Genomic DNA, 288358 nt, shown 5'->3' with positions numbered 1-288358 from the left:
GTTGGAAAACTTTCAGGACAGGTTGAACAGCCCACAGGACGCCCTCCTGAACAACAGCTGCCAGCAGCACACAATCTAAAATGCCTGGTGCACCTGCTCCAAAGAGGGAACGCATTGGTTTTGAAATACTGCTTGAAAATTTTAAGTTGTGAAGCATTCCTTTAGTGAGCTCTGCATGTCCATGTGAGTGTTAAAATGGAATAGTTCACGCCAACCCACCAGGTGAGAGGGGCTCAACATCATGGATCGGAGGGACCATTTTGCAGCCTGCGTGTGCTTTCATGAATGTTGATCGTTGTTTACCTGTAACACAGAGTGGATGATCTACATGAAAGCCTTCACTGACAGACCCAGAAAGGTTTTCTGTGCATCGTCCAGATTTTTTCCCTCAGTAAGATTTTACTCTTTTATTTCAAGCTGCATACTTGGTATGAATGCTTTGCCTTTCAGAATTAGCAGCTTCATTATCTATATGGATTTGTTGTGAATTTTAGAAACATCTGATGAGAAAAAAGTAGAAGATGCTTAATCAGTAAACAAGATGTGGCTTCAGTAAGTAAATAAAATAAGACTCTGTTGTCCTTGATGTGCATCAAAACAAATATCACCAAAAGTGCGTACACAAATTTTTGAGACCATTTTGAACTATGCAAAAAGGAAAATGAAGGGCTAAGTGGTAGGAATATAGTGTTGTATTTAAGGATGAGTTAAATTTAATATAAGGACTTTTTGTGGGAAGGCTTACGGTCTTGGTGAACAGTCTTTCTTACTGGGGATCACACACAAGTTGAGGGTCTGTATCAGATTCATAGCATCTTTGGGAGCAGTTTGGTCTCTGTCAGACTGACCTATGTTGTGGCCGGTGTAAGCCAAGTGCTGAATGCCTTTTCCTGGTAGAATAAGTACTAGGGACAGGTAGGATCTGGACTTGCAAAGTTTTGTGATATATCTCAGTTTCGAGATGCCACAGGTAAGAGGAGGCAAAGGGATGGCAGTTTTGAGTGACTATTCTTTACAGTAGTAATAATGACCTATTGATAACGCCCCTGTGCTGCCACACTATCTCCATAGCCACTAGTTGCCCTCGCTGTTATGGCCAGACTGTGCTCTGTTACCTTGAGGCTGTTTTCTGGCAGCTGCCAGGTCAGACTGAAACCCTCTTTATTTCTCTAGCACTTCTATACATTTCTTTCTTTGGTCTTACCCCTTTTACTTCCACTTGTCCTTCACTTTCTTTAGTGTGAAAGAAACTCTCTGCGTATCAGAGAGCTGGAGACTCTCATGAGATCCCTGAACTTTGTTTCACTTTTTAGTTTTAAGTTCACTTAAAACGACGTCATGGTTAAGCCTGATGCTTTTAAGGGATGTTACAGGTGCTGAATTGGCAGAACTAAAAAAGTTGGTTCATGGATTTTGGATTTGGGGGGGTTTGTTGGTTTAGGTTTTTTTGGTTTTGTTTTTGCTTTTCCATCCCACAGTTTTCAATTACCTACGGTGCTGCTCAAAACCTTGGGAAATTTTGGAGATATGTCTTTCTCCAGATTGTCTCTGAGGTTTCTTAACACAGATACTCTTCTCTGACCCATGAAACTACTGAGGTTCATGCTGGGTCACTGGCATGGGAACAGAGAAAAGATGACCCTACCTTACCATGAGAACCTTCACTGCAGCACCTGCTCTTTGGTGTGTGTGCTGGTTTTGGCTGGGATGTAGTTAATTTTCTTCAAAGTAGCTGGTGCGGGGCTGTGTTTTGGATTTGTGCTGGAAACGGTGTTGATAGCACAGGGATGTTTTCGTTCCTGCTGAGCAGTGCTGACACAGTGTCAAGGCCTTTTCTGCTTCTCACCCCACCCCACCAGCGAGGAGGCTGGGGGGGGGCACAAGGGGTTGGGAGGGGACACAGCTGGGACAGCTGACCCCAGCTGACCCAAGGGGTGTTCCAGACCATAGGACGTCATGCTCAGCATACAAAGCTGCGGGAAGAAGAAGAAGGAAGCGGGGGACATTTGGAGTGATGGTGTTTCTCTTCCCAAGTAACTGTTAGGCGTGATGGAGCCCTGCTTTCCTGGAGATGGCTGAATACCTGCCTGACGATGGGAAGTGGTGAATGAATCCCTTGGTTTGCTCTGCTGGTGTGCGCAGGTTTTGCTTTATCTATTAACTGTCTTCATCTCAGCCCACGAGTTTTCTCACTTTTACCCTTCCGATTCTCTCGCCCATCCCACTGTGAGGGAGGTGAGTGAGTGAGCAGCTGTGTGGTGCTTGGTTGTCAGCTGGGGTTAAACCATGACAGTGTGCCACTCTGGCTGTTTTGCACTTGGGAATGATCATGGGAGGTTTGTGCTTTGCACTTGTGCAGTGCATTGCTTGCTTCTATTTTGGATGTGACCACCACACAAAACTCTAAAATGCGCTGGTGAAGGCAGAAACCACTAGTAGCCACTTAAGACTCCTGCTCATCTAAAAAGGGAAAAGGAAGCAAAATTCATTTTAGCTGTTCTCAAATGAAAGAACAAAAGGATTTTAAAACAAATACAATCATAAATTTGGTATAAGGAAGAAAGCTGCTAAAAAAACATTTAACTTGGACCCTTTGTTATCACTGAACTAGTGCGTGCAAAAGAAAGAAAATGAATGATGCTAAAATATAAGACTGATTTCTGTTTCTGTAAAATTGCTTGCAAAATATTACTCAAAATTAACATGAAGATTTAAGAAGCCAGCACTAATTTTTGGTATTAATACCAACTTCATCAAATCACACATGGGATAAACATACATGCGTTGTTCTTGATAAACTTAAATCTTAGTTAAGGAACCTAGAAAATAATTTGATATGATGAGGACCAGAGTAAGTGGCATGGGGGACTGAGATCAAGGACAGTTTCCACTGTTGAAAAAAAGAAGCCAGCTAAGTGGTAAATACATATATGATGGGGTATGGATTTGGGGCTTATTTTGTCAGGGAAATAGGAGCAAGCAGGGGATTTTCTTGACTGTGGTCAAGAAGCATTTCGAAGACTCAGAGGGAAGCAGTAACGTGAGGATGGAAAGGAGCTGGGGAGGAACAAAAGTCTCAGCTGGGCTGCTATGACCTGAGTGCTCAGGCAGCAGAGATGCAGGGCTGAGTGCCCAGGCTGGTGTGAGAGGAAAGCGGGTCACCATTCTGGGAGAGAGAGAATTCCTGTATGTGCTCTTGGAAGGCATCACAGTCTCCTTGATGTCCTAAACTCTTGCCATGTCACTGCCAGAGTAGCGTGTCAGGAAGCTATCTCTGTAGCCTGGCCAGGTGCCCTGAGAATTGCTGGTCTTGTCTGTGTGTTTCCAGAGGACTTCAAGACCCATGACTTCATATGGCCCTGTAAATCATTGTTCTCATGCAATGTTCAGCTTCAAAACTATTCTCAGTCTTTTACAGCACCTTTTCCGATAAGTTAAGGGGTTCAAGTCTGGAACAGGTGTCCCATCAGAAACATGGTCTAGAGGTAGAGTAGGAAAAACACTCTAGTGGGCTAGCAAGGCAACCATTCAAGGACTTAGGAGTGCACAAAGGGAGAACAGGACGGATGAGCATACATAGAAAGACACATCTAAATGCTGACATGTGTCCTGGGTTTGGCTGGGATAGAGTTAATTTGCTTCCTAGTAGCTGGTACAGTGTTATGTTTTGGATTCAGTATGAGAAGAATGTTGATAGCACACTGATGTTTTCAGTTGTGGCTAAGTAGCATTTAGACTAAGTCAAGGATTTTTCAGCTTCTCATGCCCAGCCAGCAAGAAGGCTGGAGGGACACAAGAAGTTGGGAGGGGACGCAGCCAGGACAGCTGACCCAAAGTGGCCAAAGAGATATTCCATACCATGTGATGTCATGCCCACTATATAAACCCGGGGGGGGTTGGCCTGGAGGGATCGCTGCTCGGGAACTAACTGGGCATCCGTCGGTGAGTGGTGAGCAATGGCATTGTGCATCACTTGTTTTGTATACTCCAATCCTTTTATTATTATTATTATTATTATTGTTATTGTTATTGTCATTGTCATATTATTATTGTCATTTTATTATTGTTATTATTATTATCATTACTAGCTTCTTCCTTTCTGTCCTATTCAACTGTTCTTATCTCAACCCATGAGTTTTAACTTTTTTTTTCTGATTCTCTCCTCCATCCCGCTGGGGGGGGGGGGGGGGGGGGGCGAGGGGGGGAGATGTGAGCAAGCAGCTGCGCGGTGCTTAGTTGCTGGCTGGAGTTAAACCATGACAACATGTTAGAGCAGGATAAACAGAGAAGCCAGAAAGCAAGGAGCATGAAACCACTCTGGTGACATTGTCTTTTCCCTCTCTGTGCATGTATCTCATTGTTCATGGGCTACCAAGCTCTCTAAAATAAGTGCTATACAAACCTATTCAAATAACTTGAAAGGTAAACACAACCTGGTTAACTATACTGTAAATTCAGTGCAGAGTGAATTCATCCTGATGCATGTGCCTATTTGTTTTTACATTATTGAAATGAAAGACAATCCAGTATTAAGCAACCAACCAAGTAAAGGATTTAGACAGTGACAGTTCTGAGACGATATCTCAAAGTCAGTAACAGTGGCTGAGCAGTGAAGAGCCCATTCCTCTGCTGCTGTAGACTGGCATAGCTCCACTGAAGCTAATGTTGTTAGCTAAGCATCAATTTTTGCAAGACAAAAGAAAAAAAAGTAGTCAAAGACTCAGAATAAAGTAAGAGACCTTTTAGGGTATGGTTTATTCATGTTGGTAGCCTCAGTGCTAGCATAGTTGATACATGTTTGCTGAGTCCACTAGGATGCACCTATTACCTTTAAGTATATGCAGAAAATGCAGAATAATAATACCTGCAATGTTTGTAGGCAGCGGTAACAGTTCACTGGAGTAAGAGGCTGAATGTTCCAGCCAATAAACAAAAGCAATTGCTTATACTGTTCCAAGAAGTTTGCAGTGGTTTAAGTCCCCTTTCCACTGGCTTAGGTATCACCATGAATTAACAGACAAGTAAGGGTGTAGCAGCAGTGGTACACTAGGTTACACCACAGATTCTGAGTTAGTATCACTTATTTGATGTAGGAAATGGGAGTTCGCAGTACTGATGACGAAAGGTTGAGGCATCCAGTGCCAATATAAACTATCTTGGCTTTTACTGACAGCTCCTTTTCTTCATTTCCAGAGAAGCATTTCCAAGACACAAGATTTGTATCTTGCTGCTACATGCTTTCTACACACAGTGCTTAAGGGATAATCCCCAATGCACTGTAGTATATGAAGCAATAAATGGCTGCTGAGATTAATAGACTGAGCAAAGCTGAAGCATTTAATCAATCTCCAAAAACTACTCATTGCCAGAATATTACAGGCAAGAGAATTTATTCCTCCTGTACAACAAACCTTAACAGGGAACAGCAAAATTTCTATTCACTAGTGAGGACTTAAACTGCTGAGCTGTCCTCTTTCTTAACGGGACACCTCAGTATGGGGTGGAGATGAGGGGACTGTCTGCAGTCATAACCTAGCAGGAAACGTGTACAGGCTTAGACCTGACTGGATAAATATGCTGCAGGCAAGGGTTTCCATGCTTTACGTGGAAGGGATAATGTCCTATTTCTCTGTGCCGTGATATCTTTATTTAAGACAGAGAATAATAACAAGTAGTAGGGCCTTTTCCTGGTGTATGAAAGAGCAGAATATGAGGAGACTTTGGATCTTACAGATTGAGCCCAACTTAGACACAATTTACAGCAGCTGCCAGAGTGCTGCAACTTACAGCATTGCTTTAAAGTTCTTAACTGTGCATCAGCAGGGATTACTGAAATGAGGTTTACTCTGATAGACCTTGATGGACACCTAACAGCATCTAGGTGGTAGAATGCTAACAATAGTAAGGAGCTCCTGTCCAACAGGGAGCTCTTGTATGAACACACGACCTACGTATGCCTTACCAGCGCAGCGATCAGACTTTCTGACTTCAGAAGTTGTCTGTGGGCTCCCAGTTTCCCACAGAAACACATTCAGTGACCTGCCTCAGAGGGCATCACACTCCTCTTCCTGGCCTGTGCCACCAAAAAAATCCACAAAGTTCAGCAAATCTCTCTCAAGAGAAACTCGTATTTCATGATAATGATTAATGTAAAGATGTGAGCCCAGAGGGGGCAAGAAGAAGATGGGAATACCTTTCCCTACACCTCCTCTCTTCACTCCCACACTTAGTCCTGTATCCTTCAATTATATGTTTATTTGTACTTTCCAATATCTGATCAAATGGAGAGTTAGAATTTTCACTGTGAAACCACTTACTTGTTATTTCATCTGGTCTGGGAAATGCTGGTGCATGGATTGGATGCTCTGAGAAGTGCTGGTACTGCATGCCATCTCACACTGGACTCAACTCATCTCCGTTTGCTCCTCTTCTCTAGATGCTATACATTTTCCTCCTCCTCTCCTTCTCCAGACTATTGTTGCTGGTTGTCCCAGTTGTACATGACCCCTACCACAGTCTCTTCCAGGCCTTCTTCATAATTTTTAGAAGGTCAGTCCTAAACACTTCCAGAAGAATCATCCATATTAAAGGAAATATATAATCAGTGGTCACTTGAAAAATCTTCTTCTACATGACCAGTTGATGCTTGCTAAAGGTTGTGTGAGAATACAGATGAAGAAGCATTGCTGCTTCAAGCTCAGGTGTTTCAAAAAGCAGATCGATAGACTGGATTGGATCTGAAACAGGTTTCTAATACTAATCTTTTCAGCTTCACAGAGAGGGGGAAACTATAAAAGCACAATAAAGAAGATAACGGCTGTTCATTTGTAAGGACTTTGAAAACAAACAAACAGACAATAAGCAAAACCAGATTTACCTTGCCATAAATCCAAGGTAATCTGCTTTTCTCCAGTATCTTTGTAATGAATTCTCATTAGTTTACAGATGGGGTCGTGACACTTAAGTAGATAATGTTACATGCCATTGTTGATCTTTCTTTGTTCATCTGATGGATGCCCATGCTGTCCCTAGGATGTTCTTACTTTTGAACTCCATGTGACTGAAATATGTACCAACTTTCAGTCTTTCATATAAAGTTGGAAAGGCATGATAATTTTTAACGAGTGCAATTAAGAAATTATTTATTAGAACAATACACTGACTAATTGAAACTGAAAGTTGATAGAAAATTGTCCTAGTATGTTAAATGGGAGGAAGGACTTCCTTAAGGCTTTACTCCAGGTTTCATTTAGACAGGTTTTATGCTGAGGAGATTCTCCAGATTTTAATTACATCAGCATAAACTTGGAGTATAGTGCAGAGTCAGGTACTTTATGTTTCCATCTGTAGAATACACTCTCCAGAAACATTTCCAGAGCAGAAGGAACTCTAGATATCTTTCACGAGTGTAGCACAGTAGGAATAGTTGTGAGTTTTATTTCTTTCACATGAGAAACATGTGAAAGCCTTTGGGAGTTTTCTGGAGCCAGTTAAGTTCATCAATCCTTATCACTCCCAGTTCTGAGAATTTTAAAGGACAAGTTAGAGCAGTTGGCATTGCTAACTTGAAATGGCCTAATGTTGCATTTTTTATTTACCAGTTCTGAAAAATAGTTTAAGACTATACACATATTTCAGATGTGTATTTTACAGGTTTTCTGAAAAACTCTGTCATCAAAATTTACATATATTCCCATGAGAACTTAAGGGATGGAAAATGTCATGCTAATGTAAAGAAACAGATTTTGACTGTGACAATCCATAACTAATCTGAAGGAATATTACCAATTAGTTTGAACTCAAAGCTTGACCTGCCTTAAAATCATTTTGCTATGACAAGAAATGTGGTTTTCATCTTAAAATCACATTTTAACTTTTTTCTTTTTTTAAGAAAAAGAACATCCACTACTTTTTCTCGGAAAAATAGAATAGACTCTAACAGAGTAACAATTTAAATGCAGGATATTTGAAGTGCTGTTGCAAAGACAAGAACTGTCCATGTGGAGAAAACAAATTAACAAATGGGAATCCAGTCCAATTCTTTATTCTGATGATGAGTAAAGATATTTAGATGAGACTGTATACCCTATTTCCAGAGTACTGTAGACTTTACTAATTATATTGCAGAGATTCATGAAAAACTCAAAGTAAACCACATCACATGCTTTTGACATATGATCCATAAAAAGTATAGAAGGGGGAAAACTTTATTCCTATTGACTTTACTGGGAAGAGCAATTAGGTACTTGAAAGAATAGATAACAGTGTCAGAACTGAGGTCACTCAGTCCTTGCCCACACATTCAAAGGACAGTCTTGCCTTCTGACAAAGACATCATTCTTCTGATTTATTTAAACTGTACTTAAATATCTACAGCAAGAGAAGTGGATTTGATATTGCCATATGCAGAAATTGACAACATAGTAAAATAAGTGTGAAGCTCAGTGCAGCCAGAATAATGGCATTTTATTCTGACGGTGTATTAGTATTTTTATGCCTACTTTGCAAAAGATGTAGTATAGCTGGTACAGGGTGACGCAGGCACCAGAGATATTTCCCAATTAGCTTCATTCATTAATTCAATGAACCAAGACCAAGTCCTATTCTGTGCTAGTGCAGCTGATTTTCAATAGGGCTTTGCTCTGACACAGTTACTCTAGTGGGAACTTTTTAAAAATCGAAACACATCTTTCCCAACTTTTTTTAGGTACATATATGACCATCTAATGGCTCCGTGAAGAGCTTTTTGTAATCTAAGCTTTCTTGTTCTTAGCTTGAGGGCCTTTCTTCTTGACCTGCTATTTTCTGAGAACTAAGTAATTCCCTTCTTTCATTTATGCTGTTGGCTTGATAGTATTTATAAACCCTGCTCTTTTCTCCCTTGAGTTTGCACTGTACTAGACAATACAAAATTTGCCTTATACTTTCTCCATGTAGTACAACTTATTTTCCAGGTTGTCGTGGTTTAACCCCAGCTGGCAACCAAGCCTCACGCAGCCGCTCACTCACTTCCCCCGCAAAGGGATGGGGGAGAGAATCGGAAGGGTAAAAGTGAGAAAACTCGTGGGCTGAGATAAAGACAGTTTAATAAGTAAAGAAAAAGCCGCACACACACGCAAAGCAAAACAAGGGATTCATTCACCAGTTCCCATCAGCAGGTGGGTGTTCAGCCATCTCCAGGAAAGCAGGGCTCCATCACGCATAACGGTGACTTGGGAAGACAAACACCATCACTCCGCATGTCCCTCCTTCTTCCCGCAGCTTTGTATGCAGAGTATGACGTCATATGGTCTGGAATACCCCTGTGGTCAGTCGGGGTCAGCTGTCCCAGCTGTGTCCCCTCCCAACCCCTTGTGCCCCCCCCCAGCCTCCTCGCTGGTGGGGTGGGGTGAGAAGCAGAAAAGGCCTTGATGCTGTGTCAGCACTGCTCAGCAGGGACGAAAACATCCCTGAGAGATCAACACTGTTTCCAGCACAAATCCAAAACACAGCCCCATACTAGCTACTTTGAAGAAAATTAACTCTATCCCAGCCAAAACCAGCACACAGACCTAAAATAATTTTTGTTGCCCTGAACCATATTTTTTGGTTCTTGTTGTGGGTGCACAGATTTTTACGCTGTGTGAATTGGAACTGCTCATAATTCCAGGTGTGGCTGCTACCTGAGTCATGCATAATCATCTTAACTCAAGATTTACATATAATCCTCTCTGATATATAACCATGAATACCTTTGAACTTTGAGGTAATGGAGCTTTACTGCAAATTTTATTTGGTTTCTTACTGTTCAGGAAGGTCCTAATCCAGCCCCAAAGAAGACTTGATATTAAAGCTACTTAGCTGATTGGGAGGAAAAAAGGAAACTGAACTGTGCTATAGGCAAAATAGCATAGAAGAGACAAAAGAGAAGGGAAACAAAATGCAGGGAAAGTATGTAGAAGCAAAGTTAGAGGAATTTGGGGAGATTCCATCAAATGTTACCAGGTGAATGGGATCCTTCCTTGCAGAGCAAACTCAAGGTTTCCCAGCAGAACAGGCCAAGCTGAATTTACCCCTCAGGGCTGGGAGGCAAGTCTGCCTTAGCTAGCACTGTCCTCAAAGAGAAAAGGAGGGAGGATTGTAATCAAAATGCAGTGTATGGGGTAGGGGGAAAGACAGAGCAGCTTCTGGGTCCGTACTCTTTTCTTCCTTTATTCCTCAAGCAGTAGCTACTGCCTCAAGCATCCTTCCACCTCCCCTGGTAGCACCTACACCAGGTCCAAAGCTTGTGGTTTGCAGGTATTTTACCATCACTAGTTTACTAACAACAGTTCCCTTTGACTAGGGCTGGCCATGCTTTGTCATGCATGAGAGCTCAGAATGTCAATATGAACTCATTCATGTTTGAGCCCTCAGGAACATATATTGGGGAGATTTTCCAGGCTGCTCTTTATGTGCCTGCTTCCTCTACTTAGGCTTGAAACATTGGTTTGAGCAGGCCATACCCAAGCAGTGAACCTCCAGCCGAAAGCCCTTTCTACACTTCAGGCTGGTTTGGTTTGTGAAGCTTACATAACCTTTAGCAGAACAGAGAGAGGAAAATAAAATCTAAAATAATAGCAAATAAAGTACTGTCAGCAGTTTCTATAACTCAGCGGAGTTTCATATGCAGAAGAAATAAATAGAGAGGGAGCTTGACTGCATGGCTGAGACTCTTTCTGCTACTGTATTCTGTATACTGGCTACACTAGAGCACACCTGAAGCCTTGCGGAGATGAGTCAGGGGCTACTGAGGTAATACAAGCCAACAAGGAAACACCAGAGAAATACCTCAAAGGAATTAAGGGGTGTTCCTCTAGGAAGGCGACACAGCCAACAGCCCAGCTGAAGTGCCCCTACACTAACGCACGCAGCGTAGGCAACAAACAGGAGGAGTTGGAGGCCACCATGCTGCTAGAAAGCTACAACCTAGTTGCCATTGGTGAAACTTGGTAGGATGAATCCCATGACTGCAGTGTGGCTATCCGGCTACAGGCTGTTCAGAAGGGACAGGCGAGGAAGGGAGGGGTGGAGAGGTTGCCCTCCACATCAAGAAATGGATAGAGTGTGAAGAGCCATCTCTGAAGAATAGCCACAAGCAGGTTGAAAGCTTATGGGTAAGAATTAGAGACCAAGGCAACAAAGGGAACCTTGTCGTTGGTGTCTACTACAGGCCACTCGATCAAGGGAAGCCTATTGGTGAAGCAGCCTTTACTCCAGCTACAGGAGGCATTGCACTCACAGGGTCTCATCACGCTGGGGACTTCAACCACCCCGACACCTGCTGGAAAAGTAGCACGGCGAGCTGTAGGCAATCCAGGAGACTCCTGGAATGCATTGAGGACAACTTCTTAAGTCAGGTAATAGATACCCCTACCAGAGGGGATGCGATACTGGACCTCTTGGTCACCAACACAAGTGAGCTAATCGGTGACATCAAGATTGGAGGCAGCCTGGGCTGCAGTGATCATACACTGGTGGAGTCTGCAGTCCTGAGGGATATGGGACAAGCAAAGAGTAAAGTCTTTTAGGAAAGCAAACTTGCAGCTGTTGAAGGAATTGGTCAATAGGACGCCCTGGGAAACTGCCCTCAGGGACAAGGCAGCAGAACAGAGCCGGCAGATCTTTAAGGATGCTTTCCGTAGAGTGTAAGAGCTCTCCATCCCCAGGTGTAAGAAATCAGGCAAGGAAGGCAAGAGACTGGCATGTATGAGTCAAGACCTGCTGGTCAAACTAAAGGGCAAGAAGGAAATGCACAGGCAGTGGAATCAGGGACAGGTATCCCAGGTAGAGTATAAGGATGCTGCCCGGTTGTGTAGGGATAGAGTCAGGAAGGCCAAGGCATGGATGGAGCCGAATATGGCAAGGGGTGCAAAGAATAATAAGAAGAGCTTCTATAGGTATGTCAGCCAGAAAAGGAAGGTCAAAGAAAGTGTACCTCACCCGATGAACAAGACTGGCAAACTGGTAACAGCAGATGGGGAGAAGGCTGAGGTAGTCAACAACTTTTTTGCCTCAGTTTTCATGGGCAATCTCTCTTCGCACACCTCTCAAGTGGATGGACCACAAGACGAGGACTAGGGAGCAAAGTCCCTGCCACTGCAAGAGAGGATCAGGTTCGTGACCGGCTCAGGAACCTGAACATACATAAGTCTAAGGGACCTGATGAGACGCATCCCAGAGTCCTGAGGGAATTGGCTGATGTAGTTGCCAGGCCACTCTCCATGATATTTTTGGATGGCAGTCAGGTAAAGTCCCCGGAGACTGGAAAAAGGGAAACATTGCACCCACCTTTAAAAAGGGTAGAAAGGAGGACCCTGGGAGCTACCGACCTGTCAGTCTCACCTCTGTGCCTTGGAAGATCATGGAACAGATCCTCCTAGCAGCTATGCTAAGGCACATGGAGGACAGGGAGGTGATTCAAGACAGCCAGCATGGCTTCACCTTGGGCAAGTCCTGCCTCACCAACCTAGGAGCCTTCTATGATGGAGTGAATACATCAGCAGACAAGGGAAGAGCTATGGATGTCATCTATCTGGACTTCTGTAAGGCCTTTGACATGGTCCCCTACAACATCCTTCTCTCTAAATTGGAGAGAGAGGGATTTGATGGGTGGACTATTCAGTGGATGAGGAACTGGCTGGATAATCACATCCAGAGAGTAGGGGTCAACAGCTCAGTGTCCAGATGGAGATCAGTGATGAGTGGTGTCCCTCAGAAGTTCATATAGTAGTAGTACTGGGACCAGTACTGTTTAATATCTTCATCAGTGACATAGACAGTGGGATCAAGTGCACCCTCAGCAAATTTGCAGAGGACATCAAGCTGAGTGGTACAGCTGACGCACCTTGAGGGACAGGATGCCATCCAGATACGTTTTGGGTTCAGTATGAGAAGCATGTTGATAACACACTGATGTTTCCAGTTGTTGCTAAGTAGCGTTTAGACTAAAGTCAAGGATTTTTCAGCTTCTCATGCCCAGCCAGCGAGAAAGCTGGAGGGGCACAAGAAGTTGGGAGGGGACACAGCCAGGGCACCTGACCCAAAGTGGCCAAAGGGGTATTCCATACCATGTGATGTCATGCCCAGTATATAAACTGGGGGAGTTGGCCACTGTGGGGTGGATTGCTGCTTGGGAACTAACTGGGCATTGGTCAGTGAGTGGTGAGCAATTGCATTGTGTATCACTTGTTTTGTATATTCTAATCCTTTTATTAGTATTGCCATTTCATTATTATCATTATTAGTTTCTTCCTCTCTGTCCTATTAAACTGTTCTTGTCTCAACTCACGAGTTTTACCTTTTTTTTTTTTTTTTTTTTTTTTAATTATCTCCCCCATCCCACTGGGTGGGGGGAAAGTGAGCGAGCAGCTGCGTGGTGCTTAGTTGCTGGCTGGGGTTAAACGATGACACCCCACCTGGAGTACCAACTCTGAAGTCCTCAGCACAGGAGAGACATGGACCTGTTGGAGCAGGTCCAGAGGAGGGTCACAAAAATTATCAGAGGGCTGGAGCAGCTGTCCTGTGAAGACAGGCTGAAGAGAGTTGGGGTTGTTCAGCCTGGAGAAGAGAAGGCTCTGGGGAGACCTTATAGCAGCCTTCCAGTACCTAAAGAGGGCTTATGAGAAAGATGAGGACAAATTGTTTAGCAGGGCCTGTTGCGATAGGAGAAGGGCTAATGGTTTTAAATGAAAAGAGGGTAGATTCTGATGAGATACAAGGAGGAAATTTTTTATGATGAGGGTGGTGAAACACTGGAACAGGTTGCCCAGGGAGGTGGTAGATGCCCAATCCCTGCAAATATTCAAGGTCAGGTTAGATGGAGCTCTGAGCAACCTGATCTAGTTGAAGATGTCCCTGCTCATTGCAGAAGGGTTGGACTAGATGACCTTTAAAGGTCCCTTCTAAATCAAACTATTCTATGATTCTGTGAATGACACAATCAGGACAAAGATAATCTTTGACCTGCGTATATGTAATGTATGCACTTTTTCTAACTGCTCCATCTTTGGTATTTCCTGCAAACCTTGCACAGAGATCCTGGCCTGACCCAAACCTGAGAGCAGCAGCTACTTCTCCGTTTACCCTGTTGGCAACAGCACAGCAGACCTCTGCAAAGGACAAAACAGGCATTCCTGAATGATGTATTTCTAACGAGCATGACTGGAAATCACACGAGAAGTGTCCTAACGTTTGCACACCACATTACAAATAATACAATTCAGCCACCAATTAAAAAGGATCTTATCAGGCTTTTTAAAAGAGATGCACACTTTACACACTGCAGAGACATTTATTCCCCAAAAGACAGCAGGAAAAAATGCTCTAGGTACCAATACAGGAAAATTCTCACAAACATCTTTCCTACACTATAACCATCAAAGGTGTTACTCTGGGTAATTGGTTTTTGTCATAAGGCATTACAGCTTCTTGCATGTTTTCAAACCATAGAAACATAAAGCATTGCAAGATCTTTCACCACTGGCTCATCAGGAGATCAGTCTGTTCCCCTCGGCCACTGAGCAGTTTCTGTAAGAGCCCTTACACCTGTGTCACTACAGTTCTTTCTATTTAACCCCTTCTGGAAGCTCATTTAGAAACCACTACTTGCAGGGCAGGCAGAAGTATGCCTACTTATCTCAACAGACCTCCAGCATTTCTGGCTCTTCAGTAGCGGTTTAATCTTGGGGCCCTCAGGGGACAGGAATCTAGCTGTTTCAGAGCAGATTCCCCAAATTGTCTCTGTTAATCTTATTGTGTGCTAAGGTCCAAGGATCTTCTACAGCCCAGGCAGAGGTTTCTGTAGCATGCAGCAGCTTAGCTCAGTACCCTCTGTGGGGCAGAGGTACAGGGAACAGAAATACATGGCAAATTACTGATATTTTATGAGGCTGCTACCTGTCCCTTTACAGGCTGCTACTGGCCCAAACCAAGCCTGCTGCTATTATCTTTATCAGTCTAGAGAAGGTGCGACACCACCAGTCAGTTTTTCTAAGCCACTAGGGCAAAAGGATGCATATTAAATCTGTCTCTGCCCAGGGATGGATTTCAGCAACTCACAGTCTGTCACAGCAAACATTGCAGCCCTGTTGGTGGTGATGGTAAAGGTTTCCCCCTAAACAGAGTAGAGGGAGAGCTGCAGTTACAAATAGCAGCTCAGGCAATCAGTTCCAATTAAAGAGTAATTCAGTGACAAATAAAACTCCAGGCATTAGTGAGTTCCCATTTTGGTGAAAGAAAAAAAAAAACCACCAAACTTCCAAATGTATCAGATCTGCTTACACTATTTCATTATTCTTAATAAGGATACTCAGGCAAAGCAGACCAAGCCTTTATTAGCTGAAGCAGCAGTTTGGCAGCGACTGGAGTTTTATTTCTCATTGATTAAGCAATAGATACAAGCTGAACCAGTAACCTCATGTGAAGGGTATTATTGGTGAATGCCTAGCAGATTTGTGTGAAGTCTTATGGCCACAGGACAGATAGATCTATCTACGTTGCCTAGGGTAAAACTGCATGAATGACTCTGAAAGGAGATGCTGCTGCATCACATCATGGCAAATAATTGTTAATTCATCTTAGTGTGAAATCTTTCTATATCTCACGTAAAATAAGCCACTTTTGTGGGAGGGTTGATGCAAGAATATTCCCTTTCAGTGCACTGATGGGGTTAAGTGCTGCGTTTTGTGTGGAAAAAAATGGACAGTGATTCAGTGGACTTCAAAGAAAAACCTGCTCTTCCTTTGCTAATCCCCGGTCTGCCAGAAATACTGAGAACGTACCTGGAGAAACGTCCTGCCACAGAGGATGACACCCAGTCCTGCACCCACCAGCTGCACAGCACCTACAGAGAAGCTCTGGCAAATCCAGTCCTGTCATCCCCAGATGCCAACCTTGTCCCAGTGCCTAGAAATAACACTTCTGTAGAGGAGCTGGAAGAAGAAAACATTGGTTCACGGTTGGGTGTGGGCATACTGGTTTAAACCTCTGACAAAGATGAATTTACAGCGATATGTCTGCTCTGGCATTGCAGTGGCTGAAGTGCAAACATTTTATTGCTGACACTGCTGTGAGAGAACTAATCTGCAAAATAGAGCATCCTAAGCCACAGCAGCTCTTCGCCTCAGGGAACGTGAGTCAGGGTGCTTAGATTGCACCGGTTTCTATTAATTGCCTACTTAACTCCAAAGAGCCAGACATGGCTATTTCATTTAAACTTACGTTTTTACAAACTTAAAATAGAATAAAATATAGGTTATAGCAAGAGTTGCCTAAAAAATTTTTAGACTTCATTTCCCTGTCTTGTAATGTGATGTGAGAATGAAATGATGGCAGACGTGGAGCCACATGTATAAAAAAGCCTCTCTTGAACATTCCCTTTGCTCAACATTCAGGCCTTACTTACATTTGACATGAATGTCATGGTCTTCACAGAACAGATCTTGCCCAAAAGGTTCAAGCTCTGTCTTGCATAAGCATAAAAATAAATCATAACTAACACTTCATAAACTAGTAAGCTTACACTGTGTGCTGCTGCTTTTTTCCTAAAAAGCCAGGAATGCAAATACCCATCTGGATGTAAAGAGGGTTTGAAATAGCTACAGGAGAGATTTCCTGGGCAAACAGAGGCATGCTCTTTATTCGTGGTCGGTGAATTTTCCTCTCACATAAATCCCATAGCTGGGGCCAGCTATAGCAGAAAACAGTTATTAAAATCTGCTTTGTATTTCAGAGAATGCATGATCTTGGTCAGTAACACTTGGGACTTGCTTTTACTGTGTGCTGCAAAAGCAGCCTGGGATGCAAGCGGACTGTTGAGGCAGAAAGCAGATATTTTCTCCGTATCTGATTTATTGGTTGTTGCATGGTAATTAGTGGATCCCATTTTGCCTTATGATTTCCAAGTGAAATTCTCCTTGAGTGGAGCCTAACTGGTGCTTGGGTACAATGACCTGTGCAAACAGAGACAGAATTTCACACTGCACAAAAGCCTCCCATGAGCTGTTAAGAGACGGAGTTGTTGAAAACAAACACTGGAAACAATTTTTAAACACCTGAAGATGCATTATTCAAACTTTAAAGGCCCTGCTTCAGTACAATGTGGGATAGCCACTGACTGTTGCAGTGCTGTGTGAGAACGCAGAACATTTCACTGCAAAAATGCAATCTCCTGGGCTGAACAGAGGCTCTCCAGTGCACTTGTTTTACAGCGAATTGGGGACTGAGCCCGAGGGCAGCACAAGGTCTGTTTAACTTCATTTCCTGCAGGCAGAGACTGAAGCAATATTAGAAGCAGACTGCACTGGCCTGTAGGAAGCTCACAGCATTGGTTTTGGTTTTTTGTTTGTTTTTTTTTTTTTTTTCAGCTGCCTGCCAAAGCCCCTGATGTTCCAACTTTACCCCAACAGGGAGACAGAGGAAGGAGAAGGAGATGTAATGGCAGATGGCAACCCACAAGGAGGCGAGAACTGCATACCGCACTTTGGCACTCGGTGACAAGGACAACTTTACAGTAACCTAGTTTGCTTATAAATTGGATGAGGATTATTTGCCGCTTCCACCCCCCCATCTTCAGTCAGATCATTGCAAGGCATGCTAAAATAATTTAATTAATTGACTTAGCTGTAGGAAGCTGTATTTCTAATGCTGATGAGACATAAGAGAACTGATTTTAATGTCGTTAAGCCAGACATTGTTGTGTTATTTCAGACTTTGATACAGTTTCAATGTGTAGATGAGCTGGGGGACAAATTTCCTTACCCAGTAGAGCACCAGTGAGTCACTCAGTCATCACTGTTACCTGGCCCGAATGCCCCAGTCTGCAGAAATTCAGCAGAGGTTTTGCTGTGCTTTCTGCATGTCTTTGCCTTCAAACAAAAGTGTGTTCGATGGAGGCAGACAACAGGTAAGGGAAAAGGAAATTTGGCTTTCTCATCGTTTTCGGAAAAATGGTTCTCCTGTCTGCTTCTATCCATTAAAATTAACTTGCTATCTAAATGGATCTTGTCTAAATTAATTGTGCTGTCTCCGTGTAGTGTTTCCCCAAGGAATGGACTGAAATACTGTTATGTCTTTGCCTGTTCTTGGCTGATTGAGATATTAATTAATTATATGAATAAGCCTAGGAAAATAAAAGTAGGTTTCTGTCTTAATTCATGTGAGTAATGGGGGCTAATGCCTCACACGTGGAGCTTGCCAGTGGTCACTTTGCTGTGTGACCTGGTCCACTACTCCGTCATGCCCTAGTGGTCAGGGCAGATGCAAAGAAGAAACCCAGTCACGCAGGGAGGGGAGACACGTGCGTGGTGCGGGGCACCGCAGCTGGCTGCCCCAAGCGCCATACAGCCACCGGTGCTGCGGTGGGCACGGGTACCCTCTCGGGTCCTGGCCGCAGGGTCGTCCCCTTCGTGCGGTGCTGCTCTGGGGTTGATTCAGACTGGTTTTGCAAAAGTCGGCGAGGCTGGGCTTAGTGCACTAATGCTGCTACCTCGCTTTCTGCTCAGGGCTCGCTCATTAGGTGATCGTTTGTTCGGGACGTCTGCCCTGCCCTGCCTGACGTAGCTATGTCCCGCACATGCCGGAGCCTGGCAGAAAGCCTTTGGATGAGCAGGGATCCTCAGAGTCCAAGACGTTGCTTTTTTGAAACTCCTGGACAAGCAGGACCCCTTTTCCGATCCAGCAAATGGAAATGGGAGTGCTCTGCTGTGCTGACATATTCTTTATGATTGAGATGGACACGGCAGCTTTGTTTTCTCTTCGTTTGTTTGTTTGATCATTTTACAAGGCTTCTCCAGGATTTTTAGCTACAGGAAGAACTTCCTTATTGACACTTCTATTCTTCCCATGGTGTGGAAAGCAAACACTGAATCGTATAAGCTTACCTTGGCTCTAAGCTGAGGGGAAGGTAAATGTACCTTTTCTCTGCCACTAGCTTGCTTAGAACACAATATATATCTGCATATAAAATCATAAATATTTAGTTGGACAAGAAATGAGTACTTAGTATTGTTTAGGAATGCTAATATTGCAAGCTTAATAGTTACAATGGCTATTTTATGCTGCTCACCAGTGAACACTTTATGGCTCCTGCAATATGCCTACTTCCAGGATGCTTATTAAAAAAAAACCAAAAAAAAAAAGGGGGCATTTAAACATTTGAAAAACAGAACTTACTTTGTAATTTAGCTATGACTGGGAACATTTACATTTCAAAACTCAGGCTTGATTTGAAAATAACCATATTCCAGGAAAGTAGGTGTTAAAATTGCTTCTATGTTCGGTCCAAAACTTTATCTCTCTCTATGCTCTGCAAGCTTCTGTAATTCATACTCAGCTGAATACACTGAGAAGGGTTCAGGTGTTTGCTTCCTACAACAGGAGAAATTCTTTCAGACATAGCTGGGATCTACCAGGTCCCTCAGTTTCGCATCGCAGGGTTGGCGGAGCCCAGGGCCCGCGGGAGGGAAGCGGCACTGTTTGTAACACCTGAACGTCTCAGAAATGCTCAGGCTCTGCTGTTGGCTCCTCTGAATTAAATGCAGAGCAACTCACTGTCTTCAATGCTGCTGCCTTGCATTGCCCTTGACAGACTGAGAGCACAACTTGATTCTGTGTAACTGTCACCTTGCTGATTTTGCACAATCATTTTGCTTGAAATGATGAATAATGCCTGGATAGTGTAAATTCCCCAAGGGCCATAGCAGACACTCTCAACTCTGCCAGTGGTATCGAGGCATCTGGGAAATTCTATTATTTCCACACTTTATGCTTTAAGAACTTGGACACTTGATTGCAAAGGAGTTTGCTTTAAGAGACTGCAAATTCCAGAAAACACACAGATAGCGCTGAAATTTTCTCAGACAACTAATAATAATGACTGACGAGACTGAGGAACTGGAAGCATATTCTCCTGTCTGTAGTCTACACAAGGAAAAAAACATATTCGACTCGGCATTAGCATTCAATACCTATTTTTTCATATGCCATCTATTGTCCGTGGCAGGGAGACCCTACCTTTGAACCAGATACCCCACAACCCACAAGCAGTTCTTATTTTTGTGAAGAGCAAAAGCATATTCAAGCCCTGACGACCCTGAAACTTTGCTTAGGAGTGCTGTAATTAGAGCTTGTGTCTCTCTACTTCAAGCTTTGGATCTGCTTAAGAAACCTGGAGGCTTGGCTCTAAAACCAGCATTCGTGTTAAGATGCTGTGCTAGTTACACTCTAGACTTGTCAAAACAATCTAACCAACTCTGATAGGAAACCAGAAGCAAGAAGGAAAAATTTGGCTGAATTCCTATATCCAAATATTTTTACAGCATGAGAAATTGAACTAATAATGCTTCTGTCTGGTTAACAGCTGTCAAAGGATGAAAAATAAGCTACTGGGAATGTAGTCAATCACTCACTCCTTTTAATGTGGTGTGAAATCCATAAAGGCATTTATACTGAATCTTAATGTGTTTTATGGAAAAATCACTGGTAGCTGTGTTGAAGAGATGCCAATTTTTAACAAGCAGCGTCTGGTGCTTTCCGGGCCACTCTACGCATGTGTGTTCTGTAGGGAAAGATGAGTTTGCACTCTGTTTGCCTCTGGGAATGCATGTTTAGTAACATTCCCTCTCTTCCCCCTCTGCTTGAGGTGGGTCACCAGGACGTAAGCTTCATTCACAAAACCCACATCTGAGCTTCATGCAATTCCTCTCTGCCGGCGACTGCAGTTTTTACCTGCGTGCAGGACGACGGCTCCTCTCCTGGCAAAGCACACACGCTGCAGTCCTGCAGACGCGGCAGCACCCAGGGATGCAATAACCACGGCAAGTCCTACTGATTTTGCGAGACTGTTTTTCTAAGACAGCGAAGCAGGTGTAGCACCGTTTGCGGGGCTGTGGCCCTAAGTTGCGTGCTGTATTCTGTAACCAGCGGGTAATGCTAACACTTCCCTGCATGACGCAACAAGATATTAATGTGTATGAAGAGCTCAGTGTTGAACCGCATGCAGAACAGCCTATATATAGCAATAGATAGCAGCTTTTGAAATCAGGATGGCAATTTTTGTGACCGATAGGATTGGGAAATTAAGTGCTCAGTGACTGCGCACAGAGAACACGTGGCTCAAGTTGTTGAAGGATTTGTGTTTCCCTGTGGCCCTGCTCTTCACTGGGGTTTGTTGGACGGATACAGCTGGATACAGCTGGATACAGCTGTGATAGTCATGGTCTGTGGCATCTTCCTCATCCTGCCCCAGAGGAGATATACTGTATCAGGTGGTGCTAATGTATGGGCTAAAGCCCCCTTTGGTCACCCTCCTCCTCTGGATCAGCAGACCCATTGCAGGTTTTAGGCTGGTGAGTCCTGGGTGACTGCAGGGAAGCTCATCCTGCCCAAAGCACTCATACACGAAACCAGAGGCAGTCCCAAGGTTTTCTGCCGTTGTTTAAGGTAAAAGCACCATGTGAAATGTAACTCATGACACTCCCTTCTTTACATCTCCACCAGTTCATCTGACTACCAAAATCAGGCTAGCCATTAAGGGCCACTCGCAGTGGTAGTTTTACATTATATAAATCTACAGTCCTAGGGACCTGAGTAGGTGATAGCCCCTTTCCCATAAACTCACAACCACTTGAACCTCACTCCCCTTTCTCATGACATAGACTCATTTTGTGGTCTGAGGCTCACCTGGTATGCTCAATCCAGGTGACATTTTTAATTCATTTTATAGAGCGACAGGAACAGAAACAAGACGGTACCCCAACTATACACCAGCATGTAACTTCCATGCATGAAAATTGTAAAAAAACCCAAAAACACTGAATAGACTCTTGCTATTTTCTTTTCTGTTGGTTACCTCTACCTAGTGATCTGTAGAGGTGAGCAGTTACTATTCCTCAAATCAATCATTTCCTCAGTTTCATAATGTATCTTTCACACGTGACTTAAGTCTCCGGTCCACACTTTCTCATAGCTCCACAGTACAACTTATACAAATCGAGGCAATAGAAATGCTTAGCAGTGGGATGACACCCAGAATATCTTCCTGATGTCTTGTCACAATGAATTCTCCTTGCCAAACTGGGAAGGGCACAGGCACAGTCATAACAGGTCAGGCCAAAATAGAAAGTAAGTGCCTCAGGATGGCTGTAGAGCTAACACTGGTGTCACGGTTCCTGTCCAGCCAGACACCATCAGTATAATAAAAGCTGTGGTTTCAGCCGAGTTCCTTCCAGACATTAGTTCAGAGTGAAAAAACTACCCAGAAGAACCAGGGTCTGTGGAGGAAATGGCCAAGGCTGAACAAGCATGATGGTTAACCCCATTCAAAAAAAGAAGGTCACCTGTAAGGCAAATACACATTAAACAGCTGTCTGCAGCCTGCTAAGCCAGTGACCAAATAGGAGCATTGGACTTCCAGTCCCTTAGCTCTCAGAAACATAACTGTTCCTGAATTGTTTCTGAATTTATGTACTGCGTAACATGCAACTAGTACTAAATATATTATACCAGACCAACATTCATGCTTTCTTTGCTCTATTTATTCATCTTCCTCTTTTAACTTAGATCAGCTCCCACCCTCCAGAAACTGCATCTTACAGTAACATTGTATACTAGTGATACACAAAAAATGTTGAGGCTTTCCTAATATAACCCCTGTGTTCCAGTGTGCTGGTTTTTTTTATCCAACTAAACATATTATGGCCTTGTGCTTCTCCCTTTCGTTCATACCAGAAAAGAGACATCATTTGCTTCATTAAGAGCATGCCTCGTAACATGCTGGTTTTCCTACTGGATGACAAGTTCCCTCAGCTTCCACTGAATTCAGTAGCGATGGGGGATGCTTATGAGACTGAGCCTGAATTCGCAGCTAAGTGAAGCATTTGGGGTTTATTTCAGTCCCACTGAAATCAGTGGGGCATAAATATAATTTTAAACAAACATTTAGGTACTTTGCCAAATGCAACTAGACTGCTGAACATAGGTCTCAACAAAAAACTGGTTTTTTATTTCTCGTCATGATAATGTATTTTGACACACTGTTATGGTACCAAGTCAGTCATATAATCTTTAACACATTACAGCCAGAAGAGAAGTCAGCCCGCTGTACTGAAATTCATGAATAAGAGTCATCTGTAGCTGAAAATCAGCTACACCCATTTTTATATTAAAAGTGCGATGCCCCTATTTCCCAAGAACTCTTTCACTTCTATATCTCCGAGGAAGCTCAGACTAGGAGTTCGGCAGCCAGTGAAGAGCCGGGGTGCACAGACTTCCAGACAGATGTTTTGCCCATGGGTGGAGAAGGCAATGTCACACGTGGGATGCCCAAGGGTGCGAGCACGCCTAAGGAGCGCAGGGGCGCACTTATGCGCCACAAGACCTCCTGAAGACCGCTGTGGCATTGACCAGACATTTTATACAGCCACATATCTTCCCCCAAATACATCCTTTTAATGTTTGGTTTTAATTATTATGTTTAGTGTATGGTTTCTCTTTCATTTAACTTGAATCTTTGTTCCAGCGTTACAGCTACAGTACTGAACACTTCCTTGCTGTTCCTGCAGTCACTTCTGTCTTCCCAGCTTTGATTAATTTTTGGAATTTATCTAAATTATTCCTTAGAGTGTTTGTGGTAATAACTCATTGCCTAGTTGCTAGTTTCTCTCCTCAAATTCAGATACTAAAGCAGTAGGTGTTCTGGAAATGACTGTGAATCTAACGCTTGCGATGGTTGCGTATATATGGAATTGTTCTCCCGGCGATCAGCAGCATGAGCTTATAGCATGTAGGACGATTACATCCTTTCGGTCAGCTCCTGAGACACCGGAGAGCCTGTATGCAGACACCTCGACCGGCAAGGGTTCCCAGACTGGCAAGCCTCCAGAAGTCCCAGAAGGAGAAAGCTTTATCAGGAGGGAAGAACCGGCAGAAGCTTCATCAAGAGGGAGGAACCGGCAGCAAACCCATCTACGCACGTTAAGGGTGAAAATACCATTCCGCCACTAACTCCGATTAACGTCCTTTATCAGACCACCGAGACTATCCCACCTATTAATCCTCGGTCCCCACCACCTCAGTGTGGAATCACAGCAACGCTACAAACCCCTTCTCCCGCCGGGCCGCCTCGTCCCCACCGCTCCCGCCGCCCAAGGCAGCTCAGCGCCGCAGCAGAGCGGTGCCGGGCGAGCCTTCACCCGAGTCCTCCCACCTCTCCTTCTGGTCACCTTCGTCTTTCACCACGAAGCCCCGTACGAGGACGAAGGAGAGCAGAAGCAGCCCCACACCCCCCACACCCCCCCAGCCCCGCACCGCGGCGGGAGGAGGGCGGGGGGCAGGGGAAGGGATTCCCTCCGCCCGTGCTTTGCCCTTTTTACCAGGAGAGGGAGCAGGCATCTGCACATCCCCCCGAGGTTTTGTCCAACCTCCCCGCAGGCTGGCAGAGCTCCGCGGTTCCCTAACTGCAGGGGCAGGCGCTTGAAGACTTTCTCACACACGCACAAGTGGCTTTTAAGCAGCTCTGAAGTGGCTGCACATTTTTGCACCTGTGAGTCATTAGACACAGTCCTGCCACCCTTACTCGTAATACCGAATTTCACGAAGAATTTCCCTGGAACCTGGGGGTTTTCTTTTTAGAAACCAAGAATTCCTGGAATTAAAGATGACAGGAGTAGGCTGTCCAGAGTACGCGAAGGAGAAGCGTTACACATCTTTAGTTTCAGCAGGCGGAAGGTAATGCACTCGATTCGGGAATGAAAGACAAAAAGAGAAATAGGAATGCGTTTGAAAGGTCATGGGAAAACAGCACCTGCGAGAGGAAAGCAGATTTTTTTCAATAAAAAAAGTGAGGATGGCCGGGTTCAAATAGCAACGCAGCAACAAATACCTGCGCTTGCTGTCTGCAGTAGCAAATGCTATGTATGTTGTATGACTCCAATAAAACACAGCTTTACACAGTGCACTGCATAGCATTTTCCTTTCAGCTGCGAGGGATATAAAGATCTTCTTGTTCTAAATTCTAAGTAAAATAAAATTGCACAGAAGACACTATCTCTGAATGGGAAGCTGTTATGGCTGGCAGGGCTCCCACGCATGCAGGCAGGACAGTGGTCACTCTGGTCAAGTAATGCCTTGTCACACACTGCAAAGTAATATTGTGAAAGACACTAATGATCGTTTGAACTTAGACAACTTCATGAACCCACAGCAACTGCATTTCATTGTTACCTGCTCTGGGGAGTAAGTTGTCTCTGTATTGCCTACGTGCCATGTAAAAGCATCCAGTCTGTGTCTACACAGTTACCATTTCTTTTAGATTCATAATCAGTTCAATATGCTGGAAGACGCTAGTGTTATCATGCATCTTTTATATCTTGTGACAGAGACAATTTCATCTGCAAGTATTACAGGGCAGACTATGTCTGTAAATAGAGGAGGCAGCTCCTCTCCCAGACCTTTTGTGCTCTTGGCAACTTCATGCCAACACCCAGAAACTGCAGGAGCAGCTCCAGCACTCCTACGTGGCCACCCTTGCTCAGGAGTGTTGCATTCTTTAAAAAATAGCTGTTTTCCACAGTAAGCCACGAAGTGGGACCACCTGATGCCCCAGGCTACCTCCGCCAAGTTAGACAGCACTGCAAGGGTAGGGAACCAGAGAAGCCTCCAACTCTCTGCTGCGATTTCCTAGCAATATAATGCCAGTTCTTCCACAGCTTTTTGGTTATATTTCTGTATCTGGACTTCCATCCTCAGGAACCTTGGCTGTGCAAGATCTGCCAGACCTAGGGATTGTGAAGATGTCTGTACAACTTTTTGCAGGATGATGTGCTCTGAGCCGAATGGAAATAATATTGTAGGTGCCACGCCTGTAGAAATAAAAGGAACCTGAAGACATGCCCTGAGTCAATCCCAGTGCTTAGAAACAAGAGACAATCAGAAAGCAAAATGACTGCTACTGAAATAGATGATGTAATGGTTGCTTAAAGGAAGGCTTTGGATTTTCTTCATGGAGTTAAAACTGGAACAGACTTCCAGTGGTGGACCTCACCCTGCCATTTCTGCCTGTGTCTGCATCCTGTGTCCCACCTGTCTGACTTCCCAGTTTCACAGAAAGTCATGCCCAGGGATGAGAGAAGGCAGCACCTCGTAAGGGCCAGCCGTGCTTTCCCAGCGAACAGGAGACAAATTTCTCCACGGCGGTGCCCACCTCTTCAGTGCAGTGCCCTTCTCCTCCATGGAAGACAGGATGGCAAGAGTAGTGCCTGCAAACATCTTTCCTAAACCCAGCAGTTGGCCTAATTTTCTTGTTTCATGTGATTGTTAGAAAGGAAAATCAAAGTTGGGTATTAAAGAAGTGTCAGCAAGCAAACGGGTTAAATGGTGCCCTAAGTCCGTGAACACAGATGGGTGAGAGCAGAACCTGTTTATAAACTGCAGTGACACTGCTGCCTGGAGATGACTTCATGCCTGAAGAACTCCTGTAACCTTTTTCCATCAACGCCTTTCTTTTCCTCTCGCATGAAAGTCACGTAAGGACATACACTACATTATATGAATGTCAGAGAGAACTGCCCATCAATTGTGCTTTCCTTTTACTCCCCTTTTCCCTCAAAAGCAAGTCTTTCCTTTTTGCTGCATGTGAACAAAAATGGGATTTGATGATGAAAATCTAATCCCCAATCAAGTCTTTCTTTACCAGTAAAATTTTCAGAGAAGATGATAAGCAGGCACATAAGTGCAGCTCTTTGCTGTGATGATCACAGAGGAGTATAATGAAGATTAATCATCATTTTATCAAACTATATCCATTTTTTTAAGCACCTTGATTAAACAACAGCTTAAATTCTGTAGAAGTGGCCGAACCCAAGATGTGCTACGGTGATGTGCTGGCATCTTCTCTTCCCTGGGAGCCCGAGGACAAATTCTCTCATGCTCTCTGCAGACAAGCCAGAAGCAGTAACACAGCAGTTAGCTTCATTCCCGCTTCTATGCTATGCGCTTCGCTGCACTGGGAGTTATCCCCAGTTAACTACCTTCAATTAATTTCCTGAGTAGATGCTCTTATTTTGGAGCAAGCACACCTACTTGTGAGTTGGCGTAACTATTTTGCACGCAGATATAAAATAGGTATTCCTATGTAATGTATGTGCAATGTCATCTCTCTCATGCATGCCTACGGGTGAGGCAGTGGGTACAGACAGGACTGGATGCACGGTGAAATTAGGGCAGGCTGCTCAGGCTGAAAAGGAGACGTTTGGGGCTGGGCAGCATCTGTAGCTCCACGTTATCCTCATTCCCACATTATTTGTAAAATCAGCTGGTTGGGGAGGCGGGGAAGCAGCTGGGTCCCAAGGGAATGCTTGCTCCGACGCCATTTCCCCTGCCTTCTCCATGCTTCCACCATGCCCGTGGCTGCCTGGCCCTGCTGCACCGCATCGTGGGTGCTCCAGGCTCTGCACCCCCCCAGCCTCCCGGCCAGCTTTACTTCACACCGTGGGCATCCTCCCTGGGGGAGGCGGGCTCCTGCCCCACTCCCGCACCCCAGGGCGCACAGCCAGGGCACCCAGCAGCTAACCCTCCCCGAAGAGTGTCTCGCAAAAAGGAATACATCTTGGAGCTAGGAGCTAAAAAAACTACCCTAGTTTAAGAAGGCGGGTTGATTCGCAAGCGCGAAATACCCAGGACATAAAATATTCAAAACACCATTTCTGCTCGTTCTTACAAATAGCCTTACCCAGATGGGAAACGTACAATTCTCCCCTGTAACTGGATTGGCTGGTGGGCAATGCCTTAAGACCCAAGTTTTCAGGCCCTCAGCGTTTATTTACCATCACCACCGTGACTAGTGAAGCATGTGCTCAAGCCTGTTGTTGGGACAAAGCCCCAAGGAGCTGGGCTCCGGCATGGGCAGGCACAGGCAGATGGCCAGCACCTCGACGAGAATAGTCATTACACCAAATTAGGTGTGGGCAAAAAACCCAAGCCATTTTCCTGTAGCACCAGTAAGACTAACAGTCACATACAGGTTGCCTACAGATGCCTTTTTTCTGGAGGCCTCAGATTGCCAGTCCCTAAGGGAGCAGACAGGCTCCCACTGTGTTTGCCTCTTGCTGGTGTCCCTCCCCGAGTACCTGCTGTGACCCCTGTCGGGGCAAGGACCAGGGGGAAGCCTGAGCAAGCTGTCCCCATGCTCTTCCCACCAACGCCCATGGGATACCTTCCTGAAATAAATATCTTTCTACTAGTTGTGGGATATTGCAGTCTCCTTGCTCCTGCTTTGCTCTGAAATAACTTCTCCAGCAAATGCTCATCCTAGAAGTATTTGGAGATTTGCCTGACTGAGAACCGACTAAAAATGCACATTTTTGACCTCATATTTTACATCTAATAGATCATTTAACGAATTCATATTTCAGTCTCTCTCTCTCTGATCGTATACTACAATTGGATGCTTGAAAATAAAGAAAGCATTAGGTGCTCTGAAGATTTCTAGGCCTCCTGACATGGCCATTTTCAAGATAATATTAGGAGACAATAGGAAGCATAATCATTAACTACCTGGTAGTGATGTCAGACCTTCTGTTCTCTTGGGTTAATGTATGATTTAATCACCACAAATGGAGGTCTTCAATATGCCCTTTTACTGGGATTAAGTTCTGGTTGCATTTTGACATCCATAAAGACTTCAAATAAATACAGTGACCTGTATGCATGATATGGTAATTGTGATAACTTGAAATTGAGAAAGATATTGATAATTATATGCAGTGAAAATGGCTAATGTTGACCACCTGATAGCATTGGCTATTTCACTGATTAACAGCACCAGTTGATACAACTCTTGCTATGCCTTATCATAAGATCCAGAGAGAAAGTAAAAAAGAAATATATAATGGTTTATATCACAAACGTAGCACAGCTGGCTGGCATTTTTGGCATGATATATGTGCAGACACATCACAAAGCAGCCAAAATCAGCATAAAGCCCAGGGCTGCATACATTGCAGACTAACAGTGAACCACTAAACCCTTTATGCTGTGACTCCAAGGCTTCGAAAATTACTGCATTTTATCCTACACTTTCCTTTCTTTAGCCCACCCTTACTTAAAGTATACTCTACAAAATGGGCACTGATTTCTCTTATTAGTGGCACTCCAGAAAACAACAGGAAAGCTAAACCCTGTGCAAATTTACCTTGCTTTACTGCTATTTTATTAATATCAAAATGTGGCTCCTGCCTGTGGAACTGGTGGTGCTGGAGCTCCGCAGCCAGTGAGCCTGCCCAGCCACTGGCCCTACAAGCTGCCTTGCCTCTGGCCGGCTGAGCCCCCATCACGGGCTGAGAAGGCAGCTCACTCCGGTCTCTCTATCCTCGCTACTTTGGCTAATTGTGGTATAGATAGTTGTCAGCAGGACTTAAAGCAAAAGCATCAACTCATTTTCCTAGGTTAGTGATTTACAGCCAGATAACAAGTTATGGTCACTTTTGACAAGGATCAGAGGTGAAGCAGTGACCCAGAGTTGAAAGGTAATGCATCCTATTACCAACCCACATCTGACCGCTGCCTTGCAAGCCTCCCCTCGCACTCGGTAGGGGAAAGCAGATGTCTTATTAGCTGCCATCCTTAAGTGGCTTTTGTCATCATGTCAACCTTGAAATAACACAGGGCTGTTGGGGGAGAAACAATGGCCAAAAAATGAGCTGCTAGACAGTTTAAATAGAGCAAGGAAAGACACTGGTGTTTAGAAAAAGCAAAATGCAAAAATGCACAGAAATATTTTTTCTAGCTTTGTGGACAATAAGGGAGTAAGACTTGCGCCCAGTTATCCCAAATTATTGTGATACTTAAAATAGGAGGTGCTTCTATAAAGGATGGACTAAAGAAAGCAAGCTGCAGAAAAATTTGGGGTAATACTCGACACGCATGCATTTATAAAATGTACAGTTAGCATAAAGCCTATCTGACAGGTAACCTACTCTGTCTGCCAACACCTAATTTAATTGATGCTTTAGAAATGTGGATGCCCATGCAGGCTGCTCACCTGGCTGCTTGAAAGATATTCTTCATATCCCTGAAAATCACTCTTTTAAACCAAGGGATTAATTTACTGGGGCTGAGATAAAACCTTTGATCCCTCTTTTCTGTCCATAAGAAGGAAGGCAGGTGAAGCAGAAGCTGATGCTGAGCTAATCTCGGGCTCTCCTGGTCCCATATGTATTTCAAAGCTGAGGAGGACTAGGTCCGGCTTGTGGCAGAGCAGCCAGGGCACAGTGACAGCCGGTGGCTCCGTGATGGGGGACAAGCTGGGAGATGAGGGCAACCACAGCACGAGCTGTGCCCTCAGCAACGGGGCGCAGGCCCACAGGGTCTGGCCGTGGTGGCCAGAGCCAGGTCCATTGACAGCCCCGGGCAGGGAAAGCGGCGAGCCAGGCCTGGAGTCCAGCCGGGGAGGCCTGGGCACCTGATCTGGCATTTGCCAAATTTTTTCACCCACAGAAGATGTCGTCGTGTTCATGCTGTTGTGCGTGAGAGAGAAGGTGGTTCGTGGCTGTTGGGCCAATAGCCTTTCTGGCTCCAGAGAGGGTGATGGCCATGTGTGCCCTTGGAGAAAAAACTATCAGCAAGGAAGGAAATTAATGATGGAGTTGCTCTGGGATCAGCCTTAAAGCTGCCCTTGTTCTGCTTTAGTGGTAGAAGCGCTAGGCGGGAAGCAAAGCAGCACGCTGCTGACACCAGACTGGGAGACACTGCCAACAGAGCAAGGGCTGAAATATTATGTGAAGGCATAATGCATGAGCATGAGGGCCAGTGGGGTAGAAATGGAAATTTATCTAACAGCAAAGTAATAGTCTCCGTGTTTCGGGATTAATCATGGAAATTTCTTTGAGTTCATCAGCTGTGAATGACAGAGGAGGAGTAAGTCTTGGTTTTATTAGTCACAAGGTGACAATGAGCCACTGAGATGTGTTGGCTGTGAGGAAAAAAAAAGGTGACCGCAAAATCTATTAGGCAAGGTACTTCCTACAGAGAGCAAGACTTATTAATGCTATCACAGAAGTCTCTGGAGAGATCTCATCCCTGCTGCTTTATACCAGTCACTCTCAGTCAGGAAAGACGTGGCCAGCCTGGAGCAGAGGCAAAGGTGACGGCTGGGGGCAGTCACTGTCCTATGAGGGAATACGCACAAGAGTAATTAGCTCAGCAAAAGACTTTAGAGCTTATATGATCGCTCTTCATAAGTAATTCAGAAGAGTTAGTAGCAGGAAGGGAAAAGGGCTATTTAAGTTAAGCTAAAGAGCAGTTTTGGCACAAGAACGAGTGGTGTGAGAGGCTGTGGGGATCCCACCGTGCCAGCGAGGGAGCTGAAGGAAGTGAGAAACACCATTAACCTTCCCAGACGTCCTTGGCTGTGGGCTGAGTAAGCCGGCTCAGTGGCAGGGGACTTGGTGGGCTTTAAGAGGGGACTGGGAGGCTAATGACAAGTTCATTGGAAAAGAGAGCTCGGTTCCGGGTAGCTAAGGGCTTTGGGCTGGGATAATTAGTGGATAATACAAGCTGCTGTTTGCCTTTCTAATAGGCTATAGCTATTTTGAGACACTGAGAAGTTTGGGATATTGAAAAGGGTGAAACTCAGTTTGGCCTGTGCTGAAGAATGAGGTTATAAAGCTGAAGTGGGAGTTGGCAGTAAGCACAAAATATCCTGGTCTGGGTCTGGGGTCTTCTGCCCCTGTGCCTTGTAAATCAATGCTGGAAAGAGTTGGGGAAATACAAACAACAAAATGAGTATATATGTTGAGAGTAAAGAAGAAAAGTTCTTCGTTCACACTTTCAAGTTGAAAGTTGCTATGGCCAAAGTACAGTTCAGCTATTGGTAACTTCAGGCGTATATAGACTTGAATTCTTTCATATTCCCTGTCAGAAACTACCTGCCCAGATACTTCACTGCAAGAGCAGAAGCTCTGTTGTACAGTAGCACAGGGGACAACATACACTCTGCAAATCTGTGTGCTATCTACAGCTGTGTACACTTTCAGCCTCCAGAAGAGCTATTCCCTTTCCTTCTTATGCTGGCAAAGTCAATGAAGAAGACTTCATTAGCACCAAGTTGAGGTGTATTTGTGGTGGGGAGTCTTGCACCTGTCCAAGCTGTGGTGATCTGAAACTGTGAAGTTGTTAAAAGGTGAGCCCAGGTGTCCCTGTGGCCTTTTGAAGTGATACTGTAATACCTCTTGAATGTCTTCTTAACTGCCTTCAGAAAAGAGCGTCCAGGGCAATATCCGTACTCACAGAAGAGCCCTCCAGGCATGCGCCACAGAACAAACACCAAATATATATTAGTTTTTTCAAGCTCTCCACCATTACACACACAATACCCTTCAGGATTCTAAGGACTGCTTATCCCACTCGGCTCCCTCCTAGCTGCCAAAAGCCTCTGCGGCAGAAGGAAGCCCCTTCTCTCTACCCACAGTGCAGTGCAAAGCTGGTCTTCAAAAGGCTGATGTTTGCTGTTGTTAAGGTGCAAGACACAAGCAGACAACTTTTCTCTGTGGTAATGGAGAGCTTCTTTTCGCCTTTGACTAATCTGACTAATCTGACTAACCTGAGAAAGTGCAGGTCCACTGACTCTATCTGCTGTTCCCTGAGAGGGCTGCATTATGGTTCATATGACTCCATGTGGGAAGTAGAGATCCCAAGTCGTAAATGCTACCTCAGGAAAGAAACAAACAAATCGGATATGTCCTGGTAACTCCCCCCCACCCCCCACCTTTCTTGTCACACATTCATTTTTACAACAGAAAATCAAAAGTCAAAGAGCAAGATCTCGTGTAAAACTTTGTTGCATTAAATCACGGGAAGGCAGTACCTATCCTGGCATCTCTGGTTGCCTTCCGAAAGCAAATACTTGCTCTCACTTAACACTACTAGCTTGAATATAAGATGTCAGTATTGAAGGTTAGCTTGGTATGTTGACACAGAAGATGTCCTAACACAGGAAGACAGGGTGGGAGAGTGACAGCAGGTGATCAAGGACAATCCACCCTAGTGAATGAGCATTAAAGGCTGACGGAGAAGCATGAACTTGATAGGGGCGGGGGAGGAAGGAGTTTGAAGAAACACTGATTGAGGTCAAGAAGATTTCCCTTTCAAAAGGAGAGAGACAGAGGAACATTAAACAGGTAATGACAAAGTAAATGGAGGAAAGCTACTGCACAGTACAGCTGCATGATAATCAGGAGAGGTTATACATGTATTCACTAGCTATTTGCACTGATCAGCCCAGGGACTTGGATCATGATGGTATCTGAGCATACAACAATAAAGGGAGATTTCCCAGGTGATTGTAGGCATGAACCAAAATGAACTACCTGCAGATCCGTGGCCACAGTTGTAATGCAATACCGCAGTATACCAAATAAAATACCCAGGAGTTCAAAGGCATGCGCTGGACCCTGCCCGCCTCCATTCCCTGGGAAGCTGAGGGAATGCATTTAAAGAGAATAATCATGTGAAAATCAGGGTCTGTACAGCTCTCCTTCTTAGGGACAAGTAACTCCCACTGAGATCAGTGGGACATAGTCATAAAGGGTCTGAATCGAAATCATTTAAAATACATAAATGGGAGTCTATAGTCCCTCTATTTGCTTCAGTTATGCTTTGTTCTGTATTTTTTCTGAGTTAAGAAAACAAGATCTCTGTTACTTCAGGTCTGGAGAGAAGTGATATTTGTGTTTCTATTAGTGTTAAAAATTGCATCCTTCTTTCAGTGTAACCGCCCGCCCCCCAAAACCTTGTAAGCTATACTTCATAAATACTACCTTTTGGACTAGGCAGGATTAAGACAGACTTGTTAACGCCATTGTTCGTAAGAGAACCCTCCCGGTGCTTCAACGTGAAAGTGGGCTGCCCTAGAATACGTATCTGCATCCTCTCAACCGCACCATCACACCACAGCAGAGCCTGGCAAATTTAATTACCACGCAGCGTTCTGTTTTCTCCCAAAGAGAAGAGAAATGTGTTTGCCTCTTGCCCTGGGCTTTCACATGTTGTTCAGAAAGCTCCCATGCACCAGCACGGGCTGGGTGAGAGCTCTGCGAACGCAGGCCAGCTGCCAGGAAAGCTGCCTCCAGCTCTGCTGCTCTCGTTCCTGAGCTGTCAGCCTTGCTCTTCCAGGGGAGCAGAGCTGTCGGGGGCAGCCGGAGCTGCACCACTCTGCTGCCCCGTTGTAATTACAGCACACCCAGCACGCGGGCTGTTAGGAATACCGTCATTAAGCAAGTGCCGCTGACGTGGCTTTCCCTGCTAATGTGCAACACGGCTCTGCTTTAACCCTGAATGTTTCTGAAGCCTCGGCAGCGGCTTAGCTGTATCAATCGCTGTTGCTGTTAGCAGTGCAGGTGGAAGGGTGGGAAAGAGCCCTGAAGCCGATCCAGAAGAAGGCCTGCATTGATAGTGCTTTTCCTGTCTATGTGATGTGGGAACTGTCAGGATGCCAACAATTCTGCTCCTTTTGAACATCTTCTAGCAAAAGAGACTTCTGATTTCTGTTCCAGTTGAAATGCTTCCACTGGTTTCTCTTGGTTCCACCTGAAAAATAGGCTTTAGATCAGAGCGTTCGGGCCACTGATTTTCTGGGCACGTTACTGATCCCTGGGGCCGTGGTGCACCAGCAGAAACCCCAGGAAGGTTCCAGTGGAATGTCGCCTGTGGAAGGTGAACTTGACCTGAAAATCGATTTCAGCTTCACATATCAAAATTAACCGAAATGATTTTACTTCCTGGACAGAAACTGTCTTTGTGATGGTCAAGAAAAGGCAGTGCAGGAGGCACTAGCCGGAGCTTTTTGTACCCTCAGAACCTGCCTCAATCCTCCACCTTCTGCCCTTTAGTAGACCCGTGTCCAGCTGATGCCATCTGCCCGTGGCCCTAAAATCACTACAGTTACACCCACCATGGCTCAGACTGGGAATACCTGTATGTTCACAGCAGTGCCTCACATCAGGCAGTGCATACAGATTAGCATGAATCCGACAGTGGCCTCGCATCTCCCAGAGATTCTCCAGGGCTGAAGACTCCTCATATGATTAGTTAAACACTCTTCACAGTTGCTTTGCATTATTATAACACAGAGTACCATGACCAGACTGGAGGATCTGTTCCATATACTGTACAGAGCCCCAGCCCACAACACTTCTATTCACAGTCCACTACGTGGGACTGTGTCTCAATTATAAAATCACGCTCAAAATATTTCCAGTTAGTACAATTACGATTCAAATAATATTAAACTATTTTTGCATGAGTTTAGAAAAAAAAGATTTAATCCAACCAGAAGAATAATATGTCCTGACTCGAAGAAGGGAATCACTGATTAACTTTTAGCATACAAAAATCCTGCCAGTTTCTGCTAAGAGTCACCATGCTCCACACAGAAATCACTGCTGAAAATCAGAAGACGAAATTACTTTCCATGTAGAGGTAATAAGTGCATTTAATGATGGGCAGAAAAACCTGTTAGGACATTTCTCGTTCTGGGAATTTGCAGGCTAAGGAATTAGCAGAGACATAAAATGAAGACACTTGGATAGGATAAGAAACTCAAGTTACTTTCACCAATATGCAATGTGATGGACTCAGCAGCCACTTTACTGGAGCTTTTTTTTAACTGGGATTGATTCTCTAGAGGTTAAAGGTGCTTTCACTGCTCCAGTTTTTTCAGTTGGCTTGGAGGGTGATTATTTTTTTCAGAATGAGAAATTTGCATTTAGATGGTCAGTGCAGGTACTTCAATCTCGACATCCAGTATAGCAGGCTGGGTCTGTGCATGGTGGCAGGGACATACCAAAGACCACCCTGTGTCCTACACTGTCCCTTCTCCCCACACAGGAAGAAGTCAGTCTGGATTTCTTTTCTAACCTGGGACACACATGATTGATCAAGTGAGCACTAAGCCCTTGTCCAAGAAGGCTGTATAGGGTGGCAGTGTAGCTTGTTTCAGGGTTGTAGTTTTATTGTATGGAACAGAAGAATCATTACTAGATTTGGTTTAGTATCCTAAGAATCTCTCAGACCAGCTGCTGAGACTTCTTGTGGGCAAAACCCACATGGATCCCTTCACCCCAGGGGGTTTACCATGCCAGGCTCCAGTCTTGGCAGTAAACCTAATAGACAGCCAACCCTATGAAATCAGTGGGGCAACTTATGTATTCACAGCTATGGATGAGTGCACGTGTTTGCAGGATCTGGGTCTTCTTTTTCCCCCTCTTCCTTTCAACTTGCTGGACTACTGGGAGTCTTTATGTGTGTGGCAGACTGCTTTTCCTTATGCTGCTTAGATGAGACCCCTGAGATAAGCGTGAGTATGGGAGCACAGTGACTTCAAGCCAGCTCTGTGCAAACACAGGGACTGTTTAGCTTTCCATGAAGTACTGGGATCTCTGTGCTTTGCCCAAGCATTGTTGATCACCTTCTTAGGAAGCAGTGCTCTCCTTTAATTTCTGGCCTTTACCAGGGAAACCATTGATCTAACTGGCAGCTCAAATTTATCAGATACTGATCAGATGCATGTTTGCTGAAGACAAAGGTCTTTTTGATCAATTGCATTGGGAATTTTACCTGGAATTCAATACACATACGGTCTCTGAAGGCAAAGATTTTCACTGAGTTTTATCCTGAAGTATAAATAGCCTTTGACTATAATTGTTTTACTAATTTGCAGTCATGTCTTTTCCATACGTGGATAAGATTTCTAAGTAAGTGTAGGTTATTAAGATCAGATTCTAGCAATGATTATGCTGCTGGTTACTTTCCTGCTTACAGCATGTAGCCTTTTTTCTCTTCCCTCCTCAAAGGGATTTAGTTCTAGCAGACACCCTTTTGTACTGAAACTGTAATTATTCTATCGTCTGTTGTTCATTTACTAATGTTGTTAATTCTCTTCAGGCATATTTTTCTCTTTTTTGTTGGTGCCTTAACACTTCATTCTGTAATTTGCTTACTGTTTTTTCCAACCTTATTGCAAACTAGAATTTTAATCTCTGAGTCGAAGAATATAAACCCAACTTCCTGAAAATGAAAAACAAGGGATTTTATAGTTTATTTGATATTTAGAGCTAATAAACTCAAGAGACTGGAGAATGCTTACCATCTCTTAAAATTAGGCTTTAAATTTCCTTAATTGAATTAGAAGAAGTATTATAGGGATTTATTTGATTTTCTGGAGCTCTTCTAACCATGTGCATTAAAATGCAGCCAAATGTAAGTTACATACCCAGGGAAAAGGAATAGGGGTCATAGCTACAGAACGGATGCTCACATCTTAGGAAATGGCAGCATGCAAGAAGATATGAAGGTCCTAAGAAACAGGCAACATGGCAGCACCAGTGCCCTGCCTTGGTGATGGGCACTGTGTATGAAGTGCCAACTTGTGAGGACAAGGGATTTTACGACTAAATGGGGCATCGGGGTTATCATTACTGGAATAGTACATGTCATTCTGCTGCTGGTGCTTTAAAAAATAAAAAAAAACAGCAGGAAACAAACAGGAGAAGTCCAGAACTGAAAAGGACAAAGATGGGGCCTGGGAAAATGCTTTGAAGGCTGGAAGAAATGCTTTGCAGTGAGAGACTTTGAGAACTCAGTCTGTTTAGCTTAGCAAAGAGAAGACTGAGAAGTGACTTGGTATCACTGCAAAGTACCTTCACAGAGGAGGAACACAAATCCAAAAGGCTTTAACCCAGCTGAGAAGGCAGGAGAAGGAATGAGGCTGACGGAACAAGGGAAGCCAAAGACAGGCAAATCCCAAACCAGGCATGTTGCAGAAAACTAACTGTTTGAAGACAGAGCTAAGGGGCATCGTTGATTGCTCATTTCTTTGTGTCTTCAGTCTTGTCTAGAAGATAACGTTCAGTTAAACATCAGTAATTTTGTGCATGGGTAACAGTTCATGTCCTCTGACATACCAGGGGTTAACCTACACAACCACAACACTTTTGGTGTTAAACTTTATGCTACTACAAATGAAGTGCTGCTTCAAGTGGAAGTGAGTCTCATAGAGTTTGAGGTCTCTTTTGTAATGTCCTACTGGGTCAAGCAGTGATGACTTGACCTTCTATGCTTTTTTTTCTCCTTCTTTGCTTTTTTTCTCCTTCTATGCTTTTTCTGCTTTTCCATTTCTAAAATAGTGGATAACGTCACAAGTTTCAAGTCGATGTTTAAGCCCAGTGCATTTTGAGATCCTTGGACAAAAAGCTGAAGCATCAAAAGGATAAAAGAGTACTTCTGCCTTGGATAAAAGGCCAAAAGATTAAAAATCTCATATTTGCTCTAGTATAAATCTATGTGTATTTCCAGCTGTGGTGGAGCAGAAGAAAGACTGGAATATTTGCTTCCTGAAGTCTTATGCTGAATACCAGCAGGTTACCACTCATGGAGAGAAGAGGTACCCATATCTATCTGTACATCAGGCAATTATTTTCACCATAAGAATAATGATAGGAGTGGGGTAAACCATCACTGAAACTTATTCCCTCGCCACTCTATTTCTATGGAATACAGTTGTTTTACAAGGTCCTTTTAAAAAAAGTTTATGTAGCATTAATTACCTGCTGTAACTGCCGTGTGAGACCATTGTTTGTCAGAGAACAGTGACTATGAGATCTCTCATCTGCGAATTGTGACAACGGAGACTTGAGGTGCTCTGGAAGCGTAACCCATATCAGATTTGCTACGGAATTACTCTTGGCTGCTTGCTCTGGTCTCAAACGCTGGTCTCATTTGAGTCCTAGCTAACTGAAGAGCCAAGAGCTATGAAGTTATTTTCTATTTCACTTTGATAATTTGGTATTGAGAGGGAATATTCCCCAAGGAGAGGTGAAATCATGACTACAGTTCATGGGTGGACATTTGCTGCTTTTGGTGTATTGCAGGTAGGAGTTCCCGCCTACACTACAATCTAGCATGCAGAAGCTGCGGCATAGTAGGATACTGCTTGTAGAAAATGCTATTGCTTTTGAGTTCCTGTAAAAAGGCTTCTCTGATAAAAGATATCCTAAAGAGTATTGCTGTAGTATTATATGAAAAGAAGCTTGTTCTGAAGCCATCCTTAACAGGCTGCAGGTTGTGATATTTTCTATCTTTTTTTTTTAAAACCAGAATTATCTGCACACAGACAGTGACTTTGCTAGTGAGCCAGGTGATTTTCCTGAGTTTCACAAGCACAAGCTGGTCAAATGTCCTGCAGAACATATTTTTTTGCTTGCCTTTTTTTCTTGTGCACAGTGGTTTTAAACAATTCAGGAAGTCCAAAAGCAGCATAAATTCTCTCATCGCCCTTACACACATGGTTTAAAACTTTGTGGACATGTTAATGGTCTATTATGTTTAAAAGTTTCTTTAATCATCACCTTGAAGCTTGAGGCTGGGGATATTAATGGTGAACTGGCCTGGTACTGGTTTTGTGAGGAGGAGTTTTCTCCGGTATGATAATCTACGAACACTAGAAAAAAGTTAAGTCTAGCAGATATGCATTGCACAGTACTTAACAGTAGTTTGAAAACCTAGTGGAGAGAAAAATCTCAGGTTGGGCCCTTCTTGTTTAATTAGTTTAATTTCATTTGCTTCATAAAGTTTAGTCCTTATAATTTTAGTGCAGATAAGCATTGCATCAGTTTAGGCGCTTCAGTGAAGTGTTTCTTAATGGCTCAGATTTAGCTCAGCAGATAGATGGAGGTGTTTGCAACTTGCTGAACAAACTGCTGGTGTTTTGTGTGTGTGTGCAACTTCTGCTCAGCACAATGAGAGTGAAGTGAAGGACAGCTGGTGAGAAACATTTGGCTGAGGCTAGTTCAACAGGTAGAAGGTTCCTGGTAAGGCCTTAAATACACATTGGCCATTAGGTGTGGAACTTGGATTTTATGATTAGGTCCCTACTTTTGTTTTATTGGGCTAGGGAAGACTAGAAAGCTGTTATTAATTTCTGGACCTATTTTATAACATTTCAAATTATTAAAACGAATTGCATTTGAAACCTCCAAGACTCACGTTCTCAGTGTTTTGCTTCATCTTTATTTTTCTAGTCACATGGAAATCTTGGTCCAAGGTTCCCAAGGGGACTGTAGACATATAAACATTTTTAAAACAGGTATGAAAGTTGCAGCTAAAAACCAAGTCGAGACTTGGAATGCTCTGGATGCTAGTTGTAGCTCTGATGGATTAGTAGAAGGACTGGAAAGGTTACTTCTGTTAATGCTTCGATACTTCAATAACCCTAATTTCCCTGCCTGTAAAATGAGCGTTTACCTACCTCTCAGGCTGCTATACGAATCAAGCTCAGGCCTTTGGGAAGTTAACAGGGACGTTTGCAAAGTGTGTTATAGTTTACAGGCAGCGTCCTCCCCCCCCCCCCTCCATTTCACAAAACAGGAACCACTTCAGTACCACTAATACACCAGTTACCCAGTAGGAATCCAGTGATTTCAACTCCAAAAAGGTTTGAATAATTCAGTGCCATTTGCTATGTGAATGTAAGCTGTGACAGGGAAAGGTCCGAACCATCAACAGCCTTGACTCTACCTCCTCTTCCCGCTAAAAAACTGCCACGTTCAGTTAAATTCGTTGCATTTCATGATGAGGAGTGAAAGCAGCCATGCAGCATGAGATGAGCCTCCACTGCCAACGATACTTTATTAGCTTCCTTTCACCAAATAGAGTTTTCAGCAAGTTGCCCTCTTCTACTAAATGGAGTTTTCTGGAGATACTGTACATACATACAACATGCATGTGAGTGTATTAGCAGTTGCAACCATATTATTAGTCTTTTATTAATTTTATTTGTAGTTTGCCCATGACAAATGTATGTTTTCCTCCCTTCAGAGCAGACTGCTTGCAGTCTGTACAGCCAGAGATGCTGCTAACAAAAACTAAGCCACCACCCACCAAAGAGCAATGACAAACAAGCTGGGACAGGGTCTCAGTGAATTTATTTCTCACTTGTTCACTAGAATTATGTAGGTTTTGTTGCACAACCAGTACTGACAGAGATGTTACTGAGGTTTGAAGCTTTTTCTTCTAAACAGAGGCTGTTCTTTCCTTTAGGAAGAAAAAACCTAGCATGCAAGCCAGCCCAGAGCACATTGCCAACTGTGCAAAGAAGGCTTGGGGATGGGTGGTCCTCAGGCCACCTCATTGCTGGGCTTGGTGGTGGCTTCCACGCGGCAGTGTCTGCTTCTCAAGCTGATGTAGCATGGCCCAGCATGGCTTTTCTATATGGCATTTCTCTATCCTGTGCAAGCTGCTGATACACTTAAAATAGCAAATATGAGCTTCTGAAAGGAAGAAAACATTAAGGAGAATGTTATTTCCACAGTTAACAAACATAAGACTCTTGTTACGTGTTCCGCCTCCCTCTCTCCTCCGCATCCACATCCGTACACATGCAGAAAGAAAGGGAGAAAACTGAAAAAAAAAAAAAAAAGCACCATTAAGACCACCAAAACCATCTGCACTCAGACTTGTTACGTGTGTGCATGCCAACCATTTGTATACAATAAAACATTTGGAGAAAGGATTTTAGGAAATGTGCAGCCCCTGGCAGCAAGTGCCTGAAAAGCATTTGTGATGCCTAGTTTTCATTTAGTGCATGCTTTTGGGTTTGTGAATGTATCTAGCCAAGAGCACTACCCTCTTGCCATGTTCTCTCAATAGCCAGCACAGAAACAAGATGCAGATCATGACTGAAGCTGCACATTTTTTTAATAAGACACAAGTCCCTTTTCACATTGGAAGTTGATCTCCTTTAAGGAGAAATCCTGCTTTAACTTTTCTCTCCTTTTGAATTTTCAGGAAGCATGAAAGGAAGGTCTGCAGGACAAGGCTGGCATTGTCTCCACACTGTAAAGCATCCTTATCTATACAGGTAGCTAGCTTTGAACTTTATGGCTTTGTCATTTAAAACAAATAACTTGTTTTAACTGAGGTTTGAATTTTGGGTTTATGCTTTCTCAAAAATAATTTTGGAAGTGAATAAGGGAAGAAAGTAAGGCAGCAGGGAATAAAATCAAAGCATACTGATTTCACATAGGTGTTTATTCACAGTCCTGTGGCCAAAAAATCAAGGCAGAAAGCACTACTTTCCAGTCTGAAAAATATCCAAGTAAATCGTAGAAATAACAGAAAGCTAAGGGCTTCAGGTAGGAAATAATCTATGACATTTTTTACTTTATGAGCAGCTTTTATAGATTTACCTTTTTAAGTAGCTAGAATGCCTTTAAAACTTATTTGCTGCATGAACATGTGATCCCTGCTGCTTATGTAAAATGCACAGGAGTGAGAAGACCTCGTTACTGAGCTAGGATCATTTATTAGCTGCAAAGTGAAATAATTGAAGTTAACCTTGGGCATTGTTGTAAATAAAACGGACGTACATCTGCACTGAAAATCAGCACCATTTTCATGATTAAAGTAGATTTCAGGATTATTTACGCCAATTCAGAGGACAGCTCAAATTATTGAATCACGAATTTTCAATATCCAGCTTGTGTTATGATTGTATATGGCAAAACCAATTTAAGGTGCTGGGAAGAATAAGCATTGCCTATTTGAAGCACCACAGCATTTAGTGCTTTCCCTCTGACTGTGCTTTATTGCTGCATAGCAGCTTCCATGCAACCAGGAACAAGCATTTTGCTGGATAAGCAGGAGGTGGTCCTTTAACTAGTCACTTTCTCAGAAGCACAATAATCTCAAGAAAAAAAATTTGCAAAATCTCTAAGTTTGTTTCCACTCAGTTTCAGTCAAAACAGCATTCGTTCTTCATCACAGTTACCTTGGTGAGTTTGGATGGCAGTAACTCTGCAAAAATAGAAGTTTCATAATAGCAAATATAGGCCATAAGAAACTCAGGCAAACGAGTGTTATCTTTCTGTACACGTGCTAAAGTTATGGGTAGGATTTTAAAAGTACATTGAACGCTTAGGCAAAAAAAAAAAAAAAAAAAAGTTATTGATTTCCAATGGGATTTACACCTGAAAGTCAGTTAGAGATTTTCAAGATGTATTTAAGTAGGTAAACATCTAAGAGGATTCAGAGAAACAGGGAGGTTGTATTCTCAAGGGCTCTTCGGCATTTGCAGTGGCCAGCATCTAGCTGCCCTATCACCTAGTGCCACCCTTGTCCAGGCCCAGGACTACCCCAATGTGACTGACACCGAGTCAGGGCACTCATGTAAGGGAGCCCAAGAGACCGAAGAGCAAGGGGCAAGTTAAGCAAAGGAAAGACCTATCTGAAACACCCATGAGGTGCTCACTCCATCCTCCTTGTTTTCCATGCTGCAATCCTCGTTTCATATAGAAATCAAGGACAATGGCATGCAAGGCAAAATATTTTCTTTTTAAAAATCACTTTTTTAGGGAAATAAGATTTCCTCAGAATATTTTCCTTTCAAGTGTACATTCCTACCATCTTCAAACACAACTCAGTTGTAAGTCTCAATTTATTGTGTAAAAAGGTACTGAATGTTAGTTGAAACATACATTTTTAAATCAACCTATAAAACTTATTGTACATAGAGTTAAAATTTATTTGTACCTGAGCTTCAAGTTAAGGTTTAGCAGGCTTCTGTCACCTGTCCAACAATGCTTATACAAGAAAAATACTCTTTGCAGTGCTGCATTTGAGGCTGAGCGTAAATTCCACACCACTTAAAAATGTGACAGAACTAAGCTTTGAAAACAGAATATGAGCCCATTTCCTAACACAAGACTCCTAAAGTATCTACTTATATCTCTTACTAAATCTCGAATTTGCAAACCCCTCAAACACATGAATATATTCATATCCAATTTTTCTTCAGTTTAATCACATCACTGAGACTTAATGTTTCAAAAAATCAACATCTTATTCAGAGAAAGACTGCATTACAAGAAAGTCCCTTGGCTGAAAACAAAAGGATGAAAACTTTTCCAGACTTAACGTGAGATATCTCCCTGTTTTGTCTCCTGTGCCATGTTATGATTAAGAAATACATTTTCTGCTGCATTTTAACGTTGGCAAAATTAAATACCTCACAGAAATCTGACACTCTTTTGACACACCTTTCTAGATAAAATGAGTCCTCTCTACAGTTGTTTGCTGCATCATGCAGTAGAATCACAGAATCACAGGGTCACTTAGGTTGGAAAAGACCTTTAAGATCATTAAGTCCAACCATAAACCTAGCACTGCCAAGTCCACCACTAAACCATGTCCCAATGTACCACATCCACACGGCGTTTAAATACCTCCAGGGATGGCGACTCAACCACTTCCCTGGGCAGCCTGTTCCAGGGCTTGACAACCCTTTTGGTGAACAAGTTTTTCCTAATATCCAATCTAAGCCTCCCCTGGCACAGCTTGACGTTTCCTCTTGTCCTGTCACTTGTTACTTGGGAGAAGAGATCCGACACCCACCTCACTCCAACCTCCTTTCAGGGAGTTGTAGAGAGCGATAAGGTCTCCCCTCAGCCTCCTTTTCTCCAGGCTAAACAACCCCAGTTCTCTCAGCTGCTCCTCATGAGACTTGCTCTCTAGACCCTTCACCAGCTTTGTTGACCTCTGGACACGCTCCAGCACCTCAATGTCTTTCCTGTAGTGAGGGGCCCAAAACTGAACACAGGACTCGAGGTGCGGCCTCACCAGTGCCAAGTACAGGGGAACAACCACCTCCCTGCTCCTGCTGGCCACGCTATTTCTGATACAGGCCGGGATGCCGTTGGCCTTCTTGGCCACCTGGGCACACTGCTGGCTCCTACTCAGCCGGCTGTCGACCAGCACCCCCAGGTCCTTTTCCACCAGGCAGCTTTCCAGCCCCTCTTCCCCAAGCCTGTAGCGCTGCATGGGGTTGTTGTGACCCAAGCGCAGGACCCGGCCCTTGGCCTCGTTGAAGTTCATACAATTGGCGTCGGCCCATCGATCCAGCCTGTCCAGATCCCTCTGTAGAGCCTTCCTACCCTCAAGCAGATCAGCACTCCTGCCCATCTTGGTGTCATTGCAAACTTACTGAGGGTGCACTCATCAAGTCCCCTCGTCCAGATCATTGATAAAGATATTAAACAGAACCAGCCCCAGTACTGAGCCCTGGGGAACACCACTTGTAACTGGCTGCCAACTGGATTTAACTCCATTCACCACAACTCTTTGGGACCAGCCATCCAGCCAGTTTTTTACCCAGCAAAGAGTATGCCTGTCCAAGCCATGAGCAGCCAGTTTCTCCAGGAGACAGCAGTCCCATACCAGGATTATCTAACTTTTTTCAGCTTGTGCGTCCCTAAAGGTTTTCAGTGGCAGAATAAGTACCAATAAAATGAGAGTATGTAGTACAGTAAATTTCATGATAATACTTCCTAATTCATGGTTTTGAGACAGTTGAGTTGTTCTGGCTTCAGAAAGAGTCTGTTCTTTCATTCTTTTGAGGTTAGCCACATGGTTCCCAACTTTCCTTGATAGCCTCCTCAGCTGCACAGAGCAATTTCTCTCCTGCCCAGAGTGATTCCCCCTTGGGGGGCTCCAATTCTCAAGTTTAGGCTCAAGCCTGGATGGAGAATTCCAGAAAGCTTAACTTACAGCTTTGCTTACAAACCTGGTGTAGGGCCTAGTTTGTAGCCATGCTAAAAGATTTAATCTACGCCTACTACTTACTGAGCCACTGGAAAAAAACCAACATGGAAATGATCTTATTTAAAGTATTATTAGTCACTTATTAATTATTTCCAGAAGTTTTCTTCCTTTCCTCTTATTTTGTAATCCAGGTTATGAGTGTAAAAGAAGAAGTATGTATAACATTTCAGTGGGGAAGTCTTGAAAGCATAGCCACATCCATGATTTTTATTTCAGATGGGCAATTCAGCATGGCTTTAGGGAGAAAACAAAAGAGAACACTGTTTGGACACCACTAAAATTCAAGGTTGGGGTCTTCAAAATAAAGCATCAGCTTTGTCAGTTTAACAAATCCAGGATCTGGAGTTGCACAGCTGTATATTTTAAATGAAATTGTCAGTATTAATTACTATTAAATATCATAATAGAAAAACAGGGCATAAAGGGACTACCTAGTCCCTCTCACTGTTTCAAGGCAGGATTGACTATACCTGCCAGCTTTTACTCATGTCAACTGCCAACATTCCTTGCACCGATTTAAAGCCATTACTCTTATCCACCATAGCCTCTTCCTCCCTGAAACAGTCACTATATACTTGCAAATTGTGATTATTCCTTTTCTCCCACTCCCAGATTTTTCTTTCTTAATCTAGATAACTTTTTAAAAAATCTTTTATTTGTAGGTTATGTTCTTTACTAAGGAGAACATGTTATTCTCCTCTGGATGCTCTCCAAGTGTGCCACATTGCTCTTAAAGTATAATATCCAAAACCAGCCATAGTTCTCCAGCTGAGGCTTGATCAATGATGGGTGGGAAAAGGATCTTTCCATGTGTCTTACAATCCATATTTCTGTCTATCTCCCACTCTTATGAGATTCAGGGGGAGTGTTGGCAACAGTACAGTTGTGGTTTATGTTTAGTATACTCCCAAGACCCTTTTCTGAAAAAAATGCTACCTAACCATTTATTTTTCATCCTCTATTGGGGAGGAATAATCAACTAACAAATGTATTGCATCTTATTTATGTTTATTGAATCTCACCCAGTATTTTTAATCCATTTTTTCCAGATCTTTTAAATTCTAAGTAACCCTTGTGTGCACTTGCAGTCCCTCCCACCTTGAACCATCTTCAAGTTTAACTCTCACTTCCACTGCCTAAGTCAGAGACCAAACAGATCAGCATTAAAACAGCCAAGATGTCTCTTCACCCCAGCTAAAAGGCCTATTTCAGTGTCAGAGAAGGTAAGGTGGCCTGACACCTCCATGAGGAACCATGGCTGTTCTCATTTCTTTGCAATTCCCCCCATTACTTACCAGTCTTTTTATGGGTGTTCTTTCTGGGAACTGGCATCAGGCTGGCCAATCTACACCTACCACAATCCTCTGCTTTTCCCACTTTTTTTTCCTGAGAGATCTATCCCATTTGCCCCTTTTCCAGAGCTTTTTCCTACCTTCAGAAATATCCATCACGTTCTAACACAACTTTAGTCAGTTTTTAAGTATTCCAGGCCCAGCTGATTTCAAAATAACTAACTTAGGCTAAGAGCACTTTGTTCTCTCCTTACTCTTGGAGGAGATCGGTACTTCAACTAATAACTACTTTTACAACACGTTTTGAAGTTAGCAAAAGCTATACACTCGTCATGAAACTTGATGGGTTTTTTGTAAGCAAGCATCATATTTCCAAAAGTACACAAAATACTGGTGGGACACTATGCTTTCACATTTTAGATGTATTCACCAATTTATTAGTAAGTGAAGGGTGCAACATAGTTCATAGAACATTGTTCAACAGCATTCCTAAATTTTGATCAGACCCTCCTTGCAAGAATCAAGCTTTCGAATTAGCTGAACACTGTTCTGAAAGCAGAAACCCAGTTGTTTACTGCCAAATCTATAGGCTATTGATGAAAGCAGAGATTTGTTACTCCATAGCTTGTCCTCCCCCCATATTTATTGATCGCTATCCAACAGCTGTATTATCACGCAGATTTCTTGCTTTGTAAAATGACTGACGTCTGCAGCCATTCTATCAATGCCTTGTATTCCAGTCATGAAAGAAAGGAGACGGGGGATGCTAGCAAGAGTCAAAGATAACATCAGACCTCAGTCTTAATTTAAGCATATAATCTCTAAGAAGCTCTGCTTTACCCATTTATTAGAGTAAAAAGATGAATTTAGCACATGCTTTTGGTGGCCATTACTACTGCCTTGTTAAATGACTGCTCCGAATACCTCCCTGCCGGTGATCCCATCACCAGCGACCACAGAGCACTGGTTAAAGCCTGATGAAGTTGCAGCTGGAGGATGGTCCAGATCCAGGGAACCGACAGAGCAGAGACAAGAGAAAAACGTGAGTATTAAGCAGTGCCATCTAGTGTAGTGCAGGCACTCCTTCGCAGGGAAGGGAGCCGGGCCCCAGGCCTTGTTTAGCCTTGAACTGGAAGAGACTCACAGGACTAAACCCATACACACCACAGAAGGGTTCTGATGGCAAATACAAGTAAAAGATGCCAGAGTGGTTTTGTGCCTTTTAAGTTCTGCCTGATTTGCACCCTGAATACTCAGATCCTTTTCAGATTTTTTTTTTTTTTTTTTTTTTTTGGATCTTTGCCTGAACTACAAAGAGGGGAGTGTGTCTGCATAAGCCTCTCTACATTTGAGCATTCATACTGCCGGATTAAGAGACCCATTTGAGCACTGCAATGACAGATGGTAAGAACTTGGTTGGAGGGAGATACCAAACCAATTTGTGTACAGCACCTGGTACTGCAAGGCTTTAAGGGAAGCTCTAGCAAGATTTGAAGCCCCTGATGGTACAGATGCTTTTATTAGTGACTTAGAAGAACTCCTACAGAAGAGGTTAACACATTCCCTAGTTTTAGGCATTGCCCTTCCTATACAGAGCTCTGCATTGCATGGTGGTAAACTCTCCATGTTCCTTATTGGAGTTTACAGCTGCAACATAGTTCAAGGACAAAACCATGGATAAAATACTCTACAAAATCACATCAGTTGCTGTTAAAGGACAATGGACACATACCACAGTCAATTCTCTCACATAGGTCAGCAAGGATTGCTGTAGTAAAATAACCTTTGCATCAGCTGAAAGTTTTCCACTCGGCAAGCATCTCCTCAGTCCTGTTTCCCTTTAGCAGACTAGCTAGCTGAACTGAACTGCATACAGGCAACACTTTCTGAGACTCTTCCTAAAGGCACTAAATCAATCACAAGCATAATTCAAAGCCAGGTAAAATAGGTAAGCCAAATCTTACCACCTGACTCCTTCCAGCTCTCTACCATCACCTAGATAGCAGGCAGATCACCCAGTTTTGCATAACAGATCCTTATCCTTAACATGACCCAGTCTCTTTAGCTCTAGCAGGCTCCCTCCCTTAAGTAAGCTGCTTGTTAGCCTTATCTTATCAGCTGGAAGACAGCTGATTAGTTACAGGTAGAGGCTAACCCCATCATCTGAAAGTCCCATCTCACATGTGACCTGATGAATTATATTTTTTTTAAATGTGTGGAAAATGCCCATCTTCCTAAGCACATACTTTGAGAATTACAGGTTACTAAGAAACCAGGTGAAATTAAGTGACCTGTGTTATGCAGAACAAGGGGTTAGATGAGACACTGCCTTCCTCCTTCTTAAAAACTATGAATGTATTTTGGTTCGAGCAGTACAAGAAATGCTTCAACCTGTGCCTCGGTTGTAAAACTACATGCCTTACTACATGAGAGCATTGTTGTCACAAAGAAACTGTCTCTATAAAGGAAGTAATTTCTTCAAAAATGGTTACCTATAGAAATGGGCAAACTAAAGCTTCTGAAGTTTTCAATTTTCTGTTTGGGGTCCTAAAGTCATCACCTCTGGAGATAAATATGTCTGTCGTTATTCAGGAAACAAATATTCGGAAGTGCACTGAAAAACAGAAAAAAAGCGGAAGCGTGGGACACGGGGACGGGAAGGGCAAAGCACGCAATGGCCGGGTGCTCCCCACCTGCTGCTTCGCCCCCTGCCCCACCTCCGCCCCTGCAAAGTGGGGAACTACAGGAGAGATTTCTTCTCGCCCCTCTGCTCTTCTGCTCTGCTATCCTGTGCCTTTGCAGATGCCTCCCTGTCTCCTCAGAGAAGGTGCCTCTCTGGTCAGCTGGGAAGCTGCAGGGGGGGACATGCCATGCGGCTCGCTCGTTACACCCAGCTCTGGCTGAGGCTGGCAGCAATTATACAAAACCCCGGATGAAACGGCCTGACTTTATGCTGCCCACTCGTTAAAACCTCCTTCCTTTGCAGCAAGATCTTTGAAGAGTGCATGCCAATATTGTTGGCAATATGTCATTTATTGAGAAATCTGGAAAAGACGTCCCGTATTATTCCATCATGGATCCCCTGTCAAAAAACTCATGATGAGGAAACAGTCAATTATCTCACTGTGGGCTCTTAGAAGCTACTGCTGAGAGCAGGCAGCTTTGGCCATCCTGATGCCTCAGGTAGACTGGCCCTTAGATTTGGCCCTGTGTATAGACTCAAGGTGCAAGCTAAATGTCGTGGTGGCTTTTACATCTTATCGCTGTGTAATTTCAAAATGCCTTTTCAGAGCCTGTGTAAAGCAGCCAGGCATAGCATTCCCCTGAGAAATTTCGCTGTACAATAAAGGATTTTTACCAATATTTGCTACCGGCAATCCAGTTCCCAAAGCAGGTACAATAGTGGAGGTGGAGGTCTCAGAATAGGCAAATCCCTTATGCCCAATACACTTCTCCCACGGTATCAATAAACCTAAAGTGTAGGTTTGTCTAGCAACAGTGATTCACATTAGAAACTGGAGCAAGCTTTGAGGCAGGGTGGGTTGATTGCAAAATTCCCACATAAAAAACCATGTTTTTAAAAGTTAAGTGTGAAGCAGTTAAATGTTAGCAGTGCCAGAGTCCAGCCTAGCAGGGGTCTGTCAGTATTGCCCTGCACCAGTGGGTTTTATCCACTAACTGAAGGGTTCTGAGTGAGCTTATCTTGCATGTCCAGACCACACTTAACCACATTGAGCACCCTTCTCAAAGGGACTGTTGTTCCTTCCTATTAGCAAAATCTCCGACTAAATATTTAGTGATTGCTATCAAAAAAATTCAGCTGGAGAAATAAAAAAAATCAGGCCACTGTGGACGTTCTCAGCAAAATTATGCAGGATGTCATGTCAAAAGCAGGAACTGCCCCAATAGCACCCTGATCTGGGTTCACTCTCTAATCAAGTAATTAACCCAATATTGCAAATAGGTGAGGTTCTGAGTGCTTTTTTATTATTCCAAAGTTGCTGTTACCTGTTAAATTGCACTGCAGATAGATAGCAGCAATTTTCCCTCCTTCTCCCTCATCCTCCAAAAATCTCTAATGCTTTACAACGCATCGCCCCTTATTGCTTAGCTTGCCACCTGAACATTCACATAGAGCTGACTGACTAATCTCTGCAGTTAATGCACATTGGCAGTAGTCAGATCACTCATATCTGAATCATTCATACCCTGTGCAAGCTGACTCTCATTCAGGTGTTTAACATGCTAGTCCAAGTGTAGCTCTACATTACAGTCATTTAGTAAATGAGTGATTGTTTTGGTCTTCGGAAAGGAAGGTGGGAGAGGGGAATATTTTTGTTTTCTGTTACAGTGTTGCTGCCACCTAACTTGCGCAGAAAAAAGAAGTGATACCCAGTGTCTAACTCTTCTTCCCTTACTTTTTGTTTGGTTAAAATTAAAGATTTTTTTAAAAATTGTCTTCATTATGTCTTGATACAAATTTAAGAAAAGCACTTATGGTCCTTCTTCAGAAAGAGATGGTGCATGATTATAGCAAATAGATTCGATGTGACCACGGATAAAATTCCGTGAAGAATATATTCTGTGAAGTAAGTAACTGACACGAATAGTTTGAGCTATGGATTCTTTAAACTATTTTTTTAATTGCTATTTCTACCCAGACCTAATGTGGAGGGAAAGGGCATTATTTTTATAGACAAATTTGTCATCTCATTTTGTTATCCCCCCCCCCGCCCAAACAGTGAGAATACCTAACTGTTGGCTTTCTCACCTGTGCTTTAAAGTGCATGTTTTACTGTGTATGATCGTTGATTTTGTTTTATTTCTCAAGTATTCTGTGCTGTATGTAAAGTCAGTTCTATTAACAATACTGTTTATGCAGAAAGAGTGGTAGCATTGTAGCCGTGGCAGTTCAAAGACACAAAGTTTCCAGGCAAAAGTAACCTCTTCGATTAGAACAACTGTTATATTCATTTTTCCAGCTGTAATAAAAGACACTTCCTCCTCTGTCTTGACTCTTTTATATAGCTACGTATGTCGTAATGGCTTCAGATGAACTATACAGAACTGCCCAGAGCTACGCTTTGAAGTAATGTTTATTTACAGTTCTCTGTATAGTTGGTCTCCATGACTTACCATCAAAATATCGAAAGGGTTCTCCTTTTCCTTGTGAGCAGTAATTTTCTAGGTCAAGTAACATTTGCATTGAGCACTGCTCAGAGACAGACACTCTGCTAGATTTAGACAGTATGGTTTGATGCAGTGGCTGGGAAGATCTTGGACAAATATTGAAACAAAAATTGTCTGCCTAGTTTGAAGTAGATTTTTCCTTCTTATGTTATATACCTCAGTGAAAGGTGACCAGCAATAGAGAGGTCCTGGTCAGAGAGGTCCTGGTCAGAGAGGTCCAATGGTGTCTTATTTTACATTTAATTCTGCATAACAAAATCCATGGAAAGCTATTAATTAATTTTTTAATATATTTTCAGTGTGGCAAATGCAGCATCATTTTGGCTTATCCAGTAGAATTCAGTGAAATCAAAGTCAAGGTGCCTGCTGGCTTCAGCAGCGGCAGGACCTCATTCCTTAAATTGGCTCTGGGGTGTAATTTACAAAAGAGCCTGGAAAAATCAGGAGCTCACATTCCACTGAGATGGACAAGGAGTGAGGCATCCCGCTTCCCCCTGCACCCATGTGGTGAACTATAACCCATGTGCCTTTTGGAAACAGTTGCCGTCAATTAGATGTCAGCTCCTCAAGTAGTGCAGGAACGGTGGGGTGAAATGCAATGCTCTGTGTTGGAGGTACTGAGGCTAGATGATGATTAGGGGTTCCCCAGCCTTAAAATCTTGGAATCCATGTGCCAGACTGAATGTCCCACCTGAACAGCAAGCATGGAGCTTATGTTATAGTCCTTCACTGTACATTTCCCAAGCAAATGTAAATAAAGATGTTTGAATCATACTTACTAGTTACAGTAGGAGAATATAGGACATAGGCACTATGCATTAGCTATTTGGTGCAAGTTTATAGATCATAAAGCTGGAAAGACCGTTTGTGATCATCTACATTTGTCCTGTATTACACAGGTTACAGGACTTTCTTGAATTAACTCCTGTAGGAACTAGAGCATTTCTCTGAGAAAATCAATCAATTTCAACTTCAAAATGTCTAGTGATGGAGAATCCATTACAATCCTTGGTAAATTGTTCTAATAATTAATTACCTTCCATGTTTAAATGTGTCTGGTTTCCAATTTCACCGGTTTTTGTCAGACTTTTTTCCACTTCACTGAAATGCCATATATTATCAAATTTCTACTCTTCTATTTCTACAGGGAGAAAGGAAGTTTATAAATGATAACCAACTCTCCCCTTAACCTTGTCTTTGCTAAGCTAAATAGATTGATCTACTTAAGTCTCTCATTGGAAGACATCCCTTCCCCTCTTGTAGCCCTTCTCTGAAGCCCTCTCTGTCGGCTGATGGTGGACTCAAAAGTGCACAGTACTTCAGTCACCACTGCACCTCTGCTGATACAAAGGCAACACAGCTTTACTCTGAGAAATCTTGCAGTATATAGGAGGCATTGACCCTTCGACTCACATCCCGAGACTGAAAATTTACATTTAACAGATTATTCACCATTACTCTTGATTTTATTTTTTTTTTAGAGAGCCTTTATACATATGGACAAGACCCCAATACTACAAATGTGTATACCGAGTCCTGAAGTGAGCCTGGAGATCCTAAGCACAGTTATGCTCAGTCTGAAACGGGGCTGATCTGGCAGGAGTTGTGTGCAACAGAGAAATTGATTTCTCTGAAGAAGGGGCACATGTAAATGGCTTCTCTAGATACACTAAACTGTGCCTCAGACATAGAGAACAAAATGCAGCAACCCCCCTTACCAGACCAGTTTTCATGTGTACTCCAAGGTCTGTGACCGTTGCTTGGTTTCCCAGACAGAATTGAAGATACTGGGATTTTTCTACAAGACTCCACATAGTCTTTCTGGATGTGTCTCCTTTCCCTTTTGGGACACCCAGCAATACCAGAGAGTTACACACAGAGCAGTATCTGGAAAGGTCTATTACCTTTAGTTATCCTTTAGGATATATTTCACGCTCCCTCTTTAAAACAGGCCGATGACGAACTTCTTGTGTTCTTCTATCTGTGCTTTGGGATGGTTTTTAGAACAGAAGTGACACAGTTTGCCTTCAACACACCACGATTATTTCCTGCAGTATGTTTGCAAACCTGCTGTCTGTTTTCTAGGGATACTGCATCTACAGATTGATTTATTGTATTTTAATTCATTCTCAGAGGCCTGTAGCAAGTGATGGGCTAAGGGATCGCCTTTTTCATGAATCCAGATGTGTAAATAAAAAAAGATAGAAAAAGCAAGGTAAACAATTGGGCCAGCCAGCATGAGCTAATGTATGACGGACAAGTTCTGGTCTAGCCTATGTTCTTTTCCTGTTTCCTCTGATAAATGAATACATGAAATAGAAAGTCAACAGGTAGCTTTCTGACCATGCTAAGCACAACAACAGAGTGGGTGGTTACAGAGCGGGGAGTCTTCCAAGTTTGGAGGCAAAGGCCAAAATGGCCTTTTCCTTCCCGTCAGAGACTGGAAAGCACCATGGCCATACTTGAGCTTACAGAGAGAGTAAATATCTTTAAAACAAACCAAAGCAAACCAAAAACAAACAGCAGAAACAGTAGAATAGCTTCCTAAGCTCCCCTTTCTATGACCACGTACATCTCTATCTCCCAGGTGTCTGGCATGACTGAAAGTAGTGAAGGCAAGATTTTGCTTAAGAAGTTGAGTGTGTTACCCGATGAGTAAAATTCCCCTACTGAGTCATCATTTCTCTAGCATGTAGTATCTGTATAACAAGTTGGCCAGAATTTCAACACTGCATATGGCTTTTTCACACATGAACACATTTTCAATCGGGTACTTGTTTGAATGGGGATATCAACTTCAGAAAACAAAGTACACCTCTGGTTCAAAAAATGGCTGTGGGAAGTACAAGGAGCTCCAGTTTTACTTTCTTTCATAAAAACCAATACACAAAGTTCAACTGGAAATGTATGAAAATATATAGAGCTTAACACTGCAAAGTTCAGTATGTGTTAAACAGAGTGAGGACTTTGCTAAGGCAGCATTGTTCTCTATGGGATAGTGGTCATAAATATAACTATGCATGCAATCCTCCCCATTTCAGGCATACTGCTGTCACTATTGAGGTTCTTCACTAAGCATTTTTTTCTGTTTCAGAGCCTTGAAGCAATGGGCTGGTTTTTTTCAGATGGTCTTTTCCTTTTGGGAAGAGAGAAATCAAAATGATGTAAGAGTTTATATACTAGAGAGTGGTCATTAAAAGGTTGGGAACAGCAGGTAGAGAAATGGCGCTGCTTAAAAGAAGTCCTTCCTGACACAAACCAGGCATTTTTGCTGCCTCGCGCTCCACCTCTACCTCTCTTTCCATATCCCAGCACAGAGTGAGGGGCTGTATCAAACAGGTGCCTGGGCAGATTGGTCACGGTGATGTCCAGCTCCAGCTACACTGTTGTAAGACTCTGATTGTGGATTTTGTTCCAAGTAACACTAATATGGAATTAAGGACCTCAGGCACACTGAGGTCTAAATGAACCTCCTTCTAACAGCAAATAACCTGCAAGGTCTTGGTACAGATAAACACCGTGATTCTGGCAGATCTCCAGAGACAGAGCACAGAGGGGCAGTCCTGGGCTCATAGCTCATTTAATTCCCAAATGCTGTCATCTTTCACACTTGGTGCCTCCTTGCTGCACTGCTTGCAGTAGGGCACAGCTAGTTAGAAATCAAGAGAGCCACAACTATTTCCTGCTGTTGCAAACTATTGTGGATTTTTGCCTCTATCTTCAGGCTTCCAGATTGACATAAAGGGTTGGGAGAGCCCTGGCACATAGGAGAAATATGGAATAGGTGTTTTGTCCTTGACTAAATGCTACAAAGTACTTAGAGTAGACGGGACCTGTGAGGAGGTCCTCTCCAGGCCTGCAGGCCCAAGCTAGGAGACCTGCAGGACACAACAACTATCTCCAGCTCCCTATCCTGGGCATTTTCTACGTATAATGCCTTGAAATTCTCTACCTAATTTGATTTGTGGCAGTGTCCCGCTGCCCTACAAGGGGAAGGGACCTTTCCTGGTCAGAGGTCCTCTCCTCACTCCTGAGGGGTGAGGAATAACCCGGTCATGCAGAGTACACAGAAAGCAGCAGACCAACAAACAAACAAACAAGCCCAGGAGAACCCTCCAAACCAAACCAAACCAAACCAAACCAAACCTAATTCTTGGGTCTGAACCAATTTTACTTGCCATAAATTAATGGAGATCTGCACCCCACTTCTATTTGTAAATCCCCAGTTGTTCTAAGAATTCTTTTTATTTCATCAGTTTTGTTGTTTGTGTTTACTTTTTAAAATTAATGATCTTTCTTCTGGTGTTACTGTTCAGAATGGGGTTATACTGAGTAAAATCCATTGAGTATTTTAACAGCAACAGAGAGACCAGCCTAAGAAGTGTGCAATAGATAAGCTGCAGTGGGTGAGTGGGGAAAAGTTGCAGGAGGGCAGATACTATTTATACTGTTCTGGATGTGGTGTTTTGATGACAACTTTATTCAGGACACCAAATATTACCAAGTCAAAAGCTACCAGTTACAACAGTTTCTGAAAGGGCACTTTTTTATGACCATTTTATGACCCTAGACATACAACCGCAAAACGTGCATGGTGTTTTCCTTTAAAGAGCATGGCTGGCTTATATTAAAACTACAGTGGCAGAAATTTGGGAATTACTTTGAACAAATTTCACCTGTGAAGCAAGATCAATTAGGTCAAGGAGCTAAAAAAGATAAAATAGCAAAGGAAGTAGTATCTGCAACATGAGCTGACACTCATTTCTTCCATCTTGGTCTTACCTAGCAATCCCTTTAATGTTGTGAAGTGGTGGGAGGGCGCTATGCTGCTGATGCAAAAGTAAAATTTGGATTTTACTTTTATATCATATGCAAAAGTAAAATTTGGATGATCTTTTATACTGGGGAGGGATTAATGTTGTATTCTGCCAAATATTTCAGATTGAGTAATCCTCTTCTTTTTTCTTCCTCCACAGTTTCCTGCTGTTGCAAGGAGGACAGTGCCAGCTGGTTAACCACTCTCTGCTCCGCTCTTGGCTTTGTCTAGTCATGCCTGACACAACGGCTGTAGAGCTGTATCTGGAACTTTCTGGAAAAATTTCCAATTATCACATCTTCCTCCATGGCACCTCCATGGCAATAAAGTTGAGAATCTCTGTTAGAGATAGGCTGCTAGCATTTTCAGAACTGCCTTGTTAGTCCTGGCTTTGCTTAGGCAACACACTGGGTGATATTCCAGTAGCAGGTTTTTATTAGTGTTGCCCTAGCTGAGAAAGATATGTTACCTGTACAAAGAATAAAAAATCCTACACACACACACACACACACACAACAAATATATATAAAAAAATCCTTTGTGCACACCTTTTCCTTTAGGATAAAAGCAAGCAAAGTTGAATGTAAGGCATCATTATAACATTAAAAAACATTCGATACCCACATACAAACCTTAACACATTTGAAACATTCTTTTTTTTCCACTGTATGTTACATACTTAATCCCTTTTCCTTTCTTTATTACTAAGGAAATGAGGTCATTTGCATGAAAACAAGAGCTTAGATTCTTGAAAGTTTGTCTATTCCTGCTTATATTTTCCTGCTCTGAAGGGATCGAAGCCTTCTGTAAAGGGTATCATAATTGCTTCCAACCCAACGAGCTGTGATGAATAAAAAGCAGGAACTTTTAAACAAAGACCCTGTTTTCATGCAAATATTCTCAGTAATAAAGCATAGAGTAAAAGAAATATGTGAAGTTATGTTTTGCAGAACTGCTACTTAAAGCAAAGCAGCTTTGTAGAATGAAGCCGAGTCTGAATTTTTCTAACGGCAGTTAAGGGCAAGTGAGTTTGAGTATTTTCCATAAGAAATTCCAAATGTCTACAAACAAGATCGTTAAAAGGCAAAGATGGAATATATCCCAATACTATTCTCATTAGGGTCATCAACATCACTCTATGTGAAAAGTTCCCAGCCAGAATTATGGCACCATTCTCCCATTTTATAAACCCAGGAACATACAGCCTCTTTCCCCCAAAGGTTTAGCAGTCTAGTATGTTCTTATAGTCCATCCCCGAGTCATTGCCTTGGTCTACCTCCACTTAATTTTCCAAACTCAGCAGTAACTGACCAAAACCTACTGAAAAAAATAGAGAAGAATATTGGAATTGGAAACAATAGAGAATCTGTAGGAAACATTTATATTCGACAACAATGAATAGTTTAGGCTTTGCTTCATGATAGCTCACTCAGTAGATAAATCAAAAACCAGGAGGTGTTGAAGTTATCATTAAGAACAACTTTCTAGAGCAGTCCTTTGCCAGGAATATTAGTAGGTGGAACAGTGACTATTTTCTCCTTGTGGAAGCCATGTCACGGCAAGAGTCCTATCTCCCCAAGTGTAATGAGGTGACTGATCATCCGACCGCTTGGGGATTTTGTCATCTACCCGAGCCTAAAGGAAGACAGCGCAGACAAGCCCATGCAATGCGTTAACACTGACTTCTGCCTTCACAAGTGGCAGGGCTGCCATCACTCATCGGTACTGCCATCAACGGGCTGGAAAGGGCATGAGAAGACTTCCACTGAAATTGTCTCCAGCAAAGAGGAAAAGTGCTAGCAGGTACGCAGTTTAAAATAAATAATTTGGAGCTGCGGTTTCTTTATTCCACAGCGCATCTTCTCTCAGTTCAGCACAGAAGATTTTCAGTCTGCACAGAATGGAACTTTCCCTCGAAACTCATGGACGTGGCAAGTTAGAAGTGTCAAAATCATTTTTCTAACTATGTCAGTGAAGAAAAAAACAAGAGACAGAAAATTCTTACCCTCAAAGGCTACTCTTAACCATCCAGTAACTCCATAACAAGCACTGTGCTGAAATATTACGGTGCACATTTTCTAAACGCTCCTCTTTGGCAGAAGTCGGATGACAGATTTCAGCCAAAAGCCTCCTCTTTTTTTCAGCAAGTTTTAAAAAACTTGAAAGTGTCTTCTCAGCTTTTTCCATGGATTCAGTGCTACATCACCACAACGCTGCAATTTCATCTAGAAACACTGGTAACTTTAATGAGAGACATTAGGCCCCATTCTGCCTAAGTCTTCACTTTCTATTGCCAGTGGACTCGTTAGAGCTGATAATTCCAAAAATACAATATTTATAACTTATTCATGATTTATTTTAAACCTCTTTCACAGCCTGATGCACATGAGGCAATTTAAATCACCAAAACTCTGTTTTGCAACTAACACTTCATTACACTGAATGGAAAAGTTCACACATCTGTTGGTGTTGTATTGTTTCGGGCTGGCTGCAGAGCAAACAATCCAGCCAGGCACAGACTTGCCATAGGAAGGCTGTCTCCAAACCAGAGGACAGAAACTTTCGTTTTCTGACAAAGGCGAGTGAGCTCTGCAGCATGCAGAAGAGCCTCAGCCCGTGGCACCAAAAGACCGACACAACCCCTTTCCTTCAAGGATGCTACGGGAGATTATTCAAGTTCAGCTGAGTAATGGGCTGTCACTAGAAGCCTTGACAGAAGGAGGATCTGTGCAAGCCCTTTTCATTGCAAGGAGATCCCTGCCTGCGTTATTAAACCCTGTAAATTCTGATACCATAAAACTGAAGCAGTGAACCTAACCTCATGCAATTTTCCTTATTTAAACATAATCTCATAGTTCTAATTTCAGAGTCTCAGATGATTTAAAAATTGGAAATTAAAAATTTGCATTCTAAACTCATCGTATAATTCTGCTGAAATTACTACAGACATATATATATATATATGGATGTATGTAATGAGTGCAGGTTATGCAGATACATTCTATAATGTACATCTATATAAAAGTGAAGTTGTGTACCATGCAATTGACCATATTTAGATCACAAATTCTTTACGGTAAGCATCATTTTTGTGTCCTGTGCTGATCCACTGCCTGGCACGGTGGAGTTCCAGGATGCTCCTAGGACTTCTGCCCACGTAATTGAATGGAAGCAGTAATAAAACGTCCATACCTTTCACCAACGCAAATCAAACATCCTAACTGTAAAACAAAGAAACAAATCCAGCCGAGTTAAATATTATGCTAGTTTCTACACTCCATCCCCACTCCACACCACAGTTGGTTTCCATCCGCTTTTGTTTCTCTCCTGTCATTAAACAGTTTGAAAAAATAATGAGTTATTTCTGGTTTTTCTAAGGCACGATCCAAACTCAGCTGAATTTAGGAATTTGTCTCTGCTGAGAAGGCATATGGCTCTTTACATGATCCAAAGCGGTACTCCTGGATATGGAATTATTTTCTGATACACTAAAGTGCTCCTGCGATATTATTCCAAGCATTTCACTCATCCATGCTACAACTGTCTGTATCGCCACTCCTGGCTACATCGCTTCCTCCTTCCCCCCTCCCCTGCTTTGTGAGCTTACTTGGGATTCAGGCGTAGCATGGTATCAGTGTGATATGGAAGTTACCGAGACCCTCAGCAGGAGGTTGGTTTGAGAACAATTATCTGACAGAATTGTTTAGCAGTGCAGCCCAATCTATGTTATGACCCTCTTTCTAAATGCAGATATAATGGCACATTAAAGTAATGTTACATCTCATAAAGCCTGCTGGGTGAGGGTTCAGCGAGGTTCCCCTCGCTTCCCTTCTGCACAGCGGTTCCTTTGTTACTGCCTCTCCTCCAGATCCTGTGATGGACGGGAGTCCCGCGCTCCTCTAACACTAAAATGGGGCTGCCAAGATAATTTACGGGCCCCGTGGCCAACAAAAAGTCTCAGGCCTCCCTGGGTTATCTCTAAGTCCTGCTTTTCTCCGCCCATTGTGCCAGCTTGTCCTCTCAGATTTTACAGATGCCAGGAAAGGTTTTGGCAAGACGAGCATCCTTCAGCGCGCTGCTTTTAAACAACAGTCTTCTCCCGGCTTCGCCTGCGTCTGCGGCGGTGTTTCTAGACAGAAAGCAGAAAAGCAGAGAGTAAACACGGGACCGGGGGGAGGGAAGAGAGCAGAGGAGCGGAGCGGCCACGGCGCGGGCGAGCCGGGTCAGGCACGGGGAGATGGCGGCCGGCGTGAGGCGCCCACGCGTGGGGCCGGCCCGACGGGCTGTTGCGGTCCGGCCCGACGGGCCGTCGCGGTCCGGCCGGGGTGCGCCAGGAAAGGCCTCTCCCAGCTCTCTTAGCACCCTATCCCTTTCTGCGCTAGAAACCCAGGCTCGGCGTGAACGGTTTTGCTGGCACCGCAGGCCGCGGCAGCCTCTTCCCGCGGGGTGCGAGGTGGCGAAAGCGGAGGGTGCTCGCCCCTGTCCAGGCCTGGGCCGGAAAAACCCCCCCCACAGCGCTGGATTCGCATCCTCTGCACCGCGTCCTCCCAGGCCCCGAGTGACCGCGAACCCGGGCACAGGCAAGATTTCTGCGGAGGACGCCGGGTTCAGGCTCGGGAAGCCCACGACCCCCTTCATTTCCGCGCGGCCGGGGAGACGAGGGCACGTGCCCGGGTTTCTTCCACCCAACGGCCGCGGGACAAACGCCGAACCGTCACCGCCAGGAAGCACGGCGCCCTGCCCCGCCGCAGCCCCGGGCTGCGATGCCGCCGCTCCGCCCGGCCGAGCCCCCCGCCCCCAGCCTCCGCCGCCGGGGCCCCAACCCGCGGCCGCGCCGCCCGGAGCCGCCGCGGAGGGTCCCGCAGGCGACGGGAGATGCGGGGAAGCGCCGGCGCGGGGGGGGGCGGTGCGCGCCGGGGGAAGCGCGGCCCCTCCGCTCACGCCGGGCGGGGGCGGGGGGGGGGAGGCGGCCGGGCCGCGGAGCGGCTTCGCTCTCCCGTTTCCAAGGGAGAGCCCGGCCCGGCGGCGGCCACGTGTCCCCGCGGGGACCCCCGCCCGGCCCGGCGCAGCCCCCGCCGGCCGGTGCGGCGCTAAGTGCGCGGTGCCGCCGCTCCTCCCCCGCTCCGCCGGCGGCTGCGGCGTGCGCGGGCCGGCAGCGGCTGGGGCGGGGGGACGGACGGACGGACGGACGGACGTCCGTCCGCCGGGGGCGCGGAGGCCGCCAGCCCCCCGCCGCGGCCCTGCGCGCGTTTCTTGCTCCAATAAGCAATAATTAGGTCCTAAGCTAATGATGTGTCAGCTGATCCGCTCGCTCCGTCTGCGCGCGGCGAGGCGGGGGGGGTGGGGTGGGGTGGGGGGTGCTGCGCCCGGAGACATCGCCATGGAAACGCTGCCCTCCCCTCTCCCCCCCCCCCCCCCCCCCCCCACCCCCGCCCCGGGCGGCCCGCGGCCGGGTCCGCGCCGTCCTCCGCGCCCCGCCGCGCCCGCGGAGGCGGGGGCGCCGCGCGCGCCATCCCGACATGGGACAGCGCTGCCCGTCACCGCGCCGCGCCGCCGTCGCCACAGAAACTTTTGTCCCGGCGGCCAATCAGGGCGCGGGGGGGGGGCGCGGAGCGGCGCTGGGCCCGGCCCGGTGCGCCGCCGCCGCCGCCGCCGCCGCCAGCCCGCCGCGGAGCGCAGCGCAGCGCAGCGCGGGGAGCGGCGCAGCGGAGCGGAGCGGCGGTGCGCGGCCTGCGGCGCGCAAGCGGCGGCCGGGCCCGGGTCGGACGCGTGCCCCAGCCGCGGAGGTGCCGGCTGCGGGCGGAGGCGCGGAGCCGGGCGCTGGATGGCGGAGGCGCGGGCGGGCGCGACCGCGGAGAGGCGACGAGAGGAAAGCGCCGCCGCGGAGCCTTCCCCCCGCGGAGGGGCTGTCCTGGTTGGCGCGGCGGGGGAGAGCGCGGAAATCTCCGGCGTGAACTGAAACTGTGGCAAAGGGAGGGGGAAAACCCCCCGAGGTTGCTTTTTTTTTCTTCTTCTTCTTCTTCCCCCTTTAAAAAAGGGGGTTCTGCTCAGCATCCGCACGCAAACTTACTTGAATGCCTTGTAGCCAGTTTAGCCCAGAGACCAAAGGATACCCCGCACCCGAGGAGTCCTACATGTGTGAGCACCATCATTACACTGGCAGAGCAACCGAGAGCCGCCTCCTTTCCTTTACCAACATCCTCCTGGGACTGATCTCTCTCTCCTCTGGTCCAATATCCGAGCCTGTCTCGTATTTATCTGGTTGTTTTTTGGTTGGTTTTTTTTCTTTTTTTTTTTTTTTTTTTTTTTCCTCCATCTGCTGGGATTGCTAAGTAAATAAATAGAGGAAAATTCCTAAAAGGGCATCTGAAAATTCAGTGGGACTGAACATGAGGAAGTGAAATGCTCTCAGACCGTTATTATTTTTTAAAAAATATAAATTAGAAAATATGTGCTTAAAACGAGGATCGGATATATTAGGCTTAGAAAATAGCAGGTAAGAACTTTCTTTCTTTCCAGTACCTTCATGCCCGGAGCGGGGATATCTAAAGCAAAGCCGCCCAGCCCTGGAATAAAGGGGGAGCGAAGAGACCAGTTTGCCCTTCAGTGCTTCCTCCATCCTGCGCGGCGAGGCTGCTTTAGGGAGAGGCACAGCCCGCCAGGACAGAGACAGAAAGCCTTTCGAGAAGGCAGCCGAGGGCTGCCGGGGCGGAGGAGGGTGGGCTTTTTTTTTCTTCTTCTTCTTTTTTTTTTTTTTTTTTTTTCTTCTTCTCCTTCCTTCACCTGCACTATGCAGGGTGAATCCGGGTGCAGCTGATGTATGGAAAAGAAGAAGGATCCGAGTCAATATTTTCTTTTCGCTAAGCCGTGGGATAGGATTTTAATTATTTATCCACCCGAACCCTCTCCGGGTAAGACGCTGCTGGAGCCAGTGGGATAGTCCTGCCTTGCACAATTATTAAAGAGACTGATCACGTACAGTGGAAGGATAAGAGGAGCCTCCACCAGACCCGTTTTGCCTCCTGTGAAAAAAAAAAAAAAAAAAAAAAGAAAGAAATAATGAAGGAGAACATTGCCACACCACTGAATTGATTGCTGCCCCCCCTCACCCATCCCCCTCCCGGCCCCCCCACCCCCCCGAACCACCACCACCACCACCACTACAACAACAACAACAACAAAAAAAACCCCGCTGGGATCTGCCTGCACCGGGACCTCCTTCGCCCCGGCTCGGAGCTGGATGCATTTTTCATGAGCGCTGGGTGAACAGGTGCAAAGTGCGGCGGGGCGGCCCGGCCCCGCACCCCGGCCCGCGGCGGGGCGGCGTGTGCGTGTGTGCGCGCGTGTGTGCGCGCGTGTGAGTGTGTGTGCGTGTGAGTGTGTGTGTGTGTGTGAGTGCGTGAGTGTGCGAGTGTGTGTGTGTGTGTGTGTGTGTGTGTGCGCCCCGGCGTGTGCATGTGTGCGTGTGTGTACTAGGAGATTATGGAGAGCGGCGACCGGGACATGTACCGCCAGTTTCAAGACTGGTGTCTCAGGACTTACGGGGACTCAGGAAAAACCAAGACGGTGACCCGTAAAAAATACGACCGGATCGTCCAGCTCCTGAACGGCTCCGAGTCGAGCTCCACGGATAATGCCAAATTCAAATTCTGGGTCAAATCTAAAGGCTTCCAGCTCGGCAACTCGGACGAGGTCAGTGGTGGTGCTGGAGGAGGGAAGCAAGTGCTGTACGTGCCAGTCAAAACCACGGTTAGTAGAGAATTGTCTTCCTTGTTCTATGTCGGCCGCTGCAGCCCGCTCCGGGAGCGAGAGGCACAGGGGGAGCCGCAGCCACAGTTGGCTCCTTCCTCCCTCTTCCCCCAAGTCATCATCACCATGTTGCGTTTGCCTGTCACATTATACACCGCCGAGGTCTTTGTGGGTCCTTTTATTTAAAGCGATCGTGCGCACAACACACCCTGCCGGGTCGGTGTCGTTCTCCTCCTCGTCCCCCGCGTCCCCCCCGTCCCCCTCCGGGCCGCCGCGGCGGGTTTGGGGTGGGCTATTGTCCCGCCGCCGCCGCCGCCGCCGCCGCCGCCGCCGCCGCTCCGGCCATTGTGCCGGGCCCCGCCGCCCCGGGCAGCGGCCCCCCGCCGCCGGCGGGGCTGATCGATAGCGCACGGGGGTAGCCTGCCTGGCACAAAGCCAAGCGTGGCGCCGGTCGGTGATTTGGGGGGGTTTCCCCGGCATATCAGTTGTTGGGTTTGGTTTGTTGGGGGTTTTTTTTTTGGTTGTTTTTTTTTTTTTTTCTTAATTATTTTTTTATTGTTAGCCCGCAGCCCTTGAGCCGCCGAGCGGCACGACTGTCCCCGGCTGGCTGGGAAGCGCCGGCTGCGATAGTAACGGCGGCGGGGGGAGAGGATGGATGCTCAACAAAGGGAGAGAGGGTTCCGCATGACCGAAGGAAGGGTGTTATTTTGTTCCTCTTGCTGAGGGTTGCACGGGTCTCGCAGCCATAAGGCTTAAAACTCAATTTGATGCGCTAGGCTAGCGTGGCATCCCCCGGCAGGCGCTGGAGCTGCAGAGCTCGGTGCAGGGCTGACAGCAGGAGAGCTATTATGCTTGGTGGTGGCAGAAGCGACAGATTTTCCTATGTAAGAAGATGGGGACTGTTGGCTGCAAGTAGGTTTTGCCTATTGAACTCTCTTAAATGTACCATTATTCCTACTTCTTACGCTCTGGGTCACGCAAGCTAAGCTTCTTTTGTCTGTGCGTGGGGCGGATGGGGAAGGGGGAGCTGAGAACGGAAACCCGGCAATTAAAAATATCTCTGCCTGGGCATTTGGCTTGGGTGAGCAATATTCTCTATCTTTCCTTTTTTTTTTTTTTTTTTTTTTTTTTTTTGAGTGGTAGCTTATTCTGACCTAACGGGAAGGCTGCTGGGTGGCGCAGCAAAGGGGGCTTCTTGGAAAGTATTCTGGGTTGGGTTGTGACGTAGGCTGCCGGGGAAATCTGCCGCTCTCTGCCTCGCTGAAGTCATAAACCTGGGCATTCCCAGGGGCCGGCTTGTATTTGCCCCCTTGTCATCAGCGCCGTCATGCCTGCGAGGAGGCAGAGGTGGGAAATAAATTTTAAGGAGTTTACAAATATGAAGATGGAAAGTGAAAGAGAAGCTCTGGACAGAGTTTGTTCCCTCTCTATGGTTTTTATTCACCGAAATGTTCTAGGTCTGCCTAACCTTCAGGTTATTTGGCAAATTTCTGTTCTACCATTAGATGACCGATTGCTAATCTCTGACCCCAGAGGGTACTGTAGATACAATTTATAACAAAAATGTTGTCTAAAGCAGAAGTCTCCAGTTAGGTTGATATTTTTTAATGTCTCTTCTACTTACTGAAATAATAATTTTGGAGATCCAGTAGGCAAGATCGTTTGTTCCTAAGACTACCCTTTTCACTGCAGGCTCAAAACTGTAAGAAAATTCAGTATTTTTTTTTTAATTACATTGACTACGCTACTAAATAAAAAGGCTAACCTATATTTCACTTGATAGAATTTAAAAAAAATAGGTGCTGTTCTGGGGCCCTGAAACACAAGACTCAGTGGGGATCAGCTTGTCTATTTTCTCTCACCTTTGGTAGGCCACGAAAGCCTGGAGTGCCACCTTGCATCCCCTCTTCTAGTTTATTTTCAAATCAAATAATCAAAATTTTTAAATCCTAATAAAATAAGGATGCTTGCTAATGAGATCAAGGAAGGAAAGTTAGCATGACCTGTCCTGAATATCTGTACATTACTTGAACAATGACATATAAACCCTTACAGAAAAGGTCTTGCATATAGGTAAAATTCCCTCCCGCTGGCCAACATCAATCTGTTATCCAACATAAATGAGAAAAGGTGACACTCAGCACTCTCATACAACATTCAGCTCTGAGAAACAAATGCTGCCCCCGCCTCCTAAACCCATGAATCTTGTGTCACTTATCCCATCACAGGAGGCAGAGGAGTATTGAAGTCAGGTGGCAATGGTTTGTATGAGCTATTGCCAGGGCAGGGGCAGCACCTGCCAGGTGCTGAAGGCTCAGAAACAACCCCTTTGACATGGCAGGGATGCAGCCCCTGGCCCACAGAAAGCCAGTGGCAAAGCTCCTCTTGACTTCAAGAGGCCTAGGGTTTCACCCCGCCGGGAATAAGAAGTTACCAGGGGGGAAAGATGGCATTTTCATCAGACAGTAATTGTTTGTAAGCCTTGAAAGCCCGTTCTCTCATTTCTTTAATTCTTACTAATTATTTAAGAGTTTATTAATTTATGACCATTTAGAAACATCCCCACTGGTGGGTTTTTTTCTCTCTCATTGTTTTCCCATACATTTGAGCCTGTCCAGTCCGCAGAGAGAGCCACAAAGAGTAACAGAACCCCAAACTGTGAATCTCTCCCTCATCCTCTCCCTCTTCTTGTCCATCACTTGATCTCACCGTAGGTAAAAGTAATTTCAATTTAATATTAATCACTGCTGGCTGCATGAGCGCTCCCTCTGCAGTAACAGGATGGATGAAATTACAAGTTGGACTCTACAGCCACAAGCTGGTCAAAAATAAGCAAATATTCAAATACTTCATTAGGAATTATTCTCTCCTTGAAGGTTTAAGATTTGCTGCTCAGCTTTGCTGTCAGCCAGAGAGATTTGCTCCTGATGGTGCTGTAATCCACTGCTGCTGGTAATTAGACATCATTACTGCTGCGTTAAAGGGAAAGAGAGAAGGAGAGAGGACAGGCTGGGGCTAATTAACTACTTGATTCTAATGAAAGAAAGAGAGCCTGATAGCAACTGGGAGGTTGCACCGGAACAGGCTAGATGTACAACACAGACTTAATTGAAGCAGGGGTGTCTTGCAGTCTCACAGTAGCTGAGGCTTGGTCTACTGTCATATTCTGTGGGCAGTAGCGCATGAGGTATTATTCTGGTTTTCCCTTGCCTGGTTGGGAAGTAGCTCAAAATCACAGGCGTACCTTCAATATCAAGTTTAAGCATGCCAGCAAGGAGAATGCATAGATGATTATGTGCTGGCCTAATCTATTTTATGGGTATGGTCTCCTCAAGAGCAACAGGAACAAATCAATTTCTGAATGTTCACATCCCTCTGTGGCCTAGGAGATGCACTTTTGGTCACCAGGCAACAACATCCCCTGCAAAACAGCCATTTTAGGTCCGGAGTGGGACAACACACAGTAAGGTATTCCTATATGCAACCCAGTGAGTATCTCACTTCTGCAACTTTGCAGATTGCTCCTGTTACCACCGTAGGTTTTCTTTCATTAAGCCCAAGCTGGGCTTTATGAAAGTAGTGAAATTATGCCTAACCTAGACACACTGTATAAACACGTTAGGCCAATAAATTTGCCACATGGCTGACAGTATCGGCTTTTAATGGTTGGTACTTGCAATCCATCAGGAGTCGTGGAACTAATATTTCTAGTATACTATCTTTTCCAATGGTATACATGATTTTTATGGTGGATTTTTTGGTGTGTATTTTCTGCATATTTCTTTAACTGAAACTGTTTATCGATTGGCAACTTGAAAACAAATTTCTTTTCACCACTTTTCTTTCTCTTGCTTGATGTTGACCGTAGACACAAATGTGGCTCCTAAAATCAGTCTCGATTTAAAAATAAATTCTAAAATAATGGCCCAAGGTGTATCAGCAGATTCTAAGCAGAACTTTCCTGTAAAAAAGAAGCGCCAAGATGACTGCAGGATACCTCTCACATACAGAATTTACATGGTATTACCAAACTAATAGAATATAACCTCAAAGGTCAAGTTCAGATTGCTTTTATGTCGTTATTAATTTGGAATGACTCCACTGACTTTAATGAAATCTCAAGCCTAATGTATGAATTTTCCTGTGTCGTCTTCTATATTTTCCAACTATAAGCATAGAATGAACTTTCATTCAGAAACCAAATTTTGTTCAGTTTAGTTAAATCTTTAGATTCTCCAGGAGGATCTGGTACCTCTTCGATTGCTGCTAGCAGACCAGTGAGGGTCTTTGCAGGTGCGGGGCTCTACTACTGAATCTGATTACAGGATTTAGGGCTTAAGATTACAGGCCAGTCAGTTCTGTGGTACAGGCTGCATCCCAGCCCACCTCTTGTTCTGTTAGTGGTGAAGAATAGGAGGTGGACGTATGACTTTATGGTTCGTTTGATTTTGTATAAATGACTTTGTTTATGAACAATAGAAGAAACAGATCACAGCATAGATAGCTTATATGTCAAAATACAGTGCTTTAAATTACATTTTAAATTGTTCATTATTTTAGGGTATTTTATAGCAATCTGAAAATATGCAGCTTTGCTTCATTATGTTCCTCCCCATTTTTGTAGCCATCAATATAAAAAATGAATGAAAGTGTTTGTCAAATATATAGTGGTAGCTCTGTAGCCTACTGAACTGCCCACACATAATGGCAGTAAGTACCACAGAAAGGTGAGGAGGGTGAGCTACAATTTATCCCAAGGTACAATTCTGTGGTAGTTTACAGTCCCGTTAAATGCACCTTCCAGGCTCAGAAGTGGTATTCGAGCCTTGCCATATCCACCCTGTTTTAACTGCCCACCACATTTTCCTTAACCCCTGTTCAGGTCTGCAGAGCTTCGTCTCCTCTGGTTACCCGCAGCCTCTGCCCTGCCATTTGCAGACCTCCCAGTGGACTCAGTGAGGAGGGATGCTGGTGAATCAGACAGACAGTGCTGGAAAATGGTCATAGCAGATGGAACAAAACCGGTTTAGTTGGCAACTCTGCCATGCAGGCATTCGGTGAAGTGTTCATGAATAAAGAGAATAACCCTGTCCTGAAATTTAAAGATGTTCAAGTGGCCATATGTAAGACGCCGTGTCCACGTGCCTGTGTGAGAGAGAGGCAAAGGGAGACAAGATCTGAGATGTCTTGGTAACAATGTTGAGCTAGAATTTTCCAAAGAACTATGAGCCAAAGAGAGCAAATTTTTAAAGAGGGAGCATTTTAAAGTGCTGCTTCTGTAACACTAGAAACTGTTAACGATACTTTAGAAACATTAAATAGGGTGTAGCACCACCATAACAAAACCTACTACTGATACATCCATCCCATGCATATAATGAGACAGGACAACAGATTCGGTGTTATGCCCTGGTGAAGGCCAGGCTTGTAGCTCAAAAGCCCCAATCTTTCCAGTCATACAAAATAAAACATCCCACTTTAATTTTCATGCTGCTGTGAACCTTTGCCGAGAAGACTGAGGCAACAGTGAACTTGGTTCTTCGCTGTCTTACCTCAGCTTCTTGTCAGCAAAGCTGCACCGGATTCAGTCCTGATGCAGTGTAGTAGGGACTCCAGCTCAGACACTGCAGCCCCAATTTTCTTTAGATGTACCTAGTGTTGTTTCTGTGGCTACATAGCTATGTGATCAGTAGGAAATAAGCAGGCATTTGCTAGCAGGTTAGTGCTAAAATGGGCTGATGGGCATCAGTACAGCATAATGGGACTTTTCCTGATCTTTTTATGGAGAAAGTTTCTTTCTCTGACTTCTGGGGTGATCACAATTGCTCTTGCTCAATGATCTAGACACAAAGGAGACATAGTCCGGAGAGACTACACACATATGGGCACAGAAGGACTCCATGTAGAAAGGGCTTATCATGCAAACAGGGCCCTGGGGGAACAGGGCTGGTGCTAGTGCTGGACGAATGTTAATGGAGTTAATGATTCAAATTTCATTTTATGCTACAGAAATAAATTAAAATTGGCTGACATTGAACCGTGCATTTTTTGGTCTGCTGCTGAAAGGAGGCAACCAGCAGCTATTGGGTTTGGTCTGAAGGAAGCTATTTGGGTCCTGATCTTTCCCCATATGCAGGATACACCTGTTGAGAGTTTGTTGGTAAAAGAGGAACAAAACAAGCAGGGCAAATGCTGAGGAGAGATATAAATGAGGCAGATGTGGAGAAAGATCATGAGACAGCATGACAGGAAACACTCTCCAGGAGCATCATACCAGATTCTGCAGCCTCCCATGCACCACAGAGCATCACAGGAATCTTTTGTTCCTTGTTGAGTAGGTTGACCCTGGTCAACACAGCCTCCAAAATGAGTAGAGCTTTCAAGGACGTAAAAGATGTTTTTATCTTGTTATGTCATTTTAAACCTGCCAGAAGCCTCTCTGACTTTAGAAAACTCAGGAGGAATTAACTGGTGCATGAGAGTTGTTTGCATTGTCCTGCAGCAGCACTGAAAGTGATCCTGTGGCTTTCTTAAATTACCTTTTTGTTCTATTTAAATAGATGAGCCTCGAAACCTTACAGTTCCACTAGCAAGGTATTTCTTAATGGCTTATAAACATAAAATATCCAGGTAGGCACTGCCAATATCCAGGAGAGACTTGCTACAAGTTATGGCATTGAGCATTCTTCTGGATGCAAATGGATTTTCTTAGCCATGATCAACTTTATCACAGACAGTTGTACAGGCTTCTAACTGCTTATTCAATAACTCTGCAAGCTGCAAACCCTGACAGTTACTATGTGCATCTGCAGGGATTACAGCTAGTTGTTGAAATTGAATTGTAGGGTTTGAACCATTTAGTTGTATATGTGGATACTCTTCAACTTAAGGGGCTATCTGTAGTGAACATTTTACTTAATAAATCTGATCTATGTTAGACTTAACCTCAAGTAAAGACTTTTTCAGAAATAAATATTCTGTATAGACTTGGAAGGACAATTTTTATTAAATGACCTACTTGAGCCTAGGATGAAACTCATTCAACCTTTTTCACTTGAGAGCCTGTAATTAAGCTCCTCTGGGAAATGAGAGGTTTTACATATTACATTGCCAGTAAGGTCTGTGTGTCTGAAAGTTTTGTAAATTTTGTTACCCCAAAGTTTTTAATACAACGAGACATGGATGCTATAACATTTTGACTGTAGTGAAGAAAATTTAAGAGGTGAGGTCACTTGCACTTAAATGACTTACGACTCTAACTCACCATACAACTTTTAAATGGGTACATCATGTGATTGCTCTCTTTGTTGCCTCTGGACTAATACCACTACCAATACTGCCAGGTGGATTTTGTAGAAAACTTTTGTTCAAGGCAGATCCAGAGCTGAAGTAGCTGCCACTAAATCATGACCTACCTGTAGGGTAAAGTAGCATTGTGTTAGCAGATGGGAAATCAAACTTGTGAATGGACTAATGCTCACTAGCCTGAGCTGACAGAAGATGAGTAACAAGCAAGTAATTGTACAAGTATTGAGATACAGTAAGAGAAGAACAGCTAAGGTATGGCCAGAGGTTTCAGCAGACAGGAAAGACAAGGAGCATAAAAAGGTTTCACAGAACTTCATTTTTCAGCGTGTATCTTCTCTACTGTAGGCAATGAGGAAATACCTGTCCTGGGTTTACATTTCTCAGGCGATGAAGACTGGCCAGAAATAGAGAAATAAAAAAAGAGATGATAGAAAATCAAGGTATTAAACTGCAGTGCATCACCAGGACTAATACAAATCCGAGAACACTGAAGAATGAAGTAACTAAAACATTATTAAAATCTGTCATTTGCCACTATATATGGCAATGATACTGGAGGATGGCAAAAAATGTACTAGAAAGAGAAAAAAACAAGGTGGTAAAGATAGCTCATAGAAATGACAGACCAGTGAACCATATTTCAACACCAAGAAAAAAAAAAAGGCAATAAGAAAATCATTAAAAATAGAGTTGTTAAGTGTCAATATGAACTGTACCTGGTTGGTGCAACTAGTTTGGATTTTGTAAGGGTTAATTATGTTCCTCTAGCCTGTCATGTTCAGAAGTCTTTTGGAAACAGTTTTCGGGTGAAACTTTGCTTCTGGCTTCCTTATGAAATGAAACCAATCTGATACTGACTTTATTAAAGCAGGGTTGAAACTTTGGCTATGGTGACAAATTAAAGCTGGTGAAGAGTTGGGAAACCATAGGAAGTGTTTGAGAGCTATACAAATGCAGTCCGATGTGCGTATATACGCACACAATAAGTACATACGTATACATAGACACACATACACTGAGACAAATCAAGGAGTTTCAACACTGGATGGAAATGCAAATTGATTAGGTTAAGCAAGTCAAGGAAGAATAGGAGGGAAAATAGAAATATCATAACAAAGGAAAAAAGGAGAAATCATGGCAGGCAGAATTCCCTACAGACCATTGCCAGATAATTTACATTTTATGCCATTGTGACATTAGCCTTTTGAAAGAAAAGGAAGAATTCAAGCTTTTCAGTCACATGTAAAATGTATAGAATTAGTATAACATCTTAAGGGAAATATTTAGGAATAATTTCAAACAAATCAATAAGCATCTCTTCAATAAGCATAGCAGGTATATAAAAAAATCGGCATTAGGAAAAGTGTAGAGAATAATATTGAAAACTTACTCTTCTCATTAATTAAATGGTATGTCCTCGCCTTTAATAACATGCTTAGTGTATTTACCTCATCTCTAAAAGGTCATGATAGATGAGAGGTCCAGGGAAGGTAACTAAGCTAATTAAAGAAAAGGGGTACTTATAAGAGAAATAGATTTTAATGGTTATATCACCCAGAAAGACGAACGTTAAAGAACATGCACAGTAGAAAACAGACACGTAAAGAGGTAGAAAGAAGCTGAGAGAAATGGTGTGGTGTAAATACCGATGAACAGCAGAGACTGAAAATTCAGCAGCCACCCTTTTTATTCCTACTCCATCTTCTAAGACTCTTTTGACAACCATCTCAAAAGGTAAATTCAAAGCTAGGCCATTGTTTCATAACCTGCAGTGTTGGGAGTGGAAAGTCTGCATTGCAGCCCCTAGAGAAACTCTGATTGATTCAGCCAAAATTTCTTCCAAGGATTTTACAAGAGAATGATAGTTCCGTGGCTCTTGCAAGGATGTAGTATGCTCTTCACGTCAGTTCAGCTTTGCTGGCTGGAGCAGAAGTCAGGACAAGGTTATGTTCCTGCCCTTCCCGCTCTGTGCCCCTGGGAGCACAGGCATTGGTGAGGGATGGCACTTACCTGCTGCCTTGATGTTACCTGGTCTCTTGCAGCATCTGCCCAGGCGTTTTCCTATAAAGTGTCTATCATCAGGGTTAGTCATGTTCTAGCCCACAGAGTCAACACAAGGAAAGACTTGTGGAGGGTGGTGAAATTCCAGCATCTTCTCAGCCCTTTCCCCTTTGTAGTGAATTTTAATATTGCTGGTGGTCTCAGCCTTCATGCTCTTGTTTCATGAATAGATTATTAAGTTTTAGGTATGTGTTCTTAGGTTGGCCGAAGCTAGCAGAGGAAAATAACTTGGTCATTATAGCACAATACACCTGCAGTTAGGGATTTATTTGTTTATTTACTAGTTACTGAGCTCTGAAGCAACTTTTGCAGACTCCCTTGGAGACTGGGACTAGATGGTTCGTCGGTCAGTTTGGCTGTAGCCGTTTCTATGGCTCATTGCTGTACTGATATTACTAGTCTGGAGGAAGGAAGGAGACCATCAAGTTTCTGAGCTCCAGCTCTATCCTATGTGGACCGGTGCATGAGATTATTGTGGTTTCCACAGAACATTTGCGATGTATATCACCTCCGTTTTCCAATTTGCTCCACTTGTGATGAGAAGTAATGTGCTGTTTTCACCTCCATATTTTTGTCTACTTGTGCTAGTTTTTTTGTGTGTATTTGTTGCAACTATTACCAAACTCTTACTATGGTGGGAAGAAAAGAAAAAAAAAGAGCAGAATTATTAGAGAATTAATTGCAAATATGAGAGGAAATTAGCTCATTCAAATGACAATTTCTGGAAGGCTTAGCTTTTGACCAGTCTGACCAGCAAGTGTGGCACATACATAATTAGATGACTCGTCCCATTGCATTTCTCAAGAAACTGCAGTGGAAAACAAAAAGAGTGTAACTCTTCCTTTTCTCCCTTAATCTAGTCATAGTCACAATTTTTTTTTTTATGACATCTTTTGATAACCTTTGTCTTTTTATATTCTGAGAGTTCAGCAAAGCCCTACGGCCATGGTTGCCATAATACTAAAATATTTCATTTGTAGTGAGCAAACAGCTCAGCCTTCTTTTAATGAGTGCCACATTCCAATTCCAGGCATCCGTCTAAAACTTGTAGTTCAGGCAGACCACATCTTTTACCCCTTTTCATCTCAATTTGGGCTTATCCAACAAAGAGATGGGATGCTGTATGGATGCAGCAGCAAAACCCAGAACTTCTCAAAAAGACATAGGTTGTAAACTCATTGTACTTTGACCCTGCTTTTTTTTAGAAAACCTACACAGATCCTCTGCTGTGTTTTACCAGTGCACAAGGCCTGGTTAGCATTGTTTTGGTGTAACTAAGAGTTGAATTGGGCATACGGTGAGCTTTCAAGGTGTTAAATTTGCACCGAAGCAAATAATAAAGCAATATAAATAAAGCTGGGTCTAGAGCTGAATAAAGCTGGTTAAAATAAGACTACTTTCTTCCTTTTTAACTGCCCTTCTGTATAGCAAATTCTAGTATTATCCTCTTCCAATCAGCCCAATTTGGGCAAGAAATATCAGACTTTGAGGAAACTGTGGAACTGAAAACATTGTTTTACCTGTATTCCTAACTGAACCTTACAGTTTCAACTTGAAACAAAAGGACTGCTTTCAAAAACTGGGTAGGAAAAAGCATTCCAAAATAGGAGAAAGTGGGTCAAATTTTGTTAGTGATAGTAAGTAAGTAGAACATTTTAATTAATAGAATTCTAACTTATCATTGAACTTCAGTGAATTTATACATAATTACCAGGGTGGTTTTTTTTTAGAAATTTAATTCTTAAGAAATGTAAAGTCAGGAAAATTTTCACATATACAGACTTCAAAAATTTTAACAAATTTGCATTATCATGCTTGCTGTAATTTGAAAGCAGGCAAACCCACAAAGTACAATATAGATGGTTATGTGAAAATATTTTAAAGTGAATTAGTACTTTGCCTAATAGTTCCAAAGAGTGAACTAAGACCTACAAAAGAGCTGAAAAACTGTAGCTGTAGGTAGTTGGAAGGAGTCAAGCCGTTGAAATCTGTGAGGCTTTGAAGGACCAGTCCTGTCATCCTAAATTGCGCTGGATGAAATGCCCTCCTGGGATAGGACCAGCAGCAGGTCTGTGAATCATTTTTTTGGCACAAAGATTATGCCCCTGTTTTGAAGACATAATGCAGCCCTTGGGTGATGTTTAGTCTTTGTAATGGCCAGTACCCAAGGGAGGAGTCCATTCACAAAGCATCCGCCATGTGCACTCAACACCCCGATCAGTTGGTATCGGTTGACTGGGTGGCAATGACTGAATTCTCAATAGGATACGTTCAAGTGAAGTTTTTCTATTTGCAAAGAATAATTTACCCATAACTGCTCTCTGTTTTGCCACAGTATATCCCAACGTGCTAGACCAGTGCTTAGTAAGTGTATAGACATGTTTATAAAATGTATAAAAATATCTAGAAAGGTGTAGTTACAGCAAGGCCCAGTTCAGCTGTAAAAATAATACTAGGAGCACCCTGCTCCCACCTCTTTGGTTATAATCTTCTGCAACACCAGAGTTGCACTCATTGCAATGCACTGTACAGACAGATCTCCTTTATAGAAGTCCCCATATTCTGATTGTTTAGGGATGGAAAAACCAAACTGGAGAATGGGCTTGATCTTAGTCCTTTTAAACTCTCCATATATTTGTCGACTGAAAGTGCATCTCTCATCTTGTCCTCTTCCCAACTAAACATACACAACACACACTCACTGTCAATTACACTGTTGAGGTTGTTTGTTTGCTTAAGTATTCTCCCCTTTCTACGGATATTGCATTAGGACATCTGCTATGGGGAGAATTCACCTCTCTTTCCCTTTTCCCTCTTTGAACTACATTTGCATTAGAGCAATCCTGCTTCTAATAAGAGTGGAAGAAAAGTGAGATGAGAGAACAAACAGAGTAAAGCGTTAAAGCCAATCAACTATAAACAAACTTTGGCTTATTAGCGCCCTGTGAGCTCATCGTAAAGCAAGAAAGTCAGCTTTGGGAGAGGTGGAGGCTGGGGAAAGTAAAATAAGCACGGAAAACACATATCATGCGTATAATAATAACAACAACAACAACAACAACAATAATGAAGTAAACCAGGTAAAAGGAGGCTGATGCTTCCTGTTAATTGGGTAATAAAACTACTATTGATCTTCAAAACCAGTATTTAAGCAGCTAAGCATACCTGTTGGCCACCTATAAGCACAGAAATATACTAACTACCTAACAATTAAAACTGCCTGGAAAATGTGAGGAAGATGGAACATGATTTTTTGGGGGTATTTTTCATGGAAATTTGATTTCAGCAAGATTTTTAATAAATTCTATGCCTGTTCCCCAGCATTTATTTCAAATTGGAGTTTATTAGTCAACATTTAATTTAATGAGTATCACAGCATGATATAGCAGAAAGTAGCTAAGCAGAATGTTGCTAGACACTAAAAAGCTTGTTGTTATACAAATATGCAAATAATTAATATAGGTGCTAGATACACCTCTCAATTTGAATTTGAATGTGTTCGCCATTGTGTCATAGCCCCAATATCTATGTGATGTCTGCAGCACTATGCCGTTTCCTTGATCCTTGTCATTTGTCTTTGCTGCTGCAGATTATTATTTACTAATAGGCAGAGAACAGTTTTTTTTCCTTGTGTTGCCTTTATTTCCAGACATCGAGGCCTGCTGTTTCTCATTTTGAATTCCAATCCAACGGCAGGTGCCAAGATTCAAATGTATATTATCTATGGGCAGTAGGATCAGCCCGTTTGTGTAACATCCGTTGAACTGAGCCACTCACTGTGCTGGCTGCATTTTAATATTGTTAATCTTTCTTTGGAAGGCACACTATTTTGGTGAGCAACCAAATGCAGTCTAAGCTGCACTCAAGAGGAGATCTACAAATGGGTTTCTAAATCTAGGCTTCTGTAAATTTAAAAAAAAAAAAAAAACCAAACAAAACCAAACCCGAAAACTTAAAAACATGTAACTGGAGAATCTATTAGGTCCAATCCACCCACAGCCATCTGGACTAGTAAGTTATCTATCTCATTTATCTAAACAAAACTTTGGACATGACATGAGCAGAAATGAGGTGAATAAGTTGAGCTGAAATAATTAATCTTGTAAAATGTCCGAGGCCAAGAAGGCCGATTTTAAGAATTGCTGAATGACATTACCATAATAATGGAAAATAGACCATTTTAAAGGCAAACCCCTGTTCCCAGTAAAGTCAATAGCAAAATCCCACTGACTACAATAGTACTGGGATTGGTCTGCTAAGTAGCAAACCATGCTTTAAAAAGATCAATACTTCAATTTTACAAGGTAATATGGATAGCAGTATAGTTGCCTATTATCAGACCCCATAGTCTGTGGATTTTCTTTCTCTAATAATACCGAGGTTCAGCACCTATCTTATGAATCATCGAAAGACATAAGCTGTTTCAGAGCATTTCCCCTGCCCCTGGCCGAGAAAGCTCTCCAGAGGCAGGATGCGCCGCACGGAGCGTGCCTCCATCAGCGCCGCACCGCAAGGATTGCTCTGAAACGAATGACTGCCTCGCTCGGGGAAAAAAAAAAAAAAAAAAAAAAAAAAGGCATTAATTGCTGCGGATCTCCCTGTAGCATTTGATGCACAGAGCTGCAATTCCAACTCTTAATACGTGTCAACAGAAACGCCCTGGAACGGGTCAGGTTTTCATTTCAAACCACGCCACAGAGAACACTGGCGACAGGTTTATTCTGTATTTTCCTTTTCCGTTTCAAGCGTCGCAGCGCTGTGATTCAAAGCAGAGCCGTATCCCATACGTTCATCTTTACACAAAGGATATGCACCGATTTTAACAGAAACGGAGGCAGGCTGTGGGGAAGGGGCTGCCTTTTTCCTCACCGGCAACGCAAGGCCAGCCCGACCGCTGTATTTTTATTCCCTGAACCTCAAACCGTCCCTTGCAATGCAGCGGGTTTTCCGAGCCCCTCCGCCCCGGGGCACGCCGTACCCCCAAAATCTCTGCGTGATGGGGGAGCTGAAGCGCTGAGAGGCCGCGTGTGCCATCCATCCGCCCCAACCCCCCCGCCGCCCCCGGGGCTGCGGGGCGAGCGGGCGGCGCGGTGACCGTGACTCCATCGGACATAATGAGCGCGGCGGTTCGGCAGCCGGCAGGCATTTCCTTCACCCCTCCCCCTGCAGCCATATGGTGCCGTAAACAACCGCCGCGCCGTGCGGGGCTGGGTGGTGGTTGTTGTTGTTGTTGTCGGTGGTGGTGGTGGTGTTCCCCAGCCCCTCCCCCCCCCCCCCCCCGCTCCGGCTTCTCCCCGCGCTGCACAGGCCGCGGGTCTCTCCCGGCGGCGCCGGCCGGTGCTCCGGAGCGCCCCGCCCCGGGCGCCCCCCTTGCCGGGGACGGCGTTGGGGCGGGCGCGGAGCGGCGCCGGCTGCGGAGGGGCCATCTGCCGCCGCCCGGGGTGCGGGGCCGCCCCGCGGGAGGCAGCCCGGGCCGCGACGCCAGCTGGGTGCGGGGGGCTCCCTCAGGGGCGAGGAGGGGACCGGGGCGAGGGCCGCCGCGCCGCCGCCTCCCCACCCCCGCCCGCACCCCAGCCCGGTGCCGGCTCCGCCGCCGCTGCGGCTCCATTAATTGATTGAGGGCCTGGGCTGGCATTGAGGGCACGGGGGAGGGGGGAGCGGGGACAGGGTGCGGCTGTGCCGCCATCGCCCCCCCGCCTGTTCCTATGGTAACCGTGAAATACCGCCGGGACGGACACACACACACACACTCGCACACCCGCTCCTCACGCCCACTCGCGGAGGGGGGGGCCCGGCCGGGCCCGGCCACCGCGCCCTCGGCACCGCCCCCCCGCCGCGCCGCGCGGTTCCCATGGCGACGGGCTGCCGCAGCACCTGTGCGGCCGCCGCCGAGGCGGCGCAGAGCCGGTCCCCGCCCGGCCATCGGCCCCTCGCCTGCCGCCTCGCCCCCGCTCCCCGCCACAGCCCGGCCTGGCTCCCGCCGGGGCCCGCGGCGAGGCTGTGCCAGCCCTCCAGAGAAAGGGCCGCGGTCGGTAGGGCCCTGGGGGGGGGGGGGGGGGGGGGGGTGTCCGACCCGGCCCGCAGCCGCCATCCCGCGGGCCGGCGAGCCTCGGCCTGTGCCCCCGCGGTGGGCACCGCCGGCCCCGGGCAGCCGTGAGCCGGCACCCGCGCGGTTAAACGTGCGGACAGGTAATAACGTGAGGTAAAATAGTAGCTCCGGTGTATTTTCAGTGCAGGAAATCCCTCGTGTCAGCTCAGCGTGGTGGTTGCTGCTGGCACCGGTAGGGCCCAGAGTAATGGTAGCGCTGGAGATAGGTGGGTGATAGCCTCCTCTGTCCTGAGCAGTCGTGTGGGCGGCCATGGGTGGATTTCTACGCTTAGCCTGCCCCGCTCCTGGCAGAGTATGGGTGCTGGTGCATGTACGCGGCGATACGGCCGGTACCTATTTCATCGGGGCGGTCCCAGATGCGCGCAGCGCGCTTGCGTTATGGCTGTATAGCCTGCAGACATCACGGGCCTCCAGGAACTAGTGGTTTGGCTTAGGGAGGCCCTTGTCGTTGGAAACAAGCCCCAAGTCTCTCAAGTAAATTCACCGTACCATGACGTGATGCCACATGAGACCCTGCTGGCGGATGTAGGGCTGCCCAGTGGCACGGCAGCTACAAATACTTGCTGTAAATAGTGACATGTCATGGTTGGCATGACTTGAGGTGCAGGGAATGGAAATAAAACCTTGTGCCACTGTCACTCCTGATGTTCACCCTCACTTCTGCTTTTGCCAGAACCCAGCACTCGAGACACCTCTTGCTTACCAGCCCTGGCACTCTCTTACCGTGTGCACGTAGCTGTATGGTATGTAGCATAGTATTTAGTTATAGCTATCGCTGAAAAGTAGCGTTGCTCAACTTTTGGCGCTCGAGGTACTAAACTGGCTATTACAAGCAGTCAAAACGTTATGGTACGAAAATGTCGTCTTGGGTCCCTGACGTGCAAATATTAGTCTGATGATATACTTTAAAGCCAGGTCTGTCCCTCTAAAGAAGACTTGTGAGCCCCTTCCTCCATGTAGCTGAATGGGGCAGCCCAGGAATTGGGGAAAGGGGATGGATAGGAGGAATATCCTTAGCCCCACGTACTAGAAGAGGTTTCTGTTTTAGCCATAATATAAGAAAACAATTTTTTATCAGCTTCACTAAGTGCTGGATTGCGTATCATCGAATACAGCTGGAGGACTCCCATTGTCTTTAACTGAACATAGCTGAGACCTAAAAAGATAGTAAAATACCTGACCAATAATAACATCACCCATGAAAATAAAAATTTAATTCCTTTGTGAAAAACTAACCACAAACCCGCATCTGTGTCCTAAAGACGTTAGTGTAAAAAAAGAGCAGGAAACCTCTTCCTTTATAGATGTTAAAATAGCTTAAAAATAGAGTCTTGTCAACTGTTACAATTTCATTGTGAGTCCCATGGTGTTTGTAATTTTTTCTTAAAAAATCCCATCTCCAGTCAAATGCTTGTGAAAATTCTACTTTTGTGTTAAAAAAATTACACAAAAATCATTTAGTAAGCCCCGTAGCTGTATAGAAAAGATTGTCAGTCTTAGCAACAACTCCCTGTCAAATCTCAAAATCTCTCGAGGGCCATGGGTATTTCATTATCAGCCTTTTGACTGATGAGTGTATAAAATGCTAGTGGTTAGTGTGGTTCTAGAGACTGATACTGTTGATTTATAAACCATGAATGGTCTTGCAGACTGCTGTTTGAGAACTCTCACTTTAAACTCTGCCAATGTCCCAAGTAGACCCTGTAGACTTAGAACCGAGGAAACAAAACAAGTGGTTTTTTTCCTAAGATTTTTCAGACCAATTTAATGATTTTCCATACCCTATTTCATTAATGGAAATATCAGTTAAGTAATTATTCTTAAAAAAAGGCCATAAATATGAAAGATGAGAAAACGAAAGATATAATTTCAGCAGAATCTTTTCAACATAATGCCTAGTAAGCTTTTTGAAAAAAATTTCAGAAGGTGCTCAAAATAACAAAAACAGACTAAAATTTAACTACAGAGATAGGAACACTGAATACATCTTAAATTATATAAAGCTCAGCCTCATAATAGGGGAGTCTAGAAGCTTCAGTTTCTGAAGTTTACAAATCAGATTGTAAAAGCTTAATATGAAAAAAAATTGCACGAGTATGCTGTACCATAAAGCAAGCTCTGGAAAAGGAGAGCATTCTAGTAAATGCCTTGCTGAAGACTGTATTCCCCAGGTGCCATCTCATCAAAACCAGGAGGCATTCCTGCTGCTGCCGTACAGGAGCACAGGAGGATCAAATGTGAAAGCAACATCAATGCCATTATTTCTTGGCCCCATAATTCTAATAGATTGACTTCTGTGGGACCAAAAAATGCAGAATAAATTGCTACAATATCTACAGCATCAATAACTCGCAGGAATTAATTTAGGGATTTTTGTATAGCTTGAGTTATGCATCAGTTGAGCTAATCATAATGGTTCCTTCTAAACCATTGTGATCATCACCACCACCATAAAAAGAAGCATGGCCAGCAGGTCAAGGGAGGTGATTCTGCCCCTCTACTCCACTCTCCTAAGACCCCACCTGGAGTACTGCATCCAACTCTGGAGTCCTCAGTACAGGAAAGTCATGGACCTGTTGGAGCCAGTCCGGAGGAGGGCCACGAAAATCATCAGAGGGATGGAACAGCTCTCCTATGAAGAAAGGCTGAGAGAGTTGGTGTTGTTCAGCCTGGAGAAGAGGAAGCTCCTGGGAGACCTTATTGTGGCCTTTTAGTACTTAAAGGGGGCTTATAAGAAAGACGGAGACTCTTTACCAAGGCCTGTAGTGATAGGACAAGGGGCAATAGTTTTAAACTGAAAGAAGGTAGATTTAGATTGGACATGAGGAAGACTTTTTTTTATGATGAGGGTAGTGAGACAGTGGAACAGGTTGCCCAGAGAAGTTGTGGATGCCCCATCCTTGGTAACATTCAAGGTCAGGTTGGATGGGGCTTTGAGCAACCTGATCTAGTTGAAGATGTCCCTGCTCATTGCAGGAGGGTTGGACTAGATGACCTTTAAAGGTCTGTTCCAACCCAAATGATTCTGTGATTTTATGATTCTGTCTCTGTAACTCATGATACCCAGTATAACTGAGGTCTGGGAAAGAGGAATGCAAGCAACAGGATGCTAGACTGGATGCTGTCATCTTAACAGATTTCTTTATTTCAGTGAATATGCAGAGCTGAAACAGATACACTGAATGGAGAAAGAATGTCTGTAAGCTACAAGTGGAAACAAGGATACAAAAAAAAAAAAAAAAAAAAAAAAAAAAAAGGAGCATCTGACCAGAGAATCTAATAGGAAAAAATTAAATGGAGCAACCCTTTTAGCTTCAACATCCAAAATCTGAGGGAGTTTCAGAAAGATTTTTTGGGGCAACATCGGAAATCATAAAATGTGTCTATCAAAAAGCCTGAAGAAAAAGTATTCCTGACCCCTGGAGGAGAGTGCAATGATGGCATTGTGTTGTGAAGTACCCTCAGATGGCAGGTTACTGTTAAAAATGACGGAGCAAGACAGGAAACAGGCTGTAGTGGTGAATAGGTAGATGGGATAAAACCCCAGATATCGAATGAAACCCCATCCTAAATGCATTGTGCCAGCTTGTGACAGCTACCTTAAGGGTCTGTTCGTTTTTCTTAGGCAACGTTTAGCCAGCTTGCCATGCCAGCAAAGTATTATTGAATCAAACTGAATTTAATTTCACACACACCCATACATAAAAAACAAACACACATATTTACCAGACATGCAGCTGTGCTTGATGTCTCCCCAGAAAGCAAATTCCAAGATACATGCAGAATACCCCCAATGAAAAGTTATGCTAGAAATTATTTGATTTGATGGGAAATTGCTGTGTCATTTCCTTTTAAAGACTGTAGCACTGAAAATACAGTACTATAACAGGCTATTTGCACAGAATGGAGCAGGGCTTGTCTGTGTGGTCTCTTTAAACATCTTTGTGCCGATCCATGCTGATTTGGCAGCTGTAGATGTAGGATTTTGAATTTAGAGTTTTCCTAGTGAGGGAGAACTGGCCTTATATGTGGTTTGGGTAGCAGATGTTATTCATCAATAAAGTAATAGCATATTTCTCTTAGAGCAGACAAGGCTTAAATGATGTAGATAAAGTACATATTCAGTCCACATAGCTGACTCCATCTGTTGGTGCAAGTGCTGCAAAGCCTTTTAGGTTATTTGGAGATAGTGGTTGCTATAAAGTGCAAGCAAATGAGTGGGTGCAATGTATTTACAAAGAGAGAGATGTGATACAAGAATTCGTACTATACTGGCATCCTTGATTTTACTAAATGTTTCACGATACACATGATCTCTTTCTGCAGTGTGTCTTGGGAAATGTAGTCAAGGCAAGAATCAAGCCTGATGTAAGGAAAAGGTGAAGGTTTGAGAAAAGCAAATTGCAGCTTCCTGTAGGCACAGCAGCATCTCAGAAGGTGCAGTTTAATGTTAAATTGATGCAGAAAAAACCAAAATATTGCATTTGCAAATTCAGTTCTTGCTAATATTTTATTCAGCAGAATAAAAATGTTGTCACTCATGTTGTCATCAACATGAAAATAGACATTGGCTCTCCTTGTAACATAGATTTAAAGCTTTATACCCTTAGCCATCTCTAACATGTATGTGAAACTGCGATCTCTGTATCTGTATCAGCTTTGCTGTGGAACTAACACTGATGATGGTGTGTCCCTAGTCTTTTGCAGGCAGAGCATAATTTTAGATAGAATAGAACAATTTGGGAGGTTGAGCCATAGTTTATTAAAATCAATGTGAGTCTTCAATGGGATTTTTAATTATGTTATTATTCATGAAGAAAGAATGTGCTGGACCCCTTGCAAGGGAAGCTGGTTTTGGCAGGAGCAGAGCAGGAATTAGGAGCTACGCTGGAACCAAGGCAATGATACGGCAAAGCCTTAGGGAGGTGATCACCTGTTTATTGCTGCCACTGAGAGGCCCTTGCTAACTCTTTCTCATCAAGTATCATCTGGTATGGCAGAGAAACTCTATTCCCCAAATGAATCCTAGAGAGTGTTAGTACCATGTCTGTCTTCCAAGTGAACATAACTAAGGAACAGCAGCACAGCAGTCTGCAAACCTTTTGTAGCAGGCAGTTGGCATGGGCTCAGCCAAAGATTCTGTGTTTACCTCTACTAGTCTGTAAAATAGTCTCTCAGAGGGAGTGTTGAAAGCTACCTCAGAAGAGTCATTTAACACAAGACTGAAGAAAATATATCATGAACAACAGAAGACAGTCCCTTTTCTGTCAGGGGATGGACTAAGTCACCATTTGATTTTTCTTTCATCTGTAACGTCCCTGATTTTGTATAGTACTATTCATCTCAAGAGATCCCATAGCGCATTGCAAGCTAAACTGTGAATTACAACCGGCTCTGGGTTGGATGGCCATATCCATCAGTCAAACTGTACACAGCATGTGTATGTAATGAGAGGAGGAGAAACATTATTGTCATTATTATTACTGAAGACATCCAGGTGCTGTGTCCCATTATCTTAATACAGCCAGTATACACAGAGGAGCGAGAAAACGGGCAGATCACTTAATACTGGTGAATTACGGTTTTGCTACAGTTTCAACACAGTAGTTTAAACTAAGATATTGGGAGACAGAGCACCAAATTCTGGTGAACCTGATGAATAATATAGTCATTATAGCGTATTTAATACATAATTGAATTCTAATGCTATGTTTCAACTTGTCTTCCTGTTCTGGTAAACAGCTGAGAAATTTAAAACTTTATTCCTTTTATACAAAGAGAGAAAGTGCAAGTAAGGATACATACTCAGAGAAAAAAATGTTAATATAGTGCTTGGTTCGTGTTTTGAGCACAGAATTGTGCTAATAATTACGAAGATTCGTATAGTTTGCATATTTACTGTTGTAGGTATGAAAGAATAATCATGAACTTCAATTATACAGAGCAGACTATTTCATCTGCATCTTTCCTTTTCTTTCATCAGCTGTGCTTTACGTATACTAATATTAGCATTCGAAGCAATACTGTATGGTAGTAAATTCACGGGCATGCCTAGATTAAGGCAGAGACTTGCAAACATCTGATTAATAGGGAGTCTTCAACTTGCAAATAACTCTGATTTCCAGTCTTCTATCATGCATCAGATGTTGGGTAAATCTGATTACCTACTTATTCAAAACACCTATTTTTGCAGTACTGTTGAGGAAATAATATGTTTTCCTTCATTATTTGATTGTTTCTTTAATTCTGTTAAGAAAAAAAAGGGATGGTGGACAGCATCATTAGTGATCAGAACTGGGGTGTACCTCTTCACTAAAACAATCAAGAAGCTGATATTTATGAAAATTAAGAAGCCAAATCTACCCAATAAAACAACATTTGCAAAGTCAGTGTTGTAATTTGTAGTTACCGTTTCTGTGAACTGTTTGCTCTTTAGGGCACCCTCCAGATTTGATGCAGGAAATGTTCTGTGTAAAATCTTTGTAACTGAGTATCTAACCCCTATCTACTAGGAATTTACAGTCTAGACATCTATGCCTGTTTCAGTTTCAAAGCAACATAATAAAGGAAAATAGTTCCATTCACTCTGCTGTTTTATAATTAGTGATATATGTGCATGTTAGGTAAGACTGCAAAACATTTAAAAGAAAATTCGTACAGAGGCATATCTTTTAAGGATAGGCTTTTGAAGAAGGGGACTGCTATGCAGTAAACATCTGAATGAAGGACACAATAAGCATGAACCCACTGAATTTCATTGCTAGTGGCAGAACAGACACAGATTTTGATTCCCAGCCCTCAGATGAGTGGTGGTGCCTGAGCATGCCTGAGAGAACATGCATACAGACCCTGTGGAAATTGCTAACCATAAATCTGTTTAAGCCCTGAAGAAAGTGTTTGGACTGCATGAAGAGCTGCAGATAGACTGAGAGAAGAGCAAGGGGGAGAAGAAGTAAGAAGTAGTGGGAAAAATGCATTTTATCTTGCCGCTTCTGTAAGAAGAACCAATATCACTCCCACAAACATTTAAGTAGAGTATTCTCACTGCTTTCAGAAGGGCATTAAGTATGGCAAGAAAGACTTAGGTTCTTACAGTGCTTCTTGCAAGAAAGGTTGTTAGAATTTATGTAGAGAAAAACTGAGTCTACTGGGTCTTCAAAGAAGTCAGGAGACTGTTTCAGATGCTTGTATTCTCTTAGTGCATAACCCTACAGGCCAAACAGAGTTTGGTGGGCTTTCATGAAGGTTCATCATGTGTACCATTAGCAAGTGTTTTCTATCACACAAACATCTTCAATGTAATATTTGATACAGAAGAACTTTCCTTCTAGAGGAGACTACCAAAAGGATTTGTAAAGGCTCCCTTTTTCAGTCACTGCCACCATTTTTCTCTTAGATTCTTTTTTAGATATATATTTCATTTACGTCACTGTAGCAAAAATTAATTGGCAAGGTGAAACTGTAGATCAGTGTTGAAATTTTCTCCTAAGCAAAGTCTGGTTAATATTGACTTCAGTGTGCAGTAGCAGCATGTTTGTGCTGAATGGTGATATGAACTCTCCATCTGCAGATGTCAGCCTCCTAACTATCACACTGGTCAGGACTGAACATATGGTTGAGCAGTGTTTTTCAAAACTTGGTTCTGCTGGCAAGGATTGGCCTCTTCATGCTGTGGACTTTGTTTATGGTTGAGGAAGGGAGGAAGAAGAAAAGGAGAAAAAAAATGTAAATGATCTGACTATCTGCATCAGTGTTTCGTCACAGAAACACAGGTTTTTGAATCTGGCATTTGTTCTTGCCTAGGTTACCCAGGAGGGAAAAGCGCTCTTGGGGTGTGTGTGTGGGAAGAATTGGGGAAATGTAATTTAATTAAAGAAAAAGCCAACAAATAAGTTGTTAAAGAGCCCCACATAAGTCTGCTGAGGTAATTTCATTTTGTAAAAACCTGATCTGTGCGCGCACGCACACACACACACACACAAATATTAACAAAACTAATAATTAAAAAAACAATATTCTTTATTTACCAACTGCATAGTTTTATGATATTTTTGACTGCACAAGCTGTCCCTCAAGTCTGAGATAGGATCAAAAAAGTTGTTTTTTTAAATGTATTTTTGGAAGGATAACTTGCACCCCTCATAATGAATTTTTCTGAAGAACATGATCAGATATTTGGTTCACAGCATTTGCTGGCTACACTGAAAACTTGTTGTCAGTACCTGACATGACATTTGCTGTTTCTGTTTCAGACCCGGTGGAGAGATTGTATATCCAATGTTTTACCTGATTTTTCTAGATACTGCGTTGCTTCATCTGAGAACAGATCCTAGTTCTCCCTACAGTTCCTGCTTTGCTTATGTTTGTAGGTCATCAGGGCTGTAACACCACTACTCCTAAAACTGCCTGCATGTAGAAGTCAGTGTGTAAAGCACAGACCCATGCATTCAGTTTTGTATTAATCTGACCACCAAGTCCCCAGTGGCCACTCTCCCTGGTCAGGTAACATTACCTGTGCAATTACAGCGAGCCCTTTGATAATCCCTGCCCATTTGTCCTTGCAGAAATCTAGAGGGACCTCCATTAGAGGCTGTTAGTTTATACTCCAGGACTATTTAGTCTTGGAAGTACCTCTTCGCTCCCTGCAACAAACAGCTGTCTTCCAGTGGGAAGTATATTGGTAACGTGGCCAGAGAACCAGGCCACACGTGGAGCACGGGGTGCCCTGGAGACTCCTGCCCCTTTGGCACTGGAGCAGGGGACAGTCGTCATTATTCTCCACCTTGCCTCGCAAACAAGGTTGCTGAACCAGCCCCTGGGTTATATCGGCACCAAGGTTTTGTACAGGTGATGCAAAGCCACTAATGTTTTCTCATCAGTCTCTGCCATAAGCTGCCTCTACAGCACCAGTGCAACTTAAAATCTGATCCCCAGTGTTTTTACTGATGTTGCTAATGAGGTTACCAATTAATGGCACCTAACAGTCTGTTGCAGCAGTGGTTTTGGTGATGGAGACAGCTGTCCTCTGGGAACTGTGCTGAGATTGTGAACTCATTTTGTGTAAGCAAGTGAACAGCTGTTGCAGAAACATCGATGGGAGATATTAGGTCACACACTTCATCTCCCTGCCACCCCAGGGCTATTCCTTGCAGCAGGCAGCAGGTGGAAGGTGGAAGAAACTTCAAGGGACAAAAGCCCTTGCTGGAGTTGGACCCAGAGACCTAGACACAAAACCACTATATCCCATTAGCAGTCTTCTGATCCATCCTGTTCCCCTGACTTTTTGAAGTATTTTACCAGTTAACTAGGATTTTTGAAGCAATTTTTTATTTTCTTAGAAGTTTTGTCACTGAGCTGTGTTGATCTGTGGTGTGGTATCCTCTTGGCACCTGATTCCAATATGTAACTCTTGGCACCTGCATATTACTTATGTATTAAAAAATCTCCCTCTGCGAACACCCTTGCATCAGAGGCTTATGAGTATTTGGAATATAATTTAAAAACATACATTTAATTTCACAGGCAGCACTTTGGGGTAATGAGTTCTCATTATTTAAGCTTCACTTTAGTGTTAGGTTACTTTTGGTGTACAGTAGTTGCATTTCATCAGTCTGAAAAAAGGTGGCATTATAGATCTACATTGCATTCCCCTAGTGCTTGAATACCTGTAAAGTATAGCACACTTTAAAATATAATTGTGTAATTGTTCATTTTTGGAACATGACAGGAATGTTAAGAGTTAACATTTAGTTAGTAGCTTGCCTGTTTCTTTTTGCTGAACTGATAACAATACCAGTTATTTTAATTTAGAAAAAAACCCCAAACATCCACTCTAGGATTCACACCCATCAATTTTAAAATCCCCTACAGTCAAAAATATGTGAAGAAAATTAGTTGTTTTATCCTGGTAACCTTATTTGGGAAAAGCAAATCTTTTCATGCTCACTAAAGTACTATGGAGTACAAAGAACTGTCTATTTTGAGATGAAAGTAAAACTAAGTTTTGTATGTATTGTCATTGCTAGTAACTTTTAGAAACAAGTTTCATGGAAATAAATGCACAGCATGCTGAGCTGTCAGAGTGGGGAGCTGAAGTCCCTTCTCTTCAAAATACTCACTAGGAGTAGATGACCCTTCCAGATTTCATGTGAGATTGAAAAGGCAGTTCCCCGGCTAAGCATTTAGCTTGGCATTGCAATCTTCCCTGGAAAAGTCTTGGAGTAACTGCTCACAGCTTGACAGGTATAATTATCAGATAAAATGTATGAAGAGTAGAAAGACATGAAAAAGTGTTTAAAGGGAATGTCATTTTGGTATTTGTACACTTAGTGGTCACTTTTGCTTCACTGAGTTGTCATCCTATTTTTATGGCTTAGCCTGATGGTGTATTTACAATTTTTTGAACAACTGAAGAAATCTTTACACAGAAGGGTTACCACCAGCCTCAGAATCGCTCCTTTGAACTTTTTTTGGTGTCTCTTAGTTAGGAGGAATCTTATTTTATAGCTATCCTAATACTTTCCTCTATGTTCAGTTTTACAGTAAAAGAGTAACGTGTTACTTTAATGGGATGAATTTTCACACACTTTCATCCTGTTTTGTGGTAGAACTGAAGTCTTGGCAGTTTTTTAAGCTTAAAAACTGCAATTTCTTAGAATTCATACAATTACAGAAAATTCTGGTAGAAGTTCCTCATACCTAGATGAATCCTCTAATGAGTCATCAAGAAGGAATAAAAACATTAAACATTAAAACTTTGATCATGAATGTGAGCTTAAACAAAAACTTCAGTTAAATTTTGCTATGTTACACTCCTCATCTGTTCAGTTATCTTTAGTGTCCTAGCTAGGTTTATTAGCTCTCAGTTGCTTACCAAACAGTGAATTTGAAGTGGGCAAGGGAGGTGTGCTGGATATTTCCAGAACTGTAGTGACTATTTTCAAAAAAATAGACTTCAAAGTCAAAACTTAATTATTTCTAATAGAAAAGTAACCCACTAGAAAAGAGACAGCTTCCTTCAGGGAACAGGGAACAATACAATCTGGTTATCAAAAAAATAAATAGTTATTGCTTCTCTTCTAAAATCTAGACTTCTGAACAAACTATTTTGAAATGGTCTAAGATCAGAAATTATTTTTGAGATGGTTTTTTGAATGAAGAATTCATTGGTAAATTATAGTTAAGTTCAATTTAATAAAAAGATATAGCAATTTGCCGAATTAATTTTTTTTTGTGTGCTTAGAAATTGACCAAAATTGTTTACCTTTGAAGCGCAAACTGCCATCTCCCCACAGTTGTTATATGTGCTCTTCCTCTCTGTCCAATTCTAGCTTTGGTTCAATTGGAATTGTCCCATACTTGTCACTGAGTATGATGCATTTAATGCCTGGGTTAATTGTTCCTGTACTAAATATACAAACTCAACATACGTTTGTAGACAGAATACAGCATTAATTTGCTTTCTCTGTCAAAAAATAAAAGGAAAAAAGGCCAGCTGTAATCAGGCTGCATCTAATGTTGGAAGCATCATCTGTTGTTTTAACAGGCTAAGTAGGCAGGAATTTGCTGGAGAGGGAGGCAGGTGGAGGGAGTCATGTGGCAAATATGGTCTCCATGTCAGAATAGGTGTTTGTTCAGCTTCTTTCTGCTCTTCCCAGCCACACCAGGGTCATATGTGTCCCTGAGCTAGATACTTAAGTATCTTCCTCATCGGTTTGGGTAATATTCACCACCACGTGCATCTGTGAAAAATCCTATCTTGTCTTACTAAGGAAGCTATGACTGCATCTGCACTGGCATTTTAGTTTGGAGAATGAATGTGCCTTTGAAACAAAACTCTTGACCATGCTCGGTATGCTTCGTTTCACACTGCAGTGTTTTTTTAGTGCATGAACTGGATTCCTTTCAGTGAAAGAAAACTGGCATTTGTTCTAGGCATGCACCTACTGGGTTGCAACCAGAAGTGGGTGTCCAGTGCAGGGGACCAGGTTAGAGCTAGCCTGAAATACATACCGTGTGGAATCGCCTCCTTGGTATCAGCTGCCTTGCTCTAAAGATCTGCTGCTCCTGTGGTGCCCTGCTTGCTCACAGAGATACAGCTCAGGGTGTTTAATTAGCCTGCAGCAACAGACTTCACAAATAGTAAAATGTGGCCTGTTGTGTGACCTGTTTTTGTTCAGAATGGCTGTGTAAATGTTTAAACACCTAAGGAAAAAAAATAATAATCTGGTGTTAGTGTGCTGAAGGAAAAGAGTATTGAGACCTCAGTTAGAAGTAACTCTTAACTGTGAGGAGTAAACTGCAACCAGGGCTCTTCCTGTTCTGTATTCCTCACTGGGGTCTTCTCTGTCGTTCCTTCAGGGCTCTGAGCGCAGTTGATCTTGAGGTGATGTTTTGAAATTGCCTCTTGCTTACCATGTTCATGCTTATTTTCAGTAGGAGACACAAGAGTCAGTAGACACATTCCATGTTTCATTTCAAAGCTCTTCTGCACTAACAGTGATGATGATAGATCTACCTATCCATCCACACTTCTGAAGAAAGATGAAAAAGAAAAGTTTCTTCCCCTCTACAATACGGAAAGAGTTTTAAATATTTATCTCAGAGACCACTGGCCACGTTACTATCCTGTTCATGCCAAAGGGGCCTCTGAAGATACCTTTCATAGAATCATAGAATTGTTTAGGTTGGAAAAGACCTTCAGGATCATCCAGTCCAACCATCATCCATGGCCACTAAACCATGTCCTGAATTGCCTTGTCTACGTGGTTTTTGAACACCTCCAAGGGATGGTGATTTGACCACTTCCCTGGGCAGCCTGTTCCAATGCATCACAACCCCTTCAGTAAGAAATTTTTCCTAGTATCTAATCTAAACCTCCCCTGCCGCAACCTGAGGCCATTTCCTCTCGTCCTATCTCCAACCACCTAACAGAAGAGACCAGCACCCACCTCACTGCAACCTCCTTTCAGGTAGTTGTAGAGAGCGATAAGGTCTCCCCTCAGCCTCCTTTTCTGCAGACTAAACAACCCCGGTTCCCTCAGCTGCTCATCATAGACTTATGCTCCAGGCCTCTCACCAACTTGGTTGCCCTTCTCTAGACACGCTCCAGCACCTCAATGTCTTTCCTGTAGTGTGGGGCTCAAAACTGAACACAGCACTCAACGTGCGGCCTCACCAGTGCCAAGTACAGGGGGATGATCACTTCCCTGCTTCTGCTTTGAAGCTATCTTGTCTATCATGAAATAATCTCCAGGCCCATTTTACTACACTTCAAGGAAAGAAAGGTGACAGACCTTCCCTTTGCAGTTTGGCAAGTTGGATTTCACAACCCATGATATCTAATTGCAAGAGCTTAATTTAATAGAGCTAGTGATTCACACCAGATGATGGCCTCACTTGAAAGGACTCAGTAGGATAGACTTTTTGGGTGGGATCTTTTAGACTTACATAACACTCAACATTCACCTCTTATTGTTTATGGACAGAGACTTGGCTTTGGTGCTTTCCTGTCATCTGGACTGGTCCAAGAGATAAAGGAGAAAGGGACTTCTGCTCAGTGTTGATTTGGTCTCTCTTGCTGTTTATTGGGTTTCTTAGACTCCCCTATCAAGACAGTTAGAAGACTTTTTCTCACCTATAGCTTTCATAACATCGCAAAAATTTGTGTCTGTTGTTTAATCTGATGTTTGTCTCTCATCTCAAGTGGCATATTAATTTGCCATTTTACTTCAATTTATTCTCTTTATTTTCATGACCTATTTCCACAATTAGTTTGACTCGTTGCTGCCATTTCCTAGCTTACAGGTGTAGCCCTTGTAGGGTTTGTTGCTCTAAAGATTCCAGAAGACTTGTCAACTGAAAATGGTTCCGGTGTGTATCTATCTGCCTTAATATAACTCTGATTTTTCCTGTCTCCATCTGCTGGTAAAATACGAGATTTGCTGTTCAAACAGATCACATAATGAGTAACAGCAACTATAAATTTCAAATACTAAATACCCCTTTTGCTATTATAGACACTTTCCATTAGGAACTGGATAGAAGTGATCAATTTATTTATTTTTAGGCCACTTAATAATAAGTATGAAACACTAATAAATTTTGATCTGTACCGTGCTGACAGGAATGATTTAGATATTCGAATGGTGTACTAATAACCTGGGGATTCAAATCAGCGTGCTGATGAAACTAGATTGTTCATTTCCTTGGGAGTAAAAGACATTCTTAAATGGTCATCGCTGTTTTTAAATTTTAATATTTTTTACAGTTACTGAGCAGGCAGATAAAGGAAATAACATATAACAGGATTTTCAATCTGATAATTTATTTTAACTTATTTCTGCAGACAAGTATATAAGGCTCATGTTATACATAAACTACCACTGGTTCCTCCTAACAGTTACAATACAAAGTTTTTCCAGTGTTGAATCCAGAGGGAGTAAAACACCTACATACAATCATGTCAGGAGCTCATTATGTATAAGCTAACAAGGTGGGGGTTTATGAGCAAAACTTTTTGTAAGGATGTAGTTTGTTCAGAGCACAATGTTTTAGTCAGCAAAAGACTTTGCTTCCCTTCCAGGGGAAATGCATTTTCAAGACTGCAAGAGCCGATACTAGTCAGCAGAGGTGTGGTGACACAGATGTGCTTTAACTCTGCTGTCATCTGAACTGGTTGGTTGTTGTTACACATATTTCTGCAATCAAAGCAGTCTTACATTTGTATGTGATTTGTGTTCTGTAATTAAATATTTAGGTTGATTGTTATTTCCATCTACTCCTAATGTTTTGTAGATGCTTCTGGCTTTGATGCTTTTACAATGGAGGTTTTTATAGACCTGAACATTTTTCCATAGAACCACCAACCAAGCCTTTACTTTTATTTTCTATTTCTGTCTATCATGTGTTTATAGGAATATTTTTCAAATGTGGTAAAGATACTGATAGTTATATACATTCACAAATTGAGAGGGTGTTTTATGAGACCTATTTCCCCCAAAAAATTTCAACATGAGATGGTGTAGGTATTCTCAAGCAAGGAATTGCAAGCACTTTTGTTTCAGTGGATTTAATTTTAAAGGCTTGTATCAAATTTTTTTTCACCTCTGCAAAGTAACTGTAAAAATGACAGCCTTTCATTTAATAGATCTTTTTGCTGTCTTGACTAATAGTTTTATCTGTTCACTTCACTGGCAAACCTTTTCCCCCTTCTTTAGTCCCACTAGCCCTGTAGGTTCCACCTCAATAAAACAGACTGACTCTCTCCTCAAGCATCCTTGTTCAAAGGGATCCTTAGCACTTTCCAAGAGGTGCACAACTCTCTGTAAAAGTAAATTCTGTCCAGAAATTTATTCTTTGTGTAGACATCTAAAACCAACCAACCAGCCAAACATCTTCAATCTCAGAGTGCAAATGGAATTTGGAGGGCTGAAAATGAAAATAAACATCTATTTATTTGTATCCTAAGAACATAGGAAGAGCACTGAATAAACATAAAACCAAGAGTAAACAGGAAACCTTGCAATGCAAAGAGTAAAATTAAGTAATTTCTCACTGGTAGAGATTGAAACCATTCCAGCAGCTATAGGGATGAATTGTATCTTGGCACTGCCTGTCACGCTGCTGGCTGGCGAGGAATCTGAGACAACTGGTTTAGGATAGGGGCATAGCTCTGTGATGGCTGGAACAAGTGGGATGAAGCTCAGCCTAAAAGATTTAAGAGTCTAAGTCCAATTTTTTGAAGTGAAACATCCAGTGAGGCTTCCATTCCTAAGTAATTTTTGAAAGTAGGGCTTGGACTGTTGCCATGATGAATGAAAGTCCTAAAAATACATCTGTGATTTATAAATATCCTCCTTGCTATTCCAGAGTTGTTAGTAACCAAGTCACTTTGAAAGTGGCATTTAAGCTTCTCAGTCATAGAATTATCAAGAAGGAACTCAGTTAATATCTAGTCTATCCAAGACAGGATTTACTCAAACGATCCCTGACAGATATTTGTCTAACCTGGTCTCAAAATCCTCCTGTGACAGACATCCCACAGCCTCCCCAGGCAAACTATTACTGTACTTGACTATCTACATCAATAGTAAGTTTTTCCTAATGTCTAATGTAAATCTCCCATGCTGTGGTTTAAGCCTATTACTTGTCCTATCCCTTGTGGACATTTCATAGCCTTTCAGACATCTGCATAGCATTATCATGTATTCCCTGATTCGTCTCTTTTTAGCCTTAGTTGAGGCTAAAAAAATGTCCCCTTAGGCACTGTGAAAAATTTTACCCAAAGCCAGCTTATGAAGTAGAACTGCTTTGTTAATGCCTTTATCAAATAGCAATTTCAGGATAAAAGTGTAGTGTAATGGCATATGGCAGGAAAGCCTGATACAACTGTGTCCACTTCAGAGACTTGATGGTTTAAATGGAGATTTGAGTTTGTATCATTTGCCCAACTTTTTACTTATTGGGATGTCAGTATTGGGATATCAAAAGTCTCAGTAAGTAGCTACCTTATTCAAGTTACTCATCTGGTGTATTGCTTCTGCAGCTAAAGCTTACATCTCTGCACAGCATTGCTAGTTGCCAGATGGACTGAACAGCTTACTCAAAGCAGCTCAGTACCTTCTGCAGCACTGCAGGCTTTCTGAAACAAGGTCTACCTTACTGCCTTATACAGCACCCAGCAGATTGAAGCCTGACCTAATCAGGTCCAGGCCCCACCAGATAAAGTTATGATGAAGTTACAAGTATAGATGTTAAATAATAGTACTGTCTTCCCCTGAAGCAGTTTCCACTCCATGTAAACCATTTTTTTCCTACCCTTTTTGACTGACAAGATTTGGAAAGTTTGTGTTCATTTTCTGGCACTTGAGTTAGGAGGCATGACAGAGAGTTTGTGCTGATTTTATTTCCTTGTATTTTTAGAAGTAGAAGCAATGCTTGGAGTTTTATTCAGCTGTATGGAGAAATGCAGCTTCAAGAGCGCACCCACATCATGCCTACCTGCCTTTGGGTATCAGTGTAAGGGGAGGGAGGTAGGAGGACTGTGAAAAAACAGCATTGCACGCTATGGCTACCAAAAGCAGCAAAATGAGTTTTGTTTTTGAGTTTCTTTTTTGAATGTATTCCTAATGTTTGCATGTGTCAGCTCTGCTGAGGTGGCATCTCACGTTTTAAATTAATATTGTTGTAATGCATTTCTCTTTAATTAAAAATGAGAGCTCCCCCGTAGGAAATTTCCTAAAACAAAACTCATTAGTAATAAACAGATTAAATCTTTATCAGTTAATCAACACTATAAACTTCTGAGTGTTCGGAGAGCGGCATGAGATAACACTGTCGTCATAATAAGAGTGTTTGAAATCATTAGGGACCCCGCCGTGCCGTTTGGGTGGTGAGAAAATAATGATTGAAGATGGGGCCCCCTACAAAGCTCACGTGAATTCCCCTAAAGATTAAAGCTGCAAAGACTGCATTTTATGTTGGCCCCATCTCTAAAACATTTTTTTTTTAAATAGTGGGCAATGGTAGTGGGCAATACCAAATGAATTCTTAATGATGCTGATACCAGAACCTGTCATGATGCCACAAAATTTTTGAGCTGGTGGTTAGTGAAATTTTAGAGACTGTTCATGGGACAGGAGCCTCGCCGCCTTCTCAGAGCAACTGTTCCCAGCTGATCTCTCTGAGGCTTTAACCTGTCTGCACTGCAAATTCTTCATCTTCCTCCACCCTGAATCCTCAACACAGTCACTTCCGTCAGGACTGTGGTAGTCCTCTCATCATGCATATGTGGGAGTTCTGCTCTGGTCCAGTCGTCTCCTGGGGACAAAGAGCACACCCTGCTGTGCAAATGGAAGGGATCACGTAGCTTTGGGCAGGGACCTTTCTGAAGAAGGTTGGGCATACTGGAGCAAGACAGGACAAAACTTGTCAGGCTGGTAGCATATCAACACATCCTAACCTGATATCATTTAGAGCCATGCACATTTAGAAAGTTGCTCTATAAAGGCACTGACATTTTCTCCATCACTACTGGGAATGTGTCAGAGCTCCTTTTTGTCACCCTTGGACGTTCTTCAGAGCCATTGGGACAATTTGGGTTCTTTTCCATGAACTTTATGAAAAATGAAAATAAGTGGGCTGGAATAAAAATAGAGGCAGTGAGGAAAAAAATATCATGGTTGTTCACATCAAGCAAAATTACTGGAATGGGTTAGCAAGAAGTTATGAGCAGGGGGACGGCAACTGGGAGTCCTACATAATTACTGTCTTTTCATTTCTCATCTTTCATCTTTATTTGGTCACCACAGCAATAACTGCATGTGTTTGGTCACAAAAGGGTCAATATAATTCGGTTTTTTTGTGGCATGAGTTACAGCAGCAGTAACGGTATTATCAAATGTGTTAAGTTTGGAGCGCCCTTATTGCTTAAAATACACATTGAAGCTTAGGTGACACGGCTGCCTCCAGAGGTCTGAATTCAAATACTATGGTGGAGTACAAGTGAATTGCCCATTCTCATTTTATTCTTCATATACTTATATTGTATTACAAAACACAGCCTGCTTGATAGATGCCTGCTGTGGAAAAACAAGAGTCCCAGTTCCTGCCCCTTCATTAGAATTGAATCCATAGACAGCTGTAAAACAAAAAACCCTCATATGGATGGTCCTGTTTAAAAGGCGGGAACTGAACTGCAGTGATTAATTTCAGAGACATTGGGGACTGTTTCTGTTTAGAAGTCTTTAGCTACCATGGCACTATCACTTTTTAAAATCAGATGGTAGGTGTCCTCACTTTTCTGTCACTTGTTCCAACTGAACATCTGTGTGCAAAAATCACAAATTTTAAAAATATCCCTTTCTTTTCCTCATATTGTGCTATGTCTTCACGTAGTGTATTTTGAAGCGGGTTTTGCAGGGATAATTTGTTTGTAACAACTTCCTTTGTATTCATAATTACAGTCAGCTCTGTCACCTGTGAATTAAAACCTTTTATTAAATAACTTTATGAAATGCTAGGTGCAGATTTAAAAGAGCTGTTGCATTCTCATTAACCACTGCATAATGCATTTCTGTGCCATGTGTTTGGGACTGCTTCTACCACTGAATCTTGTTTGTGCATTTGGAGAAAGAAGCACAGATATTTTTTGTTTCATTTTATAAATACTGGAGTGAAAGATCACTTTCTATCAAGAGGCCAAATGCCCTGGCTTGGCAAAATGGACTGCTTGCAAGGGTCCATGTGATCCTGCTGATCATACAGCTTTCCTACAATACTGTTTCTGTCATTCACAGGGTGGATGACCTTCAGATCTCAGTGGAAGGGTCTTTAACTCCCTGCTAAAAAAGGAGAATGCATCCCATGATTGTCATAATTTATCTATTCATCCTGTCTTCCTTACCTTTTCTTTTCTCTTTTTTTTTCTTTTCAGGATGGAGTAGGTGTAGATGAGAAGCTGTCTTTACGGCGGGTAGCCGTTGTAGAAGATTTCTTTGACATAATCTATTCCATGCATGTTGAAACTGGGCCTAATGGAGAACAAATCAGAAAACATGCTGGACAAAAGAGAACGTATAAAGCAGTAAGTAAAAAAAGCAACTAAAAGTGACCATCAGTCTCTAAAAGCGTGAATTATTTGGGCTTAGTCACATGGTGTGTGATTTGTGTTTTTTTCCAACTGGATTAGTGCTGCAACCCTCACCCTCAAATTTATTTCAGAGATCTTTCAATAATGCATGAAAACACACAGTTTAGAAATCACATTTTCTGTGTAGTAAGGGCCAGATCCATTGACTTCAATAAACATTTTCTCATTGGTACTAACAGAGAATTTATTCTTTCTATAATGGTTTGACAATATCTCTATTAACTCTGTATTAATTAGTTGTTATTAAATGGATGAAGTTTTAAAGAAGACTTAGCAGGTGTTGTCACAGCTTTGCTGAATGAGGTGCTGTATTTCAGCATATGAATGAAGTTGCCTTATAGTTTATTGCTGCAGACTAAGTATACTTAATGGTTTCATGGTATGAAAACTTGTAAATATGCTAAATTCAAAAGGCCGGAAAGCTACTAGGTACAATGAGAGAAGTATTGAGAGGGCAGCTCTCACACCTGCATAAACCGGCTGAGTAGAGAGAAATGATTATTTCTACGATTTTTAATTGCATGTTGTCGCTTGACCTAACCAGTTCAGCCACTGCCTCAAAATAGCTATAAATAGCTTTTTGTGGTTAGTGGCACAAATGTAACACTTTCTTTTCTTACGGAGAACTAATGAAACATTTACTGCGCTTTCCTAAGGTGCTTAAAATGTATGTGCTTGCCTGGATTTGGATGGCCGAACTTCCATGTGCAGGGCTGTGATAGTCCCAGGCACGCTCAGCGGTTGATCCTGATCCACCTGCCCAGCTGTTTCCAGCTGCTGCAGCACCAGGAGCTCCCCCAGGGCAGCAGGGCAGGGAGTCCCAGCCAGGGCCCATCCCACAGCCCCAGCCAGGGGCCTTCTGAGGCACCTCTCCCCGTGGCCCCAGTGGGACGAGGCCCACGGATTGCTGTGCACAGGGCCCTGAGGTGACCTGTCACCCTGAACACAGTGTTCTTCACCTTAAAAACAACCTGCAGTCGTGTCAGCTGTTTTTCATCAGGGGTCACCAAAATGTGAGGGAACTCCAGGTTTCTGCTACCCACATCTTCAATTTTAGCCGTAAGAAATTGCTATTTTTCCATTACTGTTTTTTTCAGATATAAAGAATCTTTGCTATGTGTTTATGAATCCCTTCACAGATATTTTATTTATAGGCTATTTCAGGTGATTTGTTGTGGGATAAGGTCTTGGCAAAATTTCTTATAATTTGTTCCCAGCGGTATTGGCCTTAGGACAGATATATGAAGGAAGACATCAGTCATCTGGTGTCATCTGGTGTGCTTTTGTAAGGCTTAGAGTGTTATTTTAGGGTGAACAAACACAAACTGTCTAATTGTCATCTGTCACCTTGGCCATTTTGATACTTGGTCTTCTCTTTTAGAAAGCATTAGAGAAGTAATATTTTCATTGACCTTTCTATTTTGTTTTACTTCCGTAAGCTGTTCAAAGGTATAGGTCACAAACTTTGTATAACAATATACAAGTATAAAGAATACTACCAACTATAAATACAATACTTCAAGTCATCATCCTACAAATACATGCCAAGTATAATATTTACCACTGTAAGAATCCCATGATTCCAGGTCAGATAAGAAATTTGTGTATTGCGAACAGCATGAAAGACAACTAGCGTATCTTCTGTGAGGAGAACTATTTGTACAGATTTAATAGCCTGCACAGTAGTTTCATTTGATGTCAGCTGTTATTGCAACTGAGACCTGAGCTTATTACGTCATTATGAGCAGAGGATAAGGATGTCCAAATGTAAGTTTGTGTCATTACTAGAGTCTGCAATATTTGTGTATTCATTTCATTGCATATTTGTTCATTAAGGGCATTGACTCTTATTTCCCAAGGACAGAATTCACATATATAATTTTTAAAGACTTCTATAGATTAAAAAAAAGGAAAAAAGGTTCTATCCTGATGTGAGAATTAAGTAAACAGGCCTCAAATTCTACCAGACTAGCTGGGGAAATGCATGCTCCTTTACTGGACCTGTCCATGAAAATGCCTTTACTAAAAATGATGAGCTGTGGTGTTGATCTGTTCCTGCAAGCCATGCAGTATCTATCTCCTCTGTGGCATTGCAGGAGGAAAGAGGTAGTATCTCGAGTAACTGTCTCACAAAGCATTATATCCTAAAAGCTTTATAAATCAAACTGAAGTACTTTGGTGGGGTTTAATTTTATTAAGTGAATTGGGAACAAGATTAATTTAGTCTTGTTTCTTCATTCACATGTCAAAAGTGAATCATCCTTGAGATCTGTGAATGTATTTATCATGCATAAGTATTCACTAAATAGTTTGAGTGAAGAGTTTTTACAGAAAGGATGGTTCACAAACTGTATGCTACAACTGCTATTTGTTATTCATAATTCCTGGCATGTGATGATCACATTGCTTCTGCTCTCTGACTGGATAACCAAAACATTTTAACAGAGAAATGTTGGGGAGAAAACCACCACAATTTTGGTACAAAATTGCTAAGCTTCTGAAGTTCATAAATATTGTCATGGATTTTCAGTACCCAAGTATTTCTAAAAAATTAATGGCACAGCCCTAAGAATTGCAACATATTGATTTCAAGTAATTACTTTGCTTATATATGTGTGTCTATTTTCAATAGCGAACTGCTCCACTCAAAATTTTGAATAGCACTCAAGAATGATTAGAAGGGTAATGAAATTGTCAAAGGTGACTTAATTAACTACTGTTTGCATTTATCTAGAGTAGCAAACTTGGAATAGGTAGAGTCTTTTTAGTTTTTGATAGAGTTACCCCAGATGCTGGAGTGCTAAAATACATCAGTATGTCTCTGAAAGCGTGTTCAGAATAGCTTACAAACTCAATTAGTGAATCTGTAATCTGCACTGACTTGTTTACGTTAACTGTGTGGAAACAAATGGCATTTTTACAACTGATTGATTTCTGTGGGACTTCCTACAGTGGTGCCTCATGGGAAGATAAATAGGATATGGTGCTTGGTACCTCTAAAAGAGCAGCATATTGGAAGGGAACCTTTATATTTTAATTGGGGCAGCAATGTATCAAACTCAAACTTTACGATTTCTTGACAAAAATCCTATATATTAACTAGGAAAGCATCTGTGCTTCAATATTTAAGTTTAGAATAAGGTCCTATTTTCTTCTCTGCACACTAACAAATAAGAAGGGAATTGTACAAAGTGTATCTAAATGATATAGGAGAGTAACCTTGAAAATATGCAAAAAAGAGTGAACTTCCTGTTTAACTGGCAGGTTTTGTGCTCATTTCAAGTGCCTGACTTGTATGCATTATAAGATTGATGGGCTGTATTCCTTGCCAGCATAGCAGTAGGTAGATCCGCACTAGCAAAAAAAAGACCCGGCTTATATATATATATAAAATGAAACTAGGAACTTTAAATTATATCTGGAGTAGCCAGACTGAAGGAATACTTAATACGATGTTTATAATCTCAGCTAGTTCCCTGCTTCCCAAGGAAGTTTACAAACAGGGAGAACATCGAGGGCCTTGATCTGGGAAATAATTCCCTCACAAAGGCAGGGTATGTGACACAAGGCCTGGCCAAGTCAGTTGCTCAGCAGGGGCACAGGTGATTAGGAAGGTGTGGAAGGTGAAAAGAGCACGTTCCTTGGTGCCAAGGAAAGCAGTGGTGCCCAAACAGGTAGCTGCTTGTCCTGCATTCCCTCCCGGGTCCTCTGTCAGGCTCCAAGGAGGGGGGGTGAAATGTGCTGATGCAAGGAATTGGTTAAGCTGTTGGGAGAGAGTACCAAGGATCCTTGTAGGGGTGACTCTGCTAGCACTCGCTGCTACAGCTCAGTGTCCTAGAGGAACTGCATTGCTTTGGGATAGTACTTTTCACTCTTTGTCCTAAAGGAGTTATTTTTGTATAGGCATCCCACTCTGAAAGGAGAACTGCGGTGTCAAAGCGGAGATGGGGATGCACGGGACAGAAGCGTTCAGGAAAAGAATCCATCTGGTGTATTGGAAAAGGCATGCAACAAGTGCATAGTGGGCTTTCTGTGCCTTTGTAAAGCTGCATTTCTTGATTTAAACTGTTCTAAAATTTAAATTTGAGTGGTGAGGGGTATATCAGAGGTGGGAGTAACTGGGAAAAGTTGTGGCTACAGTAGCAGCATAATGCAACAGGCTCAAGCTGTTAGGGCAACTCTTTGCGATTCAGTGCAAACTAGGAAAAAAATAGCCTTATTACATTTTTCAAGAAACTCAAATGGTCTGTGGCCAGATGGAAGATGGAAAACATCTCTGCTTCCTCAAAGGCCCAGCTATGGGTACAGGTAGGCCAGATTTAGTGATCAAGCCCTATATTTCAGAGTATATTTTATTTTCTTTACTTTCTTTAATATTCTTAAAAAAGATGTTAGATTTTAATTCATTTAAACAATAGAGTAAGTGCCTCAGCTTTGTATGTTGTATCTAGACAAAGTTTCCCATAACTAAGTGCATTACCTACCTGAGAACTGTTTGTGTAAATCTCATAGCCACCTTAAGCACCTTAAATTCCATGTGCATATTCTACTTTAATGTTTTTACCTGTGAAGGGTGATATAATATCTGCCTGTTGAGCCTGTGTAGCCACTGTGCAAAGCTTTGAAATGTTACAGCAGTGAACTTGAGTAGTGAGTGAGGGTTGTGATGTCTGAGCAGGAGAAATGGGTCAGTTAATAAAACTCCCAATCCATGAATGAAAAAAGAGCACTGGGCTGATGAGCTGGAAGAGAATCAGGCTTGTAAAACATGGGGGAGATATTGATGTGTCAAGGGAAAGTAGCTTGAGGCAAGACTCTGATCAGATAGGTAGTACATAAATATGTAACATCTGAGGCAGAACAGGAGTCTATTAGGTGTGGGGAAATATCTGGGGTCCTGTTCTTCACCCAGCTGTTGCAGTAATAAATGTTTCTTGGTTTGGGATCAGGCTGTTGAGTAGATTCCCTCTTTCCTGTCACCCTAAGAAAAACCTTCCACAGATTGTGAAACAAGGCGTGACTCCTTTCCCCTCCCAAAACAGCAATGTGCTTGCGAGTCCCCTCTGAGCATCACAATGAACGTGTTTTCCTTGGGCAAGAATTTTTTGACAGGTCGCACTGTGAAATAACATAATCTCCTCCCAGTACAACTTCCCTGATCAAACAGGGCTAGAGCAGGTTTGGAGCCTGGCTGGTTTCTGTCCAGGGTAGACCTTGTCCTTGGGGAAGCGGAAAAATATGACGCTTGTGCAGGGCCTTAACACACTTAAATCCTTGCATCCGCACTGTTCCTGTGTGCACAGTGAAACAGCCAAGCCCTTGCACTTTTACTCTATGGACTTGTTCTTGCTTCTTTGCAAAGGGCGAGTGTTGAGTGTCCTGGCAGTAGTCCTACTAGCAGGTGTCCCCCATCGCTTCCCGTGCAGAAAGCAGCTTCTGCTACACAGGGAGGGAAGGGAGCTGTGAAGCGCAAGTTTAGCACGAAAGGGAACAGCATTTTTCCCAGTATAGCAGGGTAGTGAGCTCTTGATAAAACTCCCAGCAGTAATATATCTGCTTTCTTATGCCATCCTTCTATTCTGACCTCTTGATGAGGAAAGGAGAGGACTTTCTTTGGCTGGCTTGCCCTCCTGTCATCAAGAAACCAATTTCTGCCACCTGGTTTGATGGCTGTGGGCCCAGGACGGATTACCATCTTCACTCTCCCTGTCTCTCTTTCTCTCCTCTTGGAAGTCTTCTTTCGATCATCGTCGCCCCCTTACCCTCCTTAATTAAAAAAAATAAACACACACACCAAAAAAAATTCTCTATTCTGACACATCGTATCTTCCAGACTACACATACATCCTCCATGTTAATTCTTTAGGGGTTAATAGGTTCACTTGCAAAATTTCACTCCCTCTCCTCACACTTGTCTTTCCTGCTCTGCCATATGTGTCCTAAAATCTGCCTTTCAGTTTAGAGCTTGTTAATTTTCCAAATAAAAATGTAGCTCTGAAAGCTACATCATCACAACATCCTGCATTTAAATAATCTGAATATTGGAGAGCATAAAAGAGACTGCCTGTTTTCTCTGCCTGCAGTGATGGAGTAGGAATGCAATACGCTTCTCATAGACAATTAGGGCATGCATCACTTAGCTCCAGTCTAAATCAGATTACATGCTCAGGTACTGGATTACTTGCCTTGTAGTAGTTGTGCTCTTCGTGGGATCCAGTAAATAGCATGTAGGTCAATTATAGGTCTAGAAGGCCTTTGTTGCTGGGTGATGTTTTGGATGGGTTGATATATGTCAAAATCTATTATAGACTTTTTGTGAACAATGAAATAAGATCATAGAAGTTTTGACTCTGAAGTTGCTGAAGTCAACTCCTTTTATTTTCCTCTCAGTTCACAGTTAAAATGAGATATGTGTAGGTGCACATGGACTGTATTGTTAGGAAATATTCGCTTCTTATCCTGTAACTTTGGGGGCTAAAACAAACCCTGTATGAGTTTTGCACTCTTTGCTTAATTCTCCAGATGTCTAGTTTCTTCTTCATATAATTTTTCCCCCTTTACAATGTAATAAGCATTCAGCTGTAAGAGCTATACCTAGTACACAATACCTAAACACCAACCTGCTAGGATTTGCTTATTTTCTGATTTGTCCGTGATACACAATATGTCCAGATGCAAGATAACACATTTCTACAAGCAACAGAAGTTATGCTAATGTGCAATAAAACCACTAGTAAGAATAAGGAAACCCATAAGAATACTTCTAAAGCTTCATATTTGAAAAAAGTATACTTACTTTTTTTTCAAGCAATGCAAGTAATTTTATCAATATGGTAAATCAGCACTGATTGTTCTTTGATTGGTACAGGCATGTGTGTGAGCAGTTTCTTGTAAGTCGTGCCAAAAACATGCTGGTGTGCATTGTTAGTATGTGGATGTAAACAATGCAATATCACCCACTTCAATTCACTTTTCTGGCTTTATTTTTTCTTAAAATGTAGAATTGTGTGCATTTGGGTTTTTTTTGTGTAGAATTGCAATAAAACAATATTCTTTTATTGCAGCACATCACTGAATGAGATGGTCTGGCTATATTTTTTGTTAGCTAATGGCCTTGAGAAGAGAGCTAGGAACAGGGCTACTGAAGGCAGTGAGAATATACAGCATCAATGAGGATTGCTTTCTTTCAGATAGAATAGAGGACAGAAACAAATTTTCCTGATGAAGTCAGACCACTGTCTAAGGTATTTCTGTATAATTATTTTAAAAGTGTCATAGGCCTCCAGGTTGTGCTCTGAAAAACTCACATGCAAGCCAGCTCCATGAACTACATCAACCTAACCTTGTGCACAAGCTGGTAAACTCTACTGAAGGGTGAAATACAGGATTTTGTGTTCAGCCTTGTGCTAATTTGGTTAGAGAGCTTCCCGGCTACAGCTGATGCTAAGCCAGCTGGTTCGGAGCATGGCCAGAGTGAGCAAGCAGCTATCTGCATCTTATGAAGTAGATGTGCCCTTCTTTAATGAGAAAGGCAAACAGAAGTCTGCACTGTTGGGGACGTGAGGTTTGGGGGGAGGTTTTCTAAGCTTTCTGGCACTGAAACTTGGAAAGAGGTTTTTGTGTATATTCAAGCAGCAAGAATAAGGAAAGCTGCAGGTTATGTCCTCTATGTATCTCTTTTAATATCATACCTATTGTGTTATGGCAATTTATACAGGCTGAAGTCTTGGAATGTAAGTGGTTGATTCAAATTACAAAATAAACAGGGGAGGAAGTTGGTGAAAACTGGTGTTATTTAGGGAAGGGCATCCTTAAAACTGTGTTGCAGTGGGAGGCTGGAGACACAAGCATCTGCTATGTGGACAAATTTAGTCATAAAACCCGGTTCCCTTAGAGTCAGTGGAGCATACCTATCAAATCTAGGCCTTAGCTCACTTGCTTTCCGTGGAGGATTTTCATCTTGTTTGAGCAGAACTGGAATTTTGACAGAGATGCTTGATTAGAATAAATGGAGCATTCCTATCAAATGCAGACAACTAATGAATCCATGGGTAAGCTCCATTAATTTCAATACAGTGCTAAATGTGTTAAATGTTACGAGAGAGAGGTTGCTGTGTATGTGCACTTACCAATTTTCTTAATGCTAAATTCTAGCTGATTTTAACTTCTTTTTTAAGATTCCATAAGGCATGAGTATAACCAATGTTTTCATATTTAGAAAGGTAAATAAACATCTGTTCTGTGGTATAGAAACCAGGAAAAATAATCTGAAAAAGATTTTTTTGGTAGCATCTCCCATTCAAAAATGGCTTCATTTTAGTGCCTTCATTTTCAGATAAATTTTTTCAGGCCCAGAGAAAGTCTTTGCCAATTTTCATCACAGAACAAATTTTGCTTTTATACTAATCCCCTTCTCCCCCTCAAAATAAGATTTCTGTTATATAAGAAAACAACAACAATAAATGGCCTAAACAATATCATAAACAGGATGGTATAATTTGCATTCTTATTTTACAATGCATCATTTTCATGTATTTCCATGACTTATGTCACATCAACAAACACTAACTTAAACTCCACCTATTTTCCAAAATACTGTCATGATAAATTTGGTCCATGGAATTTTAGGAAACATAAGTTTCAACACAGATTAAGTAGGTGATGAGCCAGGGAGAAGAGTGTAAGAGAGTTAAAACTTGCCATTGCTCCTCCTTTTAGCACCCTTGTGAGGAGCATGAGTGATTTACACAGTATGGAATCCCATTTTACATCCAGTTAAAGAAAGTTACCTTGTCCTTTCTGTATCCACACTTTGATACACCCCACCTCCATCCTTCTGCACTTCCTACAGAGACTTGCATCAATGCAGGGCTTGATAGGAAGTCCAGTCCTGCTGTAGGTTTTACAATAAGGGAATACAAGCAGATATCAGTTGACTCTTTTAATCTCTCTTGCGGGGACTTTGTCTTTCTTTAGGTGTTGTCTCCATTGCAAGACAACCACCTTGGCTGGGAAAAGAAAGGCTAGAGATTCCTTACAATAGTTGCACTGTTCAGTGTATATACATCAACATATATAATGAATCACAGAAAAGCCATGGCTTTGCCTTGTAATGTCATGAAAACATCCAAGTTTGGAGATTCTTCCACCCACCTGGTAAAGCCGCTCCTGTCCACTGGCCTCTTAGTGAAGAAGTTTCTGCTGATGTTCGGTTTGAATGTCCCAACCCGAACAACCACCCGCAGTTGGTGGTTGTTGTCCTTGGTTATACCCTCTGAAGAATTTCTCTCCCCAGTTTTTTAACTCCCCTTCAGGCAGTGGTGGGCTGCAATTAGATCCCTCTCTGCCTCATAAGCTACATAAAACAAATCCAGCTCCCTCAACCCTTCCTTGAAGTTCCTTTAGGTTCCAGCTGCCAGGGTGGCCTGCCACAGAGCCTACTCCTACTCCTCAGCAGCCTTCTTGAACTGTGGAGGAGCAACCCGGGCACATTACTGCAGCTGCTGTCTTACCAGCACTGAGTAGAGAGGGATAATAACTTTGCTTTATCTGCTGGCCATACACATAACGTAGCCAGTATGAGATGGGTTTTATCTGTGATCAGAGAGTATGCTGTTGGCTCATTTTCAGCTTGGCGCCAACCTCCAGGTCCTTTTCACCAAGGCAAAATGTCTATAAAGATGTATGCATCCTTGGGGGTGGTGGGAATGCAATCTTCAAAACCAGCAATACCTGTTTCCTCCTCTCCCCTTTCAAAAAAGAAAAAAAAAAATCCCTCTGATGCCTGCTTGTGAGTATGTGGTTGGAAAGAATGATAACGTTGAAATGAGGAAACAACCAAAATCTGTTATTTCAAGGTAAACCAGAGTCTTTAAAATCCAGCAATTCTGAAATTCTATAACTATTACTAAAAATAACATATTTACTCCATAGTATTAAATCACAAGCTTTCCAAGAATATTTTTGCAAAACATTCAAATACAAATTTAAAATAGTAAGGAGACTGTCATTGCTGCTAATACACTGAGTCCTATATCTGTCTACCTGTTGTTACAATAAAAATAAATAGAGCACATAAGCCAAGCACTTTCTGGTTTTGGTGTTGGTTATAAGAAAAAGGTTGCTTTTCAACTTTTTTTAAAAACAACCCTCAGTGGGATGCCGGTTATGTATGAATCTTTTTGCTGAGAGGAATTTGAAAAAAACCTGTAAACAGAACCCAAACCCCCTTTTGATATAAATGAAATTTTGTTCAGTATCGACTGTTATTAGGCATTAGATGATAAGTAGGCAGATTGGATAGATGTTTCTTGAAATCCTACATAGTATGCAGAACATGCTTTCATTGTGCTTCCTGGCATTATAAGATAATATGCCTTATTTGGAAATATAATGATCAGTTCTGTTAAATCATGTTCAATCAGCTTATATAATAACACCTATATTTTGTTATTCATTTCAGATTTCAGAGACCTATGCCTTCTTACCGAGAGAAGCGGTGACACGATTTCTAATGAGCTGCTCAGAGTGCCAGAAAAGAATGCATTTAAACCCAGATGGAGCGGATCATAAAGGTAGTTTTAGTGTCAAATAGTGGGATGTAAAGTAATTTTACTCCTAATACCCATTTATATTTTCCTAGCTTAAGTGAGGGTTCATAAAAATTTGGTAGACTGGAACAGTTCAGTAATTCAGATCATCTCATTTACTTAAGCTGGAAGGTAGTGAATCTTCTGCTTTCACTTAAGGATGGAGTGTAATACCATATGCACCCTCAACAGAAAGATGATTTTATCTGGAGGAAATAATTTATTTTGCTATGGGAATGTTTATATGGGGGCTTAAACATAAGGAATAGATAGGGTGCATGTGCTGTAGTCATTTAGGGAAGAAGAACTCATCACTTTTCAGGGTTTGAACTTGATTTTCATTTTTCTTCGGGAGACTTCCATCTGTACAGCCTACAAGCGATTGAAGATGCCAAAGTTAGAACTAAATGACATAACTGTCTGACTTTGACTGCAGAGTAGGCTGATGTAGCCTCCGCAATTAACATATAATGTATAATAAATATTTTTATTGCAGATAATGGAAAACCTCCAACTTTGGTGACCAGTATGATTGATTACAACATGCCAATTACTATGGCTTATATGAAACACATGAAGCTGCAGCTACTAAATTCACAGCAAGATGAGGTAAAACCTGAAATCTTTTGGTTTTCTGTTCTCCTGTGTTCTTCGGTACTTGTCTTTGTGGTAGCCAGGAAACTGAACTAAAGATGATTGTTGATCCCATCTTTATAATTTTGTTGCTAAAATAGCCAGTCTGAAACCAAAGCAAGGCTGTTTGCAAGTAATCAGGTTGAGAGAAAATGTCATGACTTACCACCCTTCCATGGTTGGGGATAATATGCCATACTGCTTCAAATTACCTGAAGGTGCCCTTTTACTGTCTGGACCAGCAGAAAGGATAACGGGGGTAGCATGTTCACCCAAGACTTAGTGCTGTGTTCACCAGTGACTTTCATTGTCTAATTCTAGAAAACATACCATCAACAGCTGAAATGAATGCCATGGTGTTCTCAACTTTAGCAGCCAGGATGCAACACATTACAGTGAGATAGATGGAAACCTTGGCAACATCAGCTGAAATCTTTAAGCCAAAAAGCTTGATAAATAAGAGTAGGGGTTGCTTTTGAAACTTTGAATAAAAAGACGGGAAACAAAAGGAAGAGAAGTAGGCTGAGAATCAAGCTTCTTCAGAGAGAATTGGAATTGAATGGTATTTACTTCTAAAAAATTATTTTATTTCTGTGATTTATTCAGAGTTTTTCCAGATCTTAAGTGCTTCACCAATTGGATAGCACCTACCAAATTATTTGTAATAAACTCATTTTGCTAGAAATGTGTTCTTTTACTATTTCAGCTGCCAAATAGTTAGAAGCCCAGCTATGTGCCAGCCAAAAAGCAGTCCTACACGCTGTGTCCTTCTGCCTGACTGCAACATATTTTTTAATAAAGAAAACCTTCAAAAACAACCTTAGCAGCTGGATTATGTCAAAGACCCTGACTGACTCCTGACTTCTGTGGAGTCAGCCAGATTTGGTTTCATAATAAGTAGATATGGGCTATTGGTGAAGATTTATGAATTATTCAAAACCCCATAGAACAGGGTTTTCATCAATCTTTTAGAAATATCAGGATCCTTGTTTTGCTTTTGTCTTTTTTTTTTAATTGTGGAGGGTGTGGGGAGAGATCCCTGACTCAGAGTTCTTCATGCACAAATACAGCCTGGTCATCTTTCCCTCCTATTGATTCTCCCTTCTGCATGCTGCCCCTTTTTAGGGATCTGGCAGCAGGGTTTCAAGCAGCAGGAGAGAAGAGCTTTATCCTTGCAGCAGCCTTAGGAGTTAAAGGACTCTTTGTTTTTTCCACTTCTCCCCTTTGAGAATTACTCCACCCACAACAGGGTCAAGGGCTCATGCTGGATCAGGGCCACCTGCCGCAGTGCCTCTACAACCTGAATGTTTAGGTGTAGTCTTTCTGGTCTGATGGCTGAAATTTGTGTTGAACCAGTTTTTTCATCTAGGTGAACCAGGGGAGATGATATAGTGGCAGCAAGAAGTGCCATTGCTTGCTGTCTCCCTGCCCAGCTCAGTTTTGCAGCTCTAATGTTACTGTGTATGAAATGTTTGTAGCACTGGATTGATGAAGATAAAAGTAATTTTTGATATGTTTTAGTAACAATGTATTGGCCAGGGCAGAGTGGACACAAGGAAAGTCCTCAAGATAATCTTTACATCTTTTTTCAAGGCAGAGTTTTGTTAAGAATTTCTTTTTCCTTCAGGCTGTACATTTGTTGCACTGAGAACAAAATGGCAATGAAAATGGTGTAGTACAAAGCAGGAAGATTTTTGGTGCATACGTTCCAGCTATTTAATGTACTTGAAAAACATGCTTGGGTTTGTAGGAAGACTCTGTTTCCAAGGTTTCATCAATCATATCTGTATTCTTGTGGAGGGGGTGGAATTGAGACAGGAGTAAACTTGAATCCCACGACTAGCTAGCACAGTGACTGAAAGCCTCCTAATTCTCTCACCCTCAATTCATCATTTTTAAGCTGAGGCCATCGATGAAAAGGAAACAGGCTTCATCTAACAGGAGAACTCATCGCTGTGTGGGAATTTACAGCTGTGCTACAACCGGTGCAAAGATGCCAGTGGCTCCCAGCTCCTTTCCCCATGCCTGTGTGTCCACGCAGATTCAGATAAATGTTTACACAGGTTGGGGAGCGAGGTGGAGATATTCTGCAGATTGCTGTAGGCAAACACAGGCCTGCCCATGTGTATTGTTTTATACCTATGCTAGCGCTGGATAGCCAGAGCTCCTCTTCTGGGAGCCCATACAGGTTGCCTAACCCCAGAATTGGAAAATGTAAGCTGCTGCTTGCTGGTTCCGACAGGATTCAGTGAGAAATACCACTGTGTCTTAACAGAGGCCCAGCCTTCCAGAAGGTCTGGGGGAGTTTGTGTTCTGATCTTACTCTTTGAACAAGCAGTGTGCATTTTTCCTAAACCTCAGAACGAGCTCAGCATGTGCCTTGGTCCCCTCTCTCTGGGGCAGGAGGCTAGTGGGCACCACGGTTCTTGTGTGAGAGCAGGGTTCAGGTATTTGCTGCTGCTCTACCTGGGGTGCTCCCGCCTTATCTGAGCAAGGCAGACAGGTGCCCACTAGAGAAGAACTCACTCTTCCGTTTAGTGCTTTACAAAACTTTGAGAACAAAGTATGTTTGTTTTGTTATCTGTCATTGTCCTGGTGTGACAGTGCAAAACAGCATTGCCATGCGTGTTGTCCCACTCTCGCTCCTGAATGGCATTTGGCAGTACTTCATCCCAGTTTCACAAGAGTCGTGACTGCAGGGAACTTGCCTTCCGAAAATGAGAGAAATGCCCCTGCAAGCTGGAAACATCACTGAGACCCAAGAGAGGAATTGATTTAAAGGCCAAGCACTCAGAAAGAAGAAAGCAGCTACATTAGTATCTGTAGAAACCAGTTCACAACAAGTACACAGCAAATCATATTCTAAAGATTGCTGTTTTTCTGGGTCAATTCTGGTGAGCAACCCAGAAAAATAGTCAGAATCCTGTCAGTTGGTTTTTTTTTTTTTCCCCTAAAAAAATAAAAAATTATATTAATTAGAAAAGTATTTTAAACTGATCTTCAGGGAGTACAAAATTATTTGCCATATTTTTCTCTGTGTTCTTTAAAATGCTTTTCTTCATAACAGGAGTAATTATGTCAGAAAAATTGTTACTGAAAATATATCAGCTTAGGTTTGTATGTTGCTTCAGCAGCTTACAGAGCAAGACTTGTGGTTGCTTAATTTTTAATCCATGAGTGGACGCATGAACTTCAGTGGGACTGAAACAAGTGAAGTTAAACATGTACGTGAATGTTTGCTGGACTAGGTCCAAAACTGTTTTGCTTTTATAAATGGGGACAAAATATTTGATTGGGACTTCTACTTTTTGCCTTCTGCTATCATCCCTAGTAGATGCTTTGTAATTAGACTTGATGGATAAATCATATTAAAGATGTATAAGGTAGAATAAATTTGAAGTGATTCTCATGTGATTATATTACTTTGGTTTGCCACTGACTGTCATTTGAACATGCTCAGAACTTTTATAAGCTTTATCATTTTCATAGATGCTTCTTTAAACACAGTAGCAGTGTAAGGGTGACAGACATCATGTCAAGGGAATTTGGTGGTGGATTCTTATTAGGTCAGGTGGCCATTTAGAAATATCTTACTGTGAGTGGTCATCATGGGGTTACTGACCTTGCTTGGGAAAGGTAGAGGATTCAGGTAGGGAATGTGGAGACGTCTCCTCAACCAAATTTGAATAACAAGGACTTGGTATGGGGTCTCTACTTACTAGCCCTCTTTTGCAAAATACTAGGATGTACTAGGATGTATTTTGCAAAATACTAGGAATGTTAATTATCTCTATATTTTGCAAAATAACAGTTACAAGTGTGCGGTAATGGAGTATCCTCATAGTTGAACAAATTGCATTTGTCAGATTATCATATCACATAAACACTGTGTTTTCCTTGCTCTTCTTTATGTGCTCTGCTTGTTTGCTTATATACACAAAGATTTAGCATGATTACACCCCGCTCCAGGTGTGAGTGAAATAAATGGGAACGAGTGAACTGCACATATAATGTGAACAGCATACGATGTTTTCTGACATGTTTCTGAAACTTTCCGTTTGCAGGATGAAAGCTCTATAGAAAGTGATGAGTTTGATATGAGTGACTCAACTAGGATGTCAGCTGTGAACTCTGACCTCAGCTCAAATCTGGAAGAGAGAATGCAAAGTCCTCAGAACCTCCAGGGCCAGCAGGATGGTAAGGCTCTCGTTTCATACAGAAAATGTGGTATTGCCTTGTCTTTTTCCCATTCTGTGCCTTCATTTAGTACCTGCTGTGTCCTTTTCTTCATAATGTGTTTCATTAGGTAATTTGAAATGTATGTTACCTATGTCTCAGCATGAAGAGGATGAAGTTGTTTTTTTCTGCAGGTTAATTTATTTGTTGCTTAGGCAACAGGTGAGTGCTTAGACCACTATACGTTAGGTATTATTATTTTACTGTTTTTATATACATAGTGTGACCATACACAGGCATAAAAGGAAATGAAACTCAAACCTTTCTGAGGCAACCCAGAAGGCTGAGAAAGTTGTTTTTACTGGTTGAAATCAGGAAGAGGAGTGTGACAGAAGCATGGTTATTTGAGAGCTAGGAATTGGGATGTGATATTCAGAAGAAAGGATGAAAAAGACAAACTCTGATAGGGAAATAGAGGTAAAAGAAGAGAAAACAGACCAAGCAGCATTGTAAATTTGAATGTTAATTATCTCTAGGTTAGTTACAACACAAAGCTAATTTGTTGGTGAAAGAGATGGAAGTTTTACTTTGCATAGAAGATGCATAGATGTGTATGTACTCTTTGATTTCAGCCCCTGTTATAGAACAAGTCAGATGGGCCTGGTTTGGAATGAACTTTCTCCTTGCATATGGAGCTCACAAAGAGTCTGCCCACTACAGGCTGTGACAGTGGCTCATGTGTGGCACATGAATGCGCAACACCCAAAGTGCGGGTTCATTCTATTGCTATTAGAAACAACACATTGGTATTCTGTACTTGTTACACTGTAATTTCCTGATCATGTGCGCCAATTCAGAAGCGCTTCTTATATTTCTCTTGAACACTAAATATATGGGATTTGACAGTTAAGCTGGATTCTTTCCACTTTATGCATCACGGTCAATTGCTATCTGGTAAGCTATTTCGGTGAGAAAGGGCGTGCTGCATAGTGGCTGATAGGATCTGGTGATGGGTAGGACCTTCTGCTGTGTTGCTCTCCAGACATATAAAGGAGGAGAATATCTATGATAATTTGGTAGGCCAGATTCTAACCACAGCTGCCTTTTGCTTGAGTGTCCTCAAGCTATCACAAAATTTGTGCAACTTTTGACTTAATTTCTATGTATGTTCACTAAAGGAGCAGTTCTGATGCACAAGACGTAGGAAAAGTCAGTTCCCTTTCCTATTGAAGTTTGACTTTTCAGGGCTACTATATTACAATAATACTGCTAAGTTTGAGTTTTCAGGGATACTTTGGAAGGTGCCATTTTTAATGTATCATCTGGCTTTCAGTGCAAAACTGTGCTTTAGAGGTTTTTGCTTACCTATATACTCAATCTGTTTCACATATATAGAAAGTTTCTTAATAGTAATTGTGTGCATGTGTATGTCTGAAATAAAAAGTATAGCTCAGTACAGTAACCTATGAAGAAATGCCTGTTGTACATGTCTTAATACCTGCCAAAACCAGATTGATGTGCCACATCTAATTATATTAGAAGATAAGTACTAATGATACAATGCTGCAAATCTGTCACTTGCTATTTAAAATGTATGGGAAATAAATGCACTGTGGTCTTTGAATTGCAGGTAGTGTGATCTTACAGAATTGCTTTAAATCTCTCAGCTTTCCTTCTCTTCCTCCCAGATGGTACTTGCTCACCTTCCTAAGGCAATCCTATTTTTTGCTGCATCTTCTGCTAAAGCATCTGCTGATACAGAGATTTGAAATAGCAGCTCTTCCTGCTTCATGGTTTTCCTGTGCTAGCTGTTGTCAGGTAGCAAACCTGAGTGTAGCTAGTTATAGCAACACTGCTTTTTCAGATATGGGAGAAGAGGCTGAAGGAGCAATGGAAAGACAGTAGAGAAGGGGAGGAAAAGAATGATAGGAGAGGGCAGGAAAAAGAAGACTGGAAGAAAATAATGAACACAGGGATAGAGGGTTGGAAGCAGGAACAAGAAGGAGGGAAGACAAAAGGAAACTTAAATGAACTTAGCAGTACAATCCCTTTTGCTGTCATAGCCTTCACTGTAAAATTTTACAGATTTAATACTTAATTACAGCACATGCATACCAAAACCATCACCAAAGCATGAATTTGTGTGTCTAAAGTGATTCCTGCTCCTTTCCCTCAAACATTCTATATGTCCATGGCAGTTTATGTCAGCCACCACATTCAGTCTACAGCTAAAGACACTTGACATTTAGCTCATCTGAAATGTCTTTGCTGCATTCTGGCAGGTGAAAACTTACTGCTGTGTAAGGTTGCCTGTGCACACATGGTTGGGAATGGTGTCTGTGGCGGAATGGGACAGCACAGGTCTCCTGCTATGCCCTCATTGGGAGAATGATTTGCTAATGGGAATCATTAGGAAAACTGCTGCCTGGGGTGGATTAGTGACAGCTCCAGTGTACATAAAGGTGATGTGTTCTATCACTTTGCTTAGCTGGCTTTCCATGTGAGGTGGCATGAGAATATTTTGGGACATCTATTATTTTTTTTCCATGGATTTCAACTTATTTGGTACTAGCATATCAACAGAGTCTGTGTACCCTACAGTAATGTAATAGTGAGCTGGGCCATGCTACTGGGGGAAAGATGGAGGCTCCTCTTCCAGTTCAGTTTATCAGAGCATAGTGGAATGCTGACACTATCTACATAAAAGGAGTAAGATGCTTTCATACCCTCTTCCATTGAGGCTATACCTGCATCATATTTAGATAGGTATTTGGCTTTGAGAACTCCATTGCAGAGCTTATACTAGAAAATTTCACTGAGGTTTCTCAGTATCTTCCAGTCTAGTATGCTGTGTTCTGCTTCTTATGGCTAGGTTGTTTGAACCTAAAGAGCATAAAGGCAAACATGAGAGCAACCTACAGTATCAGCTGAAAGCAATAGACTTCTTCACCCAGAAATGTCATGGTAGGTAGGAAAAATGCTGAGAAGACAGGCACAGAGAGGGAAGGTATTTCCTCACAGTAGATGGGTGCTGGTACTGTACAAAAGTGCTGGTCTCTGCAAATATACTGAGGCTTCATAAGACTCCTTGTGTAAAGCATGTTAGGTTGAGAGGGAACAGGGAATTGAGGAAGAAATGAAAAGTGGGAAGAGTTGGTGAATTGTATCCATAGTACTGAAGTTGCCAGAATACTATGAAGGACAGTTCCCACTATAAATTAGCCTTTGTACGTTTTTAAATAACAGAGCCTTGAGTCACACCTGCTGGTGAATGGCTGAAAATAGCATCCTGAGCACCTGCAGGGCTGCTGCAACGATGGGGGAGGAGTTGGAAAAGAGCTGCTGCTCTTCCCTGGGGAGTTAGAAAAGGAAAGCAGCTCTAATTTGCAATTGGTTCATTCCCCAGCTGGGAATGGGGTAGGGCTATCTGGTTACCAGTGCCTCAGAGCTGCTTTCCCTAGCAGCCAGCTGGATAATAGGGCTGCAAATTGCTGGTATGTTCCTTTCTCTTTTGCACCCTCTCCCCTTGCTTGCCCCTATTTTCTTCCTTTTCTATACATGCTACAGCTCCCTTGTCCTAAGCCGGTTCTTTGGAGCAAGCCCTGCATACCACTCACCCGTGGGCAATGCTCCCACTCGAGAGCTGTCTATAATTCTCCTTTCTCCTAATAACGATCTAGGGACTCTGATGTTGCTGGATCAAACCCTTTTGCTCTGGTCTTAGACCACAGACAGCAGGCAAGGTTTGCACACTGTGTTGGAAATAAAGGAGCTTGTCTTTTTTTTAATTAGTGCTTCAACCTGTACAAAAATTATTTTTGTAGTGAAAACTGACCTCTAGATAGGTCTGTCACAGGGGCAACAAGAGCTGCTACCCTGAGGGAAAATGGGACTCTTGTTGCCCTTGCCTGTTAGCTGGAGCCCTGTGCAGAACAGCTGAGTGTGTTTGCTCCCTTATTGTGGTGGCTCATTAGTTACGAAGTGTCGTGGTTTAACCCCAGCCAGCAACTAAGCACCACGCAGCTGCTCACTCACTTCCCCCCTACCCAGTGGGATGGGGCAGAGAATCAGGAAAAAAAAGGCAAAACCTGTGGGCTGAGATAAGAACAGTTTAATAAGGCAGAAAGGAAGACAATAATAATGATAGTAATAACAATAATAAAATGACAATAATAGTAATAAAAAGGATTAGAATATACAAGTGATGCACAATGCAATTGCTCGCCAACCAATGCCCAGTTAGTTCCCGAGCAGCGATACCCCCCAGGCCAACTGCCCCCCAGTTTATATACTGGGCATGATGTCACATGGTATGGAATATCCCTTTGGCCACTTTGGGTCAGGTGCCCTGGCTGTGTCCCCTCCCAACTTCTTGTGCCCCTTCAGCCTTCTTGCTGGCTGGGCATGAGAAGCTGAAAAATCCTTGACTTTAGTCTAAACACTACTTAGCAACAACTGAAAACATCAGTGTGTTATCAACATTCTTCTCATAACCCAAAACATAACACTATACCAGCTACTAGAAAGAATATTAACTCTATCCCAGCTGAAACCAGGACACCAAGAAATGAGAGAGATGTAGGGGGATGCTCTTATTAGAGGAAATTAAGAACATGCACAACTCTAGAAGTAACAAGAGTTAGGTATAAATTTTATGTTGAATTTTGTTTTTTACTATGTGAGCTATCAAATAAAAATCAGGGATGAGACTATTTGACTGTAACTCAGTGCAAGATGCAGAATTCATTTATTTTCAGTATTTCTCACTGTACTGAGGTACACCAAAACATATCAGTGTTTTGTCTGGATTTGGGTGGAAGGACTATGTTCTTGTGTATGGAGACTGTGCTTATAGCAGCTAGGTATGACAAAATATGTCACCATTCAACCTTTGATGGGGGTTGTGCTATCATCTTAGATGTGGAGATTACTGATAAGCTTTTCCTGGTTGTATTTTTTTCAGTTTATAGAAAATTGGACAATAGTACTGTAATTCAATGGAGGACTATGCCTTCAAGTAGTTTGTGGTCATTCGGGTGGTGCCAGTTCTCTTTCCCTGGCATGTTCAAGTTGCCAGGCTTTCCACAAGATAGATGTAGGAGATGTGGTTGTTCACATTGACTATTCCCTTCACTCATTTAGTATTTGTGGTAGATACAAGTATTGGAGTCAGTCATCTAAATACCCATTTTCTGCATTGAAGCTATAATCTTTACTCAACAGCTTCACGTGAAACAAGTAACATCAGCTGATTAAGTTGTCAAAACTGTGTTTGTGCAAGGGAGCAGAGCTTGCTGTACCTGTGGCTGCTGTTGGTTTGTTCACTCTGAACTGAGTCCAAGCCGTTGGTGACATGGCAGACCATTTAAAATTACATTTGAGCTGGGGCCAGGAGACCTGACTGAATTTTGTGATATATTCAGACCTTCTAGTCTTTGTTGAGCCAGTGAAACTTGAAACATTTTGGGCAATAATCTCACTTCTCATGACTAAGGATGAAACAATAAATACCAGTCTTCTGAAGGAGATCTAAGATACCTGTCTGTCTCATGGCAGTGGAAAAGAAGAGAGGAGTACAGTAACATCCAGGCAATGCTAGCAGTACAGCACCTTATGCATAGTCTTTTGTGATCTTGCTGTGATTTCCCTGAAGGGAAAAGCCCACCTGTATGAACAGGGTTTACCTTTCCCCTATTTTGGGAGAAAGAGCAGAGACAGCACAGGCTGAATGAGGGCAACAACCACATCCCAAAGACAAGAGCAGAGACAAGCTGGCAAGAGAGAGTGAGGAAGGTCTCTGCTTTGGCTGCCCAGCAATCTGTTCTGAGGATAAGCAAAGGTCTCCTGTCTCTGCAGCTGTCGATCTGCCACCTTTTGCAAGCACCAGCTTCCTTACTGAATAAAGCAAAAGACAGCACAGTCACACATGCATGTTTCTGAGTAAGTCTATGGGCTGCATTGAAGTGTTATCTTGCACATGTCAAAATCACAAAGGTTTCTTTAGACAGGGTGTAAGTTATAATATATTGCTCTATCTGAGAAAATTAGTATCGTCTTCACCTAAGCAGAGTTAAAGCGGATCTGGGAACCTGGCATATAGTACTAGTAGTATTTTGCTTCAGTGGAGCTATACCTGGGGTGATTTGGCCCATCAGATTTGCTTTGGTGTAATATTATTTGCATAAACCAATACATTTAAGAAAGAGGAAGAAAATGGTGAAACAAGGACAGAAAGCCAGAGACTCACGGAAATCTTGTTTCAGTGGGATTTTAATGGCTTCTTTAGAGATGATACCTTATTAATGCAAAAGGCGCTACGAGTGACACACTAATGCCACTTGAGCAGTGTTAATGATGTCAGTGATAATGCATCGTACTGAGGCTGGCCAAGAGCTTGAAATGTTGGTGCAGCTATGTTAGAAACTTTCAGTCCTTAACATCACTAAGGAGAGCTGGGTGGGATTTTCAGCAAATCAAGTATTTTAAAGTACTGGCTGCTGACGAGGCAGCTGGTATGTGCGTTGTCATCAGAATACTGAGCTGATATATGAGATATTTCTATTGTAGGATGGATGAAAATCTTTCTTTGACTCTCTATACAATTCAAATTTAGTAAAAATTAAGCATCAGTGTTTCTCCATGGGAGCAGTCCTTCCTTACTCCAGATTAATGGAAGGAAGTTTCAGAACTTCACTAACTCGGTGGACCTGCCTAATCAGACAAGGGTCTCAAACCAGGCTGTGGACATGAGCTCCCCTCTCACTGAAGTGTAGCAAATGGAGTACTTTTACAACTGAATATTTTAATATGTAGAGTTACTTTATTTTCATTTGCTAATTGCAAGCATCTTGTAAGTTGGCTGTGCTGAATGTCTCCCCTCTGCTCCATTTTACTTCTGTGTGTCTTCTCTCATCTTTTAATAACTTGTGTTCTTTTTCTTTGATATGTCTTTGTTTTTTATCTTATACTGTAATTTGCTTTGGAGACTAAAATATTATTAAACATGAATTATGCATTGAGCAGACTCTCTGCTAGAGTCTGACTGGTCTGTTGCAACCAGAGAACAATCCCATTTCCTGCACCACCCTCCCAGCTGCACAACTGTCACTTTCTATTACACTTGCCTTGAACAATTGAGTGTGGCTTGTAATGACAATAATTGCCTCAAAATTGTTTGTCATGTTTGTCTTGTTAGCAACAAACTACTAACTGTTGGTTACAATCAAATTCTCAGCTATTACTCTGTAATTACATCAGGGAATACTTGCAGCCAATAATAGCTGAGAAATCAGAATTATCTTTTTACAAGGAATTCTAAAATGCTTGCAGACCATTCACTGTTCACAGCCCTTCTTTTTTACATCAGTAATCTAGTGGTAAGTGAAGCCTACCCCTGTGTAAAAGGCTAGCTGCAGACTTGCATTCTTTTGCACCTTCAAAACAGGTCTGCGGGTTTCACCCGTGTTGTACAGGTCCTCTATCAGTGGGCATTTCACTTTGGTAATAATACTAACCAACAAAGCTATCTTTTCCTTGCGCAGGTACTGAAGGGAGCCAATTTGCCTTTGATGTCAGTGTGCAAGCCCTTGTAACTAAGCTTAGTGGGATTTCTGAAAGCATGGGTTTGGTTTTGGTTGACTTTTCTCTGCTCTTTTCCCTTATCTTAGTATCTTTCAGGCTTTTTCCTCCCATTTCTCTGTAACTTCAAGATTAAGGAGGGGTATTCTGGTATAGGGATTTAGTTTTGCTTTCCAGTACAGGCACTTTCCCAGTTTATCCTTTCATATGTACCAGTTGACTTTAGCAGGATCTATGCGCACAGATTGCTTAATTTAATTTGATCTACTTCCTTACAGTATAGGTAGAGGTTTTTCTCCTAACTACTGTTAAAATGTATGCTAGGTATTGACTCCACTTTTTTTTGCTATTATGTTTGATATTGAATAACATAATAGAGCATTTTAATTTCAGTAAAAGGCATGTAAAATAATGTGTTTTAAAGAAAATTAAATTTAGCCGTTAGTTCTTCACTGTCTTATATTTTAATTAGGGAAGCTATTAATTTTTTTTTTTCTGAACAGGAAATTCCCTGGAGACACTGGGCTGTCTTGTGAAAGTTTGGGGTTTTTTTTAATGGAAATTTCTTTAAAGTGTTTCTTGTTTGATAAAATATTTGTAATATTGAATGTTTAAAATTAGGAGTAATTTTTTAACCAAATGCAAATACTTCGATTACAAAAGGAAAGTAGTACTTTTTCAGCACTATAGGGTTTTGTAATATTTTAACACATAGGAAGTGGTTCTGAGATCTGTGAAGCGGTGTTTTCAAATAGTTGATTTAATGTTGCCAAATAGTAACCATATTTGTTATTCTGAGGCAGAGAGATGTCCTATCCCTGGCACTTCCTAATAACAGGATGGAAGAAATTATATAATCATTCTGAAAGGTTCAGGGTAGGATGAAACTCCAGTAGTGTCCTCCAAGTATTCGTGAATACTGATAGCCTGGTTATTATGAGAAAGATGGAAGGGATGGCTTGCATGTTGACTGGAGGCAGAAAAATACAACAATTACATTTAGCATCAACACAAACTAAAATACAGCTAGGCTCTTTTGCAAGTTTATTTAGCACTTGGTGACTGGTTAACAGCTTGCTGGGAGACATGTGAGGCTGAAGCAGTCTCTCCACTGCTGCCTTCCAGGTGGGCACTGACCAGTGCTGGTTGCTGAAGGAGCACCCTTCCAGAGAGACAAACAGATTTTAGTAGCTACTCAAACCCACTCTGGGAAAAGAGGTGGAGGAGCGCACCCTATTTAGTTGCCTTTGTGGGCTGTACTGTGTGTGATGCTGAGAAACCAATCCAGAGCCGCAATTGTAAGGGTTGGCATTACCATTAGCATAAATTCAGATAAAAGCTAACATAAAGGAAGAATCTAAATTTATATAATACACAATTTTCAGACTTAGGTGCATGGAAATGAAGGGAAATTGATGCCTTAGGTCAGCCCCAAGCTTTTCTCTATTTCCATCAGATAACAACTCATTAGTGTGCTAGTCTTGCAGCTGGAATGTGGGTTTCCAGCAGAAGTAGTGTCCTGAAATCAGTCCCTACTGCAGAAGTTCCTAGTTATGGGGATAGTTGCATCTTTATGTCTTAAGTCCTTCCTCAGTGCTTCAGTTTCATTTCAGAGTTTTTACAAGCCTGCTTTCTTGTGAAATGAATCAAGGAGTCAGCTTAATGCATCTCCGAGAGAGCTAGTGACTGCTTCCACTGAACTTCTAGCAGTCCTGATGTCTGTGTGCTTTACTGGGTAGACTTCTTCCCTAAGAAGGTAGAGTGATCCTTGTTAATAACCATCCCAGATCCCTGCTATAAACAAACTATTAAACTTGTGTAAAAAGAATAACTACTTCTGACTGGAAGGTGAAGTTCAAACCTCTGTGTCTAGCTTTTCCTACTCTGAAACTTGGATTTTACATAAGCATAGACATTGGCTTGGAGATTTAAATGAGATCATAAACCAGAATAAAGCATGTGGTTCACTAGCAGCTTTTAAATAAGGTAACAGTAATAGGTACATTAGGGCAATAATTGATTAGAAAATTTGGTTTATTACTTTGAGAAACACTGTGATAAAACCATGATATCAACAGACTAGTCTAAATTCTTAGGAGTGATAATTGCTATTACTGCTTTGATGGGAAAAGAAATTGGGAGATACAGACAGGAAATAGGTTTGGTTGCAAAGAAAACAAAATACAGAGACGACATTTCAGTTACACAAAGTTACTGTTCCAAGAGGAGCCAAAATATGAAGCATACTAAAATTGTAATGACTTAATTGGTAAAGACATGCGGTGGGTTTGTTATGTCACACTGTTTAAGCATCTCTTGGATGGTTATTCTGAAGGCAGCTGATGCTGCAGCCTGTCAAAGAGAGGACGAAGAGACAGAACTACAAGACTTGAGAACTTTTAATGCAAATTACCTGCAATGGGACAAATAGGCTTTCTGCAAGAGGAGGCGGTACAAATATTGAGGGCAGCCAGGTGGTCTCAAGAGGCAGAAAGTAAATGAAAGCAACCAGTGCTGTCGAATTTCTTTTAAGAGGACTCCTTGCATGTGTATGAAGAATTGATAGATAATCTTTGAATAGTTTACAGGTCTATATACATCTTCATTACCAAAGAAAGCTATGATTTCTATCTGTCCAAAAGCAATCCATAACTTTTAAAAAATATCCCTCTTAGTTAACTGTGGAAGGACTGTATTTTTACGAAAAGTTTCAAAGAACTGTGAGATTTAGTGACTTGGCTTTTGGAAATCATATTCATCATGATCGTGTCCAAAATATATGGGTGCAATTAAAATCTTACTAAAACCAATTATAAGAATTTCTATAAACTCCAGTGGAGACAAGGTTTCATCCTTCATGTTTTCGTAATAGGTTCTGGGCAGTTGAACTGATCCTGAAGTAGTTAATGTGGGTGCTGAAATTGCTACTGGTTCTTCAGTTAAACCATCAGTGCAGTTTATGCAGAGATGATAAGCTTTAATTCAGTGAGTTAGCCAAGCTCTGTTTGTGTTCCTGTATCGTCCTTTCTTCTTTCTGCTACATTTTTGCGATCTGTACTAGTTATGTATGCTCTCTAGGAACTGTGCATCTTTGATTCCTGGATCAGACTATAATCCCAGGTTATTCCTGTACATCTGTAGTCACAGAATTGCAGTTGCACACATTGTTAACTCCTGCAAATATGCCCTATTTTAATTAAAAGTATGGTTGTTGTAAAGGCTGTTAGAAAGGACAAATATTTTTCTGTTCTCTGAATCAGCTACTCAGCAGCATGCTTCCATTCAGTCCCTGGAAAAAAAAAGGGCCTAAAATGATTGCTTACTCAAAGAGGTGGGGAAATGGTGGTGACAGCATTAAAAAGCATGTGGTATGGGTAGATTTTGAAGAGTAAGATGACAACCTGGACAAGTTCTCCACAGTGATTTAAGAAAGAGGGTTCTGTGGAGATTCTTGAACTTAATTTTGTCTGTTGGCATTATAAAGTGCTGATTTCAATAGAAGTTTACTTAAATCAGCTTTGTAAAGGAGAGGGTAGACATGGTAAAATAATTATTTTTTCTCAGAAACAATTCTTCGCCACCTAAGAAATTCTGTACACTCCTAGCCTTCCAGCCTTTTACAGGCAGATCCAACACCGCCATGGCCGTGCAGAAGAACAGGTTCCTTTCAGAAGAGCTTCTACTGTATGGATAATTGACTTGGATGGGTAGTGGTAGCTTTTTAGTCTTTTTTCTGTTTCTTGGACCCCTTCCAGCATACTACCTGGTTTTGAGTAGTCCAGTTGGTAGTCTATGGGGCAGTTCTGTTCTATGGATGGCTTTTTTTCCCAGAATGGCTTTGATGCCTTCTAGGGCATCTGCTGTTTTTGTAGATGCTGGGTATGAGCCTCTGTGAGTAGAAGAGGATGCTGCGATGTGGCTTCAGTGGGGAGGACAACTGGGGTGTCCCAAATCAGGCACGTGGCCCACCAAACTATCATACTGTAATAGAAAAAAAGCCCATTGCTTCTTAGGTGAAGTTATGCAAGGACCTTGTGTAACAGGTGAGCTGGCTAACACCTGAACAGACTGGCTAGTAAGACCCCAAACCTAACTGACCATCAAGTACACATGTATGATGGAGAGAGCAGCTGTTAGCAGTACCAATATCTGGGTCTTTTTCTTTGTATACAGATAGAAGGGAAATAACTATTTGGGTTTTAAACTGTTCCTGCCCTGCAGAGTAAATTTCTCTGAATAATAATTAGTTTCTTTAAAGATATTCCTGTCTTGTGGGTCAGGAAGAAATCTAGTCTCCTGTGCTGTCTGACTACCTCTTGGGAATACTGCAATTATCTATACTTTCAACCTGAATGAAGAAATGAGGAGAAAACCACTCTCCTGACTCCATTATTTCTGCTAAGAGTGAAAAGTGTCCCCCTTCAGCACCCTTCAAAGCAGGAAAATTTTACTTACTCCGGTTTCCTATGTGAGTATGTAGTGGATGCCTTACCATTTGTTTCTCCCTGGCTGTACATGCAGATGTGAACAGAAATCAGTTCTGAGGAAAGATCCAGAGAGTAGAGGGTTATGAAGGCTGCTTAGGGAGTAACAGAAATTGAGCTTGCCATCTTGACAAGGTTATTTTTCCAGCAGCATTTATTAAAAATAAAGTTAGAACTGAGTTGTATGTTGGCCCTTTTGTATGTTTCATTACACAGTATGGAACAAGCACAAAGCTAATTCAAGTGTATACAGAAGTATCTACTAATAAGAATAGATTTTCTGTTTGTGTGTTTCATAACCATATTTATAAATCTATATTTCTCTTATCACGTGTATTTCTTTCTATAGTTATCTAAGTAAACTGAAAACTCCTCACTGAAGGGAAGTGGAGCTTTGTGTCATGGGAATCTGTTATTAAGCAGATTAATACATTTTCCTGTGCTCTAATTAGAGACCATCTCGGAGAGTTCAGAAATACCATGGGCCTGAATTTCTGGAAGAACTAATTCTGTGAAGGCTAAATCCAACCAGAGCAGTATAGAATCATAGAATGGTTTGGGTTGGAAGGGTCCTTTAAAAGTCATCATCTAGTCCAACCCTTCTGGAATGAGCAGGGACATCTTCAACTAGATCAGGTTGCTCAAAGCCTCATCCAACCTGACCTTGAATGTTTCCAGGGATGGGGCACCTACAACCTCCCTGGGCAACCTGTTCCAGTGTTTCACCACCCTCATTGTGAGAAATTTCTTCCTTACATCTAGTCTGAATCTACCCTCCCTTAGTTTAAAACCATTACCCCTTGTCCTGTCACTATGGGCCCTATTAAAAAGTGTGCCCCCATCTTTCATATAAACCCCCTTTAAGTATTGAAAGGCTGCATAAGATATCCCTGGGACCTTCTCTTCTCCAGGCTGAACAACTTGAACTTTCTCAGCCTGTCTTCATAGGAGGGGTGTTCCATCCCTCTGATCATTTTTGTGGCCCTCCTCTGGAGTGGCTCCAACATCTCCATGTCTTTCCTGCACTGAGGACTCCAGAGATGGATGCAGTACTCCAGGTTAGGTCTCAGCAGAGTGGAGTAGAGGGGCAGAATTGCCTCTCTTGTCCTGCTGGCCATGCTTCTTTTGATGCAGCCTAGGATATGGTTGGCTTTCTGGGCTGCGAGTACACACTGTCAGTTCATGTCCAGTTTTTCATCCACCAGTACCCCCAATTCCTTCTCTGCAGGGCTGCTCTCAATCCCTTCATCCCCCAGCCTGTATTGATACCAGGACCTTGCACTTGGCTTGTTGAACCTCATGAGGTTCACATGGGCCCACTTCTCCAGCTTGTCCAGGTCCATCTGGATGGCATCCTGTCCCTCAAGGTGCGTCAGCTGTACCACTCAGCTTGAGGTCCTCTGCAAATTTGCTGAGGGTGCACTTGATCCCACTGTCTATGTCACTGATGAAGATATTAAACAGTACTGGTCCCAGTACTACTACTATATGAACTTCTGAGGGACACCACTCATCACTGATCTCCATCTGGACACTGAGCTGTTGACCCCTACTCTCTGGATGTGATTATCCAGCCCGTTCCTCATCCACTGAATAGTCCACCCATCAAATCCCTCTCTCTCCAATTTAGAGAGAAGGATGTTGTAGGGGACCATGTCAAAGGCCTTACAGAAGTCCAGATAGATGACATCCATAGCTCTTCCCTTGTCTGCTGATGTATTCACTCCATCATAGAAGGCTCCTAGGTTGGTGAGGCAGGACTTGCCCAAGGTGAAGCCATGCTGGCTGTCTTGAATCACCTCCCTGTCCTCCATGTGCCTTAGCATAGCTGCTAGGAGGATCTGTTCCATGATCTTCCAAGGCACAGAGGTGAGACTGACAGGTCGGTAGCTCCCAGGGTCCTCCTTTCTACCCTTTTTAAAGGTGGGTGCAATGTTTCCCTTTTTCCAGTCTCCGGGGACTTTACCTGACTGCCATCCAAAAATATCATGGAGAGTGGCCTGGCAACTACATCAGCCAATTCCCTCAGGACTCTGGGATGCGTCTCATCAGGTCCCTTAGACTTATGTATGTTCAGGTTCCTGAGCCGGTCACGAACCTGATCCTCTCTTGCAGTGGCAGGGACTTTGCTCCCTAGTCCTCATCTTGTGGTCCATCCACTTGAGAGGTGTGCGAAGAGAGATTGCCCATGAAAACTGAGGCAAAAAAGTTGTTGACTACCTCAGCCTTCTCCCCATCTGCTGTTACCAGTTTGCCAGTCTTGTTCATCGGGTGAGGTACACTTTCTTTGACCTTCCTTTTCTGGCTGACATACCTATAGAAGCTCTTCTTATTATTCTTTGCACCCCTTGCCATATTCGGCTCCATCCATGCCTTGGCCTTCCTGACTCTATCCCTACACAACCGGGCAGCATCCTTATACTCTACCTGGGATACCTGTCCCTGATTCCACTGCCTGTGCATTTCCTTCTTGCCCTTTAGTTTGACCAGCAGGTCTTGACTCATCCATGCCAGTCTCTTGCCTTCCTTGCCTGATTTCTTACACCTGGGGATGGAGAGCTCTTACACTCTACGGAAAGCATCCTTAAAGATCTGCCAGCTCTGTTCTGCTGCCTTGTCCCTGAGGGCAGTTTCCCAGGGTGTCCTATTGACCAATTCCTTCAACAGCTGCAAGTTTGCTTTCCTAAAAGACTTTACTCTTTGCTTGTCCCATATCCCTCAGGACTGCAGACTCCACCAGTGTATGATCACTGCAGCCCAGGCTGCCTCCAATCTTGATGTCACTGATTAGCTCACTTGTGTTGGTGACCAAGAGGTCCAGTATCGCATCCCCTCTGGTAGGGGTATCTATTACCTGACTTAAGAAGTTGTCCTCAATGCATTCCAGGAGTCTCCTGGATTGCCTACAGCTCGCCGTGCTACTTTTCCAGCAGGTGTCGGGGTGGTTGAAGTCCCCAGCGTGATGAGACCCTGTGAGTGCAATGCCTCCTGTAGCTGGAGTAAAGGCTGCTTCACCAATAGGCTTCCCTTGATCGAGTGGCCTGTAGTAGACACCAACGACAAGGTTCCCTTTGTTGCCTTGGTCTCTAATTCTTACCCATAAGCTTTCAACCTGCTTGTGGCTATTCTTCAGAGATGGCTCTTCACACTCTATCCATTTCTTGATGTGGAGGGCAACCTCTCCACCCCTCCCTTCCTCGCCTGTCCCTTCTGAACAGCCTGTAGCCGGATAGCCACACTGCAGTCATGGGATTCATCCTACCAAGTTTCACCAATGGCAACTAGGTTGTAGCTTTCTAGCAGCATGGTGGCCTCCAACTCCTCCTGTTTGTTGCCTACGCTGCGTGCGTTAGTGTAGGGGCACTTCAGCTGGGCTGTTGGCTGTGTCGTCTTCCTAGAGGAACACCCCTTAATTCCTTTGAGGTATTTCTCTGGTGTTTCCTTCTTGGCTTGTATTACCTCAGTAGCCCCTGACTCATCTCTGCAAGGCTTCAGGTGTGCTCTAGTGTACCCAGCAAGTCTCAGAGCAACAGGCTGAGTGGTCTCACTAGCACCCTGTCCCTCTAACCTTGGCGTGTCATCCCACAGCTTGTCACGGGTGAGTCTGATATTATCCCCCTTCCTCTTCATGTCTACTTTAAAGTTGTGCCAATGAGCCCCACTAGCTTGTGAGGAAAGACCCTCTTCTCCCTTTGAGAAAGGTGTATCCCATCTGACGCCAGCAGGCCTGGTGATGTGTAGGCCATCCCATTATTGAAAACCCCAAAACTGTGGCACAGTGCCACAGTGCCATGTATTAATAGGCTGGATGTGTCTGTTTCTTCCAATGTCACTGCCTGCATCTCGAAGGAGAGAGGAAAAAATTACCTGCACTCCTAATTCCCTTACCAACCGTCCCAAGGCCCTGAAGTCTCTTTTGATCGCCCTTGGACTACATGTTATGGCTTTATTGCTGCCCACATGGAAAAGCAGTAATGGGTAATAGTCCAAGGGCCTTACCAGGTTAGGAAGTTTCCTACTGATGTCCTGAACTGCAGTCCCAGGAAGGCAGCAGACTTCCGTAAGAGGAGGGTCTGTCTGGCATATTGGACCCTCTGTTCATCTCAGAAGGGAGTCACAACTATAACCCATTGTTTCTTCCTCGTGGAGGTGGTCGTGATATGGGGGCAGGCCTTTCTGACCTTGGGAACACCTCTGGTGTAGATGGACCATCATCCCCACATCATCCATTGACTGACCTTCCACATCCAGAACCTCATACTTGTTGTATAGAGGCACCTGGGAAGGTGAGGTGGGCAAGGAGCGGGTTCGTCTGCCACCCCGAGCATGGAATTGCCTCCATTCACCCCTTTCCTTTAAGCTATTGCCTTCTGCCTGGTGGTGGGAGGATACAGTATCCTCTTGGTGTTGTGTTTTTTCTGGTGGATGTTCCTGTTTCTGTCTCAGGGAGGGCAGAGAATGGTTCCCCCAGTCTACCTCTTTCTCAGAGGTATATATTCCAATACCTTCTGAAGCTCCAAGGCAAAAAAAAAGAGTTTACATCTCTTTCTTGTTGTTTTGGTGTGGGTGAAAAAGGTTTTGTTTGAGTGTATTTCAAACAAATCACAAGGTGTGTGCCATCTGAGCCAGCTTGTGTTTTCCTGTGCAACAGGAGCAACAGAAAGAAACAGTGGATGTCAGTGTGTTTACCTCCTATCAGAATATTACAGGTTATATCTGAGGGGCAGCAGTAACTATAACAGCTTAGCAGCACATTCTTCTTTCAGGGAAGCAACATAAAAAATACATTTGCATAGCTGTCTCTTGTGGAAGCAGGTTCCATATATATATATAGAATATATTCCATATATTAGACAGAACATATATATAAAAATAAAAAAACCCTATAGTGAAGCTCTTTCCATACTTCAAAGTGTTTTCCTGATACAGGACAGTGCCCATCTTAGGGGCTTCCTCTCAGAGCTGTTTCCAGTGGTGCTTTGCAGGGCAGGTCAGAGATTGAGGGGAGAACATAAAGCTGGTGTGGTATTGGTGTGTAAATGGTCTCCTGAGGCCTCTTCTTTAGGTGGTTTCATTCTTAAGTACAGTGAGTTACAGTCAGTGGCTCAGTGTCCAAGTGGAAACCAGTAACAAGGGGTATCTGTCAAGGGTCAATACCTGGGACCAGTACAATTTAGTATCTTTGTCAATGACATAGTGGGATTGAGTGCACCCTCAGTGAGTTTGCAGATGACATCATGCTGAGTGGTGCAGTTGATTTGCTAGAGGGAAGGGATGCCAGAGGGATCTTGATAGTCTTGAGAAGTAGACCCATACAAGCCTCATGAAGTTCAACAAGGTCTAGCGCAAGGTCCTGCACCTGGGTTGGGACAATTCCTAGCATCAATACAGACTGAATGAATTGAGAGTGGAGAAGGAATTGGGGATACTGGTGGATGAAAAATTGGGCATGAGCTAGTGATGTGTGATAACAGCCGAGAAAGCCAATTGTATCCTGGGCTGCATCAAAAGAAGCATGGCCAGCAGGTCAAGGAGATTCTCCCTCTCTACTCTGCTCTGCTGAGACCCCACCTGGATTACTGCATCCATCTCTGGAGTCCTCAGTACAGGAAAGGCATGGACCTGTTGGAATAGGTCCAGAGGAGGGCCATGAAAGTGGCCAGAGGGATGGAACACCTCTCCTATGAAGACAGGCTGAGAGAGTTCAAGTTGTTCAGCCTGGAGAAGAGAAGGGTCTGGGGAGATCGTAATGCAACTTTTCAATATATAAAGGGGGCTTACAGTAAAGATGGAGAGAAACTTTTTAACAAGGCCTGTAGTGACAGGACAAGGGCAGTGGTTTGAAACTGAAAGAGGGTAAGTTTTATATTGGATATAAGGAAGAAATTTTTTACGACGAGGGTAGTGAGACACTGGAACAGGTTGCCCAGAGAAGTTGTGGATGCCCCATTGTTGGAAGTGTTTGAGGTCAGGTTGGACGGGGCTTTGAGTAACCTGATCTAGCTGAAGATGTCCCTTCTCATGGCAGGGGGGATTGAACTAGATGATCTTTAAAGGTCTCTTCCAACTCAAACCACCCTATGATTCTGTGATTCCAGTAATCAAGGTGAGAACTCATACACTCCAGCTTATAAGGCTTGTGTCAGAAAAAGAAAGGAGATTTCTGGGTTGTTACAGGTGGCAGATTATTTATTTTTGCTGCCGTGGCTGTTTGGGCAGCCAATAACAGAATCTTGAAAGGTCCCAAAACTGAAGAGTGGGTTGATTAATTTAAAGCTGGATGTTGTTGTTACTGGAGGATGATCAGGAGGCACTTCCTTCTCCCTACCACCTTTCATTTGTCCCCCATCATTGTGAAAAGGCTTTTTTCCTGCTATCACCTAAACATCAAGACAGCTGGAGAAAGAGATGGATTGTAGAGTGAAAAGCTTTGTGCATTGGTGTCAAAGTGATAAGAAACATTTTTTTCCACAGGTTCATGTATTTATTGGGGAAGAACACTGGGGGTTTTTTTGTCTTGAAGGTGTGGGTTTTGGCAGGAGAGAAACAGTTTTCGTAATGATCCTTAGTTCTCAGTCTAAGGAAATCTGAAATATTTCTCCTCAATATTTCACATTTGGTTTTTTGCCAGCTGAATCTATGTCATATGAGGGGAGAATGGTAGTAAAGGAAGGGGTGCTGGCGGTTGAAAGGCACGTACTTCCATGAGAAGGGACTGGAGTAGAGCAAATAAAAAGGTAAGCTATCTTCATGCTGATTTCTGGCTTGGATTCTGAGTATGAGAAGAAAAAGTCAGTTTTAGCAGCAAGGAAAAACAGTTTTCCAAAGAGTTGTCTGGCAGACGGGAAGAGAGGCAGTAGTGAGGGGCTTGGCAGAGGCATAAGTGGTAGTTAGACCTCTAACTCCTGCAGAGAGGTAGCAGAAGAGAGAGCACTCTTCTGCCATTTATGCCTTTGAAGGTACTGCTTTTGGTGAAGGTTTGCAAGTTCTCTTCTAGTCACTCCACAAAGCAGCTGTTTAAAGGAGTATTACTTGCCAGTGTGTGAAAGGAAAATGTCAGTGCAGGCAAATTTAGATGTCTTGCATCATATTCTCAATGGGCCTACAATGGTTTATAGCAAATGAGGTTCTGACCTTGTTTAAAAACAGCTATTATTTTCTGTCTGCAATATTGATTTCTGTGATAGTTGTCAGTGCATCCCTGTAAATATGAAAAATATAATCTTAACTTTATTAATTATTAGGCACAATTTGTAAGTCCAAAGTGCAGTGGTAATAAAGGAAATCTGCTGATGTCCACCTGCTATCCATTCTTGTCTTCAAATGGTGAAGTAACCACATAGATGTTTGTGGTGAACGCCTGCCTGATTTCAGTACAACAAAATCTGTTCTGGAATACCAGCAAGTCAGTAACACAGCGTAAGTGGCATGCCGTATTATGTTGTCTACATTCCAGAAGAGATGCTGTCACCTATTCCACCCACCCTCTGCATGTGGAGTAGCTTTTCAAAGCAATCTGAGGGTGTTTGCCTGTGCATTTAAATTGAAGGCCTGATTCAGTAGCTTTATTGTTCTAAGTAGTAATACTAAAGGAAGTATTTCCAGTTGGGAGCATTTGGGGGAATATTACCATCTTTGTTAAATGTACCCATCCATACAACAAGAGTGACAGCCATTTCCAATGACTCAGAGCATCATTAATCCAGAATGTTTGGAGGTATTAGCAGGGACAGCAGAGCTCATAGAGGTTACTCTCCCATCTTCCTAGTTAAATCAGAAGGCCAGTGGAGCTGGGGAAATGAGGCAAGGATGTGTCTTTGACAGAAAAACAATGAATGTCTGTTGCCTTTAGTCACAACAATATATATTATTTAGAAGCTGGAGGTATCAGAAATTGTCAGCAATGTGACTGAAGGCCAGAACATAGCTTGCAGGCTGTGAAATAAAGAAAACAAAGTAGTCCAAAAGATATGGTTTAATAAATTGAGTTACCTATTTGGTGATGCCAGAATTTATTGATGTCTGTAAGTAATGTATCCAGAAAATCTGGTAAATGGGTAAAGAAGAGGGAGGACATTACTGTCATATTCCTCCCGTGAGAGTGAACAGAGGTGATGGAAGTTTTTTAGCAACTATGAGCTCTCATGGGAGGGAGCTGTAGAGTTAGTGGAAAAAAATTCCTCCTTAAATTAAGCCTGCACTACTCTTTAATGAAATGTGACCAGCTTTTGGAAGGAATGGATGTTTTTTGGCCCTGAACACTGAAAATGATTTGTATTTGTTTTTGTCCTGGATGTTCATACTGATTCAGCACTGACTATATATAGAATTTTTTTTTTCTTTTAACAAATCCACTCCTTTGATATTAAAGAGGAGCAGCTTTTACACTAAGGCAGAAATCTGGAGGGTATTTTAAGATCCACCTACATCTTGTGAGATAGTCTTTACTACTCTAAATTAGATTCCCTAAACATGCCAGATATGAGAATGAGTAGAACATATGGATTGTCCAAAGGTATCCGAAGTGGGAGCCTTTTCTTTCTGCACGCTACAGCTCAGCTCAGCCTGAAGTGTGATGGGCACTTTTAGTGACACGTTCATGCTGAAAGGAGAGGATAGCTGTGAAGATAGGCCAGAAGCTTTCTCTCTGGTAAGAGCTCTGCTGGCTGCATGATGTGATTACATAAAAAGCTGTAGGGAAACTGTGAGATACTAATGTTTTCAAGGTAGGGCTGAGGCCTTGCTTTTAGATTTTGCATCATGACATGTTTCTCCTTATACCTATATAGATCCTGTGCAGGCAAGCTTTGGCAAAAACACAAAATGCCAGTGAGTTCCTTTCGTTCTTTGCTTTAAACATGGTCATCAATGAACCCTTTAAAGTCCTTGTTTAAAAAAATAAACAGCTGTGATGTTTAAGTTTGAACCCAGGTTCCAGGTCTTTATTAGCCAGTGAGGAGTCTCATGGATTGCATATCCACATCTTTAGCCCAAATGAGGTTTATGTAGTTGAAAAGTACTGATGAACCCTGCAACACACAGAGGATTTTGGTAGCTGAATCAATAGTGGATAGTTTCACTGGTTGCTGTGATTCCAGATCTTCAGTCTGGAGGGTCTGCTTTGGGCTGGAGTCCCTTCAGGATCAGCTGAGCCCAGAAAATGCCTTTAACACACAGCTTTTCATTATTAGCTCTCAGATGAGAGCTGCTGACACTCTGACCCTTCTTGTTCCATTTCAGGGCAAATTTAAACACATACGGAAGGGTGTTCAAACTTAGTCCATTTCCATTGAATCCACTCTGTATTGACTTCACACTAAGGTACAGGCACTCGTGTGCTTAGTTGCAATGAGAGAAGGTCAGTTAAATGAAGCTGTTCCCTATTGTGTGGCTTCCCACTGTTCTGTTTCCAAAGAGACTGTAACCAGGAACATACAGGAAGAGCGGAAGGTTGTCCAGAAGGGCTGGCTGTCCCCAGCTTCTGGCTCTGAGAAAGCTTCAGAGGAGCAGGGTAAGGAACAGAATTTTAGCTCTTTGGATGAACATTTATCTTGGCAGGGTGCGTCAAGAATCATCTGAGCTGTAAGCTCATCTCATTTATGCACAGTATACTTCCTGGGTTTGGAGGAGAAAGGGAAATAGTATATTAATAGAGATTAAAGAATAATAAACAGTGCACTTCCATGGTATGTTCAGATCCTCAGAAGTGTTACATACTGGGAACTAACATACTTCTTACTTTCCAATTTGTAGCTGTTTGCTCAGCAATGCAGAGAATCCTTATAAATAAATTAACCAAATCACCTGGGATTCTTTTTGTATTTAAAAAAATACGTATCACTTTTTGTATAGCTCAACCAACCTTGCAATGGCAGGTTATCTGCCGGCACACAGCAGAACGTTTCTGCAGAGTAATATTGCCCCCAGTGTTATCCAGGTTGCTCAGCCAAACAAGTTTGGCAACACCCTTAGGCAAAGAGATGATTTGATAATGAACAGCCATCATCCTATCTGAATAGACAGCTATTGGACATAGACTGCCAAGAGATCATCCATCTGCTGAACTCTTTGAAAATATGAATGCCTAGCTGCAAATGTTTTAAACTCTTTCTTTTTGAACTGCTCAGCCTACGATAATCAATCAAGAATAGCTTCAGTAAGTGTGTGCTGGAAGTTCTTCCTTGAGGGAGAGATTTTTGTTCTGGCACACACATTTTACATCAGTGCGCTTCTCTGTGTGTGCTCAGATCTATTTGGACTCATTTCCACAGCATTTCTTTCATTCAAATGATCTGCCTTTGATTATGTAGGCCTTCAATTCTTTTTTAAAATCCTGTGGCATGGTAAAGGTTCAGCTTTTGAGAGTGTTATGTTTTCTGCCCTTGTGTACAAAAATATGTGCAAGGTTATGTGTAGATGATATTTCTAGATACTGTTTAGGTTCTAAACCTACACAGGTGGTACAGAATTACATTTTTGTGACCATTTTAGGTTGTGAAAGTCACCTTGGCACAAAGGTCTGTCAGAAGGCAGTAGATTTCATGCATAGGTGCATATGATTGTCCTTTAAATAAGAATCGACTTTTCTGATTGTATATATGATTTTTTTCACAAGCATATGAAGGAGGTCACACCAAAAATCCGTTGAATAATTTTGACCAAGCAGAGTTCTTTTGATTTAGTAGTTTTGTGAAGATGCAACACCATGTGAGGAAGACAGAATGATAGCTACTCTGAATCTAAAATATACCTGAAAGAAATAGTATGTGCAAACCAACTAAAATGGAGCCTCTTAAATGGGCAAATGGGAGGGCCTCAGGCAATGAGAATTTAATTTTCATACTGCTTTCTTACTAATAGTATATGATTCCAAGTGTATCTTCTTAGGAGATAAAACCTCTCGATTCCCCGAGAAAGATAGTTAATACCATCTGAAAAAGCCCTTAAGTGTTTGTTAGGCCTAAGTATCACCAAAGCCTTTTAACTAGTCACATGGCAAGAGTAAGATGGCCAATACTCAGATATGTTCATACAAATTGTTGTCTTATTCTCTTTGCCTTTCTGCATTAAGTCCGACCCTTTAATGTTGAGACGCGTGGGAGAGAGAAAAATTTTAAATGTGTACCCAGGCCCCTGAACCACATGTCAGATAATGTAGGGAGACGTTGTGTCATGACAAAAACTCTAAATAAGCAAACTAAATGAGCAAAGGCTTAAACTTTTAGGGTTGAGCATCCCATCTTCAGGCATCAAATCCATTCTTTGATGTTGCATTAAGCTAATGTGGCCTGATTTTTCAAAGGTCATCAAGGCCTGCCCTTTACTGTTTCCTTTTCTAAATCATTGCAGGGAATCCTATCTGTTTTACACCTGCTGACAGGCACTGAAATGTGACAGTTTAGCCAAAATGAATGAAGAATCATTAAAATGGATATTTTACCAAATACTGACGGTGGTTGACTCTAGGTATGGCTAGCTTAGAGTCATGGCTAGCTACACCACACGACAATGTTCTCCTGTCCCACAGCTCCCAGTCCAGACTGGGGACTGTCCCGAGCCCTCTGTAGACCGCTTCTGACATGCAGGTCTGAGGTCCTTCCCGGCGGTGAGCAGAGCGAGGAGGGACGGCACGTGGGCAGGGTGAGGGCACCTGCCCCAGCCGGGGGGCGAGGAAGTGCTTTCCTGTCCCTTTTAAGACTCAACCCATAAATAGCTCCCTCAGAATGTATGGCAAATATTTTTTAATTAATCTCAGGAAATTTTAAAACATCCACTGCTGATTCAGATTTGGGTTTTGATGACTAGATTTGTAAAGGTATTTAGCTGTGTAATTTTATTAAAACCAGTGAGAACCAGGCCTCTAAATACTTGTTGGATAACAGTTGTGAAATAAGGCATTTATTATGGTTTTTGTACTCTAGTAATATTTTGCTGCAGTTTTGCTCCTGTGGGTTTTTTTTCCTGTTTTGTTTTCTGAAGAGAATATTAAAAAAAGTAATGTAATCATCAATTACTGTAATAGCCACTAGAGGTCTACTGATATCAAAATTCTGCCAACATCAATTATTTCTGCAAGTATTAAAAATGTTTCATCCAAAAGAAAGTGCTTCTTATTAAACATTAATTGTTTGCTTTGTGAGGTGTATCATTTTAATTCTCTGAATTTTTAACCTCTTAGTGTTGTTTTCAATTAAGTAGTATTTAACTGAAGTAGGGAAGAGTTGCACACAACTCACAACTGAAAAGTGACTTAAAAGATTGCCAACTATATTCACCAAGTAAGTATATTATAATGTAATTCACTGGATAGATATATTTCTTAGTGGTTAACCTTGCAGCAAACAATGTTTTAATGAAATTGTTCTACAGTTAATGGCTTCTTATGGCATTATTGAATTCTGTCTGCCTTTGAGGATTATTTTTATTTCTCAAAAAATAAAACAATCTTAAACCCCTCTTTTAAATGACCTTAGTGTGATGCTTTTTAAATTTCAAACAACAAGTGGGAATTAGATTACTGTATTTCCTGTAGGCCTAGTTATTCATCAGAAGAACAGGAATGTATTCGTTGGGACAACAGGGGGGACATGTTACATTAATGACTTTTTTCCAGAGATTTCTCTGCAGTCAGGTAACAAATACCGCTTCTTGGTCAAAACAAACACAAAACACATGAACCAAACAAAATGGGTAAGTCACAGTTGCTCCTTACCTAGAGTTTGTAGGAATCAGGCTGGGGCATGAGAAGATCCATTTGAGACCTGGCTGATGGTTAGAGTTAAGCATGGCTTTATCTGTTCCTGCTCAGCAAAATGTTTTTACATCCTCTTTGTTGTGGCCTAACACAGTAGTCTGTGGGTCTCATAAGAAGCGTCAGGCTCCTCAGATTTCATCTGACAGTGCTTCCTATTTGGTGTCTGACAAGTGGGTATACTTTTTTTTTTCTTTTTTTGAAAGAAGGTGGTGTCACAGGTAGTATTGCTGAAATCAGCTGCTGTGCTGAGGATACAAACGAGGCCTGGTTCAGCACACTTGCAAAACTTTCCTGATGCGTACTTAGCTGAATTGGGTGCTTTGCTGAACTGGGATGAATTTCAGTGGAAATACTGATTGTATATTGTGTACTGTATTGGGTCTTGTAATGAAATATTGTCTGTATACTGACTGTATTGTGACTGCTGTACTCCCCCTGTTCTTAGTCTAGCACTAGCTGTTAACTTGTGCATAGTTTTCTTCACTTACTGAAGAGAGGGATGTGATAGTGTGGTGACTTCAGTTAGCTGTGCGCGTGAAGTCAGTAGCTGATGGCTGGCAGCTAAAGAAAAGGAAAATCTATAAAGTCTGTCTTTTTTTTCAGATTGTTTATTATAAAGGAAAAAATTCTGATGACTACATCTGTCAACCTTAATATTTATGAAGGTATCCAGACATGCCTCTTACTGGTCGGACTGCTTGGTATATCTCTTTAATAAGAGGGGAAGTCATTAGTGTGATAGCAGAACAACTCAGGGTAAATCATTATACTAAAGGATTTGGTAAACCCATCTATAAATGGCCACCGTGTACATATGTCATGCCCAAGATAGTTTGCACTTATTGCCCGTTATGGAAAGATTTCCTTTTTCTCCTTCTTCACTTTGAAGAGGAAATGCCATATGAAGAGGGCAATGCTTTCCTTATGAAAGACCCATGAAATTAGTTCTTTTAAGAATGTCCTTGCTTTCTTCATTGAACAGGTGGAGAATCACTCAGGTCCTTTGGGCAAAAGGCAAAAGAGCTGATTCAGTCAAGGCAGTGCTGGGAGGCGTAATCACGTCTCCCTGCACCGGTCTGGGTCCAGCATCCCAACAGGGATTCCCCTCCAGGGAGAGCAGGTGGTGGAGCTGCTCTGCCCTCCCTGGGGTTTCAGGGGAAGGGTAATTTTAAGTTGCTGTCAGGGCTCCAAAGAAGTCTTGCCAGTGAAGCTGGGTAGAGCAAAACAGATATAGCCAAAGTAGCTAGGAAAAGTGAGGACAAAGGGTGCATCCCCCAGCCATTTGTCAATCCTATTAATTAGCATCCATTCCCCACCTCGTATCTTGGCTCCTCAATGAAGACTTATTCTATCTGTTTTCATCTAGTGTTGAGAGACTTGGTTGAAAAAAGCTGTAGATTGTTATTATTGTTAGTGTTATTACTGTTATTATTATTGTTATCATCAGCTCTCTCTTAATACTCATCAGAAATTGTTCTGGTGCCAGGTCCCTCATACAGACCTTGTGATGACTGTAGCTTCCGTACAACCCTGAGTTGTTCTTAAAGTACTGGGCAACAGGCAAAATACTGGGACTGTATGGCTTTCCTCCTGAACATCCCATATTGAGAGGAATGAATGCTGAAAATGATTAGTGTGAGGGACAGAAAAGATACAAGATATATCACAAGCATGGGCTATTATGTTTTTCATACTTAAGTAAAAGCAGATGTAAGCTATGTGAGGCTAATGGGGCATTACTTACAGAGTCTCAATGTAGCAAAACTAATGGAAACATTTTTCTTTTTAGCTCTAAAATATAGTGTTTAAATGGAATTATATGGCAAAAGGGGTGGAGCCAGCACGATGTTTTGTCCAGATGTTTGAATTCCTCATTATCCTTGCCCCAGAATTGGCGATTCACCTTTCAGAGCTTTATTCCCTGTATCTATGTCAGCAGTATGTGAACACCTTCACAGCAAGTAGTAGGTTTGAGGGGAGAAAGGAATATCTGGACTAGGAAAAGGCACCTTATTTTCTTTTTCCCTTGGGTAGAATGTGGCAAATTTCCATCCTCTGCCTTCCTTTCCCTGTGAAGAGAGGATGAGAAGTCAAATGACAGTTTATTAGCACTCTCTATGCTCACCACTGTCTCAGGCTGGGACCTCAGCCAGAAACACGATTAAGGCATTAAGAGTAAATGAGAGGAATATTGTTCACTGCAAGATTCCCAACCCTTTTTCAAGCTCACAGATATAGCCAACAGATTTGACTGAATTCACAATGAAAGCATCCTTAGGACCATAAAAGCTTTTTTTTTTTTTGTTTCATTTTTTATTTTAATTCTCCAGAAAATGTGGTTGATTTTTAGGAGAGATGTAAACAGAAACGCTTATTCAAGCAGGATCCAAAGAAACACCTAAATGAAATGCAAAAATCCATTTTGCTAAAAAAAAAAAAAAAAAAAAGCAGATTTCAGGATATATCTATACCTTTGTATATATGTATGATTTCTCTAATAATTTTGAGAATTTGGGGCTTCTAGTTTGGGGCACTTGATGTCATGAAAGTGAAACTTATGGATAAATAACTCAAGTTTCTGGAGTCCTTTTCACTTTATGTGTGAGATAAGAAACCTTGGCAACTTAAAGTATTTAGATGCTGTGTTCATATTAAATGCATTAATTAAATACCAGGGACTCAGTGAACTGGATATGGATAATAAGCTGGAGAAAGCCATCCATGGTGCTGGTTTTATTAACCGAGACGACATACTGCGTATTTTACTTAAGGCTAGGGTGTCTATAAATAGAATGGCCTCAGGCCTGTGGCTTAGAGACAGGACCTGGGTTTGTCTGCTGCAAGTTGGGTGAAAGAAAGCTTTGGAAAGGGCTTCCCTCTGGTATTGAGTAATATACACATAAATATGTGCAGGAGAAAGATGGCTTTTATATATACCATAGAATCAGTGACTGGAATACTAAAATCCCTGTATCTGAAGCCTTTACTTCCTGTGACAGCCTAATGAGACATTGACAGTGGCTGTCTACTTGTCCTGAGTGAATGTCCTGCATTATGTTGTTTGTGTTGTACTGAAGGATGCTGAAGTGAGGTTGTCTGACTGCTGTCCCCTCGGGAAGCTCAGGAAGAGATGTACTGAATCCCCCATGAGCCTATCCTCAGAAACAGTTTTCTACCTAAATAAATACCGTCTCCTGGGGATCTTCTAGAATAGTAACCACTGTATGACTGCCAGTATCTTTTAATACTGTGAAAATCTGAAGCCTGAACTATAGCGTTTATAATATGGAGGTATGGTTTAAGCATCAAAAAGAGGATGCATCTTATAATTTACTGACTGAACAGCATTGGCTTCCTACCTGTTTCTACATGTAACCTCAGTTGTATACACTTCATACTGTTTGGGACTAAGCTTTCTTAGGGACTTTTGTTCTCCTTATTTACCAGACGAAAGCTGAGGTCATCCATGGTATTTCTTAGAGGTGTGTGCTAAACAAGGGAGGGAAGAGTTTAAGGCATACTGCTGTATTCCTGTGGGGGATTTCTTGGCTGGAAATATATATGTGTATCTTAAAAGTCTGTAGTGTGAGTCCAGCCCATCAGACCCACTGATGTAAGCTTTACAGACAGCTTGTATGTTCTTCTGCAGAAGAACCTTCATAGAAACCCCTTGTGTTTGATAGCTTTATATGGAAGAGTAGCAGATTTAAACTTCCCAATCTACAGCTCCTAAATCTTTTATACATAAATTGATCTCATATTTGTACACTTACGGAGAATTGTTAGCTAAAAATCTTTCCTACTTCTTCAAACTCTGTTTAAACACTACAAAAAAATTTACGTACAGAATATGAATTCATTATCTTATTATGTTCTATGTTCTTCCTTGAACTTTATTGCATTATCGCGCCTTGAAAACTGATGTTATAAAACAAATACTAGCACAAGATGCTCTAGGCTTAGAGAAGACACAGTAAAGAAAGACTAGAATGGAAAGTAATGTGGAATGAAGAGACATTAAATAAATTCTTGGACTCTTCAGTTTGGAAAAAAGATATCTGAGGGAGGGGTATGACAGTGGTCTGTACAGTTGTAAGCGGTATATAGCAGTAAACATGGTAGTATTCTACACTGTTTCTCATACTGTAGAAAATTGGGACACTTAATAAAATGATCAGGCAGTGAGATCATAAGAATCAAAAGACATTTTTGCACACAGGACATAATTAAGTTGTGGTATTATTGTCACAGAATGTTGCAGAAGCTGAAAAAAATGAACAGTTCAAAAGTGGTCCTGAAGCATAGATCAACTGATGGCTATTCAATACAGGTTTTTAAAATATTTACTCAGAGGAGATCATAAAGTATTGATTGCTGGAAGCTGCAAGGATGTACTAGGAGAAGGATCATCATATTTTATTGTTCCTATGGTCTTTTGCTCAACTTCTGCTTAGAATTGGGATACTTGGCAAGATGAATCTTTGCTTGAGCCACTGTGATTATTTGTGCTTGTTTTTAGATTTCCAGGCATCACATCTATATGTCAGATACTTGAAGGTATACACTTCATAGTGTCAAGTAAGCAAAGTCCTGCAGATAAAGACAGTGAGGGGATTCCGTTCACCTAACAGAGCATCAGAGAGACAATCTGTAGCAAAACAGGAAGAAAAGGCAATGTTCAGTTGCATGTTGTATTGCGAGCCTGCTGTTTGATTTTCCGTCTACGTTGTGCTCATTATCATCATGAAACAACATAAAGGCTGACTGTAACCTGAATTGCTGTCTTACCTCCCTCAATCGCCTAATATATTTTTTGCCATCAGGTGAAGTAGAATTCTTCACTGAAAAGTATCTGATTATTTTGTAGAAACATGCTCAGTTTAACCATCCTGTGGCCTTTTAGAGTCCATTATTGCTGACAATTTGCTACTTCTTTTTTTTTTTAAGAATATGTTATTAGATGCACCGGTGGTTACACAAAGAAACAAATAGGTCAGTCAAAGTGAAGTACTTCTGAAAAAAATTAACCTTTTTGGGGTGATAGAAGAAAATGCCGAGGCAGCAAAAATAGCACTACGGCAGCAACCAGTGTGCAAGGCCTGCTCTGGTCGTGAGAGGGGGGATACAGAACTGGGATTCAGTGGGCTTGCGTTTCTTTCCTGGTTACCTTTGTCCTTTTCAAGTCTCCTGATTTCTTTCTGTCTTGTTTCCCGTCTGGAGAGTGGAGGTGATAATATTGCTTTAAATCCATCTATTTTCTGTCTCGCTTGGTTAAGCAGTAAGCTTTTAGGCCAGGGAGTTTATTACTATGTATGGGTACAATGCCTGGCATAGTGGTGACCTGATACAAGCCAGGGCATGTAAGTGCTAATGCACTTACATGTGTACATATATTAAGCAGAAATACTTAAAAAATCAAACTAACCAACCAAAAGAAAAACTGCTTGAGGACAAAGAATAGGCAAGTCCTTGGCTCTTCACTTCTGCCCATTTTTCTTTCTTTACGTCCCCTCTTGTATGCTGCTGACACTCTCTCACTTTCTTCTCCTTAACCTTTCTCAGCCTGACTGTTTGATGGTGTTCTTTAAAAGAAAAAAGTAAAGTGTGAGGGAATCAGTGGCTGAACTGCATGTGCCTTCCTCCTCCAAACATGCACTTGGGCACTTAGGTGTGCTCCTTAACAGTTGTTCTGTGCTGCAACTGGACCCATCAGCTTGGCTCTTTGTGCCATCCTCATCTCCCTCTTCTGTGAAAAGAGTGACACAGACACGCCTTGGAGGCAGAGCTTAGTGGAGTCGCAGGTGTTACAGGCAGCCCTGCAAGACATGCCTACTGGCATCCTCAAACCAGCGTATCAGCTTTGCAAAAACAAACCAGAAGCACTCATCCATGCTTCTTACTGGGAAACCAGTACCCCAGGCTCTAGAAAGTGATTCTCTGCATCCATGACCTTTTAGTGATTTGGTGTCAGGAATGTGAATAAAAATTAAAAAATAAAATAAAAGGGACTTTATTCCTTCAGTGAAAATCTTTAAGCCTGAGATGTAGGGCAAAAATATTACCATTCTCATTCTGATGTAATCAAAGCCTTTATGTAATCTGAGCGTTGGTGGGGAACAGTCTTCCTGAATTGTGTTTACTAGTGGGAGTTTAAGAACTGATGTGTAGGTGGGAACTAACAACACTACCCCGCACATCTCACTGCTGCACTGCATGGATGGGGCTAGGCTGGTACCAAGACTAGCCATGAATGTTAGTCTCACCAATTTTGACTTGCATAGGGGACATTAGACTTGCTAGCATTTCTGTTTTAGAGGAACCAGCTGTGTGATTGGGAAGGAAGTGGCACTTGAATTCCTCTACATTTGGCTCCTCCCTGCCCCCCCCCCCCCCCAATCATGCATTTAGTATAACTTTGCATATTTTTCATTTCTTAAATTGGAAGGTTACAGTACCATTAAAGTCACCCATTGGAGACAAATAAATTACGCAGACCCACATAAGCTGTTGTGCATGACTGGAATTCCAGCCCTTAGTCCTGGCCATGTACTTCTCACTGAAATCAGTTTTGCACCATGGGACCCACAAGTGGTTTTGACACTACTTGGTTAGGCTTTGCGCAATCCTTTTATTGTCGTTTGTCCAAACGTCCTAGTGCAGTATTTAAATCTCAGCCAAACCATCTTTTATAGTGGTTCATCATCCCCCTCTGTATCTGAAGCACTTGGACCATGATGCAAACCTTCATGACATCAGTGAGCAGCCAGTTACTAGATCTTCAGTAAGCAAGGTTAATCAAGGTATTCGGAGGTCACATACACAGAATTTATTTATGTTGTTGTGACTAGAGAATAAAACTAAGAGCATGTCTTTGCCTTTTCATGGTGAGCAAACTGTTGCCAGTTAAAGCATTGATGTGGCAAGATGTACCATATCCTAAGATGACTGAGATGACTGCACTAATTCCCACAGATTTAAATGGATTTTACCATAGGACTTTTCCTTATTATAAAAGCAGTGCTTAATCTGTTAGTAGTGGTAGTGTACTGCAGACCAGCTGTGCACCATTGGGAAGAAGCAATAGGGAAAGTTTTCACTTTAGCTGAGACTGAAAGACTATTTAAATCTTTTATTCTATGTCTTAGGGTAGGCAGTCCACAGAAGTTCATTCAGGTGGAGCTATTCCTCCCTTTTGTGCAACATATTGAGGTTTGTTTTTCACAAATTCACTGATTAAATGTTTGTTTTTCTCAAAGCAGGAGAGGGAAGAAGATATCCATCACTGTCTTGACATGACAGTTTTTTCTGCTACCTTACTATACACATGGAGAATGCTTTGCTTTGAGCAGGAATACCCTGTGGATGTGATATCCCTTTCACCCCTACTTTCCTTCTCTACAGTGAATACTCTTAGATCAATTTTATGGTGCTGTCTCTGTTCTGTCCCTATTAGATGTTCCTCAGCTTTAATGTCTATTTGTGAGAATTAGCTAGCAGATGGAATAAGCAGCCAAGGTTATGACCCAGGTAATGCTCTTATGTCTCAACTCTTGTTTATTTGTTTGTCTTATCTGCAATGCATAAATGATTTACTGCAGGGTAGGTGTCCTTGGAATATGTTCTTCATATAATTCTTTGAGTCTAATGCTAGCTGAGATATTGAATCAGTCAACTGCCATCTCTTCTGGTGAGAATGTAAGATAACAATATAAATGACAGTTTCATAATTCCCCTCTGGAAACTGAGGAGATATTGCTCCTACCAGGGCCAAAGAATTATTCTTTATATACCTGCTGATGAAACTTAACAGAGCTTTGGAACTAGGTGGAAACAGCAAGAGGAAGTAAAGTTTTCTTCATACTCTTCCTTGTGTCCTCTTGATGTGCTATTGCTTCAGCATCTTATACAAGTTTTCCAGAGATGCATCTCATAGCAAAGCAAAGAACTGATGCAGGTATTTGGGTACAGATCAGCTATGCTTAAAAGATCTTAGATCCACCTGTCTAACTGGATGTTCGAAAAGCATCTGTTTTACAGCTTGCACTGTCTTTAGCTTCACCTTATTCTCTTCCTCAGTTTTCATTCTAGCAGCCATGGCGTAATATCAGTAAATTTCTTACAAATATACTGACATATACTGAACCAGAATGAAAATTTGAGTTTTCAACTCTTTTCCGATATTGTATGTTACTTGATTATGAAGCTTTGTCAAGCCAGAGCTGGCTAGCATATCTTTCTTGCCTCTTTTTATAGTTATGCAAAAAAAAAAGAACATAAACTGCTTCATTTTTTATTTTGGTACTCTTGGTCAAGGTCAAATATTCATCCTTAGATTTTGAAAGATAAATAGCTGCAATGCTTTTTTTTGTCACTTTGCTGGGCCATTAACACAGTATCACTTTTCTTGTTCCCTCATCTTGATTTCACTGTGTGTCTGTCATAAATAGCAGCTCCTGGAGAAACATCATCAGCCAGTATGATTTATGTAAACTTTGTTATTTACTGTGATCTTTAAGATAGAAATTACTTAAAATATTTTCTCCTGTTCTGAATTAATAAAGCTATCCAGGGAGAATTAAATGGAACTTCCTGCCTGGCATGATTGGGAAACAGGTGGTTTTGGTCTTTCAAAGCTGTTTGTTCACAGAAGTTTCAGTCACCTCACTATGTGTTGTTACATCCTATTTCCAGCTTTTTTTGATATCAGTATCTTTCTCCTCAACAGTAACTTAAATTGATATATATGGGAAAAGAAGCTGTAAAATTCTCAAAAGACCAGATATTATATCAGGGAAAATCAGACTTCCTGTTACATTGAAAACAGACCTAAACACATTCAAACACACCAATGCACAGTAGGTCATCCGAAGTACTGTCGTGACATGATTTGGACTAACAAGAAGGAAATTTGATGCAGCTTCTAAAATTAATTTCATTTGAAACTATAAGCACTATGAAAAGCATTTATAATACTGATAATATCTACTGCAATTGCATTATGCTGTGGGTTTTTTGGGTTTGGTTTTGGGGTTTTTTTTAGGTAACTGAAAAAAATTTGTGCATTTAGAAGACATGTTCCAGTAGAGTTATTTCTGCTTCTGCATAGGAAATAAACAGGTGGGAAATATGCACAGAGGAGTGAGACAGGAGAAGTAAGCCCTTGTGTATTTACTGGTAATGCTTAAAATTGATCAATATCCCATAATATCATAAATATCAGCAATGAAGCAGAAATTGCTTCCATAAAGCTAATTTAGATTAGGTTTTCTTTTCTTAACTAAAGGTAGTATTTTAATTTCTTCAATGCTTGAACAATAAACACCTGGATTTCCAGGATTTTTAAAATCAGCTGAAAAAGCCAGACTGAATAGTGTGGCATAGAGATGCTGCAAAATTGCGAACACTAAAAGAATAAAGCAATAAGTACGCTGGTTATCTTAATTTTGTTTATTTTTTTTTCTCTGACAAGCCCAACCTGATGCTAGCCTGCCCCATTTGGATAGATTAGGCACAAAGACACAGGGTTGTAGAGCAAAATTCACATGTATAAATGGAAATCCATTAGCTTCTTTAATAGCGTTAAATGTAAATATTAGAAGTAACAGATACAGAAAAGAAATAAATTCAGAGTATACTTTAACACTATATAACAGGAACAGCACTGAGCTTGGAAAACATAGATTTGGAAATGAGTTCTCTTATCTCAGAGTGTGAATAGGTTTTACATTACTAAATATTTTCATTTGTCCAAATTTACATGGTGCTAAATGCAACCTTTTTGTGATAGTACTCAGAACATATTTAATTTAAATATTTTAAGTGCCTATGCCTTAAGTTTCCTGTTTCAAAATGTACAGTTTAATGCTCACACTTATATTTAGGTAGATAAAAATGATCTGACCTTCAAAGCATCTTGCATTGAAATGGAAGGTAGAGAATGTGAATCTTGCAATGTTGCAGCTGGTATCCAGGGAACTGCAAATGAAAAAGTCAGAGGTCTTCACTGGTCACATTGGCAGAAACTGCCCTGAAGAACAGGGTTTTTATGCATGAGCATAATAACGCAATGTAACAATACAATGTACTGAGGAAGAGTCAGGAGCTCAAACCTGTTAAGAGTCAAAACTATTTGTGTGTGAAAGAGTCACTGAGCTTGTGGCTGGTGTAGGGCACATCTCTGTGCTGTTCAGAAAATGGTCAGGGTCTGCAACCTTGAGCACTGGAACACCCAGACATTCACTCAGTTTAATTGGTCTGTGCTGGGCCATTTCAGCTTGCTTGCTCCAGTGCAAATCTGTTGTAAAGGAAGGTAAGCCCTCAGTTAATGGGGATGAAAATGTAATCCATCTGGGTTTCCTAAAGTTTTTTAACAAGGCCCCTCCTAAATGCTCTAAGTGGTTGAAAAATCAGAAATAGAGAATATGAATAATATTTGGATCTCTCATTGGAGAGAGGTCACCAGTGGAGTCTAAATGGATTTGCAGTAGGGCTCTTAGTGTTCAAAATATTCATAAATAGTTTGGAAAAAGGCTGGAGGGCAAGGTGACACATGTTGACAAGACTGTTACTCAGGATCCGAAAGCAAAGCCTGGTTGTAAAGAGTTACAGAAGAGTCTCATGGTGCTGGGTGATAAAATGACATAAGAAATTCAGCTGCGGTGAATGTAAAGTAAAAATAATGAAGAAATGCAATCTTCAATTTATATACTATCTACAAGGTCTATGAAGGGCTTGGAATAAAATCTTGGGGGGATAGTAAATAGAACTATGAAAAGATCAGCTCAGAGCTCAGTAATGGTTTACAAATAGACTGTTGAGAATTTCTTGAAGTAGCACTGAAGATATGAGTTAAACAGGATTTGTACTTAGATGTTATACCAGCTATTGCAGTTGGAAAAAAATAGTGTCGTGGATTGGTAGAAGTAGTGCTAAAGATATGGGTTTAACAGGATTTGTAGATAAATGTTAAATCAGCTGGTGCGGTTGGAAAAAGTAGGGAAACTTTTTGGCACGCAAACCTTGATGAGGTTGCGGATTGAAGGAGGACACTTCAGAGCTTAATATAGAGCTTAATATTGGATCCACCAGGAAAGAAATAGACAGCAAAACTGCGAACAGTAGCATCCCCTTTTTCACTGCTGTCAAAGACAGGATATTAGGCTAAATGGACTTTATCTGACCCAGCACAGCAATTCTTACATTCCTGTCACATCCCTGTGTAAATTTATGTACCTACAGTGCCATTCTGCCCTCCCTTTTCCAAAAAGTGTATAGAAGAAAAGGTACAGGGAAAGGTGATAAGGAAGATCAAACATACAAAATTGTCTCCATGAGAGAAGAAACTACATTGACTATGACTCTTTAATGTGGAAAAAGGATGATTTAAGAGGACATGACTGACATTTTTGAAGTCATGAGTGGCGTGGAGAAGACTAAGAAGGACAAATTATTTGTTGTCTCTCATAATACAAAATGTATAGACCACCAGATAGAATTAACAGAGGTCATGACCAGAATAAGTAAAAGAAGATACATTTTGTGCATCACAAAAGGGTGTTGTAGATGCCAAATGCTTATTATAGGTTAAAAAAAAATTAGAAAAAATAATAGAGGGAAAATCCTTGAAGAGCTTTAAAAGGCAAGAATGAGTCTTTAAGCTATTCATTGGCTTTTTGCATTTTTCAGACCCAGATCACACACACCATATCCATGCAGTTCATGTTCAGGCTCCTCTTGGGAACAAGACCACCAAGTCCCTCCAAGGGACAATATGTCATTGTTGTGCTTTTACAACCACTGCTGTGGAGGACTGTGGTATGTCTGTCTCATCAATTGGTTAATTTGGGGCTGCCATGCAGATGAGATGGGTTAAGTATTATGCAGTGTGGACAAAGCTGGTCCTGCCCTGAATGGCATGGACAGAAGTCAGTCTGCTCTAGTTGGTCCAAAGGCCAGAACCTACTTCCTGGTGTGGTCCACAAAGCTGACAATGTAGCCAAGATATATAAGGTCAGGTTTAGAAATGTATGACCGAAAGGTAGCTGGGTGGTGGGAAGGTAAGCCAGGGGAACATGGTCACTCTCTTCTCAATCATGCCTCTAGCTTTGCATGGTGTCAGGGTCAGGAGAGTATCTCTGTTATTATCCTCTTGCAGAATAGTGGTAAGGGATTATTGCTGGAAGTAACAACATGTATTTCAAAGTCATTGTTATTTTCTATATATCCTCTCTTTGAATGTCTATCAGACATAATGGTGTAATGTATGGTGTAATCTTTTATTGTTGGTCTCATTCACCAGAGACTGTACTGCCACAAAGTAGCCATGTAACTCACAGAATCACAGAATAGCTGAATTTAGAAGGGACCTCTGGACATTTCTCAGTCCAACTTCATTGCCTGTTTAAGAAAGTTATGAAATTCAGTTTTTAGAAGATGTATAAGCAACAGACATTTGAAAAAGCATTTTTATCTTTGCTATGCCTCTCCACCACTCCCAATCTGATAAACTAATCTTACAGATCTAGAAAAAAGAACATCTTACTGAGAATACCTGATCTCATCTTGCATTTATGATTTCAGTGTAGAAATAATTTAGTTTAATGTTGTTTAATGTTGCCCATGTCTCCCAAAGGGGTAGCTTATCCCTTCAATGAGTACTTGTACATTTGGTACTACATTCCCAAAATACAAAGCATTTGCTTAAGAAAACAAAATTATTTTACAAGTACAGGCTGTTTTAGCTTTTCTGTATAAATTACTTTGGCTATTACAATGAAATCACAGTAATTTTTATCATTTTGCATATTTAAAAAATCATATCTCCTGAAATGTGTCATTACTTACAAAATCAATTGATTTAAAATTCCGGAATACTGATTCTGCTAATACCTACTCTTATTTGTAAATCTTGAGTAAAGTCAGTGAATTGAGAGGAACCACAGGTAGACAAAAATGGCCTAAGAGGTACCAGAAATAGGTCCTGATTGCCTATATGATCCAGTGGATAACATTACAGGAGGAATATGCTTAATTACATCACATATTTCCAAAAATAAAATAAGATTGTGTTTAAGACTCTTGAAGTGCAAAAGCAAAAAATTTTGGTTTTCATTTACATATTTAGGTATATTCTGATTATTAGCTCTGTGCCATTAGTTCTGTGCTTAGAATATAAAAACTGTTTGCTGTCAGAAGGTAGCAGTACAGCTTGCACTGGTGTAGGCTTCTTCTTGATTTATCACTGCACTAGGACTGAAGGTCACTCAGCATTTCATATAAGGAATTCATCTGACAAAAGCAGGATCTGAGCTACCAAGGTATATTTAAAAAGAGAAAGGAAAGGATAGGGAATTAGGGGGTTTAAAATCCCAAATCACTGGTTTGATCCTGTAAAGTACTGGGCACTGTTGCTCTATTTCAGCAAGACTTTACATGTGCTTAAACCTTTTGTTCAGGGCTCAGCATTTAGCACTGTTTAATCTCAAATGAATAGTTCTTAAAAAGAAGATTGATATTTCCTTTCATCCACAGATTTCAAAGGACTCTGTGAACAGCTATGTACAGAAACTATATAATAAAAATGAGAATTCAATGGTGATTTCAGAGTTAAACATAGTAAAGAAAAAGACAGGAAATCAAAACAGAAACCTTCACTTTCTCATGTCAACTTTTCAAGTTGGACCTATGTATAGTTTTATTTTCCTGTCTTTCTTCCCATTTATTTTCAACATGAAATCCTCAGACTCCTCATTTGTGGCCAAAGCTTGAATTCATGCAGAAACATAGGACAAAATGTGTCTTCTGAGCTCCCACGTAGTGTCTTTAAACTGTGGGTATTATTGAGAGGAAAAGTGGCTGTTGTGTATTCACCTCTCATCCCCCTCCCAAGCAAGAGGGTAGACAAAGAGCAAAATTAAGACTCCAACCTTCATAAAGGTAGACTTTACATTCGAAAAATGTAGAGCAGACCCATGAGAGCAGTAGGAGCAGCTTGTTTCTGCTAAGGACCTAGAGCTGGTGACTCTAGTCAAGCCTTTGAAGTATGTTACACATACGTATTTTCCCTTAGTTAGAGTAGATTGCTTAAATACATATAATCACTTTTCATTTTACCTTGCTCCTTGTTCTGGCAAGCTTCACCTGGGTTCACTAAAACAGTTGCCTTTCCCTGGGTATACCCAGGGATATACTAATGCAACAGGGCTACCTGTGAGCTCGTCTATGTTCCAGGAGATCTCTGAACTTCACACATTTGAAGTGCTTCTGTTTCTCCATGTGTCTGTGAGAGGGTGTGTTCCTGCTAAGGGAGTGATTCCGGGTACTCATCTGAAAGAAAACACGAGAAGGTTCAGCCAGAAATGGAAAGAAGACGGTCAGGGTTAGTTTGGACCCATTTTAGTAACTGGGTGCTACTTGTTTAGGGTGCTGGCAGGGGAATCCATTCGCTGTCCAACAACTAAAGGAATATAGTAATTCTATTTTGTATTTGGTTGAAAGACTGAATTTCCAGAAACACAAGATTCAGTATTATTAGATGGAGGTTCTGCACATGAGCATGAAGAAATGAATGTTTGCATTCTAAGGGCAATATTTACTGATTTCTGCAGTCATAGTTTGTGAAAGAAAAAAGAAACAGAACTTTGCTTTCATTAACCATAATAGTAGTTTAGCTATTTTCACAGCATTAATCTTGCTGTTAACTGTTCTTTTCACATTGTGAGGAGACAGCATATGACAGGAAAAATCTGTAACATCATTCAACATCTGATTATATGCCCTTTTTCCTCAAAACCAATTTGCATGCCTACAAATATCAGTGTTTCCCAGTGGAATTGAAGGTGTAAAATACTGTCTCTCGAGCTGCAAATTATTTAGCCAAAGATTTTTCAGTATTTGGGAATTCTGGCTGGATGATTTCAAAAGCAAAACCATATGTTGCTTACATGATTTGGCATTTCTCCAGTTGCATAGAACATGAGTGGAAAAGTGGAGGGAAAAAAACCCCAACCCTAACACTAATTAGATGATAATAAATACAGGTGCTATACTGTGTGGTGTAATTTATCTTCGTAGCAAGCTGTGGGATGAGTCAGAGCCAGCAGATTCTGAGGGATACTGTTTTGTGCGTGTATATTCCTGACACATGCTAAGATCCAGACTAAAGTAAAACTGAAAGGGTCGTGTAACACTGAGATACTTTGCATGGTTACAGAAGAGCAATGTTGCCTAGCCATGAAAGATAAATTGTATGCTTTTTATTTGGTTGGGTTTTGTCTGCGGGCTTCTAGCTGTAAATGCAATTAGTGTGGTACCAGGAAAAAATCCAGTGATTTGATGATAATTTGGACATCCTGACCTGGGCTTCCCTATGCTTCCATCCCTTCAGACTTCCCAACAATTTCCTGATGCATTCCAGGCAGCAAGGTGCCTCCCCCAGAAGGCACTTTTCCTCTCCAACCAAAGCTTTATTCCTAGCCTTATGTGGTTTGCCGAGACTAAGTTAGTTGGGACTAACTGCCAACTATCCTGTATAACTTGCTGTACAGGGAGAGCTGTTATACATCTGCACACGGTTTTGCGTGCTCACCCCCCACCTCCCCTACCCATAGGAGTTCTGGCTAAATGCAGCCTCTGGGCACTCTCTCTTTCATGTGTCAGAGACCATCATGAAGGTTCTGTTCTTTTAAAATTTCCAGAGAGAGGTGGATTCAGATGGTGTAGATTTGACTCATCTGAAGCTCTTTTAGTACTCAGATAGGTCAAGCCATTACAGGTACTGAGGGGTCTGGTGTATCTAACCTGCTGATGGGGTGTTGTGTGTGTAGCCACACACGTTATATGCTTGAGAGCAAAGGCACAAAGGAGGAAGGAATCTGTTCTGTGCAAATGGATGGTTAAAAACATGGTTAGACACCTGCCTTACATTCTAAGTTGCTGCTTCTTTAATGTGAAAGCTCACTGAGACACGCTTGTATCTGAAATAACAGAGAAGACACAGTCATGTTCCAGGAATTTACACCAATAATATGTTGTGTGGTTTTGTAAGAGAAATTAAAACACAGAGAAAAACCCTTTGCATGAAAATTTGATTGAGCAATTAAAAAATGTGTAAATAATTGAAATGAGAGACTATAAAAGCTTTCTTCTATTCTCATTGAGAAAAAAATATTTAAAGCATAGGATCCAGACATTATTCTGGGGCAGTAAATAGCTGATATTTACAGTATGGATTACTCAATTTTCTTTTGCCTGACGAACAGGGCTCCCAAAGCTTATTGTGGCTGTTTTGTCATTTATGTAAGACACGTGGCCGCTGTGATTTGCTTTTCTCAGTATCCCCTCCCCCATCAGCAGAAACCTTTGAGCTTCAAACACAGATGTTGTACTGTGCTCTTTGTGTGCATGTATGTGTATGAGTGTAAAACCATTAAAGAAAGACCGCATGGCTAATATGCTGGAAAACCAAAGCTGAAGCACAGGACGTAGCTTGTGACTTTCTTTTTCTTTATTACAGTGAGATGTTAGTGTGGACTAAGTGTAGGACTAATATGTATGAACAAGTAGTGGTTTAAAAGCAGCCACACTGCTTATAAAATCAGCAATTTAACGTAAGCAGGAATGGCAGTTTCATTAAATAATGCTATGATCTCTCAACCATATTCTTAACTAGTAATCCCCCCGTAGCAAAATACATAGCTAATCAACCTCCTAGCCTGTCAGTAAACTTGCAGGGGAATTAAATCCTGGAGGAAGAAGCCCGTAGCCCCGGAGGAAGGCTGAGTGCATGTTTCACTGTCGTCTTTTCAGCTCATCTCAGTGGTCCCACTGCTAGAATGTGCTCTGTTGTCATGGCAACCCCATCTCCTGCTTCCTACAGGAAAGATTAGCTCGTACTGTGCACTGGAGAGAATTTAGGGGAAGTCAAGCTAATCCCTGGGTGCACTGCGAGAGAAAGGTTGGACCTCGCCTGAGGGATGCTGTATCTGCAATGATAGAATTGGCCTGCCACAGACACTGGTATTTAAGTTGAAGAGCAGAATTCACAGTAAGTGTCAGATCCTCCAGAGAGGAATATTGAATGAGGTTTTCTAAGTCTTGGTGAAGACTGTCCCATGCCAACAGTGGAATGACAGCAGGAGGCTGTGTGTGGAATACCAGTATGTTTCACCTGTTCAGGTGGTATTTCAAATATAGATTCAAAGCCTCAGTTCCCTGGAAACTAGGTGATAAAATTTTAAAACATCATCGTGAGATGCGCACCTAGAAACCTGAAGCATGTCTCATTTGGTGCGTAAAGCTGAACAAGTGACGATGAGCATACCTTGCAAATTGTGTATGCACTGTGCGGTGTGCTTAAGAATTCCTGTGTGCTGAAAAATAAGCGGGAAAGCATGAGGAAACCGATCTCTGCGTGCTGCAAACTCAACTGCAAAAGTGCTGAACTATCAAATTAAGCATGAAAATTTACAACTCCTGATTCAACCTTGTTTTTTCTTCATATTAAAACCCAAACTGAGAAAACATGAGCTTTTTAAAGGTATAGTCATAATACAAGCTTTTCTTTGAGGAAAACTCATTTTAATGTAGCTAAATTAAGGTGGTGTGTGACATGATGCAGCGTGTGAAATGTGTGTTTGTTTTGTTGCTGGTAGAGTTAAACAGAGGGTATTCTAGCTATTCCATTTCTGGTTATTTTAATGCTCTGGCTTTCTTTGATATGGTCCTGTATTTCACTTTAATAGATACTGAAGACTCCCAGCTTTAAACTAGACTGTTTGCAGTAAGATTTTAACTGTCTGATTTTTATTACTGTCAGCTTTTCCTAAACTTATTTTTTTCAGCAGAGTTTATATGTTCAGCCTATGTATTTTTACATTTTTAGTATGCATGCTTTTTCTGTTGAGTTTTTAATCAAAAAATAACTTTATCATTATTTAATGTTTATTTATTATATAGTAGTATTCTCTAACTTAGATCTATGATACATATGTGTGTTTTACATGTATAAAATGTATGCGTGCTTGTGTGTTTCTGCAATACATACATGCATATCCATATGCAGACAAATGGGGTCTTTGTTTTAATAAGGCCTGTTAGTGATTCATGATAATATAACACCGAGGAAGTAAAAGACCTGTTTTCATCTTGAAGGATAGATATTCTTCTCCTATCTAAAATGTTTATTGTTGCAAAAACCTAATAAACGCACTCGGTCCACTTAAAGAAACAGCATATGTTGTATTTCTGTCTGTGTCTCTAGAGTAAAAAGGGAAAGCGTCTTGACTGATATGATGAAAGAGCACTGTGTTGCCTTTCCAGAGACCTGGGTCCATGGAATAGGTAGTGAGGGGACAGTTGTTTTTCTCTCTTCCCTCTGAGGGCAGGTCAGAGAGTCACACATAAGCTCCAGATTGGTTAGTATAAGAGTGCTCTTCCCTGAAAACTTCCTTTTTTTGCTTGGTTTACCAAATAGTAAGAGCATTGATAATCAAAGACAATGTCTGTCGTCTTTGTAGTTAAAATACTCAGTAGCCAGTCTACGTCTATTATATGGAGGACTATAGAAATAAACGCAAAAGGATGGAAGCTTTAAGCCATTATTTAGGCTGGCTCTTGATTCTGTGGTAGACATATGGGTGACAGGGAATCCACACAAGTGCCAAGCAAAGCAGGGATCAGGGTAAGAGAAGATTTATCAAAGAAATGTTTTTCATTAGAAAGAGCACTAAGAAATTATTTTTTGTTACGCGTCAAATTAAATTACTGATTAAAAAGTCCCTTCTGTGATAAAGTAACACAAGGGAACGTTTGTCAGAGAATTCATTGTATATTTTCACCACCTCTGTGAGGCTTTGTTTTAGAGTGACACCATTTAGCATAGCTGTTTACAGCTTCTAAAAATTTTTAGATGGGTAACTGCATAAATTTTCTACCTTATGTGTCCTCTTATTAAATTAATTCACCACGAAGTTGAATTTAAATATCTCAAGGTCATGACTTGTTTCCCTTTTTTTTCCTCCAAGATTTAACTTGTCTATGGAATAATGTTGGCTGGTCAAACATTGTCTCAGCTTTTTTTTGTCTTCTGCAATATATGTGATTTTTAGGAAGTTGGTCCAAGTTTTATTAGGATTGAGTTTTCACAAAGGGACTTGGATTCCTTATCTGCATTTACAGACAACTTTAAGCACCAGCTGTAAACAGGACTAACTGCATGTAAGGAAGTGCAGTGAGGTTCAAAGCCTGCACCCAAACCCATAACCTGTGTTGCATTCTCTTCTGAGAAAAGGATGTGAACGCTCCATGTAGCAGTGGGACTGTATTACACACGGGCAGGTACAATTGGTAGAGACGGCTCATGCTCAGGAGTCCAGGCCTCCAAACTTGAGGAGTTCCTGTATAAACTCTGTTTTGATTAAATAAAATTAATTTCCTTGAGTTACCAGAAACTAAAAAGCAGATGTGACTCTGCTTGCTGTTTACAAAAAAGTCAGTGTTCCTAAACTCTTAAAAATAATAGATGTAGCATATTCTGCCAGGGCTTCTCTATGGCACTCTCCTGTTGTGAGAACTGTTGGCTTCCACACAGCAGTGGATCACTCCTCTGCCCAGGCTTTTCTCTTCATTCTGTTTCTGCCCAGCATTCCTGCTCCCTACAGGTATTGCCCTCGTCCTGAACTGTCTTCTCCCTGTGCCACTGTGTCCTAGTGTTCAGGCTGTCTGCTGGCTAGATGTTGAACTGGCTAACATAATGCTCTCTGATGTGTCTTTTCCATGCATAAAAGTAGAATGATTTAATGTATATACTGATTCCCCAGATCAAGGTTTTGAATTATGACACCAAGCAGAAGAATATTGTTAGTAGTGTGTCACGCTCTTTCCTTGAAACATTTCTCACGATTGCAAAAATATCCCCCCAAACTTGTATAGCACAGCTTCTGCCTAAAACGTCCATTTGGAATTCATGACTCACAATTTGTTCCTCTTTCATTGAGATACTCATTCAGGGAAAAATAGGTAAGATGTTCAGCACTTCCCAGGTGGTACGCTGCACCTCACAGAACCTGGCTGTCTTTTAACATCCACAAATATGATAAAATCACAAACTCTATTCTGTCCCAGCACGGATCTTGCTGCTGGTATTCTCATTAAATGAATAATAGAAATAACGAATTTATACTATATACAAACTTTATACACAATGTATATGTCTCTTCATATCAGAGATTTATCCTTCACATTTTAGTAAGAAAACAATAATAGCAATGATATTTTTTTCTTGGTTGCAAGGCATTTTTTTTTTCCTGGGGCATTTCTGCCTTTTTAATTCCTTTAAAATGTACGTATATATTCATGTTTCCAGAGACTACAAATGGCCAATGTGAAGGTGGCAGAAGTGGTCCTCAGTGAAAGAAGTGTATTTTCAGTTAAAACAGGAAGTTTAAATCTGTTAAGATTTTGTTTGCCTTTAAACATAAGCTCAACTATCTTGATTAATATTTGTATTTTTCTTTTGTTTAAACAAATCTGCAAGAATTTAAAAAATATCTTTGACTTAACAGTCTGCCCTAATTTGAAACAGTAATAGCCAGCCACATGGGAATATTTTATGTTAAACCTCCTTTATCTTCCTTTTCTCCTCAAAAGTAAAAGTCTGAAGCCACTAATTGTATGTAAATTGCATGAATTTAATGGACTAAATTATTTCCCAGGCTGCATACACTGGCTCCTGTTGACTCTAGTGTGATTAAGATCATATGCATCCAAAGGTAGATTTCAGCCCTGTGTATGGTGTTCTGGCCAGCTTTGTAGCAGTTAATTAAACAGTGCTTTCTCAGTGCTGTGATGCTGGCTTTGTGGTTTTTTTTGCATAATAAGTTCCTTATATTAGCTGAAGACCTAAGCAAAACAGCAATGTTAACTTTCAGCAGGGCCAAATGCAAAGGGAGAGAAATCAAGATTTCCTGAGCAAGTTCTCTGTTTCTAGTGGTAGTTGAGGTACTATGTGCAGTCTGGCTGACAGCCGTAATGCTAAAAGGAATGGAATTGTTCTTGTTGCAGCTCCATTATTCTAGTTTTGTATGCTTCTAGCCATAGCAAACTGAATTTTTTAGTCTTCTCCAAAGGTCATTTGTAAGGCCATGTCAGCAGGTGGCTACAAGGAACATGAGGGGCATACATGCATCCTCTAGGGCAATGCTGAGGTTTATTTTAGATTCCAAATATCAAAATATCAAATGTTCATATCAGTAATATCGAAATTGCAATTGTAGTAGAAAGTTATATAACAGGAATCCAGGGTTTCTGTCATTCTGTTGCCAGAAGAGTCCACCTGGAGTTTTGCAGGGTATAGGAGAATGAAAGTGAGCTCAAGATTTGAGTGATCAATCTTTACATACGTAGTGCATTTTAATTTCTCCTCGCAAATTTATTCTTGTCAATAGATTAGTTACTGTATCCTGGTGTGGACCCCTTTAATTGTCTTTAGGTGGATAATCAGTCATTTTGTGTTTGTCATTTTTCTAGTCATTATGGTTGAAATTGTTTTCTGAAACATGCTGAGGAGAAGACGACTACTGCACATGTGGGTTGATGGCAACAACAGCAGCGATCCTGATTGCATCTGTAATGTGTGAATGCTTTCAGCCAGCAGCAAACCTAATGGGATCTGATCAAAACTATGTTTTGGATATTCAAGTCCAAGGGCAACAGTGCCATGATATCCACTAATGTCCTTCCATTCTGCTCTTTGCTACTATGTAAACTACTGAAGATTTGTTTTGATGGCTCATACTGTGGTTACCACATGATGTAGAAATTGCATTAACAGTATCAGTCCTTTTACTGTCTGCAAATGCACTGTCAGCATAAGTCCACTTCCAATAGAAAAGCTCAGCCTCTACTCCCTGTATTTTATCTTAATTTCCTGTAGCAGCAGCTGTGGTGTTGAGTTTGGCAGGACTCAGTGTAGGAAACTCCAGAAACTGCAGATTTCAGTGCTGAAGTTAAAAAGAAATACATTTTTGGAAAACAGACTGCTTGAGAATTGGTTAATGATACTACATAAAAGGGACTCCACACCAGTGATTCTCACCACACTTGTCAAGTGGTTTTTGCCATTTGTTGGAGATATTTCAAGCTAGAGTTGTCTCAGGTGTTCTTCAACAGAAGAAGATACTGTTGAAATTAAAGCAGTTCTGACAAAATTTTAATCTTCAAAGGCTTCTCAAGTTCAGCCTGAAAGATTTTGAATCAAAAGTCCAAAAGCCCCACAGTACATTTTTCCTAGGGTTGAGAGATGCAAGTTCAAACCTCTGATCTCAATCAAGTAATACAGCAACTTGAATTTAGGTATTTTCTGCATCACTGATAACTGTTCCATCTCCATCTAGATGTGTTTTTCTCTTCTTTGCTCTGTTGATAATGTGTATACAACAGGATGTTCACTGTACAGGAGAGAGACACTGACTCTGTATCCCACTGTTCTGGGACTTCAGCTAATATTGGGGACACAGGATCAGGAACTTGAAAAACTCTGTTTTTCTGTTTGCATAAAGGGGCATGCCATGAATATCTTTGAAATATTAGAAACTTTTCTGAAGAGGAAGGTGGTATCTTTAGACCACCTTCTAAATGTTTCTCTATTGAAGCTGCTATAGTTGACACAGGGTAATAAGGAAAGGGGTTTTTTTTTTTTTTAGAAAAGCTGCCTTTTGAGTCCTCCAAAATGTTTTTTGTTCATGTGTTGGAGAATCAAAGGTGCTTAGAGAGCTGAGACTTTTTTAAGTACCTGAATGGACATACATAGTATGATCAGTCATTTTGTATCAATATTTTTCTGTATGTTGGAGCCTGTCACACTCATTTTATCAGGGGTGATAAAATTATGCTTTCCCCAGATTGTTTTGTAATTTTTGGACCAATTATATATCTAGCTCTGAAGTTTTCTGTTGATTCCTATGTGCAGAATAAAGAAAAGTCTCTGAAGCTGTCATACCTGGAGCATCTCTAGGTGCCATCCACGCAAAGATTTCCCCTACAAATTTGTGTTTGAAGTGCAGTTAGTAGATTTTCTCGGAGTGCATTTAACATTGCCGGCTTTCACTTAGTTTTTTGTTGTTATTGTTGTTGTTGTTGCATTGGTTTGTATTATTTCTTCTGATGGCAGTTATTTGCAATTGCAGAAAAGGAAGAATCTGCTCCTCTTTTGTGAAAGAGGGCACACTAGGTATTTCATGCTGTTGAGTATTGGTATTATTGTTTGCTTTTGCACTGAATATAAAAGATAACAGCCCACCAAGATTGTAACAGTTATTGTAAATAACATTCTATTAATGATCAAGATTGTTACCACGTGTTTCACTCTGCAACATGCATAACTTCTCTGCTTGTTCCAATGATGGCAACTTTTCACCCAGAAGTAATACTCTTATTGTATTCTCAAACCCAGCTTCAGATCCATGTTCTGCTTCTAAAAATTTTAAACTAAGCTTCTGGAAAACACAGTTCCTTCAGAATTGGTACATAATTGTTATTTAGGAAGGAAGGTGAACAGTTTATGTAGGTGATGATAAGAATTGCAAAGCAAACTGGGGATATGAAAGAACTTCCCAGGCTTCTGTTGTTTTGATGGACATTTACAGGTTATTTAAGCAGGAGAAAGACTATCAGCAAGTGTTGCTTGTTCTCTGCATTGTTTTTTGCAAACACTATATTTTCTAACTTATCTGAAAGCTTGGGAACAGGTTTGCCATACGGCCGTTTGTCATAGAGCTGTTTCTAACATGCATTTCAACAGATTAAAGAAGCTATACATTGATGATCCCTTCAAAATACAAAGTGTATCATGGGCCAAATAATCTTGTTTACAGATTTTAAAGGGAAAACAAATTATATAGTGGGTTTTGCAATATCATTGTCCTTTATTTTGTTATTTAAAGTAACACCAAGCATTTCTGTAAGTCTCTTGCCCTAGGCTGTCCCTTCCTCCCCTAGTTAGCTTTGTAACAGAGAACATCATCTTTGGGCAGGTTGCTGTGTTTACCAGGAGCAGCCTGCTGGTTTCCACACATGGATCCATTGGGCAAGCGCAGCAAATGGTCATTTCTTATAATTTTATGCGGCCCAGCATTCTTAGCCAATCCCATATTATACAGAGGCCAAGTAGGTATTACAGCTGGACTCTTTGGTATGGTTTTATTCTTTCCCTTTGTAGAGCTCTGACCTTTAACAACAATCTGTACATAAACAGTTGTTGGAATTTTAGTGAGAATAGGACTGATTCACTGTGATTAAAAGATTCTTAAATTTCATTGGTAATGGTACCTCATCAATTCTGTCAAGCACAGGAAAAGCATGTGCTGCAAATACTCTGTGTGTGGACTGTCCCGTTGCTGAATCCTGCTGGGCTACCAGAAGCCTTTAAGTGAATTACAAACATGGACCAGTTATTTTATTTCTTAAGAAATCTCTTCAGTCTGCAAAGAACTGCAAAGCAGTTTGTGGATTCTCTCTGAAGGTTGGTATTCTGTTTGGTCTACATTCTGGCCTTGTTGAATGTCCTGGTTTTGGCTGGAATAGAGTTAATATTCTTTCTAGTAGCTGGTATAGGGTTATGTTTTGGATTCAATATGAGAAGAATGTTGATAACACACTGATGTTTTCAGTTGTGGCTAAGTAGTGTTAATACTAAGTCAAGGATTTTTTCAGCTTCTCATGCTCAGCCAGCAAGAAGGCTGGAGGGGCACAAGAAGTTGGGAGGGGACACAGCCAGGGCAGCTGACCCAAATTGGCCAAAGGGGTATTCCATACCATGTGACATCATGCCCAGTATATAAACTGGGGGGAGTTGTCCTGGGCAGGGATTGCTGCTTGGGAACTAACTGGGCATCAGTTGGCAAGTGGTGAGCAATTGCGCTGTGCATCACTTGGTTTGTACGTTCCAATCCTTTTATTACCATTGTAATTTTATTATTTTAACTGTTATCATTATTATTTTATTCCTTTCTGTTCTATTAAAATGTTCTTATCTCAACCCACCAGTTTTACCTTTTTTTTTTTTTTTTTTAATTCTCTCCCCCTTCCCACTGGGTGGGGGGTAAGTGAGCAAGCAGCTGTGTGGTGTTTAGTTGCTGGCTGGGGTTAAACCACAACATTGAGTAATCTGGTTTTGAGACTAGCTCTCAGTGATGTTTCAGCAAGGGGAAATTGTCTGCCTTAAAGAGAAGAAAAAATTTTGGAAGTTACTAAAATAGTATTGTGTCCAAGAACCCGTAGTGTTTCTGTTGGCATTAGCTTCTCAGAAAGGAACTGCAAAATGATAGTCTTCATGCAAAAGTTTTCAAGCACCAATAGTTTTCAAGTTTTCCCATCTTTCCTTTACACTTTTGTTTAATGCACCCTCTCATACTTGCTCTGTTCCCCATGCAAGCACAGTCCACTGCATTGCAGTGGGAAGGAAAGTTCGGAAGAAGAGATGCATTGCTTAGTCAGGTGGCTTGGCAGTGAAAATTTCAAGTCCACAGCTCTGGTGAGGGATAGCAGCAGATATGCCAGAACTGTCTATCAGATCCTTTGGGCTTTGTGAAGTTTCTGGGCATTGAATCATAGTTACTTGGTTTGCCAGAGATATTGTGCTGACAGACCATCTAGCAAAATCATTCTTTTTTGTCTTCAGATACCTCTTATTCTAGTCCGTTTTAGAAGATATGTGACCAAATGCTCAGCTGTATTTTGGGAATTGTAAAAAGATTTATTGACTTTGATGTCTGTGCCGAAAATAATTTCTGAAAATGAAGGAGCATGTTTTGTTTTTGCCAAAAATAATTTCTGAAAAGGAAAGAGCATGTTTTAATTTTGCCCGTCAGATTGGAAGTCGACATGTCTATCTCTAGTGTTGTGAGGCAGTTGGGATTTAAAAGTGGTGACTTTAATGAAGACAGAAGAGATCTTCCCGTAGTAATAACATCTCATTGGAAGTCTGCTATCTTCTGCCTGATATCACCCAATTGGTGGGAAAGACTTCAAATCATGGATGTTTGTGGATAGAGTTTGCAAATCTACCACTTTTCAACCAAAGGATTCAGGATTGTGCTGTCTTGGGCCATGAAATTTTTTAGTACCTAAAAATATTAACTGTCGTAAACTTCCAAGCTGATTCTAATGCCTTGCATATGATAATGCCTGTACATCCCTCATGGCAGTTTTGGCATTTGCTACACACAAGAGATTTTTTTCAAATCAAGGGAGGCCAATCATCAGCACTGTCCCTTTTGTTTGATGCTTATAATTGTAATCAACATGCTAGGGAGACTTCCAATATGCTTATGTCCTTTACCTCAGTGGCAATATTTTTGTGTTCAGGTGAAGCATCTCTAGCATTGGTGCCTGTTGTCACCTTTTGCATTCTTTTGCTGCTGTTTGGGCTGGTGCTTAGCCTTTGTAGATGCTGAATATTTTTAACTTTTACTTGATAACAGCAAAAAATAAAATTAGGAAAGCATAATGGATGTAACATTAAAAAATAATTGCTTGCCAGATGGAGAAAGGCCATCAAGTTTGTTATCAAGTGTTGCTCTGTGTGACCAGAACACTGTTTTCACTCAAGCAGTGAGAACACCACTCACTGTAGTTACTCAAGGCATGCTCAAATCACGAAACAGCAATGTACATGCTGCCATGGACATCCATAGGCATTTTAAAGTGACAGAATAAAAAGCAAACTGAATTGAAAAGGGACATGTAATTTATATCCCTTGAACATGCTTATTTGCTCAAGTTTGTAATAGCAGCTTTCCAAGCTCTGGAATTCTTCATTGAATTTCTAAACTTACAGTTTATCTGCAACAGAATCCTATGCTTGATCCACTGAGACTGTGTCTCAGCAAAAACATTAATTACATCACAGTCATTAAACAGGGAAACAGCAACCCTAATGGAGTCTGAAACTTGTATATTTAGTGTTCTAATTTCTCAGATTCACTGACAGCCATTTTCCTAATGTATCAAGGAAGTTTTAGTTCACTGTTGACAATGCTAGAACTGTGATGAAGTACAAATGCCATAAGTTCCTAATTCATGTTCAACGTACTTTTCTTCCAGTTCTTCCCAATTTCATATTTATTACCTATTTTTAAACTGAATTTCAGTATGTGAATATTAGAGGCGCTTATATTACTCTCTGCTGAGTTAGGAAATTTTCCTGAAAGCCTGTATGTTAATATGAGTGGAGAGAACTGATTGGAAAGGATATGACAGAAATATTCTAGAGTGAAAACCAAATCTTTTGCAAAAACAAATTCATTTTACCAACATTTTCAAATGCAAACTAGAAAAAAAATTTATGAAAATGGTAGGAAATGTTTTCTCTTCTAGTTATGAAGCATTTTTCATGTCCTAGCTTTTAGCATGCAAATAACAATAGTATTAGTATGTAAATAACAATAAAATGGCTTTAATTTACTTGATACACGTTTTTAAACTATACTTTTCTGTATTAAAAAATTAAAAAATTTAGATTGTCATTTTGAAATCCTGAGCTACAAAGCTACAAACCTGATGATGAAGGGTCTAATGAGTCTGAACTTCTTGTAGAAATACTCTTACTGAGAGTTATGCTGTCAACTCAGTTATTTTCATTATTATAGAGGTACCCAAAATATTGGGCTAACAGGTCATTTTCAACTTAGTTACTCTTTGTTTTACGCACCTAAATAGCAAATTTATACCTACTGAGACTGTGTATACATTACAAATATGAAGTAAAGAATGCTTGCAAGTCTTCTTCAGAATGGTTCTAAAATAAAACTTATAATAATAGTATCTGTTGAACTTCAGCAGAACTCTTGGTTTTCCTACATTTGGGCACGTGTAGATATCTTTTCCCAATTCTCTTCCTTTTTTTGTTGGATAGGTAAGGTTTTTTCTTATTTCTACTTCATTGTAGTCTTCTAGTGATAGGCAAAATATTAACAGACATATGATTTTTTTTGTATTTCAAGGGGAAACTTCTGTTCAGTTTTCTTCTAGGAATCTACCAGATGGGCAAATCCACCAATTTGTACTGTAAAGTTTGGGGCCCAAGTCAGAGTTTAGGTTAAATGTTACTAAGGATGTACAAAGCTCAAAGCAGCCATTTCTGTTTGCTCTTAAGGCTTCTCACCCTTTTCTCTCCCAGTTTTACTGATGGAGGGGGTATAACGAGCCTTTCTATAGTCTTGCTGCCTTCATGGAAGAGCAGGCAGCAGTTTGCTGAGGGGCTGCAGAGCTGTCAAGCGATCATTTTTCTTGCTTGTGCTCAGGGCTTCACCCTTCTAGAAGGAAGTATACAGTGATATCACTGTGTGAACCTGCTCGACACACTAAAGCTGGTAGGCTAAATTTTAGACTTTAAAGGGCTTTATTAAAAAATGCCAGTATTTGGGGCATCTGGTCTGCAGAGAATTTCCTCTGCTGACTCTAACTTGATTTTTCCTCTTTGCTTTTATCTTCTGTCAGATCCTGATGAAGTAAAATATGGCATCACACACATGCAGTAGGTCCGAGTGGCAGATAAGTTAACATAATTCCTTTCAGCCCCGTTTGGGTTGATGTTTAGGCACCAAACATGCACCTGCATGTTAGTCTTTTGTCTATTGCTGGCACAGCACCACATTCTTCTTGCTGCCAGGAATGGCGGCAGCTGCTGCTGCTGCCCACAGCAGCTTCTAGCTAGAGCAGCATAAGCCTCTTCCATGCTGGGCAAGAAAGAGGAGAGGGTAAGATCTCCTAGGTTACCTCTTTTTACTTTAAGGAAAAGGCTTCATATTTATCCTGCTTTTCTTAACATGTTGCAGTCTCAAATGTATTTGTTGCTGATATGTTCTGTACATGGTTGGAATTTTAGTGAATCTCAAAAGTCAGAGTTAGTCTGTCCTGAGCCCTGCTTGCCTGCCTGTCTCCCAGCCTTACTCAGTTCCTAGCTTCATATTAATAAACTGCTCTGAAGTCTGGAGTCCTGTTTGAGGTGAGTGTAAGGCAATACCTCTGGCATCACTCATATGTTATTGGGCTGAGAACTTGTTCCTGCAATGCTTGTCCAGAGATGGAGCTCTAAGCCACATTCTTGATGTCAGATGACGTTTTGCCTGTCAAATATGATCCTAAAGACAGCATAAAAACTTTTAGAAGAATTGCAGGTTTTCTATATTAAGAACTGCTTGATAGAGCCTTTGCCACAAAAAGCACCCTAGAGGTTTCTCCAGAGTAAAGGGAAAATCAGAGATTTTTCTCCCCAGAGGCAGTGAGGGCTATGTCTTTTGAAGTGGAAATGCCAAAGCACAAGTACAAACTAGATGCATAGGGATAATAAGACTACTGTGCACCCAGTGAGCTATTCAATTGGTTATTTACATGTGCAGTACCCTCCTAATAGCCATTCTGCTTCATCTCCTTGTTGTGTGTATGCAGGGACAGTAGCTCTGCCGGCAAAGTAAGCATGCAATCACTCATGAAGCTTTATAAATGAGCCCTTCTATAACACTGACTGACAGGGCAGTATTATTTTTCTGATAGCTGCTGATGTCATGGAGTGGCAGTTGTTCACTGTTCTGTTATTTAATGTTATAATTGAATAAAATATCTGCCTGTTTTGTGGCTCCAACAAGAAGAGGCGTTTATCCATGGAAAAATCGTGAATTACTGGAGGGGTTGTTTAATAATGAAATAAGATTTACAGCCTGGCTAATGCTGATTCCACTGTGTATGTGCCTGTGTATATGAAATTTACAGTACTCTTGTTGACAATGCTAAGGATTAGTTTTGTAGTTTGCTTTGTTCCTTTTTAATTCCATAAAAGCATGCACTGAGTAACCATATAGAGTAGCTCCCGACCTATTCCTCCACCACTGAAAATAGTGAGGGATTAATTGATTGGCATTGCACTGAAACTGATGGACATTCCAGGTTCAAATTTCAATGCAGTGAGTTCCATAGCTGAATTCACAGAACCCAACCACATCAGGAAAGGTACACATATCAAAAGGAGAAGAAAAATTGTTAAAGTTAGTGAGGTTAGCTGAAGAGGACAATTAAAACATATTCTTGTGATGGAGCAAATACAGTCTCACTGCGAATGAAGGGACAAAAATAGTGCCAGTAACTTTTTGGAGGAGCAGAGAAGGGTGCTTGAGGTTTACACAGGTTCAAAGAGAGACTGGATATTTGCATGGAAAAGAAATCTGTTGAGCATCAGTATGTTACTAGAAACCACATCCAGCTCAGAAAGACCATGAGTTGGAAATTATTAAGGGCTTAGCAATCCCCCAAGGAGGAAGAATTGTATATGCTTGCCTTATTCTCTTCTCTAAACATCTCCTAATAGCCACCACTGGAGATAGGATATTGGACTAAATGGATTTTTGTCTGACCAAGTGTGGCCGTTCCTATGCTTTATGAAACAGGGAATAATAGAGGGTCTGAAGTTATCTTTGTACCTCCATTAATTCAACCCCTGTTCTTTGTCATAATATGAAAGGGAATGGAGAAGATGAATAGATATAGTTGATTTTGACTAGCTTTTGTTATGTATTGAACTTGTGCTTGAAACATGACTTGTGATGTAAATGAAGCATAACCAAATACATAACTGTGACAAACTGGTATTAAACGGTCCTTGTGAAAAATGGTGGGAGTGAAATGTGACCTCACCTTTTTATCAGTTCATTTAGAAAAATCTCTATAATTATTTCATACTACAGAAGTTTCTGTGAGTCAGCACTCTATACCACCTTTCATCTGATTTATGGTGTTCCTCTCTGAAAACTGCCTGCTGTCAGTTGCCACCAGTAAAGCGTTTTTTTCAATAGCTCCTGTTAGGAAGATTTGCGAGCATGCCTTGGGTTTGTGGAATTACAGAAGGAATGCAACTAACAGTTTTAAATATTTGCTTATGTAGCACGTTATTTTCATTAAAGTGGTATTTTAACATAGGAAAAATAAAACGTGCAATATTGAAGCCAAAGGTTAAAGAGAACAGCGCAGTAACTCAAAACTGTCTGGAGTCTGTCACTCTTTGGTCTGCAGTACTGTCTCTTGCAAGTGATCCTGTTCAAATGAATCAGATTGCTAAGGGTGTAAGGTGGTGTTTAGCAAGACCTGGGCTGGTGGTATCCAGCCCAAAGAGATTAAAGCAATCTTCCTCGTACAGGACTTTGGTAGACAATCTTTAAGAGTGGGTTTTGTGACAGCCTGCACTTGCACAGCCAGCAGCTTCAGTCTCACTCATCCCACTCAGCTCATTCACATCCAGTCTCCTCCTTTTAGAAAGAACAGTTACTCACCTTACAGTAACTGCTGCTCTCAGAGATGTTCTGTAGGCAGGCAACCCACCGAAAATATCCATTTAACCTGTGTGCATGCTACCTTGGAATCTGCAGGCATCGGTGTCTGTTTGGGCTGCAGATGTGTTCCTCTCCCACCTCCACTTCTTAGAGCAGAATGAAAAAAGTGGCCCCAACAATTGCCTTGTTCATTTGGTGTGATTAATCAGACTCATTATCACCAGGAATGGTTTGGGCTTGTGGTACACCCTCATGTAGTCAGAATGTCTCAGAAGAGCCAAAGGTGCTCTAAGGTTAATTGCCTTTCCCTCGTTTTTTGTCTAGTTCCTAAGTAGGCTATCTGCCTTGCTTCAGGGCAAAAAAGGGAGCTGTGTTAGAGCTGCTTTGGTATCATGGGGCTCTTGCTTCATTCTTAGCGTTAATGAGAGGGTTTCTTAGCTCCCTGACCCATCACCACATCTGTCCTTTCAGCAGATCTGAGCTTCCATGTGGTTGTATGGTTGTAGGATTGTGCCACGCTACTGCTGTTAGAGCTGAAGGCCAACACTATGTATTACTGACTAGTAAAATATGCAGTAAGTTTCAGGTAGCTGAAATCTCAGCTGTATAAACTATTTAAGTATATTCTAAATATTAATTGAATTCTAGCCTGAGAATTAATTTGAGAGAGGGAGAGGATATATTCAGAGATCTGTCTTTATGTAGAATGGCTTGTTGACTCCTTCCTGCCTTACCTGCAAGGAATATGAAAAGTCTAGGTGATTTATAGTACAAAATTGATCACTAAGAGTAATGCAAGAGATCCTTTAAAACATCTGGAGATTTTTCTCTCAAGGAGACAAGTGGGAATTTATATATATACACCTTGGTTTGAGATTCACAGTACTTCAGTGACACTTACATCAGAGTTCAGATTTCTGCTGTCAGAAAACTGGTGTTTGAGGGATGAGTTATTCCAGCCAGACTTTGTGCACACTTCAACTTGCTTTGCTTTAAGAAAGCACTCTTACTGAGAATGCTGTTGAGCATTTGACATACCTGGTCTGAAGACAGTTCTCTCTGGGTGGAAGAACTGTATTTTAACCTGTAACAGAAGAATCTCTAATTCTAGCAATATATGTTGTTTGCCCATTCATAAATCTAGACAGTTTGGTAGGAGAAGGTAATCTTATAAATTAAGACCTGGTTTCCTGCTCTAAATCTGAGTGCCCTTAAACTGTCAACTGTCATGGAAATCACCTTGCAGAATCCAAGGCATTAAATACAGAGAAACTGAGTTTTGGCAGAAGTTCAGGCAATGATAAAGTGAATGTTTGTGGCAGATAATTGAAGTGAAGGATGCAACAGTTCTGAGAATCAATACTCATATTCGGAGCATCTGTTTTCTTGGATTTTGCATTGTCTTTTCTTCCACCATTTCCAAGTTTCCTTCAAAAGCCCAGGGAGAAGATAACACAGTGGTGACTGCAATGAGCCTGGAAAGTTCTCAGGCAGGAGCCTGGATTTCTCAAGTGTGCAGAAATGGACCTGGTGTCACTTTGTGTCTAGTTGGCCTCAAGGTGATCTGGAAGGATGAGCTGGAAGCTCTAATGCAATGTGATGAATAATAAGAAACTAATTGGAAGTAAGAAAATTACTGCAGTTCTTGTTTTGAGAATTACCCCTAACATGGAGAGTACTTGGACTGAAGGTGCCTAAAGGGTGTTGTTCAGAGCAGAGAATCAGCGTGGAGCTGTCTGCAAAGGCAGGAGAAGGAGGTCTTGGCATCAGGAGGTTTAAGAAATATCAGTCCATGAGTGAGAAGTCCATGCCTAAGCCTGGACAGTACTCCTTGCTTTAGCAAGAAGGCTGCTGCCCATTCCGAAGGTACCTTCCCTCTGCTCTTGGAGCCTTTCTCTGAGGGGTGACGCTCTTTAATCCCTGGAGAAGGATCTCTGCATAGGCGAGGCACCCGCTGGCTGTTTTTGAGAAGTGAAACACATACATGTTTTGCCGTCAGACTCGCCCTTTTCAGGCTTACGCAACAAAACCGGTTGTAGATGTGCTTCCAGTCTTCCAGTGTGCTGGGGTAAGGGTTTGAAAACTGCACAGTTCCTAAAGACGTGTCCTGTCCCAAGTAAGAAGCAGCATTTGATGAGGCCATCATTCACTGTCACGGCTGATGCCTGTGGATAGTGGCAGCCCTGGGAGGTGACGAAGACGTGAACTCATCCCACAGCCTCTTTCGTGACTGCCCCGACACCCAACACGGGGCAGGGAAGCTGTCTGCTCCCTTCTTTCTCAGCTCCCAGCACCTGTGGTGTGCTTCCCTGGAGGTCTTCCCTCAAAACCTGCCCTGTGGTGGCGGTTCAGGCAAGAGGCATGTTTTGAAAACAGCTGTCCTTGCATCAGTGGTGCGGTTGCTACCAAGTACCCAGATATAGGCTGACCACAGTGGAGTTTTATTTTGCCCCTCATCAGCCAGCTTGTGGGAAGGGAGCCTGGAGCGTCTGCCGACCAGCGGCACTGCCAAAGCGAGCCCAGGGAGGGCCACTGAGGTTTGCTCAGCCTCCTGCAGGAGGGCAGCCCTGCAGCGTGTCAACGGCTGCTGCCCCACGTGTGCTTCTGGGCCCTGGTGGCAAGTCCAGGGGCCAGGGGCAAGGGGCAGGGGCCGGGCAGGGGCCGGGCTGGGCCCAGGCAGCCCCCAACTGCCACCCGTTCGGTGTCAGTGGGTTCCAGGGCCGCCACCACGTTCCCCCGCTGTGCTCCTGCAGCCTCTCCGCTGCCCCAGGGACGGGTCCCGGCCTCTCCCCCTCAGTGCCTGCTGTTAGTGGTGTCCTTCTTCTGAACGAGGGGCTGTTGGCCAGCCGCCCTGGAGAAGCGCTTGCCGGTGGCCGTAGCTGGGCAAAGCCTCGGCTTCCCTGGGCCTGCGCAGGGCTCTCCCCAAGCCGCTACACCTCTGCCTCTGCAAGATGGAGGAAAAAAATATTTGGTAAGAGAACAGGCTTTCAGCATTAGCAGTTTACTGTTGCTGAGGTGTTGTGATAAATAAAGGTGAGAAAACTGTACGAGCAAACTGCCGGTTGCTGCCGAGGCCCCAGCTTAGGTGCAGCCCCCGCTCACCAGCCATGCCAGGAGCAGTGAGGAGGTGAGATCTCACCTCCTGCCCCCCAGAGAGGCGGTCGCCACCGGGGAGGGTGGTCTGAGGGACAGGTCTCCTTGCCCCTCGGCAGCTGTGCGGCGGCCATGAGTGCTTGCAGTCCCTGCGGGCCCAGGAGCGGGGTAGCTCGGCCCAGCGTCCGTGAGCAGGGCTGGGAGCGGTTGGGCCCGTGGCTGCCCGTATCTGATGGTGAATGTGCCTTTCCTCTCCTGGGCCAGACCTTCCTGCCTTTTTCCCCAAACCCAGTTATTCCTGATGTGCTCTGTGTTTCTGATACTTGAGAAACTCTTGCTTTAGAGTAGCCTTATTCTTATCAAAAAAAGACCAGCTGCCCAGGGATGAGAAATGTACTAAACCTTGTAATTTAGTTACCTTGGTAACATCTGTAAGGAACTACTAGCACTAAACCACTTTTTTTTTTTCTTGATCTCTTTTATGGCAATACATATTTATATTTACTTGGCAAAAGCGTGATTTATAGGCATTGTAGCCGTTCTCCTGTACGTTATCCTGACAAACAATGGTTCCCATTTCTAACAAGCAAGGTTAAATGACTGTGAAAGCGGGTATTTGACTTTAGAGTAGAAACTGAGATTTACCATCAAGTAACTAAGCTTTTGCTAAGCAAAGCCAAAATCATGTAAATACTGTATAATTGTTTCAAAGTATTATAATGCTTGATCACATTTACTCAGCATAGGAATTTTTTCAATGGTTATGTTTTAGAACAAATATAAAAAAGCTGGCTTTTTCTTTTTTTCTTTTGCATTGTAACATTCTCACACATGTGTAAGTTTTACTTGTCAACCATTCATCATACAAGGAAAAAAACCCACCAAAGAAATAAAAGCATTATTGCTTATGATTACAAGCCAAAACTAACAGCCTTGCTTTGGACTTTGTTGTTCCTAGATCCGGCTCTATGCACAGCTCTCGTCCCACTCCATCATTCCCATTTAGCCATCTATGTCCTGGTAGTGGCTCCTCTGCACTGTATGACCCGGGGCACTTGGGTCCCGGCTTGCAGAAGTTCCCTAAGGATCAGACCTGTGAGCTGCAGAGTAGGCAGTGCCCCCAGCTTTTAGGTAGCTCTTTGCATCCTCTGGCTACTCACTTGTTTCTCTCTCTGCTGCCAACAGCAGGGAATTTTCTGAGCCCTTCAAAGGGAGGAGCATCCCTCACTCAGTGACCAATTCAGTAATTGATTTAATTAATTTGAAACTAACTGTCACTTGTTAAACTGATAATCAAGAAGCCAATTATCCGTTAACAGTCCTAAATATGAATCAGCGGTAACCAAAGTGTTTCTGTCTTAAATAAAGAAATCTGGATTTCTTTCTGATATCTCAGAGATTTTAAGATGAGTTGTAAATATGGCTATTTTCTTTTAAAAAAATAAAGACTTTATATTAGAATGCCATTTTCTAGTTCAGAATAATAAAATTGCATATTTATTTCTGAAACTGCATTTAGAATTTTAACCTTTTTAATATGTTATTCACTGTAAGACATAAGTCTCAGGGCATGATAGAAAGTTTATTAAGGACAAATCCTGCTCACCTTACTCATTTAAGTAGCTGAAATCCTCAAGCAGCCTCAGGTTTTTAAATCAGAACTTTTCCATTGCTCTGTTGCAAGTTGGTTGGTGTACACATTTAAAAGTCTTATTGTAGGAACGTTATGTCTTTTATTGTATATACATTTGTATTTATAAGAGGTAATGAAAAAGTGGTACATACCAAAACATACCTTCATTTTTTATTGCAGCCATTAATTATAAAGCATTTTGTAAAACCAAAAAATGTTCCTTAAATAAAAGCATTTAAATTATTCTTTTTATTATGTATTTTCATGAAACTTTTTTTGTTACAGGTTTACAAATCAAAGCAATTTTAAAAAAATATGTTCAGAATGTGTGCCCAGTCCTGTATACTTTCTGACATAAAAGTGTTGGATGAGTACAGCAAGCAAACCACTGATGTATGATGGCTTGTCTATGGCTCTCCAAGTACTTAACTGAATTAAATCATTACCCATTTATACAATATTTCCTTCACTTTTTATATTCTGATCTGAGGGCGGTGAATAGTTGTTTTTTACTGTATTAATGATGGAGAGTCAACAATTTGATTAATCATGTAGTTTCAAACATGAGTATTGCTGAGCACATCCTTTAAAGAATGTGTCCTGATGTTTTTATTGAATTCCACGTGTCCATAAATGTGTTTGTTTCTTTTCCATGGAAGTTGTTTAGAAGGGCCTGAAAGCAGATGGTGTATTAAGGTAATGATATATTAAGGTCTATCTCATCCTGTATCTCCAGTTTCAATCTGTACACATTCCTGGCTGCTAACCCCCAAGTTTTGTTTCCAGCTTCACTGTCTGCAGTAAGCATAGGCTTGTAGAGCCCTGGGCAGGTATTTGCACCATTAGCAAAACTGTGTAAGTCAGTCACCAAAAAAGAGGTGCTTTAGAGCAAAAGAAGTAAGCAAATTGAGGGTCAAATTCTGCTGCCATTTAATCAATTGAAGGATGAATTGTTTTACTAGATAGCCTGTTGGCCAAAAGATTGTTTAGAAGTAAAGAAGGGCTGAGTAGTAGCACAGGTGGCAAATTCCAGTGGTGACAAACACAGGATACACAAACCCTTAAGCATGTGAAAACACATATTTATCATACATTTCAGCTGTAAAATCTTAGGGGTAACAGCAACACATCCAGAGTTTTCAGATCTAACTTTCAGGCTGATAATTTAGTCCTTTATTGAGCAATATTTTTAAATATATTGTGACACCAATGAACAAGCAAAGTGAACGAGCCCCTGAACAAAATGAAGAGATGATCTTTGTTTCCGGAGTTAACTTTTCCAGTATAATCTTTACGGCCAGCAGTGATTACATCAGATGTATTTACATAGTATCTGTGCAAGAGGATGCTTATGGATATGACACATGCTGCTCTGCACCCTTAAAACCTGAGGACTAGATTCTCTCAGTACCATGTGCGTCTCTGTTGATTTCAGAAATATGCAATACTGCAGTAATGAGCATGGTATAAGAATCTAAATAGATCCGTAGACATATGGACAGACAGATGGATTAAGGCAGACTTTGTCACTTTGTCCCTAAAATCTTTTGTGATACTTATCTCTTGTGTACACAGTGACACTAAGGTGTCAGCCCAGATAATTTCCCTTAACTTAGTAATATTTTATGGATTTACATAAAGTTTTTACTTGAAAACGTGGAGGAGTGTGCGTGCACATTTTGCAGAAATTTACTGGTACTAGTAATATAAACCATTTTCATTCTATTTTGAAAAACGTTGTGAAGGTATAAATTATGTTTGAACTGGACAGAGATGATGATGTGGCATGTGACTGAAAATATATATTTTTTAATAGATGATTCAGCCGCAGAGAGTTTTAATGGCAATGAGACCGTGGGACACAGTTCCAATGCTTCAGGGGGAACACACTGCAGGGAGATGGCAGAAACCAACAGTAATGGCAAAACAAATCTGGAGCAGGATGAGCAGCCTCTGAACCTGAGTGACAGTCCCCTCTCTGCTCAGCTGACTTCAGAATACAGACTAGATGATCACAGCAGTAATGGAAAGAACAAATACAAGACTCTCCTAATTTCTGATCTCAAGATGGAACGGGAGGCAAGAGAAAATGGAAGCAAGGTAAGATGCTTCCACATGCTCCAGATATGAAGTGTGTAGCTTAGAAAAGGAAAAGCTTTGTGAGGCCAAACCAAAGGTTATTCCCAGCTAAGCACTTAATGCAATGTGTCTAATGTTTGTCACATCATTACTGAAATGCTATACATAGATTTGTATGCTCTGTTACACATATATGATGCATACGTACATTAAGTGTATGTGGATGTACATGGGTGAATACATATATATAGGCATAATATTGTGCTGACACACTGACAAAAACCAGTGCAGTTCTCCACCAGGCATGAATTTTATCAGTCCATTTATTGAGAACTGTCTACATCATCCGTTTGAAATATATATATATTAAGCTATGTATATAATGTAATACATATATATATGTATATATACTGAGATACATATATCTATGTATATTTATAGATGACCATCTCATTACATGTATTATGTATCTGTAGAATGAATCCATGTGAATGTTAAGTGCGTATGCCCAAGCAAATTACTACATGTGAATTATCAACATCTGAAAGGAACTGATTTAGTTCCTTCCTGATTGTTTGTGTTATGCAGGCACCTAACCTGAATTAAAACTGACAAGTTTGCTTTAAAAAGCTGTAATCCCTTGAGGGCTTTTCTCTGTAGTTTCCATTATGTGGGTACAGAGAAGCAAGGGCGGTTATATTGTAGATAAAGACAGATCCTATAGACTAGGTAGCTAGCTTTCTAGGAAGGTGTTTGTCATGAGGGCATACTGTAGGGAGGGTGAAGAAATGGCCTGTATCACAGAATTTACCTATTGACCTTATTGGTGACAAGTTCTTGTTTTTTATCTGATAACTCCCAACAGGATTAACACTTTTACAGCAGCAATAATAGGATGTCAGTAGTAGATCCAAATACTATTAATGCTAGTTACTAGCTTTCAGTAGCCCACTACAAAATAACCTGACAATATATATATACTTTGAATGATCACATTTTTTGCAGGGCTTTGAAATAGGAGTGATACAGAAAATCAATTTTTCTAGGTGTCTCCAGAAGGAGACTGTACATGACTGATGTCCAGAGAACATTTATTTATGCTAAAGTTTTAACTCCTGTCTTCATTGCTTGTGGAGTAAAAATAAAAACTTGGAATGTTTTTTTAACTCAAGTGTTTGGTTTTGGTGGGTAGAAGAAAGTCTGACCAAATGGGAGATTGTTAGTCTTTGTCTTTCTTGGCCTTCCAGTTTAGCAATTCATAAATCCCCAAACCTTCTCCATAAAATCTTTATGAAAACCTGTTTATCTGCATGGGATATTTTTGTTTCCACAAATTTTGATTTTATTGATAATGTTCTGAATAGATCTAGTCTCAGAGTGCGTATACACTCCAGTGGTAGATTTACTCAGTACTTTGTTGCACAGAGAGTCCCAAATTGGCTAATATGAACAGTATCTTCATTTGCTTCAGGGCACATTGTTCCAATGAACATTTTATAAGCCAGCCACCCAAATATTGATAGACACACAGGCTCTTTTGCCTGCGGTACATTGTTTCTGCCATTACTCTTGCAAATACACAAATAAGCTTGGTGAAGAAAGGGAGGAGTCTTAATGTGGAACTCCTTTATAGCCAAGACAAGAACATAGTCTAATGTCATGTCACATTTCCGGTATTAATCAGTTCCAACTCAGATGCAAAAAAAAGATATCAAGAAGTGTTAAAATTCTGCTTGTAATGAATTGAGATGACAAAGCCATCTCATTCTTTGTTATTCTACAAATTTTAAGAAGGCTGAATCATCCCCCACATTGATATAGTCTTTCATCACTCACTGTCATCCTACCCACTCTATACTGCCAACAATATGCAGATTTGTCTCCCCTTTTTGTCCTAGTGAAATTCATATTGATGTTTATAGTTCATTTAAGTATATGATTCATTAGGTATGCAGCAAAGATTATTAAATATGGAGTGAAGACTTCAGGAAGAACACACTCCTGGGATAAACAAAAATTTGTCAGAGATTTGTAAGCTGAGTGTACAGTAAAGGAATACATTTGCAGCCCATTTTATATTTTACAGATGAATTCTACTCTTACTTTTTAAATTTTAAAAAAAGTTATAGAATATTTTTAGAAGGAACAAACCCAATGTATTAGAATAGAATGGGACTGTACAATGTCTCAGTGTTTCATATGCGTACATATACATTCATATAAATCTTTACTACTTTTTTACCTTAAGCAGTAATGTACAGGCTAAAGAGTCAGAGAATGTTTTACAAGCCCTAGACCTGATCAAGAAGATCCTCTTGCCTCTTCTGGTGAGTCAGATTACTTGGCCCCTCCAGAAGAGTGTTCTGGCCTTTACTGAGCTGATTAATCTTGAACAATGCAGAAGATCAAATTCCTAGTTGTGTGCAGTATTCGCTGGATGCACTTGGGCAAGGGTATCACAAGGAATAGCCAGAACTCTAATTCTCTGCCAGGAAGGAAACAAAATAAAGAACAAGTAAGGTTAACAGAGTACTATAGTTTACCAGGAGCCACATCTCACATATCCTTTTTACCCAGAATACACCAAATACGTGCATTGGTTTTTGAAGTCACCTAGGAATTCTCCCAGTGCTCTATCAGCATCTAACCTCCAGCCATTCACAGTTATAGTTATCAGACACAATTAGACCTGAACAATGGCATCACTGGTAGTGATGGGTAAGCAAATGTGTTTAGTGTAACCTGTAACCATTTCTTTCATGAGAAAAATAATCTGCTGTGTTCACCAAATATCAAACTGATATGCCACTTCTTACAATGTAGTATTCTTGCAGTATCTTTATGTGGCAAAGAACTAAGAAAAGTTATGTGAGAAGCTAGTGAAGAAAATATCTGGTTTCTAAATGAAGGGAAATATATTTTAATTATTGGATTAGCATTGCAGGAAGTAATACATTATGCTTCCTCCAGCTTCTACAATGGCCCATTCAGCCTGCAGAAGATGTTGCTTGAGATGGCCAGGACTCTCTGAAACCCAGAGACAAAGGGCTGGAGCTGGGAAGATCTGCTCTGAGTCTCCTCGTTAGATACTGCATCACATATGTTTTGTTAAATTTGAGGCCATGTTTCTCTGGTCAACTTGTATCCATTCTGACCTGTCACTAGGTTTAAAGATAACACATCAGAGCTGAATCTAGCCACAAAAAGCCAAAACATTATTGATGTTTTAAGGGAGTTTGTTTTTTCTGGAAGCAAGCACTTTTGTTAAACTATATTACAGGTATTTGCCCGTATAACACTGTTTACAAGAATGATACTTCCTTCACATGTGTAGTGGTGGGCCCCGCCATTTGATGATACAGTTCTGATTGATGATTTTGTACATGCTGCAGAAATATGAAGAAGCAGCTGAGATAAAAATGGTAGTTTTTCCATAATATTTTCTTTGTAAATATGACAGCTAATAGGCAAATGTTTTTTGAAAATGGTTACTTCATTGTGGAAGTTCAATTTTTAGAATATCCATCTTGTCAATACCTATCTGAACCAATTATGCTTATGGTATATGTAAAGTTTGCTAGATAGTGGTGTCATTCTGGGAAAGAGTCTTGGATGTCAAAACAGGGATACTTAACATTTCCCTAAATTCAGGCCTTTCTAACGTACACAGAGGAAGCCATCAGTGATTTGTAAGAAATGTAGTTTTTTGGGAAGAATAAATCGAGTTTTCTTGTCTGAAAAGACTGATGAATAACTGGAGATTAGATAACCCTGTGAACAAATTTTAATTCAACTTTTCAAACTACTAGGGTATATTATGTAAAGAATGCTCTGTTCAGTCACTTCAGAATATGACTTTTAAAACTGATGTTGATAATGCTCTTTAAACAAGAATGATATTTCAGTGGACAGTGTAACTTTACTCTTTGAATCCACAGTTTCAGGCAGTGAGTATGTGTGGTAACCTCCGCATAAAAAGACCACATGCTGAGTGCGGTGGAGGGACTTGCGAAATTGTAACATAACCTTAAAATCTGGTCCAAAATGTTTTAGCACTCACTGAAAAAGTGTTATGCAAGGAAGAAATGGGTTTTCATAGTCTTAAATACGTATATGTAAGTATGTATGTATATATGTGTATGTGTATATATATAATTTATGAGTTTATTAAGCTGATATTAGGGAACTAATATCCAGTAAGACTCAGATGTTCATGCCGTAGAACTTTCTGTAGCCATTTAGTGCTAAACTGAAGTCAGTGAAACTTTGAATAGCTGCAAAAATGTATACATAAATTTACCTTAACAAGGCTGGGTCTTTGTACTACAAAAGGCTTATAAAGTACTCACCTGTAAATGCTCTGCAAATGCAGTTCTATGAAACCAAATAGTTAAGTGCACATATAAATTATTTTAGATCATTATATACTTATGTGTGAGACTGCTGGGTTTCTGTATGACCATGGTGAAGTCTCTGTAACACTGAGATTTTTGATTTCTCATTCTTGTGTTATTGCTTTTTCCTAGACCATATATTTTTTTTGAAAACTCATTATATAGCTTTATCTCTTCCACATAATTTATTTCATGAAATATAGGAAGCCCATTCCTTTTAAATTATTCTGTCTTTTCTGCATTTGGATAACAAGATTGTTGTGATGTGGTATGGGAAAACAGGTTTTTGAGCTAACCAGCCATACTTATATTGTGCCATGTATTTTACCTGGATTAACAAATAGTTCATTATGTCTGTATTGCAAAGGATGTTCCTAATATGCAAAACTTCTCTTTGGGCTATCCCAGATAGAAATGTGTACTACTAATCACGAATGCCTAGGAGATGCATTAAAGTGAGGTGACAAGGAGGGTGCACACCATGTGTCCATTTTGTCCAGATACCTACTAAATGTGGACAGTTGGTTAATGTCTTCTTTCTTTCTACCAGACAAAATTTCTGATAGAAAAATTGGACACCTCCATGCCCTCTGGTTGTATGGTAGGCTAAGTTAACATACAATATGTTTAGCTCAAGTGTGTAATTGGCTGCATGGAGAAGTGCACAAGATAAGTAATTTTTCTCTAAGTCTGAAAAGAAAAGCATAGTTTTGAAGGAGAGAACAGTAAATAATGATTGCTGCATACAGTGACCTTTAATTATAATACTTTATTCTAATGTGCATGTCATTATAGTTACAGTGCTTCACAACAAGGCAGAGCTTTCATGTAGTTTCTAAATGGAAGATCTTACTTTCTGTTACTCCTTTAATGCTGGGCTTTTGACATGTTTCTCAAGCTTTTTTCTTCAGCCTGATGTAAAAAAAGAACAGTGGTGTTGTCATGGGCCATTGCCAGGGGCTGTTTACTCCCAACTATTGCAACTTCAAACTGGTGTTGTAATGGATGCATTTTACACTACAGCAGGTTAGCCTGGCAGGTTGTCCACTTTTAAGACATGTCCTGCTCTAAGAAGGTATTTAAAGACTGTAACCTTGCATGGGACCTGAAAGCCAAAGCACATGTGAGATCCTGGGTGAAGGGTCATTTGAAGTTCCTGCACACTGCTCTAGTTAAAACTTTAGTCATCTTCGGTAGTTAGTCCAGCTGTAGAATCTTGTAACATCCGCTTCGCTGAACCTCATCATTACTGAAGGGAACTGAGCACAACCATCCAAGCAGCCTGACCTGAATATACAAATATACGGATAAGACTGTTCTAATCTGCTGCTGCATCATGAATCCAGCTGGTTTCCAAAAGTGCACATGAATTTAGCCACAGATAGACACCATCTCTGAGGAGTAAGGTAGAGTTTCAATGTGTTTCTTTCTCACTCTCTCTCCTTTTTAAAGGTAGGATTGTATCTTAGTAAAATATGAAAGGTCATTCCTAATATCCAGTGAACATCATCACATCTGACGTGTCTGAGGCATGTGATGTCACTGTCTAGTTCCCCTCTGCCTCTATTTTTGTCTGCAGGTTTGCTTGGGGAAATGCTCAGAGTATAAGACTATATAAGTAAATGCTCTTTCCAAAGCAAGTGGAGTCCTCAGGAGTTACAGTGGGCTTTTATATAGACCAATAGTAGCTTACTGAGTCACTTAAGAAGTAATTTATTAAAAAAAATTCTTAATGAAATGTGAAACAGGTGTGCATCTACTTGAAGCAAGAAGTAAACTGCAGACTGGGAATTTGGCATGTTGAAGAACAGCGTTGGAGACATTTATTATTTATTTTTTCTTTTTTTTTGTTTCTTTTCTTTTACTTCATAACTAAAACATTTCTCATTTCTTTTTTGTTTCATCATCATTATTTATATTCAGGTGGCATAGGTAGCTTTCAGCTGAATTGGAGCATTGTCATATGGTGCTTATATGATATGGTTACCTCAGCTCTAAGCAGGAAGGAAAGCTGAAAAGGGTAAGATAGAAGTGTCTCCTCGTCTTTTGAGGATACCAATAAACTCTGCATGTTGGCTTTTTTGGTACAAAGAAAATACCCTTTTGCGCTTCTAGTTTATGCTGCCAAGTGCCCAAGATACAGATAACGAATCTGGATTAGAGGTTAGTTAAGCCTTTCAGAAAGGAGTTTTTGACTCCAACTCATCCTCTCCATAGAACTTCTCACTCATCTCTCTTGTTTGAAGCTGGATCTCACTACCTAGGTATTGCGTAAGAGGAAGCTAGATTTTTTTGTTTGTTTTAATTGTTATATTTTATTTTGTTTCCAGAGTCAGATAGAAAGTGTTAAAGCAATGCCATATCTTACTGACTGCTATTTTGTTAATGCAAATATCTTAAGAGTCTGCAGTCCAGGTGTTTGACAGCCTAATTTTATTGCTTAATTATTAAGACTAGGAAGAGGCTTAGTGTGAAATTCTGTTTGCTACTATAATGAATAACCTGTGAGGAGGGAGGCAAAGTCTGGTGAAAGGTATAGGCAGGAAATGTTACAGTTACAGTTACAGTGGTATAGTAGATTTTGAGCAAACAACAGAAGATTGGGGCAGAATGCAAAGCCAGCATGATACACACCCTGTGGAGCAGCAAGACATCAGCACAGACTGAGCCTGCAGCTCCACAAGGGTCCAGCCTGCTTCCACTGTTCCAAGCAAACACCAAGGAGAGGACAGTGACTTCTTTCAGCTGTGCCTTAATTGTTATTTGATGGATTCTGTCATTGCTGCTTTTCACTAAATCTTTGGAAATAGTTTGTACTGAGACTCAAAAGTAAAAATAATAAAAGAAGTGAAGTGAAGGTGAAATCTGCCCCTGCTGCCATCACGTGTAGGTGATACAAGGCTACAACATCTTTTGGCTTGCATCTCACCTCTTTGGTGTGTGAAGGCAGGCTCAAAGGTTCTGTTGAAGTATGCATCTTTGTCTTTCTCTGTTATGCTCAGGTTTGTGCAAAGGTAGCAGGCATACCAGTGTTTTTCACAGCTCCTTGGGAGTTAGATGCACTACAGTGGGAGGAGATAGGCCCCTTCTCATATGCATGGAGAGCATTAATGAAAGGAGAACAAAAAGTGTATGCAAGGAGTTTTGTGATCTCTTCATTTTTTCCTACCCACTCACCTACAAAAAAGTGAGACAAACTAGCCTGTTTTCTCTTTCCCTATTAATTCTTGCTTCATACAAAGGTGTTTTATAGGTTGGTCTCCTTGTGAAGACTGAGTCCTTTATATTTTGCTTTACCATTTTATCAAACACCTTGGCTTTACTTTCCCCTACTTTTAGAAGATGAGAAAGCTGAGAAAATCACAATTTTCTAGCTCCAAAGGTCAGTTTATTGGTTGTTTCGAGAAAGCAGTACAGTTCTATGAAGAATAAAAGGTCTTCTTTTTTTTGCTGCTCTTTGATAGAGGAATTGTTATAGGCCAATTAAAAGCTTTTTGGTACTGAAAAATTGATGTTAGTTTAATGGTTTAATAAGCCTTTTCCTTGAAAAAGAAGTTGAATTTATGCAGCACTTTTTTTCTCCAGACTTGAATCTTCTGATTTTGGGGGTTACCCATAATAAATGGCTAAATGGAACGTTGTTATGAAGAGAGACAGCTACAGGTGCATGAAAAAATCAGTGCAGTGTTTGTCAGAAAATATGAATGCTCTAGCGTTCTTTAACAGTCACATTCATCAAAGTCCTTTGTCTATGATAACATCAGTTCTGTGTCTAATTCCTCCCATTGGAAATATATTTAGTAACAGGTTTTCATGTTCAGTGAAAGCTCTTGAAAATGAAATTGGTTTCCTGCAGGGTGTTCATTACAATGATGTAAATCCAGATCAATTAAACTGAAGTTGATGATGCTACTCCAGATTTACATATCTGTAATGGAGAATACAATCTGGCTCCATGTGCATATGAAATCCCAGCTAATGTAAAACTGGCACAGAAGAGGATAACTTTTAATGTGACCTTTTATAAATTGTCTCAGAAGTTTTTTGTCAAAGGGACAAGTGCACATTGGTCAAGTATCAGACAGTGGTGCTGTTGATTCCAGATTGCTTGTGTATTACTCACAGATACAGCTGTCTATCCTCATTCACACTCACCTTTGGAGTCATTGGTCCCTCATACTGAAACAGAAGCAGTTGTACCTGGAGGGGATGCAGGACTTTGTACAACTAGGTTTTAGTGGCTGGACATCTGTTCAGACAAGAGAGAAAGCTATCAAGTGCATCTGCAAGGAGTGAGGTAAGGTGTCTGAAAGTACTACTTCCCTCCCTGTTTACAGCCAAGCACTTTTTATAACTCAACAGCCTAGGAACCCAAGTCTGTACCTTTCAGGCAAATTCCTGTTGACTTCAACCAGGGTTTGTTCCTGACAGATACCTTCAGGGCTGGGCCTTGTTACAGTGAATATTTTCAATCCCTAACTTTTGCTTTTGTGTTTTGTTTTGTTTTGTTTTCTTAGGAAGGAAATTGAATTTGTGTTGAAGTCCTACCAGGTCAAATAGTTCACTGCAGCTTTTTCTTCTCCTGTTATCACATATGCAGCTCCTCTACCAACTAGAAAAAGACTGAGAGCAAATCTTGCTCTTGGAAGATTAAATACTATTTGATGGTAAATTGAACAAGATATAATGGGGCAGCAATAATTGCTACCTACTGCAATTGTGTTTAGTCTTAATATTATTTACAGCTAATGAACTGTCTTTTTTTTTTTTTTTTGGATGCAGAGGTTGAAGAGCTGATCCTCAAAACTAATCTGTGATGAATGGCTTGATAATTGGCCTCTTTCTACATACATTACACTCCTCCAAAACTATATTGTTATTCATGAAGTTGATAATCCTGAAATGTTACCCCTGATTTTTTCTACCGGTATTGAATTCTTTTCTATATACCAAGTCAGCTGCTGAAGAAAGGGAGGAAAGAAGTCAAAGATTTTTTTTTCTTTTTTTCTTTAATGACTTTTATAGCAACATATTGCTGAGGTTTTAAAATAAATATATTTTTTATTAGTTGTCTTACATATATCTCGCTTTCTAATCTTGTTTTTTGTGGAATGAATGCCAGTAGTCAAATGTCTTGGTGAATACTTGATACACCTTCAAACTGTGCTTTTGAGTGTTCTCCATTTTCCCTCTATAGCAATTGCTGAGAATAATTAGGTACACTAGAACACTGAATGCTTTTTTTGGATACTTGCTTATTCACATAACTGGATTTGCACGGTGATGTGAGAGAAGTGAATAAGTAAATTTTTTAATGGAGGAAGGAAGGAGAAGTAGAATTCAACTTTAAAACTATTTAACTATTTTGTTCTCTTTCATCTTTCTTTTTGTTGATAGTCTTATAACCCTCCTTTTGCTGCTTCAGCTTTTTCTGTTAATTCTCCTCTGTTCTCCTCCATTTGCTTCCAAAGACTCCTAGGAAAACCTATATGAAATTTTAGTTTTAGGAACAAAATAGTAGATGTAGATAATAATATCAATTACCAGTAAAGAGGACTGTAAGGAATCACCTGAATTACTGAGTCCAGTCCTCTGGAAATGGCAACCTAGGTAATAGACATTTACTCTGCAACTGTTCAGCTCACTAAATGTCACAATGTCCATGAAGTTCTGATTAATAACCTTCAGCCTTATAGGAAACAACAATGGTGCAGCTGTAATATGCCACAGGGAGAAAGTGAGGTACTGGAATCATAGTTGCTGTCCTAGATCCCTGCAACAACAAGGGATTTGCTAGGTGGATTTCCCAGATGGTCTCCAGCAGTATCTTATTCCCCGCAGAATAGGGAGTAAAAAAGAACAACCTCCAATAATCCCTGTCAGTCTGCTTGAGGTTTTCTCTGCCATATGTCTCATCAAAACATCCTGCCTTATATTTTGCTTCTAACAGTGACTTATTTTGAATATTTCAAAGAAACAATTAAAAAAGCCTCATCTACATTAGTTATTGAGGCAGGAAGGGGATGGTGATGTAGGTAAGCATTGAAACATGTGAAACGTGTGTTATGTTTATTACACACAGTCAAGAGATAGCAATCAAATAATTTTGCAAAACATGTGGTAATGAATAAGTCACTGACTGTTACAAATATTACAGAACAGTATTCTTGCACAATCAGTAAAAGATCCTGGAAACTGGTACTTGAGAACTGTGTAAACAGTCAACATTTACTTTTCACTGGACACTGATGAAAGAGTATGAAAACATGAGCAAGTATGAAAATATGCAGCCAAAGGTAGGGGTCTGTAACTGTTGTGAGCTTTCATTCCACCCATGGAAGTGTGGCATATCATGAAACATTGTAATACTGGATGAATTCCATATGTATCTGTAGAGTTTTTACTAAGCTGCTGCTTCTTGGAGCTCACAGTGTTTCTATGAAATACTGCAGCTGTTGCTTGGATCTTGGCATGGTACAGCTAAGTATTTCCCATATAGGTGCTTCTTCTCATCAACTGCTTTGGTCACAGACTGTCATTCTCAGTGTCCCTTCGCACCTATTCCGTCTGTGTTTTCTTAATGCTTCTCACCATGAATATGCCATGAGCTACTCCCCAGAACTGGGTAACGATACATGCTGTTCCCTTCACATACATATATACATACACACACACAAACACACTTTTCCATACAAATATATATATATTTATTTATGTATTCTTTTTTTCTCCCTTGTCCGATGAGAACAGTCATATTCAGTGGCCATGACCCAAAGTTGATGGAATCATACAGATGAATCAGGAGCATATGAAAAGCTTATATCTCTTGTTGTTGAGGCAGCTGCAATGACATACACCTAACCTTTGTGTACAGGTGCTCCTGTAGACAAGAGTGTGTGATTGTCTTTCATGTGTGTTTTAATTAAAATCAAGATGATATCTTGTATGTTGCTTCTGTCTCCATTTTATATTTGGGTAGAGGTCATGAAGTAATGTGTTTCCTCCTCTTGTGTTCCCCATGGAATTTGGGAATTGTCTGACTCCATCGTGAAGATCCCTTGCAGAACTACTCAGAATTTCTGTCCTGTACCTTCTGCCCTTGAGCTCCTGGGCTGTGCAGTCTCAGGATGGATCAGACAATCTGCATGAAAAACAGGAAAAGGTGAGTTGGTTTCCTTAGGGGTTACCACAAATGGCCCCAGTATGGCCTGTCCTTAGTCCTCAACATTATACTATGAGCTCTATATCAGCTCTCAAAAAGAGACATGGATATTCTTTGGGCCTTTTGTATTGAAACAGTGATATATATTTTTGGACCCCCTCTGAATGCATGTATCTTTGTTTAACCTTGCACAGTTAGTCATATGCTCTTAAAAAATCTTTTGCAGGTGGAACCCCGTGGGACAGGACCTGTATCAAAAAATGTATTAAATGACTAAAATAAAAGTTTTAAAAGTTCTTGTTTCCCCCAGTGTGTTGCTTAGAGGGAATAGCTGTGTTTAGTGAAAAAGAAATCAAATGAGTCTGGGGCACGTGTGCCACTTCGAACCCTCTTGGCCTCACCGGGAAATGGAGGGATGGAGGGATGGAGGAATGAGATACAGGCATCTTTTGGAATATGCTTGTGTCAGTCGTGCCTTAAAGATGACTGTCTCATAAGGTTGATGCTTCTGTGTGGTTCATTAGATGCTTTTAAAAATCCACCTCTATACATAATCATGCAATTAAGTGTCGACCCTGCCTTCAGGAAACACATAATATACAGGTTTGTGTAATATTGAAAAAAGATATTGGAAGCCATAGCACATTTGAATAAGTGACAAAACACCGAGGAGCTGAAAAACTTGCTATACAAAGAGGGAATTAACTTGTTAGAGATGAAGCAGTGGTGACTTCATCACAGATCTCATTGGTTCTTACCAATAAATAGATTGTCTTTTATTTTAGAAGACAAAGTTATTAAAAGATTCAGCAGATGAAACTTATTTTTTTTTAAGTTAGATTGGAATTGAGATAAAATATTTTTACAATTGTTGTAACCAACCATTCATATTAAAGTAGTTAATTATTACACAAAAATTTCTACATAAGTTATTTGTTCTTTTTATAAATACTTGTTCTAATTTATCTGCAAGTTATTTGGCATAATTGTGTTATTTAGGAAAATGGTGACAACTATTCCCTCCTGTTCAAGAGTTAACAGCTGTAGTTCTACAGTGCAGGCATTCTTTTTTGAGCTTAACATCTATGAATCTGTAGAAGTGTCTTGAATGCTTAGAGAGCCAAAAAGGCTTTTAGCCTCTCAGACTGCCAGTTTCCTGGCATAAGCTTTTGAAAAACCTGGCCTAGATGTCTATATTTCATAGTCTTTAGTGCTCAGCCCTGCATACATCTGGTTTGGGGTATAAAACCCAGGACAGGTTATTTAATTTTACTACACTCACTATGCCAATTCAGGATCATTCTTATTAGTATAAGAGGTAAGTAGTTTTTAAGACTATCTCTAAACTCTGTTGAGATCACTTTTTAACTTCCTTATTTTTCCTTTTTTTAATAGGAAATTGTCAGGGAGTATGCTGCTTTGCTTTTACTCTGTTACTCTGTTTAGATTTTGTTTGTTTGTTTGTTTTAATATTTAATGCTCACTTTAGAATGATGTTTACAGCACCAAGAACTTATATCTAGGGCTATAGGGCAAATAGCATAGTGAATCTACTGTTCAACAATGAGACATTCAGTTATCTCTACTTGAACTATTCTGCCCATGTGAGGTAGGCAGTGTCAGTGGTGGCAGAATCTTCAAAACTTTTGCTCCACCTTTTATTATCTTTTCTTAGTCAAGAGTTATGTCCTTTAACTGTATATGATGCTGCAGTGTTACTTTTTACATTTGTCATTTAACATCTGTAATTCATATGGTTAATTTAAGTTTTAGAATATATTGTTTCTAATAAGGTAATTCTGTGCATAATAGCTTTATACAGCATGAATCAGTCATTTATACTTTCAACAATATGTTAATTGCCAGAGATTCCAGTGTCTTAATTCTTTGGATTTACATAGCACGTTTGGGATTCTGAGAACATCAATAAAAATAAATCAGCTTCACGTTGGATCAGTCCCATGAGGCAAGCATATTCCATCACTGTCTATTGATTAGTAAATACAGGCAGACATAATTCACTGACTTTCCCAAGGCCAAACAATCTGTAGGAAAGCTGGATTAGTCATTTGTTTCCTGTGTGCTATACCTGAGCATTAATCGCAGTACTAATCCTTACCTTCAGACATTACTGTTCAGTTAGAGTAAAGAGGCAGACTCAACTTGAGTTGAATAGCCATTGGAAAGTTTCCTCTGTTTTTATTAGCGTAGCTAAAATTCAAAGCAGTTTTTAAAAATGTTTGTTTTAATTTGTGCTTTGCTGGAACCATGAGGATGTCAATTTCACTGATTGTCTTATCTATCCAGCCCTCATCATGAAAATATATATATATGTATCCACAAGAGATCCTATGGACTACATTGTTAATACTTATGTGAATAAGCCTTAGTTGCCTTGAAGTTAGTTGCTTTCCTTAAATTTAGTCATATAGCTTCCCTGTAGAGTGCACTTGCATAATACAGAAGTTAACAGCTGTGGCAGTTCATCCTGGTTTTAGATAGCAGAATGGGATTCAGTTGCATAGAAATGGGCATCTGGTACCTTTGTAGGGACCTAGGGTAATCTTTGCCCAGCAAACACCTCTCTGGAAGGATGCGTCTCTCGCATTGGCCTTCCGTCTTATTTGCTAGCACTGTACAGTGCTCCTATTCCATCCTCAAATAGCAATGGGGCTCAGTTGCCTTTCGCCTAGTCATCTGGTTCCCTTTCACACTGTCTTGCACACCCGTTTAGCCTCCTCTCTTGACGGTCAAGGAAGTTCAGAGTACTTTGGTACAAACTGCAGTTAATTCCACTTACATTGATGCTGTGGTCTTTTTTATATTCCTGAGGATAGGAGACCAACACTTGGCCTCTGAACTTCTTTAAATGTGTCTCAGAACATGGCCCTGGCCTTGCAGAGCTGGGATGGACACAGCCATTAATTTGCTGATAGGATCATTGATTGAACTAAGTGATGGGTATGTAGCCAAAACTGAGAGAACTGCATGATGATGAGACTGTAGAAGTGTCAGAATAATTGCCTGAAGCTATATGGCCGTGCCATTTCTTCTGCTTAATTATGAAAAAAGTCAAAATTAAAATAATAGTTCAAATCGTGGAAGCATTGGACTTCAGCTTTTCAATTTATGTACAAAATATGAGTGTGTGCCTGTGCATCTGTGTACCCGTATCAAGCAAGTTGTTTGACTCCCTCCTTAAATATTACTTCTTGCCATACAATCCTTGTTTCACAATGCTGGTATATATAGCTTGCTTGGCTGAGTGCTCTCCCGATCACTAAATTTATGTCCTGCTTAATAGGCCTATGTACTTTCCATGTGTTTCTGGCAAGTGCTTTTGACAGCATACCTTTATACACATCTTTAAATTGCAGATTCTTCTTCCAGCAACCCATTTTCTAAAACTTATGCACTTCAGCCACCAAAACCATATAACTAATGTTGACACCGACAGATCCCGCAGTAGCTTACACAGACCACTTACTGGTGTTACAGCAGCTGGGCACTATGTTTACAATTCACTGATTTTGGGGCAAGTGTTAACTGAAACATGTAACACAGAAAACATAAAAAGATTTAAAAATTAAGAGCTTTTTTACTTTAAATAGCAAGGAATATACACAGCTGAGGGCAAAAATGAACATCTGTGGTGCTCCATCTCTTGCAGTGCTCTGCAAAGTCCTTCTGCTGCAGGTCAGAGGCTGGGTGTACAATAGCCTCCCTCTTCCTTCCTTCTTTGAAATGGCTTTGTCACCAGGACATGAAATTTCCACTACCATGCAGCCATTGTAGGCCCTTGTCTCATCTGCCTGTTCATCCTTATTGGCATAAATGACTTTTTGTATTATTACCTCCTGTCTCCTGCGTTGTTGGGAACTCTTCCTCAATCAGCCTTACAAGTTAATCCGAGTCAACTGTGTTGTGATCTGCTACATAATAACTTATTGAGAGAATTCAGCCCCCAAAATGGATCCATTCTGTATGGTGATCTCTTCAAACAGGATTATCCCAACTGATGATTTCATCACTTTCAATATCACTTCTTGCACTTGTGCCAGAAACAGAAGTCTCCCCTATTGCCTCTGCTACGATATATGAACACAAAAGCCAATAGAGGAATCAGAAAAGATTGGCAAGAATAGAAGACATGCCCTATCTGGTTTTGGGAGCATGCATTTCAGGTCATTGCTTTACCTTTGCTAAGGTATCAAAAAAAGGAAAAATTCTGAAACTGTGGAGAAACCAGTGTAATGTTATGGACACTTTAATTTAGCAAATAGCATGCAAAATAAAATTAGCAGTATTTTCACAGAGCAGATTTGCTGTAGATTTTGTTTAATACGGAACTAGATTGCATACAATAGTACTTTTGTATGGGACTTTTGAAGAAGCTGTTCTAAAAGTTTTTCTAAGTAGAGAACAAGGAAGGAAATTATCCTGTGCATAGCAGTTCAAAAGCAAGACTGGCAGCAGAGCACTGAAGGGAACTATTTCTGCAAATGTCATGTCAATACTTAGAGCAGATTTGATCATCAGCATTGTTGGAGAGCAGCAAGAGGGATGCTCCTCCATAAGGGAAGGCAGTCAGGGAGTTGACGGTGGCCATGACCCAAGCCCCACAGCACCTCGTAGCCTGCAGGGCAAGGGCTGCTGACGGCAGTAGCAGGTCCCACTGACAGCCCAGTGACCAGCAGACAAGCAGGAGGGTTGGGCAGGTCCCAGCTCAGTGCAGCAAGGGCAGGCAGCAAGGCAGGAGCCGCCTGGGACAGCATTGGCCCCCACTTGCCCACAGCATGGCTCAGCTTCAGTGGGGCTCCTGGGAAGGGGCACAGAAGTGGATGTCCCAGGAGAGGTGGCCAGAAAAAATAAGGCCCGATGGTGCACTCCAGGTCCTGACAAGGGTATGGATTGATGACAGAAAATGTAAGAGGGTTTTAAGTGGCAGTGGTAAAAAATGAAATGTTAACTTCAGAGCCCATTCCTACCTCACATGGAAGGACTTGTATTAACTCTGCAAGGGCAAATTTCCATGGGCTGTGCTCAGGCTACAGCCAGCGATCTTACACAATAGAGATGTTTACTTCTGTCTTTGGTGGAAATGCGGAATCCAAGATACGGGAAAGCAAAAGGACAGCATTTAATTTCAAAAATTAATGGGCATCACTAATCCTACCCTAAAGCCTTTCATCCTTCCACAAAAAAACATGGGCTTACCTTGAATTAGTTAATTGAGGACAGTGCAGTTTTCAGTGATCAGATCCAGTGAAGCACTAACCAAGGTAAACCATTTTTGGTGTGCAAAGTTACGGCATAAAGAGTGTTTCCATAGCTCCAGTTATTTAAAGCCTGTGAAACACGAGCTCTGCAAAACGTAAGGCAGCAAAGCTTTAAGTTTGGTCCCATGATCCTCCTGTCAGCTGTAGTTCTTTAGAGATATGCCAGACCATGAATTTGCCTGTGATCATTAGGACTGACCAGGGCTGGTATTTTTTAGGATCAAAAAATCATTACAAAATACAATAATACAGTGTAGAAACGTTACTCAAGAAGTGTCAGGTTGGAGGCTGATTTATTTGCACACGAACAATAGAAAAAAAAGAAGATAAATAGGCTTCAGGCTTATTTCAAGGTGTTTTATGAAACAGCTACTGAAATACTGATCTTGGAAATAGTGAAGGTAGTCCACAAAGCAAAACCAAGTGATGTAGTGTTTCCTCTTGAAAAGAGAGTTTTCCAACACTTCAACACCTTTCATGGTGTGTGCGCAATTACTCCATATTTGCTTCTTAATTTTAACCAGATGATAAATAAGGTATTAATATGAACATATTAGAAAATGTTTTGGAAGTGGTGGTAGGGGAAATAATTCCTTGTGGGTAGTTTTCAATGAGAAGCCTTTGGTGAGGAGAAGAGAGGGATCAAAACAGAAGCTTCTCTGGGCCTTCGGAGTCTTGTGACTGGATGATTTTGCTCCATGTTCTTTGCAAGGTGAGAGGAGACCTGCCAGACTCCAGTGATATTTTTTGTAATCCCACTTTTGGCAAAACATCAGGAAAAGGAATGTTGAAGAAAAAATAGCTTCCTTCGTCCTCCCTCTGGAGTTTGTCTGAGGGATGGCTCGCAGGGAATTCTCTTGGAAATCATGAAGTCTGAGGCAGTAAAAAGGGAGTGGTCTGGCAAAAGAGGTTGTAAGCTCCTCTGTAGTTTTCTCACACTGATAACACTATTAAGGAGAGTAGTTTGTGTATGTTTTTCCTGACTTTTGAAAGGCTGAATGTTGAACGATAGAAAATTTTGCTTTCAGGTTATAAACTTCATTTTTTGTGGTTTTAAAGAAAGCTAGGAGGGTTGTCCTAAAACTCATGTGGAACTTTGATTAAGCATATCATGCAGAATTTATAAGCAATTAAAAACTACTGGATGGTCTGGTTGTCACACATAATGTCTTAAAAGCAGGGCCTTGGAAGGGCAGTGCATTAAGAGGAACATGGCTGTGTGTAGACATATTGCTTCATACATTAGTTAACCTCTCATAGGTTTGTTAAATAAAAGTAGCTACTTGGAAAAATGAATTTTTAAGAACATCAACTTATCAAATAATTTTCGTGAAAGTTATTCCATGCCTTCAACATTTTGTATAACCATCACTTTATACATCTTGCCTTCAGTCAAGCTGTGAGGTGAAATTATATTAAATACATTAAAAAAAAGATTATCTCCCAGCCTTATTTAGTATTGTGAACTACATAATAATGCCACAGAACACATTCGTACTTGTACAAATATCCAGAAAAATAATAGTACATGTGCAAAGTGTCATGGAAGTAGCTAATAAGTATGGGATTCTTCTCTGTATGGATACCTCCCACACACCTCTTTGAAATTCATTCTACCTAGAGCAAGAATTTGCAAGATACTTGTTAGATCTTTTCAAAGTATTACTTTCCGTATAAATGCATTTAGATGCAAAGTGTTATTTAGAGATTTTTATGCTAGACTGTTCCTGCTTTACTCATGTCCCAGGTAAGAAATGTTCTCTAAAATCTTGGTTACAAGGAAAGTTTTATCCAGAAGAAATATCCGTTTGCTATCCATATGCTGCAGTTTATTCTATCAATGTGAAAAGATATTTGTTGTGGTCCTGATCATTGTCTTGATTTTGTTTCCTAAGGAAGTGTTTTATGCTCTGTCAGTTTGTCTGTCCCTGCCTAACCTTTAAAACTATTGACCAATTTCAATCTAATTTGATAAGGTAGGAACCTTGACAATGTTGAGTTGCTACAAGTTCTGTGAAAACCTGCATTTGACTCAAGTAGAAAGACCTAGGTTACTGCCTTCATGAGGGCCTTACATTTTGAGAGGCAGAAGCTGCTTGGGCAATGAGTACTCTCCCAGCCCTCAACAAGCCACAAACTCTTGCCTTGTGAGAAGTGGGAGAGATGTGGAGTGAAGTGGAGAAGGCATGCCAGTGAGGACTTGGGGATCTAGGACATAAGTCAATAGGATGTCAGGTTTCTTCAGTTCTACTTTTTGAAGATAAACCTGTTTAAGCATAATATACTGGATATTTCTGTATAGGAATCACTGAGCAGATATTAAAACTACTCCTTTACAGGACTCGTCAAGGTAAACTGTGACTGCCAGAGTGAGTCACTTCCCTGTATTTTGTTTGTTGCTTATGGCACTATTGAAAGCACTTACTGCATAGAAAAATTCAATAGCTTGAACCCGTATCATCACATGCATTTTAAAACAGTAGTACTGGAGCTGCAAAATTTCTTGACAAGACTAAAGAGGTCATATTTACAGAGAAAACCTATTTCTATATACTTTCATTGCCTGCGTGGTGTTACTTTTTAATAATGGAAGACAAAGCTATTATTGTCCTATGCCACATGTGAACAGATCCTTGTGTTCAAATGGAGCCCAGGGTCTACAAAAGGAAATCCTGTTGTATTTACTTTGTTGACTAGAAGATTGACAGGTAGTTTAGCAAGTTGGAATGGAAAGCAAAATATACAAAGTAATATTACGGATGTTGCCTTACAGACAAGTAAACATTGCTGGTTTATAGATTCTGGCATTGCAAAGCTTGATGGTGTAAATACCTTTAAAAATTGCAGTGGTACATATGTGTTTCAGAAAACCTTCTATCTGGGGACCATTTTCTGAGTCATAACGTTTTCATTTGGATTTTAGAAAATCTGCCTGTAATCCCGTAGCTACAAAATAAATACACTGCAGCCTTTCCAGACCCCATAGAATTCCTTCTGGTGAGCTGAATCACAGTTTCATTGAGAAATCTTATGTTTAGAGACTCATAGCTCCTAATGCTTATCTAGATAACCAGCTGAGATGCTTTTCAGATGCACATCAGGAGATCTTAAAAACTCTTGCCTGCAACAATCAGTAAGACAAGAAGAGCAGATGAGTTTGTTTTCTGTTTTGTGCAGCTATCTTTAAATTTAGACTGTACCCTAACCTTTAACACAAACATACACACACACACACACAATGTTGACTTAATCAGTCATAAAGAACCAGTAAAGATCTTGGGATAAAAACTGTTGATGTTTTCTTGGTACACAGATCACGGCACAAGTCATAGCAGCTAAACCAGCTTCAGGTGTATGGGTGCTTTTTTGACCCCACATGACCTTCTGCTTTATGTAATCAGCTCTGATCCGTCCCTCATGGACCTCACTAGGCAGAAAGCAATTTTCATGCAGGAAAGTTCAGAGAGCTGCAGGGATGCCAGTGCCAGCTGATGGTGCTGGATGCATGCAGGAAGTCTGGCACACTAAGGGAAAGACTGCACAGATAGTGCATGTGCAAAAGAGAACATTCTACTTAGGTTTGTTAAATCTGGTTACTCACTAGGGAAGGGGAACTTTACTTAACTTTAGTTGCCTTTCAGTTTTTAAAATTCATTCTTGCTTACTGGTTTCCTGATCTGTGGTCTGGCCACGCAGCAGAAGAGAGTCAATGCCACTTCCAGTGACAATGATGGAGGGTGTTCACAGAAAACTCTTCTGTCCCTCACATTCTTTGCATCTTGTATTTGGGTTTATTAAAATGCAACAGATGAGAGTTATATTCCCCATTCATACTCCAAAAGGATCTCAGCCTGTAGATCACAGCACTGCATGTCTTGAACTCAGGTAGAGCTCTGTGAAGAAGAATGGGTGAACACACAGTGTAGGCAGCTGCACCATGGCGGGGGGGGGGGGGGGGGGCACTTTCTCAAAATAGACATATGGATGACTTATTTTTATTTTAAAAAATAGATTCTATTTTGTTTTCCTCTTTGTTTTTTCATCTATGGAAGCTAAGGAAAAAGTAGTAGTCATATAACATAAGAAAGCAAATAGAAATGGACACAAACTTTTGAAGCTTTATGCCAGTTCAGATCTGGATCAGAACTTTTCAGCTAGCTCTCTTCATGCGATAAACTGACTTACTATAGGATCATATCCCTTTTCCCTGAATTTAGGGGAAGCGGGGCGGGGAAGATTAAATCATTTGGGTTGGAGCAAGATACAAAGCAGTTTTTATAGCTGTTCACCGCTCCATAGTCAGACATCGAGTTGTGATATCAATATGAGAAAATGTACTGCCTGCTCTGATTTATTCCATTCTTCTGGTATACTTCTAGCTGGTTTTCCTCCCAAAACTCTTCCTCTATAACAATGTGGATTTAATGTGTTTTTTGGAGGAAGTGAAGTTTTGCCAAATAGGATTTTCTACTCTGCTAGGGGAATTCTCCATTGCTGGGTGGTGATAAGAGCTGAGCCTTGTGCACTGATTTAGTAAAATAAAGTGAACACATGTAACAAAGTTGTCCTTAGAATTTGCAACTCAAAATATCTCTCTTAATAGAAGCTAAAACTATTGTTTGTTGTAAATAAGTTTGAGCTTTTAGAGACCAGGTCTATTAGATCATCTTGGAAACTTCTTTGCTGCTTGATGGCTGCATGGTTCCTTCTAACTGAGCTTTAAGTACCAATGTGACAGAAACATTTTGCAGTAAACAAAGATTATGCACGGAGTCAAGTTTGGAAGTGCAATTTCCTTTCCAAACAGCAGCTGTTCAGGGAGCTTACACTATGCCATGCTATCCTGGAGGAAGCAGGATAATTCTATTCTCACAAACCTGAGAGTTTAACAGGCTGCATATAAAATCCCAGGGCTCATTTATAATCAGACCACCCAAAAGTTCTAGCTCACTTTTGTATCAAATATATACTAATGTTTGCACAAGTTAGAAAGTGCCATACCACCTCAGGCAGGTAAACTTATGGATTACAGTGAGAGTTTCTGGTTTCTTCAGGATGGTACTATGAAAGCTATGATGCAATAGAGATACTTAATGATATTGGTAGGGAGTTAGGAGGCTACTGTGATCTCTCTGATTCTTCTGGGGAAGAGCATTTGCTCTTCAACACAACTGCGTTGTTTGCTAGAATAGGTTCCCTGAATAGTTTGATCAGGAATTGCCTTTCATTTGGGAGTCATGTTTAATGCTTTTTATAATATTGTCCTCCATCCCCAATCCCCCAACTGTCAGATTGTATCTTTAGCAGGAGCACAGCCAGCATCACTTTAGGACTGAAAGGTTCTTTTGTTGTTTCTGTTTCTTGGTGCTCTTTTTGTATCAATCCTAAGGATGCATTGGTCTGGAGGACCAATGGCTAGAGATTGCCTTTATGAGGAACTCTACTGCAATCTTCTTATGGTTGCTGTCATGTGCTAACCTCAAGCAATACATCTGGCTTACTTGTATGATAAATGCTTTTTTTCTCCTTCCCTAAACAAAGAGGGTCAAACTACATGCATTTCTTACAAATCAGTCTAAAGATTTATTTGTGGTAGATAAGTAGGGAACTAATCAGTAAGCTATTCCATCAGCTTCAGCTACACACATCTCATCTGCTCCCTTGTCACTCAGACTATTGCAAACTAGGACCAGTTCCACACACCCCCCTTTCAGGAGCCCTGTCTTCATCTGTCCCCTCTTCATTGGTCTCAAGTTCTAAATCTACCCATCTGGCCCTTGAGCAATAATTAAGGCAATTAGCCTCTGTCTCCCAGGGCTAGTTGCTAACACAATCCAGCTGATTTACCTCCAGAGATGTTTTATGAAGCTAAGCAAAGAAAAAAAAAAAAAAAAAGTTGCTACTATAAGCAGATAGAAGCAAAAGGCAGAAAAGAAAAGCAAGAACAAGCTAGTCCTTCATTCTCTAGTTGTGCCCTATACTTCTCTGTAAGTGATATGCTCCTCTCTTGCATATGCAACAAATTTGTGTTGTGCCCCTGTTGCATTCCTAGCTTTTCCACAAAGAAATCAATCTTTAGTATGTCATTGTATTACTGGGATAATTGTAAATGGCTGTTCAGTATTGAACAGATTATTTTGGGTTACATGCATGTCATTAATCAATTGGCTTTGTTTTTTTGCATGAGTCTGTCTCTCAATATGTTACCATTACTGGTTTTTTTCCTCTAATCTATACTTCTGAAGATGTAAATGATTGGTCAGACTCTCATGATCAGAAGAGAAGGAGTGACAGGACTGTCTCCTCTCACCTATTCTGGCATATGACTGTAGTGACTAAGCAACACAAACTGAAGGAGGGAGAGCCTAAAATTGTCTCAAACGATGGAGACAGGTGAGTTGGAGTTCCCTCCTTCACTGCTTCCACCAACTGATTTTTAATCTCCTTCCCAAACATTTGCACTTCTGCTATGCTCAGACTGGAAAGGAGAAAGGTGGGAGAATCTCTGAAATGCCATTGTGTAGGAATAAAGTAGGAAGATGAAATCAGCACAGGGAAGAACTTATGATAAATTCAGAAAGAGCACACCAAGAAAGGTCCATTGTTAAACAATTTTCCTCTCTCATCCTGATCATCATTTTTAGTTCCTCATTATTTCCCACTTCTGTTCTGTGCACTGTGCTCTTACTCATATGAGTTAGGACAAAAAATGCTGCTCCTCCTTCCTTATTAGAAAATACACATCCAGAGCTCAGCATGTAACTCTGTGTTTAATAAGACCCGCTGCTGTGTAGCCTTTATAGGGAGTTGCTGAGTTCCTGGACCTCAAATAGCACTCTTTTACCGAAGTCCTGGCAAGAATAGGACAGAGGCATCCTTCGTCTTCGTTGCTTTCTTTCTTCTCTTTACCTAGTGAAAAATGCTCCTCTTCTGCGCTGCTGCTTCTCTTGGGACACACAAACTCTGCAGTGGTGATGTATTATTGTCCCTACATCTGTCTCTGCTGTTACTGTCTGGAAGTTTCTTTTGAAACTTTGTACAACCTGGAAGCCTCCTGTGTAGCTTCCACCTCCAGCTTTCCTGGGATACACAGAGACAGGGGAATGGGGTGAAAGTAAGTGTCAAAAAAAAAAAAAATAAAAAAATCTTAACTCCTGCCTTCCTGATATGACTTGAACTCCTTCGCCTGTGAATGTGTTTGCTCCTTGGGAACATTGCTTTGCAGGTAGAAAAAGCTTTCATATACCTGAGCTGCGATGGAGGAGTAGAAAACTGTCATAGTAAAGAGTGGCAGGAAGGAAAAGGTGGTGGAGTAAAGGGCCAAGTACAAAGTCTTTAGATTCTCTGTGGTTGTAGTTCTCTTAGCGAGGGCTTCACCTGTAGATGACAGTTGTAGATTCAAGGGATGTTGTTCACAAATAAGCACATAATTTCCCAGTGTAGATTCAAGTTTTTGGACTTGAGAAAATAGCCTTATCTTTCATGTTTGTAATTGAAGAAGAAAACAGGTTACTGAACCTTTTGGTGTACAGCTTAAATTTATGGCAAGATGGAGCAGAAAGAAATTTAGGGAGGAAGATGTGAAGGAAATAGTATGAGAGTCAAGAGAACAATGCAAGAGGAGAATGAAGCAGTAAGAACTAAAGGCATAAGGAGTTCAAAGAGAAAGAAAGGAATGAGAGGTTTTAGGAGAAAGCAGCTTGGGAAAAAAAATGGTTTAAACTGAACCAAGGGGCATGAACAGAAGGAAGAGCAAAGGAGGAAAAAAAAGAACGAAAGATTGTGGCAGTTTTCTAGTTCATTGTAGATGTTTGACAAGGGGCCTATGACTAAACCAGTGAACTGCATGTAGTTTATATTCCCTGGTTTGTATTCCTCACTGCTAAAGTGAGGAAGGGGTTTAATCTACGTAGGTTTTCCAGCAGCAATATGCTCAAGGTTAAAATAGAGCATCTGATGATGTCAGGCTGACAAGAAACCCTCCTTTTCTGTATTTAGGACAACATTATTTCCCTGCATACAGATACCTCTAAGAAATTGAAATCCTAGAAATAAAACAGTAAGCTTAGGACATTTAAACTACTACTGAAGAAATCGTTTCATTCCTGTATCTCAATTCCTGCTTTTGCTGACAATAACTTCGTACCTAAATCAGACATCAGAGGCCATGACTGCAGTTTTAGTATTCAGCAACTACTTTTGTTTTAAAAGCTAGCAGCAGTTCAGGATATTTTCTAACCATAGTGGTAGCGCTGTTGGCCATTAAGTGGTCTCTTTGAAGGATAGATTGAGTTTTTTCAGGGATTCTGCTTTTACTTCCAGAAGAGTTCCTATGAAACTGGACTGTTGTACGCCTACTGACGTGCTCAGTTATGTCTTACTCTTCTGTCACTTAGATGAGGACAGGCTGCAAAGAGAGGAGTGAGAGTCTTAAGTCTTACATTGTGATTGTCACTGTGATATTCAGGTTTATATAGGTATTCTCCATCTTAGTTACTTCCCAAATGTGTTGCCTGCATTAGAGGTTTCATTCTCAATTTAAATAAAATAAGAAGAAATTAATAGCCCACTGTATTTGCAAAATAGTTTTTAGCTCTTACCAGCCAGTTGTCTAACGACCAAAGAATTGGTGGTCAAAAATGCTCACTACATGCCTGTAATGTGAACCTTAGTAGACTGAACTGTATTTCATAAGAAAAATGTTCCCTAATCCCCATATACACTGTTGCTATTTCATTTAAAAAAGAAAAAACCCTGACAAATGGAAGTCTGTGGAATCTGGGTGGAAACTGTAAAGGTTCTTGGCAAAATGTTAAAATTTCACCCCAAATTAGAAATGGTAGTTTTCCAATAGAAGTTTTTGATTGATGCGTTTTGACAAAAGCTCAAGAACTACGTGGGGCACTCCCAGGCTCTTCGCTTCACAGAGCTATGGTAGTACCTGCAAAGTATGATAATGCTGTCCTTAGGAGACCACTCGTGAAGTTCCCTTACCTTTGATAATAAGGTAGGTTTTCTTTTTTTTTTGTAAGGTAGGCTCTTACAAGAGTATAACATCTTCATTCAGATCTTCTGGTTTGATTTTGCATGTACTATAGGAAATGTTTAAATACTCTACTGGTTCACAGTTTGCATAAATCCAGAAGTTTGTGATGGAGCTTTCCTATATGTTTCTCAAATTCACAGAAACTTTGTCAGATCCTTTTAAAGATTCATAATAGCAGTGTATGATGCCAAAAATAATTTAGGCTTTTATTTGCGTATGTCACCATTTAGCTTTGACTTTTCAACTCCTACAAAGGACATTGTATTTTTGCCAAAACCGCAACAGTCACATTTTGCAACATGACCAGTTATTGGGGGTTATATAACTAGGGTTTTTAGTATTTGGTTGAAAATACCTATCTTCCTACATCAGTGACAGGAGTTCTAGAATTCATTAATAAAACAAATTTGTAAAATAAAAGCTGTGAGAAGTAGGCAAGTCTCCTGCTCTGTTAAATTGGCTCTGCCCTGGTACTCTCGACACTGGTGGGCTAGGGAGGTTTCGACATGCTTATTCTGACCCTTCAAGAATTCTCCCCCTCCAGAATAGCTGGGGGAGGAGTAGGAGCCTTCCTGAAGGTGCTGAATCAGGTAGTAAGAGATTCTTTGTGGATAAATTAGAAAGAAGCTCGTTAAACTGTTGCCTCTAAGTATACTTCATTTTTCTACTTCACTGAGAATTCTCAGTTGTCTCTCTGTTTTTACTCTCTACTAAATTTCTGAGGTTAATTCTACTAGGGCAAGGTGATGTACTTCAATAATGTCGGTCAATACCAGTGGGGATAGACCTATGGTAGACTATGTTTTAGCTAAAAGGAGAAAATATACCACAGGAAGTTCTGTGTTTCAGGAGGTTTTTCAATTATTTCTTATCTTTAAATTATCCAAACTTCTATCTATCCAGATAAATCCTGCTGGAATGAATGTGTCTGGGTAATTTACAGTTTACTCTACTTATTGGTAATAAATGTCCTTCTGTTGAAAGGAATATTATAAGCAAACAGATAATATGATATAGACTGGCTAATTACTGAGAAAGAACGAGTAGGTAGTCTTAAGAACAGTCACTATTCTCTCAGTGACTACTGTAAAAACAATGACTCAGGAGAAAAGACCATGTCAAAGATAATTCAGGAGAAAAATCTTTTTATTTCTTAGTTCCTATTATAAATAACTGAACAGTTGTCTTTCTGGAGCTCACATTGTTAACACAGAGGAAACAGAAAAGATATTTTAATATTTCAGTGTAATACAGGTTTTGTGTAGAAATGTCTTATAAAATCTACTCCACTTTACATGTTAGATAACACTTTGATAGAGTCAAACCTATGAACCCTAGATTTCAGCTCTCCATTCTTGCAGTGAAAATGCTGTTGTCCTCATGCTCCAAATAGCAGAATTATACACAGTGACACCTTCCCATTATCAAGTGTGGAATTTTATGAAGGAGCTGGAAAGGCCAGTTGTGGTGTAACAAGGGGAGCAAGCTGGTCATAGTCAGATGCAAAGAGGAGGGTAAGATGAGCAAATGTGTGACAAGTTTATAAAAATGAGGTTAATTGGATCTTGAAATAAATGGTGATATGCTGGAATTGTATTTTAGACTTTACAGTCTTTTCTGTAATGAGAAAAAAATGATGGGCAGTAAAGTTCCACACACATGACAGTATGAAGGTTTAAAGGGGCTGTGTAAAAAGGATAGTAACAGTAAAGTCTGAAAGACAGAAAGGCATAGGATTTAAGAGGGACTGTGGAAAAAAATGGTTTATTAATGAAAAATAGTGGAGACCTGGGCTTCTCTCTATAAAAGCTGAAAGAAGATTGCTTAGGATAGTACCTGAACCTTAGTTTTCCGGTTGTGACTCCTGCTTTACTGTTTGAATTGAGGAGAAAAAGATAGGAACATTTGAATTCATAGTTTCAACTTTTTTAATACCAAAAGGGCATGTATGTGCCAAATGTATTTTATGTTTTCTAATGTGTTATTGTTATTACATATGTGTCCTAGTTTCAGCTGGGATAGAGTTAACTGTCTTCCTAGTAGCTGGTACAGTGCTGTGTTTTGAGTTCAGTATGAGAAGAATGTTGATAACACACTGATGTTTTCAGTTGTTGCTCAGTAGTGTTTAGACTAATGTCAAGGATTTTTCAGCTTCTCATGCCCAGCCAGCGAGAAAGCTGGAGGGGCACCAGAAGTTGGCACAGGACACAGCCAGGGCGCCTGACCCAAACTGGCCAAAGGGGTATTCCAGACCATGGGACGTCCCATCTAGTATAGGACCTGGGAAGTGGGGGTGGGGGATCGCCGCTCGGGGACTGGCGGGGTGTCGGTCGGCGGGTGGTGGGCAGTTGCCCTGCGCATCATTTGTACATTCCAATCCTTTTATTATTGCTGTTGTCATTTCATTAGTGTTATCATTGTCATTGTTGGTTTCTTCTTTTCTGTTCTGTTGAACCATTCCTGTCTCAACCTACGAGTTTTACTTCTTTTCCGGATTTTCTCCCCCATCCCACTGGGTGGGGGGGAGTGAGTGAGTGGCTGCGTGGTGCTCAGTTGCTGGCTGGGTTAAACCACGGCAATATGTTATAGATTTAATGTACAAAAGAAAACACTACCTCCTGTAGACAAGTTCTGTGCAATATGGAATACTCACAGTTTGCGCAGAAAAGAAAGTGGAACTTTAAGAATCCAATATTCATTTCAAATATAATTTTAAGGGGAAGATATAGGACATAAATTTTCCCTTAACCTTACAGGCTTAAACTTTTAATGTTGTTTATGTGTCAAATAAAATGCATGCTTCTTACTCGCAGACAGTGCACCAAAAACCAGTGTGTTTGTTATACTTTTTTTCAAAAAGCTTGTCATATATAGCATCAGTTAAAAATGTAAATGTGAAATAAAAAATTAAAATAAATTTCTAATTTAATTGATGATTCTGGAAAAAAGAAGTCTTCAAAGCAATCAAATCTGGTGTCATCAGAATTTTCTAATCCCTTTCTGTATCATAGGAATGGTTTCTACAAAAATATGTATACACAATAGCACATGGGAAAATATGCAGAAAAGCACACTTAATTTGCAAGAGTAATTGCTAAATTGTGGACTTTTGTGTATTCAGTGGTACAGCGGGAAAGACTGAGATGTAGAAAGAGACGAACAAAAGGGTTGGAGGTACAACTGAGGGGACGAGCAGAATTCTGTCAGCTTTAGATTGTGGTTTTATTTACTCATTAAAAAAAATATTTTTAGTAACTCTTATGGATGTGGAGGCAGATTTCTAGAAGAGAATCATCTATAGCCAGCAGAGTGTTTTCATCTCTGCCTACCTCACAACTCCTTTCCTTTCTATGCAGTATGGAAACCCGTGCTACTCTCTTGCCAACTCCTCAAATCACCAAATCTCTTCAGCTCACAGGAGTGCTGTGGTTTATGAGTGACTAATGTAACAACTGAAAAGAGTTACACACTATCCAACTAAATGCAAAACTATTCAACTAAATGTAAATGTAAAATGCAATGTAAATGTGAAAAATGAAACTTCATTTTAAAAGAAAATCTGCTATGCTTCCTTCAGAGGCTTTTTTTTCCTTGAAAGGTGGGGTCTTTTGTTCCCTTTTGGCATTTTTAAAAAATTACAAGGCCGAGATTTTTCCAATTTTTGGTCATTACAAATATCCAGACTCAGTAATTAGCTTTCTGTTGCTGAATAACTTTTCGTCGGGTAATCAACAGCCTTCTTTGTATACTCACCAAGATAGCCAAGAGTGTCTTGCTGTCCATTGCTGGGAGAAGCCTCCTGCAATGAGTTCATGTGACATCATCCTACAGACCATGTCTGATGGCTATGCACCAGTGTTTGAGCCTACCAGGCACGGGGGCACTATGGTAGACTTTATTAATATTCTGGATTACTTCTGCTTTATTTCTCACAAAATAACAGCATGACTTCTGTTGGCAACTGTGGGGTTTCTGTATTAGTGTCTTTTGCCATGTATGGGGTATTCTTTTATCTTGCAAATAAAGTGATAAGCTTTTCTGCTGTAAGCATATTAGAAATCAGTGAAGCAATAAATGAATATATTTTCTGTAGAAAGACCTCAAATGGAATACACTTTGGAGTTTTGGGAGTTGCTCTTTGAGAAAGTTTCAGACCAAACAAAGAACATCCAGAGCAGACCAGTAAGAATGATTACAAATCTGGAAAACATGAGTTTCATAGCATGAATGAATTTATTGGGAAGAGGAGATTGAAGGGAGGGGATGTGACAACAGTATTGAAATGTCTGAAAGATTCCTGTAAAGAGGGAAGAGAATGCTCTCTTCTCCAGGTACACCTGTCCTCCATTGCAATACGTGGTAGATACATGAAAAAGGGATAGACTTAGTTCTGTTTATGAAAGTCAGAGGTGGGTGTTAAGAATATTTTAATAATTCTGAAGACAGTGAAACACTGATGCAGATTGTCTGGGGGATACATGGCATCTCTGTCACTGGAAGTTGTAAGATAACAACCAGACAATCAGTGGTCATGAATGACCTCTGACGTTGTTCTATGGCAGCAAGATGAACTAGGTGACACTGTGATGTCCTTCCAGGTCTTTTATAGTACTATTTGACCTTACTTCAGGTGACTTTTGTTGCTGACTTGTAATGTATTAGAAAGATGTTGATATTTCATGTCACAAGCTCCTGAAAGCAGGTTGTTAGGCAAGAACCTTTACTTTCATTTTTATAAAGCAGAAGTGTCTAATACTTATTATTGCAAGGAAGAGATTAAAATAATGAACTCAGAACCTTCAGAAAAGGGCAAGGGCAAAGCAGCAAGAGTATATCTATCAACATCTCAGTATTTTTAAGACAACTTTATAATCGTCTAAATGTTTGGGGGATGCAATACTCTTGGCCTTGGCCTTGGCCTTAGTCTCATTTGTTCTCCTTGAATAATTTCTCATTATACTTTGCTGTCACTTTCTTTTCCAACCCACATTTGTTAAGCACAAAGGTTTCACCTGTGAAATATCTTGTGTCTACTAATGCTTCCACTCCATGATTGCTTTAATCTTGCATTGCTGTCAACAGAGATGTGCATGCTCCCTCTATCCCCTCCATGCTCACACTCTCCTGTCAGCACTCAGGTGGTGAACTAGAGCCAAGAACTGATCCTGGTCTTAAACAGACTGGCAAAAAAAAAAAAAACAACCACAAACACCAAACCAACCCCAAAACATTTTAACTGGGATCACTTCTCCAGTCTAGTTCACTGCAGGACCATTAAATTATATGTGTCAAGGGGTGTACAGGAATCTGAATGAGCAGGTTCCTGTCTGGCAAAGGTGGGAGAAGCTTTTTGAAAGGACAGTGCAAGACCTAAAATTGAGGAACGCTTACTCAGGAAAAGTTGTCCTCTGCTCTTCTACTTCATGTTTGTTTAGCACTGCAGCTGCTTAATAGAGTACCAAAAGAAAATGCTTCTCAGCTTTTGCACAACTGCAGAGTCAACACAAGTGAGAGAAACAGTCTGTTCCTTCTCTGACTCAATATTCATCTGTGTAGAAATATAAAAAGGTAGAAATTTTATTCTTAACTGAGCTTTTGTAACCTCTTCCCTCAGTTTGCTGATGCAACAGCTAGGGAAAAAACCCCACCTTTTTTTCCTGGTACTGTACACAGTCTTCAAATCCACTATGAATAAATACAGATTCCTGCCATGCAACTTTCTCAAATAGTTATTCTCCACGGTTCATTTAAGATGCTAAAGTTGTTCTTGAAATAAATGTTTTGGAGAAGACACTGGAGAAGGCTCTCTATGCGATGCTTTCTTTAAAAAAAAAAATAAAAATATTACTATTGCATTTTTGAGAGACATAGCTAATCCATTTTGGCCTGAATTTCTTTCTTTCACAAAAGCAAATCTCAATCCTGGTGCATAATTTATGATCTTGGCATCCAGCCCAAACATATGTACATACTGAAATCAGTTTTGCATCTGTTTAACTTCATGCACATGAGTAGTCTAATTGGATTTAGTCTCATGAAATGACTCATGCGAAATCAAGTGTTTGCAGAACAAGGGTTTCAGACAGTAGGGTTCTTCAGGGCAGTTGCTTCTACAGCTTTATATGGTGCCTAGCACACGAAATGGCTCTTTGATTACCTAGAAGCCCTCTGTATGCTGTATAGCTGTGGTGCAAGGTGAAATGAAGAAGTACAAAAGAACAAGTCTGGCAGTCTAGGTCAGATCTATTACTGCATAGCACTTGGACACAATTTCAATAATTGTAACAATTAATTAATTGTAACTTTCTTTTTTAAAAAATTTTCATCTGGGATCCTCTTCAGCATCAAAGAAAATCAGTCTTCTTATTCCTTCGTAGCAGGCTACCAGGCTGCAGGTGTCACACTTCTGGTAGACATTGGCCAGTTAAATGCTGTTGCTTATGTATGCTAGACACTCTTGATAAGTTACAGCCATCATCTCCTATCAGTATGGAACTGTATTCTTCAGGAGCCTAATAATTCAGTGGATTCAACATCTCCTGCAAGGAAGAGTTATCTGAATTGGCAGCGATGTAGATATTCATCATCTTTCCAGAACAAAATACCAGTGTGTCGAGAAAAGAACAAGTTTTTTTTCTGCTCTCCCAAGTCTTATCTTCCTATGCTATCTCATAACCTGCTAATCCTGAACCCTGGCTAATTTCTTGCCTCGTAACTGGGCAGTCATAGGCTATAGGAAGAGAAGAGGTGATGCTGAGCTTGCTACTTATTGAAGGTGTTTGTATCTAGAGGCTGGATCTTCTGTTTTCTTTTGATGTTTTCTCATTCTCTCTGTGTCTGCTATAAAGGTCTAGTGAATGGAGAGTGGTCTAGAGGGTGAAGAGACTCAAGGAAGGGGATGAGAGAGGCTGAAAGTTCTGATGTTAGGAGCATTAAGGATTATTAAGTGGAACTCCAGGGAATTTGTACTGTGAGAATATAGTCTGGGGAGGATACATAAAAAAGGAAGGCTTGGAGTATGAGTGCTGTTAAGGCAAGGCAAGGAAACGTATAGGAGTGACTCCAAAACTGATGGTGTACATAAGATGGAAATGAAAATAGGGAAAGAAAAAAAGAAGTTGGAGTAAGAATATAAAGCAAGAAGTATACCTTAAAGATGAATGGCCTTTACCTCCTACCTCACTGCCCAGCTACGTTCTGTGATTGGTGAAAACACCCTGGAATAAAGACAGTTTTAGGAAGCTCAGAATGTAGATCAAGGCATGTGATTTTACGTATTTGAAATGTATTTTTGATTGAGGCATTATGCTCCTGACTTTTGGTGACATTTAGGCAGGAGGCACCTAAAAAAATTATGTGAAGTTCATCATGTAATACCTGATTCAGGACTCTCTGAAGTTAATAGACTACAGTATGCTTTGAAGCAAGAGAGGAAAACATTGAAATACTACAGGATTAAAATATTATAGAAGAAAAATTGTGCTCTGAATTATCTAAACGTGAATCTGATGGTTCTGGCGAAGATACTCACCGGTATGTTTGTGTGACTGGGGGAAAGCTATGATCTTAAAGTGTTAAGTTGTAGAAGGCTTTTTATTACTGATGTCTTTTTGTGGTCTGCAGTTTGAAGTGCATACAGAGGAAACAGGTAACTGAAGTCTTGATATTGCAAGGAAAAATGCACAGTATTGACTTTTGGTAATTGAAAACTTTTTGGTCCTACAAGTGCATACACTTTAATGAGATGGTCATCTGTTTTATCCAGCAAGCTGAATTTCAGCTCAGGGGAAAGTTCTGAATGCTGATATGCAAAGAGACATGTTATATGATTCTCAGGAGATCATTCAAAATGTTAACAAACCTACACATCTCTACTTCATTCTGGAGTTTTGCAAGTGAAACCAGAACATAATCATCTCCATGTTTTGCATAACTTATTGTAGCTCTTGATTATTGATTGGATGAATATCAATGTTTCCTACTTAAATCTTCTTTGCCTTAAAATGTGCAATTTTTAATCCTTTACAGTTTTGTGCAAATCAATTGCCCCTTATTTACATCTTGGCTAATACAAAGAAGTTGGTATTTTTAAGAAACTTCTGCATGTAGTGCTTAAACAAGGCTGTATGGCAAAGACCTCATGTTAACTGTAATTACCATAGGTAATTCATTTGTTAATTGATTTACTGAATTTGCAGCTGGTCATTTTTTTGAAAGTACTGAAATTAATATTGTGAATTCTTCGCTCTTACAAGGAATATGAGCACTTTATGTTGAACAAAGAATAAAAAGAAATAATGGAATTCTTTAAATATTTATATATATAAAGCATTTTTGATGAGAAGACCTTATTTCCATGGTGAATTTTTACAAACATTCTTTTTGTCTTTTTTCAGTCTCCTGCTCATAGCTATTCAAGCTATGACTCTGGCAAGAATGAGAGTGTAGGCAGAGGTGCTGAAGATCTGTCTCTGAACCGAGGAGATGAGGATGAGGATGACCATGATGAGCAGGAAGATCCTGAGAAGGTTAATGAATCAGATGGGGTAGAAGCTGAGCGACTGAAAGCTTTTAACGTAAGTCCTCTTGCACTTGTTGTCTTGTTTACTTTTACTATTCCTTTTACTTTGTTGTTTATGAGTAAGTTTGACAATTAAAGGCACATTAATTTAATTTGCAGAATTTATTTCAATTATTATTTTAATGCATATTAAACACTTGCCAACAGATGACAGATTTACTGTGTTTTATTTAGAATTTTAAGGCAGAGTGCCATCTTTACCAGTGAGGCAAACAAAGCTTTGTTCTGTATGTGTGCATGTGCTCCTGTGTGTGTGGATGTGGCTGTGTGTATGTGCATGTTCACCCATTGAATGGAAAGGGGCTGTAGCTAGTTTATCAGAAGACCATTCTGGTGGTCAGCTGTTCTCTATTGCTTTCCCAACGTATGTAATTATGCATGAAAACACAAGCAATTGTTCAAACAAAGAAAAAGTGAGAGTCAGTTCAATAAAATGATTAGTAATCACAGCTTATTGTTAATAATGAAAGTTAAGTAGTGCCTATTTTCACAATCTGTTCTGGTTTATCTTACAAGTTCTGTATCCTATAGACTATTCTTTTCTTGTCTTTTTTTTTAATCAGCTTCCCCCCCCCCGCCCCCCAATAACCCTTTAAAGAACTGTTTGCTTAATATTTCTGGCTTCCCATTACAAAGCTCTTCAGTGGATAAAAAAAAAATGTCTTCCTATCAGTAATCAAGACAGGAAGCTAGGAAGAGAAGAGAGCTGCCCTCCAAACCCATCTCCTCTGTCTCCCTCTTGCCAACAGATGTTTGTCAGGCTGTTTGTAGATGAAAACTTGGACCGAATGGTCCCAATCTCTAAGCAGCCCAAAGAAAAGATCCAGGCTATCATTGACTCATGCAGGCGACAATTCCCTGAGTATCAAGAGCGTGCCAGAAAACGCATACGTACTTACCTCAAGTCCTGCAGGCGGATGAAAAGAAGTGGTTTTGAGATGGTGAGTTTTGATTTAAAACCCAGCCCTAGTTTCCATCAAAACCCCATATGTAAATCCATGGCACTATTTTGTTTTCATCTTAGTGTCTTTTTTTTGTTTGTTTATTTTTTTGGTAATACCAGGTCAGAGGTTTCTTTTTCCCTCCTTCATTCTTCCTGAATTTATTCCCGTTGTTCACTGGTTTAAAAATGCTTTGAGACACTAGAGTTCAGAAGATGAACTAATATGGATGTATAGAAAAAGAAGAAGAAAGCAAGGCATAAGGAGGGAAACCAAATGATGGCATATATAGTGACTTATTTCCTACTTCAGGTTACACTTAGAGATTTTTGCCTGGAAAAGTCTTGCAGTAAGATGGATTTTTCTTTAAAATGCCTCTGCTAACTGGATTTCTATGAGCTCTCTAAAAGTTAGATCCTGCTAGAGAAATTATATAACCAAGAAAATGCCCAGTGTAGTAACATCACACTGGCAATGGTTTTGGCTTTGGGTTTTTTCCTTCTACATTTTAGACTATTACTTATCAGTAAAAGTTACTCCTTTGAAATCTTTCAGTTGATAGATAGGTGTGGAAAACACATTAAATCGTTTTAAAACACAGACATCAAGCTTACAGTTTGAGCATCCCAGTGGTTTAGTAATTGTAATTGAACCAAACCCCATGGAAATTATGATGGTATACAACTGCCAGTGTTTTTAGATATTAATATTTTAATATTACTCAGTAGCACAGGAATGGGTAAATAATAAGTCTTCTCACCAGTTGGCAGCTTTATTATCTCTAAAAAAACTTTTGCATTTCCAAAACGCAGGAAAGTCAGAAGAAACTAGGTAGCTACACACCTTATGTTTGATGTGTCATCTTAGCTATCTCTCTGGCCTCTAGATGACAATAAAATCACCTCATCATTACAAATAGATATCATTTAGTGATTAAACATATCATTTTTTTTAATGAATCATCTGCAAACCCATTGATTACGTTAAAAAATTACTGGAGATGATTGAATTTTACTGTTTCTCTCTTTCTCTCTGTCTTTCTCTTTCCTGCAGTCTTTGCAGAATACTTATGATTTCCATATGTTGTTTAAGATGTTAGCTGACAATTTAAAGAACAAAATATCAAGTTTATTTGTAGGATAAAAGCACTATCAGATAACACAAAAAGCAAAGACAGAAACTAAATTTTTGTATGTGTTTGTGATTCTAATTGACTGCATGTTTTTATTATTTGAAACATTGGGTTAACACCGTTTCTGAACAAAGGAAACACAGGTGAAGAGAGACAGGTAGAATAAAGGACAGCTGTACAGATAAAAGTGCCAAAGATTGACTGGTGATGTACATGTCAGATTGTAGAGCCTTCCAAAATAAAGAAAAACAGAAAGTAAATATTTTCCTTGATACACTAAGTAGTATCAAATTGCATCTACTCACTTTGGTTGAAAATAATTCAGCAACATCAAGTTCAGCTTTCACGATGCCAAATATTTTTATTTTGCTGTACTTTCAATTGAAAATACTTACAAAATTAGCTGATGCTAGCAAGTCTCCTCACTGTTCCAATTTATGGCCTCATTACTGTCATTATTCACACTGATGAGCAGTTATGTAAACTGGCTCATTTTTTGTCATCTGGAAACATTGCACAACTGTTTTGCAATATGAATAAGGGGCTTACAGTCTGACCCATAAGAGCTAGGTTGTTGGCTTGACTTCAGCACACTTTTGCAAATGTTACTTTCATATGAATAAAGGTTGCAGGATCAAATTTATTCTTGGGATGGGAAAAGGAACAGAGGTTACCATGAACATGATCCAAATAAGCAATCTTTATAGTTCAGAAATATTCACTATTTTTATTATGTTCCACGACACTTTATGATGGGCTTTATTTCTTTTTAAACAAACAAATTACCCTCTAAAATATTGACTTTGCTGCCCATGAATGGAAGTGACAAGGCACTGGAGCTCATGCCAAAGATTTCAGCCCCCTTGGGCCTGAAGGGAAATCTGTCCTGCTTCTCTGTTCACAGGTAGGAACATGAGCCAAAGACTATCCGAAGTCTTTGGAGGAGCTCCCATTAACTTCCTAAGAAAATAAGTGGCGTTTTGTGTTTATGTCTTGAATAATTCTGAAATGTAATACGTATCTATTTGATGTTTTTAATTATTTTCTGATTTCTAATTTACTGTATCATCACCTCCTGATTATAAGTAGTTTGTTAAAATGCTACCATGGACAGAGGCACTTGACTGTATGATTATTTTAAATGTACTTACCATTTTGACAGTGGAAAAGAATCACTTTGTCTGGATAATAACATTTGTTCAAAACAATCATGAAGGGACATGCTGGTGTTGATTTGAATAAGGTGCTACCCTCAAATATAGGAAAACGGGATAATGATCTCCTCAGGAGCAATAGTGCTACTGTTGTTATATTAAATAGGATGTCAGATAATAATCTCCACAGGAAATGTCTTTTGCTATAGACATATTAAACACAAGTTTTTCATTTTGTTCAGGTTCAGAATGCCACATTTTGAGCATCTAGTTGCAAGAGAAAAAGAGAATAATCTCATATATGGCATATGACAGTTCAGACTGTGTGTGGAGCAGTGCAGCTATCTACAGCGTCATATTGTAAAGTGAAGAGAAAATGTAAACACTAAGTTAAATTAGTGTAAGACTGCATGGTAAAGATGAAAAAGCATGCCTGAAGCCTGCTTCTGTCAGTTATTTGCCATCTGTAATCCAAACGACAGTTCTTGCTGTATAACAGGCCACTTCTAGCTCTGAGGCAATGGGAAAGACTCAGTCTAATGAGTGTTCATATTGTTAATTAACATGTTTCTCAGTATTAATATTTTTAAGGACTGCTTATAGTTATTCTGCTTCTATCTGTTTCTACTTATGACAGATAGTTGTCCATGGACTCCAAGGCAGCTTGCATACCTTCTTGTTACAAATACTCCTTGGAGGAGTTCCCTTTCTACATTGGAAATGCTTTGTCCATTTGACTGTTCAGCTTGTAATTGTGCCTTTTTCATTCTGACACAAGCATACCCCTCAACAAGACACTGTCAAAGTTTTTCTTATTAGATTGTTTTTCTTCTCCCATTGTCTCTTGCTTATGGACTGTTGAGAATGTTCTCTTACTAAGTTCTATGATCTTGCTCAGAATCTTTCATTGGAAGGGAAGTTTGTCAAGTCCTGAAATCACTGGCTTTTGGATGGGATCTCTAGGTTGTGCTTCCACCTGCGCTATGCTGTAGCACTTTGTGAACTTCTTAAAGCTCTTGATGTTCTTAAAGAAATTCTTTCTTTTTCTCTTCATTAGCCTATAAGCAAAAGAAAAAAAAAATTTACTGTCTCTTTCTCAAGGACTGATATTAATGAGAATTCCTTTATATACATTAAGTGATTTGTGACTTATATATGCTATACAAGAAGAATTTTCTCCCTGGAATGGTCAAATGACCTGTTTTGCTAATGTTTTTAAAATCTGTCCTTTAGATTTGTCCCAGCCTCTGTATCTATAGAAAACTGCCAGTTAAAAAAAAGACAGTAGACAGCTGCTGAGGCTATGTGGTATGTATTTATTTAGTTACAGTCCAGAAAAATTTTAATGCTAGAAATAACCAAATGAGGATGAAATGACTTAATAATTACATTTTCTACTATCTGCTTCCTCCCATCTTCATGATCTCCTATCATCAGTCTCACTGCATTCAGTTTGAAACTTCATCTTACAGTATCTTTTTCACAGTTATGGCATATTTTCTATGTGCATCCCAATGCAATAGCAAGGTCTTAAATTCTCATTCACAAAGAGATTCTTCCTTTTGTTTAAGCAAAAGTAAACCCTCCTTCCTAGGCAGTACTGTAATACAAAGCAATAATACCAAAGAGCAAAGTGTTCTTATATATTGGAGAGAAAAGGCTAGTTATAAATGCTTTTCATTGTCCGGAGACAAGTGTGCATGTGTCAAAGAAGATTCACACTATGCCTGAAGACAGTTCCTCAGTTAGATCCCAGTGTTGTTCATCCCAGCTCCTTCTGTCCTATTGCCAGCCTCAATAACAAATAACTAAGCTCTGTATCTTCACTGCTTCTGTCATTTGGTTGTGCCAATTGGCTGTAAGAGGTGTTTTAATGGTTTGCAACTGTGCACATGTTGATCGAGGTGTTTTAAATGTGTCTAGTGGCTTGGAGTGCTTCTATATTGTGATTGAGCAACTTTGGTGGGGACTGGTTTGCAGAAGGGGGTATGTTTTCTTAAATCTGCCTCGTTAAGATTTCTCGGGATAGGTACCTAGCCTCTGTTTTTAAGTTTTAGCTTTACAGAGAGGAAGCTTTCATTATTTACTGAATTTAGTGCTCAATAGTCCAGCTGCCCTTGCAGTCACGTGGCTTTTCGGTCCTCCAGGCCTTTTATGGCTGGAAAGGGCATAAACGTTTTCAGGAAGGTGAGGGTCTGTGGATACAGGGATGCATACATAATCTTGACTAATAATCTGGGAAGCATTAAGAAAATTATCAGAAGAACAGTTACATGAAGATCTACAAATAGCAATAGAGTTGTTGCTTTGTAGTATATCCCAGACTGTTGACTGGTCACTTCCCTTTCTAAGCATCTCACCCTTGTTTGACAGTGGTTCCCTTATGCAAGTCTGATGAGCAACATGGTTGAAAAAGGGCAAAGCTACTGTCTCACAAACTTTGACTTTTTCCATTAGGTCTCACACGTCCTTAAAATAAAATTCCCTAAGGCTCTTAAATATCTTTTTTCCCCCACAGAACAGTTCAGTGAATACTTCTGTGATTTTTAAGAACTGTCTTTTAAATCTGTCTCAGATACTTTTTCTTTTCGGTAACTTTTGCAAGTACGGGCAATTTTGGAAAAGTGAGTGGTGGAAGAATTTACACTTTTTCCAGTAACCTTGGAAAATGTGAAGAAGTTAGCTTTGAAAAAGAACGAAAACTAAAAATTGAAAAATACCTAGCAACCTCATAGTAATTAGTCTTCACAAAAGATAGGAATGCGATTTTGACATTTGTTTCATTTTTTTAAATTGGATTTAGAAGAAAAACAATCTCCTCCAAAATAAGTTCTGATATAGAAAAAAACCACCCCTTTTTATGGAACAAAAAAAAATCTGGGGTAAAAGAATGTTCACCCTGATTGCCCGTAAACTTGAAAAAAAAGTAGTAAATATGTCAGTTTTTCTTATGCTGTGATTCTGACTTAGACTGAGACCTCTGCTGCAATGATACTTGATTAGCTGGTTTGTGCCAGTAACTTAAGGACAGGGAGCCAGTTCAGTGTATTTGTTTAGGGGAAACAGGAACCAATGTTAAATCAGACTCAGTTTTTCCTAGTCCTCTGGAGTTTTGCTAGTAAACTGCTTGCTATTGGAGTGTCCAATCCCCACCTAACACAGAAGAGGCTAGTTCAGCATGACAATTCCTGGCATTCTCTGTCACTCTGAAATACCAGATAAATTTGGGTTAGAGGTAATCTTACCTAATTTTGCTAGAGAAATTAGGTGACTTGAGCTCCCTCAGCAATCAGTGAAGCACTTAGATGAACTAACTGTTCCAGAGAAGTTCATCCCCAGCTGTCTCATGAGTCAACTTCTGGAGATACCTGTCTTTTCGATGAAACAAAAAAGATGCCTAGATGACTAGTTTAGGCAAAATACTTGAGTTTTAGGTGGATAAAGTTAGAGAGATATTCTTTCTGTTGTTCATGTAAGTAATTTAAAATTTTCACTAGCCCCACTGAAACTGGTCTCTTGAACAAATGGAGTGGGACTTGGCCCCATATGTAGGCACAGCAGCAGAACACTGGTTGATTGGAATGTGTCACTTGCTTAACATTTAGACAGGAATATGGATATGTTAAGATATATGTGGATATATTTAGGTGTTGTCATAATCAAGGTGCAACATTCAATGTTTCAATTAAATGTACTCTAAAGCTGGAAACTTAAAAAAGTGATGTGAACATCATTGAACATTTTAAAAAGCCTCTTCTGCCATTTAAGAAAATATTTCTAGTTATTTCTCTGAATTCCTTAGTAGGTGTTACAACTGAGTATTTATCACAAGACTGCAAGACTGAGCAAAACATATCAAAACCCAGACTGAAACACAGTGCTGCAGGCATTAAAATGCCAGTCTGGTTGTTTATATTTCACTATTCTGTACTAACTAACAATTATAAAAGTACATCCAATACAGTGCAGTACTCTGCTTCAGTCTGTAGATTAAAAAATACTCTGTGGAAAGGCTTCTGAATCCTTTGTAACGGTGCAGTGTAGAACAGTTCCGTGTCATACATTTCACTGTGTTACACTAACTAAAAATCTCATTGGAAGATAATGTGTACCCTGTCTTGTAAAGTATTTTGGATGTTTTTTATGAAAAATGCTCTTTAGGTATTGCATACTGTTATAAATATGTTGAGGATTTTAACACATTGTGTTAGAGCTTAATAAATTATTACGAAAGAGTTGTGGCATATTTGCAGTATTTCATTTTGGAAATGGACCGGTCTTATGATACCTGAGGAGAAAGCTGACATGCAGGAGAGCACTAGGAGGTATCATGTTATTAGGAGCCCAACGTGCAAAGAATTTCTTAGTGGTACCTCTGGAAAAAACTCGGTTACTGTCAGTGAGGCGTGTTAGGCATTCATCTTCACCTTCGTATGCCCAATCACTTTGAAAAATTTGGAACTGGGTTTTTTTTCAAGTTTGGGTAACAGTTAAAATATTTTCTCATTCACACATTTATATTAGAGTTCATACATTTATATTAGGTTCTCTATGAACACAACAAAGTAACCTGTATGTTTATGTGCTTGCAACTGTCTTATACTAAAAGATCTCCTTTTCAGTGTTAATTGGCCTAAACTAGAAGATGGTATTTATGCACAAATGTCAGGTTATAAAGTTTGGTATTTTAGCAGGTGTGCATATGTGCCTATTATCTGATGTAACAGGTAGCTGTATTTTTTTCAGAACTGAGTCAGACTGGTGTAGCGTGTAATAGTATCAAGACCAAGCCTCTGTATGACAACTTTGGCTTTTATTTATAAGTAAATACTGGATCTCACAAAAAATGTCAGGGTAGTAACTTCAGAGACAACAGATCTCTAACCACAGGAGGACAGCACGTACAGCAGATTGCAAACTTCTTTTTGGTGAATATACTGCTCCTAGTGGTTTAGACTGAAATATAATCCATCTGTTATATCAATAATTGGTAGATTTATACCAAAAATGTACATCTGAAATTGGAACATAGCAGGTTTTTAGCTTCCCTATAGAAATACAGGAATTGTGTGGATATGCCCAAAAGGATATTTTGTTTCCCATGAGGGTACTTCAAAGGTACATCACTTTAAACAGAAGACCTGATAATATTGTATACAGTTGGTGTACTGCAAATGGGTATTCTACAGCATATTGAAAGCGCTAGTCTCTTTTATGTTAAGGAATCAGAGATTATACTTACAGACCTAATTTCTAGAGAATCTGGGCCAAGGATTTCTCATTTCAGCTACTAAAAAATCAGCAACCTTACAGAACTACTCCATAACTCCAGAAAGGCTTGTTGTAAGATGTTTTGATTGTTGAGAGCCAGATCTAAAGACTGCCAAAGCCATGGAAGGATCTTCATTAGCTTTACTGTTCTTTAAAGCAGACCAACAGTTATTTGACTACAAAGAAGGATCAGCTAATTTGATTTTTCATTAAGAAATCTGTGAAAGTGTATCTGTCAGCAATTTGTACACTCTTCAGAAAGAGATAAGGGGATAAGTGTGTAAAGTCTTCATATCAATTTGCACAAAAGTGATTTCTTTTAAAACCATGCAAAAGTTCCTGTCCAGTATGGTGGTTAAGTGTGCTTGTTGCTTTGTCATCACTGTCATCTACAGGCTCTGTGGTGGTCTCAAGAATCAGGTTTAAATTCCCTTGAAATGCAGTTTCAAATATGAGAGGACTGGAGGTGGTTGGTCATCTCCCTTGGGCTACTGAGGGAATTTCAACCACTTCCTGAATGTCAGTCACTTCAAAAGATGCTAAGAAAAGAGGCATCCTCATGTACATGAAATCTAGCAGGTTTCCCTTACATCTTTTGTCAGAATGCTCTTCTCCTACATCATGTTAGAGGCTGAACGTTAGTTGTGTGTCAGCTGAAGAGATGTACAAAATCAAAAAACAATGTGTGTTCAAAATGTGGCTGCTGTTTTAGTGCAGTCACAAGCGGTATCACGTTTCCAAGTAAATACAAAGGAATTCTGTATACTGCTGCTGTGTGATGGACAGAGGCATATAGTCTTCTCAGAAGGTCTGTATTAAGCTGTTTACCAGATTCCCTCTACATTTTATTTATCTCTTCACCTGAAAGTTACTATAAATTTTCACATTCCTCTTTTCTATCTGTCATTGGTTCAAAAATGACAAAAATGTTATCCTGCCTTCTAATTTTGCTATGTGAATCGTTTGTTTTGGTAGACTAAAGGTTAGAGGCTTGCTTCTTTTCTGTTGTTTTACACATGGGTAGTTTCAGTATAGTTATTTCCTGCTTTACATCAATGTGAAGTAAAAGAACCACCACACTGGGGCTGTGAATGTTATATATCAAATGACAGGTGCATTCTGCCAGTTAAAGCTGGTTGGGAATTTTTTGATAATGCCTTTTTTTTTTCCTTTAAGAAATGTTAGTCTGTCAAAGGTTTTCTGTTTTGACGTACTCCAGTAAAATAAAACCTTGTTTCCTACTAGTCCAGTGGGCAGGTTGTGGATCTAGGAATTGTGGGGGAGAGCCTGAGAGCCCTTGGAAATAAGGGCTCCTTGGCTCCCACATTTCCCGCTGTAGTCCCAAACATGCAGGAACCAGGTCTTAGCTCTCAGCTCTGCAGAGGGGAGCCTGGTAACCTAGAAAATGCTGGTTTGGCTAAGATCTGCAGGCTCCCTTCTGCAGAATTGAATGATGTTGCTTTTGCCGTGTTTCCCAAGGCCTTTGTGTCTCACCCTCGGATAGGGAGTTGAGAAATATTCAGAACCCTACAAGGACTGGGATGCTTGAGCTTCTTACAGAGGTGGTTTTATAGCTGGTAGTCATGGTAGAGTTCATGAATAATCAGAACTACAGAAGGTGAGGAAGTTAAGCTAAGCCAGAAGGAGCCTCTGAGCTTAGAAGATGGGGCTATTAATTCAGTTTATTTAAAAACATCTTTTAAAAAGTGGTTATTTCAAAGCAATTTTTCCTCTTAGGCAAGGCTTTTCAAAATTGATCTTTTTGACATTTCACAGATATGTCATTTCATGGAACAGAAAATCCTCTTTTTAACAGCTCTACTGTTAGTGACAGAGGACCGTGTTCATCTTCTCAGTCAATGTCAGACTAGTACTCTGCCTGAGTTAAGCTGATAGAGCCCGAACCTTAATCAGATGATTTTTCTCCTGTGCTTTGTTACCGTATTTTACTCCCCAAGTGACTTAACTGTTCATTTGTTACATTCTCCCTATTCACTCTAGATAGTTCTTGACATGAGCGTATCAACAGCCAGCTGCAGTGACGGGTGAGACAAATTATGGGTTAACACATATTTCAAGAGGAAGATACTCCATTACCTGGAGATTTTTTCTTTTTTTGTGGCTACTAACTTTGAGTTCAATATTTCAACAGTGAACACGTAACCACTGTACTCTTATTCAGAGAAAAGCACATGACTGCTTGATTTGTACGGTCATTCTTTATTTTTTATTTTATAAAACACTTCAATAAACCTATTCTCTTCCATAAACAAATAAGCTGAGGGAACTTGGGTTCGTTTTACTTTTTGGTCAGAACATTAATTTTTCGGCTCATATGTCACCTTCTAAAAATCCATTGATGTATAGGTATAGTTATAGGTCTAATTAAAGACCTGAGCTGGAGGAATTAACCAGGTGTTTACTCACCATTTTTCAAGAATGTCATTGTGTGGCCACTGCTACAGGAACACTCCGAGACCATGCAGCAAACATAGTCAACGTACCTTGAACATACATAAAACAGTGGCATGTACATTGATACTTGGCCACCAAACACAGGGAGGGATCTAGTGTGGCTAAGTGATGCAATAATGAATTCAGAGTAACATCACCATTCTGGGGAGGCAGAATAAAAAATATAATGCTTTGTCAGTGAAAACCTTCCGCAAAGACTTCCTCCCTCCTCTGGAGCTCTGAGGAAGGTGTCTGCTTGTACTGTAATGTTAACTTCTGTAATGACACTAGGGTTTAATATCAGTGTCCCTCATCTCTTAGACTTATTTTCCGAAATAAGTTCAATAGAACTCATTTTGGAACAAGTTCAATGGTTTGTTCTGTCAAATCAATCCAAGTATATTTCATTGTAGTATTGAAGCCTCTGATTGTCTTTTTTACACAGCTGTTACGCTGATGCCAGAGAGCTTGTTCTTGTATGAGTGGGGAGAAATAAGCCTATTGCACTAGTGAGGGAGACCCATAAATCCCTGTCTATTTCTGAAAGCTAGTTCGGCTTCTGGTCCCAGACAGACTGTGGTCCCATACATTAGAGAAAGTACAGTGTCAGATTAAAAATTGGTATTCTGCAGAGCACATCTAAAGTCTATAAATGGACTTTAATTTTTAAAGGTAAAAATGTAATATTAGTAACGGTTAGTTTAATTAGTTCATGGAATGTTATGAAAACCATAAAATCAGCTGAGCCAATATAATGAATCTGTTCTAAGGTTGTGTAAGAACTGAATGGGAATACTTCAAAACTTTCTTCCAAACTCAGTGACATTTCATAGCAGGTTCATATTTATGCTTTTAGGAGTAAGAAGGCAAGACTATACCCCCCCTCCCCCGCGACCAAAAACCACAACCTAAAACCCAACAGTGAACAAAAAAGCACCACCACCGCCACCCCACCCCCCCATGGCTAGTTCCTCAGTAGGCATAAATTTACACAGTATTTTTGAGTTCAATGAAGCTTTGAAAATTTATGGAAGTTCAGAACCCAGTTCAGTAAATTGCAGTCTCTGGAATGGGCTTATATGTATATCAGTATCTATGTTATTATCCCCATTTTCTTTATTTTCTTGGTAGTTCAGATATATCTTTGTATATTAATGAAGATTAGTATTATTGTGAGCATCTTTCAGAAGATTGTTTTGCACGTAATTAGGAGAAAGAGGTGTGTACATATTCTTCTTAATGAAATGGTAGGGAAGATCATATTGGAGTTCATAGATTTTAGCATTCCTTTGTTTTGGGGGGATTCATTGCACCTCTGACCTAAAACATGTAAATGCTATGAAATTAGTAATGAGGGGTTTTAAATCGGAAAAATGAACCATAGCTAGTTGAACCACACAATATCTACAGTGTTGGAAGGCTGGCATTATCAAAAGAAAAACAGATTATTTTTTCTTTAGTCATTTTAATCACATCAGTCATGTTGCAGCAAAGAATGCAAATATTCATATACTACAGATTGAGACTGCTCTGAAATGTTCTGACAATCTGTTATGTTTTGAGTGATGTTTCAACCCTATCACTTGGGTTTTTTGTTTTGGTTTTTTTTATGATGATAAAAAAACACTACTCATCTCTGTCACATGCTGTACAGGATAAAAAGCCTTTCAGTTTTCTTAACAAGAATCAGACGGCCAGGGTGCTGCTGGAACGCAGAGAATATGCCACTGTCTGTTCAAAGTACAGCTTAATGAGCCAGACTAAACACACTGGACAATAGAGCTGTGGAGGGAAAGGGCTTCTCGTGGATCTATGGATCAGCTGCAGCTTTAACATCTAACTAGTTTCATTTTTCATCTTTACAAGTTCCATTTCCCTGTTTTGTTGGTATAAACTGCATTTCAATGAGCGGACTTTCCTGCCTAGGTGATGGTATTGTGTGCTTTGAAAAAGGGTATCGTGGATTATGCTAGAAATAATTTCTGTGTTTCTTTTTTCTCTCATAGTCACGACCTATTCCCTCACACCTTACTTCAGCAGTTGCAGAGAGTATCCTGGCTTCCGCCTGTGAGAGTGAAAGCAGAAATGCTGCAAAAAGGATGCGGTTGGATAGACAGCAGGTACTGTGTTGTTTGGGGGTCTACCACATCCATATTTATAAATGCACTGGACTCATTTACAGAAGATGCCATGCAGAAGGGTGGTGCAATCCCTTATACATTTCTTGCTGGCAAGAATAATTAAAATATAAAAGCTGTAGTTCTTTAAATGAATACACAAGCATGTCTTTGTCTATATTTACATAAGGTGTATGAGGGTGTCTAGTATATTTATAATGTCCAGCTGGATAAAGCTATATATTTGCTTTTTAACGGTTGTAGATTTTGAGGGCATAGCGTGTAATCTTCGTACTAGAATTAAAAGGAACAGAATATACAGTATATTTACATAAATAACAGAAATGGTGCATGTATCCATGAGTCAGTGTGCTTATCTGTGCACATACTCTCTTTCAAAATATGTACACATTTGTAAATGTAAGGTGAAATAGTGTAAGTTTCTGAAAATATCTATTTGCCTGAAACAGAAAAGTTATTGTGTTATATAGCAAAATCCTGTCAATTAACTTATTAGTGAGTTTTTAAAGCTCATATCAATATTTATTTTATTTTTTTCTTATGTGATTATTCAACTATTATAGTGCATGTTAGGATTTAATTATTTTTAATTTGCTAGGAATTGCATGTTTTCTTTCAATTTTTTGAAATCAAACTGGTAGCTCATTCTAGGCTTTGATTGTTTAATTGCTTCACAGAAACAGTGAATGTCTAACATTCTTATTGCAGACTATTATGCTTTATTTTTCTTCATGATTATCACAAAGTCAAATCTTAGTTATACTCAGTTGTTCCAATATATGCTTCTGTCATGGTAGATGAACTTTTTTTGTGGAAAAGGACATTTTTTAAAAGAACATTTTCCCTTTATACATAGTCCATTGAGTTCTTTCAGGTCATGCCCTAACTGAATAAAGGATTCCTACTGCTATGCCTAGAACATTGATAGTTTAGTATCTGAGAGTGGATATTGCTATTTCTTTTTGCTGTCATATTTTTTGCTAGTATTTTCATTACTGTGGTACATTTTCCTTAAGATTTACAAATCACATGGGATGTCAAAGCGCTAATGTATGGCTTAGTTTAGAAGTAGTGCTCATTCAGATTTTGCAGGTTTTATATTCTCTCATTTGTTCTCTGATTTTTCAGTAACAATTGAAAAAAAACCCCAAAACCCTACAAAGTCGATGTGCTTACCCCAAGGAGAACTAGAAAAGACTTGTGCAAACATCAGTTACTTTGATTGCACAAAACTGGTGGCTCAATTCCTTGGTCTAGCCAGGGTGAGGCAGATTTTTTGAGTGATTTGAATGAGAATCCCATAATACTCCCCAGAGAGCCAGAGAGCTGTTGAAACCAAAAACAATTTAAAAACTGTAGACAGAATTCAAAATGCATATTAGGGGGATATTTTTTTCTCTTATTTGTGGTATTACTATCGCAGAAGGATTTGGTAACAGTTATCATTGAGGGGAGAGGTATTTCTTTACTTTTCATTACAGAATTAAAAATCTGTAGGCAGAATGGCTCCAAACTGATCACCTTAATTACAGTTGTGATATTAAAGTAGCAAAGCTGCCTACGAAGAATAGGTGTTGGGTTCTGCTTCCTTCAGCTCTGCCCTCTTTTTGGCAGTGAGTTCTGCAAACACTGTGGAGACAGTTGCAAATAGCACCAGCCATTTGATTCAGCAAGCAGTAAATTAGCTGGGTTGATATAGCTCTGGTGGTTGCAAAACTGTTTGTGAACTCAGGGTAGATTTGTTGAATAGTTTTGGCTAGAAAAAATTATGGCAATGTGTGTTAGGTAGCTTCATAAAACTTGTAGTGAGAAATTTACCCTGCAGGGTGGAATATTAAGTCATTAGAGAAGTAGAAAAACTTCATTCTAGCCCCAGTTCCATTGAAATTTAATTATTTATTCCAAGTATGTGACATTAACAAAGTAGACCGAGAGCAAAGCATTCTAGAATATTTCTGAATGGGGTATTTAACACACACTACTGTGCTCTGTTCTTATGCTGAGATGGGAAGTGGACCTGTATCCTCACATCCAGGGAGAATGTGTTATAGGTAACAGGGTTCTAACCTTCTCCTCTTCCTATTTTTGCCTTTTACTTACTTTTAAATTTCCTTCACTTTTCTTAGATATGTCCAAAGTGAAATACTTTCATTGGATTTTTTTCTTAAACAGAGTAAGGTTGAAAAAGTTCAGTTCAGCATGTTGTTTTTACTGTTCCATAGCTCAAAAAAAAAAAAAAAAAAAAAAAAAAAAGATGCCTTGTTTACTTGTTAACATATGTCCACTTTTCCTTTTTAAACATAAATTTCCAAAATTGGGCATTATGCCAATGGGTGGACTCAGGCTTTGAGGACCCTTCAGTGGAAATTTGGGAAGAAGAAAGGGGAAATAAGATTTAGATAATGAAAATTACCACTTCATAAATTATATCAAGAGGTCTTCTTATGGAGGACAACCATTAGACAGTCCTGGAAAGTAGATTGTTAAGAGGATCTGGTAAGAGCACTCATTCAGCACTTCCCCTCAGAGCTGAATGGAAGCGTTGCATTAAAGCTGCTATATTCTTGCATTCAGCACAGCGAAGGTCTGCCTTTTATTCTCCAGAAGGGTGATCTGCCTCAGAGTGAGATGTAACTTGCATCCCCACCACCACATTTTCAGAATATTACCCATAACACGTGAATGTATTAAGAACACGGTGAGTGTTATGCCCAATCCTGAAGCTAAGACAACACTTCAGCAGCTTCCTGAACTCCTTTTCTTGTCTTGTTTACGTTCTTTCCTTTTCTTCTCAATTTCTCCTCCTGTCCCTAGCACAATACGGTCCCTGAACAGGAAGTTCTGAGCATGTTGCATGTACGTCCCTAATGGGAGTCTGTACTTCAGTAAAATAATATGAACTTCCAAACTAAGTATGTTTTTGCCTACAGTGTTAATTTTAACAGTGGTTTGATGAAACACCATCTCAAGTATTGCTCAGCAAAAAGAATCAGCTTAAAAGTAAAAACTATGGAAACTTCTAAGAGTTCATTTTTTTTCTTTTGAACTGATAGAGTATTAGCCATGCTCATGAGTATTAGCTGTTTCTTTCACAAGTATTAAATTTGAAGAATTGGCTTTATATACCTATAATCCTGTGCACAGATTTGTTATCTCTTCAGAATAAACCTCTCCAAAGTGTGTGTGTCTGCACACACACAAATACTGCGTCTTATGAATGACTTTCTAGAAGTATTTCTGATAGCTGCAGTGCTTAATATAGCCCTGATCTAGGGATATTGTTAAGTCTGATAAAGTTAAGTCTGAAGCAGGAAGAAGCCATCCTATAAAACCCTATATGCCTTAAATTCCACTCATGTGATCTTTGTAATTCCTAACTCAAGGCTGAAAATTTCTGCCTGCAAAAATCCAATTTTAAAAATAAGTTAATGAAAACTGGTCTCACTGGCATCAATTACTTATTTTCCAAATTGGTTTTTTCATGGCAATAATTTATTTCATAATGGGAAAATCAATGTGATCTTGTCTGTCAGGAAACTAGTAACTTCCCACAGTTTTTGAAGCTGCAACAATAAAAGCATTGGCAGTTTCTGAGACTTCTCTGTAAGGAATATAAATGTGTTTACTAGGTCACGGTAGCTTGGACTATAATGCTTTGGCTGTCTGACTGTGTTAGATGTTACTCAAGTGCTCTCTTTAGCTTCAGTGCATTTTCATTATCTTGAGATCAAGCTCTGCTGGTTGGCCAGTAGCTTAAGTGCCGAGAAGTTATATATTCGATACCTATTACCCAACTGAAGAGTTCTGTCGCTTCCACTTTTTAATTCTGCCTGGTAGTAAAAATAATTTATTCCCTTGCACAAATTTATAGACTTATATATTGAAATTGTATAGGGTTACTGATACTACTGCCAAATGGCGAAATGCTCATGACACTGGGCTGGATTTGGTTGATCTTTCCCACGCTAGATCAGGCAGTGGGTACAGAGGCAATGCAGAGCTTTTGCGTTGCTCTCCAAGTCATCTTTGCTGAGTCTGGATACTGAAAAAGGGTAACTCCAGTCTTGAATTTTGAGGACTTTTGTCATCACAGTTGATAAAAAATGTAGAAACAATAAAAAATGTAGAAACAATAATTGGATCGACCTTCTGAGACTTGCTTCAGTCAGAGATAGAAGAGGCAATCCTTAAGATTTCCTGTGCTTCTGAGTGATATCTTGGGATGCTCTCCTGGGATAATCCTTCAAGATCCTTATCACATTTCTAGCAATATTCAGTGTGAAGCAGTTGCACTGAAGTGGAGGTTCTGAACTACTATAAACAAGGAAGTAATGAAACAAATTAAGTAGAGCTAAACCACAGCCCTTTTTACATGCATTCCTTACATATGGTAAACAGGATGACTTCTTTTGTTGTGTCCTTCGCTTTACAAACCAAATTGTGTCTTGGTTGGACAAAAGAAGAATGGTTAAATAAATCGAAAAGTCTGGAAAAAGTCATCCTGTCATTACTGTCCTGGGCAGTGAACAGAGGTTGGGATGCCTGTTTTGTGGGCTGCAGCTGCAGAGGCCTCAGGTCTGTGGCTCTACTTGTTGATCACAGAAATGGAAGGTTTGCTCTAAGTCTTTGCTTCTTCCAAACAGGTATGTGCATGGTGTAGTTTTTGTAAAAGCTCATCATAAAACTGTCTGGAGCACTGTTGGGCTGTGGTACTCTGTGGAAAGTGGAGGTGGATTAGTCTTGTTACTGTCCTGTCTGAAATCAAAAAGACCAATGAAAATTCTTCAAGGGAAGATCTAAGAGGAATAGTACTTTATATACATCAGTATGTGAGAGGACCTGCCCCTTTATTTTTCCTAAGGGAGGTGAAGAGGTGAAATCTTCCTTTGGCAAGGCAAATAAGGATGATAGTAGGAAAAAATTGCCTTCACCTTTATTTGGACACAAGTGGCTTTTGTAACAGCTGCCTTTTGTTTCGTTGTTTTGTTGTTTAGAATTGATTCTTTTTGCATGCTGTCATGTTGCAAAATTTATGAAGGAACATTTTTTCTTCTAATTGAAATAAGAAGATTTTGGTGATCAAGACAAAATGTCAGCACCTGGGGGTGAGGAAGGAGGTTGAATATGGGAAAGCAGGAAAAGAACTGAATCATAGAATACTATGTCTGTAGAAGTGTCTGAACCTTTTTATGGACATGTCATGTATAGCTAGCCAGATCACTTAGAAAATTGATGTAGCTTCATTCACACCATGTTGATTTGTACCAATTAGGAATCTGGACCTTTGAGAATTCATTATTCTATTTGTAGATAGGAGAATAGCGGTCACATATGACTGCTAAGCCAGTGGACTGGATTCTTTCCTGGATTCAGTCCATGTTATTTTAGCAATTTGACCTCCATTTCTGTGAGTAATGTCATGGAAGAGCTACCATAGCATGCAGAGTTTTTTGGTCAGCCAAAGGGGTGAGCTATGTACACTTCTTTCATCCTTATGCCCCAAGTAATCGAACATACAGTGTATGATTCTTTGAAGTTACATAGCAAATGACAAGTTGAGCCCAAAGAGAGCTTAAGCTCAAAGGAAAGTCAAAGTTATCTTACATATCTCCCATCCTGACAAAGGCGTTTCTCAGCCACAGCTGGTGCTTTTTAAATTCCTAGGCTCTTCACAGAGTGCTTGTCAGTCAATATTTTATAGAATATACATGATAAGAAAAAGGTTTTCTGCATTTTCATTTTTTTAAAATGTGAATTTAAAGGGTACAGTTTCTTTTCATTCCAGAGACTAGCTAAAAATAACAAGTCAGAAAACTTTAGAGCCTGACAAAGGTGTTGTCCTAATACCTTCACTGCACAGACATGAGAATAATACTTTTTTTGTAAAATTCGTGATTTCTTTAGTTTGATTTATTTTAACTATTCTTTATCACTGTCTACAAGACAAATGTGAGGTAGTGCGATGAAGCTATTAGGATATGTGTACATCTCCATGTGTGCATGGGAGACGATTGCTCTTTCACTGAACAAACCAGTTATATGCAGACTTTAATTCTTCACGAGATCATATTTGGAGATGGCGGCAAGACAACTTTGCAGTTGCTAGAGTATTACTTACTTCATCTCTATCTCTGCTTCAATTATTTCATTCTCTGCTAGGCGTCTCAAAAAAGTTCTCAAAACATAAACATTAAATGCCTTTTTTTTTTTAATCATAAGGTTAAAAGATGTGATGTAAGATTAGGATAAATAAGATTAGGATATATGTGCAGGTTATATTTCTGAGTCTTGTGGAAGTTACCAGTTTCTTTAATTATAAAAGCTAAACTCAATAAAAAAATCTTTGATTATTTGAGCTTTTCAAGTTCGTAAGAACAAGTCTATGCACTGTGCACAGACTATCATGCACTATGGTGCTATGAAGCAGTTCTTTATGATAAACACTGAATGCATTTTTTAAGAAACCTCTCATCAAGATGACAGCTATAATTTTTTTCCACGCTGTGATTTGTAACCAGGCAAATTAGATATCAATAATCATTGTGGTGGAGTGAAAGATAATATCTAACCCCCAAGGAAGAGAAAGTTTAATGATCCCAGGCTTACACTGAAACATAAATGAACATAAATTTGCAAATAGGCACCTTAAACACATTCTTCACCCCCATTCTAGTTTGGGGGATATAAGGAAGGCAAATCTAAAGTTTTCAGTGCTTTAGTAGCATTTGAATAGGATGTTAATATTGCAACATTTAGTAATTTTAACACTACTGCTTTTAGCTGCTAGAGCAGTAGGAGTAGGTGGCTATTAGGTTTCTGACAAAGCAATTATGGCCTAGACACATATGCTGGGAGCTGACCTGACATTTGCCTCTGGATTGTTGTCATAGCAGCAACCTGAATAGAGCAGCTTGATACAAGTGCCGGTTTCAGACTGGGTATAGGTTCTGTGCTAATGCAATACATCTGAATATTAATAAAAGTGCATATGTACTGCCACTTGGAAATCACTGCTACTGTTTCCTTCCATTTATATCTAATTCCTAAATGTTCGTTTTCAAAGAAATTGAGGTTTCTAAGGAGATGTTAATGATCTGCCTCCATACAATTTCTGGTGCCATTTCTCTGCATGTAACAAGGGGGGTGACCTAAAGAAAGACTCTTCAAGCACAGTTTTATTAAGAAAAAAAAAAATGTCTGGTTGTTGCAGACCAGGAGCAGTTTGTGTCTCAATCAAGAAGGAAAGAAATTACTGGTGGACAAATTACAAGTAATTGTAAAACTGTTTTGGAAGAAACTAATTAAAAATCTGAATTGCAGTGAGGGCATGGACCTCCATTGCAGGATCACTGTATCTGGCTTTCAGCAGTGAGGGGGAAGAGACCTTTAAAGCTTCATATTCTGAGGACAGACAATTTGTGTTTCAGCTGTGCCACTAACGCACAGCTTCTACATTTTGACACTGAGCAGTTATTTCCTGTATTACCCTTCAGACAGCAGGAAAGAAGGAAGAAGGATATGTATTTGTGTCCCAGTATGTAAGTTGTTCTTCTCTTTCCTGATCAATCCAAACTGCAGCTCCCAGGAGGAAGGAAGAAACAAATTGCAGGGTTCTTAAATGCTCTTTTTATTCTGTTATTTATATTGCACGTTTTTGTATCAAGGGCAGTTTTGGACAATATTCGTTACAGAAAAGGGAGTTATGCAAAAATATCTCCCAGCGGACGTTGGAGAATGCCCTGCTGAGGCAGTACTTCTGTGGCAGAAAGCTGCAAATTCAGAGGGAGCACAAAGAAGAGGTTTTGTTTCACGGAGATGGAGTCCTTGCTACGGTTGTTCAGTATGCAGAAAGAGCACATCAACTATACATCCTTGTTAGAGGTGGAGGAGAAAGCATCAGGAGTTCCCTTCCTCTTGGGTTTCACAAAGCCTAATTTGCTCTAGAGAATGGGAAAGAAAAGGAACTTCGTCCGTGCTGACCACAAGTGGCAGCAGTGTGGAGGGATGGGGCCATGTCCTTTCTCTGCTGTATATGTACATAAGACCTGAAAAATTCCAGCTCAAAGTGATTTTCACTTCAGAATGGGAGGCTTGCAGAGTCTTAGATAATAGAAAAGAGCAAAGGGAAGCAGATAGTTCACTTAACATAAAGCAAACAAATACAAATTGGAATCCCCAAAACCTCAAGAGGCAAAAGTCACTTTAACTTGCAAAGACCTCAATGCCTCTTACACTACAGAAGCTTTATTAATAATAGCTTTTTTGTATTCAGACATCTCATTGTGATTTGGTATTTAATAGGGGTCAGAGTAATTTCTGTACTTCAGTACTTTATCCTTTTTTATCTGCATTCAAAATGATCACTAAGATGACTGTAACGTCCTTGGATACCCACATGCTTGTTTGCATTTCAGGCCTTGTTCACTTCCATCATTTCCCCACCTAATGATTATTTTACTTCTGAGTTGGTCTTTGGTTTGCTTTTGTGGTTCCAAATGATATGCTTTAACCACTGAGGCACAAAATGTTATGCAGGCACCATTTAGCTGCATGTGGATTATTGTCAGGAGATCAAATTATGTACTAGTATTGGGAAACTTAGGTTCCTACCCACAATGCACTGGCCATATTGTCAAGGGGAAGAAAATAAGCGGTATGCATTGTAATTTTAAATCCTGCTGCCTTTCAAGTCAGTGGCAAAATTCCTGATTTCAGCAGTGTTGGATAGGGTTCTGTCATTAGCAGATGCAGCTGGAAGGGACTGCCGAGTATCACAGGGCAACCCCCCTGCCTCCATGCTCCAGCCCAACCTACATTAAATTTGCTCCATGTATTGGAAAGGAGTAATGTGCGAGGCATGCAATTGCAAATAATTTCATGCCTTGGATTTACAGTGAGGCCCTAAGGTAAGCAGCTAATTTTTCACCTCAACACAGAGATCATTAAATTAGAAAATGCTTTATTTTTCCAGACTGTTCATGCTGAGCATATATGGTTGAATTTCAAGCTGCTGATTTCAGGGAACACTGTAAACACACCAAGCTGCAATAAGATCTCAAATGTGAAGTAAAATTGATGCCAATGTAAGTTTTCTGTTCTGGAGGTTGATAAAGCTGAAGGCTCAGAAATGGAGTGTCAGGTTGTTTCTTGGACAGGAACTTTTAAAACAACCTTGTCACCCTTCCTACCATAGGTGGAATGAAAAGGAACATGGACCAGAACAGCCTTCTTCCCTGTGTCTTTAATATCCATCTCCCGTCAAGGAGGCAGAAGAGGAAAGGCTGATGGAAATGTAGATGTGAAAGTTCTCTCCTCATGCTCAAAGATGGAGGTTTTGGAGTCACGGGTTTTGTTCTTCCTGCTCCCATGTTGAAAGCCAAGAATAGAGACCTTTATACTTACCCCTCCCTTTCACATGGCAGAAAGATATTAAATGTGAAGCATTTTCTTGCCTGTCAGATGTTTCTAGCGTAGAGACAAGTATGTAAAAGGCATGATTTTGTCCTTCCTTTCCTGTGTTTAGCTAATGGCTTCATTGCAGACACTCTCCTGCCTGCAGCACAGGCAGGGAATAATGTTTCTGGTCAGTAAATCCCTGTTATCATGCAGAGGTTGAGCCAGTTTAATGAAATCAATGCAAAACCAGCGTGCATGTGCAAACTCTTACTTTTCAAGACTGGCATATTTTGGTTTTGTTTAATGAATTAGTAGATTTAGAAGACTTTAAACAATAATAAATTACTCTTAAATTCAAAGCATCTGTTGCATAATGGATTCAGATGTATTCCTTGGTTAGAACAGTGCAATTCTCCATGCGGAGAATACATGTACAAATGTACGCACAGACTGCTTATGTTTGGTAGCAGGAACATGTTTGTGATTCAACAACTGGCTTGATGTCCCTAAACTAAATTTAGAAACATATTTTTCTAAGAAAAAAATAAAAAATATAATAAGCTGTGGGAGCAGGAGCTGAGTGCATTGCCTGGGAGCAGCACCAGCTGCTGAAGAGGCTAGGCACAGGGCAAGGCAGCCAAGCAGGCTGTGGCCAGCAGCCCAGGCATTGTGCCAGAAGAATCCTCCCCTGAAATGAGAATATTTGGCAAACAGATTTGTACTGCAGCACACAAATTTCATGCTTATTACTCATGGTATTTCATATTAAGCTTCAGTTTTACTGTCTCCATTAATGAAGCAAATCAGAAAGTGCATCCTCCAAAGGCCAGTCAAAGTTCATTTCTTTGTTTCTTCCAACGGCTTATGCTACTCTGGTTTGACAATTGTGGAATCAAAAGGCCATACCCCAAAGCATCACTTCTTATCTACTGAATCTTTTAAAATACAGAACTCCCAGAGTACTGAAGTTAAAGGATGTGCACCAAGTTCTGTCAAAAATTTAGAGCAGGTCTTCTTCAGTAGCAAAACATTTTCTTTCTACTAAATAGTTTGAGACAGGGTGGGGAGGTCAGGGTTTTTTTAAAATACCTTTTATTTTGAAAAGATTTTTTTTTTAACTGTAAAAGTCAAGTTGTACCTGAGGCAGTGTTCAAAAACAGACATCCTGCATTTAATTCATAGGAAGAATTTTGGTTTTCACAAACATGCAGTTCAAGTTTTAACACAGATTTGAAATAAAATAATTAGCAATCAAATGTATCAAACACAGGGTAAAATATCTTTAAAGTATCTGAACCTACTGTTGAAAACAGTCATTAAGTGCATGCAGAAAAAGTAATTGCTCACTCTCTAACAGACAGAAAACTGTTTTTTTTTTGAAAGACAGCTGTCTATAACTCCCACTAAAATTTACCTGTGGAAGAGACACGATACTCTAAATATGGCAATAAGCTGGAATCTTCAGCGTGCTTGGTTTTTTCCTTTTCAAAGCAGAACACAGACATTTTTAATTAGTTGAAACTGAGGAAGTTAATTCAGCATTGACCGCAAATGCTTCATGTCTAGGCTGTCATCTTCTGTTTCTAAATGAGAAGAATTTCATTTAGAATCTAATATAAAGTGCTTTCGTCCATTCACCCTGCCACACACTCCGATATATGTAATATTAAAAGAAAGTGTGGGGCAGAAGAGAAATAGGAAGGAGAAACACTCAGAAGTCCAAATCATACCCCATAGTTTTCCAATAAAGCCTTTTTCAGTAGTTGCATCTCCATACCCCAGAGCTAGCAGGTGTATGGAAAGCTGTTTTGTGTCAAGAAAATATGCTGTCAGTGGTGGGAGTGATACCAGTTGTAATGCAGTAGACGAAGAGACCTATAGTGGGAGGTTTAATTATGTTGACCGTGATGATATTGTAGTAATAAATCTGCAAAGCTGGCACAAGCATTGCTCCAGTCCTCCCACACACTTTCCCCTGCATGATCCCGAAACATTTGATTCACGAGTTTAAAAATTTTCTCTGTTGGTGCTCTGGTGCCACAGTCCTCCTGCACTGAATGGAGTAATGCTGATCTATCCCAGCTGAAAGTGTTGCCCATCATAGTCACTAAAAAATGGCATGTTGGCAAGGGGGAACAGAAACGTCTCTCCCTATCGGAGTGCCTCACTGAGGTAATTTGCTGAGGATAGTACACATAAGTATGAAAAATGAAGAGAAAAATGCTTGATTGTGATGGTAAAAGTGGAGCTGCCTGAGGCATAGCAAGGCTTGTTCTGAATGAGAGCAATACACCACGAAGGAGGAATTTCTCTCACTTTGCATCCTTCTGGTTCAGCAGTAAGTACTGCTACGCCTTTGTCATCACGCATCAGTTTCAGTAATACATTGATTCATTCAGCACCATTACCTGCAGGCAAAACTGCTCTTGGGATGGGAAAAGATGACATTGTGTTCTTGTGGTTTATGTTTTTTCTGTTTGGAAGAAAGGTCAGATATTCAGACTCCGCCATTTGTACTGCCTGTCAATGAGAAAGCAGGAGCCGTGTTCTTCTGCAAGGTGCTGGCCTCTGCAAAGAAATTGGCTTTGAAAGGACTGGAGGGGATATGCAGCAACATAAGAATAAACATGACATAACCCGTACTTCGTTTGCACTGAAGTTTTACCTTTATATTCTTCAGGCTTTCAGCTAATCTAATTTCAGCAGGAGCATCCTAGGCCCTGGAGTTCATTATGCAGTGCTTCACATTTGGGATCAGGCATGTATCAAATGAGCTCTCTTAGGAGCAGGCTTAGCAAGCCTGCTCCCACGGTGCTGTGCCTTGAGCTGTCTTAGGCAGAGAGATCTATGGACATGGCACAGGGAAGGAAAGGACCCTTCCATATTCTCTCTGGTCCCATCCTCTGTGGCAGGCTGAAGGTGTCAGTGATGCAGTCTCCCAAGGGAAACTGGCTTTCCTTTGAAGGAAAATGTTGACTGAGAGTGGGTGGGGAGGTGCAAATAGAGGAGGGGGGCATTGTCAAGGTTGACTACTGAAACAAAGCCTAAATCAGTAACTTATGATAAGGCCCAAGGCAAGGGCCACTCTGTGCTGTTCTTTAGGTCAGAGTGAAAATCTGCCTTTGTTTTCTGCCTATCCTGAGAGGAAGAAATTCTGTATGAGGCCTGGGCCCTAACAAATCTCTTCTCTCTGCTGGTGCAACAGGGAGGAGAAAAAGTTCCTCCTGCCCCCTCTCCTCTGGTGTTCCTCTGCAGAGCACAAAACAGTGGCCCTGAAGACTCTTCTGCTCTTTGCATGGCACCTTTGTCCCTTTTTCTGAATTTGTACCACTTTCTCTGTGGGAAATGTCACATGTATTTTGTGAAATATGCCATGAGCACATAGGAGTTTTGCCAAAACTCAAAGGCATTGGCACAATTCTTGTAGTCAAACCAGGTCCAGTTCTGCCTGCTACATGCCTGTAGCTGTTTGTCATCTGGTGCTGGCCATCGCTGGACACGTTATTTAAAATTGCACTGAGGAAGTCATTGCTGTGCATACACTGCAGTGCACTATGCACCTGTCTTATACGTTGAGACAACTTTCAATAAATAGTGCTGAAACCATTAGCTAACTAAATTTTTTCATACATTAAAATTCTCTAGAGAAATAAAGAGCATTAGCATGTCCAATATAACTTATAAAATAGCTTATGAAGGGTGATAACTGCAACCTAAGACAAGAACAGCAGGAGATAGGGAGAAATTTAACTTGCAGGATGCTTTCTGTCTTTAGTCCACCTCTAATGTGGTTGCTACATTGAGTTACACTTTTTAACATTCCTTTGTCCCTGATGGAAAAAAGCACACCAGGGAAAGCACATTCAAAAATCAACTATCTAGAACTTCACTAAAGAACAGTGAGTTTATCTCAAGCACCACAGAAAAAGATAAGTGCTATCCTTTTCTATTTGGACACAGAGACATGGTCCTTTAGAAGAACGCAGTTTCTCTTTCACCAGTGACTTTGCGTCACAGTTATCTAAACTGTAGGAATAGCTCATCCATATGTCCATGCTCAGCCAGCACCACTAATGACCTCTGAAAGCTCATGTTGCTCTTCTGCTATCACCGTGGATAATGAACTGGCCAAAGCTGACAGGCTATGAAAAATGATCTCTCTGCTTTGCTATTGCTCCAGCAAAAGTGATTCTCCAACAACTCCTTGCAAGAGCGATATGAGTACCTCTTCCAAAAAAGTTTTCTGTTCTGCAGGTGAAGTGGCAGTAGTGAAAAAACAAGACTCAAACACTGCAATGTGAAAACACTAACCTTTTAAGATTAACATACCCATTCCAGTCTATAAATAATGTGTCATCCTATCAGTAATGCAGAAGACTGAGGTTCATTTTTCTCTCTTCTACACAATAGCACCTTTTTATTTCCATGTCGGTCTCATGCTTTCATTTCTTGTTGAACACTGCCTCGTGTCATTTTTGATGTCTAGTGACAGCGCTGATGCTGGCAGTTCATTTCAGTGTTAATAACCTGAAAGCAAAAGGAACCTACTGCCCTTCTGATCTGAAACTGAATCATGGTGCTTTCTTTTCTTGGCTCTAAACCCTGTGTCAGGAGGACAGTTTAGAGGTCCTCAAACTTTTGGCAGCTAACTTCTAACATTTTGATAGACACTCTTCAAGTTCCCACATCACCATTGGCATTGCAGGGAATTTAGATGCCTAGCTGGACTCTGTATGACACCTGATTTAGCTCAATTAGACTATATCAATATTTCCTCTCCATCTAAAAAATTATATTTATAATTTTTAATCAAAAATATGAAAATCATTTCGATACTGGACTTCACAGCAAAATTGTGGTTAGTACCTAGACTTCTGGCAGTAACATGGTCAATACAGTTGCATCTGCATGCTAGGAGCACTTTTTCATATAATGTTATGTTTATGCCAGAAAATTCTGTGCTGAGACTGATGTGCTCTCCATGTAATGATGAGGTGATAGACAGAAGCAAGGAGAGTGGGATAGAGGGTATGCACTACTGGCATACACAGGCAAGGGAAAGGCAGTAATCTCTGGGTGTTTAAGAAGGGGACACCTTCCAGACCCTGCAATGGGAACCAAGAATCCCATGGCTCATCTTCCTTTAAATCTTCCTTTAAATGCCATGCTCTGTGAAGATGATGATGGCCACTTACCCTGGCAGCTGCTTCTCTGAGCAGGAGCCAGAAAACTCTGAGACTGATGTCTCTCCATGTAACGATGAGATGATAGACTCACAGCTAAAGCATGAATGTTGAGTTTAGCTGGAATACCCAGCTCTAACTGAGCTACAAATTGAGTAGTATGTCACACAAGAACAGGCTTTCTTATTTTTTTTACATACTTGATTTAAGTAAGTAGAAGTGAAGAAAATAATGCAGAGAGAGCGGCAGAGAAAAACATGGTCTAGATCTGATAACAGAGGGTGGGAAATAGAAAGCTGTGCAGTCTCCCAGACGTTTCTTATGAGAGGAGAAATAGTGTGTGTGCCTGAGGACAGCAATTATGGCCCTCTTGATTTCACTGCTAAGTCCATCCCTGAATTATCAAAACACTTCCCAATCTAAATAATACCTGGCATGAGTTCTGTGATATTATTTGAACTTGACCTCATATTTTATTTTAGCCAGCTTGCTCAAGTTTACTCTTAGTACTTCTGGGGAAAACCTCAGGGGTCTTTCTGCTGGTTGTGCATAGACCTCATCCATAATTCTAGTGCCTTACCCTCTGACGAAGACCTGGAATGCTGTTTATGAAGAACAACTAAACTTAAAGGGGAAGGAATCTAATCTGTCCAGAGGTGCAATTATGTTTTAAATCTATCTGTCCTGATGATTTTGGACAACAGGTTATGGCACTGTCAATGGATGCATCATTTTAAACAATACTGTGAGTAGCTTGAGAGGTGGAGAAATATCCAAGCATACATATATATAAATATAGATATCTATCTTGGAAAATTATCAGAGAATAACTTTGTCCCTCAGATAAAATATATCTGAGGTATGTTTTAAGTATTTTCCTAAACGGACTATAAAAATTCTAGCAATTCAGTTTTCAGGTGTCAGCTATGGGTCTGGTGTGATAAGTTGGAATCTCAGGTAGATACTAATTTTGCATTAATAATCCCTCAATACAGGGACTGGGAATTTTGTAGAACTTTATTCAAAATAGTTTTGAGGTATGAAAGCACGATGTAGCATGGGAAACAGGTGACATGAATTAATTTTTCTGTGCACAAATTCATCAGGGAACCTGTAGCAAGTGCTTGTTTTTTCTCACTGTGAGTACTGAAACTCTGCTGACTTCAACTGAAAATCTGGCTTTTACTCATTGTGCTGTCAGAAAAATAAGGCTTTCTGGGGAAGGTAGTATCTTTTATTAGATCAGCTTTTGGGCACAGAAGTTCTTCTCCTGGTCTAGGAAAAATGTATTACCTTTTTCTACAAACCTTACCTTGCCTCCATGCTTAGATCACAGCTGTAAGAGCACCTCCTAAATATTGAAAGATGTTGTCCTTTTAAAGGACTTTAAATAATCAGTACTTTAAATATGAAAGTCAGCCAATGAAAAGGACTACTGTGAAGCTTCATTTGGATTTCAAACTCAGTGAATTATGTAGGTCTATTTAATTTTGTTCAGGCCTCCCTAGTCTTGAACAGGTTTTATTTAGTGAGTAGTAATCCCAGCACAAACCTTAGCAACTGGAGAGGGGAGAAAGAATGTGCAATGGAAACCAAAACTAAAGCGAAGACTCACATCCATCATTTGCAGAAATACCATTTCCGCCATTGCTAAGCACACTGAGTCAACAGCCTTACTGCAGTGTTAAAGGAAAATTTAGCCTACTGTGATGTGCCAAAGTAATGTTTAGCTGTCTAGGCTTCCAGGATATTGGTCATAAAATTAAAAGCTGGGTCAAACACTAGAGAATTAATTTAATGTAATTAAAGCTAATAAAAGATCCAGTGTTCTGTCAGAACAATGTGTGCTATCCAAGCAGTTGGTAGTATAATCACTTATTAAGATTACCTGACACTTCCCATTATAATACTAGGTATGCAATTTGGTGATAACTTCATGACCTTCAGCCCCCAGGGATTACATTTTCTGTTCTCTCTGTCTTCTGTCTGTTGAACTCTTTCAGAGAAAACTTCAGCCATTTTCAAGAATGAGGAAAATTTTGTCCTGTAAGGGTCATTTGATCCCTAAATGTATTTACCATTCCTTAAAAAAAAAAAAAAAAAAAAAAAAAAAAAAAAAGCAAGCCTCTGTGTTTGGTCTTGACAGTATAGTGGTGTCATTTATGCCAAGGATGTGACAATGGATGCACATGCTTACACAGTTAAAACATTTTACTTGCTAAATTCCCAGATTATTTGAATTTCAGTGGGTGTGACTAGGAATCTGATCTCGGTGCAGAAAGGAAGGGAAGAGTGTTGGGTCTGTGAACCATGGCAGGAGCAGAGATAACAAGGGATGAAGGGAAAGGGAGATATTAGAGGGGATTGCATGAGGAAGTGAGTAGCTGAGGCTGGTGATATGAAGGAAACCAATCAGGTGAATTAAAGAGCTAGTGGTGAAAGAGGGTCAGATATTAATAGCAAAAAATAATGTGGGTTGAAAAGAGGAGCTGCCCTGGCTAATTGTAGAATCTGGCTTTGCTCCCCATGGGACAGCATTTTGGGGATTAGGAGACTGACAGGAGCCTGAGGAGGAAGAAGAAATCTCAGATGGGACCATCAGTGGCTGTGACACTGATCAAATACAAGTTAGGAAACGAAAGGGCTCAAGTTGCTGAAGCCACTCAGGTATCACGCATCAAGAGACTTGTCTGGAGAGGAGACATGAGGATTTGCTAGGCAAGAAGATTGAAACTGAGATGAAGGGTAGAAGATGAAACTGGAGAAGCAAGAAGGATGGAATGAGGAGTCAGGGATTTTGAAGAGACAGTATGAAATAAGTTTGAAGAGACAGAGCACAAGGTATACATGATCAGGTCATGGGCGGGGAAATGGCAGTGATCTCTCCAGGTGTCTAAGAAGGGGCCACCTTCTGGGCCCTGCAATGGGAGCCAGGAATCCTTTGGCTCATCCTCCTTTAAACTCTTTGCTCCGTGCAGACGATGATGGCTGCTTACCCCAGCAGCTGCTTCTCCGCGCAAGAGCTGAGATGGGCAGAGAGCTCCCAGCCCCACAGCCCCTTGCAGACTCAGTAGGGTGTCCCATGATGGAACTTCTGAGTTTCTTCCCATTATTTTAAAGCTAAGTTACACAAAGAAAAGCCCGTTATGTTGTTATGGTTGCAGAATTCAAGCGCTTTACATATTAGGTAATGCTAGCTTAAGGTTGCCTTCGTTGCCAGAATCTCACCATCTGAAAAGCAGTGATAAAAGTCCTATCTAAGAGGAGTATTGTGAGGATTAATTGGGTATGCTTTGAAAAGTGCTACATGGTTTTATCATGTGTTTCTATTTATTTTACTTTTGGTTCAAAAATCATAGAAATAAATTGGTGGGTTCCGAATCGGAAAAGTATATGAAACTTTATCTCCTTTCTTCTAAAGCCATACTACAAGCTATTGAGGCTAAAAACCAAATTTTAAGCACATGAAAGCATGTTTTGTTTTTTTCATGTGAATGATTTTTTTTTTTCCTATGCTGAAAAAATGGAAGACCATATGCAAATATTGGGTGCCTGGCTTGCCTATTTGTTTGAAGACTAATCTGCATTTGAGTTTTCCTAACCTCAAAGTGGTATTCTAAGAGAAGTGTTTATTAACAAGAACAACAAGCAATCCACATTTTTCAGTTTAACATCTTAAAAAAGAAAGTATCAAGAAACATGAGGCAAAAATGTGTTTGCCTTTTTGTCTCTTTTCTAATTGAATGGGAAAAAATCACCTTGCCAAAGAGGTAGTTAAAAGCTGTCATTCTCAGAGTTGTTCATTTGTCGGTCTGGTAGACACTGCATTTCATGAAAGCAGTAGTTAAATGAGTGTCACCATCTTTGCCATTTTTGGAACTTTACCATTTATATTCTTATTGCAGAAGTTTTGTTAGCTTTATGGTCAGCTAGCATTGTCCATGTGGGTTGGTCTGCATACACACTCCCTTTTGGGACTTACATTTACATGTTAGCAATGCCTATTGCTAACAGTGGAACTAAAGCAATAGCACTGCTGTCTCTTAATGGAAATACACAGAATTTCCGACACTTGTGTATATACGGGATCAAAACTCAATATAGCACATATTTGCCAGGGCTTTTTATTTGAACAATCTCTTGCTTTTTTTATTATTTTGGTGGTGGTGAAGCAGATGGGGAACAGAAAGGAGCAATGGCATTGTTAGAGTTGCTTCCACAAAGGACAGACTTTTAGAAAATAAATGTGTATGCTGGGCCTCCACTGGCACGGGGAACAGGAGGCTGGGACACTCCTGGCGAGCCTCGTTCTTTGTACCACAGTCGTGGCATTCTGCACTAGCATCTGTGTTGCTGTGGATGGTATTTCCTTTTAAACTATTCATTAGCTGCTCAGAATATCAGTCAGAGGAGAGCAGGGTTTCTTCAATATACAGGTTATACAATAGCTCATGAAATCTTTTCTTAGTATGTACTGTCCTTAGAGGGTTACTTAATTGTTTCCATGACTAAAAATAAAACAAATTGCATCTATCTGCTCTTTTAAGGAAAAAATTGTGTTCTCCTAGTACAGACCTGGACATAAAACTGAGACATAGAGGTCTCTGATATTTACCAAGTTGAGGATCATGGTATGTACTTCATGCTTCCACTTTTTCAAGTGAACAGATAACTTTGTATTTTAGCATGCTTTTGTACCTAAAAGGTATTTTTGCATTTCTGTGATTTCCATCGTTTTCCAGATGATATGCTCAAGACTTAAATTACTTATCCTCCAAAACAAATTCAGAAGAGAAATATTGTTAGAGGGATGACTTATTTTCATTGCCATATACAAAATGAAGATGGTATAAGTCAAATTCTAGATGGACAAATGTTATATCTGCATCTTGTTCATACTTCTTATTAAAGGTAAACTATAAACAGTTTAAAAATGGTTAGTTAATACTCCACAGGTTTTATAAATCTGTTATGAATTACAACAGTGTGTGTTCCAGGTAGTTAGGTCAAACACATTAATAAATGGTTGGTTAATTGTTACTGATTATTATGATTATTTTTTAAAATAATATTTTAAATAAATTATTAAGCCTTTCCAGTGTAAATAGAATACATGGGGAAACAAGAAGTGCTGAATGACTAACACAGAGTATTAAAAAAATCTCAGTCTGGAACAACACTATGATTGTTTAATTTCTAGATAAGTTTAAAAGCAAAGGCAATTAAGATGAAAAGAAAGAAGAGAATGAATCTGCGCAGAATAAATCTCACGTATGCAAAAGTGAATATGATAGTCATGTTCTTTCTCCCCAAGAAAAAGAGAGCCTGGCTTCTTTGTCCTTGGTGCGGCTGCAAGGAAAAAGGACACAGTTTTGCCTTTTGAAGTACAAAACATTTCTGAAAAATGCTTAAATCCCGGGGGATGTATGAGAGGGAGCACCTGACCCCCTGGGACCAGGCTAATGGTTCATAATCCTAGGAGTAGGGCTGACACCTGAGCCTGCTCAGAAAGTGCTTGCCAAAAATCCTGCCCTACTTCTGCATTTAGTCATCCTGAAGCACTGAGCTGAGCACTTAGGTGAGGCCTAGATTTCAGGTCTGAAATGTATGGCAACTTATTCATCATTTAGGTACAGGTGACTGGTCTGCTCTTTAAAAATATGCGTAGTATTTAGAGGAAGCCACCTTTTGTGTAGTGGCCGAGAGATCAGAGCTGATCGGCAGAACCAGGAGTCCTGGGCTCAGCATCCTCCTCAGCGCCTTCCACCCCCCCGAGGAGTGCCTTCCCCACCAGGCTGCCTGGGCTCCACCTCAAGCCCCAGCCCGGGGCAGGCCGCGGTGTCGCACAGGGCTCCGGTCAGCGCAATACCAAGATTCCCCCTCCTGCAGTGCGGCCCCAGCCTTGGATTCCCAACCTCAGAGCAGCGTGTGAGCTTCGTGTTAGGGAGTAGCTGGAAGGGAGCAGGGCTGGAAGCCTCCCAGGGCAGCACTTCTCCGAAAGAGAACGGAGTCATGCTCCCTTTTTGTTTGCTATCTCTGTAGCCCTGTGAATTGTGCATTTCTCTCCACACAGTAGCACAGCTTCAGCTATGACTCCCACCGCAGTTTTGCTTTGAGCCTGGTTGCTAGGAGATGGCAGCTCTGAGTTCAGGTCCCCTTCTCACCACAGCTAGCAAAGACCTTGCATCCCAAATTTTGCGCCTATTCACCATGTATTGCAGCAAGGAGCCAGAACTCGAGTCTCCCACTTCTTGGCCATGTGCTCTACTGCGTGGGCTGGTACGCACCAGGGGCCCTGGCTGTGCCCTCCGGCCAGGCTCTGCTCGCTGTGCTCTGCTAGAAGCTCAGTGCATCAGCTCTGCAAGAAACTCACTCTTAGGTTTTCAGTGCGTTGACTAGAGGGGGCTCTGGAGCATGTGTAAATTCAGGGACGTGCAAATTTGCGGGTTCCAGACAGTCAGGATAAGGAAGCAGGCCCTGAGATACTCCGCTCACCTGTAGGAGTTAGTCCCCTTTGCACTGCACCCCTTGAACGAAGTCCAGTCCTTGATAAATTTGCAGAAGATCCCTTACCGATCTTCACGAGAATAAAATGAGGCTCTGAGTGAGTCTATGGCAGGAAATATCATCTAGTTTTAGACATAAGGATACAGAACATCTCAGCCTGGAGAGTGTTAAAGATTTGGACAGCGAGTTAAGCTTTGTTGCCAAGAAAGAAATTTACTGTATAGCTTATGAATATTTTCTCAGAGAAAAGAATACATTTTCTCTTATAAGGGACAGCAATGACCTTTGGAGATAAAAGGTAAATGATATTAAAGTTGAATTCCTGGCAAAAATACATTGCAATTTTGGCCCTTCGTTTAAGTCTATAATTACTTAAGAAAATGCATAAGAGACCAGTTTGGCCAACTCTCTTAAAAATGCAAAGCTGTGCCTCAGCTCATATTAGTGCCCAAGAGGCCCCATTCTGATTGTTTATGGAATTAATTATCTGATAGCTCAGTGTTCTGTATTAAATATTAAAATTTCTGTTAATAATATATATACACCATCTCCTGAGTCATGTCAGTTGTGCCCAAGTCTCTTTCACCAATAAATATCTACAAGACAGAGATTTCTTCATCTCCGAAAAATTGGTAGTGTCTTATTTGAGAGGTGGAACTGACAACTGCTCCTAATGCAAAAAGGAAAGCTGCTTCAGAACCCTTTTTTGCTTCAACACAGAGACTGGACACTGTTTGAACTATTTGATCCCTCTGTGCTGGTATATACATTCTTATTTTTAAGTAAACACTGTAAAAAAGGTTTGAGATATTTTATAACATTCTTGGTAAGGTTGGTATATTTAGCAACCATAAAAGGGTTGTGCAGAAGAGAGAGACATAAAATGGACAAAATATTACACAAAGGAGAGATAATTTTAACAGATCATTTTTCAGTTAGTTTCTCTAAAAAGGTCTGCAAACATTCTCATCTCTGTTTTTTTAAATACTGATCTTCCATAGATCCATTTTATTTGAAATTACTGAAATATATTTTCATCACATAAGAATATAAAGTCAGGCCTGTAAAAAAAGTCTGCAGGTTAAAAGAAACAGAGAAAAAGTTCAAATACATTTGCAGACTAAATCAGAAATTCTGGCGCTCATGTCCCTGTGGTGGGCTGAGCAGTCACACACTGATAGTTTTCCTTGTTACCAAGTACTAAAACACATTAACTCTTCTCTTAATGCTTTTTTTTTTGTTTCACCTGTGTCATTACTAAAGTTGCCACAGGGGCATTCTGTGATCATGAGTGGAGGTAAGGTGCTCTAAGCAGTAGCTATGGTAAGTGCAGATGGGGAAAAATATGCTTTCACCTGAAACTTGATCTCATTTAGGGGAAAATTGGAGGGCATTGTGCTAAATCCTGTTAAATATTACACAAGCATCTAAAAGGTAAACAGGGAGCATTGAGGTGAACTTACGGTGTTCAGTTGCTGCTTATACAGAGATGACAAATGCTTTCATGTCACGTTTGTAGAGGCATCCTTGCCACTTGGCCCTTTGTGGATGGACACTCACTCAGCCCTCTGCAAACACAGGAAATGCTGTTTTATTCCATTCCTCTATTCCTTCTGTCATTTCTGAGGCTGATACATCAAAAGAAGTACTTGGTGCATTCTGTATTCGTGTTATCGAGAAAGATATGATTCTCTGGCTTGGAAGAGTCACTCAGAAAGTAATGGCTTTTTTCTGTCCCTTCCCATGTATTTCTGGACAGAGTTGTGTTTTGCAGGAGACTGAGCTCTTTAGGGTGAGAGGATGCATCTTCTCCTTTGAGAAACAGCATGGTTGGCTTGTGGAGCACAAATAAATGAATATTCTCAGATTTGTAGGAAACCTGTATTCTTGCTTATTTCCATTGTTTCTTTTCAGCTGATATTTGGTTAATCAGAAACACATCTGTGTTTGTTTAATATGTATTATACTTTTCTGAAAGCAATAGATATGGAGTCTTAAGAATGGAAAAGACCCTCTTGTGCAAGGTAAAATGTAACAATTATTCAAAACCTTTCCTTGTTTTTGCAGGATGAGGCAGCTCCAGCTGACAAGCAGTACAAACAGGAGCCAGCCCAGGTCACTTACTCAACATCAGCTGTTTCCAGCACACAGGAGGTGTTGTACATCAATGGCAATGGGACCTACAGTTACCATAGTTACAGAGGGCTCGGAGGTGGGCTGCTAAATCTCAACGATGCTTCTAGCAGTGGTGAGTTTCCTTACAAAATGTGCCTGTGTGTATATGTGCTCATGTGTACATTTCCCCCTGCTGTACAGAAAGCTAGTCCAAGGGCTTCAACATCCATAGGCTATTATCAGATAATGAGCAGGAACAAAATCCCGCAAACAGCTACTGCTGAGCAAAATACTTGCTCACTGCATGCTAGTCTCCTTTCAGTTTCCAGAGACTAATTCACAATAGGGCGAGACCGAACCTGAAGTCTCTAACAAAGCTGCCTAAAAAAGTGCCAGGTTAGATCTTCAGTTGATTTGCATGACTTTATGAGGACCTACACTGTCATTATTGTCCTCTCCTGTACTGATCACGAAATGAGGCCATTAGTATTTTTGTGGCTGGAGTTTGAAAACACTGAACTCCATATTTTGTAACACAAATGAATTGACCTAGATTTCGCACATGGTCTCTCTATCTACTTTAATTTACTGCAGATAAGGATCTGGCATACCAAGTGTTAAATGAGAAATCAGCATATCCATCTATATTCTAAACTTAAAATGATGCAGGTAATTATGTGTCACCATGAGGCTGTATGCCCCTCTGAAAAAAACAGTGGTGTCATTTATTTAAACAACATTCTTTTCTTCTTACATTAGCAAGCTTTTGTAACAAACAGATGTAAGCGTATTGTATTATTTGTTTGAAATAGTCCCCCATATTGATTTCATACAAATTCAGAGCAAAGGAAAAGGTTTGCCCATTCTGATAACGAGGGTATTGTCTGTCTGTCTGAGAAAAGTGATTACTCTGGAAGCCTGAGGGTCTCTGGCCTCCAAGAACGGTATTTAAAAAATGTCTGAGAGGATGGAGAAATCCCTGGGTTTTTGTCCTGCCTGATCCCTCTGTGGCCGAGTAGGAGAGTGCTGCTTCAAGTATATGGGCTGACTTAGGCAAGATGGTAATTGTTCAGCTATAGCCTCTATATTCAACATGCTAAGCAATTTTCAAAATGCTACCAGTGCTGCAGCCTGCAAGGAGTTACTGGCATGTGGTGTCCTGGTGACCTTAGGTCATGTCTGCTCCCTCAGCCCCCACTCCCAAAATGCTCAGAGGTCTGTGAATCATTTGCATTAAGTTTTAAAAAAGGCTTTAAAAAGATAATAGTTTAGTTGTCAAAAGTCTTTGACTTGAAGAGAGTGAATAATGATTACAATTGTTTCCATATGCATGAAAAACACATCTGAGGTACTGAATATGATCTCTGATCAAATATTTTCATAAGAGTAAGACAGGCCGTGGAAAACTGGTTTCTTGGGAAAATGCACAAGAACTTTAAAATTGTCTTTTACATTGTGGCCAGAGAAGATCCGAGCCAGTTCCCACTAAAAACAGTTGGCATTTGCTCTTTCACCCAACTAAGAGTAGGATTAAACTCCCCATGTGTTATTTGTCAGCAGAAGCCATCAGAATTGTCCTGGTTTACATAATCTTAAACTGTGAGGAATCACAACTGTTTTGTGTACTTGTTCTTCCCTGCAAACCTCTTGTAATAGGATACATTTCCATAACTCCCATTTTTCAGTGAATTGTGGGATTTAGGCAAAAACATTCTATGTCACCTCAGCATGCAATTTTAAAAAATGAAGTACAAATTCAACATCATAAATTAGCATTACTTTCTGATTAGAAGCAACATTTTGTGTACCTTTAACGTAGAGGACTCCAGTGTTTTTCACAATTAAAACTTAAGATGGGTTTTGCAGGACAAACAGTTGTTATTTAGGAACTGCCACATGCTGCACAGCTAAGGCAGCCGGGGAACTGTACAGTGCACTGCATTTCCCTCTGTAGCATTGCTGGGGTGAAGGGACCAGTGGATGTTTACAGTTTGCATACTGACATATGCTCAAACATTTCTTCTTCCTTGCCTTTCCCTACTTGCACTGGAAAATTTTGTCTGTATGTCCTCTTACTTTGGAATATTAGTAAACCATTATACCTCTGCCAGATGGTTGTGCATAGTTGGAGTGTTGCGCAATGGTGTCTGTCTTCTCCACAGGGATCCTACAGGATCCAAAGCACATAAGCTCCATGAACCAAAAGTCTGTGTGCCAGCACTTGGAAACCAGTTGTTGATGCTAACAATCTAGCTGGCTGCTGATTTGTGACCCACTTGCCATTTCAGGAAGATCATTAGGAACGTTGTGGAAAGGCAACTCCATCAATTTCTCAGTTTCATTGACACAAAAGCAATCAGTAGCCAACCTAATTATCTCTGGGCTATTGAGAGTAAAGTGCTCTGGCCCCATTAGCCGGTTTCCCTACAGGAGAAATGGGAGGACTTGGAGGCCAATTCTTTGGGATCTGTCAATCCTCTCTGATATGTCCATGGATATTTGCTTTTTCGTTTGTGGACTAAGAGGAGCGGATGGAGTTGCAGTTGAGAAGGGTAACCATTGCCCTCCACAGACCTCATAGGACAGTTGTTTGCAGTCGTTATTCTGTTTCAAGGACTCTCGTTCCAAACATATGCAAGGCTGTTATGATGGTTAATGAGTTCCCTCTCTGGAGAACAGGATATTTGTTTGTGAATTGTTTTCAGGACCTAAGAAGTCATTTAAGAATGCATTTCCTTTTCAATTTAGTAAACCATCAAATGTTCTTGTCACGTTTACAAATGTTCTTCTAGCGTAAAAATAAATATACACCTCAGTCAGGATGTGTGTATAAGCAAATACAGTCTGGTTTTGTGTATCTGCTATAACAGAAAAAAGGAGAAGTTGCAAAACTAGCTAAAACTCACTGCTTGAATACCTATTTCTGGACCTTCCCCCACAGTAATATGACTATGTCCAGTTAGCTCTCCTCTCTAATAGTCCAGCTGATGTGTGTATTTTGTGTGCCGTGACTCATTTAATTTGATTATTTCCTCCCCTATAACATTGGTCCCTCCTCAGATCCCATCTTACAGACTTAGCTATCTGCTTGCCCAACTGTTTGGTGACTCTGGCTCAGGGACCTCTCTGTGCCTGCTGTTGCAGTGCTTCCCCCCTCAGCCTGTCGTTCCACATGGCTAATTACAGAACCATAATTAGCTCCTTACACAACTGTATGGGGCAAGCCTTCATGCAACTGCTCAATATGAGAAAGCAGAATGCAACAGCTTGTACAGTGACCCCTCTTTTATTGTGGGCAGGAAAAAAGTACAGCAGGAAAAGACTTGGGCTTACAGCACCAAGGTCTCTTTCCCCCCCCCCCTGCTTTTAAACCCTTTAGGCCAAGGCAGCTTGGCTGGAAAGCTTGACCCCATCACCAAGCAATCTGTGGGTTGACAGAGCCTCTGTCAGCCTATACATGAGCTGGGGAGAAGCCTTTGGGCACGTCGTCCTTGATTCTTGTAGATGCTAAAGGAGAGCTGCTCTTTGAGAAGGGTGGACTTCCATGGCTCTCTTTTTAAGACTAATGCAGGTCCTGCTACAGAACCGAATAGAGAATCTCCAAGGCGGGATAGCCCAATGGGTGTGAAAATAATTGCTTGCCAGCTCCTAGCCAGCCACAAAGGCTTCATCTGGCCCCACTCCATCACACCTGGACTGAGCTTGGAGGGACGCCCAGCTTGAGGGCAGGAGGGTGAGGACAGGAGACAGGCTGCTCTGTTGGGAGCAAAATCTCTTGCTGCCACCAGAAGCTGTTGACGTCCCTGCATGCTGCCTGAGCCTCTCCTGACAGTGTGGGATCACCCCTTCTCCCCACGTCTTTCTGTCCAATGGGTCACTGTCTGCCCTCTCCCCATGACTGTCAGCTGTCAGCACTCTCTGAAGCCAGAGCGGGCTTATCAGAGCCTTGCTCCCCACAGCCACTCTGTTTCCTGAAGTCCATTTTCCCTAAAAGGTGTGGAAAGTGTTTCTGCTGCCATTGATGGGTTTCTTGGAAGTGATTTGGGGGTGTTTCTTCTGCATCATTGCCTGGTTTTCTAGGCAGAAATGTCAGTTGTTTCCCTTTGTGTATGTAAAAACAGAAGGTGTTTCAGACTCACAGGCAGACTGGCTGTGCAGGACATGCCCTCCTGTCATGGTAAAACAAAGCATCTGTTGTGTCTCTGTTTCTCTACACAGATCTGCAGCCTACCTCCACCACAGCCTCAACTCAGCACTGCATCCCAGGCACCACAAACGTCCAGTCCCCTTCCAGCTCAGGTGAGTCTTCCTGCTGAACCTGAATATGTTCACACCACAAGCAAATCCTGAGCCCTGGCAGCCTTCTCTTTCAGCCTCCTCTCCTGCGGGCGGGCCTGCAGACCATGACCAATGGCCCCATGCTGCAGCTGGTAGCTGTCAGCCTCCTACCACACCGCTCACCTCTCCCTGCTGTTCCCTTCCAGAGGCCCAGAAGGGCTGCACTCTCCCAGCCATTCCCCACTTTAGCCTGGCCTCTTACCCAGGTGCAAATCAGCCTTCCTGGTCCTTCTGCCTCCTGGTCCTTCAGGCGGTGCAGCCCTGCTGAAGACGATGGGGTAGATGGAGGAAGGTCCTGGAACTGATGCTGCTGAGCCCCCGCGATCGGCATGGCCGTGCTGCTCTGGGGCAGGGAGAGGAGAGCTGAGCACTCTTGTCCCCTTTTGCATGTGACAGTAGGGGGGGTGCTTCATTTCTGCACCCTCAAATTTGGTGAAGTTCTAACCTTCTGTAAAATCTTGGCATTTGCATGAGCACTAGTGGCTTCTTGGCAATAAACTAGGAAAAAAAACAGTCCAGCTGAGAATATCCAGTATGTAGCTAATTCGTAAAGTGCTGACTGGGTTACCCGCAGCATTGCTGGCCATGATGTAGGGGTTGAATGGGATTTTTGCTGTGGTTGCTCTCTCCAGCTCTTCTTTATACCTCTACTCTTGCACAGTCTTCTGTGTTCTCAGTGCTATCCTGATGACATCAAAGTGAGAGAGAGAGGAAAGACAAAACAGCTTGTCTCTAACACAGCTGGAGCCTGGAGCATGAAAAGACACAGAACAAGAGTGTTAGAGCTAGGAACCTGGGAGAGTGTGTTTAGTCCCATTTTAAAAAGGCAAAATGTGGGGTTGGGAGAAGTTAAATGGTTTGACCTAAGTTGTGGCAAAGGTGGGAATTTCTCACTGCGAAATGCTGGCTGAATTTGATATTAAGATCATGCCCACATTACTCTTCCACCTTCCTCCTCCTCTTCAAGTTACCAGATACATGCCATATGCAAATATTAGTCTGCTCCCACCATAGGAATGGAGGTGGAATGTCTGCGATATATTGGGCAGTATCCTACTTTTCTACCTTTGCACAAAGCTCAGGAGACAGCCATTAAGGCAAGACAGGTGTATGCCACGTAACTAATCTCATATGGTGGATAGGAAACATTACTGGAGGACCTCACATAATGATTTCATCACAAACCAGTGTGTTTGATGATTGTTGAAAATGCATGATATTTAGTGGCTATATTCATTTCTGTGTTTTCACACTTCTTTCCTCAGGCAACACAGCAGTTTATTCTGCTGTCTAAAGTAGCTGAAGGTATGTTTTCCAGAGGAAAAGGTGTAGAAGGGAGAAAGAAGCCTAAAAGGTCCAATTCATTAGTCCCTGTTTTCTTCATCTGAGATCTGGCACTTGAAACAATAGTTTTAGGCACATCTGTTTGAAGGCAGGAGGAAAAGAAACATTGACATACATAATATCACAATAAAACATTATTGCAATAATAAATACATCTGATTTGGAAAAAGTAGCACACTTTTATAGTTGTTTCTATTTAGTTTTTTTGGAGTATATGAGAAGCTAGTATATACTCACTCCTAAAGCCACTCATGGAGAAAAAAGGGGACAGGAGAATAGGTGCAATAGAAAAGATACACAAGAGAGATTTTAAAGCATGGGCAAATGTATTTTTCTAGAAGTGCCACTGTTTTTTATGTTTTCACTGATGGAAAGGGTTGCTTAACTATTAAGGAAAATGTAGAAGCATAGATGCTTAAGCACATAAAGGTTTTTAAAATAATTTTTGTTATTTTAAATTATTATCTGCAATAGTGATAACCATTTTGAGGGTCACTGACACATTTATTATTCTTTCAGTAGTTGTTAATTATAAGATTGGTAGCTACCCAGTGACAGCATACAATTCTTAAGGGATTTTTGCTGAGACAGTTGATAGTGTGTAAGCAATCAGTAACAGCACATCTACATCTGACCCATATTTTGGAATTTGATATAAATCATGTTGCTAATGAGTAGTGCATGAGGCATTAACTAGTTCCATTTAAGTCTTGCAATTTACAGAAAAGCCATTTGTCCCACCATGTACTTAATGACAGATATTCCTAGCAGCTAATTTGATAAATGATTGTCTAGCACATGAAAAGCGGGTTTTCAGAGTTCTCATATTCAGCTTGATGTGGTTCCAACAAGAACATTTTCACCTCACAGGGGAAATTAGGTCTATGTAACTGGACTGAGGTGATAAATTGAAAATATTCCTGTGTTAAAGTGTCAATCAGGTGGCCTCGGCAAGAAGCAGAGGAACAATACTTCAGTGTTCTGAAAGAGTTTGAAAGAAAGGATCTGTCTCAGCAATTTGTTTAACCCAATGCTTAAGAGAATGTTGTGCTGTTATAAAAACATGGAGATGACAGTTGTGAGTTACAATAGTATGCACTAATGGAAATAAATAAATAAAAATAAGTATCCTGTCTTCATATCTGTGATACATGCTTAATCTTTGCTTGCACACACAGACATTGTGGAACCTGATAATGTTTGCAATCAAGATTTTTAATTGTCCTGAAGTACTCCAGGATAGGAAGCAGTATGCTAAAATGTGCAGTATCACCTTGGAGGAACCAGACACTGCAAAATTCATTACAAAAATATTCAGATTTCCCTCTGTATAAGGATACACTTCCGTGTTCCTTTGAAGACTGGCAGCTTAATAAATAATGTTAAGTACTGAACAACCTTTAAGAATGAGTAATACTGCCAGTGAGTGTCTATCATAGCTATTAAAAGCTGAGACCATCATAGCTATTAAAAGCTGAGACCAATATAATACATCCTAGGGCTAGTCTCTGAGTGAGGTGTTCTCCCAGATATAAAGCTTGGGCTATCATAGGCAAGCTTTGGAGGTGAGGTGTAGAGGGTCACATAACATAATTAAAAGAAGAACCAAAATCCTTATCCCCACATCAAGCATGGCTTGTTCTCTTTCTGTTCAGCTATCTGCCAGCACATGCAGCTTCCCTTCCTGAAAAGGCACGGGTGTACTCACTGTCCTGAAACCACAGCCATGAATGCTTTTCTGTGTGTGTGGATTTCTTTGCTTTTTTGCTCAGGGGGCTTTTCTTTGAGGGGAAGAGGACAGCACTGTGACTTGTTAAGTACAAGGCAGGAGTTGGAGGGTGAAGTAAAATCCTGTTTTCTTAGTATATAGCAATAAAAGAAAAATCAAGGAGTTTGAAGTAGCTGGGGTGAGTTAAAATCAGAGATTTCTTATTTCCTTTGTATACAGGAACTTTGTATATACATCAGAAGTCTCCCAGACCAAGAGGAGTTCTGGGTCCTGATGATTCTCTGTCTATGCAGACCGCAGATTTGCACTTGCACAAAACTTTATTTCCAGTACCTTCAGGGATTCAAGCATGTGTATTCTGAAGAGTTAAAAAACTTTCCTCATGATAGTTATCCAGACATCTAGGAATACAGGGCCAGATCTTTAGTTTGTGTAAATCCCTGTGACCCTATAGACTTGTGAGGAGTTACACAGATTTATGCATGCTGGACATCTGGGTCTTCTCCTAGTTTTCCTTTCAGAGCAGTGCTTTTACTTTGTATCATCATTTTTTGTAAGGAAAACCCGGGAGATGTAACTATGTATTTTCTACTTATAAGTGAAGTAAACTTAATATCCTATTCAATCACTTAAAAGTCTGGATTGCCAATGAGAAAAGCCCTTCAGTTTAGTTTCAGAAAAAGACATGCTCTGCTGCAGCAGCTCTGTTCTGCTGTATATTGTGTGTGTGTTTTTGGCTGTGACATGAATGAGAGACAAGGAAAGAACATAAAAGTTAAAGTAGTTTCATATGGAGCACAATGCCCTCAATATGTCAGTGGTAGCTTTTTCACTACTGCCTCAATAAATATAGAAGTCCTTAATGGCTTCTTACAACCATTCAGTCCAGCTGGCTTTATGATTTGTATACCCTTCTTCTCTGTGCTGGGTTAAGATTTACTTAGAAATATTCTCTGAGCTTCTTCACACTGTGGTCGTTTCCCTGCAGCGTGCGGTCACACAGAAACAAATGCACCGAGCTAATTGTCCTTTTATTTATCCTTTGTACACTGGAAGTCACTTAAAAGTCAGTTGATTTATACTGGTGTAAAACTGGATAATACAGTTGTAAGGCTAAGTGCTGTTCAGGCTAGTTGCGTAGTAGGAAATAAGATCTAATAGGACCCTTTCTGTTTGAGTAGTTTCTTTTCATAGTCCCAGCTCTGCTTTCATTCACTCAAGGGGAGATTTTCATTAACTTCAGTGAGTGTGAGAACATGGCAATCTCCACATTCTTTGTGGTCTCAGCCGTATCTCTGCCTAAACATAAAAGAAAGAAAAATAAGTAAGGTTTATGACCAGATCTTCAGCTTCTGGAAATCAGTACATCTCTTTCCATTAGTGCTCAAGATAGTGAGTCTGGTTTTGAATCTTGTGATTCTGGTGGGATTATTTAGGAGAACCTCTAGGATATGAATCAGTGTGTTCTGTATTCTACAATTGAATATGCTAAATTTTAAAATTATTCCAGTCTTCTTAGGAAGCAAAGTCCATCTGGTGAGCCAATGCTGAGAAATCCTTGGCATTGACATACATTGTCCAGATGAAATTGAACAGTGACATTTTTCTCATAGGAAAGCAAGATACATAGCTTTGGATAACTTGATCCCAGTTTCCAGGACAGTATTAAGATTAAGATCAAGCTAGTCTGATCTTCTGCCTGCCAGAAGTATAGATTTGCTACACTGTCAAAATGAATGAGCAGTACTTTTCCAGATTTTCACATAATAAACTGCTTGGTAGGTATACTTGCCATCTGTATCCTTCCATGTTTAAAAAAGTCCTCAGTCCAATTCTACCTGTCGAAATTTACAGTCCAGAAAGAAAACATGTATTGTGTTAAGTGCAAAAGGCAAACATCTCATCAAAGCACCATACATCTTAGCTGATTAATAACTATGGTCAAACGACCAGGGAAATTCCACGCAAAGCCGAACTCCATGATGGCAGATGGTTTTGCCGATCGGGGTAACCTGCAGACTGCCCTCAGGAGTGCTGTCTTCCGCACGCAACGTGCATGGTCTTGAGAATATTCTTTGAGGAAAAGTGCTAAGCATATTGGTATAAGCTGCCAGTGCAACATGGTGATTGCTGCAGGTTCTCTTGTCAGTGTTCGGGCCTTACAAGATCCTTGCAACTTATTGCCAGCTGTATGCAGCCCCGCCAGATGATACTGTACTCCTCACTGTAACAGCCAGATTGTCACCAGCCTAATCTCATTCATGACCAGCTATTTATATAAGTGATCACATGGCATCAGGGCTAGTCAAGTGAATGACCATTTATCTACGTCTGTAAGGGATTCACAATCTGGCCGCATGCTGATTGAAGCATAAAACGTGAAAAGAGATATCTAGGGAACACAAGTTTGATATTCTGTGATAAAAACTGCAAGTGTGCAGATTGCCATGAAGGCCATGATGGCAGCTGGAGCTGGGGGAGTCACAGGAGATGAACCTTCTGCCTGCTCAGCAGCATCAGATTCCAGGGCAGTGTTGGGGTGCAAGTGGCTTACACTGTTGGCATACCCTCCAGAGGGTAGTTTTCTGCTGGCGGTGGACTTGCCCCTCGTGTTACGTAAGTAGAAGTTAAAAGGTATCTGTCACGTAAATATAAATCGCTGTGGTTCCTGTCAAGGCAACTGGTAACTGAACAGTTATTGCTTGTTTCTGCTGCTTCTCACTGGCACTCAGCTGAAAGCAGATTTTTGCTGCTCTGCATTTGTAGCTACAAACCTGTGAAATGTCTCTGGCGGTGGATCTGAAGCTTCTTTTCTTTTCCTTTGTTATCTGCAGGTCCAACAGATCTCAGTATGAAGAGGCAGTTAGCAACCAGCTCTGGATCCTCCAGTAGTTCAAGCTCTAGACCCCAGCTGAGTCCAACTGAAATAAATGCAGTGAGGCAGCTTGTGGCAGGGTATCGAGAATCAGCCGCATTTTTATTGCGTTCTGCAGATGAACTGGAAAACCTTATTTTGCAGCAGAACTGAGTCATGTGACCTTCACACTGGCCTGGTCTTATCTCAGAGTTTCCACTAATGACATTTTGATTTTCCAGAGCACACACTTCAGTTACTGCACAGTCTTTTAGGAGAGTTAATTACCATAATGCCACACTGTTCTTGATCCATAAAGTGATGTGTTAAGGTGCTTCAAGTGAACTTCGACCTCTGGTATTTCCGAGGTACTTTACTGTGTCCAGCCTATTGCTTTTGTTTTAGTGTGTCAGCATAAATATCGAAAAAGTGGCTAGAAATTAACTCATTCTAACAAGTGGAGGAAACAGAAGATGCTGTGATGGCTTAAAAAAAAAATGGTTCAAGATCCAAGTGCAATATTAGTGGAATGTGATACTGACTCATTGGACTTAAAGCTGCAGTATATGGCAAAACGTTGCCAAATGTCCTGTTGCTACAGGGCACAATTGCAATTAAAAGGATCTTGTATTTTAAAAAAATGTAATTTTTATAAAAAACAAAACAAAAGATTTTTGTTTTCATTCAAGATTTTTCATTTTTACTTTGGTAAACTTTTTCACTGGTCCTGAAAATGTTTTGAGGAGCTATTTTAAGTCCCCCCTTCCTCTCTTGAACCCCTGACTGTGCCCTTCTCCCCAACTTCATATTCTTTCTACAACAAGTAACTCTTGATGCTGGATAATTCTTCCCCCGTGTACTGTAAATTGTCATCTGTGGAATACCTTCCAAAGGAAGCATGCATTTCCTGCATTCATGCCATTCTCAACTCCATTCTGTAATATATTGCAGCTTTATTAGCAATTAATAAAGAGTTGAGGGTTTTTTAAAAAAGACATATCATTGAGAAAAAAAAAAAAGATAAATTGATTTCTTACAGTGAGCTCATCTAACTCCATGATCACTGCTGCTGTCCTATACAAGTCCCTCTAGTTGTGATTGGACGTAGATGATGAATGTTAAGAGGTTGCAAGTGACAATCTGAAAATTTGCACTCTTGTGTGTATTTATTTTTTTTTTCCTTAATTTAAACAAAATTCTTACCGAGGAATGTCACTGACACTTCTGGTATGATTTGTATAATTCCCAGGCCTAGGTAAAACCTGTACAAAACTGTAAATGGATGCAGCTGCAACTATAATAAAACTCTTCTCTCCCCTTCCCCACTCTTCCCAACCCCTCTATTTCTTATTTTATAATATTGATTACACATTAATGGTGTTTTCTTTGTGCACTACGGCAGGCTTATTTTTAAGTATATAGAAAAAGTACTTTAGTTTATGCTTACTGTACTATCTGTTCTGTTGTTTAGCTTTTGTTGAATAACAAGTTTCTTGTGCATTCCTAAATTTGCCTTATTTCATGTACAAAATTTTATGTAATTCTGTTTTTGACAATGAGTTTAAGGCATCAGTGATATTTTATATCTACTTGTTACATATAGTTTTCCAAGTAATGACTGTGATTGTGACCAAGTAATGTGCACTTTTTCTTGTAACTGTGGACATTGCTATGCTTTTTTTTCTCTAGTGTTTCTAGAATTACTGTTGCTTACAGTTATGTAAAAGAAAAAGAACTTTTGTGATACTGTTGGTGAATATTAATGTGAAAAAGCCTATGAAATATGAGTATTTTGGAGGTACATAGATACACAAACATCTCTAAGTTGTGGACTGATGTTCACATATTTAAATGAGAATTCAAAACCTGAGGGCTGGAATCATTTCCTCTGTTTTGTTTGGGTAAATAAACAGATTTCTGTGTTTAAATACATGATTGTGAAACATTGTAACATTTAAACTGACACAGCATTTAAAGTTATAAATATCATTGTCTTTAGACAGGAAAAAGGGCCTTCCAGTCCAATTCATGCAGACACCCAAAGCTCATTTCTCAAAATTATTGAGTAAATCCAGTAGACTGATCTAGCTGGAGCTTTGTATTAATGAAGAAATTCCTCAGTAAGAGCAGAAGCGGATGGCCCATAAATCATGAGATCTGAGTCACTAGCATTTTATCATTTTAAGTTGGCTGGAGGCAACACCATTTTACCACTCTACATTTATTCTTAAAAATCTATTGGATGTCTTTTTAAAGGCACCTATTCTTGGATATGAGAATATTGTTGCAAATTCTTACTAGTTGTTACCCATCACTTGAGAGGTGCATTTGCTCCGAACATCTTCTCACCATGCTTGTGAAAACCTATAGCTTGTCTCTACCATAGATGTGGGGTTGCCTCAGCTTTTGTCTTACCAGGCATTCAAAAGCCTGTTAGGAGCCAAGTGCCTGTTTCCTCCCTTCCACTTTCAAATATCTACAGCTTCTTCTGTCTGTTGCATGCCAGGAGGGGATGAAGCAGGTACCTTGTGCCAGGTCACTATCTTGGCCTCATCCAAAGAAAAGTTCTGGCATACATCTTCCACAAAGAAGAGCGGCAACTATGCCTAGGTTTCAAAGTTTCCTTCGTCCTGTTGTGCAGGGCAGTGGGCCTCAAACTGTCAACTAAGCAGCAACCAGCAGTTTTTCTAAGAGGCTGTTTTCCAGCCAGGAATGCTTTGCAGCTGGGCAGCCTCACTGCTTTTCGGCTGTCTTGCTAAATCCAGGTAAGGACAAGAGGCTAGAGGATGAGGAATTAAGAGATTTACTTTGGTGTTCTACCCTCTGACTCTTCTTTCCTCTCCCCCAATTACTCCTTCTCCTGAGGGAGAAGTAGGAAAGTTGGGGGGTCACCATATAATCTTCAAGGCCTATGGCTAGTCTCCCCTTTGTTCTGCTCCACCCCGCACCTACTTGGTAGTTCTCCAAGTATGTCTTCTGCAGCACACACATCCTCTCCTTCTGGCTGCCTTCTCTGAAATATTTAGGGCCTTCAATTCTAGGAGCAATTGATGTCCTTCTCTAAAGGCTCATACAGATACTCAGCTTTCAGTCCTGAAGTGGTTTATCTGTGCCAAATTCCAGCATACTGATGGTTTTTTTACTCTATAGCTGTTTCCACCTCTAAGTACGGTGTTTATTCACCTCTTCTTTGGAACAATCATAGATTCAACTGTAGTTTTAACTTCCTCTTCTTCTAGGAGGGTACTGAAATTTGGACTCATCCTGTGAAGGAAAGACCATAAATCTCAATCCACTTTCGTGTGTGCAAATCTAGATCCAAGCATCACAATTAAATTTGCCCTCTTGGATCCTGTATAGGTCTCAGAGCCACTTACTCTTTGCCTGCTTTGAACCTCCTAAGGAAGTAAAGGCACAGGTGTAGAAGATCTTGCTCCAGCTATAGACTGAGTCAGGTATCCAGAAGTAAGTTCAGAGTTATTTCTTTCTCTTATCCACATCTTCTGTAATCAATGCCTGATCACCTCAGCCTAAATATTGCTGTTAAGATAAGGCCAGTCCCTTCCAGCATGGGCATGTCCCCCGAGTATGACTGCTTAAGGCTGCCTTCAGAAAAGTGTTATCCTTATATCCATTATCTTTATTAAACTAGTACTTCAGGTTGATGGATGTCTCACTACAGAACCTCATCAGTGCAGCCTGGCAAGTGCTGGTCTTCCTTGAGACGACCTCACATCTTCCCAACTATCCTGGAGTTTCCTTGGGAATGGTCCTGTAATGGACCTTCAGTCTTCAGGGTGTTGCTTGACAGGGAGGGGTGGTGGGAGAATGTCATATAATGTCCCTGAATTAAGTACCAAACGTGACCATGGTCTCAGTGGGTTGAGTCTCTTACATCTACACTGGGAAGACAAGCCATTTTTCCATTCTCCTCTCTTCTCTCTCTGATTTCCAAGGTAGTTTTCTTTGATAGGGCAAGCAGCTGTAGGTAATAGCCTTAAATGCAACCTTAGGCTGTGGAATTGGACAATCCAACCAGTTTAGCAACTAACCAGATTTGTTTACCGCTTTTGATGCCTGGAAACTGGAATCAGAACACATGAAAAGAGATCTGGAGTCAAAAGTTTTTATCCAGATTGACACCTTGCTGCCTGTCATCGAAGGAGACCACCACCATATCAGCCATGATGAGCATCAAAAGCTACAGAAAGACAATGCACAGGTAAGCAAATATTTGACAGTTCAGAACATGCCCATCCTGTATGGAGGATGAATTTTCTGAATGACAAAAATCAGATGAACCTGTAGTCAACCATAGCTATAAAACTAATTGGAAAACAGTTTTACTGAAGGGATTCGATATTCTTGCTGTAATGACCTGAGTGTCTGCTGAATACAGTTTTAAGTGGAGGTAAGTTTTGTGGGTAAAACTCCATTGAAATAAGGAACAATTTCATTTCTTTCAAGTTCCTAGCACTGTGTTAAAATCTTCCCATAAATTTGTTTAAAGTCCTCTGAATTTGGCTTTGAGTGACTTGTGAGACATTCATAAGGAAGACATATGTTCTGCTATATAAAGAAAAGCAGATCTCAGTAGATCCTGGAGTCAGGATCTAGCCCGGACTCCAATCAGTACGGAAAAACAGTTACCAGCACATGAAAAAGAATTGTGAAATAATGGCAGAAGTCAAGCAATGACACACAGATGGCTGCTGGAGTAAGTATGTAAGAATATAAAATGTCTGTACTGGACAAGACCAATTGTTCCCAGCATTGTATTCCATCTCTGATAACAAACCAGATAAAGATGTAGCAGATATAGCAGACCAGAAGAACAGAGCAAGCATATAGCAATGCTCGCTAAATGCACATCCATGGCCTACGACAACTTGAGGCTGCAGTGGGTTGTCTCTGGCTGGCACATAAGCCCCCACTCTGTCACTCGCTTACTCCCCCCAGCGGCACAGGGAGAGAATCAGAAGGGCAAAAGTGAGGAAAAAAAAGTGGGTCAAGTTTAATAAGAATGAAAAAAGAAAAAGTGATGCAAAGGCAATCACTCACCACCTCCCACCAGCAGACTGATGCTCAGCCAGTCCCTGAGCAATGGCTCCTTCGGGCACACACCCCATCCCAATTCCCCCCACATTTTATTGCCAAGAATGACATCATACGGTATGGTATATCATAAAAAAATATTGGGCACAAAAGGCAAATGAGTTGGCTGGGGCCATGCAATCTGTGAATGCCCAAGCTAGGTCTGCTGACTCCTTTCAAATGTCCTGCCCCAGTAAAGCACACTCCAGATATGCCAAGTGCAGTACATAAAGTAAAAAAAAAAAAAAAGGATTCTCTTTTTCTGCTAAGCTTTCCTCAGGACTGGATCGAATGTTGGGGAAAAGGGTGCAGAAATTTTTTTTTTTTTTTCTCTAACCCAAATAATCTGCTTAAATCTCTCTTTTACCACTGAAGAAAAGGATCACAAAGGAGCTGGAAAGGCTGTAAAATTAGTAACTGCTTTATGAATAGACACTTTATGTTGTGCCACCTAATACAGTTAATTTCTCCAAGTGTGGAGAAAGATATTTTATGCAAAGTTTTTTGTTCCCTTTTCTAATAATGTCTGGAAACACAATGGAAAAGAATTCTAATTATTGTGACTATATATATATATAATTTGTTTCGTAAGTACACCTTTGCTGTGGTAAGCCAGCTGTAAAATTATGGTGTAAGGAGAGTTGGGAAAAGGATCCAGTTTACCAATTGCACATAGATAGGATTGTCCTCGTTTTCCCTGAGAGTCTAGGCAACCGTTGACTCAGCAGGGGGGCTAGGTCACAGTAGCTAATTAAAAAGAAACAGTGTTGCCAATTTTTCCAGGTTTTCTAGAAAATAATCTTAATTTAATCTTCTCCTAATGCTTCTCTGGAAACTTAAATCAGATAATTTTTCCCTTTTTCCTGTAAGGCTGCTGTTTTGTTATTGTAGGGTTGCTAATCAGTTCTTGGTGCTGGTTTGTTTTTTACAATCAGTCACAACACAGTGAAGCGCTCATAGCGAGACAAGCACTAGGAAGAACTGGAAAAATAGAAAAGATAAGTATTATTAATTTTTCAAGCATGTCTCTGTTTAACTGTTTTAAATTAATTTTATATATGGTTGCAAACTCAGAGTGCTTTAGCACCACAAGCTTGACCTATTTATTTCCTCTCCCATTCTGTAGCAGGGAGGGAAGGATTTTCTATGTGGAGGAATAGCTTCTAGCTGAGAAAAGCTCTTACTGCCCTAGCTAGCAGGCAACCTTATTGGCGTTCATTTGCTGCCCCTGATATTTGAAAATTACAAGCTACAAGGCATGCTTAACTTGCAGATCTGTTCTCTAATAATTAGAGGCACAGGCTAATTTTTTTTTAATGTCTTTGTCTAATCTTATTTTTATTCATTTCAATGCAAACATTAAACTATAAAGAAAGAAAAAAAAAATTATAGATTTAATATAAATCTTTAATATCCAGCCTACCGTTGAGGTCCACATTTGGAAAACTTTAATAGTCCCAGTGCTAAAGTACAAAATCATATGATTGCTCCTTTTTAAAAAATTATTATTAATAGTGTGTGTTTCCAGTATATGGAACCCAGATTTCTTCTGCGATGTGGGGAAATCTCTACAGTGGAAATCCACCCTCTTCTTTGGACTAGGGTGTCAAAGGTGGCAGCATGCCCTGTCTATTCTCCCTGCCAAGTTCTTTGTCACTCTGTTAGCTTACTAAAATTGCTGATGAGGGACTTGAAATCATGCTCAGTTAAAAAACTACCACATGGCTATTGACTAAAGTTTAGTGGTTTAAACACCAAATCATTTAGATACTGGTAGAATCATAGAATCAAAGAATGGTTTGGGTTGGAAGGGACCTTAAAGATCACCTTATTCCACCCCCACCCCCCATGCCCCCCCCCTCGCCATGGGCAGGGACACCTTCCACTAGACCAGGTTGCTCAAAGCCCCATCCAGCCTGGCCTGGAACACTTCCAGGGATGGGGCAGCCACAGCTTCTCTAGGCAACCTGTTCCAGTGCCTCACCACCCTCACAGTAAAGAACTTCTTCCTTACTTCTAATCTAAATCTACCCTCTTTCAAATTCAATCCATTGTCCTTTGTCCTGTCACTACAAGCCTTGGTAAATAGTTGCTTTCTGTCTTTCTTATTTGTTGAAAGGCTGCATTAAATTTTCCCCGGAACCTTCTCTTCTCCAGGCTGAACAACCCCAACTCCCTCAGCCTTTATTCATAGGAGAGGTGCTCCAGCCCTCTGATAATTTTTATGGCCCTACTCTGGATTTGCTCCAACAGGTCCATGTCCTTCTTATGCTGGGGGCCCCAGGGCTGAACACAGTACCCCAGGTGGGGTCTCATGAGAGTGGAGTAGAGGGGGAGAATCACCTCCCTCGACTTGCTGGTCATACTTTTTTTTAGGCAGCCAATGATATGATTGGCTTTCTGGCCTGCAAGTGCACATTGCTGCCTCATGTCCTATTTTTCATCCACCAGTATCCCCAAGTCCTTCTCCACTCTCAATCCACTCATCCCCCAGCCTGTATTGATATTGGGGATTGCTTCGACCCAGGTGCAGGACCTTGCACTTGACCTTGTTGAACTTTATGAGGTTCACATTGGCTGCTCCTCAAGCCTCTCAAGGTCCCTCTGGATGGCATCCCAGAGGTATCAATGTTTTGACCCATAACTACATTATGCATAGGTGTGGGCTGTTATGGTTACTGTGGGATACTGTAGAAAAGCTCTCATTCCCGATGACCTTTTGGCTGGTCATTGCATTCCCAATATTTTTGGGCTGAAGAGTTTGTGGAAAATCTCTGTGAAATGCTATAGCTCAGGTATTGTGGGCAGTTTGGGAATGTTTCAGTAGTAGTTCAGAAAACCTTCCAGTGGCAGTTTCTTGTATCACTGTCATTGGGACTTCAGACCGATATTTTAAAACTCGAAAGAGAATTCCATTGTCAAGATATTGAGAGAAATGTGATTAATAGCTGTCACTCTGTACATCATGCTAGGTGGTACATTTTTGTGATGTGAAAAAGTGAAAATTAATCTTCTTTGCTTAAAAAGGTCCACCTGCCCATCCTAGTCACTATAAAAGGCCACTTTCTTCTTTTCTTCTGTAAGGGAGAAGAATACTAACAAGGATACTGATTTTTTATTAGCCTTCTATTGCTCCCCACCAATAAGAGGATGTCATTGTTATGGTAATACAGTGTGAATGACACAATACAATGAAAGAAATCAGTAAGCGTTATAGTGCCCTGATGAGTGCCAAGCCCTGAAAGGACTCTGCAGATCCAGATCTGTTTGTCTTAGGTTACTTGAGTCAAGACTCAACTTGACACATTTTGAGGGGGCACAGTTTACTCTACTTGTCAACATTTTGTTCGCTAAATTTATATTAGTGAACTACTGGAAAGACTTATCTACAGTTCAAATGTTGCAGATCCTGTCCCAAGCTGTGAATAGGACCTATCGGGGTCACTCCTGAATGAGAAAAGGGATGGCACTTGTTGAACAGAGCAGCTCTCAGGCTAAAAGCTTAGAAAACCTTTATAAAAAATGAGAAGCATTCACCTAAGCCACAGCTTTGCCTGGTTCAGGCTTTGGCAAACCTCACGAACAGGGTGCCCTTATGACAAGGTGAAATTTCAGTTGTAACTGCAACTAAAACATTAAGAAAGATATTCAGCTAAAACAATCGCATCATTTACCTGGACGAAGTGCAGAGTTGATTACACATCTCTCATTATAACAGTTCTTCCAGTGATCACAGCTGAGTTGGGAAGCCTGTACCAAACACTCTGACTATATGTTGCTTTCTAGAAAGCTGGCAGCTCTAAGATGAAGGTAAAGCACTCTTTCATTATTGACTGATTCTCCTCCAATTCAAAAAAGGGTAAGCATTTTGTTTGGGTGCAAGACACTGTGTGTTCATCCCCTGAAACTGGCTAACTAATTTGCTAACGTTCACTTGTAAAATTTAGTTGGCGAGTAATAGACTCAGCGTGAACACTAATAAATGGTAAACCACTCTGAAGTGGTCGTTATTCGTGACAAGCAGGTACACTGTGGTAGCTTCTCCTTGAGAATTTTTCACTGTTGTTTTATGTGAGAATATTGCTTTGAAACTGAGGCCAAGGTAGAGGCAAGTGAAAAATTGGCCCAGTTTGGCACGAAACAGCCCAAACTGCGTTTTTGCAAGCTGCTGAGCAGCAGCAGTTTTGAAAATCAGTCCCTGGAAAGGGCCCCAGAAGAGGGTAGCTGCTTTTCTCTCTGTTTGAGAAACACCTGGATAATTAGGAATAGGATTTAAGGTAAGTATTGCCAAGACCAGGTCCTGTGTCACTGCCTTCTCTTTTCCCAAAGTGTATTTAAAGTAAGTGTATTTATGGTAGGAATTCAACAGAGACCAGACTTCTGCCCAAAGTATTTTGAGAAACCAAAATAATGTAGTGATCTTGTCTCATTTCCTTCAAGAATGACAATATGACATGGTGGAGGTGTGCTGTGTAAAACCCACACTTGTCAAACTAAAGAAGTTTTATTAACAATTAAGCAGTTTTGATTCTGTTCTGCAGATGGCAGTGCTTATTGCAGTGTTGTGTTACATCCAACACTCAAGTAAGACTTCAGTGCTGAGACGTCCAAGTCAGAGGTGCAGAAGGGTTTCTGTGTAGGCAGTTGGTGAGTCTGAGCTAAAAGGCTCCGTCAAGTCTTGCCTGACTAAATGTCACTCATGGGGTCCTTGTGGTTAACCGTGTACACTGCCACGGTGCCTTCTTAACCTCATGCTATATTTTTTCTTACACTTTTGTTTGGCTTCTTTACTGAATTTGTAGGGTTGGTGTTTTCACTAAAGGGCAATGCATATTCTTAAATATTTTTGCTTCCATCTGTCCTGAGGAATCCATTTAATGAGACTCCATTTACTTTCTCATAAGAATCCAGAAATTCAGTTGTAAACACAAAAGCCTTAAAAAACACAGGAATAGCTTCAAAATATGGGTTGCAAAAATCATCAAAAATACCTAGAATGGTTTTACATGATCCCTAGAGCTTAGAGCAAGAACTTTGCTGAGAACATGAAGCAAGGCTAGGCAAAAGAGGGTTTATACATTTGTAGTAAGATATTTGACTCCAGTTTTTCCTTTCCTCACTGAACAGTAACAGGCCCTTTCGTTTAACATGGTGGGGGGGTTTTTTGCAACCACAATCTTTAAAGGGCTAAGATAAAAACAGAAAACCCCCACCCAAAACCAAACTTAAAACATTTTAACAGATGCTTTCACTGGGAGCAGGAAACATATTCAGGAGAAGTCATCAGGCCCGCAATTGGGTCAAACTTAAAAAACACCGCTAATTTATTCCTCTTAACCTGCAACATGTCTGCACAGGTAAAGGCTTGAAAACTGAACACCCTATCTGGCATTCATACCCTCAGCTTGCATGGATGTCCATGAGAGCTGAGAATGCCTGCTGCTCTGCAGGCTTGGTATAGGGAAGGTGAAAGAAAGCACGTGTCGTACTGTAATTTGCAGCAGCTCATCTCCGTGAATACAGGTTTGCCTATGCTAAAACATTTCCGCCACTCTCTGGTTATTTACCCCACTCTAGAATGTGGATATTAATATGACATTCTTTCATGCTTATTTAAGGTATTTTTATGTTTCATCATCCTCCTAGCAGGAGGGAAGAGCAGGGAAAAAGTGTGACATGCAGGTATAGTCATAGCTTGCTATGATGTTTTTACATTTATAACTGCAACTTCAGTGGGGCACAGCAGCATTACTGAAAGGGGATGATCCTAGTTAGCCCAGGCACCTGACTGACTATCATCTGACATATTACCATTACTTTTAATTAAATTCTCAGACTAGCAGCTTTTTTTTTTTTTTCCCCAGAAGGATGAAACCAGGATCATCACAAAAACTGACATAGCTGCGAGTGTGCTTTGATGTGTGACAAAAACATCGAAGCGGACAGCTTTTAGATGTAGCAAATGTGTGTGGCATTCGTTTTGAATCTCTCTTCAAAGGAGAGGTTATCATGAATTTCTTCAGAGGATGTCACTCCTCAGTCACTTACCCACCCCATTATTAGTCTGTCCCGCTGAAGGGCAGGTACCATTCCTGGAACAAGGGAAAGAGATATATTACACAGGCATCAAAAAGAAAATTTTGGGGCAGTGACAGAGGTTTTCATTTGCAGCGCACTATAAACAAGGAGACTAACGTCTGGGTGGTAGCATCTAGCAAAATTAACCACCTTTTTAACTACTGACATCCAATAATTTAAATAAAATTCCATAATTATTACTGTTTCTTTAAACACTTTATTTCCTACTACACCAAGAATTTTCACAGGTTGCTGTATCATGACACCTACTGGCAGAGAGAACCAAAATAAATAGATGCAGCTCTTTCTGAATGATGAAATATATGTTTCTGTCTACATTGGGATTTTTATTTCACATTGAAATGATTACTGATGTATGTACATTCACGCGGGCTGCCCAATCGCTGCGGCTTGGAGAGGGGCGAGGAGGAAAGGGAGGTGATGTGTTTAAACACAACAGTGTCTGCAAGGGGCCAGTGCACCCCAGGTCAGCGTGGCCTGGGGAAGTATTGCCTACTCAGCTCCCGTGCCCTGGAGTCCAGACGAGCCACTTCATTTTGCGTTTGTCTTCAGTTGAAGCTATAATTCATTTCTGGTTTGCCCTAGTCAAGAGAGCAGAACGCTCCTGTAAGAGACACCACCCCTGCCTGAAAAGTACAGCTCCTGGTTTAGGCTAGGTTTTTGGAAAGCAATAGCTCATCACTGAGAAGCAGCTTTAACAGACCTATTCTACACGGGCTGCTGTAGGTAAGCTTGAATTTCTTTTATTTGAGGTAACGGTTGATTCTGAAGACATTAGGGATGGATTGAAGGTGCTGTGAAGAGAAGCAGTGGAACTGAGCTTTAAACCCTTTTGTATGGTTGTCATTTTGGGGGGGTCTGTTTTTGACTTACAGACCTTCTCACGTTTTATCATCTGTCCTTTGTTGGGGCTAAAATACCCATATGAAAAAATACAGAAAACAGATTTGTATGAACTATAATCAGGCACTGGTGGGTTGAAATTAAAAATACCATATTTTACCCTACCACTCCGTCAATGGGTGCAGAATTTTCTGAAATGTTTCTAAACCAAGAAACTTTTTGGCATGTTCACAAAAATAAAGCATCTTTCCATTCCTCGGTGCTAACTCCATTGGACTCTGACCCTTTCAACCATTTTATTCCAACTGAGATCCGCACTCATACTTCTGTTACCACCTGGAAAGCCACCTGCTTCCTTAATGTGTCTTGGTTTAGTATTGAATAGAATTTCCTATTTGACAGCACACTGGCAGCACTTTCATTCTTCAGGATATGGTTTACCAGTGAGCTATTATCTATGTCTACTCAAGCTTTTGAGATCTAGTCTAGGTTTTCTTCTCTTATTAAACTACCGTAACAATGTCAGTTATCAAATTGTCATCCCTGTTAAGTTCTTCCACTGTGCATAAATCCATTTTCACACTGCACAAGGCAGAATCAAGCAGCTTTTCCAGCAGTTTACAAGCGGTATGTCTGGCCAATACTTCAGCTGCATAAATCATCTTATGTCACAAAAATATGAATGGGAGCTTAGGTATATGGAGAGAGAGAGAAGCAAAAGATAGTAAGGACACCAGCATTTCTCATTTGTTGTTTGGTCTTTCCTTCTAGGACGAAGGAGCACAACAAAAGGAACATTTTTCTATTGCAGCTTCCAAAGCAGTAAACCATATGGCACAATCTCCCAATAGAAAAAGTACCTTTTCTTTAACCATTTTTGAAAACTCCAGTTTGAGATGTCAAAATATTTTTTCCCACATGACCATCGCTTTAAAAGCTGTGTTTGTATTTTGACTGCATTCAGTTGGATTTCACCTGGAACAATGTTTCAGTGTGTGTTTTTGTATTGGCCCCTAAGCAGATGCCCCACAGTTTTGTCAAGGAGGAAAATGCAGACCTGAGTTTTGTTGTCAGGTTCCTTTTTACTGCAGCCACATTGCCTCACTGGTTTATGCATGAGAAAACCCCTACTTTCTTCACTTGTGTTTTCTTTTTGCAAATGAGGACTTGCTCTTGGATATTCCTTTCAATAGCAAATTGCCTCTCACCTGAGATAAGACAGTGGCAGGAGCCTTCTTGTTAGATCAACCTCTCCTGAGACCTTTAACTGATGTATTTACTGCGCATTGCAGCCAACAGAGGCTGAACCAGGAAATTTGTCTCCTAAATCTTTGCAGAAAGAGACTGGTTTTTTTCATTAATTTACACCAGATAAGGTGATTTCTAAGACATGTTTTTCCTTGAAAAAAGCTTAATCAGGTAATTATAGCTGCAATGCCACTTCCACTGTCATCTTTCCTCCTGGGTAAAATTTTGTGCCAATTCACACAGGCAAGTTATTTAAAAGGGATTACCTCTCCAAGAACCAGCTTTTCAGCTATTTTGCATTATAAGGAATCCTTTCCTGATGCCATCTCCTATAGTAGTGCTATTTACAAGGTCAAAGGATGGCTTGCAATTTCAGGGAACTGACTGTTCAACACCATCCACATCCCCATGCACTGACATTGCACCTCTAAGCCTCAGCAAAAAAGACAGCTGCCACTTTGGATGTCCCGAAGGTCTTCTGAGCATGGAGCAAAGCACCTGCATGGACTTGGGGGTGGAAACAGATCTAGGATTAACAACCACTACAAAAAAAAAAAAAAAAAAAAAAAAAAGGAAAGAAACAAATTCTGTTTACACATCTACATTTAACTCTGTATAAAGACTGCAGGCTGCATTTTACATTTGATTCACAAATCCTCACTCTTCTTTGTAGGGTTTTCCCTTTATAAGGTTCGTGACTTAGTGGACCAGATCCAACCAAATACATAGTATTACTGTGCTCCCCTTCGCAATCTTTTTCCCCGTGTCTAGGGCAAGAGGGAAGGGAAAGGGACTATAGGAGGGAGGCTCAGTTTTCAGCTCCCAAACTCAGAGCAGCCCCACCTGCTTTTGCTAGGCATGCGGAAACTGTGCCTTTAGGGATCTCAGGCTCCTGATACAGCAACCAATTTTTCACCTCTGTTCAGGCAATCAAAATCTTAAGCTTATCCTGAGCACACAAAATCTGGTGTTTCTTTTCTTCGTGTGCCATTGTGTGTGTAAGAGGAAAGAGTGTGGATCAACAGCTGCCTTTAGTCAACACAGTCAATCGGCTTAAGAATGTAATCATCTAGAAAAAGGAAGGGAGGCTAAACTGCTGTCACTTGCTGCTAATAAAAGTTACAGCATTAAGCAACAGCGGGAGACAGGCTTTTGTTCACTCTAAGTGAGCATTTGGCTCTCTGTGTGCCTTATACTGTGGCAACACTGTACATTGAGAAGGGTTCTTACAATGGACCAAACTTGGAGGAGACATTTATTCAACATGCTACTTACTCTGCCATTCATTTCCAGTGTCCCTGCTAGTTCGGTGAACGTTAGCGCTTGAATAAAGCTCCCCTGTCCTCTACCATCTAATTCTGCATTGTTAGGCACAATCCAGTGGTTTTGTTTCTTGGATTTTGAGGGGTTTCTTTTTTAAACAGCAGTTGGTGGAGTTTGGCACAGTAATTACTGTTGTGTCATAAATTCAGCATAATGGCTGCACTGCAGGACCAAGCAGACAGGCTGTGAGACAGCAAGCCCTTGCTTAAACAAAAGAGAGCTTTGATAAATAGTAATATTGGCCAGAAAAAAATATTAAAAAATATTTGCAACAAAGTATGGGCTCAGTTACCTGACAGACACCATATTTTAACACACCTTTCCCTTTTAGTACATTATTTCTCTTAGCTTATTTGCGATTGTGGGGTTTGGGGGATTTTAGCTGAGTTTACTTCTCACATAGCAAGCACTAGGAAGAATGCTAGAGTCCTGTTCACCCACAGAAGAGGTGAACATTAATTCAGACATCTGCATTGCCTGATGTGACTAAGGAATGATACGGGAAATCAGATGCCTTGGAGCTAGTACTTGCCAGATGATTCAAGCCGTTGTGTCCTTTCTGAGACCTTCAAGGAGCTTACCCATGTTCCCAGTAACTGTGATGTGCACTGTAAACTGCAAGAAGAGAGTAGAATTACTTTAGATAGACAGTGAATAGTTACCTGAAAGTTATTCTCTTTTTCAGTATTGCTAACGTGCTGGGATGAAGCAAGAAAACCAAGGCTACAACAACTGATCAAGCCATGACAAAAGAAAAGTTCAATATCTGAGTACAAGACATGAAAAACCAAAGCCAAATGCAAAAACGAAAAATATTCCTAATTAAAACGACAACTGACATTGGATTACTGGCTACTGCTATTCAGATAAGTTGTTTCTAGGTGGAATCCCAAATTGAATGAGTTTTCTACGTACTTTACAAACTAAGTAAATATGAAAATAGTGCTATAGTTGTCCACATCGTAGAGATGATGATTGCACCAAAGCGCTCGAATTGTGAGAAAAAAAGCTGCCCTTCCCACACAGAATGTAAAAAGGAGGAATATTTTAGCCTGTCAGTGGAGAAAGTAAGACTCCTAGACTTTAGTTTATCATTTACATTCCTTCTTTCTCTTATACTATTGTTTCTAACATCATCAATATTTGGGGAGCTTGGGATGACAATCTATTAAGATTCAGTCAAGCATCTGTTTCTCAGCTCCTCTGAACCAACTCTGCACACCACTGGATACACTGCACTTGGGATTATTAAAAGCATTTAACAACAAGCGGTTAATGTAAGCCAGTGTTAAGTGTATCCAGGATGCTGGGATCAGCCCTTGAAAGAAAGCTAAGTGTGTATTTCAGATAATGCCAGAAGCTAATAGTGGGTGAACACTGACTTTAATTGTAACTCACCGCAGTTTGCTGCCCTGTGTGGTGAGGAACTCCTGTCTGCAGGTCAGAAGCCACAGCATGCCTTGAATGCCCAAAGGGTGGTTGCAAAAGCAGCAGCCCAAAACTTCTCATTTGAGTTATTCCTGACCACTTAGTGCTGGCCTGGTTAACACTGCCAGAGGCCTTTCCGCCAGCAGAGAAGGACAGGCAAGGCACCACCAGTAACACTACGCTGGAGTTCATCCCATGTGGGACACAGCAAAGCTGATGGCCCACGGGGGCTCGGGGCAGGGGTAACAGCATCGCAGTTTCCCTTGTGAGGTCTTGAGTTTTCTTACCTGAGAATTAAGTTGCTAATGTCTTGCTGGGTAAGGTACACAAGGTAAGGAGTTGGGTAAGGTATGCAGTGGCAGAGGTAAGACGTTGTTCAGCCCAGAAATTGAGCACTTAGCCTGAGATCCTGAACTGGAAGTGACAGCCTGAGTCCGCAGAGCCGTTCAAGGAAGGAAAGAAGAGCAGCCTTTAAGCCTGACAGTTATGTGCCTCCCTGGTACAGTAATACCAGAAACATGTCATGGGAAGATTTAAATAGAAAGTGTTCCATTTAATGGGATTTTGGTCACAGTACTGTGGATCTCTTTAGCAGCATAAAATGTACATTCGAAGCACTGCCCCTTTGCCTTAAACTTCTGGCTCATTTTTCTTTGCTAGTGCCTTAATGGTGGGCACCTTTTTCCAAAGGGAGAAATGATCTGCAGCACATAGACAATTTGATGGCTTAACATATTGCACTGCTGACTGCTGAAGGCAAAACACCAACCACTGCCTCCTTGCTTTATCTGTGTTATATGCTAATTTATGTAACCACAAGAAAAAGGAATTAATTATGGGATTGTACAGTTAATTTCATTGAACAAGAACACTACACAAGACAACTAATATGGCACTCCTTCCTCAACTGAAGATTTTTTCTCTGGCTTGTATTTTGCTTCTCCAAACCCCTTGTTACTCCAGTCCCTTCTTACTATACTGCAGAAGCTCAGGCTTTGTGTGTGAGACCTGAGATAGGGACAACAGAGGAGGTAAAATGGGTGAGAGAGTAACTGGCAAAGAAGACGGGGGGGGGGGGGGGGGGAGGGAAGGTTGATGAGAGGGGAAGCAGTAAAAGGGTGAAGGTATGTCTTTTCATCAGAGCATCCTTCGCTCTCATGTGCCCCAGTTCCAAGTAGGAAATGGCGTGATTCATGGAGGAGCTGCCCAGTCACACCTGAGATACCCATGTTTCTTTCATTCAACAATCTGCTATCTTTTCTGAGGCAGACAGCAACCCCCAGAGTGGACACTGCTTTCAGCAGTACTGCAAGTTTCAAACAAAAATCAATTTGAATAAATTCAGGATGTACAGTTCTTCTATTACCAAGAATACACAATTCTTGATTGAGTCCCACATACTATCTGGAGCTCCTTGGAGGCCCTTCCACCCCTCAGACCAGCGGAGCAGTCCCTCCCCACACAGAAATTTGTGACAGCATATTCATTTCCCCTCTTTGGACTCGTCATCGTCCTCCCAAGCAGAAAAAAGTCTTCATTCCTCTACTCCACTCCCTGGTGCCCCTTCAAGATTGAAGCTCCTTTTTCCTGTAGAAAGCAATTCCTTAAGCCTGCTTCCTTCTCTGCCCCCTCACTGCCCCCAGCCAGTAGCTTCTGAAGCAGAGGATCTAATGATATCATAGCAATTCTCTTCTTCCTCAACACCAACCATTACACACTGCCAACATTCTTTTTGAAGACCCTAAAACCAGTACCTAGTTTTCACTCTGAAAACTTTTCCTGATGCCTTCTACTATTTCTGCACATCCTGCAGGCATTTGCAAACATTCTTGCCATGAACAAATCGTACATGGTGGTTTTAAAAAAGCTAGTAGTTACTAAATGTTCAATATTTGCTTGTAGCTATAACACTTCTGAAATTTTTAAATGCAGGAGGAGAAACTAAGTAGGATTGGTGTGCAAATAAGTAATAGAATGCAAATGTGATATGCAAATCACACTATCTTTATAAAAATTATGGAATTGCCCCATAAATGATACTTCGCACAAACAGAGATGTTTGAGGTTAAGGGCAGGGAAAGTAATTCCCAGTTCCAAGTGGCTCATACGGTCTGAGAAGACAAACTGCAGCCATTGCTTCCACACCTTTTGTTCTTCCCTAACTTTCAACATCTTGCTTTTTCTACTTCTCCTGCCATATCTGTTTGCTTTCCCTCCTTTCTCTTAACCCCTCAGCCAGAAAGGCCCCTATAAGTGGTTTCCAGCTCAATGCATCATTGTGCATACATGCAGCACAAAGCACATCTCCAGCCTATCCCTCACCCTCAGCAGTGAGAGAGGTCAGGTTCCACGCACCTGTCCACATGCAGGAGAAGGCATTTCAGCTGAAGGTCAGCATGGACCAGCAAGGTCCCAGCTGAACCCCACTTTTGTCTGTTGCTTACAGATAATCTCATCCTCTTAGTCATTTGTCTTTCGTTCTCTTTTCTTCTCTAGGTTAGTATTCTGGAACCTGTCCATCCACCCAACATGTTTTAACACTTCTGCTGAACAGGTAAAGGGCTAGGTCTCAACTTTCTTCAGAGTTCTGAGTTACCAGCTCCTTCCACCCTTGCAGCCATCCACCCTCCAGCAGAGAGGATGGGCCATTCTGTAAAGCCAGAGTTATCCTTTTATAGGCATCACGGGCAGAAAAAAAATACCCTGTATACAAGGGTGCTTCTTCTCATATGAAGCTCCTTCTGTGATTTCTTGTTTCAACTGCAATTCACACTACCACATTCCTGAAAACTCTGTTCTCACAAATGTATTCCCAAATCCCAGCCCTAATCCTTTGCTCTGGCCTCCAGATGGCATAGAACTGTATTGCTAAATAACTGAAATAAACATTATTACTTTAGGCTGAAATAAAGTTAGGTTCTCTGTCTTCTGCTCAGTAAACAAGTGATCGTGCTTTCAACCTCAGTGTAGGCATATTAGCAGCACCTTCCACTTTGATGTGCTCATAAGCCTTCTATCTTCCCATTCTTTTTGATATCTCTCTCTGCAAGACACCCAGACATGATCATACACCAGAGCATTTTGCACGCTTGCGATGAGCTGCCCTACGTACCTCCTCATCTCCCCACTGGAGTCCCAGCACCCTGTGGTTGGCTCCAGGTCCTCTGGCAATGGCATGCCTGGGAAAAGGGGTTCCCATGAGCCGTGCATGGCTGAGCTGCTTGCGCTTTGTGTTGCTAACAGTTTCCCAGCTCTTCTTTGTGATCAGCAAAGCCCCAGCAGGTGACACTTGCTATTTCCAGCGGTGATGCTGCTGAGGCTCTTTGTAGGCTCAGTTTTGCGTCTGTTGAAATCTTTGTACTCAATTCAGTGGGAGCAGTTTTGACCATCGGAAAAGGCATAACTACACTAGGTGTATTTAATGATTCAAAGGCTTCCTTCTTGGCAACATGTAGTTTACTCTCCAACAGCTTTCACTTGAGACCTCCTCAGATTACTTTTCCTATTCTACTTTAATCTTCTTCCTCATTGACCTCTGTTATTCTTTGCTTTGATACATCATCTACTTCCAAAGTGTCTCTGTCCTGTTACCTATTTTATTTTTGTCTTTTATCTCATGCCAGCAACCGCATTTCCTTGGCCTTTACACAGAAGTTCACCTGATGACTCTATTTCAGATTGTTACTTTGAACTTTGTTTAAAAAATAAAAGTCACAAATCACAGCATTTGCTGACAGTTACTACTATGGCATACCTAGTGTAACACAGTTATTTGTCCCCTAAAGAAGAGCTACCAGCAATGGACCCTAGCATCCCACTGAGTTACTGATTTTTTTATAGGTTAGCATTTTTGATCCATCTTATGTGTTGCCCCATCTTTCAGCTGAAATCTTGTCTCATTGCCCATCTCCCTGCCACAAGAAATGAAGAGATCACATGTTAGAGGGCAATTATTACCATGACTTTTCTTGATTAAAAATAAAAAGGTGATTCAGAAAGCCTTTTTTATTTTTTTTATATTTTTTTTCTAAACTCTAGAAATCTGAATTTCATGGATGAATGACAGGGCAGTATTTCTGAAGTGTAGTAATCTGCACATTATCCTGTGATGGTCCTGTAAGTGCTACCTTAATCACAAATGGTGCATATTAATGAAGGTCCTCACCAGATGAAAGAGAATGTTAAAGAGTAGATGAAACTTGATGGAATTAATACAACCCACTTTGAGTTGTGCTCAGATTGAGTCAAAGAGCTTCAAGCTACATTTCTGCAAGAGGAGGAGGGGGAAATCCCAAGATGACAGATGCCGTGCAGAGCAAAGCCCTCTCTAAAGAAAGAAATAAATCATTTATGTACAGTATTCACTAAAAACTGCAGGGGGCAAGAGACTGCAGGTTTTCCTTTCAAACAAGGAAGAAAAATGCATATATAATAATTGCTGTTGCAAACATACACAATACACAGAAGGTGAGTCCAGATAAGAGTCATTCCCTTCCCCATGAAGGAACATGGCTAAGTAACTCCTGGGGTACTCATCTGCTAAGAGTATTGGGATCCTCTTGTTGCAAAACAAAAGGAACCTCTAACTTTATCTGCTACATTTCTGACTTTTTATCGTTCAGTTGAACAATCCAAAATACACAATTACCCATAATAACAGGCAAGCACACACAGTCCATCTGCCTAAACACGAGAGGTGGTCACAGAGCGTACACAGAGTTGCAAACAGAAGCAGTGGGACGGGGTTTGCACGAACAAGGGTAGGTTGTTGTGCTGCAGTGTTGTTGAACTCATTAATTTAGTAAGGTCAGCGATGCAAGCAGCTGTTGCCACAATCACATTCTGAGTAAGTTTTTTGCTTTTCTTTTCAAAACAAAGCACAATTCGGAACAGCAATCCTTTAACTCTCTCAAACCTCATAAAGTAGACCACCCATTTATGTGCTTACGCACACAGGAAAAATAAACTCTTAGGGTCTAATGTACAGCAATGAATTGAAAAGCCTTCTATGTATTGGTCCCCCCTCCTCCTGTTATGACTGTTACTGCTCGTTGTATTTCTGGAAGCTGCAGGACACTCTCCCCAGCTGGAGAAGAGCTCCCAGTGGGGAGGCTTCCCCGCAGACCCGGCGCTCAGTGCTGCCAGCGCCCAGCCTGCTCCTCCAGCACCGCTCCCCCAGTATCGCTCCTGCGCCGAGGGCGCGAGGACAGGGGCCACGTCGCTGCTGTGATCCAGCCATTTCTGGCTGGCCAACGGTCCCTTGAGGGCTATTAGCCGGAGACATTGTGTGGAGGAACTCCGAGAGACTACTGCTGATCTCTGGTTGAGTCACCTCACAGAAGGAACAGCCTGTAACTCTTTTTGGCCTCTTTCCCTGAGTTATGGTCTCAGAGGACAGCAGCAGAATATCATGGGTATCTCATACACCGAAGTAACAGAAGCACTATTCATCATATGCATTCTCAGAAGTGTATTAATCATCGAAAGAGACGCTTTTAAATATTTCAAAGATGCGGGTTTTTTTCAGTAGTAGCATCTGTTCTTTTTGGGGGGAAGTTTGTGACTAATGGCACTAATTGTACCAATCTCAGTTAACAGAGCAGAGATCATATACACACTTACAAATCAATTAAGTGGCTAACCTATAAGCCTGCCTGCCATGTATGTGGAGGCAAGAAAGCCCACCCAAAACCCAGGTTCCCAGGGGAAAAACAACCCCATGCTGAAACATTAGGCTGCGGTTGGCAGGCCTGGTCCATGCTAGAGCTCCGCCATGTGCATCGTACCTTTCTCCTGCCATCAGCAGCACAGCACCAGCTCACCCCACGTAAGGACAGGGCCCTGCGTGTTTGAGAGGGTAAAGTCTGAAGTGGTTGTTGGTGTTTCTCAAACATCCTGCCCTCACATCTGTTGGAGGTAAGGGAACACTGGCATATCTTATCTCTTCAAGCCCTTGCTGCGATAGCTGGCGCACGCATGTTGCTGTCAGCTAAACCCACAAATGGCTTAATGGCAGGTACATAATAGCCCGTTAGTACAGGTTTGCCTGGGATGCTGGCAGGTGTTTACATGAAATTTTGCCCTGCTTGTCATAGCATATAGGACAGCCGGCACCTGGCAACCTCCTACCGAACAACACATTCTTTAATTGCTCTGAAGCGGTAGCAGCAGCTGCCTCCAACCTTGTTAAATAAACAACAGGTTCTGCACCTGCCTGAGCAAAATCCTGACCCGGCTCGCAGCCAGCCAGCGGGCATGCAGGTAGCCGTGCCTTCCCCCTGCACAGCCGCCTCTGGGACTGGCAGGAGTCTATCGGTATTGATTTGTCCTTTGGCTGCGGAGGTTTGCCCTGCCCTTCTCTCAGGAGTATTTTACTGAGCTGGGAGACATGAAAACCTCCCTAATTAGATTTCTGGTTTATGGATGATTCTCATCATACACACACACACATAGCTCCCCAGACATACAGGCACAATGGTAATGAGAAAAAAATGACTATGTCACAATAGCCAAGCGCCTGTCCCTTGCAGAGCACTTTGATATACTACGGAATAATTCTGAGTTGTTTCTGAGGACCCAAAGACTTGGTACAGGACAGGGCTTTTTATTCTCTAAGGAGTGAAGCTGTGCAAAAAGCACAATTTTTGTTAGGTATCGCTAGCAAAGACATGAGAACTATGTATCCTGACTTACAACAGGTGAGCTTGTACTCTCAAAGCCATAAATGATTATCATTCTCCTTTCTACCATGTTTAATTAAAACTTGGCATCTTATTAGATTCTACAGTAAATACACTTGTCTGGATCCACCAACTTACCAAATTAGGAGGAATAATGGGGAGGAGGTTACTTACCTGCTGCCAGGATACATCCCCTCTGTTTGTTTTTTCCCCCCCACTCCTTCATGTTGTTGAACAGGACATGCTCTGAGGGACACCTCCAGCCAGTGGCAGGTGCCTGAAGAGGCTGCACATGAAGCACAAGTGAGTAAAAAGAAGTAAATGCAAAGGTCCTTGTTATTCATGCATAAGACAAAAGCCACTGTAAGAAACAAAGAGATGACAACAAAGAGAGTGGAATTCCAGGTGAGTGCTAGGAAAAAAGCAAACAAAATAACTCCCCCCCCAAAAGGTGACAAGATCAAAATGGTCTATTTAAAAGCTGTAGGGGACCTAGTTTGGGGCAGCACTCTGGGAGCAGAGCACCATGCTAATTGGGTTCCATTCTTTTGAGCCATAGAGCAAGACTTCCTCCATTTACATCTTTTCCTGAAAATTAAGAGGCAGAAAATACTTAGTGGCAGCTCTTATACTACAGTTTTAACACACAGACACAGCAAGGACCATCTGTTGGGTCTCTCGGCTACAAGGGAGATGAAAAGGAAAAGGTGAAACAGGAGCACTGCATCTATTTTGTGGTTGTATATCCAAACAGATATAGGGACATATTAACTATGCTTTGGGAGCATTAAATTCCTGACAGGGACAAGTTATTTACTACTAATAGTTCCCAAAAGCAAGCTGGCACAGCAAATCCCCTTCGCACAGTTATACAGGGCTTCAGGTCTAAGAAACCAGTAAAGATCATCAAGAGACTATTACTTGCATTTACTATTTTCAAATAAACTGCCATCAGCCTGCTTTGCAAACATAGCTAATTATAAATACAGTAAATGCTGTTAAAGCACAAGGCTGAAATGCCTGCGTGATGACTGTCTCTTCTCATGCTCTGCCTTTCAAACGCCATGGTGTGCAATCACTGCACAAATAAAATGCTGTAGTTTTAATAGATCGCCTACTAATTATGCATACGAGTGACAAAAGTGATTTTATTGAGCAGAAGTGCAGGTTTCAGCTTAAGTAGCTCGGAGGCAATATTACCTTTGGCTGTTTGTGGGATCACGTTGCCTTCTAGTGGCTGGCCCTAGCTCCCTTGTACCAGAAAGGTTTCAGGATACTCTTCCACAAACATATCCAGAGTGCAGGATATTTTGTTAATTCCTTCTAAGGAGGAAACAACTGTCCGGCAAGACTCATGCTATAGGAGGCAAGAAAGAACAGTCATAAGAAAAGTCCCTTTTTCTTGACACACATTACTGTTCATTTTGAGTGCCTTCTAGAAGAAATTCTGAATATGTTTTAAGCTCTCCACAACCTGTAGCAAGCCAAAACAGTGGCAGTTTATCAATTCATGGCACTGAATAAACCTGTCTCTCCTGCATGAGCACAGAGAAAGAGAGAAAATTTTAGAAGTCAAGAAAAGTGAAGTGATTTCTTTCAAAATACTGATTGCACAATATCCATAAGAACTGGAGCTAAAAGAGAGCTCTGGGACAAGGTTTGCTTACTCAACTGTGAGAGCCAGGGTGGTCTCCATCTTAGCGTGAGGGGAAAAAACAGGTACTGCTGCAAAGTTGAAATAGGCTGGGGAAATATTTAAGTCCAGGAATACAGAAAGCAGGAGAGAAAGAGAGATGAAAAAGCCAGATGGGGCAGTCTGCCCTCCCAGATTTGCTAGAGGAAGAATTCACTAGTGAGGCAGTTACCCAAACCTCTTTTTATCTGCATGTAAAAACAATTTCATCTGAAGTGGCTGCACTTGAAAGGTGTTGGCTGCTTCAACAAAATACTTCCTATGAGCTTGATGTTGGTGGTCCATATTACCTTCAGGATCATCTGCAGGGCTGGATCCTAAAATGCTTTTCTGCAAATGCAAGAAAAGGCATTACAAGAAGAGGAATTAGAAATGACTTCAAGAAAACAGTGACTAAGCTACATCACTGAAAGAGGGAGCCACATGAAAATGGCCAAAGCTGTGGACTATTTAAAGAAACACAAATATGGAAGACATTTTTTTCATCCTTTGATGTACAAAACTAAGGTGCGGGGCGGGGGGGGGGGGGAGGGGGGGATAGAGATTAGACACAAAAAACAGAGGGAGAGGAAACAGAATTACAGCTGAAAATTAGAAGCAGAAGCCAAATCATTGGAGGAACAAAGACTGGATCGTCAGCTCAGAAGGTGAAACAAAATGTGACAGTAAATAAAATGTAAGGGGCCTGTTACAAGAGAGCTGAAGAAAATGAAAACAAAATGGTAAGAAATTTGAAGGAAAGGCTTTCAGTTGCACAGACTGCAAAGAGCAAGTGGTCAAGGTCCGATGCATGGGCTTGGAGAGGAATCCAGTCATTGATGGGGTGGGCATTTTTAAAAGTCAACACCCCACCATCGCCTTCTTGCTTCAACAAATAAAAAGTTTATTATCTCAGGAGAAATAAGGTCCTTGGTATTGACGACTGCTGATTAACATAGCTAAGGAAATAAATGTTTAAATCAAAATGGATGTTTCCCCAAACTATTTTATGCATGTACAGAACAGCATTATATAAGAAGTCAGATTAGACTGTTGCAGTCCTGCCTCTTGGCTCCGTAATCTATGAATATACTTGGAACACATGGCTGTGTCATTTCCACCTGTTCTCCAAAATTCTGCTCATGCACACATTGCATACATAATGGGGAAAAAAGCAACGCATACGTGAGCAGCAACTGTCTTCAACGCAATCTGCACGAGATAAACATGACAGAGATGAGTTAAACACATGAATATACCATGCAAAATCCAAGTCTGTTTCTTCTATTCAGAGCTCCGAGTACTGACTCTTGGGGAACTGCCAGTTTGAAGAATGTAGCTCATCTTCCTTGAATATCCAAGCAGAAGGATTGGTGGAAATACAGGTTTCCTTTCCTCTAATGTATTCGTTATATAACTGCAACTCTGAATCTCCTGCAAAGTATAGAAGTATTAATTGGTATACCTCCTTTTTTAAACCCAGTAGTAAAAAATAAGAGGCTCCTCATAACTGTGGATTTATACATAGTAAGATCACATAACTTACTATGATCCCTTTCACAAAAAGATTGCCATCCAAGAAAGCTGTGCACTTTTTAGAATATTCCTTTCTGTTGGTCCACTGAAGGAACAGACGCATACAAGACTGAATTTAACCTACTAATTGCCATTTTTTTTTGGCATCAGCCACTTTTTTTCTGTCTTGTTAGATTCTTGGGTAACATCACACTGCATGATAAATGCAGAATGACTTGAAACACACAAATATAGTCTTCCAAATTGTCACCTGCAAACTCAGGTCACAAAAAGAAGGAGAAGGACAAAGAGAAAGAGAACTGTTAGAAAAATGTTACTAGCAATTTCCTTATGGTTTTAATGCTTTGAGAAAGCTGTGGCTCAAAACTTTACACCATTTTCTAGTGAAATGTCTCCTAAAGTATTCAGAGGATTACCTCTTGGAAAAAGAAAATAACCCAGACTACTGTAATCACTGTGGGCTATCTAATGAGATGATCCTGAAGGTAATATGGACCATCAATGTCAAGCCCATAGAAAATATTTTGTTGAAGCAGCTAATGCCTTTCAAGTGCAGCCACTTCAGATGAAATTGTTTTTACATGCAGATAAAAAGTGTTTGGTTGTGGTAAACAAAGGAATGCGTTTGGTACAGGGTAATTAATCACTGTAACTAACTGGAATACCACCTCACTAAAAAAATAAACTTACCCCTAAACTTAAGAAAACTATCCAACTTTAAAAACAGTAATTCCCTTTTTTTCAAGAAAGATAAAAAACTCCCCCTCCAATATGTTGATAAGCCTGATAAGGCAAACTTATTTATATTTAATAATTCTACAATATCATCTTTTCAGAGAGTCATAGCATAGGTCAAATGAACAGTATTTGTGAGCCAAATTGAAAGTAGAAAGGAAAGTGGAGTTCAGATTTTAAATCCAAAATCATTGGGATTCAGTTAGATGAAGTAGTGCCAAGGGAGAATTCAAAATATCTTCAGGTTCATCATAGCACATTGAATAAAAATCAGAATGTCTGTTCTTTAATCTTCCAGAAAAGATTAATAACCAAGGTAGGCAATGTGGAACAATATTAGTGTTTGTGTCTATGAATTTAGATAGTTGCACCACCATTATACATTTCTAAATTCATTTATTCAATGAGACACAAAAATAAAGGCTGGTAGCCCTTATGTCAGCATCCCTAGCTATGCTTCACAGGGGCAAGGTTCCATCCCCTTGTGGATGGAGGCAAAAGCTTTTTGTTCCCAAGCAGGTAGTTCTTAATTTCCAGTGTAAACTGAGCTACGGCCACTATGTAGCTTAGTGTGTATGTAGCACTTCATTATTATTCTTCCCATATTGCTATCAAGACAAAAAAAAAAAAAAAAAAAAATCAGTCTCCTGGTACCCTGTGCCTGGAACCATATTAGCCTCTATATTTGCAAGCAATGGGAAGTTCATCTCAAGACCATGAAACGCCATCTTATATTCAGAAATAATGATAGCACGTGGATGACTGATTTCATATGAGGAACCCTAAAATATAAACTAAGCAGCTTTTCTAGGAGGAATCCCATTCTAAACAGGGAGAGTTGATTCATCAGTTTGCTTCCTTTTAACTTAATCACTCATTCTCAAATTGAAGTGTTAAAAGAACATCATGTTTTTAAAAACCATGAGGAACTCAGTTATGTCTGCATGGCATTTTCTGTACTGTCATTATCTTATTCTGCCCACACTTGGAGTTAGCTAGAAGCAAGCGAGCTCTGAATGAAAGCAAGACAGCCATGCTTGCAGAAAGCTGGGCCCAAGCTAATAAGCCTTGCTAAGAATCAAATTTTTTTTGTTGCTGTATGTTGGCAACACATTAACACAGCTATGTAGCTTCCAGTAAGGCTATAGCATCAGTGAAGTAAGCTCATGTCTGCTCGGGGCATGTGTAGGCATATTCACAGACTGGGGGAATAAAAGAAGCAAAACAGAGGGGTTTATTCCCTAAAAAACATACACTTAGTGCCTGTGCTGCAGTCATCCCCACCACACCAGTCAGCACAGTCAATCTGCTGTTAGTAAGAAAGCACCAACTAATCCTTCTGCGTCGTGTCTCAGGGAGCATGGAGCCATATAACAGCTTCCAGAGTCACTGCTCTGTCCCTTATCTGCTCCCGAGACAGCCCAGCTGTAACCCATGACTGCTGCAGGGGCCATGTTATAAAGCTAACAATTCGCTTATGATTAGTCTTAATTTTCCCTTACCAGCCATAGATTTGGTGTCTTCTTTTACAAATATTGTAATTAAGATGATGTGAATGCTTAGTAATCCTGATTTACAATAATGGCATATTATCCATTCCTAATTGCTATTCAACCCTGATTAGAACAAGTTTTAAAGGCAAGAACCAGAGCAACCACTTGGGATCTCAGACCACTGAGGACAGGGTGGGAGGAGGTCTGCTGAAGTCGGAGGAGGTAGCAGTGCAAGACAATAGGGTACAGCTAGGAGACAGACTCCACCGTGGCTTTGCTTCTGCCTGGAAACTCCATAGCTGTAACACCAGCTCTGCATCTGATGTTAAAAAAAAAAAGTTGCTCTGGAGTGTGAGACACCACATGTCAGAAGTGTACTGTGAAACATATGTTCATGTTTTCCCTTTAAGACAGAGTATTTCACATTTCTTTTTTTATGTATACTTTAGATTACAGATGAATCTATTGTACCAAAATATTGGCAGCTGCTTTCCAACATGGGAGACTGCCTTCCATGTTCAGCGAACTCTCCATGCTTTTGATTATAAAACATTTCAGCAGACTCTTGTATATTGATATTCATTACCTGTACAGTTTGCATAACAGACATGGAAACAGCCCAATCAATAATATCAGCTCATATTGACTAGCTATTTCTACCCTGAAATAGGAATGTCAAGCTTCAATTGATTCACATTCATGCACTGTGTAAACATAATTTAAAATTAACATATACAAGATAGAGCACATACTTTTATTACCATGTGGAGTAACCCGGCGGATGCACTGTAACACAAAGCTGGTGTACTAGACAGAATTAGTCAATCAAATGCGAGGTATAATTTGCCACCTAAATGTCCCATAAACTGCTGCTGGCTGCTACAAAGCTATAGGCCACTCTTGTGTTAGCATCAGTAGCTCCCTGCAAGCCACAGGAGGGGCAGTGGGAGAGGGTACAAAACATGGCTAACGCAGCCAGAGCTGCACAGGAGGAGGAGCAGTAGCTGCAGCTATA

General features: G+C 41.0%; 1 protein-coding gene across 2 annotated transcripts; it reads left to right on the top strand.

Moving 5' to 3' along the window:
• Positions 1–64137: 64137 nt before the first annotated feature.
• On the top strand, positions 64138–261100 carry NOL4 (nucleolar protein 4). Of its 2 annotated transcripts, XM_049827485.1 has the most exons (12): positions 64138–64710; positions 99624–99773; positions 110302–110413; positions 110925–111037; positions 115126–115258; positions 177912–178195; positions 212452–212631; positions 213386–213577; positions 225595–225708; positions 248880–249060; positions 253146–253226; positions 259173–261100. In XM_049827485.1, the coding sequence occupies exons 1-12, from the start codon at positions 64444–64446 to the stop codon at positions 259364–259366; spliced, it is 2001 nt and encodes a 666-aa protein (XP_049683442.1). In that variant the 5' UTR covers positions 64138–64443; the 3' UTR covers positions 259367–261100. The 2 variants fall into 2 exon arrangements, with proteins under 2 accessions (XP_049683442.1, XP_049683452.1); XM_049827495.1 differs by lacking the exon at positions 213386–213577.
• Positions 261101–288358: the final 27258 nt, after the last annotated feature.

This window comes from Accipiter gentilis, chromosome 2, assembly GCF_929443795.1.
Source record: "Accipiter gentilis chromosome 2, bAccGen1.1, whole genome shotgun sequence".
In the NCBI taxonomy this organism is placed as follows: Eukaryota; Metazoa; Chordata; class Aves; order Accipitriformes; family Accipitridae; genus Astur; species Astur gentilis.
This window is presented reverse-complemented; position numbering and strand designations above follow the sequence as displayed.

Bases quoted from the DNA above. Each gene is read 5' to 3' on its own strand.
- NOL4 (XM_049827485.1), top strand. From the start codon at position 64,444: ATGGAGAGCGGCGACCGGGACATGTACCGCCAGTTTCAAGACTGGTGT. The intron at 99,774-110,301 runs GTAAGTAAAAAA...TATTCATTTCAG, and splicing joins AAAAGAGAACGTATAAAGCA to ATTTCAGAGACCTATGCCTT. The intron at 115,259-177,911 runs GTAAGGCTCTCG...ATTTTTTAATAG, and splicing joins CCTCCAGGGCCAGCAGGATG to ATGATTCAGCCGCAGAGAGT.